Source organism: Megascapheus bottae, chromosome 15 (assembly GCF_031878675.1).
Source record: "Megascapheus bottae isolate mThoBot1 chromosome 15, mThoBot2.hap1, whole genome shotgun sequence".
In the NCBI taxonomy this organism is placed as follows: Eukaryota; Metazoa; Chordata; class Mammalia; order Rodentia; family Geomyidae; genus Megascapheus; species Megascapheus bottae.
This window is the reverse complement of record NC_143523.1, coordinates 42,161,172-42,446,807: the sequence shown is the minus strand read 5'-3', so window position 1 is coordinate 42,446,807 and position 285,636 is coordinate 42,161,172. Positions and strand designations below refer to the sequence as shown.

Genomic DNA, 285,636 nt, shown 5'->3' with positions numbered 1-285,636 from the left:
TCCCCCCACCAACATTCATTTTAAGAAAGAAAGATGGAAAGGAAGAAAGAAGGAAAAAAGGAAGAGAGAGAGAGAGAGAAAGGAAATGTTTTTCTACACCAGAAACATCTGGAAGGATTGATTCCAAAAAATAACTGCAACTTGGCCTGATTTTTTCTTCTCCCAGAACTGATTAAAAACAGAAGCATCCCCAGGCTGCCTCACTTGTCACATATGTTACTGTCTGCACAGATCATCCTTCCCTTCAATCAGTGCTCTAGTCTCTTCTCCCATCTGGAGCAGAAAAGTCTGAGAGGAAAGTGTACCAGTCTAGCAAGTATTGATTTCAAACTTTAGTAGCAGCAAAAGAAAGAGATGGCCAGAATAAAAATTTTAAAAATAAATAAATATTTTGAATTTCATAGTTCCCAGAAGACATTGGTTACAAAATTTTCAAAAATAAGAAGATTAAATTTTAAAATCCTACATCTAGCAATAGTTGTAAAGACCAACACAGTTGACTGCAAAAGATGGTTCATGAAAACAAAAATACTGGAAGAATATACTTGTGCTTTTTTTTTTTTTTTATCATGAGGCTTGAACTCTGGGCCTGGGCGCCATCCCTGAGCTCTTCAGCTCAAGGATAGCACCTACCCCTTGAGCCACAGGGCCACTTTCAGTTTTCAAGTGGCTAGTTGGAGATAAGAATCTTATGGACTTTATTTAGTGCAGGGGCTGGCTTTACATCGCAATCCTAAAATCTCAGCCTCTTGAGTAGCTAGGATTACAGGTGTGAGCCACCAGGCCTGGCTACTTGGTGAGTTTTTCTCCTCTTTTATGTTATAAAACAATGAACTGACTCTAAAGCACTTCAATACTACACCTTTCAGAAATGTGGCCAAGGATTCTTTCTGGTCTGTTCTTAAACCATGCTGCTGATGTGAACAAAGGAGATGAGAACTCTGGGAAGGAAAGGGCCTTCTGAGAACACAAGGCTTGGCTGGACCATGCCTCAGCAGATGCTCTGGGATGGTGGTGTTGTAGGCCCTGGGCCTCCTCTCCAGTAGCTGAGCTTGTAGCTTCACATGACCTGCACGAACAACAATCAGCACTGGCCCACAGCCCCTTCCCCACTCCCCATAGTTTCGCATGCCTTACATAAACAACACTAAGCCCTGATTAGGGCAGTAAATAACCAGTTTCCACCCCTTTACCTCGGGATGGTACTCCCTGGGTAGCCATAAACCGTTTGGGCCACAGCATCCCCCCAGAGTGACCTTCAGGTCTGAGCAACTGCAGACCCCCTATCTACCATTTGGACAGTGTCCATAAATCCTAGTCTGCCATGATGAAGCTCCTAGTCGTCACGTCCTCCCTAGGGTCTCCATCTCCTCTCTGCGCCCTGAACACCACAGGTCACACACGGGTATGTGAGAAAGACCTGCTGGTCCTTCTTCACCCTTTACACTTCTTCCTTTTTTCCCTGTACCTGTAAATTTGCATGGTTATTGGCAAAGTTTGAATATTATCTAACATTCTGCATTTGGACATTAATGATAAAGCAATTTCTCCAAGGCCTCTTGGCATTTTCCTTGCAAACATGACTCAAGGGTGAACAAACGCAGCAGTGGCACTCACTAGGCACTATGAAAAAAAAACACAACTATACAACTCGTGTTGGGGATGAGAGGGAAAACCTGAGAGACATTAAGGGAAGGGGCGATACTGGTCAAAAAGAAATGCACTCATTACCTGACTTGGGTAACTGTAACCGCTCTGTGCATCACCTTTATAACAACAATTTAAAAAGAAAACTCACTCAAGCAATCATAAAGGCTGGGCGTCTAATTCATTACAGTCAGCAAAAAGATCTGCCAGGAGTGGACACACATGACTGGTTCAGTCAACTCAAGCTCAGGCTTTCTACAGTGGCTCATGTCTGTCATCCTAGCTACTCAGGAGACTGAGATCTGAGGACCAAGGTTTGAAGCCAGCCTCAGTATGAAAATCCATGAGTTAACCACTAAAGAGATGAAAGGGGAGGCATGGTGGAGAACCAGTGAGAAAGCTAAGGGAAAGTGCCTAGGCCCTGAGTTCAGGCCCTAGCATCGACACACACCATTCAATCCACACCCCACAACTATACCCACACCCACACTAATGTCTTCTAGTCTTCTAATTTCAAGAGTTAACTGAAAGAGGGGTTGGAGACACAGACCAGGGGTAAAGCGCTTGCCTTACATGCATGACACATTGAGTTTAATATCCAGCATTAAAAAGCAGCAAAAGAAGTGGCACTGTGGCTCAAGTAGCCCAGGGACAACACCCAGGCCCAGAGTTCAGGCCCCACGACCGGCTCCCCCTCAAAAAACAAACAAAAAAGCAGGGAAAGATAGAAAGAAGTGAGAGTATGAGAGAGAGGGAGGGAAAGAGAGGAAGAGAAAATTGAATATCATATAATTAATTAATGTTGCAAACTACTTAAAGGGAACTAAGTTCCAATCGGATGCAGTGGCTCATGCCCATAATACTAGCTACTCAGGAGTATGAGAACTGAGGATTGCAGTTCAAAGCCAGCCCAGTCAATTAACTACCATAAAATCAGTGGCTCAAGGGGTAGGGTGATAGCCTTGACCTGACAATGCCCAGGCCCAGAGTTGAACTCCCACAGCTGACAAAAAAAAAGGAAGTTCTATTAACATCATATACAATTTAGAAAAAATAAAATTCAGAACATTTTCTATTATCTCCCAGTATATAACCACAAGACACCTGTTAGTTACAAAGAAAACCAATTTTACAGAGAAGAAATCAGACACATAAACTAAAACAATAAAGTTAGCCCAGCACACCTACATAGGAAAACACATTTTAAAATTGTCAGCTGGGCACGCAGTGGCTCATGCCTGTAATCCTAGCTACTCATCAGTTACTCATCGGGCTGAGATCTGAGAATCGAGGTTCAAAGCCAGCCCAGGCACAAAAGAACCCGAGACCTTTATCTTCAGTTAAGCTCTAGAAAATGGGAAGTAGGCCTTGGCTCAAGAGTAGGGAGGTAGCTTTGAACTGAAGAGCTGAAGGAAAACACCCAGGCCTAGGGGTAGTACAGCAGCCTGGAGCTGAATTGCTCAAGGACAGTGCCCTGGCAGAATTCAAGCCCCATGACCCACAAAAAAAAAAAAAAAAAAAAAAAAAAAAAAATCCTACTGCTTCAAAGAAGTAAAGAATCTCTAAGGAACATTCGAGAAAGTCACCTGGAGAAACACTTAAGATACACATCTCATTACCCTTAGCTGCTAGAAAGTGGTGGACTTCCTCAGATATGGCAAATCTAAGTCCTTTATATTGAATTTCACTCTGCATATTGGCCTGGGGTGCCTGATGGGTTTTCCTAATGATGTCAAAACAAGCTATTCTGCAAAAGCCTTGTTTCACAAGCATAGTTGCCAAGTTAGGTGGAATAGACATTAATCACCTCCAGAAAATCTCAAAGGAAAAATTCTCAAATGGGGGGAGTGGTGGTGGGAGGGAAATGGGGACAAAAACACGAGAAAGGTTATCAATGTGTGAGAAATAATGCACCTACTATCTGGCAACTATAACTGTAACCCCTCTATATATTACAATAAAAAAATAAAAATAAACTTCTCAAATGGAAACTTCCAGGATGGATAGCTAAACCCAACCAGGGCAGGCCTGAAATCTACATAGTCAGAATGAGTGATTCTATGACCTTGACTGACTTATGCAAAGTTAGAAGGAACTCTGGCCAGACAATGTGGAATGCCCTTCCTCTGACCTCCAGGAGACAAACAGCCCCTCTTCCCCTTGGAGCCCTCAGGGACCGGTCTGTCTAGGGTAGGAAGGTGGGAGCTCAGAGGTGGTGCTGCTCTCTGGATCTGTTAGTTATGAAATCTGGCCCACAGGCTATTTAAAATATGTTGAGGGGGGCTGGGAATTTGGCCTAGGGGTAGAGTGTTTGCCTAGCATGCGCAAAGACCCTGGTAGATTTTTTACTAGATGGAGAAAGGATGGTGGAAACTGAAAATAACTGAGTAAAAAAGAGTCAGTGTTAATACCACATTAATAATTATTGGAAGCAACAAATATTATTTTTTGTATGTGTGCTGGTACTGGGGCTTGAACTCGCGCCTGGGTGCTGTCCCTGAGTTTTCTGTTTTTTGTCACAGCACCTGAGATTTTTTTGCTCAAGGCTAGCACTCTACCACAAGGAACCATCAGTACCACTTCTAGTTTTCTGGTGGTTAACTGGAAATAGGAATTTCATAGTCTTTCTTGCCTGGGCTGACTTTGAACTGTAATCCTTAGATCTCAGCCTCCTGAGAAGCTAGGATTACAGGCGTGAGCCAGGTCTTTGTCTATGATAGACAAGCACTTTACCACTAGGCCAAACTCCCAGCCCCACACTTCCAGCTTTTTTAATGGTAAATTGGAGATGAGCATCTCACTGATTTTCCTGTCCCGTTAGTTTCAAACTGTGATCCTCAGATCTAAGTCTCTGAGTCGCTCAGATTGCAGGTTTGAACTAAACAGATATTTGTTAATTAATATAGGGAAACTAATTTTACAGAGAAAAAAAATCAGACAGACCAAAGCCAACAGCTCAAAGCCTTTAGCAGAAGGCCAAGAGCCAAAGGCCCTAAGATCAAGCCACAGTATTAATACAAACTAAAAAACAGATACCAAAAAATAAAAGATTAAAAAAAGTCTATACAAAAAGAAGATGGCGTAAGTTTAAATGATGAGGACATACCTATACAGTGAATTTGAGGAACATTCTATAAACCAACTGATTAGGATCCCTCAAAGCATAGATTATATAACATCATTTTAAAGAAACCTATGCTCAGAAAGTGGTGCTATTGTTCAAAGTGGTAGAATGCTAGCCTTGATTGAAAAAGCTCAGGGACAGTGCCCAGATGAGCTCAAGCCCTACGAACAACAGAAAAAGAAAAAGAAATCTATGATCAATTAAGTATTTAAACAATTATATTTTTTTCCAGTTGTAGGGCTTGAACTCAGGGCCTGAGCACTGTCCTTGGACATTTTTCTCAAGGTGGGGGCTCTACCACTTGAGTCAAGCACCACTGCCAGCTTTTCTCTATATATATGGTATCAAGGAATCAAACCCAGGTCTTCGAGCACCTAGGCAAGCACTCTACCACTAGGCCAAACTCCTGGCCCTACAATTGAGTATTTAAACGATTGTTGAAATTTCGCTCATTCTGTGAAGGCAAGTAATGTTTTCTATAAGTAATAGTGCAATTTAATACATTACCATCTCTTTGTTTGATGCATGACTATTTCTTTGCTTGAATACTAAAAATAAACTGAATATTATAAATAAATTGCTTTCTACCTGCTCTCACAGCACTCTAGACTCTACTCAGGCAGCCTGGGCTCTGAGTGGAGACCCTCTCCCCTGGCACAAAACAAAGCAATACATAACTTAAGTATGTATAACTGAGAGTTAAAATGAGTTAATAATGAAAATGTTCATAGCTATCACCATAATAACTAAAAGAAAACAAATTGCCAAAAACAGCTGTTTGTAAAAATTCAGTTGTTGGGGAACAACTGAAACTCTCACAATTGCCAGTGGAAAATTCTGAAATTAAGCATCCATCCATCCAATGACTCAGCATTTCCATTTCCAACTACTTATCCAAAAGAAATGAAAACACATGCATGCACGTGAGCGTGCACACACACAAAACCTTTTACAAACAGCTTTATTTCTATTGTGAGAGTGGATGAACAATACACAGCATTTTCGTTTCTTTCTTTCTCTTTCTTTCTTTCTTTCTTTCTTTCTTTCTTTCTTTCTTTCTTTCTTTCTTTCTTCTTTCTTTTTAAAACCAATCCTGGGGTTGACCTCTAGACTAGGGTACTGAGATCCTCAGCTCTCAGCCTCATGAGTAAATAAGATTACTAATGTGAGCCACCAACACCCAGTTTGGACTTAATGGGTTTTTTTTTTTGGGAGGGGGGGTGTTTTTGTTTGTTTGTTTGTTTTTGTTTTTGTTTTGGTTGGTCATAGGGATTGAACTCTGGGCCTGGGCAGTGTCCCTCAGCTCTTCAGCTCAAGGTCTACCACTTGAGCCACAGCACCACTTCCAGTGGGTAACTGGAGATAAGAATCCTAGGGATGGGCCGGGAGTTTGGCCTAGTGGTTAAAGTGCTTGCCTAGCATGCAGGAAGACCCGGGTTCGATTCCTCGGTACCACATACATAGAAAAAAGCCGGAAGTGGTGCTGAGGCTCAAGTGGTAGAGCTCTAGCCTTGAGAAAATCCAAGGACAGTGCTCAGGCCCTGAGCTCAAGCCCAGGACTGGCAAAAAAAAAAAAAAGAATCCTAGGGATTTTCCTGCCTGGGCTGGCTTTGAACTTTGATCCTCAGATCTCAGCCTCCTGAGTAGTTAGGATTACAGGTGTGAGCTACCAGTGTCTGGCTGGGGTTTATTTGTTGTTGTTGTTTGTTTTGTGTTTTATTTTGTTTTATCAATTTTGGGCTTGAGCTGACTGCCTGGACACTATCCCTTGAGCTTCTTTTGCTCAAGGCTAGCCTTTTCTGTTTATGTAGTACTGAGGAATCAAACCGACGGGTTTTTGTTGTTGGTTTTGCCAGTTCTGGGACTGGAACTCAGGGCCTAACCACTGTCCTTGGGCTTTCTCAAGGTTAGAGCTCTACCACTTGAGCCACAGCTCAACTTCCAGATTTTTTCTACATACGTGGTACCAAAGAATTGAGCCCAGGTCTTCCTGAATGCTAGGCAAAAAATCTACCACTAAACTATGTTCCCAGCCTGGCCTCAATAGGGTTTTGGTTTTGGTTTTCTTTTGGTCAATGGTGGAGCTTGGACTCTAGGCCTGGGCGCTGTCCCTGAGCTCTTCAGCTCAAGGATATGGCCCTACTCCTTGAGCACAGTGCCACTTCTGGTTTTCTAGTGGTTAATTGGAGATAAGTCTCATGGTCTTTAGTGCACAGGCTAGCTTTGAACAGTGATCCTCAGATCTCAGCCTCCTGAGTAGTTAGGATTACAGGCGTGAGCCCAGCATGGTCTCAATAGTTTTTAAAACTAGTCCTCAAAAGTCCTGACAGAGCTGGGCAATGGGCTCTCACCTGTAATGTTAGCCACTCTAGAGGCTTAGCATGTGAAGATCCTGTTTCAAAGCCAGCCCAGAGAGTTAAGTCCATGGAACTTTTATCTCCAGTTAACCACCAGAAAACCAGAAGTGGAGCTGTGGCTCCAAATGGTAGTGTGCTAGCCTTGAGCAAAGGAACTTTTGAGTGCTGGGAGTGTTGTATAGTGGTAGAGTGCTTGCCTAGCATGGTCAAGCCCCATGGCCAACAACAACAAAAAGCCCAATTAGTTGGGCAATCCTGGATCACATCTGCAATTCTAGCCAGTTGAGAGATTGAGATCTAATGATTAAAGTTCAAAGCTAGTCTGAGCAGGAACATCCCAGAAGCTGAACTGGAGTTTAAATGGTAGGGACAGTGTTCAAGCCCTGAGTTCACATACCCAGTATAATCACACATACACACAAACACACACACACACACACACACACACACACACACACACACACCCCTCAGAGTATTCAGATTGGGTAGGACTTTGCTGGCCTAGGATGTGGGAATCCCTCAGTTCCATCATTATCAGCACAGCAGAACAAGAAGAGGAGGAAAAGGATAAGAGGGACAGGAAGGAAGAAGAGGAGGACCACAAAGACAGCTCTCTAAGGAAGATATTACCAGTGGCCAAAGAGGCACAAGGAAGATGCTAAATATCACTAGCCACATGCCACAGCACCATGTTTACCCAGAAAGCGGCCTAAGCATGGAGAAGACATTAACAAATTTGTTGGCCAGGATGTGAGAACATGGATCTCTCATGTGTTCCCAGTGGAATGCAAAATGATGCAGCGGTTTTACAAAACTTTGGCAGTTGTACTGAAAGCCAAACATTGAATAAATGTATGACTTCCCACCAGAATTACACTCATAGGTATCTTCCCAAAAGGAATACAAATGTCCACAAAAAAACTTTACATGCTGGTACCGATGGCTCACGCCTGTAGTCCTAATTACTCAGGAGGCTGATCATCTGAGGATCCTGCTTCAAAGCCAGCCCAGAGAAGGAAAAGTCCAAGAGACTTTTATCTCCAATTAACCAGCAGAAAACCAGAAGTGGAGTTGTGGCTCAAAGAGAGTTCTATTCTTGAAGGGGAAAAAAAAAAAAAAAAAAAACAGGCTGAGACAGCGCCCAAGCCCTGGGGTCAAGTCTCATGACTGATAAAAAATACAAAAAGATTTCTACCTAACCAACTATAACCAAAACCAAAGGGGTATGGTGTGTGGGAAGGAAGGGCCAGGAACTGATAGCTCAAATATGTAATCCTAGGTAATCAGGAGGCTGAGATATGAAGATCAAAGTCAGTCCTTACAGGAAAAATCCTTGAGACTTGTTATCTCCAATTAGACACACACACACACACACACACACACACACACACACACACACACAGCCAGAAATAGAGGTACAAGATAAGTGATAGAATGTCAGTCATTTTTCGTGTGTGTCAGTAGTGGGGCTTGAACTTAGATCTCAGCCTCCTAAGTAGCTAGGATTACAGGCATGAGCCACTAGCCCCCAGCTTGAATTTTCTTTTAAAAATCATACTGAAAGTGAGGGCCAGGTGTTTGGCCTAGTGGTAGAGTGCTTGCCTAGCATGCATGAAGCCCTGGTTCAATTCCTCAGTACCACATACACCGAAAAAGTGGGAAGTGAAGTGGTACTGTGTCTCAAGTGGTATAGTATTAACCTTGAGAAAACTCAAGGACAGTGCCCTGACCCTGAGTTTAAGCCTCAGGACTGGCAAAAAAAAAAAAGTACTGACTAGTGGTAGAGTGCTTGCTTGCCTAGTATGCATGAAGACCGAGGTTTGATTCCTTGGTACCACATACATAGAAAAAAAGCTGAAAGTGGTGCTGTGGCTCAAGTGGTAGAGCTCTAGACTTGAGATAGCCCAAGGACAGTGTTCAGGCCCCGAGTTCAAGCCCCATAACTGGCAAAAAAAAAAAAAAAAATCATGCTGATTAGTCTAAATTTTTCTCTGAAACAAAATCATTGAGTACATCTTAATATGTTGCCCTCGAATCATAGCATGGGATTTACTGTTAATGTAATAAGGTTTGAAGTTTCACTGAGAGGTAATAAGGCAAGCTGTATAGAATTTACTTCCCGTACCTACCAGAAGAACAAGGTACACTCTTTATTTCCCATCAATCAGGTCTATAAACAATTGTTTCTTTTCTTTAGAGCTCCAGGCTCTGGAGGAGTACCTTGGCCCAGACAAAGGATCTTCTACTACATTTTGTCTCTTCAGAGTTTCTGAGTTAAGATAAGAACTGATATGACTATAGGGGAAATAAGAGCAGGAAAATAAGAGGGGCTAGGAATGTGGCTTAGTGGTACAGTGCTAGCCTTGAGCAAAAGAAGCTCATTGATAGTGTCCATGCCCTGAGATCAAGGAGCACAACTGGACAAAAGGAGGAGGAGGAGGAGGAGGAGGAGGAGGAGGAGGAAGAGGAAGAGGAGGAGGAGGAGGAGGAGGAATGAAGTAGATTTTACATTGCACTATGAATGCCAAGGCTGATCACTTCATTCTCAAGATGGACATTATTTCTCCAATGCTTCAGTCAGGATACCTACATTTTACCTACAGTCTCCTGTAGGTAAATTTCTCAATCCAAAATCACATTCTGACTACACTCCTGTAAAAGTCACAGACACTCTTCATTGTTACTTAAACCATGTCTTTGAAAGCCAAAGACATTTATAATTTCTGGGCCAGAATAAAATAGATACTTTTCATTAAAAATTAAATTTTGTTCTGTTAACAATCGTAAATGGGTTAAATCAGGACTTGGTGTATTAATATTCAATGATCAATTCTCCATCCCCACCTCATCACCTCAAAAGAAAATAACTTGGGGCCTAGCAGTTTAGCCTAGTGATAGAGTGCTCACCTAGCATACACAAAGACCTGGGTCTGATTCCTTGGTACCACATATATATAGAAAAGCTGGAAATGGTGCTATGGCTCAAGTGGTAGAGCACTAGCCTTGGGGAAAGCCCAAGGACCGTGCTCAGGCCCTGAGTTCAGTCCCTAGAACTGGCAAAAAAAAAAAACACAAAAAAAAAACAAAAAAAACCAACTTACATCAGTTCAATGAAAAACCTCCAAAATATTATGAAATTACAAAACTTAGCTAGCACTCTACCACTTGAGCCACAGCACCACTTCTGGCTTTTTCTGTGTATATGGTAGCAGAGAATCAAACCTGGGTCTTCCTTCATGCATGCTAGGCAAGCACTCTATCACTGAGCCACACTCCTGGCCCCAGAGACTTTTATATCCAGTGAACTACCGAAAAGGTAGAAGTGGAGCTGTGGTTTAAGTGGTAGCATGCTAGCTTTGAGCATAAAAGCTCAGGGACAATGTCCAGGCACTGAGTTCAAGCCCCAGGGCAAGTACAAGATAGAAAAGACTAAAAGGAAAAAAAAAAAAAGTTATTTAGTGCTAGAAAGACAGTAAACCAGTAAGATGAGATGACCAACACTTGTAACCCTAGCATTCAAGAGACTGAAGGAGGAGTAGTGTAATTCTCAAAAATGAAACACCACACATACTAGACAGATACACCCTTACCAGGTCTTAGATGTTAAGATATAATACCCTGGGACAAATGCAGCCACCTAGGCTTATAGTATCTTAAATGTGTGTTTGCTTGATACATTATATCTTTTTTTTTTTGGCCAGACCCAGGCCTTGAACTCAGGGCTTGAACACTATCCCTGGGCTTTCTGAAGGCTAGAGTTTATCACTTGAGCCACAGAATCCCTTTCAGCTTTTTCTATGTATGTGGTATTGAGGAATCAAACCTGGGTCTTCATGCATACAAGCCAAGCACTCTATCAGGAGGCCAAACTCCTGGCCCCTTGATACATTATATCTTGCAAAAATGGCTCGGCAGAGCAGTCAGGTGGTTCCGGCTTATATTAATAATCTCATCAAATGTCAAAGGCTTTATTCTGATACTTACATTTATTGCATGCGCTGGCACTGAAGCTTGAACTAGGGGCCTGGGCATTATCCCTTAGTTTTTTTTCATTCACTACTAGCACTCTACCACTTTTGCACAATGTTGGTGTTATCATCTCAACAGAAGAAGCTGGGCATACTGTTTTACATGTCTGCCATCCAACCTATGACAAGAAGTCTGAGATAGGAAGATCTTGCCCAGGCTAATGTAACTCTAGCTATGTAACCAGCTATAACTTGGCACCAGTGGCTTACATCTGTAATCCTAGCTATTCAGAAAGCTAAGGTCTGAGGATTGTGATTCACAACCAGCCCTGGCAGGAAAGTCCATGAGACTTGTCTCTAAATAACCTCCAAGAGGTTGGAAGTGGATCTGTGGCTCAAGTGGGAGAGCACTAACCTTGATCAAAAAAGCCAAGCGTCAAAAAGCCTGGTGTGGTGGCTCACATCTGTAATCCTAGCTAGAGATCTGAGAATGCTGGTTCAAAGGCAGCCAAGGCACTAAAGTCCATGAGACTCTTATCTCCAATTAACCACCAGAAAACTGAAAGTGGTGTTGTGGCTCAAGGGGTACTGTGTTAGCCTTGAGCTGAAGAGTTTAGGGACAATGCCCCGCCCAGAGTTCAAGTACCAACCACAGACAAAAAAAAAAAAAAAAAAAAAGGCAGAGTGGCTGAGTTCAAGCCCTAGGAGAGGCACAAAAATAATCAAACACACCAAGGTCAAGAGCTGAAGTGAGGGTCATTGGGGGAGTGGCTACCTGTCTAACAAGTATCAGATCGTCAGATGAAAACCCATTGCTAACAAAAAGAAAGCACAAGCCAGGACCTTGAACACCCAAGGCAGACCCTTGAACCCTTGACCCTCTGCCACAGAGCTACACTGAAACTCATACGTAAATCCAGTTTTTTCAGGGCTTCTCTAAGCTCCATAAGTATCCTACACTTTCTCTGTCTCTTCTCTTCTCTTCTCTTCTCTCTCTCTCTCTCTCTCTCTCTCACACACACACACACACACACACACACACTGGGTATGTATGTTGGTACTACAAAACCATGCCTTTGGTTGATACTACCACAAAACCATGCCTTCGGTCCCTCTACTGTTCTCGTACTCTGTATTTCTCTTTTTTTCTACACTGAGCATCCATTTACATTTGCTTCCGTGATGTCTTCAAGTAAGAATGCACAGATCAGTTTAATCTATGTGTTTACACAATCACCATTTGCTAATCTCTGATTAGGAATGTAAGATCCAGGAAGCTCTGAACATTCTCCAATGAACACCCCTAGAAAGAAACATGAACTGGACACACAAAATCTAAAATTGTTCAATCACTTGACTTCCAAATCGGAAGATTTTATAAAAATAGAAATATTAGGGGTTTTTGGTGGTGGTGGTGGTGGTGTTGCTGCTGCTGGGGTGGAAGTGTTTGTTTTTGCTTTAGGTTTTTTTTTTATTTTGTGGGGGGCAAAGGGGAAGCACAGAAAGGGAGGGTGGAAAAGTGAAGAAATGACGTTACACTATTTAGTATATTACCATGTAGAAAATGAGCTATGTAACTTGTGGGCAGGGACAGGATGAGAAAACTGGAGAATAAGAGAAAGAAGGGTGAAACTTTCTAAAAAAGGAAGGTACTTATCTGAATTATAAAATCGTACCAAGTGGGCACCAGTGTTTCATGCCTGTAATATTAGCTACTAAGGAGACTGAGATCTGAGGATCATAGTTCAAAGCCAACCAGGGCAGAAAAGTTTATGAGACTCTTATCTCCAATTCAGCACACAAAAAAACTGGAAGCGGGGGCCGGGAATTTGGCCTAGCAGTAGAGTGCTTGCCTAGCATGCACAAAGACAGACCAGGTTGGATTCCTCGGTACCACATACATAGGAAAAGCCAGAAGTGGTGCTGTGGCTCAAGTAGTAGAGCTCAAGCCTTGAGAAAGCCCAAGGATAGTGCACAGGCCAGGATCTCAAGCTCAGGACTGGCAAAAATAAAACAAAACAAAAAACTGGAACTGGAGCTGTGGCTCAGCACTAGCCTTGAGTAGAGCATCAAGCCCCTGAGTTCAAGACCCAGGATGGGCATAAACACACACCTAGGGAGAAACAAAGAAGAACAATCAGGCCAAAGCCAACCCAGGGAGAAAAGTCTGAGAAAAAGGCCAGGCTCAGTGGCTTACACCTGCAATCCTAGCTATTCAGGAGGCTGACATCTGAGGATCAAGGTTCAAAGCCAGCTTGGGCACAAAAGGACATGAGATTGTTATCTCCAATTAACTTCTAGAAAACAGGAAATGGGACTTGGTTCAAGGGTAGGGTGGTAGCCTTGAGCTGAAGAGCTCAGGGACCGCGCCCAGGCCGAGTTCAAGCCCCATGACCCACCAAAAACAACAACAACAACAACAACCAAAAAAAAGTCTGAGAAGAGACTCCATCTCCAATTAAAAAGCAAAAGCCCAGAGATGTGGCTCAACTGGTAGAGTGCCAGTAGCCAAGGAACCATGTGGCTAAAAGTCTAGCTCTTCAGCCCAGTGCCAGCTGAGGCCTATAATCCTAGCTGCTCAGGAGGCTGAGGTCTGAGAATCAATTCAAAGCTAGCCTCGGCAGGAAAGCATATGAGACTCTTATCTCCTATAAACTACCAGAAAACAGGGAATTCTAGCCTTGAGAGAAAAGAGCTCAGGGACAGAGCCTAGACCCTGAGTGAGAGGCCCTGAACTAAACAAAAAAGAAAGGAAGGTGGGGGGTGGGCAGGCAGGCCAGCTGGCTGGGCGCTGGTGGCGCAAACCTATAATCCTAGCTACTCAGGAGGCTGAGAGCTAAGGATTATGGTTTGAAACCAGCCAGGGCAGTTAAAGTCATGAAACTTTCATCTTCAATTGACCTGCCCAAAAGTGGCACTGTGGCTTGAAGTGCTAGAGTTCTAGCCTTGAGTGAAAAAGCTCAGGAACTGCACCCAGAGTTCAAGCCACAGACCCAGCAAAAAAAAAAAAAAAAAAAGAAACAAGAAAACAGAAAACCTAGGGGCCAGGAGTTTGGCCTAGTGGTAGAGTGCTTCCCTAGCATGCACGAAGACCCAGGTTCAATTCCTTGGTACCACATACATAGAAAAAAGCCAGAAATGGTGCTGAGGCTCAAGTGGTAGAGCTCTAGCCTTGAGATAGTCCAAGGACAGTGCTCATGCCCTGAGCTCAAGCCCAGGACTGGCAAAAAAAAAAAAAGAAAAGAAAAAGAAAACAGAAAACCTAGTACCATCCCACACAAAGAAATCTACCTACTATTATCCACAAATATGCATACATTATAAGGGTCAGGATTTGAAACACTAGGCATATATATGTTCTTTAATGAATTTAAAAGAATATGCCTTTTTCTTTTTTTTCTTTTTTTTTTGCCAGTCCTAGGGCTGAACTCAGGGCCTAAGCACTGTCCTTGGGCTTTCTCAAGGCTAGAGCCACAGCACCACTTGTGGCTTTTTTTCTATGTATTTGGTACCGAGGAATTGAACCTGGATCTTAATACATGCTAGCAAGCACTCTACCACTAGGCCAAATTCCTGGCCCAAGAATCTGACGTTTTCTTCCCTTGGAGATGGAAAGAAATTTTCCTCCAGTCCATCCAACCACACTTGGCTTTCATTCACTCTGATTCTGTTTGGGATCATTCCTAGAAATCACAGCATAGACATAGTCTGGAATCACTGGAAATATAAATACTTCAATGATAAATGAATGACTGTGCATGTGTGAACGTGCAGTGGCAAGAACCAGCCTGATCTATCTGATTCACTTTTAGGCAAATGACAACTTCTGGATAGGCAAACCGAAAATTTCATGTGTGCCTTTGATCCTGTGAATAAACACTATGGGATGAATACATGGCTTCAAGTTTTTACCACTTTGTGGCCTAATGAGACAAAGCTTGGACTAGCTCATGAAAACTAAATTATGTGTGCACGCCCATGTATGTATGGTATGTTGGTATTGGAGCTTGCAAGCTTGCTTGGCTTTTCCCATTCGAAGCTGGTGTTCTACCACTCTATCATGGTCCCCAGCTGCTGAAAGTCTTAATTTATGTGACCTCTTTTGTGTTCTGAAATTTACTTTTTTATTGAATGATCTAGGAATGATAGGCATTTCTGAATGGAAGGCTGGCCTACAATGATTAACCTTTTTATCATGGACTCCCAAGTACTGGCTGGGATTACAGGGATGCACTACCATACCTGCCAAAATGGTACTTTTTTTTCTTTTTGGCCAATCATGGGGCTTGAACTCAGGGCCTGAGCTTTCTTGGGCTTGGGCTTTCTCAAGGCTAATGGTCTGCCACTTGAGTACCAGTTCCAGCCTTGTTTTTTTATGTATGTGGTACCGAGGAATCAAACCCAGGTCTTCGTGCATGCTAGGCATGCACTCTACCACTAGTCCTGGCTGCTAAAAATGGTATTCTTATAGCTACTTCATCAACACCTGTAAATTATTCCTACTTATTCATTGTATCCAGATGTCTGGGATTGTTGTCCTAGACTATGGAGAACTTTAGCTGGGCTCTGCACATGGAGCACTCATGACTCATGCCTCTAACCCTAGCTACTGAGAAGACTGACACATTAGGAGGCTTGAGTCTAGCCTTGACAAAAAGGTCTGAAAAATCTTTCTCAACTGAGAGCTGACATTAACAGCGGTAGTGTGTGCCATTATCTTAGCTATGATGAAAGGCTTAAAATCGGCAAATCGCTGCTTGGATGTGCATCCAAGCAAGAAGGAAGATTGCAGCACCCAGGCTTTAATGGGGGAGTAGGCATGAGCAGGAGGTTGGCAGGCTAAGGAAGAGGTCACTGACATATAATCAGCCTAATTTAAAGCAATGCAACATGTCCAAATTGTTCTAAGAAAAGAAGGTTATGGGAATGTGGCTTAGTGGTAGAGTGCTTGCTGTGGTACAAGGGGTAGAGTACTAGCCTTGAGCAAAAAAAGCTCAGAGATACTATCCAGACCTGGGTCGGGGGAGAGAGAGAGACGGGGTCGATCCTGGAACTTTAATTCAGGGCTTCATGATCCCACTAGACTTTCTTTCTCATGGCTTATGCTCTAGCACCTGAGCCCCAACTCCACTTCCACCTATTTGGTGTTTAATTGGAAATAAGTGTCTTGAGACTTTCCTGCCTGAGGTGCCTTCCAACCTCAAACTTAGATCTCAGTCTCCTGAGTAACTAGAATTAGAGCCATGAGCCACTGGTGCCTGGACACTTTTTTTTTTTTTTTGGAGTGGGAGAGGGTAGGTTAATTGGAGATAAGACTTAAAACTCTCTTGCCTAGGCTGGCTTTGAATTATGATCATTAGATCTCAGTGTCCTGAATAGCTAAGCAGGTGAGAACCACCAGGATCTGGCCCATGCTATGATTTTTTTTTTCCAGTCCTGGGGCTTGAACTCAGGGCCTGACTACTGTCCTTGGGCTTTCTCAAGGTTAGAGCTCTGCCTCTTGAGCCACAGCACCACTTCTGGCTTTTGTTTCTGTATATGTGGTACTGAGGAACCAAACCCAAGGCTTCATACATGGTAGGCGAACACTCTTACCACTAGACCATGCTCCCCGCCCTCCTTGAGTTTGTTTTTTTTTTTAATTAAAGAATTTATTAACATTGATTTTTACATCATATATCCTTGAGCTTTTAAATAAGACAATTCAAAAAGCTGCATAGGGGCTCAAGTGGTCGAACTCTTAGCCTTGAGAAAGCCCAAGGACAGAGCTCAGGCCCTGAGTTCAAAGCCCAGGACTGGCAAAACAAAACAAAAAGCTGCATAGGCATGGTCATAGGCAAGGGTCCAGCTCGTGCTGATCCACCAGTGCCCTTGCAATGCCCCTCCCATGCCAGGAATGAATCAGAGAAGAAAAGGGTTGCTGCAAGATTTTGCTTTTTGAATTTTTTCTTTCTAAATCAGCTTCTGCAGACAGTTTCCAGGCTTAATATCCACTGACATTTTCTTTATATTTGCTCACCCAGTTCTTTCTAATATTGTACTACACTGAGAGTATTTTATAACCAAATAGCTTAAGAAAAATGCTCTTGGCAGCCAAGGAAGAGTAATTACAGAACGCACAAATGTGACCCTTCCCAATGACACACACTTTGAAATAATTTTAGATCTGCAGATAAAAATGGAATAGAGTTCTTATATAGGGTCTTGCATATAGCCCTGGCTGGCCTTAACTTATGATCCCTACTTTTCTGCCTCCAGAGTGAGGGATTAGGGGCCAGGAGTGTGGCCTAGTGGTAGACTGTTCACCTAGCATGCACAAAAATCCAGGTTCCATTGCTTGGTACCACATACATAGAAAAAAGCTGGAAGTGGTGTTGAGGCTCAAGTAGTAGAGCTCGATGCTTGAGAAAAGCCCAAGGACAGTGCTCAGGCCTTGAGTTCAAGCCCAAGGACTGGCAAAAAAAAAGAGTGAGGGATTAAAAGCATGCAACATCATCCTCAGCTGCACCTCAGCTCCATATGTTCGCTGATGCAGGTCTTTGCTACACCTGACACACTATTACATGCCCTGGGAGTAGACCAGGAGGCAATTGAACACACCTATAATCCTAGCTACTCAGGAAGCTGAGATATGAGAGTTGTATGTAGTTCAAAGCCAAGCCAGGCAGGAAAGTTATAAGGCTCTTATCTCCCATTGACTACCAAAAAGGCAGAAGCAGAGCTATGACTAAAGTGCTAAGAGCACCAGCCATGAGCAAAATGACCATACTTGGGGTTCAAGTCCAGGCACACACACACACATCAAGGAAACTTGAAGCTCTGTGATGTCATAGGCAGAAAAGAACCTCACCACCAATAAGACTGGAATTGGAAGCTGGAAGCAGATGCTAAGCTTCCTGCCACCCTCCCCATACCTATTTTAGACCCTAGAGTACTGCAGAGGAAGTGGTCGTGTCAGCTAGAAAACAACTCAGAAAAGGAATTGGAAATCACTACTTATAGTTGTAACATTTGAAGTACGTGGGAATGAACAGAGATATAAACATAGATAATAAGCTGTTTGGGGTTTGGGCATTGCTGGGGATTCAAGCCAGGGATTAAGGCAAGAACCCTGTACCATGAAGCTCAGTCCCAACTCACAAGAGTTTCTTCAAAAGGGAGAAGTGTGAACAGGACTGAAGAAGCCTTCAGTTCTAAACCCAATTTCCTCCATCAGGTTCTTCATCTAACTACTTCCCAACAGAGGATAAAGAGGAAAACACACCTGCAATACCTGCAAAAATACACTGGCAAAGAGAAGGGGACCAGGATAGTTGACCACTTTATGTATGCAGCCAGAGCAAGAGGAGGCACAACAGTTTCGTGGCGCAATGCCAAAGCACACTGAAAATTATGAAAGGAGGCCACATCAAAGCCCACAGATTTATCTAACTGATTCCCTATATAGACTTTAGCTAGAACATCTAGCTAGAACTTTTAGCCTTCAGCCAAAAGTTATATTCTTTCCACTCTCTAAAACACACTTAACACCTTCTTTAGGGTTATATAATATTCAATACTTCCTATAGCTTTATTTTATATACCTCAGCTGAAAATCAGAAAGTTTTTAGCATTATTATTGTGCAGCAGAGAAACAAAGTTTTGATTTTTTGGGGGGTGGGTGGGTCATGGGGCTTGATCTCTGTGCCCCTGAGCTCTTCAGATCAAGGCTACCGCCCTACCCCTTGAGCCCCAGCCCCACTTCCCATTTTCTAGAGGTTAATTGGAGATAGGAGTCTCACAGACTTTTGGCAAAAGGAAAAATAATATTTCACACTTTTTTGTGTGTGCATGTGTCAGTACTGAGGCTTGAATTAAGGGGTTGGGCAATGCCCCTAAGCACACTTGCTTGCTTTATTTTTTTTTCCTCAAGGGTAGTGCTCTACCACTTGAGCCATAGCTCTACTTTGTTGTAGTTGGTGGTGGTGGTGGTAATGGTGGTGGCTTAATTGGAGATTAGGGGTCTCAAAGACTTTTCTGCCGGGCTGGTTTTGAACTGTAATCTTCAGATATCAGCCTCATGAGTAGCTAGGATTATAGTTTTGAGCCACCAGCATCAGGCTCTAATTTTTTTTGGGGGGTGGGGGGATATTCCTGGATCTTGAACTCAGGAGCTGGACACTGTCCCTGAGCTGCTTTTGCTCTAAGTTAGCACTCTACCACCTGAGCCACAGCACTACTTGTTCTGTGTATGTGGTACCAAGGAATCAAATCCAGGGCTTTACATATACTAGGCAAGCACTCTACCACTAGGCCATATTCCCAGCCTTGACTGTTTTAAATGCTAAACCAGAAACATTAATTTGGTTAGACACTGTGCTATCCAGCATTTGCAACTTAGGGAAGAATATGGAGAGTTCCAAGCCAATTTGGGCCACATAGCATCAACTTGTCTTAAAAAAAAAATCTAAAGAAGAAAAATGAAAAACAAAATATTTTAAGTTTTTCTTCCTAAGACATTTCCTTACTATTTATTTATTTATTTTGCCAGTCCTGGAGCTTGAATTCAGGGCCTGGGGCACTGTCCTGTCCTTGGGCTTCCCTCAAGGCTAGTGCTCTACCACATGGGCCATAGCACCACTTCCAGCTTTTCTATGTATGGGGTACTGAGAAATCAAACCTGGGTCTTCATTCATGCTAAGCAAGCACTCTAACACTAGGCCAAACTCCCAGCCCTCCCCCCTTTATTTTTTAACATTTTTACTTATTTTTTCAGATATGGGGCTTGAACTCAGGGCCTGGGTGTTGTCCCTGAGCTGTTCTTCAAGGCTATAACTCTACCACTTTGAGCCACCAAGCTACTTCTAGTTTTCAGGTAGTTAATTGGAGATAAAAAGCTTCAAGAGCCAGGAGTGGTGTGGCTCATGCCTGTAATCCTAGCTACTCAGGAGGCTGAGATCTGAGGATCACAGTTCAAACCCAGCCAGGGCACTAAAGTTCATGAAACTCTTATCTCCAATTAACCATCAGAAAACTAGAAGTGGCACTGTGGCTCAAAAAATAGGGCGGTAGCCTGGAGCTGAAGAGTTCAGAGACAGTGCCCAGATCAAGTCCCATGACCAACTCCCCCCCCCAAAAAAAAGTTTCAAGGACTTTCCTGTTTGAGCTGGCTTTGAACCAAGACTTGGATCTCAGCCTCCTGAGTAGCTAAGATTACAGGTGTGTTACTGTTATCATAAAGGCGATATACACAGGGTTACAGTTAGATTAGTCAGGTAAAGAGTACATTTCTTTTTGGACTATATAACTCCTTCCTTATACTTACTTTTTTTTTTTTTTTGCCAGTTGTGGGGCTTCAACTAAGGGCCTCAGCACTGTCCTTGGACTTTTTCTCAAGGCTAGAGCTTTACCATTTGAGCCACAACACCACTTACTGCTTTTTTCCATGTATGTGGTACTGAGGAATTGAACCCGGGTCTTCGTGCAAGCATTCTACCACTAAGTCAAACTCCCGGCCTCACACTTTTCCTTACTCTTACACACTTGTTAACTATAAAGGTAAAGTGAGCATCAATTCAGTTCTGCTTACTATAACACAGAAAAAAATGGGGTACTTACAGGCATTTACTTTTTAAAAAAAAAGAAAAAATTAAAAGTCAGCACCTAGTGCTATAATTTCCAAATGCAATGTATGGTATATTTATTTCTGAAACAGTTCAGGTGACTAGACACTCACACATTAGCTAAATTAACATGGAATCAAACAGTATTCCCAAAGCTCAATTCCATTCCCAAGCAAAAGTTGGAAAAGATTTAGTTAGGTTGAGTGCCAGTGGCTCAAGCCTATAATCCTAGCTATTCAAGAGGCCTCAGTCTGGAGAACTTTAAAGCCAGCTCAGTCAGGGAAGTTTAGTTGGTAACCAGTGAACGGATTATTTCCAAAATAATCAGTAAAAAAAAAACACACAAAAAACAGGCTGGAGGTGTGGTTCAAATGGTAGAGGTCCAGCCCAACAAGTACAAGGCACTGAGTCTAAACCCCCGTACTTCCAAAAGAGATTTAGTCATAAGACTTAGTTTTGTTTGTTTTTAGCCAGTCCTGGGGTTTGAACTCAGGGCCTGGGCACTGTGTATGAGGTTTCTCAAGGCTAGCTCTCTACCACTTGAGCCATAGCACCACTTCCGGCTTTTTTTGTGTGTAAGTGGCATCAAGGAATAGAGCCTAGGGCTTCATGCATGCTAAGCAAGCACTCTACTACTTGGACATGCTCCCAGCCTTATACTTAGTTTTTATTAGTTTCTACATTTAGTCTATCCTTTTGTTTCCACAGACACCTCTAAATTTGAAAGCAAGGCTTCAACTATTTCTCACTCGAAAACAAGGACTACATGCAATACAGAACATATAGAAAAAATCTTGGTAGACCTGGTTTTTTTTTTGGCCAATCCTGGGACTTGAACTCAGGACTTGGACATTGTCCCTGAATTTCTTTTGCTTAAGGCTAGCACTCTAGCACTTGAGCCACAGAGCCAATTCTGGTTTTTCTCATAATTAATTGGAGGTAACAGTCTCACAGATTTTCATGCCGGTCTGGCTTTGAACCAGGATCCTCAGATCTCAGCATCCTGAGTAGCTAGGATGACAAGTGTGAGCCACCATTACCTGGCTTCTATGTAGAATATATATTTATTCTTCAGAATGAAAGAAAAAAATACTAATTTCATTTCTTTAAACACTTATATATTATTGTCCAGACCCCATAAAATATACCATCATTTCACAGTGGCTGGCACATAGTTGGCTGTACATATTGGTTGACGGATGAAAAATGGACATTCAGGAAACACAAATTCCAGGTTGCCAGTCAAATTAGAAAGCAAGGCAATGTTTGGTTCTCAGTGTCAACATTTTCTAGTTACACAACCAGGAAAACAAATGAGGTATAATTCTACTATATGTACAAGTCACAGTTCAACACATTCTTCTTTGAGCATTAAAACTTTATTTACAAAAGCTATAGTGAGGTTAAAAGATTTTTAAAATTAAATACTGATAATATGATTTTACAGACCAGTTTTATTGCTTAATATTTCTTCTAGAAATAAATAGGTACCTTCATTTATAATTCCAATATACCACTTGCAATCTTAACCCACATTAGCATCTATTTGCCAGTCTTGAACTTTTGGTGATGCCATATGCTTTTAAATTAACCCTTTTCTTCAATACTGTGCAAAGCTCCCAACAGACTGCTAGCCTATAACCAAATTAGGTTACTTGCTAAGAACTCATCAGACAATCTATACAAAATAAGGAGAACATGCATATCCTAAAAGCTCAATGGATGCTAAAATCAAAGATGACATAATGTAAATTTGGGATTAAACAACTAAACAACTATCATTTGTCTGTAAGATCTCAATGACCTATACATTTTATATTGAACTCAAATCTCCAAATCTCCAAGGACCTTTCTTGTACCCCTTTTCTTTGTGGGGGGGAAAGGGATCACACATTTTAAAACAGTATTTAATGGGTGGCCTATTAAAAATCACAATGTTCCTAGCTGTCAATTTCAAGTAGCACCACTCTCCTGGAAAGCTTTAAGTACCCATTGGCGCAAGACCAGACACAGATGTTGTTACAAAGGGACCTCTAAGGAAAAATGAATTTTAGTTCTAATACTTTGCATATAAACTTTTCCTTCTGCAAGACTTGTCTGGAGTTGAAAATCAAAGATGTTAATATTCACATAAAGTAGTACATTAGAAAAGGGGGATGGGGAAACCCTTTGGTTGAATGAAATTTCATTTATCCACTGACAATCTGGAAAAATTCACCTCCACTGTACTGCAGATTTACCCTCAACTGACAGAAAAAAAACTATATGAAATGGAAAAAATATATATACATATCATTTAATCAACAGCTGATTACCTTTAAAACTTTGGGCTTCTTTTCCCTCTGGGACCTCTTGTTTTCTTTTATAACCTAAAAAAAAAAAAATCAAATTGGAAAATCAGCCTCCTTTTAAGAAAAATATTAGCTCCCACCTCTCCCCCAATTTTTTTTATTTTGACTATTTCTCTATAAAAATATTGATACCATTTAAAAACATCCACATGTTTGCTAGGCAGAACCTAAAGAGCTTATGTAAAAAAAAAAAAAAATGTACACTTTAAAAAGTCACTTGGGGGGGGTGAACCCAAAACACTTGCATAAAGATGAAGGAGGGAAATACCCCTTCCCCCCTCCTTAAAGTCTGTCTTAATTAGCCTCTGTATTCTTCAGAGCGAAGCCCACGAGGTAGCCATCTTGCTTGGTTCTGCAGAGGAAGCTTCGACAGTGGAACAGTTCTGCAAACTGCTTTTGGTATTATTATCATGGTGTTTAAAGGCAGCCCTGGCCTGCCAGCACTGTAGACGTGCTGGGCATGCCTTTTGCAAAAACAGCCCCACAAAGAGTGCAGCCAATAGCAATGCAGAACCTAGCAACTCCAAAGTGATCTTCTCAGCCCTAGCCCTTCCTAGACAAAGGATCTCCTGTGCAGCTCTGCTCCTCACCACAGGACACAGGCAGCCACAAGCTGCGACATGGAGTTCTCTGCAGAGGATCTGGTCGCGCCGAAATCACAGGAGGCTTTAGCAAGGGGGGGGGGGGGGAAAGCATACAAATTCCCAGGTCACCAGCAGCAGCACCAGCAGCACCGGATCGATGGCGGAGTGTCCCAGATTAGTAACCTCTTGGTGGCTCTGAGGTCATGTCTGCACGGCGGGGGAGGGGGAGCGATGCTCGGTCTCTCAAGCCTAGGGGGGGGTGCAACTTGCACTAGCTGAAACTCTGGAAGGTATTGTGCATTTTGACTTTATAAGGCGAGGCTAAATATTGGCGATATTTAAGGCGGGAGGTTATGTGAGGACAGGGAAGGCTCAGCTGTTGGGCTGCTTGTCTCATTCCTCTGAACCACACCTCTTTGCGGCAGGCGCTTTGCCCAGAAACACAGCAATCTGATTTCTGTCAATAAATGTCCAACGACAAAGGCGGATTAAGAAGTAACAGTAAGCCCGGTAACAAGGAGAAGGACAGGAGAAGGAGTGGACTTGTTTAAATGACACTTGCCACTGGAACAATCAAGAGAGAAAGGAGAAGGTCTCTCTGATGACCTTCATTTCCCAAAGGAACCTCTCCCTTAGTCTAAAGCTGACTCTCACTGGCCTCTCTGGGACTAAAGCACATTTTGGGGGATATGAAGGGGGGGACCTCCTTTCTTGCAAGACCATCTACTGTGTCACCACTGAACATCTCCCCCAGAGCTGCCAAGCCCATCCCACGTGCAGCCAGTCTGCACTGCAGCCTGGCTGTCAGACAGAGCCACCCACTTCCCTGGAACGGGGACAAGAGGCAGGAAAAGCCACCCTCTCTCTCCACACATCCACCTGCACAGCTCCCCACACTCCACCCCCCTGCTCCATGTGTGGTCGACAAAGAGAGAGCTGGCACCAGAGCTGACACCTGCCAGACACTGGGAAAGGTGCACAGGAGAACTCTCCCTCCCGAAAGCCCCCGGCGTTGCAATGGGCAAGCAGGCGGGCACAGGATTAGAGAGAGCTGGCTGGTCTCAAGGTCACCGCCAAAAAGCGAAAGGTCACAGTGTCATCACTGCCACCTTGACAGATCTTGGTTAGACAGTCCTCCCCTTCCTTCCCCTCCAACCCTCCCCAGCCCCCTGCCCCAGCGCACAAATACACACACCTCCTCCAGACTGGCAGAGCCAAAGTTTTGAGCAGAAGACTGGCAGCATGGTTTGCCTGGCTGCTACGCCAAAAATGGGTTTCCCATTTGTAGTTGGATTCAGAACAGATTCCCACAGAACTTGGGAACAGCAAGGGCAAGGGCCTGAAGGTCTGGCTTTCATCACTCCCACTTCTCAGGATCTGCTTTTGCCACGAAAGCACAAGGGGGAAGCCCAACATGACACTTTTCCTACTTTAATTTTTTTTTTTTTAGTTTTTTTCTTAGGGTTGGGGACTGAAGCTAGCACCCCTTGTATGTTCAGTACTGATCTACAAGGTACCCCATACACCTCCAATCTGGTTTTCCGCTTGTAGACCACTGTCTTCCATGCAAAAACAAAACAAAACAACAACAACAAAAAAATCCCTACTAGGTAAAGTGTTCCCAGCTCTTCCTTAAATATTTGTAGTAAACCAATGGATTCTGATCTAATGAATCCACTAAGCCCACGTTTTAGCTCAGAGTTTTGGGGGTGGTTAATGACAAATGCTTAAAATAGTTAGAAATCAGGATCCCAGGGTTCAGGAGTGTGACCTAGTGGTAGAGTGCTTGCCTAGCATGCACTGAAGCCCTGGGATCAATTCCTTGGTACCACATATACAGAAAAAGCTGGAAGTGGTACTGTGGCTCAAGTAGTAGAGCTCTAGCCTTGAAAATCTCAAGGACAGTACCGGGCCCTAAGTTCAGGCCACAGGACTGGCAGGAAAGAAAGAAAGAAAGAAGAGAGAGCGAGGGAGAAAGAGAAAGAGAGAGAGAGAGAGAGAGAGAGAGAAAGAGAGAGAGAGAGAGAGAGAGAGAGATTTGAAACAGGTATAAAACAATTTCATGTTTCTGTGGTTGGTAAATGTTAATGAGCATGTCTGCAAGGCTCATTTATGTGAGCAGAGCAGGATGGAAGGGAAAGCCATTACTTTTTAAGACTGAGTAATATTCCTTTGTGTGTGTATATGCACATACTACATTTTGATTATTTATCCATTCTTCTGTTGTGAAGACATTCAGGATGTGTTTGCCTTTTGTTTACGGGGACTAATGTGCTAATGTGCAGTATACAAGTATCACTTGGAGTCACTGCTTTCAATGATTGAGTAAGTATATACTCAGTAGAACTCAAACGTAGGATAAGTCTATACTTCATTTTTTGAAGGACTATCCCTCTTTTCTCTCCAGTAGCTGTGTGTTTTACATCTCTTCACATCAGCTGTGTATTCAAGGTACCTTATTTCTTGGAGTGTTCTTGGACAGGTTTTAATGAAGGCTAGTGCTCTGCCACTTGAGCCACAGTATCACTTCCAACTTTTTCTGAGTATATGATACCGTGGAATGGAACCCAGGACTTGAGGCATGCTAGGCAAGCACTGTACCACTAGGCTACCTTCCCGGCCCATGCTTTAGATTGTTTATATAAATTATATCCTATGCACATTTTGGATATGTGAATGTATGCCTATTAATTTTTGTTGTTGTTTTTGTTCTAGTTCTGATGCTTGGGTACTGTCTCTTAGCTTTTTTACTCACAAGGCTAGAACTCTTCCACTTGAGCCATAGGTCCCCTTCTGCCTTTTTAGTGGTTAATTGGAGATAAGAGTCTCAGGGATTTCCTATCTGGGCTGGCTCTGAACCACAATCCACATCTCAGTCTCCTGAGTAGACAGGATTACAGAGGTGAACCACCAGCACCCTGTCTTTAATAGAAACCTTACTGCAAAATGGGATTTGTCTATGAAATACAGTATTAAATAAGCTGTATTGTGTAAATAAGTAGAACCCCAATAGCAACACCCAAACCCTGTCATTATGAAAGGACCAGAAGTAAGTGCAGCCCAGCCATCATTCTGGAAACCACAAGTTAAGTCTACATCACATGGGAACAGAAAAGCAATTCATTCATTCTATGTCTTCAGTTCCTCAGAAGGAAAAATGTTTCACACATGCTAAGAAACACCAGGTACTAGATGCTTCTGAAAACCTCACTTATCTTCCTCTAAATAGCATACAAAGTGGCAGGAGAGAAAAGAGGTAAGAGAAATGGGCTGCCTATACAAGTCATTGCAAGGATGTAACACCACCAACAACTTTGGGGTAGCAGGCAGGAATCACCTGTTCCTCCAGTGTTAAATGGTATCCCTGCTTCCCAAGGAGGACAATCTCAGCATTAGATCAATGATGAGAGTCTGGGGAAATCTAAATTTCCAGTATAACCACTCTGCCTTACTCACATAACTGCTGTCAATCACATTGTGCATGTGCTAGTCCTAGAGCTTAAATTCAAGATTTGGGCATTGTCCATGAGCTCTTTTGTTCAAGGTTAGCACTCTCCCCTTGAGGCACAGTTCTACTTCCAGCTTTTTTGGTGGTTATTTGGAGAAAAGAGTCTTGTGAACTTTTCTGCTGGGGCTGGCTTTGAACTACAGTCCTTAGATCCCAAACTCCTTAGTAGCTAGGATTACAGACATGAGCCACCAGCACCTGACTTCTTTAAAGTCTCAAGAGATCAGTGTGATTCTCTCTCTCTCTCTCTCTTTCTTTCTTTCTTTCTTTTTTTTTTAATTTATGAGACAAGTTCTTACTATATAATTTAGGCTGACCTTAAATCCTACATTTTCCTACCTCAGGATTGCAGCTATATGCTACTACTTCCAACTGTGTCATTCTTTTACATCTTTTACCATTTTTGTAGGGAGTGGGGAATATGATTCATGTTTCTCTAAAATCTACTAAAAACAACAGACTATATTTCCAAGAAAATGCAAATAAAAATGTTAAGTTGGGGCTGGAAATGTGGCTTAGTGGTAGTGCCTGGCATGCATGAAACCCTGGGTTCAATTCCTCAGTACCATATAAACAGAAAAAGCTGGAAATGGCACTGTGGCTCAAGTGGTAGAGTGCTATCCCTAAGCAAAAGAAAATCAGGGAAAGTGCCCAGGCCCTGAGTTCATGCCCCAGGACTGGCAAAAACAAGCAAACAAAAAATGTTATGTTGAATTCATAAACCACTTTGTTGAATGGCAACTCTTTTGTGAGACTATTTAATTTTTTTTTTTTCCCAGTCCTGGGGCTTGAGCTAGTGGTAGCATGCTTGCCTAACATGCATAAAGCCCTGTGTTTGATTCCTCAGTACCACATCAACAGAAAGGGACAGAAGTGGTGCTGTGACTCAAGTGGTAGAACTCTAGCTTTGAGAAAGCCCAAAGACAGTGCTCAGGCCCAGTTCAAGACCCAGGATTGGCAAAAAAAAAAAAAAAAAAAAAAAGCTGGAAGTAGAACTGCAGTTCAAGTGGTAGTATGCCAGCCTTGAGTGAAAAAAGCAAAGTGACAGTATCCAGGCCCTGAGTTCAAGTACCAGTGCTGCACAAATACATGCACATGCATGAACACATGTTATACACTTTCATTCAGTTCTGAGGGAGTAAGGATCACAGATTGCTACAGTCTATTCAGACTAAGAGTATTCAATGTAGCAAGTCTCTAGTCTCAATCCCCAATACTAAAAAACAAATAAATACATTCAATGTTTTGGTTCTTGCTGTTTTAGAATGATTGGACTCAAACAATAGTTCTGGCTCAGCCCCTGGAGTGAACTCTGACTACAGGTATGCTGTTGCCTTTGGCACCAGTCCTGAGGCTTAAAGTCAAGGCCTGAGCACTGTCCTGGAGCTACCACTCTACTACTTGAGCCCCACTTTCAGGGTTTTGGTTTTTTGTTTTTTGCCAGTCCTGGGCTTGAGCTCAGGGTCTGAGCACTGTCTTGGTCTTTCTCAATGCCAGAGCTCTACCACTTGAGCCTCAGCACAACTTCTGGCTTTTTTCTACGTATGTGGTACTGAGAAATCGAACCTGAGTCTTCGTGCATGCTAGGCAAGCATTCTACCACTAGGCCAAACTCTTAGCCCCCCACTTTCAGATGTTTTTGCTTTTTGTTTTGTTTTGTTGTTAATTGAAGATAAAAGTCTCTCTTGGGCTTTTCTGCCCTGGCTGGCTTTGAACTGAGATCCTCAGATCTCAACCTCCTTAGTAGCTAGGATTACAAGCACGCCAGCTTCTCCTCTCCTTCCTTCTCTTCTTCTCCTTCTCCTCCTCCTCCTTCTTCTTTTTTCCTAGGGCTTGAATTTGGGACTGAGCACTGTTCTTGGGCTTTCTCAAGGCTAGAGCTCTACCACTTGAGTCACAGCACCACTTTCACCTTTTTCTATGTATATGGTACATAAGAATCAAACCCAGGTCTTTGTGCATGCTAGGTAATCACTCTATCACTAGGCCAAACTCCTAGCTCTAGCCCTTCTACTTTTACAATTTCTTTTTGCAAGGCCTGGGGCTTGAACTCACAGCTTCTTTTACTAAAGGCTAGCACTCTACCACTTGAGCTACAGAGCCACTTCTGTTGATGTGGTACTGAGGAATCAAACCCAGGCCTTCATGCATGCTAGGCAAGCACTCTACCGCTAGGCTACACTCCTCCCCCCACGCCCAGCTCAGGAATTCTGTACAACCAAAAACATGTGGAAAGTTTAAGATACTTAACTAAAAAATTAACAAAGAGCACATTTAAGGGAAAGAAATGGACCTGGCTGTCCCAAAATACCTGTATCATTGTCTTTAAAATTGGTAGATTTTATATCAGCCAGGCTCTGTGTCTCACTCTAGCTACTCGGGAGCCTAAGACCTGGAAAATCATGGTTCAAGTCTAGCCAAGGCAGAAAAGTCTAAGAAACGTTATCTCCAATTCACCATCAAAAAGCCAAGCTGGAGGCATGGTTCAAGTGGTAGAGTACCAGCTGTAATCAAGACATGGAGTGAGGTACTAAACGCACATATACATGTGCATACACAAACACACTAACACACCTACACACAAACACATACACACACACTTATCTTCTTCAGGCTTATGTATTTCTGAGGGTGGAAGGCAGTATTGGGGATTGAACCCACAGCACTTAGCTAACTAGGTAAGGGCTCTACTACTGAGCTGTTTACTACTGTAATAATAAGTACATAGGCCAGTGGCTCATGCTTATAAACCATAAACCAAGCTACTCTGGAGGTTGCAATTTGCAATGCCTGGACTGCAGTAAATAGCCAGCCTGGGCAAGAAAATTCATGAGACTTTCATCTACAATTAATGGGGGAGGCAGGGAGGTGGGGAGCCAGAAATGGAGCTGCAGCTCAAGTATGGTAGTAAACAAGCCTTAACTGAAAAAACTAAATAAATGAGAGTCTAAGGCACTAAGTTTCAGTTTAAGCTTCAAATGGCTACTTTTTTTTTTTTTTTTTTTTTTTTGCCAGCCCTAGGACTTGAACTAAGGGCTTGGGCACTGTCCTTGGGCTTTCTCAAGGCTAGCATTCTACATCTTGAGCCACAGCACCGCTATTTTCTGTGTATGTGGTACCAAGGAATCCAACCCAAGGCTTTGTGCATGCTAGGCGAGCACTCTACCACTAGGCTACACTCCCAGCCCCCAAACAGCTACTCTTTTCATTTCTTGTCATAGACACTGGCATGTAAGCAATGGGGAAATGTTGTATCTTGTACAGCCAACATTGGTTGAACATCTAGTGTGTATACCTGACACTCATTATTCCTGCCTTGGGTTCTGGAAATTACTTAAGCACCTTCTAATCTCTGCTCGCTTTGCAGGAAAATATCACAGCCTCCTTTTGCAGAGATTTGGTGACCATGGGACATAATTAAATAGAAAAGAAAGCAAGATTTCTCTTTTGTGTCCCTCCTAGAAGGTGTGAGGAACTGATGACAATTTAGTCAACACCTCTGGGACTAAACACTGATTCACTGTAATTCCCTGAATTGCTTAGGTTAGTTTGATTCATTTGCAAGGAATCCTTTATTTATTTATTTATTTATTTAGTGCTGGTCCAGGAGCTTGAACTAAGAGGCAGGGCACTGTCCCTGAGCTCTTGTGCTCAAAGCTAGTGCTGTGTCATTTGTGCCACATCTCAAGTGGTTATATAGAGATCAGAGTCTTACAGACTTTCCTGCCAGGACTGGCTTTAAACCACTACGTTCAGGTCTCAGCCTCCTCAATAGCTAGGATCACAGGTATGAGCCCCCAACGTCCAGCGGTTCCTTATTTTAGAATGGTGGGAATGCTAAAAAAAAAAAATTAAGATTCTTCCCTGGAACATTTGAGCTACTTCCAGCATAGATCCACAGGGTGGCCTTTTCAAAAGGAGAATGGCTTTGTCAACTAAGAGGCTGACCAATAAAAAGAGATCTGCAATTAAGTTCTGCAGAAAAATAAGTACACACCTCTCTAATGTATCCATTATTAAACGATAGGATAACTTGCATGATGCTAATGCTAGATGAAAGTGTAAGTCAGTTTCATACCTTTTTCTTCCAAAGTAAGATGATATACAAGCCAGGAATGATGGTTCATGCCATGTGATACCAGCAAATTGGAATTTCACCTAATTGGAATCCAGCTAATTGGAAGAGGGAGGCAGGAGGAAGGCCAGGTCAAGGTCAGCTGAGAAAACATCCTAGGCAAAGTATTTGAGAGAATCTCACCTACAAAATAAAGGACTGGGAACATAGCGTAAATGATCCTCAGATCTCAGCCTCCTGAGTAGCTAGGATTACTGGCGTGAACCACCAGTGGCAGGCCCATCAGTGAGACTGTTTTCTCCAATAAACCACCAAAAAACTACAGGCAGAGTTGTGGCTCAAGTGGTAGAGTGCTAGTCTTGAGAAATAAAAAACTCAAGGACAGGGCCGGGAGCTCGGCCTAGTGGTAGAGTGCTTGCCTACCATGCACGAAGACCCGGGTTCAATTCCTTGGTACCACATATATAGAAAAAAAGCCAGAAATGGTGCTGAAACTCAAGTGGTAAGAGCTCTAGCCTTGAGAAAAAGAACCCAAGGACAGTGTTCAGGCCCTGAGTCCAAGCCCAGGACTGGCAAAAAAAAAAAACCCTCAAGGACAGAAACCAGGCCAGGCCATAGGACAAAAAATAAATAAGCCAGGCGTTGATGACCCAAAATTTTAATCTTAGCTACTTAGGAAGCTAAAATATGAGGATTGTTGATTGATGCTAGCCAGGACAGAAAAGTCCCCATGAGACTCTTTAACCACTCAAAAATTGGAATTAGTGCTGTGTGCTAGCCTTGAGCAGTCTCAGAGACAAAGTCCACGTCCTGAGTTCAAGTCCCACAATGGATCATAAATAAATAAATAAATGCTAGGAATGTGGTTTAGTGGTAGAGTGCTTGCCTAGCATACATGAAGCCCTGGTTTCAATTCCTTAGTACCATATAAACAGAAAACACTGGAAGTGGCTATGGCTCAAAGTAGTAGAATGCTATCCTGGAGCAAAAGAAGCTCAGGGACAGTGCCTAGGCCCTGAGTTCACGCCCCAGGACTGGCAAAATTTGATAATACATAAATAAGTGGATAAATAATATAAAAATGTATACAGAAGAGTAAGGTAAGTAAACTGGTGTATGCCTATAATCTCAGTACCTAGAAAGTTAAGATGGGAGGAAATATGTCTGAGCAATATAGGAAGACTGGACTATACAGTAAGAGACAGCTAGAAAGAAAGAAAGAAAGAAAGAAAGAAAGAAAGAAAGAAAGAAAGAAAGAAAGAAAGAGAAAAAAAGAAAGAAGAAACAGTCATGACAGGATTTCAGAAATTAATGCCCACAAGAAAAACAGAACCAGTTAAGATCAGCATGCTGGGGCCGGGAGTTTGGCCTCATGGTAGAGTGCTTGCCTAGCAAGCATGAAAACCCAGGTTCGATTCCTTGGTACCACATACATAAAAAAAAGCCAGAAGTGGTGCTGAGGCTCAAGTGGTAGAGCTCTGGCCTTGAGAAAATCCAAGGACAGTGCTCAGGCCCTGAGCTCAAGCCCAGGACTGCCAAAAAAAAAAAAAAAAGATCAGCATGCATTTTTGGTGACATATTTGGTGTTAGTGCACACACATGATCGCTAGGTATAAGGTGATGCTTTCCTTATAGACACCTCACAGTCCCACAGTAGGCTACTAAAGCTTCAGTAGAGATCCAGAGAGATTCCTTCCAGGCATAAAGAACTCACAACATCTGCCTTCAATTGAAGGAGTTGGTAGCAAAAATATGTTCCATATGTCATATATAACATATGCCAAAATGTTGGAAAACATTGAGAAAAGCAAGGACCAGATGAAGTTACAGCCACCCTCGTCCCCCCATGAAGGGTAACAATAAAATGAGAGTGTCAATCAGTTCTGAGACATAGGTGAACCATAGTGCTGATACAAAGACTCATCCATAAGACAGTGGACATGCAGTAGTTCAATTTGTATCATTTAATACTGCTCAACTTTTAGCTTTTACATACACACTTTGTAGTGAGCCCAGTTTCTCTAGGTGGAATTCGTATTAGGAAGATGCTCCTGTAATAAATAGCGCTTGCAAATGCTATCTAAGGAACAGCTATTAAATCTAACCAAACACATAATAAGTAATGTGGCAGATTGCTTGCCTAACATGCACAAAAATCCAGGTTCAATTCCTCAATACCACATATACAGAAAAGCCAGAAGTGGTGCAGTAGCTTAAGTGGTAGAGCACTAGAATTGAGGAAAGTCCAAGGACAATGCTCAGGCCCTGAATTCAGTCCCCAGGACTGGCAAAAACAAACAAACAAACAAATAAATAAATAAATAAAGTTTAAGCTGGTGTCTGGTGGCTCACAACTGTAATCCTAGCTACTCAGAAGGCTGAGATCTGAGAACTGTGGTTCAAAGCCAGCTGGGGCAGAAAAACCCATGAGACACCTACCTTCAATTAGCCTTCAAAACAAAAAGCTAGATGTGAAGTTGTGAATCAAGTGGTAATGTGTCAACCCTGAGTGATAAAGCCAAGTGAGAACACAGGGACCAGGGCTTAAACCTCATTACCAACACAAAAGAAAAATAAATAACCTTTAATATTTGGGGAGCAAAAATGTTTTGCCAGAATAAAATGTAAAGGCTGGGAAGGTAGCCTAGTTATAGAGGGCTCACCTAGCATGCATGAAGCCCTGGGTTTGATTCCTTGGTACCACTCACACAGAAAAAGCTGGAAATGGCACTATGGTTCAAGTGATAGCCTTGAGCAAAGTATCCAAGGGCAGTGCCCAGACCCTGAGTTCAAGCCCCAGGACTGGCCAAAAAAAAAAAAAACAAAACCAGAATAAAATATAAGAAAAGTGATTTTCCCCTTGAGTAGATCAACTTGCATACAGCTTGGTCTAGTCATTCAAGTAATGTTCGTAAAATGCATGACATTGTCTCCAAATCATCTGGCTAGACTTCACCAGCTCCACACTACATCAGAAGTGCATTCTACAAACAACTGTCTTTTGCTTTTGTTTATTTTTGCACAACCTAAAAATAACTTGTGAAATGTGGCTAAGCCAAGCAACTCCTCTTTATGTCTGGAAGACACTCTTCTCTCTGTTTTTATACCTCAGTGAAGAATAGCCTAGCCAAAAGCAGATTCCTAGATGACAAGAATGGTAATTATAGGTTTTGATTTTCTTTTTTGTTGCTTTTCTTTCTCCCTTTCTTCTCTCTCTCTCTCTCTTTCTTTCTTTCTTTTTTAGTGTAGTACTGGCAGGGAGTGGGGGGTAGTACTTTCTAGACAGGCCTCTACCACTTGACCTGCAGCTCCTTTTATGTTGGCTATTTAGAGGAGATAGGGTTTTGCTTTACACGAAGGCTAGCCTGGACTGTGACCTTCCTATGTATGTTTCTATGAATAACTTGGGTGACAGTTAAGTATCGCTGTGTCCAATCACTGGTTAGAAGAGTCTAAAAACCTGTTTTGCCATCAGGTGATCCATTGAGCCTTTCCCTGTTGGCTTCCCTTTATTTTCCTTCACTATTCTCTGGATCCTTACTTAGTGGAAGAAAAAGAAAAGAAGGGCAGGGGAAGGGGAGGAAAGGGGAAGAGAAGGAAAGGGAAAACACACTTAATATTTTATTATTATAAAGATGGTGTACTGAGAGGCTTAAGTTACATAAATCAGGTAATGAGTACATTTCTTTGGCCAGTGTCATTCCTTCCCTCACTCTCCCAGTGTTTCCTTCCCATCCCCATCCATAAGTTATATAGCTCATTTTCAATAGTGAGTTCCACTGCTGCATTTGTTCACCCTTCATCCTTCCAATTCGTTGCCCTCTTACCTTACCCCAAACAGATAAACAAGACAAAAAGAAAAGGAAATACAAACAACAATAAAGAAAAAAAAAAGCTTCTTGTTTTAGAAATTAAACCCAAGGCCTGTGCATACTAGGCAGGTATTTAACCACTGAGCTATATCCTAACCTCATTTCATCTTATTTTAATTGACAAATCACAGTTGTAAGTATTTACAGAATATAGCATATTATTTAATATGTACTTATTGTGGGATAAAAAAATCAAGTTAACTTAACTGATTGCCTTTAATAATCATCATTATTTTTGTGATAAGGAGGAGGTTGAGATCTAGAAGATCATGGTTTGAGGCCAGCCTGGGCAGAAAAGTTTGCCAGATTCCCATGTTACAACTATGCTTATTTCTAACTGTGCCTTTGTACAAGTTGGTCTCCATTTAAATCTTATGTACTGTCAAAGAAAACAATTAATGCAAAGGCTTTTTAATAGATACATAATTATTAAAATAAGAAGAGAAAATCCATTAAAAAAACAAACAAACAAACAAACCTGTTTTGCCTGTGATGGCGTCAAATCAGGATACTCTTAAGCTTGGCCTCCAGAATAGTTGGCCTTGAGGTCACAATCTTCCTGCCTCAATCTTCTAAATACAAGAACTAGGTGTGTATGCTTTCACACAGGTCTTGAATCAATGTGAAATTCTTTTTTCTTTTTCTTTTTGCCAGTCCTGGTTTGAGCTCAGGGCCTAAGCACTGTCCTTGGATTTTTTTCAAGGCTAGTTCTCTACCACTTGAGCCATAGCATCATTCTGGATTTTTCTGTATATGGGGCACTAAGGAATCGAAGCCGGATCTTTTTTTTGTGGGTCATGGGGCTACGTCCCTACCCCTGGAGCCAAAGCCCCACTTCCCCTTTTCTAGAGATTAATTGGAGATAAAAGTCTCAAGTTCTTTAGTGCCCAAGCTGGCTTTAGAACCCATCCTCAGATTTCAGCATCCTAAGTGGCTACAGATATGAGCCACCACACCCTGCTTCTAATGCAGGTCTTCAGGCATGCTAGGCAAGCACTCTACCATGAGGCCAAACTCCCAGCCCTCAATGTGAAATTCTTAATTTGGGGCTGGAAATGTGGCTTAGTGGTAGAGTGTTGCTTAGCATTCCTAAAGCCCCAGGTTTGATTTCTCAGTACCATACAAACAACAAAATAATAATAATAATAATAATAAAAATAAAAACAGGACCGGGAGTGTGCCCTTGTGGTAGAATGTTTGCCCAGCGGGCACAAGGCCCTGGGTTCAATTTCTTGGTACCATGTACATAGCAAAAGCAGGAGGTGATGCTATGACCCAAGTGGTAGATCACTAGGCTTGAGAAAGCCCAAGGACTATGCCCAACCCCTAAGTTCAAGTACTAAGACTGGCAAAAATAAGTAAGTAAATAAGCAGTGTTTATATCATATCGAGTTTGAATGTTATTTTCATGTAACCCTCCAAACCCCCATTACTTATGTGCTAAAAGTTAGGATTAAAACTGGGAGACATTGGCCCGCAGCAGCGGCTCACACCTGTAATCCTAGCTACACAGGAGCTGAGATCTGAGGATCATAGTTCAAAGCCAGCCAGGTACTAAAGTCTGTGAGACTCTTACCTCCAATTAACCACCAGAAAATAGGAAGTGGCACTGTGGCTCAAGGAGTAGGGTGGTAGCCTTGAGCTAAAGAGCTCAGAGACAATATCCAGGCCCAAAGTTTAAGTCCCATCACTGACCAAAAAAAAAAAAAAAAAGCTGGGAGACATTATTGCTACTATGCCTGTAATCCTAGCTACTTAGAAGACTGAGCTGTGAGGACTGAGGTTCAAAGCCAGTCTGGACAGGAAAGCCCATGAGACTTGTCTTCAACTAATAAGCAAAAAAGGTGGAAGTAAAGCTGTGACTCAAGTGGTAGAGTACTAGTCTTGAGCAAAGAGGCTCACAGACTGTGCCCCAGGCCCTGAGTTTAAAACACAGAACTAATAAAAAAAAAAAAAAAAAAAGAAAGAAAAAAAGAAGTAGAGGGCCCAGAGTGTGTGGTCTAGTGGTAAAGTGCTCACCTAGCATGTATGAAGCCCTGGGTTCACTACCACATACACAGAAAAAGCTGGAAGTGGTGCTCTGGTTCAAGTGGCAGAGTGCTAGCCTTGAGCAAAAAGTGTCCAAGGACAGTACCCAGCCAGGCTCTGAGTTCAAGACCCAGGACTGGCAATAAAAAAAAAAAGAAAGAGAGAGAGAAAGGAAGAAAGGAAGGAAGGAAGGAAGAAAGGAAGGAAGGAAGGAAGGAAGGAAGGAAGGAAGGAAGGAAGGAAGTTGGTAAATTCTTGCTTTTTCCAGTTTCTGGGAGGTAGTGAATTTACTCTTCAATTTTAAGTATGTAACTTCAAAAAGAAAAAGACAAGCAACTGGCCAGAATGAGTCCTAGTGGAAACCTTTGCAAAATTAAACTCCACCCAATTTCCCTATGTATCCATCAAATGCTATCATGAAAAAAATTGTTCAGTGACAAATTCTAACGGTTGCCTATAAGACATCCTTTAAGTAGATAAACAAAATTGTACTAAAGTTAAAGGGTGCAAGATCAAAGTAACTTGTTAGCCAAGTGCCATAGGTCTTGCTGTAATACTAGTTACTCAGGAGGCTAAGATCTGAGGATTAAGGTTTTTGCTTTTTTTTTTCTTCCCCCAGTGATTTATAGCAATTTATTTAAGTAAAAAATCAATAATCTAGAGCATCCACATAGCCAGCTGCAATAAAAGCTTTAGGCCACTTTTTTTTTTCTTTCTCTTTTTCTTTTTGCCAGTCTTGGGGCTTGAACTCTCAGCCTGGAGGCTGTCCCTGATCTCCTTTTGTTCAAGGCTAGCACTCCACCACTTGAATCAGTGCCGATTCTGGCTCTTTCTGTGATTAAGAGTCTCATGGACTTTCCTGCCTGGGCTGGCTTCAAACCACAATCCTCAGATCTCAGCCTCCTGAGTAGCTAGAATTACAGGTGTGAGCCACTGGTCTCCAGCCCTGAGAAATTCCTATCTCTAACTAACCAGCAAAAAGCTGAAATAGAGGTATAGCTCAAGTGGTAGGACACTAGCTTTGAGCAAAGAAGCCAAAGCCCTGAGTTCAAGTCAGCACCAAAATACACACATGCATACATACACAAAGAGCAAACTTTCTCTGCTTAGATTATGTCAACCATTGCAGATATTCCCCCAGCTCCTTGTCTATTTACTTACTTCCAAAGGTACATGGGCAGATGGTTTCTTCTTCAGCACCTCACATTTCCTCTTCTTGCAGATCTGATGGCTGTTCTTTCTGTTCATGCAGTAAGTACATTCCCCACAGTTGGTCTTTTGCTGGCAGGGCCCACAGAGTCCACATGGCTTTCGTTTTTTCTTTTCCAACGTTGGTGGCAAAGTTGTACAGGAAGAAGATGAGGTATTGACAAGGGATGCTGGCATAGACACACCTGTGGCGTGGACATCAGCTGAGCTGGTTACATTGACCTGGGAAGTCCCTTTTTCCAATATGCTCAGACCAGTCTGAGACAGTTGGCTAACACCCACAGAAGAATGGCAGAGTCCACTCACAGGAGTAAAGGTGAACCCCTGAGTGTTAGCTGGAAGAAGGCTTACAGCAACTTGCTTCTCATTTTCTACATTGCTTGCAGCTATGACTGGAGGTATAGAACTTGGCTCTGAGTTTGATGACTGAGGAGTGTGTCCTGAGTTCAAAGACAAAATTGGCATAGCACTCTGGACATCAAGTCCATATAAGACAGTGCCCTGGGTCTCAGGCCAGTTTGAAGGAGCACTGTAGGTAGCAATGGTGTTTATAGGAATAGGAAGGAAGGTAGGCAGACCTGAGGCAGCGCTCACACTCATGTCGAGGGGCTCTTGTTGGTTTAGCACAGTACCAAAGATCTCCCCTTGGACTGAAATAGCACCAGGAATCTCTGGTGGGTCTGGGACCAAACCCAGGGCCTCACCAGGCACTTGATTAGCACCAGGAAATACCCATTGTGGGAGAGCATTAAACGTCTGTCCCAGGACAGGAGTAGAATCAGGAACTTCCTGTTGATCTGGGGTAGCCTTGAAGACCTCTTGATGATCTGGTTTAGCACCAATGGTTTCTGGCTCTGAGCCTGCCAAGAGGAATTTTATTAGAGCAGCGGGATACATAGACCCATCAAAAGATAAGCCATTTCTAAGGTCCATTCCAGGTATAATCTTGTTAAAATTGGAGGTGGGGGAGTGAAGAGATGTGCTTTTCATGGGATCCAGGTTAGAATCAGACAGCTTAAGAGATTCTACTCGTGAACCCAAGTCTTCTACCTGAATGTTAGGGGCTCTTTGATGGGTCATTTCAGGAGTCGTTCTTTGGGGCAAAGGTGCACATTCAGTCTGCTGAACAAACATTCTAGGAGGAGGGCTGACATCACTTGATGTCGGTTCAGAGAAGAATCTGTCACCATTGTGCAATCCTTCCAAGGACTCAGAAAGGATCTCTGCTGCAGACCCACTATTCACAGGAAGGTTGATTTGGGAATCTTCTACTCTTTGAGACCAAGACTGGGTTGCTTCTTGGCTTTCTTGGCTCTTGCCTTTAATTAGACATTCATTTTGTATATCAATGTTATTTTCTATAGCAGGGACTGGTAGGGGATCTTGGTTTGGGACTGGATCATTTTCTGAGTGCATCACTTCCATGTCATTGGGCACCTTATAACCACACTCACGCTGCTTTTCTGAATTCTTTGAAGGTGGAACTTTCTTAGGTTTGCTAATAACCACCGGGGGTTGGGAGAGTCGCCTGCTAAGAGAGGTACGTCGCAGAGCCATGGTAAAACCATTGCAAGTTAAGGACTCTGGGTTCTGAAACAGAACCTCGGTCCTCTCAGAATTCATTCGCGCTGCCTCAGATCTTGTCAGAAGGCTTCTGACTGGCACAAGTGGTTTGAGTTCTATTTTGTTCTTAACATCTCGATCTTGAATTAATTGCTTTAATTTTCCAGGGTTTACAGTTTTCACTGAGGCTACATTCTTGTTGGCTGGCTTTTTCCCTTGGCTGTTTTTCTTCTTGTTTAGATCTTCCTTCCTGACTAATCTGGAAGGCCTTGCATGGCGGGATCGAGACATAGCTACAGAGCAGGAAGAAATAAAAGGGCACAAGAAACAGAGTCATTGGTCCTTTGGAAAGTCTCACTTCTGAGGAGAATCTGGATGTATGGCCAAGGTCGCTTACACAAGTTGTTGACCTAAAATAATAAAAGAAAAATATTTGAGGTGAACATTTTTCTTATGTACTCTTTTAATATAAAACAGAATATTTATTACTAATTAAAAATTTGGGAAATGAGAGCATTTACTATAAAAGAAATATATAACAGACATAATAATAAACACTAGAAAATACTTTAAACCTTGGGCTTGTAGTAGCTTAGTAGTAGAGTTCTTGCCTACCATGCATGAAGCCCTAAGTATGATTCCTCAGTACTATATAAACAGAAAAAGCTGGAAGTAGCACTATAGCTCAAGTGGTAGAATGCTAGCCATGAGCAAAAGAAGCTCAGGGACAGTGCCCAGGACCTGAGTTCAATCCCTAGGACTGGCAAAAACAAACAAAAAAACAACAAAAAAAAAAACTTTAGTTACTATGGCAACTGATGAAACTGATACAAGTTATTCTAATAAAGTTAGAAAGAAAATATTTCTCTACATTAGAAGCCTCACTTACCAGGCACTGGTAGCTCATGCCTACAGATCCTGGCTACTCAGAAGGCTGAGATCTGAAGATCACAGTTTGAAGCAAGCCTGGGCAGAAAATCCCCAATTATCTACCAAAAACTCAAAAAAGTGAGTTGTGGATCAAAGTGGTAGAGCCACTGGTCTTAGAACAAAAAAGCTAAGGGAGAGCCCAGGCTGATTTCAAGCCCCAGTACTGGAACACACACACACACACACACACACACACACACACACACACACACACACTTTTGATGACATTATCTGCATGAAAAACTACACCTTAATAAATCTGTACTAATTACAAATACTAGAGAATATCTCATTTGAATTCTTGTCATCTAAACTTATTGTGTGATAGGGAATGTGCTTTGTGGTAAAGTACTTGCCTAGTATGCATGAAGCCCTGGGTTCAATTCCTCAGTACCACATAAACACAAAAAGCTGGAAGTGGTGCTGTGGCTCAAGTGGTAGAGTGCTAGCTTTGAGCAGAAGAAGCTCAGGGACAGTGCCCCAGCTTGACTTCAAGCCCCAGGATGGACAAAAAAATTGATAAATATAATAAAATAAAATAAACTTATTGCTCTTCTCCCTTTTCTAAAAGTGTTCACAATAAAAAAAAATGTTGAAGACCCAGGTTCCATTCCTGGGAACCACATACACAGAAAAAGCCAAAAGTGGTGGTGTGGCTCAAGTGGTAGAGTGCTAGCCTTGAGGAATGCTCAAGGACAGTGCTCAGGCCCTGCATCCAAGCCCGAGGACTGGCAAAAAGAAAAAACAAAAGCAAGATGAGGAGAGGGAGGGAAGTGAGGGGAGGGAAATGGGGATAAAAATATGAGAAGGGGGCCAGGAGTTTGGCCTAGTGGTAAAGTGCTTGCCTAACATGCACGAAGACTGGGGTTCAATTTCTCGGTACTACATATTTAGAAAAGCCTAAAGTGGTGCTGTGGCTCAAGCAGTAGAGCTCTAGCTTTGAGAAAGTCCAAGGACAGTGCTCAGGCCCTGGGTTCAGTCCCCAGGACAGAACAAAAAAGAATAGATAAATGAAATTATAATTCATGTATAGAGGTAAGCATTCTATATGTTTATTATCTTCTATCAAGATAGCATTGACATAAAAAATTATTAGAAGCATACACTAGAGGGTTGGGAGTTTGGCCCAATGGTAGAGTGCTTGCTTAGCATGCACAAAGACCCAGGTTCGATTCCTAGGCACCACATATATAGAAAAAGCCAGAAGTGGTAATGTGGCTCAATTGGTAGGGATCTCGCCTTGAGAAAGCCCAAGGACAGTGCTCAGGCTCTGAGTTCAGTCCTCAGGACTGGCAAAAAAAGAAAAAAAAAAAAAGAAGCATACACTAGATATTGAAATCAGTCACAAAAATTAAACTTTATACATTATAGGCAGGTAACCTGTATGTAACAGAGGGTGGCATGGGATCTGTTTTAGAAAGTAATTTATAAATTGATTTCTTAACACTCCATATTCTTCTATATTTTATGTGAAGTTCATTAGCAATTCAGTCTCATAATTAACCTAATGATTATCACTCAAATCTTATCTAAAAAAAGAAAAGTAAAGCTGGGTGATGTGGCTCACACCTATAATCCTAGCTATTCAGGAGGCTGAGATCTGAAGATCACAGTTTAAAACCATCCCGGGCTACACAAAGCCAAGAGACCTGTATCTCCAATTAATCACTAGAAAAAGTAACTAGAGGGCCGGAAATATGGCTTAGTAGTAGAGTGCTTGCCTGTCATTCATGAAGTCCTGGGTTTGACTTCTCAGAACCACAGAAAAACAGAAAAAGGTCCGGGAATTTGGCCTAGTGGTTGGTAGAGTGCTTGCCTAACATGCATGAAGAAGACCCGGGTTCAATCCCTCGGTACTACATACATTGAAAAGCTGGAAGTGGTGCTGCGGCTCAAGTGGTAGAGCTCTAGTCTTGAGAAAATGCAAGGACAGTGCTCAAGCCCTGAGCTCAAACCCAGGACTAACAAAAAAAGAAAGAAAAAAAAGAGAAAAGGCCAGAAGTGGACACCATGGCTCCAGTGGTACAGTGCTTAGTCTTGAGCAAAAGAAGCCCAGGGATGGTGCCCAGGTCTTGAGTTCAAGCCTCAGGACTGGCAAACAAGAAAGTAACTAGGAAAGTACTAATGTTTTTTTTTGTTGTTGTTGTTTTTTGCCAGTCCTGGGCTTGAGCTCAGGGCCTGAGCACTGTCCTTGGACTTTCTCAAGGCTAGAGCTCTACCACTTGAGCCTCAGCACCACTTCCAGCTTTTTTCTGTGCATGTGGTATCAAGGAATCGAACCCGTGTAAGCACTTTAACCACTAGGCCAAACTCCCGGCCCGGAAAGTACTAATGTTTGATCACTTGAGCCAAAGCTTTACTTCCAGATTTTTGGTTGTTAACTGGAGATAAGAAAGAATTCATATATTTGTATGTACCTATATTCATATACATATACTTGTATTAATATATATGATTTTACTAAATGATGAAAGTCTTTCCCTAAAGGCTTTAAAAAAAAAATAGAGCACCTGGGTTCTGGTGGCTCTGGTCTATAACTCTAGCTATTTTAGGAGGCTGAAATCTGAAGATTGCAGTTCAAAGCCAGCCTAAGCAGAAAAAAAAGTCCCTAAGACTCTTTTTTTCATAGATTTTTATTGTAATTAACAGAAGGGTTACATTATATTCACCAGATAGAAGGTGCATTACTTCACATACATTGATACCCTTTCTCATGTCTTGGTCCCTCCATGAGACTCTTATCTCCAATTAACTACCAAAAAGGGGGAAAAAAAGCAAAAAGTGGAGCTGTGGCTCAAATGTTAAAGCACTACCCTTGAGCAAAAATCTCAGAGCCCTGGCCCTGAGCGTGTGCAGGTGTACACACACACACACACACACCTAGAACCTAGAACAATTATTAAAATTCCACCTACCCCATCAAATAAAGGCTCACTGTAGTAACCTGAGTAGTCTAGTAGTGAGCCAAATTGTAGTAGTCTGAAAATTACAATATTGACATGGATGTGTCGCCAAAGCCTCTCCATCTCCATCCCTCCTTTTTCTGGATCTCCCACACTAATGAGGCAGGAAGTGGCTGAATAACACCCAGACTGCATGTCAATTTAAAATTACATTGCAATCTTCCCCACTGCCTGTAGTGGCCAAGAAAGCAGCATTTGCATACCTAGTGTAGTTGCAAAAGAGGGAGCTGTTCACAGTCCCTTTTCTAAGCGACCACAGAACCAGAAAGCTCTTACACTTGACCCAACAAAACAAACTTAAGGCATTTCTCTTGGAAAGGCACCACCGGGCTCAGTTTCCACCAGCAACTAAGTTGTGCAGAGAAAGGAAAAGGCAATCAGCACCTCTCTGCAGTTCCTAGGTGGTTTTCTAGCACTAGCACAGGAAGTGGGAGAGCCCTAGGCACATGGCAGGGCTTCCAGAGAAACTCTCTGGAAGGCCATCAGCTTTAGTGAAAGGCTCCTTCCATATGTAAAACATCCCAGCAGAGAGTAAGGAAGTGGGTGGGGGGCAAGAAGGGCCAAGGGAAAGGCAGAGAAAGGTAAATCGAGGTAGAATGGATCTTCCACAGACAAGAAAGGAATAAAACCAGAAGGGAATAAACAGAAAATGTGTAAAAGGGGGTAGGGGGTTGGAGTCAAATGACTTGTGTAATAATATATAGATAGAAGTGTGTGTGCATATATATATAAATATATATATACATATATATATGCTAAGAAAAAGAAAAACTGGTATCAAAAGGCTAAGGAATAAAGGCAGAAAAGACCAAGGAAGGAAGGGAAAGGCAGAAAGACCCTGAAGGGAAGAGAAGCATCCAGCAGGAGGTGGGGGAGGGGAAAGGTCAAACCAGATAAGGAGGACTGGAGAAGGAAGAGAGAAAACAAAGCACACGGAACTGGCTCTGCGACTGAGGCAAACCTCTGACCCATCTCTTCCGTGAGGGGTCAGCCGCGAAGGCTAGAGTTAATTCGTTATAATGGTAGGCGGCAGACCCAAAGTTGTAAATCTCCAAAGAAAAAGACACACTATCCATTCCCCACTGACTTGAATTCTGAAGTTTCAATTCTAATTTAGTTTAATTTCGGAGAGGTTGACAACCTAATTTAAAAGGTTAAATTAATTGGAAAAGTGTAGACTTGGAGTTTTACTCTGTGTGATCAATACCCATACAATCAGGACACACACACATACACACACACATCATGTAATCTCCCTCTTTTAAATTCTTTTTTTTTCCCTTTTCTTAATCCTTGAAAATAAGGACTAATCACCAAACATCGCCTTGCATACTAACCTGCCTCTGCCTTACCTCTTCCACTTAATCCTAGTCATAAATTCCTTACGTAGCCTCGGTTCTAACTGCTTTGAGATGTGCCTCTCTCGTATTAGTTCGGTATTCGGAGGCCTCAGGAAGCCATCGCCCTAATTTCAGTTCATTTATCCGGGGAGGAGGGTGGGATGTGAGGCCCTGGGGTCGCAGCTCGCTAGCGCCTCCCTTCCACCCCTCCCGGGCGGAGCGCGCGGCTCCCACCGCCAACCCGAGACTTGCGGGCTGAAGGTTTCAATAGCTCAAAGCACATTTCAAACATCAGTTCATGAATGGGTCATTCTAAGGAGGTGAAGATGAGGTGGCTCACTTAGTGGCGGAGAGTGGGACTGGGGAGGAGCGGAAGGGGGCACTTAAATGACCCAAGACTGGGGAAGCAGAATGGGATGGGGGTAAGGGGGGGGGGAGGTTAACCCGAGTTCGACTGTGGAGACCAAGCTCAGAAATGCCGAAGGTGGGTTCTGGGTTGGTGGCGCCGGCCAAGTTCTTTCCTGACCGCTTCTGGTTTAACATGAAAAAATAAAAATAAAAAATCTACACTTTGCGCGGTGCTTTTGGAGACGGGGAAAGAAGGCAAGGGGGTGGGGAGCCAGAGAGGAAGGGAAAGTTTTCAATCGAAATTGAAGTAAAAGTAGAAACAGATGAATGGATACAGATCTTCCCAGCCTTTCCCCAGAGCTGGCGGAGGCCCAGGCGTTTCCCCACCTCCAGGGCCGGGACCCAGCAGCTCACGTGTCGCGCGGCCTGTCCAGGGCACCCAGCGCGCGGCGCGCCGGGGGCCGGCTGGCCAGATCCCGCCGCAGAGGGGGCCGGCCGGACGCGCCACCGCGCCAGCGCCATCAGCCACCCAGGAGCACTCACGAGAGTATTTCTAAAGATCCTGTTGACAGAACACCGCTTCCTTTCCCCCATCGCCTTCTTCCCCAGGCCATGCGACAACTTCGGATCGACTTCTACCAGGACTCCCTCCCTGCCTCCGAGGCGCCCCAGGAACCTCCGAGCAGCAGGCGCCCAAGCGCTCTCCCCGCAGTCCGTCCCGTCCCCAGAGGAAGGATGCGGACGGAGCGACCTCCCTGGGGGGAACGCTTGAGCTGAGGACAGCCCAGGCACGCCACTCGCAAGTTGCGCAAAACTCTGCCTCTCCAAATTCCCCCCCTCCACCCGGTTCCCCTTGCCTCCGACCCTCCCCAAGTGGCTGGCTCCGCAATTGCCAGCATGTTCGGGTATCTTTTCTCTCCTCCAAGTCACATTTGGCGTCGTGCAGCCCAGTTTCCAGTGGAGCGGGGGGATCGAGAGACCCCAGGCGTCCGCGCCGCGCGCCCCCCGCCCCAGGCTAGGCCTCCGGGACGGACTACCTAGATCTCCCCCCCCACCACCACCTCCCGCCGGGGGCATTGTTTACCACCGCCCGCCACTCCTAGTGGCCGGAGCGGCCGGGAGTTGGGGAGGGGGTCCCGGTGGGGAGCGAGCCCAACCCGGAGGTCCCGGGGAACAAACGAGGCTTAGCCCCCCGCCACATCCAGCCTGGGCCGAGCGGGGACTCCCGCCCCAGCACCGCACCGGGCCTCCGAGTCTAAGTCCCCAATCCCCCACACGCCAGCCCTCCGCCGGGGCTCCGACTCACCACGGGCGGGCTGGGGACGGCAGGGGAGCGCGCGTCCCCGGGTCTCCAAGCCCGCACCGGCCGTCCCGCAAACTTCTCAACTCCCGCCACAACTTTGAATCCAGGGGTGTAGGGGGGGGGGACCCTGCGGACTCCAAGAGCAAGGTGGGGGGGAGTGTGAGGACGCTTACCTCCCGGCCGAGTCAGGGCCCCAGCCCCCGGGGTGGGCGGCTGCTTCCCGAAGTTCCGCGGCGGACGGGCAGGTAGCGCGGCGGCGGGACTGGGGTGGGAGAAGGGGGGGTCCGGGGGGGCAGACCCTGGTGCAGAGGGGGCAGCAAACGCGCGCACAAAGCCGCGCCAGCGCGAACTTCGCGGCCACTCCCCGCCAGGTCAGCCCCCCGGAGCAGCAGAGTCTCCCCAGGACGGACCTCGGGGAGTGGAGCTGGGGCTCAGCCTCTGCTGGACCCTGCACTGAGGAGCGACAGGCAAAACGTGAGCTGGATTTCCCCAAACCGGACCTGGACTCCCCTTGGAGACCCTCTTTTCCTTCCCCTCGCCCCTCTCCTTCCCTTTCTCCCAACAGCCTACTCCTTCCCATTTCTTAAGGTTTAAAAAGAAAAAAAAGTATTGAAAAGGTAGTAGAAAGTTGCTAAGATTCTCTTCTTACTCCATGTTCCCACCCTTCCCCCAGGGGCTCTCAAGCCAGCAGACAAGTTTTGAAACTCTGTAAAATGAATGTTCCAGCTCAGAGCTGAGACCATGGGGTAGCAACCTGAGTTGTGCACAATGGGAAAAGGTCCTCAACACCAAAGAGAAACCAGAGGAGGATTGCTCTTCTTGACTCAGCTTGATGTTTGAAAGATCATCATAAGTGTGTGTATGTGCCGTGTGTGTGTGTGTGTGTGTGTGTGTGTGTGTGTGTGTGCCCATCCTAGGGCTTGAACTTAGAGTCTGAGCCCTGTGCCTTACATTTCTAGCTCTGGTCTAGTGTCCTGTCACTTGAGCCACAGCTCTGCTTCTGGTGGTTTGATAATTCATGGGAGATAAGAGTCTCAAAAACTTTTCTGGCTTCAAATCACACTCTTCAAATCTCAACCTCCTAAATAGCTAAGATTACAGAAACGAGTCACCATGGGATGCTTCTATTCAGTCCAATATTTATTGATTAACAGTGTAGGGGATTGAACCTAAGCCTGGTACATACTAGGCAACCCTCTACATTCCTACATTTCCTTTAAACTTTTGAGACAGAATGTTTTTCTTGCCTCAGTTTCCCAAATGGCTAAAATTATATTACATATATCATATTATATATATTCTACTTGAGACACCAATTACCACATCCCAGGTTGTAACTCATTATATATCTATAAATCAGGTCTCAAGTTTGATCATTTGTGGTAAGATTCACACAATTCATGGGTAAGGGATAAGCTTTACTTAGGTGAGCATGGGAAGGGAGCTTCCAGGCCCCTTCTTAGCTCCCTCCCCATGATCTTTGTACTTTCACCTGTTCAGCTACCCACAAGCTTATTCCATCACATTGTTTAAACATTTTTAGAGTGTAATCTCCAAACCACTACCTCCCACTTTCCGGGAAGTGGGTAGTTGAGTCTTAAAGTTCCAATTTTCTAATTACCTAATTTCTGGTGCCTAGCCCTACCTGATGCTTCTAAGGAACTACATCTTTTTAACTTAAACTCCGTTGTGATTAAGAAGATAGTTCTGAAAGACTATAGACTTGTCTATCTCTGTGGGACTTCCAGCTGTTATAGGACTTCTTTGATAATGTCTGGGGACTAAGAACAATTATATTTCATAATACTTTGCAAACCCTAATACTTTGTACTCTTTTAAGTTTTCAACTGAAATTGGAAGAGTATCAAGAAAATTCTGGGGGGATGGGCTGTAGCTCAGTTCTGGAGCACTGGCCTAGCTTGTACAAAACTATAGGTTTGATTCCCCAATACTGCAATCATAAAGGGGTAAACACTCCAAGGAAATCAAATTTATATTCTGAGGAAGAAAAAAATGAAATTGGAAATACTGGTTTTGGAAGAAAAGGGAAGAATTAGCACATGGTCATGGTGAGTTTATTTGTGAATACATATATTTAATTGTAAGTATAGTAATTTATCTAAAGCCATAGAATGCCTATCTAGCAAGTGGAAAGCTTTGAGTACAGATCCAAGTACTTCCAGGAAAAAGAAAAAATCTATATTATAATTAGATGTCAAAATAATCAATCTGGAAATCAAGAACTTCCTGAGTTCTTTGTTTTTGTCGGTCTTGGGGCTTAAATTCAGGGCCTGAGCACTGTCCCTTAGCTTCTTTTGCTCAAGGTTAGCATTCTACCACTTGAGCCACATTGCCACTTCGGCTTTTTCTGTTTAATATGGTACTGAGAAATCCAACCCAGAGCTTCACGCATACCAGGCAAGCACTCTACCACTAAGTCACCTTCCTAGCCCATCATTATCCTTATCATTATTTTGTGCCAGTCAAGGGCCTTGAACTGGGCACTGGGCACTGTCCCTAAGGTTCTTTAGCTCAAAACTAGCACTCTACCACTTGAGCCACAACACCACCTCCAGCTTTTTCTGTTTATGCAGTACTGAGAAATTGAACCCAGGGCTTTGTACATGCTAGGCAAGCCCTCTACCACTAAGCCATATTCCTAGCCTTCTACGTAATACTTTTCCTTTCTTTTCTTTTTTTGTCAATCCTTCAACTCAGAGCCTGGGCACTGTTCTTGAGCTTTCTCAAGACAAGTGCTCCACTGTTTCTGGCCTTTTCTGTGTATGTGGTACCAAGGAATCGAACCCAGGGCTTTGTACATACTAGGCAAACACTCTACCACTAGACAGTGTTCCTGGCCCTCTACTTAATCTTTTTGATTTAAAAATTCAATTCTTCTAACTACAATCAACTCCATCCTTACCTCACATCTCTGTCAACCGTTTTCTCGACTCCTATCTACAAATAGATTTTTTTTTTTTTGTCAGTCATAGGCCTTGAACTCTGGGCCTGAGCATTACTCCTGAGCTCTTCAGCTCAAGGCTACTGCCTTACCCCTTGAGCCACAGCGCCACTTCTATTAGTTAAGTGGATATAAGAGTCTCACAGACTTTAGTGCCTGGGCTAGTTTTGAACCTCTATCCTCAGATCTCAGCTGCCTGAGTAGCTAGGATTATAGGTGTGAGCCACCTCACCCGGCTCCAGATAGTATAATTCTATTGGGGCCTTAGCCAACTCCAAAAATTTGGAGAGTTTTCACGGAAAAAATACCACAACGAAGCAGCCTTGGTTGGTGGCAATTAAAATGCAGGCCACAAAGACCATGTCAATCAGATCTCAATCTTGCTTGTAGTTGAACCTTTGCAATGGACTTAAAGACATGTATGTCCCTAGATGAAGGCTGACCTTTGAAACATTGTGACATGATGATTTTCTCTACTACTGACCTTTTCCCCCAAATTACCTCAGACAGCACCCCATCCTTTTCTTATATGACTATTTATTTATTTATTTTGGTGCCAGTCCTGGACCTTGAGCTCAGGCCCTGGGCACTGTCCCTAGATGGTTTTTGTTTGTTTGTTTGTTTGTTTGTATTTGCTCAAAGCTAGTGCTCAGAGCTGGGAGCATGGCTTAGTGGTAGAGTCCTTGTCTAGCATGCACACAAAGACCCAGGTTCCATTCCGCAGTACCACAAACATAGAAAAAAGCCAAAAGTGGTGCTGTGGCTCAAGTGGTAGAGTTCTAGCCTTGAGAAAGCCCAAGGACAGTGCTCAGTCCCTGAATTCAAGGCTCAAGACTGGAAAAAAAAAAAAAGCCTCAGAGAAAAACTAGTGCTCTATCACTTGAATCCCAGTTCCACTTCTACCCTTTCAGTGGTTAATTGGAGAAAAGTGTCTTACAGACTTTCCAGTGATCCTCCATCTCGGTTCTTGGGTAGCTAAGATTACAGGTATAACCCACAAGCGCCTGGCTTTAACCTCTTTATCTTGTGCTAGTACTAACTATAATTCCTAATAAGTGGCACCATTTCCAGCATCCTTGAGGTTTAAAGGTTATAAATACTGTAAATTTAGGTGCCATTTTGCAAATCAATGAAACACATTTTTGTGATTACTTGAATGATTTTTGTAGATTACAATTCTAATTATTCCCCAAATAAACAATTTTGGGGGGGTCAGTTATAGAGCTTGAACTCTATCTAGGCCTGGGCTCTGTCCCTGAGCTCTTTAGTTCAAGGCTAGTATTCTGTGACTTTGAGGCACAACCACACTTCTGGTTTTCTGGCGTTTAATTGGAGATAAGTGTCTTCATACTTTCCCTCCCAAGCTGGCTTTGAACCAGGATCCTCAGATCTCAGCCTCCTGGGTAGTAGGATTAGCAGTGCCTGGCAAATTTTCTGTTTTGGACTAGATTTGTTTTATTTTTCTGTGAACAAATTACATTACCCTGAACATTCTTCCTCTCCTCCTCCTCTTCCTCCTCCTCCTTCTTCTTCTTCTTTTTCATATATTTTTATTGTAATTAATAGAAGGGTTACATTATATTCACCAGATAGAAGGTACATTACTTCACTTTCTCATGTCATGTCCCCATTTCCCTCCCCCTCCCCCTTCTTCTACTTCTTTTTTTTTTTTTTTTTTTTGCCAGTCCTGGGCTTGAGCTCAGGGCCTGAGCACTGTCCTTGGACTTTCTCAAGGCTTGAGCTCTACCACTTGAGCCTCAGCACCACTCCCGGCTTTTTTCTACGTATGTGTTACCAAGGAATCGAACCTGGGTCTTCATGCATGCTCGGCAAGCACTTTAACCACTAGGCCAAACTCCTGGCCCTACTTCTTCTTCTTCTTATAATTATTATTATTATCAGGGTGATGTACAGAGGGGTTACAGTTACAGTTATATTCATAAGGTAGTGAGAACATTACTTCTTTGTTTTTGTTTTTTTTTTCACTAGTCTTGGGGCTTGAACTCAGGGCCTGAGCACTGTTCTTGGGCTTTCTCAAGGCTAGAGCTCTACCATTTGAGCCACAGCACCATTTCTGGCTTTTTTTCTATGTATGTGATACCCAAGAATTGAATCCCAGTCTTCGTGCATGCTAGGCAAACACCCTACCACTAGATTAAACTCCTGGCCCAAGAGAACATTACTTTTTGGACATTGTTACCTTTCCCATGTTTTTCTCCCATATTTCCTTCCCCCACCACCAAGGTTTTTTTTTGTTTTTTTTGTTTTTGTTTTTGCCAGTCCTGGGCTTGGCTCAGGGCCTGAGCACTGTCCTTGGACTTTCTCAAGGCTAGCACTCTACCACTTGAGCCTCAGCACCACTTCTGGCTTTTTGCTATGTATGTGGTACCGAGGAATCGAACCTGTGTCTTCGTGCATGCTAGGCAAGCACTCTACCACTAGGCCAAACTCCCGGCCAAGGTTTTTTTTGTTGTTGTTGTTTGTTTGGGTTTTTTTGGTACTAGTGCTTGGCTCATGCTTGTAATCTTAGCTACCATTGAGGCTGAGATTTGGATTACAGCAACTTCAAACCAGCTTGGACAGGAAAAGCTCATGGTCTTCAATGGACTTCAAACCCTGGGACTGGTGTGTGCGTGTGTGTGTGTGTGTGTGTGTGTGTGTGTGTGTGTGTGTGTGTGTTACATGCACACATCTCTGAAGATGCAATCCTCTGTTCTTCGACTTTCCTGTTAGTGACATCACACTTCAGATATGTCTGATTACTCTCCAAGCCCAAAGGAAATATGGCCAGCTTTGTGAGTTTCTTGCCTGCCCTCTGGGACAAAAAGCTCCTTACACCTTCTGGACCAAAGCTGATGGGGACCAGACAAAGTGATAGGGCAACATTGCCTTTACCAGCATAACCAGTCCTCCCAGCTGGTCCCCTGAGGACTGTGCCAGCCAGTGTCTACAGACAGCCCATCACCTTGGGACACTCTTTAGGGCAAATCAGAACAGGGAATCTCTGCGGCGATGGTATAAATCTGAACAAGATCAGAAACAATATTATCAGTGATTGGCTAGGTAAGGTGGTCACTAAGCATCTGCCACCAAGACTTCTCTTTGGGCTTTTTCTTTGGTTGGTAGATGGGGGAGAGACTTGGCCTCCAGTTAGGCTAGATGTTGGGCCTGAAAGTGAAGGTAAAACCCCAATGGTCCTTCCCTGTAGCTGTACCATCCAGCCAGAGTCTTGAGAAACTTTGCTTAGAGGAGCAAAACCCTTTGGGTGGGAGCTGCAAGGAGAGCTGGAAGTGCAGGATCAGCTTGCATTGCAGCCAGCTCCCAGAAGCACTAGTCCAGTGGCAAGGGCTCAAGACCAGCTGGGCAGGATGGTGATGTACTGGGGACACAGGTGTGGCTCCTCCACTCTGTCCCCAAGGTCATGGAAGATGTGGCCACCAGGTAAGGCTCTTATGTGTCCAGGTTGATCTCGCAGAATAACTTAAAGTAAATGGCGCCATAGGAATGGACCATATCCCTAGCCTGACACCTGCCTACCTGGCAAAACTTGTCACTGGCTGTCCCAGGTATCAGTCCCCAGAAGGCTGGACTTCTGATCCCACAAGCTCCACCCCCACCAGGAAGAGAAGAAGGAGACGAGCCCCCAGGGGAGCCCCGAGCAGGGGGGTCCTTGTGGCCTGCACAACTGGTGTACAGTCTCGCTTGACCAGAACAGTTCCAGTCCCCACCTACTTACCTGTTTTGTTTTGTTTTGTTTTGTTTTCCTGCAAGTTCTGGGGCTTGAACTCAGGGCCTGGGAACTGGCCATGAGTTTGTTTTGCTTTGTTTTCTCAAGTCTAGTGCTCTACTACTTTGACCCTAGCTAGGATTATAAGTATGAGTCATCAGCACCTGGCTTTCAGCTTTTTGGGTAAGGCTGGCAGTGTACCACATAAAGTATACAGTGCCAACCATTTTCTTTGGTCGTGGGGCTTGAACTGTAGGCCTAGGCACTGTCCCTGAGCTCTTCAGCTCAAGGCTACTTGCCCTACTCCTTGAGTCACAGCACCATATTCAGTTTTCTAGTAGTTAATTGGAGATAAGAGTCTCATGGACTTTACTGCCTGGGCTGGCTTTGAACCTGGATCCTCAGGTCTCAGCCTCCTGAGTGGCTAGGATTATAGGTATGAGCCACCATGCCAGGCTTCTTCCAGCTTTTTGCCTGTTATTTGAAGATACAGACTCTCAGATTTATTTGCCCAGCCTGGCTTTAAATCTGAGTTCTCAGATCTCAGCCTCCTGAGCAGCTAGGAGTACAGGTGAGATTACAGGTGAGCACCATCAGATCCCAGCTCAAGACATGTTTGCTAAATGTGGATCTAAGGTCTTGTCTGAATTTTATGGTTCTAATCATTCAACCCTGTTTGCACTAATAAAGCCAGCATGTTAACTCCAAGGTGTTGTAAACCTTGGGCAGGAAAATCTGAGAGACATTTGTCTCCAAAAAGACACCTACTACCAATTCCTATAAAACAGGCTTGGCAATTTCTTATTCTATTCCTTCCTTTAATATAATAAGCATCTTTAAAAAGGTCTATTCTTGCATTGTGAATTTCTAGGGCCTTTAGAAGTCTATTATTCAAAAAATCAAGTCTCAGCAGGGTGTCATGGTACAAGCCTGTAATCCTAGTACCACAGAGACTGGAGCAAGAAGATCATGAATTACAGGCCAGGGGAAGATAGAAATCAAGGCTAAGGAAACATTTTTCTGCCCTTCCTTTCCCTTTCCCTTCTTTCTATTTTCTTATTCAAGTGACAAGTCAATGTTTTGTTTTTGCCAGTCCTATGGGTTGAACTCAGGGCTATCCTTGAGCTTTCTCAAGGCTTACCACTTGAGTCACAGCACTACTTCCCGCTTTTTCTAGATATGTGGTACTGAAGAATCGAATCCAGGTCTTCATGCATACTTAAGCAAGCACTGTACCAGTAGGCCAAAACTCCCAGCCCTTACTTTTTCTTCTTGAGGATTAAATTCAGAGCTTTACCAGTTGAACCACACCTTGAATCCCTTCTTTGGTTATATTTTCTCCTTCCTTCTTTCCTCTCTTCCTTCCCCCTCAACAGTATCAGGATTTGAACTCAGAGCCCTATGCTCATGGTTGGTGCTCTACCACTTGAGCCACTTGAGCTATGGCCCAGGCTAGCTTCAAACCATGATCCTCAGATCTCAGCCTTGTAAGTATCTAGAGTTATAGATGTGTGCTGGGGCCACCCAGCTGTCTGTATTTTTTTGAGATAGGGTCTTGCTATGTAGACAGCTGGCATGAAACTTATGCTGTTCTGACTATAACAGATACTAGCAAAGCTAATTTTACTTAAAAAAAAAAAAAGTACCGAGTTGAGCATTGATGGTCCACCTATAATCCTAGCTACTCAGGAGGCTGAGAGCTGATTGAGGTTCAAAGCTAGTCTGGGCACCAAAGAGTGTGAGACTCTTATCTCCAGTTAACCACCAGAAAGTCGGAAGTGTCACTTTGGCTCAAGTGGCAGAGTACTAACCTTGAGCTGAAGAGCTCAGGGACAGTGGCCCCACCCCTAAAAACAAACAACCATTGATTTGTCACTTAGGCCAGAATAAATCCAAAGGATGTTTAAAAACAAAATAAAAGCCTGAGGTGCCTATTTTAAAAGTGTATATGGGGGCCGGGAGTTTGGCCTAGTGGTAGAGTGCTTGCCTAACATGCATGAAGACCCAGGTTCGATTCCTCGGTACCCCACATACATAGCAAAAAGCCAGAAGTGATGCTGAGGCTCAAGTGGTAGAGTGCTAGCCTTGAGAAAGTCCAAGGATAGTGCTTAAGCCCTGAGCTCAAGCCCAGGACTGGCAAAAAAAAAAAAAAAAAAAAGTGTATATGTAATTTTTCCTATAAGTCATTCTCTCTTTCTTAATTTTCATCTGTCCTGGGGCTTGAACTCAGGGCCTTGGCAATTGTCCCTGAACTTCTTTTGTTCAAGGCTAGCACTCTACCACTTGAGCCACAGCATCTCTTCTGGCTTTTTCTGTTTATATGGTAATGAGCAATTGAACCCAGGGCTTCACGCATGCTAGGCAAACACTCTAACACTAAGCTACATTTCAGCCCTAGCCATTCTTTCTTATAGTCACTTAACAGCCTGTGACAGGAATTGACATTCCTCCCTCCCCCAAAGTAACAAGGACTTTCTCCTCGGAGCAAGAAAGGCTTGCCCTGCCAATACAGAGATAATGAGACACCAGACCCCACCTGTGACCCTTGAATGGGCAGTAACTATGCAACTTCATTTCCTTAATTCTTCTATTTAAAACTTAAACTGCATGTCTATACTCAGAAGGCTGGGTGAAGGGTTCTCCTTTCCAGGAGGGCTATTTTGAATATTGGGCTGACTGGCCCACCCAGATGCTTGAAACCTTTGGAGCTGAGCTCAGGTTACAGTGCCCCATTCTCCCAGTGTTGACATTCCCAGCATGTCTAGTATAGGAAATTTCCTGGGATGCTGGGGATTGAACTCAGTGCTTCATGTATGTAGGCATGAGCTCCAGTCTCCGACAGTCACCTATTCCTCTTCCACAAATAAATATGGTTTCAGGTACAACTTAAACAGTTCCAATTTCTGAGTTTATCTCATTACTAACAAGGTTTCTGAGACCTAGGAAATCTCTTATTTCCTAGTAAATGCCTCACAGAGTCAATCACTTGTGGCTCACTGTAATACAAGCTACTCAGCAGGCTGATCTGAGGCTCAAGGTTCAAAGCCAGCCTGGGCAGCAAAGTCCCTGAGACTCTTTAATTAATCACCAATAAATGAGAAGTGGATATGTGACTCCAGTGATAGATTTAGGAGACTTAAGCAAGAAAAGCGACAACACCTAGTTCAAGCCTAGTTATAGACACATATGCACATGAATGATTTACAGAGCTTTTAAAAATAGAACTTTAGGGCCAGGAGTTTGGCCTAGTGGTAGAGTATTTACCTAGCATGAGTTCAAACCCCAGAACTAGCCAAAGGGGGAAAAAAAGACTTTTAAATTTCACCATTTTAGGGGGAGAAGGTTTAGGAAGGAAAAATCTGGGAAAAAATGAGAGAAGGGGTGACAGTGTTCAAAAAGAAACGCACTGCCGGGCACGATGGCTCACGCCTGTAATCCTAGCTACTCAGGAGGCTGAGATCTGAGGATCTCGGTTTGAAGCCAGCCCAAGCACTAAAGAATGAGAGATTCTAGGGCCAGGAGTTTGGCCTAGTGGTAGAGTGCACGAAGACCCAGATTCAATTCTTCTGAACCACATACATAGAAAAAGGCTGGAAGTGGTGCTGTGGGGCTCAAGTGGTAGAGCTCAAGCCTTTAGAAAGCCCAAGGACAGGGCTCAGCCCCTGAGTTCAAGCCCCAGGACTAGGGAAAAAAAAAAAAAAAAGGAGAGACTCTTGTCATCAATTAATCACTAAAAAATGGTAAGTGAGGGGCAGGGTGGTAGCCTTGTGCTAAAGAGCTCAGGGACATCACCTAGGCCCAGAGTTCATGCCCCAGGACTGACAAAAAAAAAAAAATGTACTCATTACCTGACTTACATAACTGTAATCCCTCTATACATCACCTTCACAACTGAAAAAACAAAACAGACAAACCTCACCCTTTTCCACAAAACATACACACACATACACACACACACACACACACACACACACACACACAATTTATTTTGGTGCTTGGGATTTAATTAACACAACACATTTATTTAAACTCATACTCTTTGTCTTCATGAAGCTTATATCCGGAGGGGGAAAACTGACACAAACTTTTAGATTTAATTTTAATAATATATAAAATATGTTGGGCCGGGAGTTTGGCCTAGTGGTTAAAGTGCTTGCCTAGCATGCACGAAGACCCGGGTTCAATTCCTTGGTACCACATACATAAAAAAAAGCCAGAAGTGGTGCTGAGGCTCAAGTGGTAGAGCTCTAGCCTTGAGAAAGTCCAAGGACAGTGCTCAGGCCCTGAGCTCAAGCCCAGGACTGGCAAAATAAAATAAAATAAAATAAAATAAAATATGTCTATAAAAATTGCTGGAGCTGGGGGGGGTGGAGGAGAGGGTAATGGGGACCAAGACATGTGAAAGGGTATCAATATATGTGAATTAATGCACCTTCTATCTGGCAAATATCATGTAACCCTTTTATTAATTACAATAAAAAAATTTTAAAAAATTGCTGGAGCTATGAACATAACTAAACTGAGGACTAGAGTATAGCTCAGTTTGATATCCAGGCCTTCTCCTAACCTCCCCACTGAGGGAAAAACCCTGAATTTCAAGTGGAGGGAAGAGTAATTTATAATAAAGATGTGCATGGAGTAAAACTTAGGTAATGGTTTAATAAATTTAGATAATAATTTTAATACAATAGCTAGGACAGCTCTCTGAGAGAAAGTGACATTTGTGTAAAGACTCAAGGAGGGGAGAGTGGGAAGAAGTCACTTGGAATATCTGGGAAGACTACAGCTGAGGAAGAAGGTTCAGATGTGCAAGACCCTGAAAGAAGTTAGCTTGTTTATGGGGAACAACAAAAATGCCAGTGTGACTGTGTTACTATGTAGGGTCTGAGTCTCAGTCGTTGAGGGTGTGAACTCTGCGCCTGGGCACTGTCCCTGAGCTCTTTAGCTCAAGGCTAGAGAAAACCACTTGAACCACAGCTTCACTTTTGATTATCTGGTGGGTAATTGGAAATAAGAGTCTTATGGACTTAACCAGGCGTGGTGGCCTATGCCTGTAATTCTATCTACTCAGGAGGCAGAGATCTGAGGATTTCAGTTCAAAGCCAGCCTGGGAACAAAAAAACTTGAGCCTCATCTCCAACTAACCACTAGAAAAGGGGAAGTGGCATTGTGGCTCCAGGGGAAGGGTGGTAACCTTGAGGTGAAGAGCTAAGGGACATCACCCAGGCCCAGAAGTAGGGCAGTAGCTTTGAGCTTTGAGTTTATTGGAAATAAGAGTCTCACAGTGGTTTTCTGCTTGTGCTGGATTTGAACCAGTATTCTCAGATCTCAGCCTCCTAAGTAGCTATATCACAGGCATGAGCCTTCAACACTCAGCTTGTTTTAGATTTTTATTTATCATCTATCTGTCTTCCCATTATTTATCTACCTATCAGTAATCTATATTGATAATTTATGGGCCTTTTCACTGAGGGCATCACGCTCTTGCTAGGTTCTGTTCATAGAGGGGGCTCTACAACTTGAGCACACCTCCACTACTGGCTTTTTGCTGCTTAATTGAAGATAGTTTCTTGGATTTGTCTTTCACAGGTGGAAAATCCTCAGATCTCATTCAGCCTCCTGAGTTATTAGTATTATAGGCATGAGGATTACTTTGGCTGTTATGTTAAGACCTGACAGCAGAGGGCAGGAGAAAACAGGGAGAATATTTTAGATTATAGTTCATTGACTAAGGTTAGAATTATTATTTATTGCATAGAGGAAAGGCTACAAGAATAGCATATTTGGAAAAAATTAGAAATTTAACTTTAGATATAGTGAACTGAAATAGGTGCCAGTTAGATATACAGAGAAAGACTAGCATGGCCAAGGCAACATTCTGGGTTGAAATTCAGAGGTGATGTAGAGGGAATGGAAGCTTAAGGAGGTGTTTAAACTGTTAATTAATCCTGTGTCTGGCATGAGAAGAATTTAGGCAAGTGTAAAAGTGATATAAAGGTTTCATGGGAAGGAAATACACTTGAAATGGACTGCAAGTGGCTCATTTCTACGGTTACATTGACTTTGTGTATATGTGCATGTGTGTGTTTGAATTCAGAACCTTGCCCTCTCACGTGACTTTTTTTTTTTGCCAGTCCTGGGCTTGAGCTCAGGGCCTGAGCACTGTCCTTGGGCTTTCTCAAGGCTAGAGCTCTATCACTTGAGCCTCAGCACCACTTCTGGCTTTTTCTATGTATGTGGTACCAAGGAATCGAACCCGGGTCTTCGTGCATGCTAGCCAAGCACTTTAACCACTAGGCCAGACTCCCGGCCATGGTTTTTTTTTTCTATGTATGTGGTACCCAGGAATCGAACCCAGGTCTTGGTGGATGCTGGGCAAGCACTCTACCACTAGGCCAAAGTCCTGGCCTTCAGGTGATTTTTTACTCAAGGCTGTCACATTATCACTTGAGCCACGTCTTCAGTTTGCTTTTGTATTTCTCCATGTTTTTGGTTGTAGGGTTTGAACTCAGGGCCTGGGCACTGTCCCTGAGCTACTTTTGCTCAAGGTTTTCTACCACTTGGAGTCAGGGCTTCACTTCTGGTTTTCTCGTGGTTAACAGGAGATAAGTTTCACAGCGTTGGCTTCGAACGCTGATCCTCAGAGCCCAGCCTCCTGAGTAGTTGGGGTTACAGGTGTGAGCCAGGGGCACAAGGTGGTAGCTGGTTTTGAAGGGGCTGGAGAACCCGCGACCCTTCTTCATCCTGAACAAAAGGGCGCCAAAGTGGAAAGCCCGCAGCGGACAGCGGGACGGCCCCGCCTCGCTCCGCGCAGACACGCCCCCTGACGTCACCAGAACCAGGCCCAGGAGCCGAGGTGACTCCTGGCCCCGCCTCCTCAGACCGGCCTCTGACGTCATCATCCCGCGCGACGGCGCCAGTGTCACTTGGCCCCGCCCGCGCGGCGGCCGGCCCCAGTGTCAGTGCCCGCACCAGCTATGATCCTGGCCTGTTGTTTGTAAGTTGGCGTTCCAGGCTGAGACTCCCGACGTGGCCTGGTCCTGATGGCTGCGGCAACGGCCCTGGCAGCGGCCGAGTCCGCGCCCACGGTGCCTCAGGCGGCAGGGGCTGGAGGGCCCGCCGCTCGCCGAGACTTCTACTGGCTTCGCTCTTTCGTGGCTGGAGGTGGGTGTCTGCAGACGGGGACTCTGGGGCTGGGAGTGGTGTGATCCCGGCGGGCCGGGGCAGCCCGTGCCAGCCCGTGCCGGCGGGTGCCAGCCGCCCGATCATAGCTTGTACTGGACTGGCTTCTCGGCCCTGTCACAGACTAGTGACAGCCAAGTCCTGCGGAGTTGGGCCTTGGGGCCTCGGGGGAGAGGCTGGGGGTCGGGCCCGAGCTGAACGAGGCTTTCTTTCTCTTCGGGTGGCAGCAGGGGTTTCTTTGCGTGATACACTTTCTTTAATAAAGAACGAGGGTGACTGAATGTGGACTCCCATTTTTTTTTTTTTTTACAGAGTGTGGCAAATAGTGGTGGTTAGGTTTTCAAAAATGATTTACGGAATTGTGCAAAACCAGAACCGGTTCCTGCTGCTCTGAAAACATTGCCAGAGTTGAGAAGGTCTGGTGTCGTGACTATGAAGCCGATAGTCACACTGTCTCAACGAAATTTCCTCTTGGGTTCTTATAAACAGATGTTTTGACTTCTGCCCTTCTATGGTTGCTTCTCTAGGTTGTCATCACTTAATTATAAAAGGCCAGAAATTAGCCGGGCGCAGTGTCTCATGCCTGTAAACCTACCTACTCAGGAGGCTGAGATCTGAGGATCAAGGGTCAAAGCCTGCCCGTGCACTAAAGACCATGAGACTCTTATCTTAAGTTGGGGTAGGGCAGTAGCCTTGAACTGTAGAAATCTGGGACAATGCCCAGGCAGGCGTGAGCTGAAGAATTTATGCTCCTTCCCCCCAAAAAAAAGGCCAGGAACCAAAAAATATTTGCATTATTAGGATTTGTTGAAAGGTAATACCTGAAGAACAAATCTGTATTTTTTTTTCTTTTTTGCTAGTCCTGGGCTTGAACTCAGGGCCTGAACACTGTCCTTGGACTTTCTCAAGGCTAGAGCTCTACCACTTGAGTCTCAGCACCACTTCTGACTTTTTTCTATGTATGTGGTACCGAGGAATCACACCCTGGTTTTCATGAGTGCTAGGTAAGCACTCTACCATTAGGCCAAACTCCCGGCCCATGAAGCAATATTAAGAATTTAATTATTATTATTTTGGGGGGGGGGAGCTGATGAAAAGTACTTTCAGGGATTGGGAATGTGGCCTAGTGGTAGAGTGCTTGCCTAGCATGCATGAAGCCCTGGGTTTAATTCCTCAGTACCACACTAAACAAAAATCCAGAAGTGGTGCTGTGGCTCAAGTGGTAGAAGAGTGCTGGCCTTGAGCAAAAGAAGCTCGGAAGCAGTGCCCAGGTCCTGAATTCAAGTCCCAGGATTGGAAAAAGAAAAGTGATGAATGCAAAGGAAAGTGAGGCAAGAAAGAGGTAGAATGTGTACACTGTTAGCTAGGATGGTTGTGGTTAGTGTATGACATTGAGAGATTAAGACTCAGCTAACTTCTGAGTTTTGTTTTGTATTTTATTTTATTTTTCCAGTCCTGGACCTTGAACTCAGGGCCAGAACACTGTCCTTGGGCTTTTTCCTCAAGGCTAGTAATCTACCACTTGAGCCACAGCACCACTTCTGGCTTTTCTTTCCCTATGTATGTGGTACTGAGGAATCAAACCCTGGTCTTCATGCATGATAGGCAAGCATTCTACTACTAGGCCAAACTCACAGTCCCTTGTTTTGTATTTTAGACAGGGTCTCACTGTGTAGGCCTTTATGGATTACAGGCTGGTGTCATCATGCACTCATTTCCTGTACTTTGGGTTAGGGTTCTTATTATCTTGCTCAGGCTGTCAAAAAAGAAATGGCAGTTCTTCAGCCTCTGAGTAGCTGAGAGTACTGGCCCACAGCTTCACACCAGCCAGAGAAGATGTTTGAAGAAATTAAGAAGTATAGCAAGTTAATATCGAAGGAAGGAGAAGCTAAAATAAAGCAAAGGTTATATAGCCAGAGGGGGCCTGGTCTGGTGAAAGAGTAGCTTCAAGGCCTATGGCTGACCCTAGGTGGTATAGGTTAGGGAAGGTAAAAAGGGGGCAGAAAATAAGGACCGGTAAAGATTTACAGGACTTGGGGAACAACTGCAGATTTTGAGAAGCAAATGACAGACAGAACTGCTCTTTTTTTGTATGTGTGTATATATACACATATACATGTATATATACAAACACAGTGTGTGTGTGTGCTGGTCAGTCCTGGGACTTGAAAACAGGGCCTGGGCTGTGCTCCTGAGATTTTTTTTGTGCAAGGCTACAGCTCTATCACTTGAGCCACCGCTCCACTTCTGGAGTTTTAGTGATACAAGAATCTCTTCAACTTGACTGCCTGGGCTGACTTCCAACCCAGATCCTCAGACCTCAGTTTCTTGTGTAGCTATGATTACAGGTATGAACTACCATCTCCTGGCTGGCTGGCTGGCTGGCTTGCTTTCTTTCTTTCTTTCTTTCTTTCTTTCTTTCTTTCTTTCTTTCTTTCTTTCTTTTTTGTTGGTCGTGGGGCTTGAACTCTGAGCTCAAGGCTAGCACTCTGTCACTTGAGTCACAGCACCACTGCCTTGGCTTTATTTTCTTTTTTAACCTTTAAATGGTGGTTGTACAATGGGCTAAAAAACTACTTTTTGAATACATTCTAAATGATTTAATTATATGGTTAATTTATATTGCTGTACATAACTAAGAAGATAATACAGCATAATATGAAAGCATATATAGCTAAATGAAATTTGTAGTTTACCCTCAGTTTGAAAGTCAGGACTATTATTTCCATTAGTTCAGAAAAAAAGTTCTAGTATGGAAACTTATGTGTGGATATAGTATTTGAACATTAACTAAAGCTATGCTAAGAACCCCTGGAGCACTTTTGTCTGATTTTACCCATACTTGTGGCAAGCAGTATGTGGTATGTACCAGATACTTATTTACTGAATGTACAAAGGAATGAAGAATTTGTGGTTAGAAGTTAGATGTTTCAGTGAAAAAGTCATCCAGAAGAAAAGGTGGTTATTTCAGTTCAGTAAATAGTAACTTGGGCTTGGTAGCCACATATAAGTAAAATTATCTGTGTTTATCAGACACTCCGGATTGCTTTGTACTCCTAGAATAACTTTTATTAAGTCTGACATGCTCGACATGCTCAATGATAAAATTATGGTGAACAGAAGCCAGTTGTCTAAATATCCCTTATATGGGGCAATTCCACCCAAAGAGGCCAAGTTAAAGATCACTATATTATTGACTACAGAAATGATTTCCCTTGGATGTGGTGCTGTGTCTCAAGTGGTAGAGTGCTAGCCTTGAGCTGAAGAACTCAGGGACTGTGCCCAGGCTCAGAGTCCAAGTCCTTCAAGTGACAAAAACAAAAACAAAAACAAACATAAAGAGGGTCAGGAGTTTGGCCTAGTGGTAGGGTGCTTGCCTAGCATGCATGAAGACCCGGATTTGATTCCTAGGTACCACATACATAGAAAACAGCCCGAAGTGGTGCTGAGGTTCAAGTCGTAGAGCTCTAGCCTTGAGAAAGTTCAAGAATAGTGCTCAGGCCCTGAGCTCAAGCCCAGGACTGGCAAAAAAAAACAAAAAACAAGCAAACAAACAAACAAAAAACCATAAATGATTTCCCGCTATGAAATGCTATTTCTTTTAGACCTTCTTTTTTTTAAATTTTTTTTTTATTGTAATTAATAAAAGGGTTAAATGATATTTGCCAGATAGAAGGTGCATTAATTCACATACATTGATACCCTTTCACATGTCTTGGTACCCATTTCCCTCCTCCACCCCACCCCACACCACCCATCTTGGTTTTCCCCCCTTTCTTTTAGACCTTCTAAACAGTTTTTTTTTTTTTAAGGTATTGCTGGATGCTGTGCCAAAACAACAGTTGCTCCTTTGGATCGAGTAAAGGTTTTATTGCAAGCTCACAATCACCATTACAAACATTTAGGTGAGTTAGTAAATACTAATAGGCATAAATGTAAAAATTATTCATCTGCTCTCTTAGTTTTCTGTTATGAAATGTAGTGGGAAGAGGGTACAAAAAAGGAACCTAAATTTGGAGCTAAAATGTGTGTGTGTGTGTGCGCGTGTGTGCACGCCAGTCTTGGAGCTTGAACTGAGGACCTAGGAGTTGTGAGCTTTTGTGTTCAAGGCTAAATGCACTACCACTTGAGCCACAGCTCTACTTCTGGCTTTTTTTGGTGGTTAATTGAAGCTAAAAGTCTCATGGACTTTCCCAAAATCTTCTGATCTCAACCTCCTGGATAATTAAGATTATAGGTGTGAGCCTCCAGTGTTTGGCTTAGAACAAAAATTTGCAAGGAATTCCTTCCTTCCTTCCTTCCTTCCTTCCTTCCTTCCTTCCTTCCTTCCTTCCTTCTTTCCTTCCTTCCCTCCCTCCCTTCCTCCCTCCCTCCCTCCCTCCTTCACTCCCTCCTTCCTACTCTGTCTTCCTCCTTCCCTCCCTCCCTCACTCCTTTAAAAATTAAAAAAAAAATTTAGTGCCAGTACTGGGGCACAGAATAAATAAAGGAAGGATTCAAGTGTAAAACAAACAATAACAAATAAAAGAAAGCCTGGGCACCATCCTTTACCTTTTAGCTTGTTTTACTCAAAGGTTGGAACTCTACCACTTGAGCATACCGCCCCTTCTGACTTTTTGTTTTGTTTGGTGACCATCCTTGGGATTGAGCTCAGGTCCAGGTACTGGGTGTTGTTCCTGAGCTTTTGTTGTTCAGGGTTAATGCTCTACCACTTGAAACACAGCTTCACTGCAGGTTTTGTTTTTGGTCTCATGGAATTTTCTGCTTGGGTTGGTTTGAACCTCAGTCCTCAGCTCTCAGCCTCTGGAGCTGGCTAACGTTACCAGGGTGGGCCAGTGATGCGTGTCAAGGCTTATTTTTATAGTTTAGATTATGATTTATTTTAAGTAAGTTTAGGTGATACATAATTACACTCTCATTCCTCACACAAAATCAAATTATGGTTAATGGCATACTGGTCTGTATCAGTGATTGTCATATAATTTCAGTTTGGATATGCTTCCTGGCTTTAATAGTATTTTCCTTCTAAAACCTTTGTTAAAACAGGAGTACTCTCAACGTTGCGTGCTGTTCCCCAAAAGGAAGGATACCTTGGATTATATAAAGGAAATGGTGCAATGATGATTCGAATTTTTCCCTATGGTGCAATCCAGTTTATGGCATTTGAGCAATATAAAACGGTAGTTGAATTATCCTTTTTTCTTTAGTATTCTTGAATATCATGCTTGCTAACAGGTATTTGCTTTTTCTTTTCTTTTCTTTTTCTTTTTGTTGAGTCAGTACTTTGCTATGTAGCGTAGTTGGCCTTAAACTCAAAGATCTTCCGACTTAAATTTCTTGACTGCTTGGAATACAGTTGTGTACTACTACCACATTCAGTCCTTTGCCTTTTTAAAAATTCTTTTCAGAGGGGCTGGGAGTTTGGCCTGGTGGTAGAGTGCTTGCCTAGCATGCACAAAGACCTAGGTTCGATTCCTCGGTACCACATACATAGAAAAAAGCCAGAAGTGGTGCTGAGGCTCAAGTGGTCAAGTTGTAGAGCTCTAGCCTTGAGAAAGTCCAAGGACAGGGCTCATGCCCTGAGCTCAAGCTCAAGACTGGCAAAAAAAAAAAGAAATTCTTTTCAGTTCTGGGGATTGAGGGCAAGATCTCAAGCAAACTAGAGAAGCGTTCTACCACTTAGATGCCAGGCCTGATCCCAGCTCTGGATTTCCATTTGCCCTGCCGTTCCCTCCCTCCCTCCCTTCCTTCCTCCCTCTTCTCCTCTTCCCTTCCTTTTTTTATGCCAGACCTTGGACTCTAGGAGTGGGAGCTGTCCCTGAGCTTCGTTTTGCTCAAGGCTAACACTCTACCACTTTGAGCTACCCTGCCACTTCTAGTTTTTTTGGTAATTAATTAGAGACGAGTCTCATGAACTTTCCTGCCTGGGCCAGCTTTGAACCCTGATCTTCAGATCTTAGCCCCTTGAGTAGCTAGGATTACCGGTGTGAGCCACCAGCACCTGGCTTGAGTATTGCATATTTTTTTTTTTAATGGTCTTGGGCCTTGAGCTCTGGGCCTGGGCATTGTCCCCTGCATATTCAGCTCAAGGCTACTGCCCTACCCCTTGAGCCACAGCCCCACTTACCCTTTTCTAGCGATTGACTGGAGATAAGAGTCTCATGTTCTTTAGTGCAGGTTGGCTTTGAACTGCAATCCTCAGATCTCAGCCTTCTAAGTAGCTAGGATTATAGGCATAAGCCACCATACCCGGCTCAGATTCTGTAAGGATTTTTTTTTTTGCCAGTCCTGAGCTTGGGTTCAGGGCCTGAGCACTGTGCTTGGGTTTTCTCAAGGCTAGAGCTCTCCCACTTGAGCCACAGCACCACTTCTGGATTTTTTCTATGTATGTGGTACCAAGGAATCGAACCTAGGTCTTCATGCATGCTAGGCAAGCACTCTACCATTAGGCCATCTCCCCGCCCCTCTGTAAGTTTTTTTAAAAATATAATTTTATTGTTATTGTAAAGTAGCTGTACAATTACAGTTACAATTCCATGTGTCAGGTAATGAGTACAATTCTTTGTAGACAATGTCATTCTTTTTTGCTTTCCCCCTGTTTCTCCTCCCATCCCTGCACACAATTGCATAGTTAAAGTTTTACATCATGTATATTGAATCCCATGTTTGGCTAATTCTGTAATTTTTTTTTTTTTTTTGGTGCCAGACTTAGGGCTAGAACTCAGGATCTGGACATTGTCCTTGAGCTTTTCTTTTCTTTTTTTGTGGGATATACATGGAGCTTGAACTCAGCCTGGGCATTGTCCCCATTCTTTTCAGCTCAAGGCTACCACCCTAGCCTTGAGCCAAGCCCCACTTCCCGTTTTCTAGGGGTTAATTGGAGATAAGAGTCTCAGGTCCTTTTGTGCCTGGGCTGGCTTTGAACCTTGATCCTTAGATAGATCTCAGCCTCCTGAGTAGCTAGGATTACAGGTGTGAGCCACTGTGTGCCACTGCGCCTGGCTCCTTGAACTTTTCTTGCTCAAGGCTAATGCCCTACCACTTGAGCCACAGTTCTACTTCTGGCTTTATGGTGGTTAATTGATTGATGATAACTGTTTCACAAACTTTCCTGCCTAGGCTGTATTTGAACCGCGATCCTCCAATCTCATTTTCCTGAGTAACTAGGATTACAGGCATGAGCCATCAGCCCCTGGCTTAGATTCTGTAATTTTAAAAAAGTCATTTTGGACAATGAAATAGGCAGCATATAAAATCACGAGTTGGCCTTGCATGTAATTCAATAGCAGAGCACTTACCTAGTATCATGAAGTTTTGAATTTGATCTTCAGTATTACAACAAACAAACAAAATAACTCAAACTATTATGCCATTTAACAAAGTGTTTTTGGTTTCTAGTTAATTACCACCAAATTGGGAATTTCTGGTCATGTTCACAGATTAATGGCTGGATCAATGGCAGGTAAAAGTATGCTTTATATTTGAGAATATATTTTATATTTAATTTGGTTTAGAAAACATGTGAGATTGATTAGGCAGACATTTATCTTTCTACACTCAAATTATAAATAATGAGTATTCAAAGGGCATTTTATAGCGAAGGGTAAATAAATAAGCTTACAACTATGTAAAAAGCATGCTATCCATTACATCTGGAAATTTATCTTTTTATTTGTTTTTCTCTTGTGCAGAGCCTTGTACTCTTGCTTAGTCTTTGCCTTAAAGGTTGATGCTCTGTCACTTGAGCAGCACTTCTACTTTCAGCTTTTTACTGATTAACTAGAGAGAAGAATCTTGGTTTTATCTACTTGAGCTGGTTTTGAACATAGATTTCAAAATCTTAGCCTCCTGCATTGCTACAATTACATATGTGATCCAACAGTTCCAAACTCAAAATATTTTTCTTTGAAAAGTAGGACAGAGAGCTAGGTAGTTGGTGGCTCATGCCTATAATCCTAGTTCCTCGGGAGGCTGAGATCAGAGGATCACGGCTTGAAGCCAACTTAGGCAGGAAAGTCCATGAGACTTTTATCTCCAGTTAACTATCAAAAAATTAGAAGTGGTGTGTTGTGACTCAAAGTGATTAAGCGCTATCCTTGAGGAAAAGAGCTCAGGGACAATGCTCAGTCCCATGACTGACAAAAAAAAAAAAAAACAAAAGCAGGGGCCGGGAGTTTGGCCTAGTGATAGAGTGCTTGCCTAGCATGCATGGAGGCCTGGGTTCGATTCCTCAGTACCATATACGTAGAAAAAAGCTGGAAGTGGTGTTAAAGCTCAAGTGGTAGAGCTCTAGCCTTGAGAAAGTCCAAGGACAGTGCTCAGGCCCTGAGCTCAAGCCCAGGACTGGCAAAAAAAAAAAAAAAAAAAGGCAGGAAAGATGAAGTAGACTTTCATATGATTTCCTTTTCATGACATGATTATTGATTTGAAAGTTCTCCTAAATGGTATTTCTAATTTCATTTAAAGACAACAGAGGGGCTTGAGCTCAGGGCTTGAGCACTGTCCTTGGACTTTCTCAAGGCTAGAGCTCTACCACTTGAGCCATACCACCATTTCCAACTTTTTCTATGTATGTGGTACTGAGGAATCAAACCCTGGTCTTTCTGCATGCTAGGCAAGCACTCTACCACCAGGCCAAACTCCCAGAACCTATTTTTTCTTTTTTATATTGATCATAGGGCTTCAACTCAGGGCCCATGTACTGTCCCTGAGCTCTTTTCAAGCTAGTGTTCTATCACTGACCTACAACTCCACTTCTGGTTTTTTGGTGGTTAATTGGAGATAAAGAGTCTTATGGACTTTTTTGCCCCAGTGTGTAATTATACTGAGCATTATTAGTGATGAAAAAGATGCACGCACACACACACACACACACACACAATATATATATATATATATATATGTAAATGTACAAACTCTGTGAAAATTTCTACATTAAAGTTTCTCCTGCCTTTCAGGTATGACTGCCGTCGTCTGTACATACCCTCTTGACATGGTCAGAGTACGCCTAGCATTCCAAGTGAAAGGGGAACACACTTATACAGGAATCATTCATGCATTCAAAACAATTTATGCCAAGGTATTTCATAGTACCTTTCTTATTTGTTTCATGTCTTTTTGTATTTAGGAAACTATTTTGAATGATGTGTAGATTTTTTTATTTGCAATTGTTGTTGTTGATGATGATGATGATGATGATGATGATGAAAGGGCATCTTTGTAGTTCAAGTAAGCCCTAGAGTCTGTCTCCATTGTGTTATGTGCTTTCCTTCTGAGGTATTTATCATAGTGAACAGTATGGTCTCATTTTTCATTTTCTTTCACTCAAAGGAAGGTGGTGTCCGAGGATTTTACAGAGGCCTGATGCCTACTATCTTAGGAATGGCTCCATATGCAGGTATGTGTCAAATCTGACCTAGTGAGTCCCAGTTTGTGTTTAAGTTATGTCGCTAGTTGTTTTGAGAGTGATAAATTGAAAAGATGCTATCTGAAAAATCCTTTTACTTAAAAAAGTGACATAAATAAAATTTTGACCCACTTATGTCCATGCGATCTTATAGTAAAATGTTTTGTATAGTAAGACTGTTCATTTATAATAAATCAGGAATATATTTTTACATCTTTTTCTTAATATCTGAGCCAGCTATATAGTCTTGTTAATGACTACTTCTATTTGATTGTTCTTTTTGCTTGTTCTTTTGGTTTTATTTTTCTTTTTGGTTTGTGGTGGTTTTGTTTTATTTTGTTTTTCTTTTTTGAGACCATGTCTTATTATGTAGTCCAGGCTGGCCTTAACCTACCATCCTTTTTCTGCAGGCTTCCACATTCTTGAATTATAGGCCTGTGCCATTATGTACATTTTAAAGAAATCTGAGAGCTGGGGGCTGGTGGCTCACATTTCTGTAATCCTAACTACTCAGGAGGCAATGAGCTAACAATTGAAATTGGAAACAAGCCCTGGCAGGAAAGTCCATGAGACTTGTATCTCTAATTAACCATCAAAAAGCTGAGCTATGTCTTAAATTGTAGAGCACTAGCCTTGAGTACAAAAGCTCAAGAACAGTGCCTGCCCCAGTACTGGCACATGCACACATACACACACAAAAAGGAACATGAATATGTTGGTTAAAAGAAAGGATTAGAGATAGCATAGTGGTACTTGCCTAAAGTCCTAGCTCTCGGGAGGATTAAGAAGGATGATAATTTTGCCCAGGATATTGAGACCAACAGAGCTTGAGCAGCATAGTGAAAGCCTATCTCCCTTCCCTGCCCCACCTCTCACTCTCTCTTTCTCTTTCTCTCTCTCTCTCTCTCTGCATGCATGCATGTATGTATGTATGTATGTATGTAGGTGTGTGTGTATACACACACATATTTGTTGTTGGTTGGTTGTAGGGCTTGAATTTAGGGCCTAGACACTGTCCCTGAGCCTTTTTTTGGGGGAAGGGGGCAGTCCTGGGCTTGAGCACTGTCCTTGGACTTTCTCAAGGCTAGCACTCTACCACTTGAGCCTCAGCATCACTTCTGGCTTTTTGCTATGTATGTGGGGTATGGAGAAATCGAACTCGGGTCTTAGTGCATGCTAGGCAAGCACTCTACCACTAGGCCAAGTTCCCGGTCCCCCACTGAGCCTTTTTATTCAAAGCTAGTGTTCTACCCCTTTGAGCCACAGCTCTGCTTCCAGTTTTTTGGTGGTTAATTGGAGATAAGAGTCTTGTAGACTTTCATGTCCCAGCTAGTTTTGACCTGTGCTTCTCAGATCTCAGCCCCTGAGTAGCTAGGATTACAGGTGTGAGCTACCTGCCCGTCCCCTCCCCCCCATCCCCGCCCCAATTCTTTTTGTCTATTTTTATTTTCCTTTTTCTTTTTTGCCAGTCTTTGGGCTTGAACTTGGCTATATGCATCCCTGAATTCCTTTTGCTTAAGGCTAGCACTCTACTATTTCAACCACAGCACCATTTCTGGCTTTTTTCTATATATGTGGTACCGAGGAATTTAACCTGGGTCTTCATGCTTTCTTGGCAATCACTCTACCACTAGGCCAAAACTCCCAGTCCCAATAATCCATCTTTTTAGAATTTCTGTTGTAGCTGAGATGACAGGTATTTGCCACCATATCCACTTTTCAGCTTTAGCAGTCTTGAACCATGATCTTCCCAACATCAGTCTCCCACTGAGTGAAGGATGATATGCACATGTCATTGAACCCAGCTGTGAGTTTTCTGCCCAGGCTGGCCTTGGACCTTCATCCTAGGTTTTCAATCTCCTGTGCAGATAGGATTACAGTCATGAGCCACTGTGCCAGTAGCTCCCTTCCTGCTTTCCTTTCTCTCCTTCCTGCTTTCCCCTTTCTCTCCCTCCCTTCCTCTCCTCTTCCCATTTGGATAGGGTCACACTGTGTAATCCAGGTGGTTCAAGCATATGATCTTTTTTTTTTTTTTTTTTCGCCAGTCTTGGGCTTGAGCTCAGGGCCTGAGCACTGTCCTTGGACTTTCTCAAGGCTAGAGCTCTACCACTTGAGCCTCAGCACCACTTCCGGCTTTTTTCTATATATGTGGTACCAAGGAATCGAACCCGGGTCTTCATGCATGCTAGGCAAGCACTTTAACCACTAGGCCAAACTCCCAGCCCCCAAGCATATGATCTTACTGTCTTATTCTTCCAGGTGTTAAGATTACAAATGTGGGGCTGGGAGTTTGGCCTAGTGGTAGAGTGTTTGCATAGCATGCACAAAGACCCGGGTTTAATTCCTCGGTACCACCTACATAAAAAAAAAGCCAGAAGTGGTGCTGAGGCTCAAGTGGTAGAGCTCTAGCCTTGAGAAAGTCCAAGGACAGTGCTCAGGCCCTGAGCTCAAGCCCAGGACTGGTTTAAAAAAAAAAAAAAAGGATTACAAATGTGTACATCCACATCCAGCTTTATATTTCCTGTGAAGTACTGAAGTACTTACATATATATTTAGCATACTTTTCTGTTAGATTATCTTTTACTGATTTTTCTTAATTCTTTATAGAATTTGACTATAAATATTTATTTAGCCAGTATCAGGACTTGAACTTAGGACCTTGCTCAACTGTCTTTCCTTCTTTTCTTTTCTCTTCCTTCCTTTCTTTTTCTTTTCTTCTTCTTTTTTTTGTGAGTCCTGGGCTTGAACTCAGGGCCTGAACACTGTCCTTGGACTTTCTCAAGGCTAGAGCTCTACCACTTGAGCCTCAACACCACTTCTGGCTTTTTTTTATGTATGTGGTACCGAGGAATTAAACCCGGGTCTTTGTGCATGCTAGGTAAACACTCTACCACTAGGCCAAACTCCCGGCCTCTCTTCCTTTCTTTTTCTTTCTCTCTCTCTTTCTTCTTTAAATTTTTTTTTGCCAGTCCTGGGGATGGAACTCAGGGCCTCCTTAGACTTTCCTCAAGACTAGTGCTCTACCACTTGAGCCACGGCACAACTTCCAGCTTTTCTACGTATGTGGTGGCCGAACCCGGGTCTTCGTGCATGCTAGGCAAGCACTCTATCACTTGGCCAAACTCCTGGCCCCTCTTTCTTCCCTTTTTTAATTTTTGTCTGCCATGGGACTTGAACTCTGGTCCTGGGCATTGTCCTGAGCTCTTCAGTTGAAGGCTACTGCCTTACCCCTTGAACCATTGTGCTACTTCCAGTTTTCTGGTGGTTAATTGGAGATAAGTGTTTCACAGACTTTAGTACCCAGGCTGGCTTTGAACTGCAATCCTCAGATCTCAGTCTCCTGAGCATGAGCCACCGCACCCGGCTTTGGACACTCTGCCTGCCTGCCTTCTTTCCTTTCCCTTCCCCTTCTTACCTCCCTCCCTCCCTCCCTCCTTTCCCTCTCTCTCTCTCTCCGTCTCTCTCTCTCCCCCCCCCTCTCTCTCCCCCTCTGTCTCTCCTCCCCCCCCTCCCTCTCCCGCCCTCTCTCCCTCTCCCGCCCTCTCTCCCCCCCCTTTCTGTTTGCTGGTCCAGGAGCTTGAACTCTGGGTCTGGGTGCTGTCCCTGAGCTTCTTTTCCTCAAGGTTAGTTCTTTACCATGTTAAGCCACAGTTCTATTTCCTGGGCTAGCTTTTATAAATCAATTCGTTTGTTGGTTGACTGGTTACCACTGGAGCCACAGTGCCACTTCTGGTAGATAGAGTCACACGTGTCCTTTTCTGTCTGGGCTGGGTTCTAATACCAATCCTCACATCTCCACCTTTTGAGTAGCTAGGATTCAGATGTGAGCCACCAGCACCATCCTGGGCTAGCTTTGATTTACAGTCCTTCAGGTCTCAGCCTGCTAAGTAGCTAGGATTACAAGTGTGAGCCACAGAGTTCTCTGCTTTTTTTAAATCATCTTTTTTTAAAGGGCCTCTTATGAACAGAAACTTTATTTTATATTTTGATAGCAGCTTTATTGAAATATAATTTTCACACTGTACACTTTGTTCATATAAGTGCATAATTTTTTTGTATATTTTGTATATTTGTGTGTGTGTGCGTGTGTGCGTGCGTGCGCGCGCGTGCTCCAATTCTGGGATTTGATCTCAAGGTCTGGATGCTGTCTCTTACCTTTTTTTTTGCTAGTCCTGGGGCTTGAACTCAGTGCCTGAGCACTGTCCTTAGGATTTCTCAAGGCTAGTATGCTCTACCACTTGAGCCACAGCACCACTTCTGGCTTTTTCTATGTATGTGGTGCTAAGAAATTGAACCCAGGTCTTCATGCATGCTAGGCAAGCACTCTTACCACTAGGCAAAACTCCCAGGCCCTCTAAGCTTTTTTGCATAATGCTAGCACTCTACCACTTGGGCCACAGCTCCACTTCTAGCACTTGAGTGATTAATTAGAGATAAGTGTCTCACAGACTTTCCTGTCCAGGCTTCAAATAGTGATCCTCAGATCTTAGACTCCTGAATGGTTAGGATTATAGGCATTAGCCATCTGTGCTTAGTCATATGTGGTCTTTTGTGTTGGACTTTTTTTTCCTAGTACTGGGGCTTGAACTCAGGGTTCCGGGCACTGTCCCTGACCTTCTTTAGCTCAAGGGTAGCACTCTACTACTTGAGCCACAGCTCCACTTCTGGCTTTTTCTGTTTATGTAGTACTGAGGAATCGAATCCAGGGCTTCATGTATGTGAGGCAAGCATTTTACCATTAAGACACATTCCCAGCCCTGTGTTTGACTTCTTTCACTGTGCATGCTTTCAAGGGTTCTCATGTTGCAGATTATTATCAGTATTTGAGTCAGTTTTATGGACAGCATTCCATTCATTATATGGACATGCTGGGCTGTTATCCATCACCAGATGACAGGTGTTTTGGCCTGTTGGCTAATGTGAGTAAAGCTGTTATGAACATTCATGTATAAGATTTTGTGTGGATATGCGTTTTCATTTGTCTCAAGTTGATGTCTAACTTTGTCTAATGTTCTAAAAACACTGCCAAATCCTTTTCATAATGCTTGCATCATTTTAAATTTCCACTAGCTGTATGTGACTTCTAGTTTTTCCATATCCTTGCTAACACTTCTTGCTGTGTGACTTTTGGTTCTAGCCATCCTATTGGGCATCAACTATCTCATGTGATTTTGAAGTTCTTTTCCTTTTCTGTTTATTTTTTGGTCGATTGTGGGGCTTGAACTCAGAGTCTTGATGATTTCCCTTAGCCTTTTTACCCAAGGCCTGTTCTCTACCACTTTGAACCGTAGCTTTACTTCTGGTTTTCTGGTTAACTGAAGACAAGAGTCTCAGGAATTTTCTACCCAGGCTGGCTTTAACTGTGATCTTCAGATCTCAGCTTCATAAGTAGCTAGGATTACAGGCATGAACCACTGGATCCTTGCTAGCATTGCTATCTTGGTGTGTGTATGTGTATGCCAGTCCTAGAGCTTAAACTCAGGCCTGGACATTGTCCCTGAGCTTTTTGATCAAGGCTCACATTCTACCACTTGAGTCACAGCTCAAGATTTTTTGGTGTATAATTGGAGATAAGAGTTTCAGGAGGGCCCGAAGAGTAGTCTAGTGGCAGAGTGCTCACCTAGCATGCATAAAGCCCTGGCTTCAATTCCTCAGTAATATATAATCAGAAAAAGCCTGAAGTGGTGCTGTGGCTCAAGTGCCAGAGCACTAGCCTTGAGCAAAAAGTATCCATGGACAGTGCTCAGCCTCTGAGTTCAAGCCCCAGGACTGGGGCGGGGAGGGAGGGGGAGCTTTTTTCCTGCCCAGCTGGCTTCAAACTATGATCCTCAGATATTAATCCCACTGGTGCCTGGCTATGTTTATCTTTTTTTTTTTCCTATATATGACTGGTGCCTACAGTACAACAATAACTATAGTAACAATAATGGACTTTTTTTTGGACTTCAGCAATTTTTTTATTAAAGAATTTATGAACACTGATTTTTACATCATATTTCAAATGACATGTTTAACAAACAAGTGTTCAAGAAGGGAATCTATAAATAATGGACATTTTGGCATTTTTCTGACATTTCTAATTCATTAATTCTAATGTTTGCTGTAATTTTTACCATATATAATGTCCTGGTTTGAGGAACTTTTTTTTCTTTTCAATGCTATGTTTGAATCTAGGACCTCATATATACTATACATGTACTTTATCCCTGAACTACATCTCAAATCCTGATAGATATTGGAGTCTTCCTTTCTTTTCCTGGGTTGGGATATAAATGAGTGAGAAACATCTGCCTGGCACTTGTGAGGGTTTGGCACTTGTGAGGGTTTGACCCTCCCAGCACTGCTAAAGAAAGGGAAGGAAAAAAGACTTGATATGACTTGGTGATAGATTTTATTAGATGTCCTCTTCTACATTTACTGAAGTAATCATTCATATTATTTTATCCCTATTTACATATGTTCTAATATTAATGGTTTGGGAAGCAACTCAGACTGAATATAATGGAATAGTTTTAGAACTTTAGAAATTTTAAGTTTGCAATTAACTTTTTTCCCCTTTATTATACCCTTGTATGGTAATAACATTGTCACTGTGAACTGACAAGGAACTAATGATCGGTTATTTGTTGCTTGGGGCTGAGAGTATAGCACTTTTGGTTAAGCCTGTGCTTGTGGGACACTCTTGCTTTGATCTCCAGAACCAAAGAAAAGTAAACAGCAACAACAAAAAGCCCCATCATGTTTCTTAAAATGTTTTCATTATAGGGAGATTTTTATTGATTATTATTATTATTATTATGATTATTATTATTTTGCTAATCCTGGAGCTTGAACTCAGGGCTTGAGTGCTGTCCTTGGGAATTCCTCAAGGGTAGAACTCTACCACTTGAGCCACAGCACCACTTTTGACTTTTTCTATGTATGTAGTACTGAAAATGGAACCTAGGTCTTCGTGCATGCTAGGCAGGCACTCTACCACTAGGCCAAACTCTTGGTCCATTCGTTTGTTCGTTCGTTTATTTATTTATTTATTTATTTATTTATTTATTTATTTATTTTTTCCTTGTTGGTCATGGGACTTGAACTCTGGGGTCTGGGCATTGTCCCTGAGTTTTTCAGCTCAAGGCTACCTTCCTACTCCTTGAGCCACAGTTTTCTGGTGCCACAGTTTTCTTTCAGTTTTCTGGTGCTTAATTGGAGATATGAATCTCAAGGACTTTTTTAGTGCCTGGGCTGGCTTGAACCTCAATCCTCAGATCTCACCCTCCTGAGTAGCGAGGATTTACAGGAGTGAGCCACCTTGCCTGGGCACATTTTTATTTTGAAATATTGATTTCAGTAGTATATTATCATTCATGTTTTCTCCTTTTGTAAGTCATTTTTGAGCATTTGTATTATTATAATTTTGAAGTTGACCTTTTTTAAATTTTAGTTAATTTTTTTTTATGGTGCCAGTGCTGGAGTTTGAACTCAGGGCTTGGACAAGCTGGTGTACTACCATTTGAGCCATACCTCTATTTTTGACTTTTTGGTGGATAGTTGGATATTATAGTCACATGGATTTTCTTGCCAAGGAGTGGTGTAGCTTCGAAATCTTCAGATTTCAGCCTTCTAACTAGCTTAGGATTGCATGAGACACTGGTGCCCAGCTGGTTTTAATTTAAAAAAATTTTTTTGGCCAGTCCTGAGACTTGAACTCAAGGCCTGAGCCCTGTCCTTGGGCTTTCTCAAGGCCAGAGCTCTACCACTTGAGCCACAGCACCATTTCTGGCTTTTTCTGAGGAATCGAACCTGGGTCTTTGTGCATTGTTAGGCAAGCACTCTACCACTAGGACAAACTCCTGGCCCCATTTTAATTTTTTTTTATTTTTTTGGTCCATGTGGGACTTGAATTCTGGGCCTAGGTGCTGTCCCTGAACTCTTCAGCTCAATGCTACTGCCCTACCCCTGAAGCCACAGTCCCACTTCAGATTTTCTGGTGATTAATTGGAGATGAGTCTCACAGACTTTTTAGTGCTTGGGCTGGCTTTGAACTGTGATCCTCAGATCAGCCCCTTAAGTAGCTAGGATTACAGGCATGAGCTACTGTGCTTGGCTAATTTTAATTTTTTTCTGACAAAAGTTTTTCCTTGTTTCTTCATACTTTTGTTTGTTCTTTCTGTAGTCATGTCCCCTTTTCCTTTTTCTTTCTCTGTTTTAGCTATTGTTGTTTTGAAACACAGTGTTTTAGGTTACCGAGGCTGACCTTGAGCTTTTAGCACAGGGTGGCTTCAAACTTGTCCTCTTACCCCTGTCTGCCGAGTGCTACAATTACAGGTATACACTACCATACCTTGCTTTCAAGCTTCTTTTTCATTTTATTTTCAATTTAGTAAATATCAAGATTTACAGATATATACTACCATACCTTGCTTTCAAGCTTCTTTTTCATTTTATTTTCAATTTAGTAAATATCAAGATTTACAGATGGTGCTTAGAATATTTTTAGCATATTTGAATTCACTTGTTTGTGTGTGATGTGTGTGTCAGTTCTGGGGCTTGAACTCAGGGCCTCACTTTCTTTCTGCCTTTTCCTTCACAGTTGCTGCTCTACCACTTGAGTCACACCTCCAGTTCTGGTTGTTTTTTTTATTTTGATTTTTTCTGGTTAATTGGACATAAGGGTTTCTCAGATTTTTCTGCTAGTCTGGGCTTTGAATCTCAATCCTGAAATCTTAAATTTCTTGAGTAGCTAGGATTAAACATGAGCTTTAAGTTCAATTTTTTATTTTTATCAGTTTATGACTTACTATAAAGTTATATAACTGTTTTGCAAGCATTAACTTCACGCTGTATTTTTAGATTCTCTGAGTTTTGTGAGCCAATATAAACATTTCTGTCATGTTCCCAATTCTTTGAAGACAAATATTTAAATTACACTGAGTTAAAACAAAAATGCAGATTGGGAAATGAGGCTCAATGAAAGTGTGCTTGTGTGAGGCCCTGTGTTAGATCCTTAGCACTGTAAAAATAGAAAAATAAGAACAAAATAACACTGCTTTGTCACTAATGCTTTTTTGTCTTACATTTTTTATCATTGTTATTATAAATATGTTACTATATTTACTTGCAATTATTAATCACAAATTTAACTTTTACTTATGAAACCTTGAAAGCCTTTTAATTCTAGTCAAATACAGGTGGCATTATGTTCACTAATGTGCACCATATAGTAGTGTGTGCAAACCATTGCTATAGTTTTTATAGGTGGTGCTTTCTTTGACTTAACTATTTCTAAACATTCATGAAATCTGTTTTTGTGTGTTTGGTTAAGCCGAACATCAGAAATTAGAAACTGCATTGTTATTTCTGGAGTGACTTGGTTATTATGTAAGAAAGCTGCCTTTTTCACAGCTCATGTTTTGTTAAGCATCATGGCGAATTTATATTTTGTTTTTCAGGTGTTTCATTTTTTACTTTTGGTACCTTAAAGAGTGTTGGGCTTTCCCATGCTCCTACCCTTCTTGGCAAACCTTCATCAGACAATCCTAATGTCTTAGTTTTGAAAACTCACATAAACTTACTTTGTGGTGGTGTTGCTGGAGCAATAGCACAGACAATATCGTAAGTTTCTTCATCAATATAATTCAATCAAAGTAGTTTCCCCTGGGGCTGGGGGCAATGGTAGAGTGCTTGCCCAGCAAGGGGGAGGCTCTAGGTTCTTAAAATTATGGGCACTTAGTCCTCAGTTCAGCATTGGTTTATCGTTCTACTTCTACCAGATTAATAAAAACACAGAACCCGTTGTAAATATGAATACTCAGTTTTATAAGTATTAAGACTTTTTCATATTTGCCTTCACTTGAGTATATTATAGAGAATTACATGTCAAGTTTATCACATTGTTACATGTCCAGTTACATAAGGTTACATTAACTTACATGAAGTTACTTGCCAAGTTGATCTGCCCCATTTCCTATAGATTTGTTTAAAAGAAAAAATTACTCAGTGTAATTTTCCTCCAATTTTTTCTTATAAGTTTGCCTATGTGAAGTTTTTGAAGTTAGAGCTGTTTATTGAATGTATGTGTGTGTGTGAGGAGATGCAACTTGTCTCATTAAAATCTCAAAGGCCTACTTTGTGCCAGGCAGTATATGAGGCATTGTACAGTCACTGAAGGATACAGTTGCTGACTCAAGGAGCCAATGATTTTATTAATACTGTAGCCATGCTGCCTAACTGAGACTGAATAATATAGCATGTAGTGGAAATATTGATAAAAATATTAATGTTATAATAAGGCCAAAAGAGCTTGAGCTGAGCAGAATCAGATAGAAAGAGGTTGCAGTTCTAAGAGACAGAAACTTTTGGGAGACAGTAATAAGGAAAGCTGAATTAAGATACAAGGAAGTAATGGTATCATAAAGACTGAAAAAAAGAAGAAGACGACGACTATCTAATGAAAAAAAAAGGAATGTAGAGTAAAAAAGGGGTTTGCTTCTGCTTGGCTGGGGAACCTTTTTCATTTACAGAGACATAATCATTCCCAGCTGTCAGATTTTTCTGCTTGGGTTATTACCTCCTTTTCTTCAACTAACTCCTTACATAGATCCCTAAATCTTTAAACTCAAACTCTTATCTTCTCTTTCTTCTTTCCTTAAGCTGTATTCTGCCATGCAGAAACTCATACATGTAATAGTTCCCTTCTCGGTCCTTTCCCAAACTTTTCACTTGTTTTATTTCCTTGGCTCTTATAATCCATCTCTTCTCTTTTTAGGTATTTTAGTGATTTATATCCTCCTCTTACTACCAATCTGTGTGGATTTACAGAAAAAAAGAAAGAAAGAAAATCTTGCTAGATAGTTCAAGTAGGCTGTCAGGCCTCAGACTTGATCTTCCTGCCCTATCTTCTTGAGGGCTGGGATGACAGATGTGTTCCACCTTGCTCTGCTTTGTGCGTGCGTGTTTTGATTCAGAGCTTGAATGGAAGTACTTGCACTCTTGCTTGGCCCTCTTGCTCTCAACTGGCACTTTACCATTTGAGCCACACCTCTAGTGAAACATTAATTGGACATAATCTTGCAGACTTCTCTGTCCCAGGATGACTTTGAACCTCGATATTCAGATCACAGCACCAAAGCACAAAAAAGGGTCCATTTTTGTTGTTTCATACTTGAGATTGAACTCAGTGCCGCTTTCTTTTTCTTTCTTTCTCTTTCTTTCTTTCTTTCTTTCTTTCTTTCTTTCTTTCTTTTTCTTTCTCTCTCTCTTTCTTTCTTTCTTTCTTTCTTTCTTTCTTTCTTTCTTTCTTTCTTTCTTTCTTTCTTTCTTTCTTTCTTTCTTTCTTTCTGTGTGTGGCATGGGGCTTGCACTCTGGGCCTGGGTACTGTCCCTGAGCTCTTCAGCTCAGGGCTACTGCCCTACACTTGAGCCAAGCCCCTTTTGTGCCAGGATGGCTTTGAATCTTGATCCTCAGATCTCTGCCTCCTGTGTAGCTAGGATTACAGGCAGCCTTTTGCTTTCTAGGCATATGCTCTATCCCTTGAGTCAGGCTCTAGCCCTTGTGTAAATTTTCAAAAGCTCAGTTTGATGTCCTTCTTCTGCTGTTGACATAATTTTTTTGTTGTTGTTTTTTTCATGGGGCTTGAACTCTGGGCCTGGGCACAGTCCTTGAGCTCTTCAGTCTTTAGTGCCTAGGCTGGCTTTGAACCGTGATCCTCAAATCTCAGCCTCCCGAGTAGCTGGGATTACAGGTATGAGCCACCATGCCTAGCTGACATAAATATCTTATTTTCATGATTTTACTGATTACTTCTGTGCAAACAACCAGTTCTATTTATACCCTATTACATATCTGGCAAAGTTTTGGATGTTTCTACTTGGTCTTTTGCCAGTGGTACTTTTTTTTGGTGGGTCATGGGGTTTGAACTTGGCTTGGGTGCTGTCCCTAAGCTCTTCAGCTCAAGGCTACACTTGAGCCAAGCCCCACTTCTGATTTTCTAGAGGTTAACTGGTGATAAGAGTCTCTGGTCCTTTTGTGCCAGGATGGCTTTGAGTCTTGATCCTCAGAATTGATGCAATTTACAATTCAAATCTTGCCTTCTTGGAGCCCACTTCTGGCTTTTTCTATGTAGTGATATCATGGAATTGAACCCAGGTCTTCACGCATGCTAGGCAAGCACTCCACCATTAGGCCAAACTCCTGGCCCAAAACATTTAGCTTTTCTAGCTGTTATTGATAACTACCAATCTAGTAGTCCTGATGACTTGAAATTATTTTTCACATTGTACATATTTAAATAGTTACCAAATATTGTGACTTCGGGAGTGGGATAGAGTACTAGAGTTTGAACTAAGAGCCTTATGCTCTTGCAGCAAGTTCTTTATCAATTGAGCTATTCCAGAAAGTGTTATCACTTTACTTCAGGAAACTTTATAAACTGCTCTGGCTTTCCTCTCTCCCTCTCCCTCTCCCTCTCCCTCTCTCTCTCCCTCTCTCTCTCTCTCCCTCTCCCCCTTCCCCTCTCTCTCTCCCTCTCTCCTTCCCCCTCCCTCCCTTTTCCCTCCTCTCCCCCTCTCCCTCTCCTCTTTTCTTTTGTTTCTTTTTCTTTTCCCTGCCAGTCCTGGGGCTTGAACTCAAGGCCTAGCTCTGTCCTTGGGCTTTCTCAAGGCTAGAGCCCTACCTCTTGAGCCACAGCACCACTTCCAGCTTTTTCTATGTATGTGGTACAGAGGAATTGAACCTGGGTTTTCCTGTAAGCTAGGCAAGCAATCTACCACTGGGCCAAACTCCCAGCCCTAAACTGCTGTTTCTTTACCTTTGTTATTTTCCCACTTCTTCTCACCTTACTTTCTCATGTTCTCTCTTTTCTAGTAATCAATTCCATCCACCTCTATAGTTTGTTTTGTGTGTGTGTATGTGTATGAGTGTATGACAGTATGGGGACTTGAACTTAGGGCCTGGAGCTCTTGCTGAGCTTTTTCTTTTTTTTTTTTTTGCCAGTCCTGGGCTTGAGCTCAGAGCCTGAGCACTGTCCTTGGACTTTCTCAAGGCTAGAGCTCTACCACTTGAGCCTCAGCACCACTTCCGGCTTTTTTCTATGTATGTGGTACCGAGGAATCGAACCTGGGTCTTCATGCATGCTAGGCAAGCACTTTAACCACTAGGCCAAACTCCCAGCCCATTGCTGAGCTTTTTCATTCAAAACTAGTGCTCTACCACTTGAGATACACCTCTACCTCCGGCTTTTTTGTTGATTAATTGGATATAAAATTCTTAAGGTTTTGTCTGCTGGGACTGGCTTTGAATTACAGTCTTCAGATCTCAGCCTCCTAAGTAGCTAGAATTATATGAGCTAAACAGTGCCTGGTTCCCATATGAATCTTTTCTAAACAGCAACTCAATCCCTCATTTGATGTTTTCCATCTTTCTTTCTCATTAAAAAATTATTCCTGGAGATGCAATTGAAGTACATGGGAGCTTCAATGAGTTTAGTTGCTATGTATTTTTTAACCATAACTATGAGATAGTTGTGATCAAAGGTAAAAGTACATAAAATATAATCATTTTATTATGTATCAATTTTGTGTATATTTTGTATATCTCTAAAGCAGATTACTTTCCATTCAGGAGGAATTGCTAAAATTTTCTCTGCCTTTGAAATACAAAACTTGTATCATTAGTTCTGGTCCTTGTGGAAGTTTTGCATTAGTTTGAGGTATTGGAGGGCAGTTGTTGAAAAGTGCTAAGGTAGCAGTTCCCACCTGGGGATCAAGTTGACTACAGTGACATGTATTAATTCTGGAGACAGTTTTGGTTGTTAAACCTGGGGGAAATGCTAGTGGCATCTGGTGGACAGAAAGGCCAGGGATGGAGTAAACATCCTGCAGCACATTGGACAGAATGATCCAAAATGTCAAAAGTGCGGGAAGTTGAGAAATTGAAACCATATTTTAGAGTTGCAGCAATGGAAAGCACCCTGTTTGTTTTCAGGAATTGCCACTTAATTTGGAGTTTAGGAATCATTAGAACTTGATATTGTGGTGAGAGAGAAGAATCTTGTAGAAAACTAATATATTAATTGATTTTTTTCATGCTCATAAGAAAATAGGAACACATTAGTTCCTAGTGTAGATGGGGTTTTCTAGTCAATTGCTGTTGGATAGAGTATGACAAATTATTTTAAAATCTTCAAGTTTTTTTCTCTCTTCTTTTAGCTACCCATTTGATGTAACTCGTCGGCGAATGCAATTAGGAACTGTTCTTCCAGAATTTGAAAAGTGCCTGTAAGTTCTCCATATATCACTGTTTGTTTTCTTTAGGAAATGTGATGTTTAAAGCTAGTAAGAAGATGGGACTCAGGTCTTAACAATAGTATGTACCTTCCATTTAAAAACAACAAGGACTGGAAATGTGGCTAAGTGTAGTACAGTGCTTGCCTAGCATGCATGAAGCCCTGGGTTCTATTCCTCAGTATCCCATAAACAGAAAAAGCTGGCAGTGGCACTGTGGCTCAAGTGGTAGAGTGCTAGCCTTGAGCAAAAGGAGTTCAGGGATAGTGCCCAGACCCTGAGTTCAGGCCCCAGGACTGTCAATAAATAAATAAATAAATAAATAAAATAACATTGTAACTTTTATAAGGTCTCACTCAGGCCTTCATGGCTTACTGAAATTTTCAGATTAGATCTGTTAAGTAGAAATTAAACTATATATACAATTTACATTTTCTGGTAGCCTTTTTTTTTTTTTTTTAAATTTTGGTGCTAGTCCTAGGACATAAACTCAGGGTGTGGCCCTTTCTTGAGCTGCTTTGTTCAGAGACAGTGCTCTACCACTCAGCTTGTTTTTTTTAAGTGTTTAATTGGAGATAAGACTCTTTAGGACTTTCCTGCCAGAATTGGCATAGAATTGTGACCATCAGATCTCAGCCTCCTCAGTAGTTAGGGTTACTGGTATGAAGGCTGAGCCTCCAGCATCCGTTTTGTTTTTGTTTTTAATGTTGCTGTGTTTTTTTTTTTTTGGGGGGGGGGGGTCATGGGACATGAACTTTGTCCCTGAGCTCTTCAGCTCAAGGCTACCGACCTACCCTCAGCCAAGCCCCACTTCCCATTTTCTAGAGGTTAACTGGAGATAAGAGTCTCAGGTCCTTTTGTGCCAGGGCTGGCTTTGACCCTTGATCCTCAGTTCTCAGCCTCCTGAGTACTGAGTAGCTAGGATTACATTTGCTCCGATTCTGTTTTTTTTTTTTTTTCCAGTCCTGTGCTTGGGTTCAGGGCCTGAGCACTGTCCTTGGGCTTTCTCAAGGGTAGCACCCTACCAATTGAGCCACAGTACCACTTCTGGCCCTTTCTGAGTATATAGTACCAAAGAATCGAACCCAGGGCTTCATACATGCTAGGTAAGCACTCTACCACTAGGCCATACTCGTAGCCCCAATACAGAATTATTATTATTATTATTTTTTGTCTATCATGGGCCTTGAACTCTGGGCCCTGGCACTGTCCCTGAGCTCTTCAGCTCAAGGCCAGCACTCTGCCACTTTGAGCCACAGAACTACTTCTGGTTATCTGTTGGTTAACTGGAGATAAGAATCTCATGGATTTTTTCTTGCCGGGGTTGGTTTTGAACTGGGATCCTCAGATCTCAGCCTCCTGAGTAGCCAGTGTTACAGGCATGACCCACTGGCATCCAGCCTAGACAAAATTTTAAAAATATATATTATTTGCTTGGGCACAATGGCTCAAGCCTGTAATCCTAGCTACTCAGGAGGCTGAGATCTGAGGGTCAAGGTTCAAAGCCAGCCCAGGCACAAAAGGACCCGAGACTCATCTCCAGTTAACTACTAGAAAATGGGAAGTGGGGCTTGGCTCAAGGATATGATGGTTGCCTTGAGCTGAAGAGCTCAGGAACACTGCTCAGGCCCAGGGGTAGGGCAGTAGCCTTGAGCTAAAGAGCTCAAGGACAGCGTCAAGGCCGAGTTCAAGCTCAATGACCCACACACAAAAAAAAAATGTGTCCCAAAATGATATTGTATTTGCTTGGAACAATCTGCTGTTTCATTGATTTTTTTTTTTTTTTTTTTTTTTTTGCCAGTCCTGGAGCTTGAACGTAGGGCCCGTGCACTGCCTTTGGCTTTCTCAAGGCTAGAGCTCTACTGCTTCCCTTCCAACTTTTTCTATGTATGTGGTACTGTGGAATAGAACCTGGGTCTACATGCATGCTAGGCAAACACTCTACCACTAGACCAAATTCCTGGACCCTCATTGTGATTTTTTAGCTTGTTATAATACCTTCCCCTGCTTTCTCCTCCCCTCCCCCAATGCTTTCAAGATGGTATTGTAGCATTTTAAAAATTACAGCTATTGATCCTTAAATTGTCTTTTCCTGACTGATCTAGTGATGTCATTATTTAACCTTTGTCTTTCAGTACTATGCGGGAGACTATGAAGTACGTCTATGGACACCATGGAATTCGCAAAGGACTGTATCGTGGCTTATCTCTTAATTACATCCGCTGTATTCCCTCTCAAGCAGTGGCTTTTACAACATATGAACTTATGAAACAGTTTTTTCACCTCAACTAAAAAAAGAAAAAAAAATTGCCCAGGCAAGAAAGTCTGTGAGATTCTTATCTCCAGTTAATCATCAGAAAACTGGAAGTGGCACTGTGGCTCAAAGTGGTAGAGTGCTTAGCCTTGAGCAAAATGAACTCAGGGATAGCTCTCAGTCCCCGAGTTTAAGCCCAACAACCAAACAAAACAAAGCAAAACAAAACCAAAAATATCATGGTTTGTGGTTTCTTTTCCTCAATAATCTCCCAGATGACAAAATAAAAATAAAGGATAAAAATAAAGGATAACATTACTAACAGAAGAAAATCAACCTGATGTAATAGAGCTCTAGCCTTGAGAAAGCCAAGGAAAGTGCTCAGGCCCTGGGTTCAAGGACTGGCCAAAAAAAAAAAAAGGAAAGAAAGACAAAACAAATGAGAAATATGTGGGGTGCTGATGGCTTGTATTTCTAATCCTAGCTACTCAGGAGGCTCAGATCCTTCTGGATTTTCTATGTATGTGGTACTTAGGAATTGAACCCAGGTCTTCATGCATGCTAGGCAAGCACTCTACCACTAAGCCAAACTCCTGGCTCCTAACTTTCTTTTCTTTATTTATTTTTTCTTTTGCTAACTCTACCACTTAAGCCATGGCTCCAGTTTAACCTTTTTGCTGATTAACTGAAGGTAAGAATCTTATGCACTTTTCTGGCCAGTCTGGCTTTGAACAAGGATCCTCAGATTCTAAGCCTCCTGAGTAGCCAGGATTATAGGCATGAGCCACAGGCACCGGTTCCCCCCACCCCCACACCCGTCTGGAATAGAATCCCAAGGATCCATCCTGGGCTTAATGCATGCTAAGCAAACGCTCTACCAGTGAATTAAATCCTCAGCCTTTAAAATTGCAATTTTTCAATGATTCTAGTATTAGTGTGTGTGTGTTGCACTGGGGGAACTAAACCCAGGGCCTTGCTTATGCTAGGCAAGTGGTCAACCTTTGAATGTCATTTCTGTTCTTGACTCTCAGTTTAGTATTATTAACAGAATCCTCAGTTACACTGCAGCAAAACGGTGAGAACTGAATTTTTAAGTTTTGAGAAACATGTTCATTATTGAAGTATTACTTTTTTGTCTGTGTCATATTTCTGCCCATTAGATATAAGAACAAGTAATTTTTCCTTCATCTTAATAATATTTATTTCATTTTGCCAGTCCTAGGTCTTGAACTCAGGGCCTGGTACTATTCTTGAGATTTCTTGAGCCACGGCACCACTTTTGGCTTTTTCTATGTATGTGGTACTGAGGAATCAAACCCAGGACTTCGTGCATGCTAGGCAAGCACAGTGTTGTATTTTAAAAATAATGATTGAAAAAATAAAGTATCAGGTTTTGCTCTACATTATTAGCCAGGTAAATGTGTGTGATTTACATATGTTAATTAAAAGTTAGTGTGACCTCAGACAGTAGTAACAAATGCTTAATATCTTCTCTTAAAAACAGCCACAGTGGGCTGGGAGTTTGGCCTAGTGGTAGAGTGCATGCACAAAGACCAGGGTTTGATGTCTAGGTACCACATCTATAGAAAAAGCCGGAAGTGGTGATGTGGCTCAAGTGGTAGGGCTCTAGCCTTGAGAAAGCCCAAGGACAGTGCCCAAGCCCAGAGTCCAAGCCACACGACCAGCAAAAAAAAAAAAAAAAAAAGAAATAAACAGCCACACTGTAGGTATGTTTTGTTAAATGACTTGGTATATACTTGAAAATATATTTAAGCGGACTATGGAATATCACTTGGTGTGTATTTGAGTATCAAAGAATGTTTCTGAAGAATTGGGATATGAGAAGTTCTTCCATGTAAAATAATTTTGTATACTATAAACTTAAGTAAAAATACATCATATTATTTGGTAGCTTTATATAAGAAAATTACTTATGATTAAGATCTAATTATTGTATCTAGGGGGATTTTTAAGATATAACTTTATTGTTTTTATGAAGATGTTATACCGAAGGGGTTATCATTTCATAAGTCAAATAGTGAGTACAATTCTTTTTGGATAGCTGTCACCCTTGCATTGCTCTCTGTTTAGAGGATATTTTAGGTTTTATTGTAAGCCTGATAGAAATAGGAAGTAAACAACTAAAGTCCTATCTTTAAAAAATTGTTTAGGCCAGGACCCATAATCTTAGGTTCTCAGAAGGCTGAAATCTATGGACCAAGGTTTAAAGCTAGTCCAGCAGGAAAATCTGAGGAGTCTATTTTATTTCCAGTTAACCAGCAAAATGCCAGATTTGGAGGTATGGCTCAAGTGGTTAAGCCAGCAACTGTGATAAAAAAATCTAAGTGAGCCAGGAGTGGTGGCTCACGCTTGTAATCCTAGCCATTCTGGAGGCCAAGATTTGAGGATCAAGGGTCAAAGCCAGCCCAGGCACAAAAGGACCTGAGATTCTTATCTTCAGTTAACCTCTAGAAAATGGGAAGTGGGGCTTGGCTCAATGGTAGGGTGGTAGCCTTGAGCTGAAGAGCTCAGGGACAGCACCCAGGCTTAGTTCAAGCCCTATGACTCCCCACCCCACCCCCCAAAAAAATCTAAATGAGAGCATAAGGCCATGCACTTAAGCCCCTAAAACTGGCAAAAAAAAGAGCAGAATGCAAAGAATAACAACAAAAACCATCAATATCAACAACAAAAAAGATTTTCTAGAATTGATGTGAATTGTCAATCACTAGTGACTTATGTCTGTAATCCTAGTTACTCAGGAGCCTGAGATCTGAGGATCATGGTTGGAAGCCATCCCTGGCAGAAAAGGCCCTCTTATCTCCAATTGATCACGCAAAACCTGGAAGTGGTGCTGTGGCTCAAGTGCTAGAGTGCTGGCGTTGTACACAAAGAAGTTCAGGGACGGAGCCTAGGCACTGAGTTCAAGACCTACTACCACCACCACCAATGACAGCAAAAGAACTGGTGTGCACAAGTCCTAAGACTTGAACTCAGGGTCTGGATGCTATTTGCTTAAGGCTAGTGCTCTATCAATTAAGCCACAGCTCCACTTACAGAATTTTGGCAGTTTGTTGGAGATAAGTCTCATAGTTTCCTGCTTTGGTTGGCTTCTAACTTCTATCCTGAGATCTGAGCCTTCGAAGTAGCTAATATTTACTAGGCATGAGCCATGGGTAATCCAGCTTTGAAATGATTTTATTTTATTCTTATTTGTGGGATTTTAACTCAGGACCTAGGTGCTATCCCTGAGCTTTTTTGCTCAAGGCTAGTGCTATACTGCTTTGAGCCACATTTCTACTTCCAGTTGTCTGGTGGTTAATTGGATATAAGAGTCGCATGGACTTTACTGCCTGGGCTGCCCAGCCTGGCTTTGAACTCTGATCCTCAGATCTTAGCCACCTGAGTAGCTAGGATTATAGGTGTGAGCCACTAGTGCCCAGTTTCTGGTGTGATTTTTTTTAAGAGATTAGAAAACTAAGTTACAGGTGTTATTTCCATATCAATTTTTGTTTTGCAAAAAGATTTTTTTGTCATATCTTGATGAAAATTGATGAGCTGGTTTCATTTTCAAAGTCTTTATTTAAAAAAGAAATATGTGTCTTTGTATGATTTTATAAGTGTTCCAACAAGTAGAAATACATGCGTTTCTAAAACTATTTTGTGTATTTTCATTTCTGGACCACACTATAGCTGACTATAGATATTAACTCTCAAGATGATTTAACTGTTTAAAGTATCACTTGTATTATTAATAAAGGAGAATGTCAGATATTTTTAAGTAAAGTGCATTTTATGTTATAGAATTCATTGGATATTGAAATAAATTTTTATCCTTCTTTTGATGCTGTTTATCTATTTATTTAGTGTCAGTCCTGGGACTTGTACTCAGGGCCTGGGCACTGTCCCTAAGCTTTTTGTATTCAAGGGTACCACTTGAGCCATAGCTCTACTTCTAGTTTTTTTGGTGTTTAATTGGAGGTAAGATCTTTCCTGTTGGGCCAGGAGTTTGGCCTAGTGGTTAAAGTGCTTGCCTAGCATGCACGAAGATTCCTCGGTACCACATACATAGAAAAAAGCCAGAAGTGGTGCTGAGGCTCAAGTGGTAGAGCTCTAGCCTTAAGAAAGTCCAAGGACAGTGCTCAGGCCCTCAGCTCAAGCCCAGGACTGGCAAAAAAAAAAAAAAAAAAGATCTTTCCTGCTCGGGCTGGCTTTGAAATATGATCATCAGGTCTTAGCTTCCTAAGTGGCTATGGTCACAAGTGTGAGCCATAACCCAGCTTATTTATTTATTATTATTATTAAAATTTTTAGCAGTCCTGGAGCTTCAACTCAAGGCCTGAGTACTGTCCATGGGATTTCTCGCGGTTAGAGCTCTATCACTTGAGCCACAGCACCACTTCCAGCTTTTTCTATGTATGTGATACCAAGGAATCGAGCCCGGGTCTTTGTGCACGCTAGGCAAGCACTCTACCACTAGGCCAAACTCTCAGCCCCTAGACTTTTTATTTATTTATTTTTTTTTGTGGGTCATGTGACTTGAACTCAGCCTGGGCACTGTCCCTGAGCTCTTCAGCTCAAGACTACTTCCTTACCCTTGAGCCAAGCCCCACTTCCCGTTTTCTAGAGGTTAATTGGATAAGAGTCTCAGGTCCTTTTGTGCTCAGGCTGTCTTTGAACCTAGATCTTCAAGACCTCAGTCTCCCAAGTAGCTAGGATTTCAGGTGTGAGCCACTGCACCTGGCTATCTTATTTGTTTTTAAGGGAAGACCTTGTCATTTAGTCAAGGCTGGCCTTGAACAACTTACACAGCTTCAGCTGACCTCAAATTCATGAACTCTTGCTTCAGCCTCCCCAGTGCTTGAATTACAGGTATGCCAACAGGCCTGACTGGTTTCTTTAACTGTTTACATTATTCAAGCATAAATGCCCAAGATAGGAGTCAGAATGGAAAAAAAAAACCCATAAATAATAATGAATTTATCTCTAATTTACTTCATAGAGTTAATTCAGAACACATGTTCCTAGGTACGCTATCTTCTATTTGAAGAATGACAATGTGTTTGTGATCTGATCTACATTGTTCTTGTCTAGCCCTCCTGGGACAGAGGTCCAGTCTAGAGATTGATGGGTAAGGTTCCATCTGTAGCTATCAGTAGTTGCTTGCTTGGAGGTGTAGAGGTTACCATTTACACAAGCATATTGTATACTAGGAATCTTGTCAGCCTTATGGGGAAGGGTGTAACAGTTATATACCACATTTTATGATAATTAACTGCATACCTGGGACCTCTACCTCTAGCCTCCAACTCATTTTTCCAAAGGCAGCCATGCTTCGTTCCCATTAGAGGGTCTGGTACCATATACAACACAGGTTTGGGTATGGGAGCACCTGGCTGAAGAAGAAAGAATCCTAATTTTGGAGATGTTAACTGCTAGTCAGAATAAAGTAGGCATAGTAGAGGAAAATAACAGTTTCTTTCTTTCTTCCTTTTTCTTTTTCCTTCCTTCCTCACCTTCCTTTCTCCTCTCTCTCCCTCTCCCTCTCCCTCTCTCTCTCCCTCTCCCTCCCCCCCCTCTCTCTGTCTCTCTCTTTCCATATGCACTATGAGCCAGGGTTATGGCCTAGAGGTAGAGTGCTTGCCTAGCAAGCACAAAGTCCCTGGATCATTCCTCCGTACCACATACATAGAGGAAGCCAGAAGTTGTTCTGTGGCTTAAGTGTTAGATATCTAGCCTCGAGAAAGTGCAAGGCCAGCACCCAGGCCCTGAGTTCAAACTCCAGGACTTGCAAAAAAATTAAAAAAAAAAAAAAAAGTAAGGGATGTCGTTCAGGAAATTCAAGATTCCTAAAGGCAAGGGATGGGGGTGGGGGGAAGGGAGGAGGCGCCTATCTTGAAGCATCTGCAAACGGTTTTTCGTTTTGTTTTTTTTTGCCAATCCTGGACTTGAGCTCAGGGCCTGAGCACTGTCCTTGGACTTTCTCAAGGCTAGAGCTCTACCACTTGAGCCTCAACACCACTTCCAGCTTTTTTCTATGCATGTGGTACCAAGGAATCGAACCCGGGTATTCGTGCATGCCAGGCAAGCACTTTAACCACTAGGCCAAACTCCCGGCCCTCCTTTTTTTTTTTTTGCCAGTCCTGGTGCTTGAACTCGGGGCCTGGGCCCTTTCCTTAAACACTTTTTGCTCAAGGGCAGCGCTCTGCCACTTGAGCCACAGCGCCACTTGTGGCTTTTTCTGTGTGCATGCTATGGAGGAATCCAACCCAGGGCTTCACGCGTGCGACTCTACTATTAGGCTCCGCTCCAGGTCCTGCCGATGGATTTTAGTGTGAAAACATGTGCTGGGCATGGGTCGGGTGTCAGGAGAGAAAGGAAAGACAAATCCGGGCCAGAAAGGAACACTCACCTCCTAGCTGCAGGAAGGCCCCCCAGCAAAAGGGCCACCCGTCCAAGACCTGCCAGGTGAGGAGCTCGCAGGTGATTGGCCGGCGCTGGTCACGTGGGGACGCGGAGCGTCCGCGCAGGCGCCGGGGCGTGGCGCGCATCTCCCGCGTCTTTCCTCTGCTCCGCCTTCTGGCTTTTCCCCCTTCTTGTCCCCTTGACTTGACTTGGGTGGGAGACGGAGTGCGCTCCCCGAGCCCGGCATGGAACAGCTGGACGAACTGGAGCTGCTGATGGAGAACGGTTTCGAGGAGGCACTCGCCTCACCTACCGACCAGTGAGCGGAGCGGGTCCTGGAATGGGAAACGCGCGGGAGATTTGAATGGAAGGGGCAGGAGAGGCCGCGCTTCAGCTGGGGTTGGGGTCACTTTCGTCCCGAGCGAGAAGACTGATGCCCCGCAGTTCAGTCTTTCCCTTCTTCTTCCTCCCTTGCCAGGATTTCGGAGAGCCTGGATTCCTGTTTTCCTAGAAGATGGCGAGGGTTGGATGCGTTTCTCCGAGTTTAATTGGAAGCACTAGGCCCAGGGAGAACTCTGCAGGGGCCGCGTGGGTTTGGGGTTTGGAGTAGCAGTACTGGCTTTGTTGCAGCTGGGTGACCCCACTGGCCTTGAACTTGGAGATCCGCTTGTCACAGCCATTACCTTTGGAGATGCCCTAGGCATCAACCGCAGACTTTGGGGGAAAATGTATGGCCTCAGGACAGTTGGGGGAATTCACTAAATTGGTTACAGAATAATAAAACGTGAAAGGTATTCGAAGTTATAATTGGAGAGGGAATGATTTGGGGTTTCAATGTGTCACTAAGTCCAGTAGGAAAGACTTAAAAGTCCAAAGGAGTTTTTTTGTTTAATTAGCATGTTTTAGCCATACAAGGGAGGTAGGGTTATGTGATATTGTTTGTTTGGATCTATGGGCAAGGTCTTACACATGCTGGGCAATCGTACTACTGAACGATATCACTCTCCCGAGATTTATTTATTTTGCCATATTGGGAATGAAATGTTGTTTTATTTTTGAGAAGATGCCAAGGCTTTTTGTGTGTGTTGGGCCGGGGGTGTCGTGGGGCTTGAACTCTGGGCCTGGGTATTGTCCCTGAGCTCTTTCTTCAGCTCAAGGCTACCGCCCTACCCCTTGAGCCACAGCACTACTTCTTGTTTTCTGGTGGTTAACTGGAGAGTCACACTTTTTTTTTAGTGGCCAGGCTGGCTTTGAACTGTGATCCTCAGATGTCAGCTTTCTGATTAGCTAGGTGTGAGCCACTGCTCCTGACTTAATGCCAGGGCTTTAACTCAGAGCTTCTTGCTCTTACTGTGCTTTCCCTCTCACAACTTGTGCTCTACGGCTTGAACCATGCCTCCAGCCTGATGTTTTTGCTAATTAATTGAAAAAGGAGTATTGCACATTTCTGCTGGGACTGGCTTTTAATCCTTCAGATTTCAGCCTCTTGAGTAGGTAGGATTACAAGCGTGAGCCTATGCACCCGGCATGACTAAGCTTTTATAATGGAAAAATTTCTACTATATCTTTCTGTAGTTTTACCTATTTTAGCTGCATGTCATGATAATGAGCTTTTCAGAAGAAAGACATTGAGTGGTTTCCTTCATGGCTGAGCTAAAGTAGTTTTGCATGTATACACTTCAGGTTTCAAAATAAGATGGAAGCATCCTTTCCTAAAACCATTCTGAGCAGAGGAATAGACAACCGCTACCTGGTATTAGAAGTGGATCTTGTACAGAATGAAGAAGGAAACTGTGAAAAACACCTAATCATCACTGCTTCCCCATCACTGGAACACAGAGAAATATGTATCCTTAGGAATGACTGGTGAGTTTGTGGGACTCCATTACTAATACCGTCTTGGATGTGCGTGCATGCCTGCATGGGGTGGTGCTTGGTGTTGAACCCAAAGCTTTGTGTATTTGGGGCAAGTACCCTTTCACTCAGCTATACTTCCACCTCCGGGGTGCCATCTTGAAACATACCAGATGGCTTGTGTGGCTGTTGCTATTACTCAATTGCTTATTTGAGCCTGACTGACTACATGAAAATTGTGGCCATTACCCAACTCTTTTTGGTCATGGAGCTTGAACTCAAAAGTATGGTGGGTCATGGGGATTGAACTTGTCCTGGCTGCTGTCCCTGAGCTCTTCAGCTCTAGGCTACCACCCTACCCTTGCGCCATTCACCACTTTTTTTTTTTTCTTTCTTTCTTTTTTTTTTTTTAGCTTTTTTTTTTTATTGTAATTAGTAAAAGGGTTACATGATATTTGCCAGATAGAAGGTGCATTAATTCACATACATTGATACCCTTTCACATGTCTTGGTACCCATTTCCCTCCCCCCCCTCTTTTTTTTTTTTTTTTTTTTTGCTAGTCGTAGGCTTGATCTCAGGGCCTGATCACTGTCCTTGGACTTTCTTAAGACTAGAGCTCTACCACTTGAGCCTCAGCACCACTTCTGGCTTTTTTCTATGTATGTGGTACCGAGGAATCGACCTGGGTCTTCATGCATGCTAGGCAAGCACTCTACCACAAGGCCAAACTCCCAGCCCCCACTTCCCATTTTTTAGAGTTTAATTGGAGAGAAGAGTCTTAGGTCCCTGAGCTATTTGTTCTAGGCAATAGTGGCCATTACCCTGTACCTCAGATCTGTTGTTCCTAAATAAATATTGATTTTTTTCTTATGATTTTTACTGTCATTTGAAAAATCATACACAAATTGAGCATCCTTTATCTGAAATATTGGAATCAGAAATGTTTCGGATTTTTGTTTGTTTTAGATTTTGTAATATTTGCCACTACTTTATGTCTTTGGGCTACAAATTAGTTTGAACTAGATCCATTTCATATTGGTTAGGCCAATTTTGTCTTCATTGATCAAGGCTTATAAAAGATGTGTGCTTGAGGCCGGGAGTTTAACGTAGTGGTAGTGTGCTTGCCTAGCACTCTAATTCTTTTTTTTTAACAAATATTGTTTATTTTAAGGAGGCTGGTACAGACAGTGTCCATTAAAAACCCATGTCCCAGGCCAAAAAGTACAAATAAAATCAAAAGGAGCAGTGTTCTGTTGTATACACTTCTTCATGAACAACTTTTTTAACTTCTAATGAAACTCTCAGATTTTAGCCTCCTGAGAAGGTAGGGTTACAGACGTGAGCAACCAGCTCCTGGCTGTTATTTTATTTTTTACCAGTCCTGGGCTTGAACTTAGAGCATGAGCACTGTCCTTGGGCTTTCTCAAGGCTAGAGCTCTACCACTTGAGACACAGCACCACTTACAGCTTTTTCTATGCATGTGGTACCAAGGATTCGAACCCGGGTCTTTATGTAAACTCCTGGCCCCCGTTATTTTATTTTAAAAAAAGGTTCAGAACTTTAGAGACATTGATTTCTTCAGATAAAATACTTTTCCTCCCCTCAGTACTGAGATTTTGACTCAGATCCTTGAGCTGGCTTTTTTTTTTTTTTGCCTTGCAATAACTTTTTAAAAAAACTTCCAGTTTTTGTTTTTTTTTGTTTTGTTTTGTTTTTGGTGGATTGTGGAGCTTGGACTCTGGGCCTGTTTGTTGTCTCTGAGCCCTTCAGCTCTAGGCTACCACCCAACCCCTGGAGCCACAGCCCTACTTCCCCTTTTCTAGTAATGGATTGGAGATAAGAGTTTCTTTGAGTTTAGTGCCCAGGCTGGTTTTGAACCTCGATCCTCAGATCTCAGCCTCCTAAGTAGCTAGGATTATAGGCATGAGCCACCGTGCCTGGCCACTTTCTTCATGTTTAACTGTAGGAAGATAAATCATGCTTTATCTTTTAATGTTGCTCTGTTTTCAGGTGTTCTGTACCAGTAGAGCCAGGGGATATCATTCATTTGGAGGGAGACTGTACATCTGCCACTTGGATAATCGATGAAGATCTTGGATATTTGATTCTATATCCAGACATGCTGATTTCTGGTACAAGCATAGCCAGTAGCATTCGATGTATGAGAAGAGCTATCTTGAGTGAAACTTTCAGGGTAAGTAAGATTAGCATTTGATGTTAACACAGGAACTTAAAAGTTTATAGAGGAAAACCCCTCCTCTTTTATTTTTCTTGTGCTAGGGATCCATCCCAGGACCTCTCACATGTTGGGCACTACTCTACCACTGTATAATATCCTTATCCTCTGAAAAACCCTTTTATATTCATTGTTCCATGTAATCCTTCTTTCAGCATTCCTATAATGTAGATAGATATTAATCAGCATTTTACATAACTAATAAGTAGCAGTGCTAGGATTCAAAGGCAAGGTGCCTAAGTTCTGTGCGTGTGTGTGTATGTGTGTGTGTGTGTGTGTGTGTTACTGGGTTTTTCTTTTCTTTGCTTTGCCAGTCCTGGGCTTGAATTCAGGGCCTGGGCACTGTCCTTGGACTTCCTCAAATCTAGAGTTCTACCACTTGAACCACAGTACCACTTCCAACGTTTTCGGTATGTGGTACCGAGGAATGGAGCCCAGGGCTTTGTGCATTCTAGGCAGGCACTCTACCACTAGGCCACCAGCCCAGCTCCACATTACTGGGATTTTAATTCCACTGAGCCATTTCTCTAGCCCTTTTTTGTGCTGGTTATTTTTTTTTTTTACTTTTTAAATATACTTTATTGTAATTAATAGAAGTGTTACATTATATTCGCCAGATAGAAGGTGCATTACTTCACAGACATTGCTACCCTTTCTCATGTTTTGGGCCCTTTCTCTCTCCCCCACCCCTCCCCTCAGGATTTTTTTTTTATTAAAGAATTTATTAACATTGATTTTTACATCATATTTCAAATGACGTGTTTAACAAACAAGTATTCAGGAAGGGAATCTCTATATTCAATCACTGTGTGCTGGTCATTTTTGAGATAGGGTTTTGCTTCCTGTGTAGCTACATGCCTGGATTATGAGCCAAGTTTTGTTTTTTTTTGGCTTTCTACTTACTTAGCCTGAATGATAGGCATGCACAACTATACCCTGATTCTTTTTTTTTTTTCCCTGTCTGTTGGTCATGGGACTTGAAATTGGGCCTGGGTGTTGTCCCTGAGCTCTTCATTTCAAGGCTAGTGCCCTACCCCTTGTGCTATAGCCCCACTTCTGATTTATAGTGATTAATTGGAGATAAGAGTCTCATGGATTTTTTTTTTCAGTGCCCAGGCTGGCTTTGAACCATGATCCTCAGATCTCAGCTTCCTATGTAGCTAGGTTTACAGGTATTACAACCACAGGCATGAGCTACAGTGCCTGGCTACCGTACCTTACTTCTTCAGCTGATGGAGACTTGCAGATTTTCCTACCTAAAACCTTTAGCTGGTTTTTTTTTTTCTTTTCTCAAGGTTCAAATTGTGCCACTTTCATTACAGCTCCACATCTGGCTTTTTAGTGAGTTGTTAATTGGAGGTAAGAATCTCAGACTTTCCCATCTGGCTGGCTTTTGAATTGTGAGACTCAGAACTCAATCACCAGCACTGGCCCACTTCTGGCTTTTTGTTGGTTAATTGGACATCAGTCTTTTGGATTTGTTTGCCTGAGCTGCTCTAAATCTCTATCCTTTGGGTGTCAGCTACCTGAGTAGTTAGGACTGCAGGCATGAGCTACCAGTGTTCTGTGTTAATTGTAACCAAACATTAAGATTTTGTCATTTGTGTTATCCTTGCACTTTGGCTATGATGATTGAATAATATGTTGTGTGTGTGTGTGTGTGTTATAAAACAAAATGTATGCTTTATTTTTGTAGTGTCCCGATTCAGCCACACGTCACATGCTGATTGGCACAGTTCTCCATGAAGTATTTCAAAAGGCAATTAATGATAGCTTTGCCCCTGAAAAACTGCAAGAAATTGCTTTTCAAACCATTCGGGAAATAAAGCATTTGAAGGAAATGTAAGTATTTGTGAGAACGGCAGGGACAATTTTAAACAATCTCTTGCCTAGGTTTTTTTTTTTTTTTTTTTTGTCAGTCCTGGGCTTGAACTCAAGACCTGAGCACTGTCCTTGGGCTTTCTTCAGGGTAGAGCTCTACTACCTGAGCCACAGCACCAGTTCTGGCTTTTTTTCTATGTATATGTGGTACCGAGGAATCAAACCTGGGTCTTCATGCATGCTAGGCAAGCACTCTACCACTAGGCCAAACTCTTGCCTAGCTTTTAGGTTTCTAAACTTACGTTTTTCAGAATAAATTAGTGTAACCAAGAATGCAGACAGCAAGCTTGTGTGGCCCTGTTGCAACTCTGTGAAGAGTTCTTGAAATCACGCAACAGGAACTCTTTGGCTAACAATATCTAAATATTCTGCACAGGTACTCAACAGATTCTTTACCTGTTCTCTGAGAACATGTACTGATTTTTTTTTTCCAGTCATTGGACTTGAACTCTGGACCTAGGCATTGTCCCTGAGCTCATCATCTAAAGGCTACCACCCTACCCCTTGAGCAGCCCCCATGCCACTTCTTATTTTCTGGTGGTTAATTGGAGATAAGTCTCACAGACTTTAGTGCCTGGACTGGCTTTGAACTGGGATCCTCAGATCTCAGCCTCCTGATTAAGCTAGAATTACAGGTGTGAGCCACCAGCACCTAGTTTGTACTGAATATTAGTTTTCCAAATAGTGTGAATTACTAAAAATTATGTTAGTTTGTAGTCAGTTTTAAGCAATTTCAAAATCTAACAAGTTACTTAAAGATTCTGGCTCAGGTGATACCTAATTTTTTTTTTTCTTTTTCTTTTTCTTTTCCTATACCACTAGTAAGGCTTGAACTGAGAGCCCAGTGTTCTCCATTAGTTTTTGTTTGCTTCCTTGCTGTTTGCTAGTCTGGTTACTTGGACTCAGGACCTGAGCACTGTCCTTGGGCTTTCTCAAGGCTAGATCTCTACCACTTGAGCCACAGCACCACTTCCAGCTCTTTTTTTGCTAGTCCCAGGCCTTGAACTCAGGAACTGAATACTGTCCTTGGGCTTTCTCAAGGCTAGAGCTTTACCACTTGAGTGCCATTTCTGGCTTTTTTCTATGTATGTGATTCTGAGGAATCAAACCCAGGTCTTTGTGCATGCTAGGCAAGCACTCCACAACTAGGCCAAACTCCCAGTCCAACCATTAGCTTTTCTTTTCTTTTTTTTTTTTTTTAAATCAATGCTGATACTTTATCCGTTGAACCTCAGCTCTACAGCTGGCTTTTTGCTTGTTCATTTGAGAATAGAGTTTCATGGACTCTCCTGCCCAGTTTGGTTTCAAACTGCTAACCTCAGATCTTAGTCTCCTGTATAGCTAGGATTATAGGTGTGAGCCACTGGTACTGGACTATCTTTATGTTTTTTGAGGTATCTCATGGAAGTAGAATTATATATTTGTCATTTTGTGACTAGTTTACTTCACTTAACATTATGGTTCACTTAGAATGTGATTCCACTTAGATTTAAGGTTCATCAGTGTTGTAATTCATGTTAGAATTTCTTTTTCTTTTGATTGCTGGGCTCAAACCTAAATCCTTATACATGTTGAGTACATGTAGTACATGTTCAATCATTTTATTCTATTTTAATGCTGTATAGTATTGTTTTTTGTTTTTTTTTTTTAGTGGGTAATGGGGCTTGAACTCTGCCTGGGCATTGTCCCTACTGAGCTCTTCAGCTCAAGGCTACCACCCTACCCTTAAGCCAAGCTCCACTTCCCATTTTCTAGAGGTTAATTGGAGATGAGAGTCTCAGGTCCTTTTGTACCCAGGCTGGCTCTGAACCTTGATCCTCAGATCTCAGCCTCCTGAGTAGCTAGAATTACAGGCTTGAGCCACCTTGGCATAACCATGTTTTAAGCCACCTTAATGTTGCTACTCTGGGGAGGAACACCAGGAACGGGGAGGGACACAGGGCCAGCATGTAGTCCCCCGGAGCCGAGCGAGATGGTAAGTATCAGTGACCCAGCCCTTCCCCAATTACCGGGGAAGAAATAACCACACTGAGTCAGGAGCAATGTAAACCATTAAAGCGCATCAGATCTCTCCGCTGATTTCTGCTGCTCTCTGATGATCTCATCTGATCTCCCTTTATTGCGTCAGACAAATAGTTATATACTGTTGAGGTAAGAGCAGGTGGGAACTGGGAAGCTAGCCAGTAGGAAGAGGGCCACCATGCTACCACTAAGGGTCTGGGGGGGACTTTCAGGTACTGGGCGGTACCAGTGTAGGAAAGCACCCAAGACCTGTGCTGCGAGACCCGAGAAGCTGCGGGGGGCTCAATCCAGTCATGTACACAGAGATGCCTTAAGAGAGGTATGCAAGGAGTGAATGCCTGGCCAAAGCCCTTTAATTGCAGCTGAGCCGGAATCAGGCCTCAGAGATGGAGGTCAGGCCCCAACACTTTAGTAAGCAGCAGTTGGATTGTCTGTTTGAATTTTTTCCCCTTATTTTTGCTTCTGTTATTGTTTATTTATTTACTAATTACTGGTCCTGGGGCTTGAAGTCAAGGCTGAGAGCACGGTCCTTGAGCTTATTTTGCTCATAGTTAGCACTCTACCATTTGAGCCACCTTTTATTTCCTTATGTTTATTTTTCTATATTTAATATTTTATTTTGGCAGGTACCGCTTAAACCTAAAACAGGATGAAATAATGCAAGATGTAGAGGACTATCTTCCTTCATTTTCTAAATGGGCTGGAGATTTCATGCATAAGAATACTTCATCTGACTCTCCTCAGATGCAGCTTTCTCTGTAAGAAATACATTTTATCAAGTGTTCATAATTTTACATCTGTCTCTCATTCTGGATGTTGAAGCAAAGTTGTTGCTGGCTCATGCCTATAATCCTAGTTACTTAGGAGGCTGAGATCTGGGGATTGTGGTTTGAAGCCAGCATGAGCAGGAAAGTCCATGGGACTCTTATTTCTAATAAACTACTAAGAAAAAGCCAGAAGTGGTGGTCTGATTCAAGTGGTAGAGGGCTAGCTTTGAACATAAAGATGCTCAGGGATAGCACACAGGTCTGGAGTTCAAGCCCCGGGACTCCCAAAAGTCTCATGGACTTTCTTGCCTAACTTGGCTTTAAACCACAATCATTAAATCCCAGTCCCCTGAGTAGCTAGGATTACAGGAGCCCACCCATTTCCTGCCCAGAGGATTTACCTAGCGACCCTTTGGAGTCCCAGCATTGTGGGTGATGAGGCTTGGGTCAGTCTGGGTTACATGGTAACCCAGGTAAGTCTGGGTTATGTAGTGGGACTGTGTCTCACAACACAAATAGAAGGTATTAGATTCTTTACTGTCCTCATATTTATCTATCTATTTATTTATTTATTTTTTTAAAGATGTTTTTAGTTTATTTATTCAAAGCCATCCTTCTGTATTCTTTTTTTTTTTTTTGCCAGTCCTGGGCTTGAGCTCAGGGTCTGAGCTTGGACTTTCTCAAGGCTAGAGCTCTACTACTTGAGCCTCAGCACCACTTCTGGATTTTTTTTTCTATGTATGTGGTACCGAGGAATCGAACCTGGGTCTTCATGCATGCGAGGCAAGCACTTTAACCACTAGGCCAGACTCCGGCCCCCTGTCCTCATATTTAGTGTAAATTAGTCTTGGCCAACAGATGTGAGTTTTTTTTTCATATATTTTTTTATTGTAATTAATAGAAGGGTTACATTATATTCACCAGATAAAGGGTGCATTACTTCACATACATTGATACCCTTTCTCGTGTCTTGGTTCCCTTTTCCCTCCCCCGGCCCCTACCCTTGTTTGTTTGTTTTTTTTACAGTCCATGTGATGGTGGTCAGAGTAACTCAACATGCAGCATTGAAGTGACCAACTCACTAGATATTGAAGAAAGCATTTGGTCCCCTAGGTTTGGATTGAAGGGGAAAATTGATGTTACAGTTGGTGTGAAAATACATCGAGGGTGTAAAACTCAATGTAAGATAATGCCACTGGAACTTAAAACAGGCAAAGAATCAAATTCTATTGAACACCGCAGTCAGGTATTTATCTGAAGAAAACTGGATGTTTATAGTGTATTTCAACATGTAATCTGTTTTATATGTTCTGGTTCAATCCAGATAATGTTTGCGTAGTAGTTTTATTTGTTTGTTTAGCCAGTCCTGGGGCTTGAACTCAGGGTCTGAGCACTGTCCTTGGGCATTCTTCAACGTTAGTGCTCTACTACTTGAGGCACAGCATCATTTCCACTTTTTTCCTATGTATGTGGTACTGAGGAATCGAACCTGGGTCTTCCTGCATACTAAGCAAGCACTCTACCACTAGGCCAAACTCCCTGCCCTTGACTGAAATTTTTTTTTTTTACCAGACCTGGGCTTGAGCTCAGGGCCTGAGCAGTGTCCTTGGGCTTTCTCAAGGCTAGAGCTCTACCACTTGAGCTTCAGCAACACTTCTGGCTTTTTTCTATGTATGTGGTACCGAGGAATTGAACACGGGTCTTTGTGTCTGCTAGGCAAGCACTCAACCACTAGGCCAAACTCCCAGCCCCAGCCCGTTGACTGAAATTTTTTTTACAGTGCTAAACATTTCAACATTGAATGTCATCTGGACTCAAGGACTTTTTTGTTTAGGTCACTCATTGCTCCAGTATGCTGTACTTTCAACTCAAAGAATATTACTGTGTTAAATTATATTTATTTGTAGCTGGGCATGGTAGTTCACACCTGTAATCCTAGCTGCTCAGGAGGCTGAGATCTGAGGATTAAGGTTCAGAGCCAGCCTGGACACAAAAGGACTTAAGACTCTTATCTCCAATTAACCCCTAGAAAACTGGAAGTGGGGCTTGGCTCAAGGGTAGGGTGGTAGCCTAGAGCTGCATTGCTCAGGGACAGTGCCCAGGCCGAGTTCAAGCTCCATGACTGCCCCCCCCCCACAAAAATTATATTTACTTGGAACTATTATCTTTACAGGGAGAGAGCTGTAATAAATGTGTGTGTGAGTGCGCGTGCGTGCATGCGTTCGTGTGTGTTTGTGTATTTGCACCAGTCCTAGGGCTTGTTGGACTCAGAGTTTGGGCAATGTCCCTGAGCTGCTTTTGTTCTACTACTTGAGCCACAACTCTGCAGCCAGAGCTTTTTTTTTTTTTTTTTTTTTTGCCAGTCCTGGGGCTTGAACTCAGACATGAGCACTGTCCATGGGCTTTCTCAAGGTTAGAGTTCTGCCACTTGAGCCACCGTACCACTTGTGGCTTTTTCTATGTATTTGGTACTGAGGTCTTCATGCATGCTAGTCGAGCACTCTACCACTAGGCCAAACTCCCGGCCCCCTGGCCACCTTCTTACCTCTCTCTACCAGGCTCTTGTTCAGGCCAGGCAAGGACCCTAACACTGAGCCGTACCCCGCCCCAGGTTATGTGCATCCTTTATTGTCTAAGGACATGAAGAAGCATGAACTGTTTGTGCAAATTAAATGTGGAATGGGGTTTGTAGTGTCTTTCCCAATGTGGCTTGTGTTTTTGACAACAAAATCTCATTATGTAGTCCAGATTGTCCTGGAGTTTGATAGATGGCCTATTTATGTGCTTCTGTTCTCAACCACTGGGATTGCAGATGTGCGTCGCCACTCCCAGTTTATCTTGGTTGGTTTCTGGAAGATCTGTTCAGGGTGGTGGTGGTGGGAAATAATAGAAGATTCTAGTTTTTTAAATAACAAACTGCTCAGTGTTTGTTTACTGACCTGTTTTACACAGGTTGTTTTGTACACGCTGCTAAGCCAAGAGAGAAGAGCAGACCCAGAGGCTGGCTTGCTTCTCTACCTCAAGACTGGGCAGATGTACCCTGTGCCTGCCAAGCATTTAGATAAAAGAGGTTAAGCTTTGCTTTGTTTGTACTTCTCTAGGGCTCTTTCCTCAACCTTTTGGCATTACAGTTTTATTTCTTATACTTGCTAGGTGTACTATAAATTGTAATTAGTACTTGTAGTTTGCTAAAGGAATTGTAACAATGTACTCTATTATTAAACACAGATACTAGTTTTTCTTTTGTTGTGGTGCTGTTGTTTAAATGCAGGGACTCAAGCTCCCTAGACAGGCCCTCTGTTACTTGAGCCATACCTGCTCCTTTCCCATCCCACTTTTAAATTTTTTCTTTCTTTTTGTTTTTGGTCAGCGTGGGACTTGAACTCTGGGCTTGGACTCTGTTCCCTGAGCTCTTCATCTCAAGGCTACCACTCTACCCCTTGAGCCACAGCACTACTTCCAGTTTTCTGTTGATTAATTGATATGAGTCTCATGAACTTTTTAGTGCCCAGGTTGGCTTTGAACTGCATTTCTCAGAACTCAGCCTCCTAGTACCTAGGATTATAGGCATGAGCCACTGTGTCCAACTCAAATTTTTATTATACAAAACTTGCTTTGTTTTTTTTTCTCCAGTCCTTGGGCTTCAACTCAGGGCCTGGGCACTGTTCTTGAAGTCAAGAACAGTGGCTGTACCACTTAAGCCACAGTACAGCTTACAGCATTTTCTGTGTATGAGATACCCAGGAATCAAACCCAGGGCTTCATGCATGCTAGGCAAGCACTCTACCACTAGGCTAAGTTCCCAGCCCAAGAAAATTTATTTCTAACTTACTGTCTTCTGTTAAAGATATTCTCAATAGCTCTATATGGTCCTCCTGCAGCGAATTAAACATTGGCAGTTCATAGTCCTTGGTAGGTATGAGATACTTTTCTGCTATGGTCTTTTAATGATCTACTTTCCCTGATAGAATTATTAAAGCTAAGGAACCAGATGGCGTTTTCCTTGCTGCACCGTGTCAGCACATGTACTAGACAGGACAGGACACAGCTTGCTTCTTTGCCACAAGTCACCGAGGATAAGAAAACCTGTGAATACTGTTCACAGAGGAGCAACTGTGCTCTTTATAGCAGGTAAATACTATCTTTCCAAAGCATATTTCAAGTTGAATGTGAACTCTGCTCACATTGGTGGTTGGTGTGGCCTTGCTGATTTCTTATTGGTTCTTTTATTTTACAGTGCTTTTGTGTAGAGGGTGTTTACAATGAAGAGACTAGAAAGTAAAAAGCAGTCACTTTATTAGGTTTTTGCCAGCCCTGGGGCTTGTGCTCAGGGCCTGGGCACTGCCCTTGGGCTTTCTCAAGACTAGCACTCTACCACTTGAGCTATATCACTTCCAGCTTTTTTTAATGTATGTGGTACTGGGGAATTGAACCCAGGGCTCCATGGATGCTAGGCAAGCATTCTACCACTAGGCCAAACTCCCAGCCACGCTAGGTTTTCTGTGTGTGTGTATGCACATGTGAGCGTGCGTGCTCCCGCATGCATGTGCATCCGTGCTGAGATGTGAACTCAGTGCTTGGTCACTTCTTCCTTCAAGAGTGTATACTGAAGCTCATTTGTTTGAGTGATAGTTACTGAAAGCACAGTGATAGAGTATTGGCTTTCTTACACATTGGCCATAGGGTAGCTGGTTGCTGGAGGCTCACACCTGTAACTATAGTTATTCAGGAGGCTGAGATCTGAGGGTCATGGTTTGCAGACAGCTTGGGCAGGAAAGTGCATGACATTTTTATCTCCAATTAATCACAGAAAAAGCTGGAAGTGGCACTGTGGCTCAAATGGTAGAGGGCTAGCCTTGACTAAAGGGAACCCAGGGGACAGTACCCAGGCCCAGAATCCAACCCCCTCCCCCCCCCCCCCCCCCCCCCCCCCCGCCGCAAAAAAAAAGCCATGTGGCTTATTAGATTGTTGGAATGACTTTTAAGGAAAAAAGCCTATGGTAGAGTTGGGATAGTAATCATATATGTGTGTATTTAGTTTAGAAAAGGTCATTTTATAGCCCTCCAACAAAATGTTTTATGTACCAACTCCAACTTGGAGCTAATGGGATAAACTGAAGTCCTTGTCAAGGTAGGAAACCCTCTCCTGCCGATCCCCACCCCCTCTAACTTGCAACTTTGTGTTTAGAGCAATTGAACAACAGGTAGAGCAGAGTTCAGTCCCTGTGGCCATGCTGTCCAAAATAAAAGAAGAGACCCAGCATCTGAAGCTTTCACATTTGGAGTATTTCAGCCTTTGGTGCCTAATGTTAACTCTGGAGTCCCAATCAAAAGATAACAGAATGAATCATCAACATATCTGGTTACTGCCTGCTTCTGAAATGTAAGTAGTCTGCGCCATACTGCGAAATACTCATCGTTTCACTAGTTAGTTGTGACAATAGAGACTCATGACAGATATAAGCTAGGATGTGGCCTCATTTATTCATGAAAACCCTCATGGATGTCCACAATCATTAGTAATACATTTCCATAAACTAAATATGCCTCTAAATATGAGTAGTAAAATCTTTATTATCAATGGTATTAGAATAAATCTGGGGGTATCTTAAGGCGAATTGTTACGTACTTGTAGTGTTAGGAAAATGGAGGATAAAGGAAGGAAACAGGACAGACTCCATCTTCCACACAACTGTATTTAGGAATATTGAGCTGCATAGCCTTCCTGCAGGAATGTATCTGAGGGCTGGGGTTGGAGTCAAGGGTTTTATGGGGTCTGAGCAAGGCAACAGAGGTTACTTGAGTTTAGTATTGGGGGTGGGGATGGAAGTGACTGCAGGTAAGGACAGAGAATAGGGTAAGTATTTACTTATCCAAGTTCTCAAGTTTTTTAAATTGTCAAACAGCTCTGTATCTGTCTTGCCTGTAGTTTGACCTCCACAGGGTACAGTTCTGTCCTGCAAACTCTTAACACTTTCCTAGCCTCAGAGCCTTACAGGCTAGTCCCACAATGAAATGTTTATAGCTATGTTCAGATCTGATTGTCCTGCCTGTGCCAGACAATCTGTGCCTATCTTTGGTGTCTTACCTGACATCTCTAAGCACCTTGGGAAAATAGGATAGGGGTCAGTCCTTCACGTAGAATGCAAATTGAGACTCTACTCCAGCTTTTTAAATTTTATTAATTAATTTATTTATTTATTTATTTATTTTGTCGGACATGGGGCTTAAACTCTGGGCCTTGGCACTGTCTCTGGGCTCTTCAACTCAAGGCAACCACCCTACCCCATGGCCTAGGCATTGTTCCTGAGCTCTTAGCTCAAGGCTAATGTGCCTTGAGCCACAGTGCCACTTCCAGTTTTCTGATGGTTAATTGGAAATAAGAGTCCACAGACGTTAATGCCCAAAAAGTCTGTGCTGGCTTTGAACTGTGATCCTCAGATCTTGGCCTCCTCGGCATGAGCTACCACACCCAGTTATTTTACGCAAGTTTTTAACTACCTGTTTTTTGGGTGGTTTTTTTTTTTGTTTTTGTTTTTGCTAATCCTCAGACTTTGAACTCAAGGCCTGAGCATTGTCCTTGGGCTTTCCTTAAGACTAGCACTCTACCACTTTAGCTATAGCACCCACTTCAGCCTTTTCAATGACTGTGGTACCAAGGAATCTAACCCGGGTCTTCATGCATTCTAGGCAAGCCACTCTACTGTTAGGCCTAATTCCCAGCTCCACTACCAGTTTATGGGGTTTTTTTTTGTTGTTGATGTTAAAGTACATAAATTTTCTGTAAAATTTTATACTATTAATAGAAAAAGCTAATATTCTTCCTTCCTTTCCTTCCTTCTTTTTTTGGTTAGTTATAGGGCATGAACTCAGGGCCTGGGCACTGTGCTTCACTCAAGGCTAGTGTTCTTCGACTTTGAACAACCCTTTTCTGGTGGTTAATTGGGGATAAGCATCTCAGGGAGCTAAGAGCCAGGTGCTGGTGGTTCCCACCTGTAATTTTTGCTACTCATGAGGCTGAAATTTGAGGATCATGGGTTTAAGCCAGCCTGGGGAAGGAAAATCCATGAGAATTTTATCTCTATTTAACAATGTGAATACTGGAAGTGGAGCTGTGGCTCAAAGTGGTAGAGTACTAGCCTTGAGTAAAACAACTCAGGGATAGGACCCAGGCCCTCATTTCAAGTCCCACAACCAAAAAAAGAAAGTCTCATGGAGACAGGCACGGTGGCTCGTGCCTATCTATAATCCTAGCTACTTAGGACGCTCTGGTCTGAGGATTGAGGTTTGAAGCCAGCCCTGGCAAGAAAGTCTGTGAACCACTATCTCCAGTTAACCTAGAGAAAACTGAAAGTGGTGCTGTGGCTTAAGTGGTAGAGTTCAAGCCTTGAGCGGAAAAGCTCAGAGGTGGTGCCCAGGCCCTGAGTTCAAGCCCTTGGCAACAACAAGAGTCTCATGGACTTTCCTGCCTGGGCTGACTTTAACTATGATTTTCAGATCTTAGCCTCCTCAGTACCTAGGTGCCCAGTCATAATCTCATTTTCTAAATGTCTGTCTCATTTTTCTCTGTAACATCCAGTGTTTCCTGAGTTACTTGAAAAGTAATGTTACTTGAAATAGAATACCATCAATATTCTTGAATGACTATTGATGAAAATGTAACTTTAAAAATAAATTGGATTTTTTAAAAATAGTACTAGGGTTTCATACTAAGCAGGTTTTCTACAATTTAGCCATACCCTTAGCCCTTTTTGCTTCAGATAAGGTCTCATGTTTTTGCCCAGGACCAACAACAACATTCAGCCCTCCTACCTAGGACCTACCTTGTAGCTGGGACCACAGGCCTGTGCCACCATACCTATGTCATTGGTTGAGGTGGTGTGGAGTCTTGGTAACTTTTCCCAAGCCGAGCTCAGAAACAAGTTAAACAAGTGAATTGTGGGAAAATACAATATTTTAAAATATGATATGAATAGAAGTTTTCCATGTCTCTCTTTCTCTTCCACAGGGAGGAGAAAGGCAACTGCATTGGAAACCTGCTCAGAACAGGACATGTACAGAGAGTTTGTGATGGGCAGTATTTACATAATTTCCAGCGTAATGGTGGTGCCATACCTGTCACCAACCTAATGGCAGGTGACAGGGTAATTTTGAGTGGGGAAGAGAGAACACTGTTTGCTTTGTCTAAGGGATATGTGAAGAAGATTAGCAAGACAACAGTAACTTGCTTATTAGACAGGTAATGAAATGTTATGTCTTTTGATAACAGCCAATACATAATTCATGTGGCATACATTTAAATATAGTCTAAGAGTTACCAAGGACTGCAGAAGTAGCTGAGGATTGGAGCACTTGCCTAGCATGCATGTGCACACACACGTTGTACAGTCATTACCACAATCAATTTTTAGATTTTTTTTTTTGCCATCCTGGGCTTGAGCTCAGGGATTGAGCACTGTCCTTGGACTTTCTCAAGGCTAGCACTCTGACATTTGAGCCTCAGCACCACTTCTGCCTTTTTGCTATGTATATGTGGTACCAAGGAATCGAACCCAGGTCTTGGTGCATGCTGGGCAAGCACTCTACCACTAGGCCAAACTCCCGGCCCCTCAATTTTAAATTTTTATATCATCAAAAAGACCTCCTCGCTCCCTCCAGTATTCTTGCCAACATTTGTTATCTGTTTTCTTGATGGCTGCCACTCTGAGATGAAATGGAACTTTTTATGTATGTATATAATTTTTATATATATATATATATATATATATATATATATATATATATATATTACCAAGGTATCCAACCTGGACTTCGTGTGTGCTAGGCAAGCCGTCTACCACTTGGCCAAACTCCAGGCCCTTGTATTTTTATTTTATTTTTATTTATTTATTTATTGTGTGTCTTGGGGCTTGAACTTGGCCTGGGCACTGTCCTTGATCTCTTTAGCTCAGGGCTGTCACCCCTGGGCCTGGGCATTGTCCCTTAGCTCTGTAGTTCAAGGCTACCACCCTACACTTGAGCGAAGCCCCACTTCCCGTTTTCTAGAGGTTAATTGGCTTGTATTTTATTTTTTATTTTTGTCAGTTGTGGGACTTGATCTCTGGGTCTGGTAGCTACCCCTGAATTTTTCAGCTCAAGGCTAGTGCTCTACCACCTGAGTCACAGTGTCATTTTCAGTTTTCTGGGAGGTTAATTGGAGATAAGAGCTTCACAGACTTTTGTGCTGGCTTTGAACCGTGATTCTTAAATCTCAACCACTTGAGTAGCTAGGATTACAGAAGTGAGCCACTGGCACCTGGCTGTATGTAGTTATTTTTTTTTTTTTTCTAGTGCTGGGGCTTAAACTCAGGGCCTGGGCACTGTCCTTGAGCTTTCTCAAGGTTAGTGCCCTACCACTTAATCCATAGTACCATTTTGGGCATTTTCTGTGTATGTGGTACTGAGGAATCAAACTCAAGGCTTCATGTATGCTAGGCAAGCATTCTACCACTAGGGCACACTCCTAGCTCTATGGTTAAGGATGTTGAACATTACTTCATGTATTGATAGCTATTTGTATTTCTTCTTGTGAGACCTGTCTATTTAATTTATTTGCTCATTTATGACTTGGATTAATTTGTTTTCTTGGTTTGGTTTTTTTTTTTTTTTCTCTGTATATTCTGGGTACTAATCCTTTGTCTTTGAATAACTGGTAATGATTGTTTTGTTTTTTCCTCTTCTCTGGGTTGTCTCTTGGTTCTGCTGATTGCTTCTTTTGCTATGCAGAAAATCTTTTTTTTTTGGCCAGTCCTGAGGTTTGAACTCAGAGCCTGGGCACTGTCCTTGGACTTTCTCAAGGCTATTGCTCTACTACTTGAGCCACAGCACCACTTCTACCTTTTTCCCTTTTTCTGTGTATGTGGGTACCTGAGGTATCAAACTCAGGGCTTTGTGCTTGCAAGATAAGCATGCCACTTCTAGGCCATGCTCCTGGTCTTGTGTAGATAATCTTTAAGACACTCCCATTTGTCAATTCATGTCCCATCCTCTCTGGGCATCTGTAGTCCTAGTCAGGGAAAGAAAATTGCCAGCGTTTTTTCATATGTTTTTCTGCAGTAGATTTACAGTTCAGATCTTACTTTAAGCTTTTTGATGTTTGCACTGGGTGAGAGATCGCGGCTCAGTTTCCGTCTCTTGCGGGTGCAATACCCAGTTTTCCTAGCACCATTTGTTGCAGAGGCTGTCTTTTCTCCATTGTTTATCTTTGGTTCCTTGGTTACAAATTAGTTGGTTGTAGGTTTGTGATTCTATTCCTGAATTTTCTGTACTGTTTATTAATATTTGGGGCTATTTTTGTGACAGTACCAGGCTGTTTTGGCTCATATCTATTTGTTTTGCTGTTTTAGGAACTTGTCAGTACTCCCAGAATCAACTTTATTCAGATTAGATCAGGAAGAAATAAATGGTAATGTAGATACCCCATTAGGAAATCTCTCTAAATTGATGGAAAACACTGATGCCAGGTTTGTAATGATAAAAAAATTTAAATTCCTCCCCAGTTTTATAAGGAACACTACTAAAAGTACTTATTTTCTTTTTAGCAAAAAGCTTCGAGATTTAATCATTGACTTCCAGGAACCTCAGTTCATACCATACCTCAGTTCTGTTCTCCCTCATGATGCAAAGGACACAGTTGCCAGCATTCTCAAGGGTATGTGCACCTGCATTTTAATTTTTCTTGCTTTGGTTTATAAAGGAAATTACTCCATAGTCTATGTTCTTAATAATTAATGAGATTTGAACTTATACTGGTTAGAAACTCTTTAGAAATGTTTTGTATATGTCCTTAAAGATCATCATAAGATTGTTTTACTTTGAAAAGTCATATTGTAGAGCAGACTGGAATCTTAGAACTTGGGGAACTGAAGCAAGACTACCACAAGTTCAAAGTCTAACCTGGCTACATAGTAAGAACCTGTCTCAGGCGAAAAGGAAACAGGGTGGCAGGAGGGAAAGTAGGAGTAAAACATGGGAAGGAGTAACTGTTCAAGAAGTAATATACCCACTACCTTATGAATGAAAATGTAACCCTTCTATATATCACTATGATACCGAAAAAGAAGACGAAGACGAAGAAGAAGAAGGAGAAACAATTTGTTTACTGATTTTTCTTTTTGCTGGCCCTGAGTAATGTCCCTCAGCATTTGTGTTCCAGGCTAGTTAGTGTTCTACCATTATGAGTTAACAGTGCCATTTCAGGCTTTTTGGTAGTTAATTGGAGATAAGAGTCTCAGACTTTCCTGCTCTGGTTGACTTTAAACCTTGATCCTCAGATCTCAGCCTCCTGAGTAGTTAAGCTTTTAAGTATGAGTTACCGATGCCTGGCTGAAATTCAGTTTATTTCTGTTTTCCTTGTTATCTTTAATTTAAATGTAGGCTTGAATAAGCCTCAGAGGCAGGCAATGAAGAAGGTTCTTCTTTCCAGAGACTATACGCTCATCGTGGGTATGCCAGGGACCGGAAAGACAACCACAATATGTACTCTTGTAAGGTTCTAGTTATTATTCTATATTATATTCTATAACTTGTAGTTATTATTCTGAGAAATTACATATGATAGATCAACTTCTTATCAGTTCAGAGGTTCTCATTTCTGATTCAGAAGGACTAGATTTTAATTTAAAAAAAATCATTATTATTTCAGGGCCAGGAGTTTGGCCTAGTAGCAGGGTGCTTGCCTAGCATGCGTGAAGATCCATGTTCAATTCATTGGTACCACATACATAGAAACAGCCAGAAGTTGTACTATGACTCAAGTGGTAGAGCTCTATCCTTGAGAAAGCCTGAAGACAAAAAAAAATCATTTCAGTCTGTTGCCTGTGGCTCACACATTTAATCTTAGCTGCGAAGGAGGAAGAGATCTAAGCATCACAGTTCAAAGCTAGCTTGTGCAGAAAAGTCCCGGTGAGATTCTTAGCACCCAGACCCTGAGTTCGAGGCCCACAGCCAACAACAACAACAAAAAATCATTTCATAACATTAAATGATGTGAGAAATAATAAAGCTGAACTATGAGTAATACATTTTAGATGTTTTGCATTTAGGATTTCCTAAAGATCTTACTGTTGGTGATGTATGATATGTGTCATTGTACATTTCTTTTCCCTTCCAAAATGAGGTTAAGCATTGAAATAGATTTTCTTCAATTAAATTTTCTTTTTTGCCAGTCCTGGGTTTTGAACTCTGGCCTCTGCACTGTCCCTGAGATTTTTTTTTTGCCAGTCCTGGGGCTTGAATTCAGGGCATGAGCACTGTCTTTGGGCTTTCCTCAAGGTTTAGCACAGTACCACATCTGGCTTTTCTATGTATGTGGTACTGAGGAATCAAACCAGGTTCTTTCTGCATGCTAGGCATACACTCTTACTAAGCCAGTCTCCCAGCCTGAAAGTCCTTTTTTTTTTTTTTTTTTTGACAGTCTTGAGACTTGAACTCTTGCCCTAGGGACTGTACCTGAGCTCTTCAGCTCAAGGCTACCGCCATACCACTTGAGCCATATCTCCACTTCTCTTTTTCTAGTAATTAATTGGAGATAAGAGTCTCATGGACTTCTTTTAGTGCCCAGGCTGGCTTTGAACCACTATCCTCAGATCTCAGCGTCCTGAGTAGCTAGGATTACAGGCATGAGCCATGACACCTAGCTGTGAAATTCTTTTTTTTTTTTTTTTTTGCCAGTCATGGAGCTTGAACTCAGGGCCTGAGCACTGTTTTTGGACTTTTTCTCAAGGCTAAAGCTCTACTACTTGAGCCACAGCACCACTTCCAGCTTTTTTTTTTTTTTCTATGTATGTGGTACTGAGGAATTGATCCCAGGCCTTCGTGCATGCTAGGCAAGCACTCTACCACTAGGCCAAACTCCCGGACCCTGTGAAATTCTTTTGATCAAGGTTAGTAGCCTACCACTTGAGCCACAGTACCACTACTCACTTTTTCTGTTGTTTGTTTGTTTTGGTGGGTCATGGGGCTTGAACTCGGCCTGGGCGCTGTCTCTGAGCTCTTCAGCTCAAGACTACCATCCTATCCTTGAGCCAAGCCCACTTCCCATTTTCTAGAGGTTAATTGGAGATGAGTCTCAGGTCCTTTTGTGCCTGGGCTGGTTTTGAACTTTGATCCTCAAATCTCTGCTTCCTGAGTAGCTAGGATTACAAGTATGAGCCACCGTCCCTTTTCTGTTTGGTATCAAGGAATCAAACCAGGGCTTCCTGCATGCTAGGCAAGCATTCTATCACTAGGCCACACTCCTGGCCCTGTATAGTTTTTATTTTTTAATGTTACTTGGTTCAGCCCTTAATAGTTCCTGTTGAGCTTTGTAGCTATGTTTGGAAAATATAAATATAATTAAAGTTATCTGGTATTAAAACTAATGCTGTTTTCTTTCTCTCCCACAACTAGGTAAGAATTCTCTATGCCTGTGGCTTTAGTGTTTTGCTGACCAGCTATACACACTCGGCTGTTGACAATATTCTACTGAAGTTGGCCAAGTTCAAAATAGGATTTTTGCGTTTGGGTCAGACCCAGAAGGTTCATCCAGATATACAGAAATTTACAGAGGAGGAAATTTGCAGATCAAAGTCCATTAAATCCTTAGCTCTCCTAGAAGAACTCTATAATAGTCAAGTAAGTGTTCAGTTATTGTATGATAATACTTAATTTCTGGGTCCAGAAGGAGAGCAAGAAATAGTAGTAGGAAATTCAGTCACATTGCTTACATGTACATTAATATATATATATATATATATATATATATATATATAATATACACTGACTGGTTTAGTTGGCACAGTGTGTACTTAGCATATGCAAGGCCTTGAGTTCAATTTTATTTGATTTGTTGTTGATGTTGTTGGCTGTGTGGCTTGAACTCAGGGCCTGGGGACTGTCCCTAAGCTCTTTTGCTCAAGAGTAGCCCTCTACCACTTTGAGCCACACTTCACTTTTGGTTTTCTTCTGGTTGATTGTAGATAAGAGTCTCACAGTGGGCTTAAAGTGTGGCATAGTACTAGAGTGCTGGCCTAGCATGCATAAAGCCCTGGGTTCAATTCCTCCATACCACATAAACAGAAATGGCTGGGAGTAGCGATGGGACTAAAGCAGTAGAGTACTAATCTTGAGCAGAAAGAAGCTCAGGGATAGTGCCCAGGCCCTGAGTTCAAGCCCCAGGACTGGCAAAAAAAAAACCCAAAAAAACAAAAAAAAAACAGGAATTTTAAATAAGTAAACACGGCTGGCGCCAGTGGCTTATGCCTGTAATCCCAGTTACTGAAGAGGCTAAGATCTGAGAATCACAGTTCAAAGCCAGCTTGGGCACAAAGGAGACTCTTATTTCCATTTAATGAGTAGAAAACAGGATGGGGAGATTGAGGTTCTTCTAGGGTAGGACATCTCCTAGGCCTAGGGGCAGGACAGTAGCCTTGACCTGAAGAGCTCAGGGACAGCACCCAGGCCCAGAGTTCAAGCCCCATAACCCAGGGGGGAAAAAAAAAAAAAGAAAAGAAAAATGGAAGTGGCACTGTGGCTGAAGTGGTAGAGTGCTAGACTTTGTCTAAAGAGCTCAGGGACCGTGCCCAGGCCCAGAGTTTAATCCCCACAACTGTCAAAAATAAAGTAAATACAAATACATACACAGATACGCACACACACACACACACACACACCAAAGCACACACTTTATACATAAAGCCTAGAAATTCTTTGTGTGTGTGTGTGTGTTTGCCATGGGGCTTGAATCTGGGCCTCTGCCCCTTCCCTGAGCTATTCAGCTCAAACTAGTACTCTACTACTTGAACCACAGCGCCACTTCCAAAGCCTAGAAATTCTTATCCACAAAATTGCTTTCTGATTTTCAATAGCACTGTCAAAAATAAAATTTTACACACGCTCTAGGAACAATTGATTAAAGTTTTCTCTTTTCGCTCGAGTCAGTTCTCCTTCTAGTTTTCTCTTTTCGCTTGAGTTAGTTCTCCTTCTAACTTTTTGCTGGCTAATGGGAGATGACTATTCTGCCCCCATTGGCTTCGCACTATGATTTTTAGATCTCAGCTTCCTGAGTAGCTAGGATTACAGACTAAGACTCTGGTGCATGAGTGTAATTGGCTTATACCTATAATCCTAGCTAAACTGAGCATTGGTAGTTCCTACTTGTAGTCCTTCCTAGCTGCTCAAGAGACTGAGATCTGAGGATTATAGTTCAAAGCCAGCCTGGGCACTGAAGTCCATGAGACCCCAGTTCACTAACAACTTAAGTCAGAAGCTTGGCATAATGGTGGAATACCAGTTTTGAGAGAAAAAAAAAGCTCCCAGGTCCTAAGTTCAAGCCCTGGTACTGACATTAAAAAAAAAAAAAGGAAGAATAAGAGTTTCAGAATGAAATAATACTGGAGGAATATTATTGCTTATAGAAAAACATTTATTTATTTGTCACCAGTCCTGGATTTCTCAAGGCTAGATAGAGCTCTACCACTTGAGCCACAGTACCACTTGAGGCTTTTTTTCTATGTATGTGGTGCTGAGGAATCAAACCTGGGTCTTTGTGCATGCTAGGCAAGCACTGTACCACTAGGCCAAACTCCCGGTCCCAAACATTTGTTTTAATCTTAAAAATAATTTTAACGAGCTATATGTCTTTTACATTTGCTGACAGATCTCTTTTCTTTGTGTTTTTTCTTTTTAGCTTATTGTGGCAACAACATGTATGGGAGTAAACCATCCCATATTTTCCCGCAGAACTTTTGATTTTTGTATTGTGGATGAAGCCTCTCAAATTAGCCAGCCAGTCTGCCTGGGCCCACTCTTCCTTTCACGGAGATTTGTATTGGTAGGGGATCATCAGCAGTTGCCTCCCCTGGTGCTCAACCGAGAAGCAAGGTAGACAGATGTTTACGTTTTGCGTCGTGCTTGGAGTGGGGTCATCTCAAATTCCTCCTGCCTCTCACTCTTAAGTTCTGCCAACCTACCTGGTTTTAGATTTCAATTTAAAACTGCCTTCTTTTTAAGGAGCATTGTGTGTGTACTGACAATCTTGAATTTGATTTTTTGGCAGAGCTCTTGGCATGAGTGAAAGCTTATTCAAGAGGCTGGAGAAGAATAAAAATGCTGTCGTACAGTTAACTGTGCAGTACAGAATGAACAGGTATTCGTAAGTGTTCCCTGTGAACCGTTCTCATGTTCGCTTTTGTCTACCAAAGCTAAGGTTATTTTCTGCAATTCTCTTAGCAAAATTATGTCCTTAAGTAATAAGCTGACTTATGAAGGGAAGCTGGAGTGTGGATCAGATAAAGTGGCCAACGCTGTGATTAGCCTTCCCAACTTCAAAGATGTGAAGCTGGAACTGGAATTTTATGCTGCTTATTCTGATAGTCCTTGGCTGGTTGGAGTATTTGAGCCAAACAATCCTGTTTGTTTTCTTAATACAGACAAGGTAAAAAGATACTTTCAGTTTTTCCCCTCTTATGCCAATATTTAAATGTCTGAGCTAGCATTGATATTCTTTGTTAGAGTTTATCAATCAACGGCAAAGCTAGCTCTACTTCTGCTTCCTTTACACAAAGATCTTTTATTTCACTTGGTTCCTTTTCTTTGGGGAGATTTAGTCCAGCAATTGAGATGTCAGAAGTGACTCAGACTGGGTACTGATGGCTCACTTCTATTCCTAGCTACTCAGGAGGCTGAGATCTGAGGATCAAAGTTCAAAGTCAGCTCAGGCAAGAAAATCTGTGAGACTTTTTTTCTCCAATTAAACCTCAAAAAGCCAGAAGTAGAACTGTGGTTTAAGTGGTATAGCACTAGCATTGAGCAAAAAAAAAAAAACTCAGGGACAGTGAGCTAGGACCTTGAGCATTCTAAGCAAGCATCCTACCAGTGAGCTATATCCTCATTCCCCAAATTGACTTTTTCTAAATAATACTGGGGCTTGAACTCAGAACTTTGTTTTCTACTACTTGAGCCATGTCTCTAGTTCTGTTTGCTCATAGTTATTTTTTAGATAGGTTTTTGAATTTTTTGCTTAGAACAGACATGGGATCTGAACCTCCTACATTCTTTCCTTCTAGAGTACCTGGGAAGACAGGAGCATACCACCCCAAATGGCTTACTTAGAGAAATCCAGCTTTTCTAACTCTTGTGGGATTGGCCTTAAGCCTCAATCCTTTGATTTTTTTTTTTTCCTCCTGTCCATCATGACGCTACTGCCCTACCCTTTGTGCTACAACCCCAGTTCTGTTTTTTTAATGGTTAATTGGATATAAGACTCACGGTCTATAGTGCCCAGGCTGGCTTTAAACCTTGATCCTCAGATCTCAGCCTCCTGAGTAGCTAGGATTTCAGGAGTGAGCCAGCATGTCTTTTTTATCATTGGATTTTTACCTCCTAAGTAAATGACCCTCGTGCCAATAAACAGTCCACATAGGTGTTCCTTACCTGTTATTCCAGATATAAGGCAGGAGTACATAGGATGACCAAGGTCTAAAGCTGGGCCTAGACAAAAATCCCATCTAGAGATTAGAAAATGACTAAAAGCACAAAAGTACTGGAAGCATGGCTCAAGTGGGAAAGCACATGCCTAGTGAATGCAAGGCCCTGAATTCAAACTACGAAAATAAAAAGGCCAGTCCTGGGGCTTGAACTCAGAGCCTGGGCACTATCCTTGGTCCTTCTCAAGGCTAGCCCTCTACTACTTGAGCTACACCACCACTTTTTGCTTTTTCTGTATCTATATGTGGTACTAAGGAACTGAACACAGGGCTTCATGCATGCTAGGCAAGCACTCTACCACTGGGTGTTCCTGGTTTCTCTATTTTTGTTGCCCAGGTTGCCTCTTTCTTACACTCAGGATTCCAAATAAGATATATTAAAGGTGATAAAGGTGGTTTAATTATAGAGTAGTCCTTGGAGAGTCTAGTAGAGGTTGGGGACCGTTTTCTGTTGTGTTACTCATATAAAAGTCATAAGAAAACATAGGAGCGTAGCCAGGTGTGGTGGCCTGTAATCCTAGCTACTCAGGAGGCTGAGATCTGAGGATCACGGTTCAAAGTTAGCCTGGGTACAAAATGACCTGAGACCATTATCTCCAGTTAACCTCTAGAAAATGGGAAGTGGGGCTTGGCTCCAGGGTAGAGGGGTAGCCTTGAGCTGAAGAGCTCAGGGACAGTGCCCAGGCCAAATTCAAGCCTCATGACCCACAATTAAAAAAAAAAGAAAGAAAAGAAAAAGAAAGAAAATATAGGAGCTTTGGTGCTAGAGTCAGACCTTGGTTTGAATTGTGGTAAGTGGATTTATTGAGAGGCCATGGGCAAGTCATTGCCTTTTCTGTGGGATTCCTGTACAGTGGGAGGTTTCAAAGTAAAGCATGGGATGTGAGGTGTAGAGTGGGCCTTGCTAGAGGTGATGCCTGGGTCACACTTTCCCTCTGTGTTGCTTCCCCAGCCCTTATGTAAATGCACATGTGTGTAAATGTGTGCCAGTACTGGCCTTTGGATTCATGTCTTATGCTATCTTTAACTTTTTCTATAGGAAACTGGCACTCCAGCACTTCTAGCTTTTTACTGGTGAAGTAGAGAGGTCTCACAGGTCTATCCAAACTGTCTTTCAACTGGGATCCTCAGATTTCAGCCTCCTGAGTAGCTAGGATTATAGTTATGAGTCACCAGCTCCTGACTCAGACTTATAAATTTTTTGTTGCTTCTTTCACCTGCTGTGAAGACAGTATCCTGAATCTGCAAATCTAGGAGTAAACTCTTACTGGGAACCTGAGCATTCCCAGAGCTCTTCAACTTTGGAGATGTTATAAACAAGCTACATATTTTTCTACTTAGGTTCCGGCACCCGAGCAAGTGGAAAAAAGTGGTGTGAGCAATATAACAGAGGCCCAAATCATTGTTTTCCTGACATCAGTTTTTATTAAGGTAATTTAGAATGTTCAAGGCTAATCGGTGTGCAGGTAGAGAACTCTTAAGTGATCTTGGAATCTAGGATTAACTCTTTATGATGAAAATGGGCCTGGAGCCCCATGTTTATTTATTTTTATTTATTTATCTTTTGCCTGTCCTGGGGCTTGAACTCAGGGCCTGAGCACTGTCCTTGGGCTTTCCTCAAGGTTAGTGCTTTACCACTTGAGCCACAGCACCAGTTCTGGCTTTTCTATATATGAGGTACTGAGTAATCAAACCTGGGTCTTCATGCATGCTAGGCAAGCACTCTACCACTAGGCCAAACTCCTGGCCCCAAGGATTTTTTATTTTAAATGTGCCCTCTTCCATTTAGGCTGGATGTAATCCCTCTGATATTGGTATAATTGCACCATACCGTCAGCAGTTAAAGATCATCAATGATTTATTGGCATGTTCTTCTGTTGGGATGGTAGAAGTGAATACAGTGGACAAATACCAAGGAAGAGACAAAAGAATCATACTAGTATCTTTTGTCAGAAGTAACAAGGATGGAACTGTAAGTTCATTGCATTTTTGCATTTGCTACTGATTCCTTTGTGTCAGATCTGTGTTTCTTTTTTTCTATATATTTTTTTATTGTAATTATTAGAAGGGTTGCATTATATTCACCGAATAGAAGGTGCATTTCTTCACATTGGTACCCTTTCTCATGTCTTGGTCCCCATTTCCCCCCCCCCACACCTGATCTGTATTTCTATCTCTTCTCTCACTTTTTGATGGATTTGTTGGTGGTGGTGATTGTGGGGCTTGAACTCTGGGCCTGGGCACTGTCCCTGAGCTCTTCAGCTAAAGGCTAGTGCTCTACCACTTAAGCCACAGTGCCACATCTGGTTTTCTGGTGTTTAATTGGATAAGTCTCTCGGGGATTTTTGTGCCCAGGCTCTCTTTGAACTGCAATCCTCAGATATCAGCCTCCCAAGTAGCTAGGATTACAGATTTGAGCCAGTAATCCAGTGCCCAGGATAATACATATATATATATATATTTTTAATGTTTTTTTCTTTCAATTTAATTTTGTCTGTCTGTGTGTCCTGGGGCTTGAGCTTTCTCAAAGTTCACACTCTACCATTTGGGCCACAGTGCCACTTATGGTTTTTTCTGTGTAAATGGTTCTGAAGAATCGAACTCAGAGGTTCATACATGCTAGGCAAGCACTCTGACACTAAGCCACATTCTCAGAACTTGTTTGAGGCATTTTGAACACAAAGGCTTTTATACTTCCAAATCTGAATAATTCCAGATTTTGTTTTGTTTTGTTGCATTTTTATTCATGTTAACTCATCTTTTTTGAGTGTGTTAATACATTTATATGGATGTTTACCTGCTCAGTCTGCCTAGAATTTTAAATATGTTCTTGAATCTCTCCTGTAATCTATTTTAAAATTAGGAAAGGGGGCATGGTGACTCATGCCTATAATCCTAGCTACTCAGGAGGCGGAGATCTGAAGATCAAAGTTCAAAGCCAGCCTGGGCACAAAAAGACCTGAGACTCTTATCTCTAATTAACCTCCAGAAAAGGGGAAGTGGGGCTTGGCTCAAAGGTAGGGTGGTAGCCTAGAGCTGAAGAGCTCAGGGATGACGCCCAGGCCCAAGGTAGGCAGTAGCCTTGAGCTGAAGAGTTCTGAGAGAGGGCCTATGCCATGTTCAAGCCCCATGACCTACACATTAAAAAAAAAAAAAAAAAAACTAGGGAAGCAGCCAGATATGGTAACCTATGCCTACAATTATTTGTGTGCGCGTGTGTGCGTGTGTGCGCGTGTGTGTGCGTGTGTGTGTGTGTGTGTGTGTGTGTGTGTGTGTGTGTGTGTGTGTTGGTCATGAGGCTTGCACTTGGCCTGAGCTCTTCAGCTCAAGGATACCACCCTACCCCTGCAGCTACAGCAGCACTTCTGGTGTTCTAGTGGTTAATTGGAGATAAGGTTCTTATAGACTTGAGTGCACAGGCTGGCTTTGAACCATGATCCTCAGATCTCAGCCTCCTGAGTAGCTAGGATTAAAGGCATGCGCCACCATGCACAGCTCCATGTCTACAATCTTAACAAAAAAAAGGGAGGGAGCATTTCAAGGCAAAACTGTTCTTCATCAGAACAAGTTAAAGGTAGAAAAAAAAACCCACCCAAATAATTGAAAATTGTATTTTTTCAGCTTGGTGAACTCCTGAAAGATTGGCGACGTCTTAATGTCGCTATAACCAGAGCCAAACACAAACTGGTTCTGGTGGGGTGTGAGCCCTCACTGAAGCGGTACCCTCCAATGGACAAGCTGCTGTCCTACCTGTCCTCGGAAAAGTCCATATCCTTGTCCTGTGTGGGGTCACGGGAGGCTGCTGCATTTAAACGTGTGTGTGAGTTGACACCTGGTGTCTTGTCTTTTCCCTGGGCATCATTCACAGATCTAGCTGAGAATGGGAAAGAACAGGGCATCATATTAAGGCAGCAGTGAGTAATGATGCGGACGAAGGGAGGAGACTTGGGAAATGAAAAGAGGGACAGAGGGACATGGGGGCATGGTGTAACTTGTCCTCCCAGAACCAGCCTGTGCACCAAAGCTGCCCATTTCTTGTCATTCTTTCACAAGCACAAGGCCTGAGTTTAAACCCCAGAACCACCAAAACCCAAAACGAATCCTATTGCTAAAGCACATAATTATCTATAGAATACTATAAATCTTCATATTTTTGTAGTCCTGTAAGTCAAAGTGCAAACTATGAAATGATGTCATGTGTTTTTATGTGTTTATTCTGTGTAAAAAAATATATAGATAGATTCCTTAATTCATTTTTACATCATTGATCTTCCATCAAGAGAACATGAAAGTCTCAGTTACGTACTGGGGGATTTTCAAAAAGAATAAGGCACCGTTGTTTTCCTGGCCTTTTTGCACTAGCAGGGAGACCACCTAGTTAAGGTCTAATATTGTAACTTCTGTTTACTATAATAGCGCTTAGTTAAACTCTAAAGGTAACTTACTCAAACGTTCAAGATGAAGCATACGTGCTGTGCCCATTTCCAGCTTTTTATCTTTTACTTTTTGACATGATCATATTAAACACAAAAACCTGTCATCATATAGGGCATTTAACCATATTTAAGAACAAGTATACTGTTACATGCTGGTGGTTCATGCCTGTAATCCTAACTACTCAGGAGGCTGAGATCTCAGGACTGCAGTTTGAAGCTAGTCTGGGTAGAAAAGTCTGTGACACTGGAATTTCCAATAAATCATTCAGAAAAGACTGGAAGTAGCACTGTGTCTCAAGTGGTAGAGCACCAGCCTTGAGCGCAAAGAGACTTAAGGACAGCAACCAGGTTCTGAGTTCAAAGAAAAAAAGAAAGCTATTCCCTAAACTATGGGAAGTATATAGTTATTTCAACTATATTTTCATATGACCTAGAAAAAGGTGGATAACATTATTGCCAGCTTTAAAGCTAGATCAACTTTTGTTTTTCCATCATTGTTGATCTTTCTAAAAAAGTATTAATTTGATTTTTGCATCAGATTCATAGGAATGATATTTTCACAGCTAGAAAAGAAAGTCAGTTGTACTTTGGGCACCGGTGGCTCATGCCTATAAATCCCAACTACTCAGGAGGCTGAGATGGGAGGAATCAGATTCAAAGCCAGCCCAGGCAACAAATACTTGAGATTCTTAACCAAGGAAAAGCCAGAAGTGGAGGCATGGCTCAAGTGAAAGAGCAGTAGCCATAAACCCAGGAGCCAAGTGGGAGTGCAGAAGTTGGTTTGTTCCCATTGTCTGACGTCAGTCTCTGCTGCTGGAGCACAGATGGCATTCCTCTCTGAGTCAGGAGGTCCGTAATCCAAAGGTCACTCACCGACTCTCTCCTCCTTGACTTATTCCTATTTGATGTGCTTTACCTTAAACCTCATTTGAAGTAGTAACTTATGAACTGTGCACTTGCAATGAATTACTTATTCTCCACTACTACCCTTTTCTAGGTTTCACTGTTCAGTGTTTCAGAATTCTAGAGTCAATTTTGATATAAAAGAAAATAATTCTTCCTCTTTGGAGATTTTTTTTCCTGAATTAATGACAGAGAAGGCATATCTATATTTTACTCATATTTGTCTCTTTGGTGACATCCTTCCGTTTCCCCCTTTTTGTAAAGATGTTCTCGACTTAACAGTACCTCACCACAGTACCTCACCACAGTACCTCACTGTGATTGTCTTACTTATGAGGATAGATCAGACCTCAGGGCATCCATCTTCCTGAGCAGAAGTCTTGTTTACATTGTGCTTTTAGTGGATGTTATTTGTTACTTTTACCTGTTGTGTTTTAATGATTACCTGAAGGTTTTATTTAATAAATTATTTTGTACTTCTAGATCTTGCTGTGTTACTCATTGTCAGACTAATGTTAGGTGTTAGATGTTAGCTCCCAGCCATTTAACTATCTGGTTTTGTTTTTGTTGTTACTGTTGTTTTGTTCTGGTTGTGGGGGCTTGAATTCTGTCCCCAAGCTCTTCAGCTCAAGGCTATCCCTCTACTACCAATTGAGCCATAGCACCACTTCTCCATTTAACTATCTATTAGGGCATGTTTCCTTACATAGAGTCTTAAGAGTTAATGGCTTGGGGTGAGTTAGATATTAAACCCACACTGGGCCTCTGAGCAGAGTAGCTGTTTTTTTTTTTGTTTTGTTTTGTTTGTTTTCCTTTTTGTTTTTGTGGGTCATGGGGCTTGAACTTGGCCTAGGTGCTGTCCTTGAGCTCTTCTGCTCAAGGCTACCGCCCTCCCCTTTAGCCAAGCCCCAATTCCCATTTTCTGGAGGTTAATTGGAGATAAGAGTCTCAGGTCCTTTTGTACCTGGGCTGGCTTTGAACCGCGATCCTCAGATCTCAGCCTCCTGAGTAGCTAAGGATTACAGGCATGAGCCATTGTCTTGGCTTGTTTTTGTATTCTCAATTGTGGGACTTGAACTTTGGGCCTGGGCACTGTCCTTGGGCTCTTCAGTTCAAGGCTACTGCCCTATCCTTTGAGCCACAGCGCCACTTCCAGTTTTCTGGTGGTTAATTGGACATAAGAGTCTCACAGACTTTAGTACCTGGGCTAGCTTTGAACCACAATCCTCAGATCTCAGCCTCCTGTGTTCCATAAACCACTGGTGCCTGGCATGAACAGCTGTTCTGATGTCAGTGGGCAGATGTGTGATGTCACTGGGCAGATCCAATTCAAAGGACTGCTAACCTATCTGAGCCTTTCCTTGTGAAACTGGAAATGCAATACTGGAAGCCAACATGCCCTTTGAAATGGAGGCAAATCTGAGTTATCCCTCCAGGTTTAACTGTTCTTAGTTCCTGCACAAGCCCTCTGGCTATGTTTCTCCCACAGCTCACATCACCTGTTCATAGTAGATTGCTTTTCATTAACTTTGAAAACCAACAATTTTAATTTTAGCACTTGGGAATTTGAGGTTCCCCTAAGCTATACAACAAGACCATATAAATGAACAATCAGCCAGGTGCCAGTGGCTTATGCCTGTAATCCTAGCTACTTGTGCAGCTGAGATTTGAGGATTGCAGCTTGGAACCACACCCCTAGTCTAGCTCTTTTTCAGGCTTACCTTCTTTTTCAGCATTATCTTTGTGGCTATTTGCCAAACATATCCCAACCTTGATGCCTGCCAGATTCTAGTTATAAAACACCTTTATTTAGCTCATGTCTTACATGTCTTACATGTCTTGTGATCCCTATCTCAGTAAACACCATCTCCTCACAGTTTTGTATATTAAAAGTCTTGGAAAAATTTTCCTTTCTTTAGAACATTCTTGCTTCTAATTATAGAAGAGTATGTGACTTTAGTGAAGGTTTTAAACACTACTGAATTTAGAAAATGAATTTTTTTTTCAGTTGGCCGTACTGGGGTTTGAACTCAAGGGTTTGCACTTAGCTGCAGGTTTTCTATTAAAGCCATGACCCCAGTTGTTTATGCATTAGTTATTTTTCAGTTAGAGTTCAAGTTCTTCCCTGGGTAGGCCTTTGATAGCAGTCTGCCTACTTCTGGCTCCAATATGGCATAGATGATAGGTACTTTTTTATTAGTTGGAATGGGGTTCCTGTGAACCATTTCCTCAGGCTGGATTCAAATCACATCTTTCTGATTACTGCCTTCTGAGCATTAGGTAATACATGTGTGAGTCACTGCACCTGGCTTGGATTTTGGGGGCCGGGAGTTTGGCCTAGTGGTAGAGTGCTTGCCTAGCATGCACAAAGGCCCAGGTTTGATTCCTCAGTACCAAATACATAGGAAAGGAAAAAAAAAAAGCTGGAAGTGGTGCTGTGGCTCAAGGGGTAGAGCACTAGCCTTGAGAAAGTCCAAGGACAGTGCTCAGGCCCTGAGCTCAAACCCCACGACTGGCAAAAAAAAGAAAAGAAAAAGAATTTTGGACCCAGTGGCTCATGCCTGAAATCCTAGCTACTAAGGAGGCTGAGAGCTGAGGAGTGAAGTTCAAAGCCAGCCCCAGCAGAGAAGTCTTATGAGACTTATCTCCAATCAAACAGCAAAAAGCCAGAGGTAGAAGTATGGCGCAAAGAGTAGGGAACCATCTGAGTAAAAAATCTAGCGGACTGTACCTGTCCTCAAATTCAAGCCCCAGTACCAGTACACAAAAAATAAAATGTAATGTTAATTTATATTTTTCCTCTGTAGTTGATTGGATCTGTTTATGCGCAAGCAGCAGCCACAGCTATTCCACCTCCCTCCTGGGTATTTCTGGGTAGATTCTTTGAGCTATGTGCATTGAAACTCGCTTTGCAAGTCCTTTGTTGCTTCGGAGGTATGACTTTGACAGGGAACTGAAATGTTCGGTCTCAGAGGCCACAGCTGGGTTATAACTTATAGCTGGGAATTTTGCCACAGGTAGTTCAGCTTGTCCTGAATGTTGTCCTTGAATCTCTTCTTTTTTACCTTACTCTCTGATTTGTCCAGTAAACCTTTGTCTTTGTTCCACTTTCTGTATCTTTGTTGCTATTTTAACTATCTTGAAATTACTATGTCAGCTGAGCGCTGGTGTAATCCTAGCTGTTCAGGAGACTGAGATCTGAGGATCAAGGTAGAAAGTCCTCTCTCTAGGACTCTCTCCAGTTGACTACCAAAAAGCCCAAAATAGAGCCATGGCTCAAAGTGGTAGAGTGGTAGTCTTGAGGACAATACTTCAGGGGACAGCACTCAGGCCCCAAGTTCAAGTCCCAGGATTGGCACCCAAAACAAAAACCCTCCTAAAATATGTCATCTCATTCTTTAAGAAGTAACTGTAGGGGGCCGGGAGTTCGGCCTAGTGGTAGAGTGCGTGGCCAGCATGCATGAAGACCAGGGTTTGATTCCTCGGTGCCACATACATAGAAAAAAGCTGGAAGTGGTGCTGAGGCTCAAGTGGTAGAGCTCTAGCCTTGAGTAAGTCTCCAAGGACAGTGCTCAGGTCCTGAGCTCAAGCCCAGGACTGGCAAAAAAAAAATAAACAAGATCTTGAGAAAAGGTAGCTCTGTACACATGAAACATATTCCAGAAAGTCTGAAGCATGACTTACTGCAAATAAAATTAAAAAAAATATGTATATATATATAAAAGAATTAACTGTAGGTGATTTGGCATATGATGATCTAGACTGCTATGTTTTGTTTTTGCCAGTTCAAGACCTTGAACTCTCCATTAGCTTCACTTGCTTGCTGAGCTGGCACTTTACCACTTGAGTGATGCCTCATGCCCTGTTTTGAACATGGAGTTAAGCAAACTTTTTTGCTCTGGCTGGCTTGGAACCGCAATCTTCCAAATCTCAGCTAGGATTATACGTCTGAGCCACTGGCACCAGCTATTGAGAAAAGTTTGGCTTTACCTAGTCAGCTAAAAGGAAGGTCTACCTGATTTTCCAGTACTTATAGATTTAATTATATGCCCTAGAGAGTCACTCATGTGCAGATGGATGTGCCACTTGGCAACACTCCAGACCTGGAAACTCTCCATGACTCTCAGACATGTGACAGTGAGCAAAAGCAACAAGTAACGAATCATGCAGTATTCCATTTGTGGGAAGTTTATAAACCGACAAAAAGAACTTTCTACTCATTGTCTGGGGGCACATATCGAGGTTGGTGGTGATAGAGCACCCCCCCCAAAAAAAAACCAAGTGTAATAACCTGGCAGGCTTAGCTGCCGATTTGTTTTTTATTTTTGTAAAAAAAAAAAAAATACTTAACCTACTCAAATCACCTGCCTGTGGTCCCGTCCCTGTGGTTACTGACTGGACATCATAAGGTGACAGCATACAATGATGACCACCTGTGTGTAGTTATGATCACCTGTGTGTGGTGTTTACCTTTAAAAGCTCATACCCACTGAAGCTTGGTGCTGCTCTCTATCAGCCCGAAGGTGGAGAGTAGCTGCTGTGCTATTAAAATTTTCTCCTAAGCCAGGTGCTGTGGCTCACTCCTGTAATCCTAGCTGCTTGGGAGGCTGAGATCTGTGTATCCCGGTTCAAAGCCAGCCCGTGCACTAAAGGTCATGCTACTCATCTCCAATTAACCACTAGAAAACTAGAAGTGGCGCCTTGGCTCAAGCTGTAGGGTGTTAGCCTTGAGCTGAAGAGCTCAGGAACAGTGCCCACATCCAGAGTCCCAGCCCCGAGACCAAAACAAAAAATGACTCCTAGTTTGGTTCACTGAATGCTGTGACTCTACTGATGGTTGGGATAGTACAAGAATTTAATTTCAAAAAAAGTCAGAATATGGTTTACCTCTGGGGAAGAACTGTGATTGGGGTTCAGGTCTTTTCCTGAGAAGGTGTCTGTGTTTCCTACTTGATCTACACCGATGTCCTTTTATAGTTGCCCATACTAGGGTTTGGTACTATCCCCTAGGGTTTTTGCTGTTGTTTTTCCTTTCTCTTCTGCTCCAGGTTAGTACTCTACCATCTGAGCCATAGCTGGAGCCACAGCTCTATTCTGGCTTTTTGGTGGTTAATTTGCAATAAGACTCCCATGGACATTTCTGCCTAGGTTGTCTTTAAACTACAATCTTCACAGCTCACACAATCTTCAGAGCTCAACCACGTGAATAGCTAGACTCACAGGCATGTTCCACTAGCTCCTGAGCATAATTTCAAAACAGCATTTTTATTCACATATGATTAAGTCACAATTAGGAAAACTTTAAAGCAAGAAGCATAATAACCTTTATACTGGCCGAACTGATAACGAAAAAAAACATTGCTGATTTTTTTTGTGAAGTACTGTCCAACCCCTTCCCTAGTTAGAACTCAAGGCCTAGCCCAAGTACTGGTATATTTCTAGTTACAGTCTAAGCAGCTGAAGATCTTTTTTGAAAAAGTAAATAACTAAAATTGATTTCCCAAATGACTCCACCTCAAACCTAGTGTCAGCTGACTATTGTGTTTCACCCCTTGTCTTGATGAATGAGAACGTTCCGCGTTGCTTATGATTTAAATGTGATTTGGATCTAATTTCAGAGTCGATTTCTACGCATTGTTAGTTGTGTCAAGGTTTTCTAAAATCTCTCGATCTGTGACGATCAAAGCCGAGCATTTCGATGCACATGGAGTCAGCCCCTCCACAGAGGTGACTCCAATCTTTCCATCAAGTCTGCACCGACCTCGTCCCTGTCCCGGGGTGGGCACGCGCAGTGCGGCTTCGCCTGGGGCGGGGTGCGGCGGGTTCTCCCGGGAGGGCTGCGCGGGGTCCTCCGGCCGCGTGGGGGCGCTGTGGCCTCCGCAGGCTGGAGCAGCTGCGGTGGCGGCTGCCGCGCCTGCGGAGAGCTGGTGGCCAGGGTAGGGCCCCCCGCCGAGACGGCGCTGCCGCCATGGGTAAGGGAGACGGCGCTGCGCGAGTGGCGCTCCATCCCCGACAGGCCGTGGGCACCCGCGGATAGGGCTGGGGGAGGCGTGGGGAGCGCCGGGGCGCCGCGGGGGCCGGAACCGGGGTGGGCGGGTGCATCCCGGGGTCTCCCGTGTCGTCATGGCAACGCGCGGCCCCACCTCGCTCCTTCCAGTCCCCACCCCGGCTCGGGGATCTGGCGGCGGAGCACTCCGGCAGCTTGGAGGGTCCGGCCGCTCGCGGGGAGGGCGAGGGCGAGGCCGGTTGCGGGTGTCGTTTGGGGATTTGGGGGGCCCTCGAGGCGGAGCGATGACCTTTCAGGTTTGGGGGTGGAGGAAGGAAAACGCGCCTCAGGTTTTGGCGTGGGTGCCCGACGCCGGGGGTTTGGGCAGGGAAGCGACGCCCCGCCAGGCCCGGGGTGAGAGTGCGGTGGGGAGTGGGCGCCCGAGGCCTGCAGGCTGCGGAGGAAGGGGGGCGCGGGGGAGGCAGCCGGCCGGGCTGGAGGGAAGCTGTCACCTGTGGAGCCTCACGCCTAGCCGGGGTGTGGCCCGGAGTCCCCGCCCCGCCGCCTCCAGCGCCCCTAGGCACTGATGAGCACTGTAGAATGAGAATTAGCGCACGGGGAGGGGGGCGGGCGGGGAACTTCAGATGGTTTCCTCGATGGGGGTCTGTCGTTGAGCCGCCAGAGTGAGGCTTCCTGCCTCCTGTAGACCCCAGGAGAACACTAGATCCTTGGGAACGCTGGGGTTTTTCAGGGTGCAACCGAGGCTGGACTCCATTCTCGATCTAGATTTGTGCTATTTAAAAGGACACTTTAGGGCCCGGAGTTTGGCCTAGCATGCACGAAGACCTGGGTTCGATTCCTCGGTACCACGTACATAGAAAAAAGCTGTGGTGCTGAGACTCAACCTTGAGAAAGTGCAAGGGTAGTGTAGTGTTCAGGCCCTGAGTCAACCCTTGGGACTGGAAAAAGGAGTAAAAATGAAAGACACTTTAGGCTGGGGATATAGGTCAGTGGTATGGGCTTGCCTGGCACTTGGAAGGTCCCAGGATCTCCAGAAGGGCAGTAAACTGAAGTGGACACTTGCTTGTCAGTGATTATGAAATGCCAGTTTTGTTTGCTGGAAATATTGTTTCAAGCTACAACAATGTATGTCTCAATTTCTCTCTTTTTTTTTTTTTGGTGGGTTATGGGGCTTCAACTCTGGGCCTGGGTGCTGTCCCTGAGCTCTTCAGCTCACAGCTACCGCCCTACCCCTGAAGCCACAGCACCACTTCCTGTTTTGTAGCCATTAATTGGAGATAAGAGTCTCCCATTCTTTAGTGCCCAGGCTGGCTTTGAACCACCATCCTCAGATCTCAGCCTCCTGAGTAGCTAGGATTACAGACCTGAGCCACCAGTGTGGCTAGTTATATGTCTTATCTGTCATGTAGGAGATACTGGGATCTTAGAACTTTGATTTACCAGTTTATTCTAAATATTTGTACTGGCAGTTCACCCTTGTGCTGTATCTACTGTCCATTTGCATGAGACCCTTAAACATTTCTGTCTCCTTAGAAAATCATTTCAAAAGCTATTCTCTGACGAGGGCCCACAAAAATAAAACTATGGTTGGGAATATGGCTTAATGGTAGAGTGCTTGCCTAGCATGCATGAATCCCAGGGTTCAATGCCTCCGTACCACCTACAGAGAAAAGGCTGGACGTGACAATGTTGCTCAGGTGATAGAGGCCTAGCCTTGAGTAAAAGAAGCCCAGGGACAGTGCCCAGGCATTGCGTTCAAGCCCTGCAGCTGGCAAAACACAAAACCAAAACCACCACCAAATACAGAAGAATGACAAATTTTTAGATCTTGAGAACAATTCAGAGGTTGGAGATGTGGCTTAGCTGGTAGAGCACCGGCCAGTTAGAAGTGTCAGATCCTAAGTTCAGGAAAAAGAAAAATGTTCATGTACTTTGAATGGGGTAGGCCTTGATAGTTATGGTAGTGTGTGTGAGAGAAATAGAGGGAAGTTGAAAAGGTGAAGGTTAAACTTGACCTGAGGAACTGCAATCAGTTTTCCACCCAGGAAAGGCAAGCCACTGTTGGTTTTGCTGGAAAAGGGTAAGTTACGAGTATCTCTCTTTGTCCCCTCTGGGAAATAATGCTAGACTCATACTTTCAGCTACAAAAGACCCCATTGCGGTGGAGAGAGCCAACTTGTTGAACATGGCAAAGCTGAGTATCAAAGGACTCATTGAATCTGCACTCAGCTTTGGCCGCACTCTGGACTCAGACTATCCCCCTCTGCAGCAGTTCTTCGTTGTAATGGAACACTGTCTGAAACATGGTCTTAAAGGTACTGGAAAGTGTCGAAAAAAAATGAATACACTTTAGAATCCCTGCTTTTCATCTTAAAGGTCCTTGAAAATAGATATTTTGGGGCCGTAATTCCTGTTACATTACGTGTATGAGCAGATTGATTTTGGTCTTTAGAAAGTGTTTAGCTGTTATTGTGTAAAGATTTGAGGTGAGAGATGCAGCTCCATGGTAGACTAGTTGCTTTATGTGAATTCCAATCCAACACCACAAAACCAACAAGCTGCATTTGGTTTACGTATTTTTTTCAACATGTATCCTAACTGTTTTCTGTTTTCTAGGATAATTATAAAGTTATTTTCTACTTTGTGCTTGTGATGTTCTCCACACACACACGTGAATACACATACATGTGTGTATATATGTATATGAACACATGCATGTATATACATATTTTATATGTATTTGCATGTAAATGTACATATACATATACACGCATACATGTATAATGTCTATGTATACATATACGATATAGATAGACATATATACTCTATGTATATAGATATATATGTAGATATACATATAGAGTATATATATGTGTATCTATGTGTGTGTATGTCTCTTTCTCACTATATATGTATATATCTTTTTTTTTTTGGTGGTACTGAGGTTTGAACTTAGGGCTTTGTACTTGTTGTCTGGCAGGTGCTCTACTACTTGAGTCATGTCATTAGCTTTTTTTTGCTTTATTTATGTACTTTTTTTTTTTTTTTGCCAGTCCTGGAGCTTGAACTCAAACCCAGGGCTTTGTGCATGCTAAGCGAGCACTCTATTGCTAGGCCACATTCCAGGCCCCGTTTATTTACCTATTTTGAGGCAGCATGTTGACATGTATCTCAGGCTGACCTGGTACTCACTATGTATCCGAGGCCAGCCTTAAACTTGAGATCTTCCTACTTCAGCCTTACAAGTACTAGGATTAAAGATGCGTGCCCTCCAATCTGGATGTGTGCTTGCTTTGTTGTTTTTTTTTTTTGCCAGTCCTGGGCTTGAGCTCAGGGCCTGAGCACTGTCCTTGGACTTTCTCAAGGCTAGAGCTCTACCACTTGAGCCTCAGCACCACTTCCGGCTTTTTTCTATGTATGTGGTACCGAGGAATCGAACCCGGGTCTTCATGCATGCTAGGCAAGCACTTTAACCACTAGGCCAAACTCCCGGCCCCTTGCTTTGTTTAATAACCTTACAAAGCTCAGTCTGCTAGGGTCACGCATCTTTTCCATTTGATCTAGTCATTGTTTGCTTGTTCTGGTACTGGATCTTAAACTCAGGGCCTCATGCTGAGTTCATTTAGCTTTCTTTCTTTTTTTTTTTTTTTTTGCCAGTCCTGTGCTTGAGCTTAGGGCCTGAGCACTGTCCTTGGACTTTCTCAAGGCTAGAGCTCTACCACTTGAGCCTCAGCACCACTTCTGGCTTTTTTTCTATATGTGGTACCGAGGAATCGAACCCGGGTCTTCATGCATGCTAGGCAAGCACTTTAACCACTAGGCCAAACTCCCGGCCCCTCATTTAGCTTTCTTGCTTATGGTTGACATGTTGCCACTTGAGCCAGGCCTCCAGCCTGGCATTTTGCCTGTGAATTTTTAATTTTAATTTTTGTTGTTATTCCAGTACTGGGACTTAAATTTCAGGCATGGGTGTTGTCCTTGAGCTTCTTTTAGCACTTTACCAGTTTCTTGAGCTATAGTTCTACTTCCACTGTTTTGGTAGGTAATTGGGGATAAAAGTTTCACAAACTCTTCTGCCAAGACTGGTTTTGAATAGAGATTCTCTTATCTCAGCCTTCTGAACCGCTAGGATTATAAGTATAATACAGTGACTTTATTGGTTAATTTGAGTTAGAATTTCTAGGGTTTTTCTGCCAAGGCTGGTCTAGATTTTGAACCGTTAGATCTCAGTCTCCTGAGTTGTTGGGATTACAGGTGGTAGACCCCAGCTAATGTTCTACATATTTTTGGCACGAAAGAATACCAACTTGTACTTTTGTGACATGACCAAAGACACCAGGAGGGGTAGCAGGATCCCGATTGAACATTTTACTCACCAACAATGCTTACAGTGGTTAGAGTGAAAAGTTCTCTGAAAAATGGTACACTAGTGGTAAGGTGGCCTAGTGCTAGAGTGCTTGCCTAGCATGTACAAAGACCCGGGTTCGATTCCTCAGTACCACATACACAGTAAAAGCCAGAAGTTATTCTGATACATTTTATATATGCTTAATTGGTTATATGAAATTGGATAGGGAGGGGAGAAATCAAGATGAGCCGGGGAGAAATCAAGATGAGCCGGGGAGAGGAGGGGAAGGGAAATGGGGACCATGACATGAGAAAGGGTATCAATGTTTGTGAAGTAATGCACCTTCTATCTAGTTAATATAATGTAACACTTCTATTAATTACAATAAAAAAATATATGGAAAAAAAAAAAGCCAGAAGTGGTGCTGTGGCTCAAGTGGTAGGGTTCTAGCCTTGAGGGAAAAAAACCCAAAGATAGTACACAGTGCTTAGACCCTGAGCCAAAAAAAAAAAAAGAAAAAATATATATTCAGATACACACACACTATATGTATGGTACAGTAAGTTAGAAATTCGGAAATAACATTGTTACATTTCCTTTTTTTTTTTTTTTGTCAATTGTGGTACTTGAACTCTGGGCCTGGACGTTGTCCCTGAGCTCTTCAGCTCAAGGCTACCACCCTACCCCTTGAGCCACAGCACCACTTCTCGTTTTGTCTTAGTTAATTGGAGATAAGAGTCTTATGGACTTTAGTGTCCAGGCTGGCTTTGAACTGCGATTCTTGGATCTCAGCCTCCTAAGTAGCCACTAAAGTAGCTAGGCTAAATTGCTAAAGTTCTATATGTTGAAATTGTGAGCATTGTATTTTCTTTTTTTCAGTAAGAAAATCATTTTTGAGCTATAACAAAACTATCTGGGGCCCTTTGGAACTGGTGGAAAAGCTCTATCCAGAGGCAGAGGAAATAGGAGCCAGTGTTCGGGATTTACCTGGTCTTAAGTAAGTAAGCTTCTTATTGTTCATCCTTAACCACAGAGGTGCATTTACTCCCCTCGCAGCTGGTGCCCCTGCGGGTGGCTCACACCAGTCAGCCTAGCTGTTCAGGAGGATCTCCAGTAAACTACTCAAAAAGGTAGAAGTGGAAGTGGTGCTGTGACTCGAGTGATAGAGCCCTTGCCTTGAACAAAAATAAGCTCAGAGATAGCACTCGAGGCCCTGAGTTCAAGGCCTAGGACAGGCAAAAAGAAAAAAAGATCCCAGGTTCTAGGATCCAGTTTATTACGCTCTTTCCACTTTAAGTACTCTTCATACATTTTCTCCGAATAAAGGTCTGGTCTTTTGTGTGTGTGTGTGTGTGTGTGTATATGTGGCGCATGTGTGCATGTATGTGCATGAATGTGCATGTGCATGTGCATGTGCATGTGCATGTGCATGCCTGCATGTGGCGTGCACCATTCCTGGTCCTTGAACTCAGGCTTGGTTGCCATTCCTAAGTTTTTTTTGCTCAAGGATAGTGCTCTACCTCTTAAGTCACAGCTTTTTTTTCTGGCTTATTGCTGGCTAATTGGAGACTCATCTCAATAGAATAGCTGGGGCATTGGTGATGCAGTCCTGTCAGTCTAGCAACATGGCAAAGCTTTGTGATTACAGCCAGTTCATTCTGGTTGTAACTTGATACCCCATTCAGCAACTAACCAAAAAAGGTGAAAAGGGGAGATATGGCTCAAGGTATAGGAGTTGCGAGTCAAGCAAGTATATAAACCAAAAAAAGTGTTCTGCAAGAACAGTCTGAGCTTTTACTAAAGATTAGTCTGCTTCCTTAAAAAAAAAAAAAAAGAACAAAAAACTAGCTTAAAAATTAAAAAATTAGGGGCGGGGAGTTTGGCTTAGTGGTAGAGTGCTTGCCTAGCATGCATGAAGACCCGGGTTCGATTCCTCGGTACCACATACATAGAAAAAAAGCCAGAAGTGGTGCTGAGGCTCAAGTGGTAGAACGCTACTTGAGAAAGTCCAAGGACAGTGCTCAAGCCCTGAGCTCAAGCCCAGGATTGGGGAAAAAAAAAAAAAATTAATGAGGTATATACTCTGGACATAATGTTTTATTATGTAGATTAATATATATATATATATATGACATGTAAACCCTCAGCTTAATTTTAAGTATGTTCTAAAACCTAAGTGCCAGTGATTATATATAGAGTCCCTTCTTGAGTACTTGTTTGTTAAACATGATATTTGAAATATGATGTAAAAATCAATGTTAATAAATTCTTTAATAAGATTTAAAAAAAAGAGCATGGCGCAGTGGCTCACTCCTTGTAATCTTAGCTACTCAGGAGGCTGAGATCTGAGGATCGCAGTTCAGGATTGCAGGGACAGTGCCCAGGCCCAGAGTTCAAGCCACATTAAAAAAAAAAAAAAAAGATAGAATGCCTTTTTGTTAGCATGCATATTAGTATAGATAAAGCATGTATAGTTCATGATCTTAGCGAAGCTGTTTTTCTGAAATAATTCATTTTTTTTTTTTTTAGGACCCCCCTGGGCCGAGCAAGAGCCTGGCTTCGATTAGCTCTCATGCAAAAAAAAATGGCTGATTACCTGCGTTGCTTAATTATTCAGAGGGACCTCTTGAGGTTAGTGTCATGAAATTGTGTTTATTTTCTGTTTTTACTTTGTCCTATCTTCCAAAAAGCACTGCAGCTATTCCAAAAGATATATGTGATACAGTAAGATGGCATATAATAAAAGAAACGAAATAGATGAGAACAAAATATGTTGAGGTACAGTATGGATCAGAAACTTGCCCCGAACCTGAAAATACCACATTTTTAAAAAGTCATGCGCCACTGGCTGCTCTGAAAAGCCATCCTTGCATTGTTCCTGTAACCTCCTCCTCCTCCTCCTCCACCACAGACTCCAGCAGCCTTCTCCCCCGAGTCCTCGAACTCTAGCTTTCTTTTCCCTCGCTGCACCGGATCTCCAGTGTATCCTCACCATGTCAGCCACAGCTGTGGACACCAGCTCCAAGATCACCAGCAAGGACTTGAAGGAGAAGAAGGAAGTTGTGGAAGAGGAGAGGATGGAAGAGATGCCCCTGCCAGTGGGAATGGCAACCAGGAAAATGGGGAGAAGGAAGCTGATAATGAGGTGGATGAAGAAGAAGGTGGGAAGGAAGAGGAGGAGGATGGAGATGAAGATGGGGAGGCAGAGGCAGCTCCAGGCAAATGGGCAGCTGAAGATGATGAGGATGATGATATCAATACCAAGAAGCAGAAGACTGATGCGGATGACTAGAAGCAAAGAAGGAAAAGGTAACTAGAAAGGCCACCGTCCACTTCCCGCCTCAGAATCTAAACGTGGTCACCTTCAAGTAGAGGCAGCGTCACCTCGCTCTCCACCAGCCCACCACAACCACCATGAGAATCTGCAACGGGGGAGGAAAATAACAAAACTTCCAAGGCCCTGGTTTTTTTCTTAAAAGTACTTTAAAAAGGAAATTTTGTTTGTATTTTTACTTATATTTTATATTTTTGAATATATTGTTAGGGGTCAGCCACTTTTAATGATCTTGAGTGACCAAATCAGACTTCAGAGCATTCTGTCCTACTTCCTACTACTTGTGGTGTGACCATTTTCATTATAATCTCAAAGGAGAAAAAAATAACCTTGTGGAAAAAAAACGAAAACAACAACAACAAAGGCCATTTTATTCCGAGCATTCCAGTAACCTTTTTTGTGGATGTACTTAGCTGTGCTATAAAGTAGTTGGTTTGTATGAGATGGTTAAAAAGGCCAAAGATAAAAAGGGTTTTTTTTTTTGTCTATGAAGTTGCTGTTTATTTATTTATTTATTTTTGGCCTATGAAACAATATTGTCCAACAATAAACCAGAATTTTACTTTTCTGAGTTTCTAAAAAAAAAAAAAAAGTCATTCAATATGGGAAAATTGATAATGTGTCAAGTTCTTGTTATTCTTTTTTGTGTGTGTGGGGGGGTCATGGGACTTGAACTCTGGTCCTGGACACTGTCTCTGAGCTCTTTAGCTCAAGGGTATCGCCCTACCCTTGAGCCAAGCCCCACTTCCCATTTTCTAGAGGTTAACTGGAGATGAGTCTCAGACCCTTTTGTGTCCTGGATTTGAACCTTGATCCTCAGATCTCAGCCTCCTGAGTAGCTAGGATTACAGGCGTGAGCCACCACGCCCTGCTAGTTTTGTTATTCTGTATTACAGTTAATTCTGTGGCTAAATATTTGCATTGAAATTTGGGGCGTTTAATTCTTCATTTCTCTTAACTGTTGAATATCTGAATGAATCCATCTTAATGAGCATAGCTTACGCTGGAGGGAATGTTTATGATGGATCTGGGAGGAGTGGCCACAGTTGAAGGTGTGGGTGCAGTGCAGCCTTCCTGTCCTCCTGGGGTGCCTCTCTGATGCTCTAGGAAACATGGGACCATGGCCTTGTCCTTGCTTTTGTTTGTCACTCAGGTTTTGCATCTTGATTTTTCCATTGGTTAACCAAGAATGAGCCTACTTTAAGTATTACTGTTTTCAGTAGTGTTGTGGAAATTAATTGAAGTGATTAAGGGACACATATGGAGCTAATTAATGAAGGCATAATACATCCCTAAGGATTCTCTCAATGTCTGTTGACAAGTCTGAGCTTCAAGACTATCCTATTTGGGCCGGGAGTTTGGCCTAGTGGTTAAAGTGCTTGCCTAGCATGCACGAAGACCCGGGTTCGATTCCTCGGTACCACATACATAGAAAAAAGCCGGAAGTGGTGCTGAGGCTCAAGTGGTAGAGCTCTAGCCTTGAGAAAGTCCAAGGACAGTGCTCAGGCCCTGAGCTCAAGCCCAGGACTGGCAAAAAAAAAAAAAAAAAAAAAAAAAAAGACTATCCTATTTGACAAGTCTCAATTGAATATTAAAAAAATCAATATTCTTGTCTATATTCAAAGATCATCAGTTCAACATGAGCTCTGAAATGTTTCATAGTCCTTTCCTACCTTAGTCTTTACCCCAGGAGTCATAATGAATCCTGGGGCCAAAAAGTTAGCTCTAATAAAAAGTATCCTAATGATATAAGCAAGAATCACTCTGCCCTTCTGAGAGTCAAATATACTAGGTCTCAGTGGCATCTTTTTTTTTTTTTTTTTTTAGTGGCATTTCTTTTTATTCCCCATCCTCCTCCCTTCCTTTTTACCCTCCAATCAAAATTTGTTTTCCTCTTTTGTCTCCTTAGTCTTTCTCTGTCTGTCTCTTCCCCCCACCCCCTCCGCCCCTGTTTTGGTAGGTTGTGGAACTTAAACTTAGTACTTGGGTGTTATCCATGAGTTTTTTCACTTAAGGCTAGCACTTTACCATTTTGAGCCACAACACCACTTCCCAGTCCTTTTCTTTTAATATTTGGAAAGTTAACATGTACAAAGGCTAATTTGAAGGCACTTAAGCTGTTTTCATATATATTTTTTTAATTAAAAGATTTTATTAACCCTGATTTTTTTACATCATATTTCAAATGTCAAGTTTAACAAATATTCAGGAATGGAATCCGTATATGCAATCACTGGCACATAAATTTAAGAATAAAATTAAAATTAGGCTGAGAGTTTATATGTCATAGGTACATATCCATCTATATCATTATGTCTATAGGGTATACATCCCATCATAGATTTTTATGTCTATGTAGATTGATTGATTGATTGATTGATTGATTTTGCCAGTCCTGGGCTTGAGCTGAGGGCCTGAGCTTTGTCCTTGGGTTTTCTCAAGGCTATAGCTCTATCACTTGAGCCATAGCACCACTTCTGGCATTTTTTCCTATGAATGTGATACCGAGGAATTGAGCCGGTGTCTTCGTGCATGATAGGCAAGCACTCTACCTCTAGGCCAAACTTCCAGCCCTGTAGTTATATTTGTAACTACAAAGATCATGTCAATGACCTTGAGTACCCAAGTTTGGAGTCATCATTCTTGTATTGTTTAGATCTAGTATCCACGTATCTAGGAGACACCATGCACCTTTTGTTCCTTTGGTCTTGACTTATCTCACTCAACATGATTCACTCTGGTTTCATCCACTTTGCATTGAATGCCATTATTTTATCTTGTCTGTTGGCTATGTAGAACTCCATTGTATATATATATATATTTACCACAGTTTTTTTTATCCATTCATCTGCAATAGGGCATCTGGGTTGTTTCCATCGCTTGGCTATTGTGAACAGTGCAGCAATGAACATTGCCAGTCCTGGGGCTTGAACTCAGAGCCTGGGCACTGTCCTTGGACACTTCTTGCTCAAGGCTAGCACTCTGCCACTTGAGCCACCACTCCACTTCTGGCTTTTTCTGTATATGTGGTACTGAGGAATCGAACCGGGGCTTTGTGCATGCTAGGCCAAGCACTGTACCCCTAGGCCATGCTCCCAGCCCGGTTTGTAGGATAGAAAATTATCAAGGTAATGCGGGTGGGGTGGTGGTGCGGTGGCTCACACCTATAATCCTAGCTACTCAGGAGGCTGAGATCAGAGGATTGCAGTTCAAAGCCAGCCCAGGCACTACTGTGAGACTCTTATCTCCAATTAACCACTAGGAAAAAAAGGAAGTAGGGCTGTGGCTTAAGGGGGGCAAAAGCCTTGAGCTGAGGATCCCAGGGACAACGCCCAGGCCCACATGTAGCACAGTAGCCTTGAGCTGAAGAGCTCAGGAACAGAGTCCAGCCCTAGAATTCAAGCTCTGACCCAAACAACAACAACAACAACAACAACAACAACAAATTGATCAAGGTAAGATGCTAAGGTTTCAGAATTTCGTTTTAGAGATCAATTTGTGATTGAGGATTTTTGCTTTTGTTCTAATTTGCACAGTGAGTTCTACGAGTATCATGCACTAATGATGGAAGAAGAAGGAACAGTAATTGTTGGGCTGCTGGTTGGCCTGAATGTGATAGATGCTAATCTGTGTGTGAAGGGCGAGGATTTAGACTCACAAGTAAGTGAACGTGGTGGTACTCATGCAGAGTGTTCTCATTTGCACACTTCATACAGGACTCCTCTGAGTTGTAGGTTAAATCGGACTTGTCATTGCTATACCTGACTCAAGCAATTTAAGGGCAGAAGGATTTATTCTGAGTCAGTTTCAAGAGTTTTCAAACCATGGTCTACTTGCTCCATTACTGTGGGGCTTGTGGGGTGGCGGGACTTCAAGGTGGCAAGAGCAGGTGGCAGAGAAAAGCTGCTTGCTATAAACCAGAGAGGATAACAGGAAGGGGACAAGTCCAAGAGGCCACTCTTCAAGGTCATGTCCCTAGCCACTACTTCCCCCACTGGGCCTCACCTTCCATCTTCCCATCACCATGATCATGATTGGAGGCAGAGCCCAGATGATCTGGAAACACCCTCACAGATACAACCATGTGCGGTGCACTAATCTCCTAGGTGTCCTATCAGTCCAGCCATGTTGGTGTCAGAATTAACCATCATACATTGATGGTGCTACATCATCTGTTCTTACCACATAAAATAATTTTATTAACTTTAGGTTGGAGTGATTGATTTTTCCATGTATTTAAAGAATGAAGAAGATATTGGAAATAAAGAAAGGTATGATTTTTATAAGTTACTTCATATGAATTTTTTAAAATAGTTTTACAAATGAATTTGAGATTTACAGTGTGGTTTATACTCCTTCCTACTATGGTTTCTGCTTTATTTTATATTTACTACTCTTAAAAGCTTTGTGAGACAAATATCATATAGAAGAAATGTGTTTGTTTTTTGTTTTTTTGCCAGTCCTGGGCCTGAGCACTGTCCTTGGGCTTTCTCAAGGCTAGAGCTTTACCACTTGAGTCAGAGCACCACTCTGGGCTTTTTCTGACTGTATGGTACCAAGGAATCTTACCCAGGTCTTTGTGCATGCTAGGCAAGCATTCTACCACTAGGCCAAACTCCCGGCCAAGAATGTGATTTTTATATGAAATTATACTTTTGGTCAAACCTGTCGTTACTGATGCCTATAATTTTTTTTAATAGTGACAGTGTATGTCAATTTAAGTTAAAATTATATTAATGACATGGTTAAGTCAAGTATTAGCAAGTAATTCACTCAACAAGGTTATATTTACTTACTGCACAGCCCACTGATTTTTTAGCAAGTAATTCACTCAACAAGGTTGTATTTACTTACTGCACAGCCCACTGCTGGATGATCCCAAACATTTTTCACTTTTGTTTTCAAGGCAAGACAATGTTTTACTATTACAGTTTTACAACACTTTTTAGGTGATTCAGATTTTTTCCACCTTTTCAACGTGCTAGCACAATGATATTCTTTCCCCTCTAGGAATGTTCAAATTGCTGCCATCTTAGACCAAAAGAATTATGTTGAAGAATTAAACAGACAGCTCAAGTAAGTATTATGGATAAATACTGCTTTGATGTTTTGGTTTGTTTTCAGCTTGGGCCTATTCTCTTCTAAGGGATGGAGGGGATAACTGAGACCCGAAATGGAAGCTCCCGAGAGGCTGGGCACAGTGCAGCAGTGTTAGAATGCCTAAGTGGCCTTGGGTTTGATCTCTACACTGTCACAAACAAACACCCCCAGAGAATTATTTATTTCAGCAGAAAATTAGGGAGTTTAGTTTTGAATCTTCATAGAATTTATGTAGAACTTTAAACTTGTCACCATAGCTTTGAGAGCCTGTGAGACATTATTTTTTCTTTTTTGGTCCTGGGCATTGAACCCAGGACTTTGCACTTGCTAGTCAAGCGCTTTGCCATTGAGCTACATCCCAGCCTGACTTTTTTTTTGCACGTGTTGGGGCTTGAACTGAGGGCCTAGGCACAGTCCTTGAGCCTTTTTGTGTTCAACGCTAGCATTCTACCCCTTGAGCCACAGCACCACTTCCAGCTTTTTCTGGGTAGTTTATTGGAGATAAAGAGTTTCATGGGGACTTTCCTGTCAAGGCTGTCTTTGAACCTTAGTCCTCAGATCTCAGCTGAGTAGCTAGGATTATAGGCATGAGCCACCAGTGCCTGGCAATTTCTGATTTTATAGAAAGGAATCTAAAATTACTTTAGGAAACTAAAGGTTTATAATTTCCAAGGTGACACAGTTACAAAGGCTTTTTCTGTGTATGTGGTACTGAGAAACCCAGGGCTTCATGTATGCTAGGCAAGCACTCTACCACTAGGCCATGCTCCTAGCTCTCAGAATATTTTTTGAGCACTTCACATGTAGTAATGATTCTGGAAATTTCCATTTTCATCTAATCACAAGAAAAATATTGTGATCCCTATCTCAGTAAACACCATCACCTCATACCTGTGGTCTGTCTATATAGGATGCAGAAAGTGGGAGGGTCAAGTTTCAAGACCATCAAAAAAACATATCCGTGAGACTCCCATCTCAACCAATAAAAATATTAGGTATCTGTCAGTCTAGCTATGAATAAGTATAAATAGGATTGTGGCCTAAATTCAAGACCTGAGTTAAAAAAATTATTAAAGCAAAAAGGGCCAGAAACATGGCTCAAGCAAGCATGTGGATGAGTTCAAAAATCCCAATATCAAAAAAAAACAAAAAACAACTAACAACCTTCCACAAAACAACCCAAATTTTAAAAATGCAAATTTAAGCCCATGTGGTACAAGTCTTTCGTCCCAGTATTTAAGAAGCTGATCATGAGTTGAAATCTGTCCTGGCTACATAGTTTTCAGGTCAGTCTGAACAACATAGTGAGATCTGTTTTCTCCTAAATAAAACAAAGTAATCTTATTTATTTGAATTTAATTATTGTTGTGGGGCTTGGGTTTTGGGCCTGGGCATTGCCCCTGAGTTCTTCAGCTCTAGCCTAGGACTCTACCACTTGGAGCCACAGCACAGCTTCCAGTTTTCTGGTGGTTAATTGGAGGTAGGAGTCTCATGGACTAGCTTTGAACCTTGATCCTCATTTCTCAGCCTTCTTAGTAGATAGGATTACAGATGTGAGCCATCAGCACCAGGCAGATAAAGGTTTTTATATGTAACTTTAGCACTTTGTAATTTCCATTTCCAGATATTATCAGTTATTGTAAGAAGCATGGATCCTAAGGATAAGGAGTACAAATGAAGTAGCAGCATTCTTTTCTAGTATGTGCAGGACCCGGAATTCAGTCCCAACTAGCTCACAAAGGAAAAAGAAAAAAATGTCAAAGACCCTTAGGTAATGAAAAAAGCAATGAGAGCCAGACTTGGTGGTGAATGTCTGGAATCCCAGCACTTAAGAAGGACAGGGCGGGGAGGCTCATGACTTCCAGTCAGCCTGATTTACATAGTGACACTGTGTCTCAGAAAACCAAGGGCTGAAAATATAGCTTGGGGACAGGGAGCTTAGATAGCATGTGTAGAGTCTGATCCCCAGTTTAAAGAATAAGCAGTATCAAGAGGAGGAGTATTACAGAAGAAAATGTGTTCTTTTGCTGCATTCTTCATTGTGATCCTAGTCAAATCAAGTTAATAAAATCTCTCATCCAGAAATTCCTTCAACACAGTTGTTGCATAACAAGATGAGTTCAGGATAAGGTACTCTTTGCTGCCTTTGCGAGTTTGTATGATCTTGAATGGACGTTTTTCCTTTGCTAATTTCAGCAGCACAGTCAGCAGCCTCCATTCCAGAGTTGATTCACTGGAAAAGTCAAACACGAAGCTGATTGAAGAGGTATTGTCACCTAGTAGTGCATAATTGTCTTTCATGGATGATTTGCTTACGTTCCTTTTCCATTTTAAGTATGAATCCCTTAAGTATGTATGTTTATGAATGTATGTGTACACACACACTTCCATTGTGATACAATGCTTCTAGTTGTAAGTGATGATTATAAATTCTACAAAAATCACATGTTCTTTTTCTCCTTTCTTTCTTTCTTCCTTCCTTCCTTCCTTCCTTCCTTCCTTCCTTCCTTCCTTCCTTCCTTCTTTCCTTTCTTTCTTTCTATTTCTTTTTCTTTTTCTTTTTCCTGCCAGTCCTGGGCTTGGGATCAGGGACTGAGCACTGTCCTTGGGTTTTCTTAAAGCTAGAGCTCTTCTACTTGAGCCACAGCAGCATTCCTGGCTTTTTTCTATGTACGTGGTGCTGAGGAATTGACCTGGGTCTTTGTGCATGCTAGGCAAGCACTCTACCACTAGGCCAAACTCCTGGCCCAGTAAATCTCATGTTTGTTTTTGTTTTTCAGAATCTTTCTTAAAATTAGGAAATTCAGTTTAACTAATAAGTGTTATTCAGTTTTAAATAAAATTGATGTGCATTTACTCAACTTTAAAAAGCCAATTTAACAGGAACTACCACTGCAAAAAGTTTATTCCAAGATCAGTAAATAATCAAATGATTGTTTCCTACTGTCAAATTAAACTGGGAAGTGGCTCTCTTAAACCTCCCATACCTTCCTCTTTTCATCTCCACTTTACTAATTGCAATCAACCAGCCACATGGAATTCAAAACTAACCAGGGAAAAAGATGATGTTATAGACATTGGTGAACAGATTATTTCATTAGTCAAAAGCAAGAACAAGATAAGATTAGAACAAGACATGATTAAAAAGGTACATTTTTTTTTTAGATAAATGATAGGACAAATTCCTGTATACTGGAACACAGAATAATTTTAGTGAGAAGTAGTGATTCAAACCAACATTATTTGTTTAAGACATTGTACTTCAAACTCTGAACTAGGTTATAGAGCTAAGGAGATTGAATAGTACATTTTCTGTTCTGCCACAGTCTAAATATGAGAGAAAAGATAACAGCATTCCCTAATTAGTAAATAGCTTGCATACTTACAGTCATAAATCTCATGTTCTTTTTTTTTTTTTTTGCCAGTCCTGGGCTTGAGCTCAGGGCCTGAGCACTGTCCTTGGACTTTCTCAAGGCTAATGCTCTATTTCTGGCTTTTTTCTATGTATGTAGTACTGAGGAATCGAACCCAGGTCTTCTTGCATGCTAAGCAAGCACTCTACCACTAGGCCAAACTCCCAGCCCCAAATCTCATGTTCTTGTGCACATTGTGTTATGTGAATCTGTGAGGTAGCATTATCAGTGATTCGTAGCCTCCAGAAGTAAGCCTTGGTGTTGTAGCTTACCCAGACTCTTGTATTGATTGATAAGGTGTAACTCTCATTTTGAATGCTGGATGAGCTAGGCATCTGTGACTCATGCCTGTAAACCTAGCTACTCTGGCGACCAGCCTAGGCAGGATTGTCAGTGAGACTTTTATCTCTAATGGATTACCAAAGAACTGGCTGAAAGTGGTAGAGCACTAGCCTTGAGCACCAAAACTCAGGGAGAGCACCCAGGCCCTGAATTCAAGCACTAGGCCAGGCATTTAAGGAAAAAAAAGGCTGAATGACCTCTATTTAGAAATCCTTGCTGACATGACCCTGTCCTGTTACTCCACTGTCACATGCGTGACTTCACAGCGTACCTGCTCCTCCTCCACCCTCTGGAAAACTATGTTGTGAATGTGGCCTCCAGCTACATTTACAAAGTTCATTTGCAGAATAACTTATCTTTTAAAAAGAAAGCTCAAGGCCAGGAATTTGGCCTAGTGGTTGAGTGTTTCCCTAGCATGCTTGAAGACCCAGGTTTGATACCTCACTACCACTTATATAGAAAAAGCTGGAAGTGGTGCTGTAGCTCAAGTGGTAGAGCTCTAGCTTTGAGAAAGCCCAATGACAATGCTTAGGCCCTGAGTTGAAGCCCTACCACTGGCCAAAAAAAAAAAAAAGTAAATTCAGTTTTATTGGATACTACTTACAGAGTTGCTTTTTAAAGAAAAAAAATGTTTCAGTTGGTCCTCGGGCTTGAACTCTGGGCTTGGCGCTGTCCCTAAGCTCCTCAGCTCAAGGCTACCTCCCTACCCCTTGAGCCACAGCCCTACTTCCCGTTTTCTAGAGGTTAATTGGAGTTAAGAGTCTCATGACTTTAGTGCTCAGGCTGGCTTTGAACTATAATTCTCAGATCTCAGCCTCCTGAGTAGCTAGGATTACAAGCATGAGCCACCGAACCCGGATTAAGAAAAGTTTCTTTAGTGGCTGGGAGTTTGGCCTTGTGGTAGAGTGCTTGCCTAGCATGCATGCAGACCCAGGTTTGATTCCTCGGTACCACATGCATAGAAAGAAAAGCTGGAATTGGTGTGTGTCTCATGTGGTAGAGTTCTAGCCTTGAGAAAGCCCGAGGACAGTTCTCAGGCCCTGAGTTCAAGGCCCAGGATTGGCAAAAAGGAAAAAAAAAAGTTTAAGAAAAATGGATTCAAAGGATTAGTGCATCCTATTTTAATTGTTACTTAGGCCATTAGAAGCAGCTTGTTATTAATTCAATGAACCTTAAAGGAATAAAATTCTTTTTTTCTGTCAGTCATGAGGCTTATACTCTGGATGTGGGCACTATCCCTGAGCTCTTCAGCTCAAGGCTACCACCCTACCCCTGGCGCCTGGTGTCATAGCCCCACTTCTGGTTTTCTAGTAGTTAATTGGAGGTAGGAGACTCATGTTCTTTAGGGCCCGCACTGGCTTTGAACCTCAATCCTCAGATCTCAGTCTCCTTAGTAGCTAGGTTTACGGGTGTGAGCCACTGTGCCTAGCTTTTTTTTTTTTTTTTTGCCAGTCTTGGGGCTTGACCTTGGGGCCTGGTCACTGAACCTGAGCTTCTTTTGCTCAAGGCTAGCACTTTACTATTTGAACCATAGCACTACTTCTGGCTTTTTCTGCTTATGTGGTATTGAGGAATCGAACCCAGGGTTTTATGAATGCTAGGCAAGCACTTTACTATCCCTGCCCTAAAATTCTTACTCTTTCATTCACAACTGATTTGGTGTTTTTCCAAACCAGACAATCATTTTCATGGTGGCAATCAAGAATGCTTCTGAACATTGAGTGGCAGTATGGGTGGGTTTGCTTTGGCCTGACCCTAGGCCCCGAGGGAAGTTCAAATTAGATACCTGATAATGCTCGCACAAATACATTAATTGCAAGCTGCCTTCAGAAACTGGCCCATACTTTACTTTCCTAGGCTGTTTTTCAGCTAATTGTTCATGTTGAACAAATACAGCCAGCTGTCGGTGATTTCCTGTCCATGTCTCTTATTACTTGTATACCATGTCCCATGTAGTTCCCGTGACTAGGTGTTGTATTTCCAGTGTAGTCTCAGCCTGCTCTCCCTGAACACAATTGTCTATTTATAGCGTTTTTGACAGTCTTCTTGTTTGACACATAATTATTTATATGCTTACTCCCACGATGTGTTTGGGACATATTGCAAATCTAACAGTAAGCATTCTCTGTTTACAGTATGCATAATAAATAAGCATAATGTGTTTTACCTACAAAAGAAAACAGGAGGAATAGTTCAAAAGGAAATAAACATCATTTTTAAAAATGACATCTTTAGATACTACAGCAATTTTTGTTATGAAACTCTGTAAATGTGAGACTACTTTTGTTGTTGTTGTTGTTGGTTGTGGGACTTGAACTCTGGGCCTGGGTCGTATCCCTGAGCTCTTCAGCTCAAGGCTACCACCTCACTCCTTGAACCACAGTGCCACTTCCTTTTTCTAGTGGTTAAGTAGAGATAAGAGTCTCAGGGTCTTTAGTACTGGGGCTGGCTTTGAACCGAGATCCTCAGATCTCAGCCTCCTGACAAGGTAGGATTACAGGTGTGAGCCACCGCATCCAGCATTTTTTGTTTTTATAGCCATAAATACTACCTATAAAATGTTCAAAATATTTTATTTCTGATTCATTTCAGTTAGCAATAGCAAAGAATAATATCATTAAACTACAAGAAGAAAACCACCAATTGCGAAGTGAGAACAAGCTGATTTTAATGAAAACGCAGCAACATCTGGAGGTAAGACTGCATGGTCACACATCCTCCCAGTGGAGGCGAGGTGTCAGCACATAGGAGCCAGCCTATGTAAACCTTGGCTATTTTCTTACCAGGTGACCAAAGTGGATGTGGAAACTGAGCTTCAAACCTACAAGCATTCTCGGCAAGGTCTGGATGAAATGTACAATGATGCCAGAAGACAGCTTCGAGATGAGTCACAGCTCCGGCAGGTAGCCTCCATCACAGCCCCCAGACCACAGTCCTCAAGAAAAACTCCAGAGTCTCATTTCTTCCAGCCTCAGCTTTGCCGTGCTACTGGCGCACACCCTGAATGCTCTTGGATTCTTTTTTTTTTTTTTTTTTGCTGGGGGTGTGGGGGGCACTGGTCGTGGGGCTTAAACTCTGGGTCTGGGCATTGTCCCTGAGCTCTTCAGCTCTACCACTTGAGCCATAGCGCCACTTCTGGTTTTCTGATGATTAATTGGAGATAAAACTCACAGACTTTTGTGCCCAGGCTGGGCTTGAACTGCAGTCCGCAGATCTCAGCCTCCTGAGTAGGTAGGAGTACAAGCATGAGCCACCTCACCCAGCTTTAAGTACAGTTCAATGAATAATAATGGAAGATACTCCTGAATCCACTATCGAGGCCAAAAAGGGAATATTACCAGCTGTTTTCTATGTCTTTTTATCATTAGCAAATTTTTCACCTCCTCTCCCCTTCTCTCCTTTCTTCTCTCTTCTTTTTTTGTCAGACCTGGGCTTTGAACTCAGAACTCAGGGCCTGATCACTGTCCTTGGACTTTCTCAAGGCTAGAGCTTTACCACTTGAGCCACAGCACCATTTCTGGCTTTTTTTTCCTATGTATGTGGTACCAAGGAATCGAATCTGGGTCTTCATGCATGCTAGACAAGCACTCTACCACTAGGCTAAACTCTTGGCCCTCTCTTCTTTGCCAGTCCTGGGGCTTGAGTTCAGAGTTTAGATGCTGTCCCTGAACATTTTTTGCCTAAGTGCTGTAGTACTTCACTTGGGCTTTTTGGCAGTATATTGGAGATAAGAGTCTCATGGACTTTCCTGCTATGGCTGGCTTCAAACCAAAATCCTCAAATCTCAGTCTCCTGAGTAGCTAGGATTAATGTGTGAGCCACCACTCCTGGCTAAGAAACCTTCTTAATCTGAGTTGTTGCTTTTTTGTTTTTTCTTCTGTGTTGGGAATTAAATCAGTGGCCTCACCCATGCCAGGCAGGCACTTATCACTAAACTGCTTCTTTATCCCTTAACTGAATGTGTGTGTGTGTGTGTGTGTGTGTGTGTGTGTGTGTGTGTGTGTGTGTGTGTGTGTGTGTGTGTGTGTGTGTGTGTGTGTGTGTGTGTGTGTGTGTGTGTGTGTGTGTGTGTGTGTGTGTGTGTGTGTGTGTGTGTGTATGAAGACTAAACAAAGGACCTCATGTATGCCTGGCAATTTGAACCTTTTGTTTGTTTTTGTCTTCTTACTGACTGAGCTGGCCTCACACTTGTGATCCTTGTGCCAGGACAGTGTCTAGGACTGAGTTCAAGCCTCAGCACAAATAAAACTTTTGAGTTATCTTTGGTCTTACACAAACTACTTCATTTGCTTTTTTTGTCTTTTTCTTGTTTCTTTTTTGCCAGTCCTAGGGCTTGAACTCAGGGCCTGGGCACTATCCCTGAGCTGCTTTTTGTCGAGGTGAGCCACAGTGCCCCTTCCAGCTTTTTCTTTAGTACTAAGGAGTTGAACCTAGGGCTTTGTGCATGCTAGGCAAACACTCTATGACTAAGCCATATTCCCAGCCAGATTGATTCTTCTGTAGTGAATTTAAAAGGAGTGGTTGAGTAGAGAATCTGACTTTGATATACCCAAGTAGCATGTGAATTAAAGATATTTTGAATTGCAGGATGTGGAGAATGAGCTTTCAGTCCAAGTGAGTATGAAACATGAGATTGAACTTGCCATGAAGTTGTTGGAGAAAGATATCCATGAGAAACAAGACACTCTGATAGGCCTTCGGCAGCAACTAGAAGAAGTGAAAGCCATTAACATAGAGATGTATCAAAAGTTACAGGTAACGAATGTTCTTAGTTTGTAGTGCTAGGAATCAAATCCAGGGCTTTGTGCATGCAAGGGAAATGCTCTACTGCTGAGGCATACTTCTAGCCCAATTCCTTTTCATATAGATTGAAAGTGAATTTTTGAAAGGTTTTAAGAGAGGAGCCCATTTTAACTGTGATCTAGTGGTTTTAAAAGTCAATGTCCAGCCGGGAGTTTGGCCTAGTGGTAGAGTGCTTGCCTAGCATGCACAAAGACCCGGGTTCGATTCCTTGGTACCAGATACTTAGGAAAAGCCAGAAATGGTGCTGAGGCTCAAGTTCTAGCCTTGAGAAAAATCCAAGGACAGTCCTCTGGCCCTGAGCTTAAGCCCAGGATTGGTAAAAAAAAAAAAAAAAAGTCAATGTCCTGGGGGCAAGTCATTGTCTTTATTTCTAAGTGGAAGTTTAACATATGCAATGAAAATATATCAAAGAATAAAAAAATTATTAGCTGCATTTCTACTTTCTTCCATTTCTCTTCCCCTTCCCTCTTTTTTTTTTTTTTTTTTTTTTTTTTTTTGTCAGTCGTGGGGCTTGAACTCAGAGCTGTGGCACTGTTCCTGAGCTTTTCTGCTCAAGGCTAATGCCCTACCACTTTGAGCCATTACACCACCACCACTTTTGATTTTTTTTTTTGTGGTTAATTGGAGATGGGAGATTTAGGGACTTTGCTGTCCATGCTGGCTTTGAAGTACGATCCTCAGATCTCAGTCTCCTGAGTAGCTAGGATTAGAGGTATGAGCCACCTCTGGCCTTGATCTGGAGATCCTATTGCCTCCACCTCAGGAGTGCTGGGATTACAGGTGTGCACCACCATACCTTGCCAGAACAGCTTAAAAGTATGAATTCTGCTCATTTCAAAGTAACAATTCTACTGCAAAATACAAGTAGGAAATTTAAAAACATTCAGGTTTAAAAATCAAAAACCCAGGCCAGGGGCCAGGAGTTTGGCCTAGTGGTAGAGTGCTTGTGTAGCATACACAAAGATCTGGTTCGATTCCTCAGTACCACATACATAGAAAAAAGCCCGGGGGGCCAGGAATTTGGCCTAGTGGTAGAGTGCTTGCCTAGCATGCACAAACACCTGGGTTCGATTCCTTGGTACCACATACATAGAAAAAAGCTGGAAGTGGTGCTGAGGCTCAAGTGGTAGAGCTGTAGCCTTGAGAAAGTCCAAGGACAGTGCTCAGGCCCTGAGTTCAAGCCCAGGACTGGCCAAAAAAAAAAAGAAAAATGCCCGAAGTGGAGCTGTGGTGCAAGTGGTAGCCTTGAGAAAGTCCAAGGATGGTGTTCAGGCCCTGAGCTCAAGCCAAGGACCGGCAAACAAAACAAAACAACAACAACAACAAAAAAAACAGGCCAAGAGTATAGCCTAGTGGTAGCGTGCTTGCCTAGCTGCATGAAGCCCTGGTTTGATTTCTGGATATCACATACATAACAAAAACCAGAAGTGGTGCTGTGGCTTAAGTGGCACAGCATTAGATGAGCAAAAAGTGTCCATGGACAGTGCTCACAGCCCTGAGTTTATGCCCCAAGACTGGCAAAAAGAAAAAAATTAAATCAAAACCTCTCCAGCTGTTACTTGGTTTTGTTTTGGTTTTTTGTCGGTCATGGGGCTTGAACTCTCGGCCTGGGAGCTGTCTCTAAGCTCTTTAAGCTTAAGGCTACTGCCCTTATGTTTTTATAAATTATTCAGGGCTCTGAAGATGGCTTGAAAGAAAAAAATGAAATAATTGCCTGCCTGGAAGAAAAGACCAATAAAATCACTACAGCCATGAGGCAACTGGAACAAAGGTACAGCATTTCCATCTTGGTTTCTTTTTCTTTTTTTTCTCCTCCCCTTTTTCTTTATTCACTCTGTTTCCTGCCACAAGGACCATTAAAAGGACATAGATTAGGGCATGTTTTTTAATTTAAGGCAAGAAGAGTTTTTTGTCTTTTTTGCTTTGTTACTGCATGGAATCCTGTTGCTTGTTAGCCTAATTCATTTGAGGTTTCTATCTATAGATTTTTTTTTCTGAGACCCAATATCAGTAATTTCCTGTGGTTCTACCTATAACATAAAACAAATACACATTTTTTAAAAAGTGGAAAAATGAAAAACAAAGCCATGTGAGGCTTAGCCTTAACTGTTTCTCTGAATCGTGATCATCCGTCTTCCACTCACTGCCCTCTACCTGAAAGTAGACATTCAGGGAAGCAGTTACATTTGCTTTCTCTGAGCGCAGACACCTCAGCTTTACCAGAAGTCTGCTTCAGTGGAATTGTTTCAGATTGGCATTTTTTCACTTTGATTGTTGGAAAATGTAATGTATTTTCATTGCCCTGTCATGTTGATGTCAACCTATGTCTTATCATTGCTTTTTTTGAATCTGCTTATTAAAAACATAACTATTAATGCTTTATTGACATGAATATTCTTTTATTGACATCCTCTTTCTTCTTTTTTTTTTTCTTTTTCTTTCGTTTTCTTTATCCCCATTTTTACATTTTGGACATCCTTATTACCTTTTTCTGTCTTTGATTTCTGTCCATTCCATTATGAAGTGATAATGATCTGTTAACTCAAACTAGGACAATTGCAATGTCATTGGTGAAGTGTGCCAGCAGTGACAGGCAGGACCAGTACAAGCTGGTCAAGGATATATCTTTCTGAAGACTGAACATCTTTTAATCAGACTGATAGAACCCATAATTTTATAATGTATTAAAGGAAAAGAATTTATGCTATTATTAAATACTCTTAAGGGGATCTGGATCCCTCTCCATTTTGGGATCAGCTGCTGTGGTAGCACACTGTTGTCAGGCAGAGCATGTGCACTTGAGTCCCAGTACATTCCTCAGTGCACAAGGCACATCTACTATTGACCATTTAGAGGTCAGGATTTTCAAATGCAGTTTAAATCTTTTTAGCTTTTTGACGGAAAGTGTAAAAATTGTTTAAGTTAATCTTTGGTTTCACAGTGTGTTGGCTCAGATATTTCCCTTCAGTAGCCCCACTCTTTGCCTAATGGCTTACTTACTGAATTTGCTTCAGAACAGTTTATACCCAGATTGGCCATTGGTGTGTGCATTAGTATCTCTGTTTTCCAATTCCCCCAGTCCTCTGGGATAGCACAACATTAAGCCCTACCTCACTCTCACTTCTGTTTTAGTTTGGGTAACCTAGAGAAGAGTTTGGGTTCCCTTCCCACTGCCTTAAAATTGAACTTTATAGATAATATAACCGTTATCTTGAAACTATACATACTCTTACAACAGGTGAGAGTCACCCCATTCGTATGATTTTTAAGGCAGAAAGAGGCAGGAGTTTTTATCCTGGAACTATTTTCTTAAGAAACCTTGAGGTTAAGTCTCAGAAATTTGATGGCCAAGCAAAGTGAGAATGGAACTAAGCATGGGAAGAAGCAATGGCTTAAAAGTGAAAATAGAAAAAATGAGAATCACATTTTGACCTAATGCTTAATATTCAGTGATGAGGAATAAAATTATCTCTAGAGAATGATGCAACTAGCATCTAATTCTTTTTAAAATCTTTCAAATATCCATCCATACACATACGCATTCTTGGCCCAATTAATGAACGGATAAAGAAGTATAGGAAGGACTCTGCTGTTATTTGGCTGGCGTATGTGTAGGGCTTGCTGTGGCCTTGCAGCACCCTTCATTCCTGCCTACATCCCTTGTGAGAACACAACTGGGACCTTCTCCACCTACATAGACAGAAGTACTTTGTTTTTCTTGGTTTTGTGAAAAAGTACTAATATACATATCTATTATACTTTGAAATTCCATTCATTATGCTAAATGGTAAAAGCTGTATTCCTGTACACTGTTAATTATAAACAAGAAATAAAGCAAAATTGAAGATAGTATTCTGGGCATATTAAATGTTGTATTAAAAAATCACAAACCAATTTCTAGACATTGTGTGGCTCTTTCACGTTTGAGTTTGTGAGTTTCCCCCCCCCCAAACTTTGTTTTCATTTAGAAATGTTTCTATTTCCCCATTTTTCTTTTATTTGTCTTCTTCACCCTTTTACACCCTAGTTCTAGCCTCAGTTTTACCCAAAGTTGATTTGAATTACACCAGATTGCAGCAAGCAGAGAAGGCGCAAGTGGAAGCTGAAGATGAGGATGAAAAATATCGACAAGAATGCCTCAGTAAATCCGACAGTCTGCAGAAACAAATCTCTCAAAAGGAAAAACAGCTGTGAGTAGTTATTCTTGGCAACAAAGACTTGTATTAATGTAGTCTAGTCCTTTCTCCTCAGTTTTTCATGATAAAAAGTTTTATTTATCCAGTGATATAGCTAATATGCTCATTTTAAAAATTAAAAATTTAAGCCAGGCAACGGTGGCTCACACCTGCAATTCTAGCTACTCAGGAGGCTGAGATCTGAGGATCACAGTGGAAAGCCAGGTGGGGTACAAAAGTCCATGAAACTCTTATCTCCAGTTAACCACAAGAAAACCAAAAGTGGCACTATGGCTCAAGTGGTAGATTGCTAGCCTTGAGCTGAAGAGTTCAAAGATAGCGCCCAGATTTCAAGCCCCATGACCGACACCCCCCCCCCAAAAAAAAGGTCATATGTTTTTACTTCATTGTTTACTAAGTACTTTTATGTCTTGCTGTCTTTGGAATGGAAAAAAAAATTGGGGGGGGGTAGCAGTAACACTACTAGGGTTTGAGTTCAGAGCCTTACAATTCCTAATCTAGTACTTTTCCAAGGACCTGTGCCACCAATGTTGTTCTCTATTAAACTGATGGCCATTAGATATGGGAGTACTAGAACTTAACACCTCAGAACCATCATCAAAGATCATGTAGCTGGGCCTGGAGTTTGGCCTAGTGGTAGAGTGCTTGCCTTGCATGCACAAAGACCCAGGTTTGATTCCTTGGTACCACATACATAGAAAAAAAAAAAGCCAGAAGTGGTGCTGTGGCTCAAGTGGTAGAGCTGTAGCCTTGAGAAAACCCAAGGACAGTGCTCAGGCCCTAAGCCCAAGCCCAGCACTGGCAAAAAAAAAAACAAAAACAGCCAGTGCCTCACACCAGCAGTAGCATTCCTCACTACTTAGGAGGCTGCGATCTGAAGATCTGGTTATAAGCCAGCCTGAGCAGAAAAGTTTCTAGTTCAAGCCCCAATATACACAAAAGTTTTCTGGGCCAGGAGTTTGGCCTAGTGGTTAAAGTGCTTGCCTAGCATGCATGAAGACCCGGGTTCGATTCCTCGGTACCACATACATAGAAAAAAGCCGGAAGTGGTGCTGAGGCTCAAGTGGTAGAGCTCTGGCCTTGAGAAAGTCCAAGGACAGTGCTCAGGCCCTGAGCTCAAGCCCACGAGTGGCAAAAAAAAAAAAAGTTTTCTTACTAGACGCCTGTTCCTCAGACCTTTTACTAGAACATGCTTTACTTTTTTTTAAGAGTAGAGGGGAGAGCGGTCTGTGTACATTGGTGTTTATAGATTAGGGCTCTTCAACACTCATTTTGAATTATTTATCAGTATGTGTACCCTTCTTATTCTACCCACCCAAACAATTATGAAAATGACTTTTTTTTTTTTTTTGCCAGTCCTGGGCTTGAGCTCAGGGCCTGAGCACTGTCCTTGGACTTTCTCAAGGCTAGAGCTCTACCACTTGAGCCTCAGCACCACTTCTGGCTTTTTTCTATGTATGTGGTACCGAGGAATCGAACCTGGGTCTTCGTGCATGCTAGGCAAGCACTTTAACCACTAGGCCAAACTCCTGGCCCTGAAAATGACTTTTTTGTCAAACTAAAATATAGCACTTCGACTACCTTTGTTTAGCAAGCCAACACCTATTGTTAGAACTAGCATTTTCAAGCAGCATGGACTCTTCTCCAAAGGTGGCCTGCTCATAGATCCATCCTGATACTGGTCAGCTTCCAGCAGTAATCTACAAATTAGCATTTTACCCCAGAGTTGATTTCTATTCTAATAGCAGTGAATTACCCCAGAATAATTCTTTAGTTCGTTGTAAAAAAAAAAAAAAAAAGTTCACATGGTATAGGAATAAAACCTCACCTTAAACCTGTCAGGTCACATGCCTGTAATCTAAGCACTCCAGAAGTAGAGGTAAGAGGACTGTGTGTGAATTTGAGGCCAGCTTGCTACATAAAGAATCTTTGTCTCAAAAACAACAATCCACCACCAACAAATACAAAAAGCCCACCTTCCCTTGTTCTTACTAGTTCTATTTCTAGGATGTTACCAGTTTTTACAGTAGGGCATTTGCTATTCCGTTATGTATTATTTATGTATATGTAACAAAAGACTTTAGTAAGGTGGATATTATGTAGTTGAAAATCACAAACTTTTCAGGAAATATTTATGAAATAAAGTATCTCCTATTCAGAGGCAGAAATAAAGAGATGCTTGTATGAAGGGATTAAAAAAAAACTGTCCTGTGAAAACAGCACTGAGCCTCTCTCTGTGTCATTTATCATTCAAGGGTGCAACTGGAAACTGACTTGAAGATTGAGAAGGAATGGAGGCAGACTTTACAGGAAGATCTTCAAAAGGAGAAAGATGCCTTATCTCATCTTAGACATGAGACCCAACAAATCCTTAGTCTTAAAAAAGTAAATAGTGGTAAAACTTTAAATACTGCATCTTGTCAAATGCTAACTTGAACATTTACATTTATATACAGGATATACTAGTTATTTTAGGAAGTAACAGTAAGAAGATTAAAGTGAGTGGAAAACTGTTGATAAGAGCTTTTTGCAGGCTTGGATGGCTCATGCCTGTAATGCTTGCTACTTAGGAGGTTGAGATGAGATCACAGTTGTAAGCCATCCAGGCACAGAAAAGCCCCTTTGAAACTCTAATGAAACACTAAAAAGCTTGGAGTGGAACTGTGGCTCAAATGTTGGGTGTGTGTGTGTTTGCTTACCAGTCCTGGGGCTTGAACCTTAGGGTCTAGGCACTGTCTCTGAGCTTCTTTGTGCTAGTAAAAAGGCTAGCACTCTACCACTTGAACCACAGTTTTGCTTCTGGCCTTTTTCAGTAGTTTATTGGAGATAAAAGAGTCTCAAAGGGACTTTTTTGCCCAGGCTGGCTTCCAACTACGCTTCAGATCTCATCTCCTAAGTAGCTAGGATTATAATACATGTGAGCCACCAGCATCCATTTAATTCTGTCTTTGAGCACGCACAGAAGCTCAAGGATAGTGCCCAGTCTTAAGTTAAAAGTTCTAGAACCAGCACACACAAACAGATGCACACACACAGGGAGCTTAGGAAAGAGTTCTTTTTTAAAAAAATATTATTTATGTAGCTGCACAAGAGTTTTAATTCATCATGTGCATCTTGGCCATTGTCACTGTCACTTGTCAGCTGAATTTCTTATTAAATAGCTAAAGGGAAGCCAGATGTGGTGGTGCATGCCTGTAATCCTAAAACTTGGGAGGCTGAGAAGAAGGAAGATCATGAGTTGGGAGACAGCTTGGACCATGAAATGGTGTCTTAAAAAGCCAAACAACCTAAGGATGTGTTCTTCAAATTAATATGAGTAGAGTATATTTTAAATTACATTTTGTCTTATTTTTGAAGGAATTTCTTAACCTCCAGGATGAAAATCATCAATTGAAGAAAGTATATCATGAACAAGAGCAAGCTCTTCAAGAACTTGGCAACAAACTTAGCGAGTAATTGCTCTTTTATTCTTCGACTAAGTAGACTCTTAAGGTCTGTAATAGGCATACACCTGTTACAAGAAATAAGAAATCTTCAGTGGGGGGCCAGGAGTGTGGCCTAGTGGTAGAGTGCTCGCCTAGCATGCACGAAGGCCTGGGTTCGATTCTTTGGTACCACATACATAGAAAAAAAAGCTGAAAGTGGTGCTGAGGCTCAAGTGGTAGAACTCTACTCTTGAGAAAGTTCAAGGACAGTGCTCAGACCCTGAGCTCAAGCCCAGGACTGGCAAAAAAAAGAAAAAGAAAAAAAAGATCTACAGTGGCCTATACTCCAATCACCTATATAAGTCTTTAGCCAACCTCAACCTCAAAACCAATCTATATGTAAGCATCTTACATATGGATTCATGTCATTTGTAAAAATTCAACTCAGAAATCAGAACGGAGGTTTAGTTGCTGAAGATGAGATTCCATTAAGAGTTATTGAGCCTCATTTCCAAGAGCATGACAAACAGTAATGTAATTTGCTAGAACCATGAAGGAAATTCAGCTTCTGATGGATAAAGCTATTAGCTGGACACCGGAAATGCAAGTCTTTAATCTTAGGTACTCAGGAGGCTTAAGAGATGAGGATTAGTTTGAAGCCAGCCTGAACAGAAAATCCAGGAGACTCTGAAGACTCTTAATTGCCAATTACGCACCAAAAGAAAAAAAAGCCAAAAGTGCAGTTGTGGCTGAAGTGGTAGAGCATTAGCCTTGAGCAAAAAAGTTCAGGGACACACCCAGCCCCTGAGTTCAAGCCCAATCAAATAAAAGGGTGTTGGGGGAAGGGGAAGAGAAAGCTTTTTGTTGTTGCTACAATTAAATTTAAAAAAATATATATATATATATAGATAGATAGATAGATAGATAGATATGTCTTTTTTGGTACTGGGGATCAAACCCTGGACATTGTACTTGCTTTGCCACTGAACTACATCCCAGCCCAGCCACAATTTTTCAAAGAACAGTTTGCATTGTGGTTCTAATAAGCGGGATTCTTTATCAACCTGGCATCCATGAGCTAGACCCTGTGCTAAATATCATTACTTTATTTCCCACTGACTTGTTTGACAGATATATGCCAGGAACTATGTGAAGCCCAAATAAACACTTTACCTTAAGATCATAAAAGTTTAATGCTGAAATATACAAATGCTAGAGATGTGGCTCAAATGGTAAAGTATCTGCTTAGCAAGTCCAAAGCAAAGTTCAAATCCCAGTACCAAAACAAATAGATATATACAGGACAATGACATTGCTCTAGGATCTAAAAGTATATGTAATTTCATATTCTAAAAGAATCCAGCACCTTTCTAAAGTAAATTATTAGGCAGTCATATTTAAATTTGAATACTAAAACGTAGACCTGTTTGTAACCCTTTTAGATCCAAACTGAAAATAGAAGATATAAAAGAAGCCAATAAAGCATTGCAGGTAAGTAGAATGCTTTGAATAAGAAGGGTTACCCTGGGGCTGGGAGTTTGGCTTAGTGGTAGAGTGCTTGCCTAGCATGCACGATGACCCAGGTTCGATTCCTTGGTACCACATACATAGAAAAAAAGCCAGAAGTGGTGCTGAGGCTCAAGTGGTAGAGCTCTAGCCTTGGGAAAGCCCAAGGACAGAGCCCAGTCCCTGAGCTCAAGCCCAGGACTGGCAAAAAAAAAAAAAGGTTACCCTGAAGCTGGGCACAGTGGCTCATGCCTGTAATCCTAGCTACTCAGGAGGCTGAGATCTGAGGATCAAGGTTCAAAACCAGCCCAGGCACAAAAGGACCAATTAACCTCTAGAAAATGGGAAGTGGGCTGCCCAAGGTGGTAGCCTTGAGCTGTAGAGCTCAGGGCCAATACCCAGGTCCGGGGTAGGATGGTAGCCTTGAGCTGAAGTCAGGAACAGCGCCCAAGCAGAGTTCAAACCCCATGACTCCCCCCACCCCCCCAAAAAAAAAGCTTACCCTGTACAAATGTGGAGCGTTTTAGGGCTGAGGGTGTTGCTTGGTGGCAGGGTACCTGCCCTAGTTTTTTTTTCTTTCCCTTAGGGACTGGTTTGGCTGAAAGACAAAGAAGCAACACACTGTAAGCTTTGTGAAAAGGAATTTTCACTTTCTAAGAGAAAGGTAAGAGAGGGAAGTAGGAAGCCCAAAAGTTTTTGGTTCAAAAATGACTCCTAATTTTAATCGGTTTTCTCTTTTTCCATTTAATAGCACCACTGTAGAAACTGTGGGGAAATTTTCTGTAATGCCTGCTCTGACAATGAACTGCCTTTGCCTTCTTCGCCAAAGCCAGTAAGAGTCTGTGATTCCTGTCATGCATTACTCATTCAGAGATGCTCATCTAACTTGCCATAAAACTCCAGAATGAATTCCTTTCTGTATGACAGTATCTGCAGTGAATATTCCCTGTATGTAAGCTGTGCAGACATCAGCCCTTCCTTCCTAAGCACCTTCCAGTCAGTATTGGTACCAGTTTATCTCTTCACATTCAGCTTATGATTCTCATAAGCTGGATGGCATTTCCATTTTTTCCCTATTGTTATCCAGAATTTTAAACAGCATGCTTGAAGTAACTTTAGCCTAATTCTTATTACATGGAAGTCATATAACATACATTCATTGAAAAGCCAGAGAAGTGAACACACATTTGCCTTATCTTGTAAAGGCCTTCTTATAATAAGGCTTCCGATTGTCTTTTGAATTCTGTCAAATTGGCATCTGATGGTGCCTGTAATTCTCTTAATGCACTTTAAAGCTTCACATTTCTCACAGCAAGACTGGAAATGTATCAACTTTTTAGAATTGATGTCCCAATTCAACATTAGTTTCCTTTGAGACAAGAGCTAACCACCATCTTACCTACCTCAGCCTTGAGTGCTGGGGTTATATGTCCCTACATCTAGCCCAATTATTTTATGTGCTTTCTCCCCTCACCCCACTCCCTTATTGGCAGTAGAAACAGCCAATATTGTATCCTATGTCATTTCTTTTTTGTCTTTCCTAAATCAGTTCCATGTGCTGAATGGGATATAAAGGCACACTGATCTGGCTTAACCTTTCCCGTGTAATTTTAAGTTACAGATAACCACTGTCCTTTCTCAAGTTACTGACAGATCTTCTCAGATGCTGGTTTTATTTAATAGAGAATGAAGGGGCCAGATTCCAATTCAAAATTGAAAACAAATCCCTCAGGAAATGTGTATTTTTATACACAGTCTGCAGGGCACCAAGACCTATGCTCTCCTTTTAAGCATTAAAAATTTGGGGGAAAAACCTTTCCCTTGAAACAATACAGAATTTAAGGATTCCTAAATGTTGCTGTTCTATTCCCATTGGATTAATTTCTAGAAAGTTTTATCAGTCTACTATTGGTGGTAGGTAGATGAAAATGGCTTCTGGCCCACTTCAGAGATTCAAGGAACACTATTTTGTTATAGCACACTAAAGAATTTCTATTAACTTGTATAGTCATACCATCACCATTTAGAATCCTTTTTGTATTAACCTAATTTTCAGCTATGCACTTTTGAGTCTTCCAAAAATAACAAACTTTACATTCCAGGGAGCATTATTATATCTATGATTAATTATATTTTTTCCCCTTACTCTACAAGATCTTTAGTTTTTAAAGATAATGCTTTTCTAAATTGCCAAAGCAAAAACTAGTGTTTTACTTAAGATCTACCCCTCTCCAGACCCTATCGATTTCCAGTGAGCTTCTGAGGTCAATTTCCTTGGACTCTAACACAGATTTTAGATATCCTTTCTTGAATAAGGACAGAAATGTGTCCTTAAGAGATAGAATTATATTCTTGAACTGTTTTGTATTGATGACTATATTAACATTTTTATGACTGCTGAAAATTAGCAAACATAAATTAAGTTTCAAATAGATGTTTTTTATTATGTGCTTCAAAATTTTGAATGTTTGAGTTGGGCATCTGTGGCTCAAGCCTATAATCCCAGCTAACTCATGAGGCTGAGACCTGACATCAGTTTGAAGCAAGACTGGGCATGAAAGTCCGTGAGACTATTTCCAATTAATAGTGCCCCCCCCAAGCAAAAACCTGAAGTGGAGCTATGGCTCAAGTGGTAGAGCACCAGCCTTGAGTTGAAAGCTCAGGGCCCAAGTTCAGGCTCCAAGATTGGCACACACAAATTAAGTTGCTTAAATTCTGAGATTGATTTCAACAATAAACCATGATTTTTAATCATTTTAACTTTCTCATCAAATGGTGTCATCACAATTGGATTCATTTTCTTTGAGGCAGCTCTTCTGAAACTGTAACTTGGCTGTTTAGTTTTAGCATACTTAAAAACTATTTAGGAACTGGGGATATAGCTCAGTGGTATAGTGCTTGCCTAAGCATGTGTAAGGCCCTGGATTTGATTCCCCAGACCATGACAACAAAGACATACTATTTTTAGATTTTATTGCAAAACTTTTTAATAGTTGTGTAGCTATGGACCTATATACACTACTTTTGCTTTTCAAAACAGACTTCATATGCCATTCCTTTACCTAGACAATATCCACGATGATGTGATCACGGTGCCAAGGAATTGCTACTGTAATTCTAACCTGTAATGTTTTCAAAATAAAATGTGAGTTTTATAAAATGACTTGAAAAAATTGATTTCCTTTAGGACGACATTGATTTCTAACATTTTACTCTTTCACTGGTTTTAAGTATTTAAGAGGGAAATTCCTAGGAAAAAGTATTCGTTACGTTTGTCCTGAGTAGCAGAGCTTTTGCAAGTGCCAGTGGCTCCTGAGTAGAATCCTAGCTTCTCAGAAGGCTAAAATCCGAAGAAGCCAGCCTGGGCAGGAAAGTCTGAGACTCTTATATCCAATAAACTACTCCCAAACTGGAAGATGAGCTGTGGCTGAAGTGGCAGAGTTCAAGCCCAGGATTGACTTGACACACACATAAAAAAAAAGCCAGGGAACATCTGGCTCCATAACGGCTGTCAACCCTTCCTTTGTAACTCCAGAAATCACTGTCTACATTTAATCTTTAATTTAAATACCACATATAGTATACTTTCTACCAATTTTTCAGTAACCAACACAAAACATTCTAGGACAGAAAGATACTATTATCTCACACATTGACATTACATGAATAACATTTCTAGCAAAAGCAAGTTCAATAACTGAATTCACATTGACAGGTTTCACTTTGACCCATTAGCCAATTTGCAAAATAAAGCCACACTGACAAAAAGATAAAAGCACCTCTTTCTTGCTACATAGTAGTTCAACTAAAAATAAAAACTAGTATTAGATATAAAATCCACTTGCACGATTGTTATCTGACTGGTATGGATTTCTTTTACATCTCAAAAAACACAGTTGTGTGAGAAGCTGAAAATATATCTGTGAAGTATAAATAGCCACATATTTACACTGAATTTTTTTTTGGCCAGTCCTGGGCTTGAGCTCAGGGCCCGAGCACTATCCTTGGGCTTTCTCAAGGGTAGAGCTCTACCACTTGAGCCACAGCAGCACTTCCGGCTTTTTCTAAGTATGTGGTACCGAGGAATCGAACCCAGGTCTTCGTGCAAGCACTCTATCACTAGGCCAAACTCCTGGTCCCACCCAATTCATTTTTAAGCTTTACAATGTTGTTTAGGAGAAACTGAAAGTAGTTTCACTAATTTTTAAAGCTCTATGCCAGATACTATTTAAGCTTCAGTTTATTCAGAAATGAACCATTATCCTCCTTAACATTACACTATACATCTTATAGAGCAAACAGTACATAGATTAACCCAAGTCTTATAAAGGCAACACATCTTTTGGAGTAACTATATATAAAAAGTATCAACATCAGTGGTTTGAATATAAAAATTTATTTTAAGTCAAAGTATGCAACAAATAAAACCTACAGAAAACAGATTTTTTCCCATCACAATCTGTTTCTTTACCAAATATTTTGAAAACACATTCCTTCAGTCATTATAAAGTTCTTAAAATACAAAAGAAATTAAATCTGTAAGAAAGTCTAGTAGACCAGATGCTGTGTTAAGACTTGTATGTTTGTGCATTTTTTTCAGTACATCCCACGCCATCCACCTCCACTCATGCCACCTTGACCATAGTAACCTCCACTGCCTCCACCACCACGACCTTAAAAAAAAAAAAAAAAAGACCAGAAGTCATTTCACAGAAGGATTTCATGCATAAGATGCTAAAAGTAACATCTGCCTTTTACAGGTATTACATTATGGGAACTAAGATAAATCAAGCTACACCTACTTACCATAACCACCCAAGCCATCAGGAGCACCGTATCCTCCACTGTAACTGTTCCCCATTCCCATTCTGCCAACAGATCCATAGCCTCCCTGATTATCTTTACAAAAAGAAAAAAAAAGTTTTGAGAACGACTGCCAAGCGGCTAACACCGCTAATTTAAAAAACATTACATACCCATTCCATCTCTGCCGTAGCCTCCCATTCCAGAGCCTCCCATTCCAGAACCACCTCCAGGGGTAGAATTCAAGAAAAGTTCAATGTATCTATGTTCTTTAAGGAAAGAGATGGACAGAAAAAAAAAAAAAAAAAAAAAGACACTGGATCAAGTTTATCAATAGAAGCTTAAAAAAAAAGCTAATATTAAATGAAAACATTTAGATATGAAGTCAGAAATCTATTACCACTCAACTCTGAACTTTAAATGAGTTCAGACAGTTCAAGGCTCTTTTAGCGGTACCATAATTACTTAAATGTAAAACATCTGAGGACCTCTTAGGTTTATTTAAATCAATGGGAAATTCCTACCATAATCTGGGTAACATCCAAATAATAAGACAATATGCCAAGGAAAACACTTACGCATGTTATTTTTATCCTTAGACATGGCAGCAACTGCATCTTCATGTGTCACAAACTCTACATCTGCTTCCCCTGTTGCTCTGCCATCAGCTCCAATATCAATATGAACTCGTATTGGATTTAGTGGTGAGAAGAACTAAATAAAACAAAACACCTTTTTATTTCAATTCTTGTAAGTTATCGATTTACCTTGATTCTTCAGTTCATTGTAACAAACCCATTATTTGCCTAGCAATAATTCAAAAAGAACCTATGAACATTAGAAAAATGGTGCTGATAGCTTGCTTGTAACCAATCCTAGCTTCTTGAAAGTCAAAGATTGGGGAAAATCACTGTTGAAAGTCAACTGGAATAACAACAACAAAAGATTATGTGACTCCATCTAGGCCTGGTGGCAAGAATCTGCCATCCCAGCTATAGGAGTATAGGCCAATCCAGGGAAAAATGTGAGACCCTCTCTCAAAATCAACCAGAGCATATCCAGGGACAAATGGCTCAATTGGTACAGTGTCTGCCTAGAAAACCAGATTTCAAACTTAGTTCCTCCTACCTCCTTAAAAAACAAACTGCAAACAACTCATTGCCTTTAAAATAACCTAGGTTATATCAAATTTAAAACAAAAATAAAAAGATGTTTCTAAACTAACGAGGCATGGTGAGGCATCACTGTAAATCAAGCAGAACTCTGAGATACTGACATAACCACTTATTACTGCAATTACTCACATTAGCAATGTCATTTTCAGTTGCACGGAAAGGCAACCCTCTCATATGTACAAAATGACCACCATGAAAACCTGAACTTGCATCACCAGCTCCACCATAGCCATGCCCTCCCATACCTAGGAAATAAAAATTTTGCTAAGATTATAAACTATTATGGATACATGCAAGAAGGTATACATATATACAAGGTGTGAAGTCCTGTAAAGGAATACACCAAAAGATGCCTGAGTTCAGTTATGCAAATCGCTCATCATCAAAACTTTAAAATTTACTTCAGAATGAAACTATTTTCGTTTTACCTCGTCCATCTCTCATCCTGTCATCAAAGCCTTCACTGCCATAGCCATAATTATTATAGGCACCATATTCATCAAAACCTCCATAGCCTATGTAATTGAAGGAGAAATACATGAACACCACTCCAAGAAGATATTTTAGTTTACATATCACTTTGTGGTAAACACAATTTAACTTTTTCATTATTTTACATTTGCAAACCCCAAATTAGTGCATACAAAACAGCCAGCCCTTGAGATTTACAACTTTGAAAGAACAAATTCAGTCATGACATTATATTCACCTGTATAATACAAAAAAAAGTAAGTCTTTCTAGGTATCAATATGTGCATCAATCAAGTCCCATAGCTAGCAATGGGAACTCGTTATGAACAGGTTTTAAAACCTAGTAGGTACTGAAATTACTGCCATTTCTTTGTTTCCTGACAAAGTGTCAGGAACATTAAGAAAATGACAACAGAACCTTTGTTCACTAGATACACATACCACCATCATATCCATCACCTCCTCGTCGCATTCTGTCATACATACTTCCACGCCCAGCTCCATAATAACCCCCTCTTCCTCCTATTGGTCTATCATATGGTCCTGGTCGCTGTCCCAGCAGTCGTCTTGGTGGATCATAAAATCCTTTAATTTCACTCCTGCTACTTCTGAAGATCTCAATATACCTATTTAAAAATGTTTTAAGGTACAGGTTTCAGCATAAATGCATTAGAATCAATATGACATTGGGCAAAATGCAGTAAGTTTTTCTACATCTAGATATATAACCCAATTTAAATCACCTAAATACACCATAATTCAATATTTTATACCTCCAAACTTAAATAATTAAATATTTAAGTTTTACATAGACAAATGAGTCATTTGAAAGCAATAAAACTGAATATACTTTTAGTTTGTTTCCTTTTGTATATGTTATGTATTTAAGGAAAATAGGTGATTATAGAACAAGCATTTATCAACAGCCTACCAAGAAATGGAAACAATCTACTTTTTAATTTAAGTAAACTATTAGCATTAATTCCCCCCCCAAATCTATAGTTTCCATGTTAAATTTACCCCAGAAAAATGTTATGGTTACCCCCCCATTTAAGCAAGTGACCCACAACCCCCAAAAATAAAAATTTAACACCATCCCAAACTCTCCATCCCCACCTGTGCCCTATTCTTTCCTTGTGTTTCCCCAGAGCATTTTCTGCTATCTCCTTTGAAGCAAACTGCACGAAGGCCTCCCCTGTGCTTCTCCCCTGGTAGTCCATCGTCAATGTTATCCCATTTGGCACGATTTCCAACCCTTTAACCCAAGGACAAATAACCCCATCAAGGGGAACAGTGTTAAAGGCTGAAACATTCCCATCTGAATCAAATATTTAAAACAAGTCTAAACAAAACAAAAAAAAAAAACTTAAGTTTCCCATCACCCCATAACACAAATGGAATATTTTTTCATATATTACTGGATTAAAATAAATTTTTTTGTAACCAGTCTTTTCAAATTGCACTCTAAAGCCCACCTATATTACATGGACAAAGCTACAAATCAAATGCAACTATACTCCAAATGCTAATTCATACCTCATTTCAATCACACAATTATTCTCAACTATTCTGCACTGTACATTGTTTTACACATTCTATACATTCTGTACTGAATAGATTAAACTGGAGCACAATTCAGATTTTAAGATATAACCTAATAATCTAAAAGTTCCAAAATCAAATGTGTTGTACAAATTGGCCACATATAGTAAAATTAAAATGCTACTAAACTTTGACTAATACTAGAGGTACCTTGAAAGAACTGAACTATTTCCTCTTTGCTGCAACCAAATGGGAGTCCGCGAAGTCGTACTGTCCCATCACTAGCGTCATTTGGACCATTATGTTTCATAACCCAATCCATCTCAATAACGTTTGATTTAAATGCTACAAGAAACAAACAAGCACATAAAGCAGTCAATCAAAATATACTCTTCTCAAGAAGTACCAAAGATATACCTTTCAGAAGTATCACAACAGGAAAAATAAGTTTAAAGTGACTCTTATAACAATAACAACACAGGGATGGGGGGAGGGAAAGTGGGAGAAAAACACGGGAAGGGTTATCAATGTTCAAGAAGTAATGTACCCACTACCTGATGAATGTGACTGTAATTCCTCTATACATCACCCTGACAACAAAATACAATAATAATAATAATAATAATAATAATAATAATAATAATAAAATACCACAACACAATAGTCTGCCAACTTTCTACTTGAGGTTATTGAAAAAGCAGTGAAACCCAAGACCAAATATTATGTTGCCCTTTTTAAAAAAAGACTTTGATAACTGCAATACCAGATTTTTAAAATATGACTGTCATATTAACGCCAACTCTAGCCTTTAAATCTTTTAAAGTTTTTACATTGTATTATTCACTTTAAAGGTTATACAAATTCTTTAAAAACTTCATTTGCAAGTTGTATGTATACCACTACCCACTCAGACTGAGTCTATAAAAATGCATTGAATATTTGATTTGGGGAAAAACTGACTTTATAAGGCTAAAACTTACTACATTACTGATTTTGAATCTTATTCACTTTTTTGAGACTTAAACTCTAGGCCTGCACACAGTCCCTGAGCTCTTTTGCTCAAGGCTAGCACTCTATCTTTTGAGATACTTCTAGCATCTTGCTGGTTAACTGGAGGTTAAGAGTTTCACAGACTTTCCTGCCCAGGTTGGCTTCCAGCCTCAATCCTCAGATCTCAGCCTCCTGAGTAGCTAGGATTACAGGCGAGAGCCAGATACACGGCTTCGACTCTTAAGTCTACTTCAAATACTCATCAAAAGGATGTTCAAAACAATGTCAAAGCAAACATGGTGGGGCATGCCTTGGAATCCCAGCACTTTTTTTTTTGTCATGGAACTTGAACTCTGGGCAAGGATTACAGGTGTGAGCGACTGTGCCCAGCAAGAAAAATTTTAAATTAAAAAAATTCTCAGACACCAGGACCGGTGGCTCATACCTATATAATCCTAGCTACTCAGGAGGGTGAGATCTGAGGGCCACGGTTCAAAACCAGTCCAGGCACAAAAGGACCTGAGACTCTTTATTTCCAATTAACCTCTAGAAAATGGGAAGTGGGGCTTGGTCAGTAGCTTTGAGCTGAAGAGCTCAGGGACAGCACCCAGGCCAAGTTCAAGCCCTATGACTCACAAAAAAAAAAAAATTCTCAGAGGCCAGGTAGCATGCTTGCCTAGCATGCACGAAGACCTGATTTTGATTCTTCAGTACCACAGACACAGAAAAAGCCAGAAGTGATGCTGTGGCTCTAGTTGAGCTCTAGCTTTGAGAAAACCCAAAGACACAGTGCTCAGGCCCTGAGTTCAAGCCCCTGGACTGACAAAAAAAAAAATCTTACGGGGCCGGGAGTTTGGCCTAGTGGTTGAAGTGCTTGCCTAGCATGCATGAAGATCCGGGTTCGATTCCTCGGTACCACATACATAGAAAAAAGCCAGAAGTGGTGCTGAGGCTCAAGTGGTAGAGCTCTAGCCTTGAGAAAGTCCAAGGACAGTGTTCAGGCCCTGAGCTCAAACCCAGGACTGGCAAAAAAAAAAAAAAAAAATCTTACGTATGCAAGTACAAATTCTTAAAATAAAATCCTGGGTTTGCATCCTTACTCTGCCATTTCCTGGGTACTTAATTTAAACAACTTCTCCTAAGCCTGTTCAGCTATAAACAGTAGGTGTATGTTTTAGATTGTTATTTAATGTGTTTGGTTTGCTTTAGGGTAAGCATTCACTGGGGGGCAACTGTTAGATTTTAAGAGCCCTATAAAACCAGCAAAATACACCACCAACAAAATATCTGAAGCTTAAAATACAAAAGAATTATTCTGTCTTCAGAGGAAATAAGGACTAATCAAAACAAATCTTTTACAAACCCAACAAAATGTTCCTAAAGCTTAACACTATCTCTCAAAGAGGAAATTCCCAATTCAATTTTGGGGAGCTCTAATATTTCCTTAAGTTCCTTATTTAAGGGTTAAGACTGTGGCTTAGTGGTAGAGTGCTTGCCTAGCATGCATGAAGCCCTGAGTTTGATTCCTCAGTACCACATAAAGAGAAAAAGCCAGAAGTGGCACTGTGGCTCAAGAGTGCAGCTCAGGGACAGTTCCCAGTCTTTTAAGTTAAAATCCCACGACTGCCCGCCCCCCAAAAAAACCCAAAAGTAAGTTACTTCCTGCTAAGTGTGATGTAACAACAGAGAAAAAAGTGGAAAGGATGTTATACCAAGGATTAACTTCTCATTAAATTCTAAACTACAGTGTCAGTCTATTATGGAAAGATAGTGTGGCGTGTCATCAGCTCTTCATTGACATTGTTGTTGTTCTGAAGACAGGATCTTGCTGTAACCCTTAACTAGCCTGAACTCCCCTGCCTTCACCTCAGGAGTGCTAAGTATACTTTTTAATGAAAAGCTTTTTCCATGTAAACATGAACCCAATGTATACATGTGTATTTCAGTAGCAAACAAAAATTACCTTCACTAGGAAATCTTACTTCACAATATATGAAAGCAAACTAGTTTTGATTTTCAATCTCACTGTACCAATAAGAAAGTTCATATGAAAACAACAAAGTAATCTTAAAAATCAGAATGCAGTCAACTGCTGCTATACTTTAAGGCTGTAAGAAACAGTTACTGAGGATAATCCACCTCAATCTTTCTTCCCAATATTAAAACTAATCTCTACTCTGAAGAATTCCAAGTCTTAATCTGTGTGTGATTAGCCTGGAGGCTAAGCTAAGAGGATGGCTTGAGACCAACAATTCTAGGACAGTGGGCACTATAGCCAGACCCTACCTCAAAAAACAAAAACACTGAAAGTATTAGCACAATGAGAAATACCAGAGTTGTAAAAACATTTCTTAGTCACGAGATATTTAACATTCCCTAAACTAAGTGAATCAAAACAAAACATCACAGTCACAGAAGACCACATATTGTATTACAGTAATACATGTTCAGAATATGAAAGACTATAATGTGATATCAGGTTGCCTGAGGATTGAAAAGAAGGGAGCCTGCCAGAATATAGAGTAATTGCTTTTTTTTTTTTTTTGGAATGAAGATTCTTTTTCAAATCAGAACATAGTGGCAAGTCTGAGAACTTCATAAGGTTCTAAACCCCACTGTAATGTATATTTTTTAACAAGTAAATTGTATGTGAACTGTGTAACAAAACTGCTAAGAATCACCTAATAAAATAGAGGCTGGAAGTTTGGCCTGGTGGTAGAGTGCTTGCCTAGCATGCATGATTCCTTGCTACCACATACACAGAAAAAGCCAGAAATGGTGCTGTGGCTCAAGTGGCAGAGTTCTAGCCTTGAGGAAAAAGACCAAGGACAGTGCTCAGGCCCTGAGTTCAAGCCCCAGCACTGGCAATATATATATAGAGATAGATAGATAGATAGATAGATAGATAGATAGATAGATAGATAGATAGATAGATATGGATAGATAGGTTTTAAGTATAAAATTCAAAAACCTGTTCACCAAATCAAGAACATCAAAAGATGTTATTTTGAAAAGGCCATCAGAGCCCGGAGTGGTGGCTCACACCTGTAATCCTAGCTACTCTGGAGGCTGAGATCTGAGGATCAAGGTTCAAAGCCACCTCAGGCACAAAAGGACTTGAGACTCCTATCTCCTATTAATCTCTAGAAAACGGAAAATGGAGCTTGGCTCAAGTGTAGGGCGGAAGCCTTGAGCTGAGAAGTGCAGGGACAGCGTCCAGGCCGAATTCAACACTTATGACCCACGAAAGAAAAGAAGAGAAGAGAGGAAGGAAGGAAGAAAGGCAATCGGATGAATTTTCCGATTAGATGGAAAAGAGGGCAGAATAGTAGTCTAATTCAGCAAGGAAAGCTCAGTCCTGTCACACCGCTTTAAGGCATTTCTAGGTTATCTGTCCTTTTGGAAGGCCACTAAAAACCTGTTTTTGTTTTGTTTCACCAAAATTTGGTAAACTTCTTTGACCAGCTTGACAAAACAAACAGTAACTTTAAAAAGTTTATTTTTCCTACAGCTGGCAAAAAGCAGGTAATGGAGTTCTTATAAAGATTTCAGTGCATCATTGGACACATTCTCAGACCTTGCCTATTCCTTCTGTGTTGCCTCCAAGAAAACTATTCACAGGGTCCTCTGATTCAGAGGACCTAGTCCACACATGATTAAGCTTATCACCAGGTTCAAAATACCATTCTAGTACTCTACTTTTAGCAAATTTATGGGGTTCGGGGCTTAGCTCAGTGGAAGAGCCCTTGCCTGCCAAGTGCAAGGCCCCGAGGTTCGGTCCTTGGGAGGGGGGGAGGACGACAAATTTAGGTACATGACGCCCAGTCTTCAAGGGGGTGGGGAGGGGATCACTACTCCAAAATCAACTCTTGGGAATAAAATTCACAACACTATATTCTCTATGTATGTATTCAGTTTTTGCCGTCACCTGTTTTAAACAGCCGTTTCCTTCCCAAAAGTAAACTCTTAAAGACAAATTCTAATACAGGGTGCCAAACCACACAAAAAACTACCCACCCCGCCCAAAAGTTCAAAAAGCCGTAGCCCACTTCACCGGGCCCGTACGGCCTACTCGAATACATAGGCCAGGTCACATTCCTATCAGAAATCACCCACTTTTCTCCTCGGAAAAGTGTACTCTTTTAAAACATCTTTGTGGGGCAAGTACGTACTGGTGGTATTTTTTGTTTTTTCCCCCTCAATTCCAAATCTGGGATGTGAGGGCCGGCTAGGCGTCCTTTATTCCTCCCGGGGGAGACTTTTCCTGTCTCTAGCGGCCCTACCGACCGGAGATCTAAGCCGAGTGCGCCACCTTCCCCCCCCCCCCCGACTCCCCGCCCCCCGCCCAAGCCAAGCTTGGCTTAAAAACCTTCGCCGCTGGGCGGCGGAATTACAAAGGGCTCGGCTGCCTCCTTTGTCCTGGATTGGGGAGTCGGGCGCCTCCGTCGCCATTGGCTCTCCTCCCCCAGCTCCAGCCTCTCTCATCTTGGGAATCTGCGTCAGAAGTCACTTGCAGTCCTGCCAGCCCAGGTAGCCCTGCCGAGACTGCGGAGGGAAGGGGAGGCCGGGGGGGACGGGGGGAGGCCAGGCCCGTGGGAGCGCGTCCCGGCGGCCCCGAGTCCCCCCACACTCCATCCCCGCACCCGACCGCCCGGCCTCTTTCGCCCGGCACTTCACTCCCCGCCCTCACCCCGTCCCGGAGCGCGGGCCGCCGCCGCCGCCGCCCTTCGAAATCCGCTTTCTGAAGCTGAGGGGGAGCGGGCGGGCGGGGGGGGGGATAACAAAGTGCGGAGAGCGGGGAAGGGCGGGAAGGAGGTCGTCCGCGCCGCCAAAATGGCGGAGGCCGAGCCGGCCGGAGAAGAGCGGAAAATGTTTGGGAGTTTTCTCCCCCGACTTGCCCAGCACCCTGCGGGCCTCGGCCCGCGTCCTCCCTCCTCGGAGCGGGAGGTCGCGCGGGTGGCTGGGCGCGCGTGGCCCGGTCGGGCCGCCTCCGAGCGGCGACCTCCACACTCCGCCACCCTCCCGGCCGTCCTTCTCCCGACTCCATGCAGGGCACCGCCGGCCCAACCTACCCCCTTTTTACTTGAGATACCCTGTCGGGCGATAGAAACACCCACTCCGGACTCGCGGGGGCCGGTGAGGAGCCGGGACAAACCCTTCGCCTCAGGGCAGCGCTCCGCGCAACGGTTTCCCCAACCGTCTCCGGCGGCGGCAACCGCTGAGGAAGCTGCGTAGCCGACGCACCGGCGGGGGGGCGGGGCGAGGGCGTCGGAGCCGGGTTGCCCAGCTCTCGCGAGAGGAAAGGTGTTAGTCCGTGTGGGCCCGAGCTGGATGGAGTGCGCTTGCGCACTGCACGACTTAACACCCCCCCCCCCCCCCGACCACCACACACACGCACCGCCCCGTCCACCCGCCCTTCAGCCGACGGCTAAACGGGGACGGGGAGGAGTGGATGGAGGGAAAAAGCCGTGGCGATTGGCCTTTCCTCACTTACCGATCCCATCCTCAAGAGCGTTCACGGAAACACTGTGGCGTCGCTATTTGGAAAAGTTGTGAACAAACCCCGGAGGGGGCTCCGCCCCTACCCTGCGTGGAAAAGGCCGCATGCATAGTGACGTATATTACTACATTATGGTATAATATTAATATATTTATCTGTTACCCTATTGTATATATTATATATTACATATATAATCTATACATCTAGTATAGGCACAGTGTGCTGGCTGCCAAGGTACAGCATGCCAGAGCCAGTACGGTTGGGTTCCCTCCCGTCCCCTGTGAGAACCTCGGCCCCCTCTAAGTTAGCTCCAGTGTCTGCCGCAGGCCCCAGACGTCTTCATTATTTGTTCATTCGTTTGTTGCCCTCCCTCCCTCTCCCTCCTTCCCTCCCTCCCTGCATTAAAACATCAGCGACTGATCTCTATGACCCGTGGCCCCAGACATTTGGGTTGTTTCCTAAACAGAGACAGTCAGGGGAATTGGGCTTAGTGGTGACAATAAACGGTCTTTGGTTCTGTGGTGCCACCACGGTTCCTCACGACACATGATCACATTATGGGTTTTAGGTCTTGTTAGATTTTTTTCAAGAAGTGTAAGCTGAATTTTTGTGGGAGGGATAGAGGACAACAGGGTAATATTAATCAGTTTAAAACATCACAGCAAGTACTAAGGTAGGAAGGAAGGTACCAGCAGTGCCAGAAAGAGACCATGTTAACTGTAGTCCAGTGTGTCCTTAGGGTTGTCAGCGTGCATGAAGGTAGGTTGTAATCAACCTGCAGTGTCCAGTGGGCATAAGTGAAGGGGATTAGTGTAGATAGTACACTCAAAAAGGATGGGTAATTTTTGTCCATGACATAACTGTTGTCTATGATGGAGACAGGATACCAGTTGTTATTACCTTCAGGCAATGGAAACTTCCAAGTTTCATAGCTTTACTCAAGAAAGTTGAATGGGGCCAGAAGTGCAGCCTAGTGGTAGTATGCTTGCCTAGCATTCTCCAAGCTACCTCATACACAGAAAAAGCCAGAAGTGGTGCTGTGGCTCAAGTGGCAGAGTGCTAGCCTTGAGCAAAATGTGTCCAAGGATAGTGAGTGCCCAGGGTCTGAGTTCAAGCCCAGGACTGGCGAAAGAAAGTAAGTTGGAGTTTGATGACCATTAGAAGATAGAATGTTGCAGTAACTGCAGCTCATGTTTATTGAGTACTTGCTCTGAAAAAAAATAATTATCTTCATTTTACAGATGCCTAGTTCCAGAAAAGTGCCCAGAAACAAAGCCCAAAAGATTTTTACTCCAAGGGATAAAATCTCAAAACAGGACAGACATCATTTCAGGCAAAGCAATTACTTTCTGTCAACTAGCCCTGACTTTACAATCTCCGAGACATATAGACGCTAGTTTATTAGCCTAACATTTTGTTGTCTTGATATCACCAACTCACCATTCCTTACCACTTTTTTTTTTTTAAGCTGTGGCTTGTATTCAAGGATGTGGAGCATATCTACTTTTAAAACAGAAAATTGCTGTATTATTAAAACTCCAATCTCCCACTCTTCAGACAGATTCCTCTTTCCATGGGCTTACATTATATGGCTACTTTATCTTTTCAGTCTTTCAACCTGATTTGGTAGGAGGAATTCTCTAATCCTCTTTGTCCCCTTGTTGGAATACAAATAATCTGCTTCTTGTCTGATTGAATCTAGTATTCTTTCCACACATTGGATGTAGTTATAAGCCATAATCCTAAAGGCATTCTAATGACATGAATGACTTTTCACCTGTGAGCTATAATTTCTTATGCAGGGTTCTGGTCATAATGTCATTGTCTTGGGCACTGTGCCTGACTGAGTGAAGATTGGAAGATCTTGGAATTAATCCATGCATTCCTTTTGCCTTTTTATTATTATAGCAAATAGGGAACTTTGAGTTTAAAAATATATTATGTAATTTTTGTTTTCTCTTTTATTACTTTTCTACACAAAATTAAAATAACTTAACTTCCCATTTGCAAGTTGAACCCTGATCACATAAGGCTTGATGAGACTGACTCACTACTTTCCCAGTGAGCCCTATAGAATTGTTCCCAGATCAATCTCTGAGGAATTGTTTCCATAGAGATGGCCTGAACTCCTAGCTGCTTTCAGGATTTCTTCTCCCATCATCTGCCCCCTCCTTCTTTTGGTGTTTCTGTGCTTTCCGATTAGTATAGAGATCAGAGGGACCCTGGAAAGGATCTTGTTAGGGGCCATAATGAGAGAAAAAGATGAAAAAGGAGAAGGAAATAGAAGTACGTAAACCTCCCAGAGGAAAACAAGCCTTTGAACATGTGATCTTGACCTACCCTGCGTTCAGAGGAGAGGAAAATTCCATGCAGAGCCTAAATGAAGAGAAAGAAATTGAACATTACTGGGGTGAGGGAGGTACATTAACGAAAAAGTGATTTATGATCTTTGTTCATCAGTCCCTAATGGCACTGTAAAGTACCATGAAACCAACTTATCATAATCAGAATTAAATCAAAATCCACACCGGTTTACTGAAACTATGTTTAATTAAGGTATTTTATGGGTTTGTAACACAAAGTCTTGACTTAGTAGGCTTTTTGTGAACTGCTTATTCTTTGATTTTTTTTTCCTAGTCCTGGGGCTTGAACTCAGGGCTTGAGCATTGTCCTTGGGCTTTTTCCTCAAGGCTAGAGCTCTACCATTTGAACCACAGCACCATTTCTGGCTTTTTCTTTGTACGTGGTACTGAAGAATTGAACCTGGATCTTCATGCATGGTAGGCAAGCATTCTACCACTAGGTCAAACTCCCTATTCTTTGATTTATTCCCTATTCCTTATTCTTTGATTTATATCATACATATCTACTGTCTTTAGAAAGCATTGATTTCCTTTGACATAATTACTTTCCTCAAGTTTCTCAAGTGTTCTTTTTTTTCGGGGGGGGGGTGGCTAGCTGGTAGGAGGCTTGAACTCAGGGCTTCATGCTGTCACTATCAAATCAGTGATGGTATTGGTAACTGATGAACTAACATTGGTTCATCCTAGAGAATATTCCACATGACCCTGAGAAGAATATGTTGCCTCCACTCTTGTTATGGATCATTCTAGAGGACCCCTCTTCCTCTCCCTCCCCCAGATTGAACCCAAGGCCTCAAAAATGCTAAGCACATAGTCTACCACTGACTTACACCCCAACTCTTCTATAGATGTCTTTTAGGTCTAATGGATTTGGAGTGATGAATACAAGGTGTTGTTGTCATCGTCTTCTTTTTCTTTTCCATAATTCCTTTCGTTTAAAATTGTATTAATTTTATTCATTTTTTTGTTTATGTGACCAAAGAATGTAACACAGGCCCTTATGCATGCTAGACAAGCAATCTACCACCAAACCATGTTCCTAGTCTCCCTTCCTTCCTTCCTTCCCTCCTTCCTTCCTTTTTCCTTCCTTCCTTCTTTCTTCTTCTTGTTCTGGGGCTTGAACTTGAGGCCCAGGTGCTGCCCCTGAGCTTCTGTGCACAAGGATATCACCCTATAACTTGAACCACAACTCCACTTCCAGCCTTTTGGTGATTAATTGAAGATGAGTCTCACAGACTTTGCTTAGGCTGGTTTGTTTGTTTGTTTGCTGGTATTTATTTGTGTTTTTTGTTTTTGTTTTTTATTTTTATTTTTTGCTAGTTTTAGGGCTTGGACTTAGGGCTGGGTACTGCCCTTGAGTGTTTTCAATGTTAGCGCTCTACCACTTGAGCCACAGCACCACTTCTGGCCTTTTCTATGTATGTAGCAACCAAGGAATCGAACTCAGGGCTTTGTGCATGCTAGGCAAGCACTCTACCACTAGGCCATACTCCTGGCTACTCCTTGGGCTGGTTTTAAACCATGATCGTTAGATCTCAGCCTCCTGAGTAGCTGGGAATACAACCATGATCCCTTGGAACCTGGCTTCAAGTTTTTTTCCTTGTTTGTCTTCTATTTAATTGTTTTACCCGTTGACATCTCCAACTGTTGTTACTTCCTTCAGTTCCATCAGTTTTTGCTTCATGTATTTTGGGGCTCTGTAGTCAGGTGCATATGTTTACAATCTTCATATGTTCCTGATGGGTGGATCCTCTTATTATAAAACATCCTTTGTTTTTAGAACAACTTTTATCTTAAAGTCTGTTTAATGTTAGTATAGCCTCCCTGTTCTCTGTTCTCCCAATTTCTTCAATATGAATCTTAGGATATCTGAGAGTTACATTGTGGCTGCCAGATTTCTCTTTAGTGATGTACCTCACGGGTCCCACCGTGAGAAGCATATCCGGCCATACTTTAAGTGACTCAGGCCTCAGTCCTGTACACTTCCTATTATTTATACGCAGGTTCAAATTAGGGTTTAATATCAAATACCTTTCCTAATTCAGTTCTTTCCTGTGATTAATTATGTTGTAGTTGATGATGACAACTTGCCACAAATGGTTGTTTTGCTTTTCCTGGCTGGTTTTAGTCAGATCATCAATTTTATGGAATCCAGAAGACTACTGGAGAAACCTTTCATCATCCATGGTTGATGCTGCTTGATCCTACTTGAAGGTCCTATCAGGTTTGATCATGTAATGCCCAAGGGTGCATTCATTTTCTTAGCTTTTGGAAAAACCAGAAAACTCTGGAATTATAGTTTCTGGAGTTATAGATAGAGAATGTAACTTTAGAGGCTGTAGGGAACATTAAGAAAAGCCACCAGCTCAGAAACTTCTAAGTAGAATAAGCCTGGATCTTTTTCAGTTATTCTTTGTTACACACAAACACTTTCTCTCTCTCTCTCTCTCTCTCTCTCTCTCTCTCTCTCTCTCTCTCTCTCTCTCTCTCTCTCTCTCTCTCTCTCTCTCCTGGTTCTAGAGCTTGAACTTAAGATGCTGTCTTTTAGCTTTTTAGCTCAATGCTGCTGTTCTACTACTTGAGCTAAAGCTTCACTTCTGGCATTTTGATGGTTAATTGAAGATAAGAATCTTATAAAATATTCCTGCACTGGCTGGCTTCAAAATGCAATCTTCAGATCTCTTGCATCTGTAGCTAGACTTATAGGCATGAACTACCCAGCCTAGTCCAAATTGTGATTTAAACCATTTGAATACAGTTTAATTCTATTTTGACACTCAGTTTTCCACTAATTGGGAAAAAAAGCATTCATTTACACTATGAGTGCTAGCATCTGTGGTTAAATATGTAAAATTTCAGAGAACTACACTGGTGTTTATTAATAAATGTTGTGTTTTATAACAGCAGTCAAATGTTCTTATATTCTGACAGCTGTGGACAAACAAATCAACTTTCAGTTGTCTATGGCCAAAACAAACAAATGTAGGCTACCAGAAAGTGACAAGTTAGTACTAGTGCCAGGCATGCCCCAGGGAGGCTTAGAGACTAAGTTCTTTGGACCTCGAAGGTATATAATTTCCCTACATTTACATGGTAAATAAGAATTGAGGAACCTGTCTATACCTCTGCCCTGGCACTGGTCCTGCAACTAGTAAAATATTTGTTGAGGGATCACATTATGATCATGATGCAATAGTAGAACCCAACCTTATTAATAATGGAAGCCTCAACTCTAATAGTCTGCCTGACCAGTCACTCAAAACTATCCCTCATATGCTTAGAATAATTGTAAAGACTTCTAGAGAAGGGACATGGAAGAACATCCCTTTGAAAACTGGAAAGTGCTGCAGAATACTGAAAATTTCAAATGCCTGTTGATACTAGTTGATACCTTTTCTGAGTCAAAGTCTATCCTACCCAAACAGAAAATATCAGAGGTGACAAAGATCTTACATTTAAAAAAAAAAAAAGCTGGGTGCTGGTGGCTCATACCTGTAATTCTAGCTACTCAGGAGATTATGGATCTATGGATCTCAGTTTAAAGCCAGCTTGGGCAGGAAAGTCTATGAGATTCTTATTGCCAGCTAACCACCAGAAACCCAAAGCTTTGGCTCAAAGTGATAGAGTGCTAGCTTTGGGCAAAAATGCTCAGGGACAGCCCTCAGACCCCAATTTCAATCCCTATGACTCTCACCTTCAACTCAGAATGACAAGGTACTTTTCATCATGGCAGAAGTAAGTAAAACCTTAGATGTCAGATGGAAGTTACATGTGTCCCAGAGCCCTCAATCTACTGGACAAGCTGAAAGCACGGGATCATATGCTGAAGAGAACTATAGCCAAACAGTCTTAAGAAGCTCTAAAATGGGACAAGGTATTGACAGTTGCCTTTCTGCATTTATTGTGAGACGTTATTAAGCCCCTAAGACATAGTATTTGGCAGACTCTTCTGGCCCCTTGGAAAAAAATGGTGAAAACATAAACCAAAAAAAGGAGACTTAATTAAAGCAGTATGTACAACCAATAAGTCAAATACTGACTGCTACCCATAAGTTCACTTCTTCCAGGTCACCAGCCCCGCTGAAGATACCTCTTCCATGCCTTCAGGACAAGAGATTAAGTCCCTATGAACACTTGGAAAGAGAGGGACAGGAACAGCTAGAAGAGTAGAAAGGGACTTCCAAAACCTCACACCTCTCTGAAGCTGCCAGGGTCCAGCTGTGAATGCTCTACACAAGTGAAGAAGATTGGGCAGAGACATCGCCACCAAAAACAGAACTCTAGTAGAAGCCAGCCACTGGAAGATCTAAGGCTCCTGTTCAGAAGAAACACACAATGAATGTGCTCAGAAGCCTACTAATTTGTTTCTGTCTTTGTAACCTCTCTGCAGGATGGAAGGACAACTCAATGGTCCGTATTGCTCAGTCGCTGGCTTCCTCTACGCAGGCAGTCGACTGTTGGATCTGTGTCCCAAGAGCCCGAGCTGTTGTAGATCATAATGACCCTCTCGTGCACCCTGTCACTAATTTCACTCAGGTTCCAGATGGGGTGTGGACACCAACACTGGACCTCAGGGCCCGTACTATTATGTACCGGGTACGGATAGTACACTACCCAGTTGAGGGTTCACCCAGTGTCCCCTGTCTTACTCTTCCTCTTATCGCAGCTAACTCCATCTATATAACACACATTGGGGACAATCGCAGGGAAACACGGATTCCTAAGTATTTTGAAATGATTCCCCCTCCCAAGTCAGGGCAGTTACCCATGTGTATCCAGAAAAACACTCGATTTTCTGCAGAGGAGTTTAAAGTAATAGCTGATTATTCCTTCCAGAATCATCCTTGGATAGAACGGACAGGGTTTCGAGTGGGGGAATACTTCCACACTGGAGATCCATTGAAGTATTTTAAAGATGAAATGGTTTTCTGTGCCCCCTCAGGATATGTGTTTGTCTGTCAAATTAGTGGACACCCCTGGGCAACCAACTGCCTGAGAAACTTTTCCACCCCTACCCAGTGTCTTCTCAGCACTCTCACCACGCCGTTCTCCATTCATTCTGTAAATGAATCTGCTCATTGGGCAAGCCCTTTGAAACTTTTGACAAGAGTGACACGTGATTTACCAAGAGAGGGACCAGATGGGTTTTGGAATAATTTTGGCCATTCCCTTTTACCCTGGTGGGGAGTGACTACCCATCAATGGGTACTTCAAAACCTTTCGCAAACTCTGATAGCCATAGCTAATGAAACAGCTTTATCCCTTTCTGATCTGCAACACTCCTTGGACTCTCTGGCCAAAGTTATGCTGGATAATCGAATGGCCCTAGATTACATGCAAGCTGAACAAGGGGGTGTGTGTGCAGTCGCTAATATGTCCTGTTGTACTTACATCAATACTTCCTCTCAGGTGGAAACTAGTGTAGAAAAAATCAGACAGAAAGCTACTTGGTTGAAACAAGCCTGAGAATATCAGGTAGCCACTTTAGACAGCAGAAGGTTAGATTGACAGACTGTTTTCTAGTCTTTTTCTCCAGATCCCAAATGGTATCTGTTTCTATTAGTTATCTTGCACTGTGCGATCACTGTCATGTGGGTTCTAGTCAGCATATGTACTTTCCTGTCTGGCATTCTACATACCCTACCTATGTAAAACCACAGTGGCAACTTTAAAAAAAAAAAAAAACAAAGATTACTGGCAGGGCAGGGAATGGGCCTAGTGATAGAGTGCTTGTCTTCCGCTCACAAAGCCCTGGCTTCGATTCCTCTGTACCACATACACAGAAGAAGCCAGAAGTGATGCTGTGTGTGGCTCAAGAGGTAGAGCAGCTCTAGCCTTGAGAAAGCTCAAGGATAGTGCCTAGGCCCTGAGATCAAGCCCCAAGATTGGAAAAAAAAAATACTGGCAAAGTCAAAGTATGTATACCTTCCAAAAATTTTCCCTGACATCATCCAACTTAAGCAGGAAGTAGACAATATGATTACAAAGCCCCTTGTTTCCATAGAAACAGGAGGGGAAAAATGCCAACAGGAAAAATTTAACAAAGACAACCTTAAATATGCTTTTGGTTGTAGTTTTAGTCTAGAAACTAATTTGTTTTACTAACCAGCCTGATTTGTGTGATGACTTAATTGACAATATATCTATCTTTTCTTTCTTCCTTTCTTTATTTTTCTTTCTCTCTCCTATGTGGGGAGTGGGAATTCAAGATTAGAGTTCAAGATTAACAGTCTTTTGGTTCCCTATCTTGCTGACACAAGAAAAGAAGAAAATAATCTCCCCAGATCACCAACTGGCACTGAGTCATGGTTTCTGGTCATGGTTTCTGAACCCTTGGAATTCACTTCCTGGACTTTCACTTAAAAATCCTCAATCCATAGAGGACAGGGGTGGAGACAGCTTTTGAAATGTCAGTCTGATGTTTTTTTCCTGTGTTTGGAAAATTAATAAAACTTATTTTCCTTTTTTCTAAAATCCTGCTGTCATTATTTGTGAATCAGCATAGAGTTCAGGACCAAGCTTTCTGTGACATCCTTCTTGCCCCTAGGGAACTAACTTTGGAATCTAACACAAAGTAATCACAACTGCTAAACTTTCTAAACAAGCCAAGCATTGGTGGCTCATGCCTGTAATCCTAGTTACTCAGAAGGCTGAAATCTGAGTATCTCGGGTTCAAAGCCAGCCCAGGCAGGAAAGCCTGTGAGACTCTTATCTCTAACTACCAGAAAACTGGAAGTGGAGCTATGGCTCAAAAGAGTACCAGGGCCCGGTGATAAAGTGCTTGCCTAGCATGCATGAGGACCCAGGTTCAATTCCTTGGTACCACATACATAGAAAAAAAGCCGGAAATGGGCTGTGGCTCAAGTGGTAGTGCTCTAGCCTTGAGAAAGTCCAAGGACGGTTTTTAGGTCCTGAGTTCAAGGCCAACGATGGGCAAAAAATGTAGAGCACCAGCCTACAGAGGTCCTGAGTCCAAGCCCCACAGCCAGAAAAAAACAAGAACACAGTTTTCATTAAGGGTTTGGGAGATGGAAAAGGAGAAAGCAATGTGATTGTTCTCAGCAAGGTATAGAATATATACATCTAAAACACCATGGTAGACAGCAACTAATACACTAGGACAAGTGAAGCAGTCTCTGGTGAGGGGCATGTGTACCAGAAGGAATGAGATGGCTGCCGTGGACGTGACGATGAATATGATTAGATAGATTATATGTATGAAAATATGACAAGGAAACCTGTTGAAATTGTTTTGGAAAGCCTGGTGCAATTGGATTATGCCTGTAATCCTAGCTACTCCAGAGGCTGACGTCTGAAGATTGTTTGAAGCCAGCATAGGCAGGAACATCTGTGAGACTCCAGTAGCCACTAGAGAACTGGAAGTGGCACTGTGGCTCAAAGTGGCAGAGCACTAGGCCTTGAGCAAAGGAGTTCAGAGAAAGCTCCCAGGTCCTGAGTTTAAACCCCACAACTCAAAAAAAAAAAAAAAGAAAGAAAGAAAGAAAAAGAAAGAGAAAAGAAAAAGTTCTGACCAGGTTCCTATGTTTTTTGGGGTTTTTTTTTTTTGTCGGTCATGGGACTTGAACTGTGGGCCTGGGCACTGTCCCTGAGCTCAAGGCTACTACCCTACTCCTTGAGCCAAGGTCTGGTTTTCTGGTGGTAAATTGGAGATAAGAGTCTCGTGGACTTTAGTGCCCAGGCTGGCTTTGAACTGCAATCCTCAGATCTAAGCCTCCTGAATAGCCAGGCATGAGCCACCGCACCTGGCGATCAGGTTACTTTATAAGCATGTATGGAAATGGCAAAACTGAATCTTTGTTGGGTGAGAGGGGTGGGTGAGAATGTTAAAAGGGGAGACATTGATCAAGAGGCACTGAATTTATAAACGACTCTGTTGATTGGCAACACTTTGTACAGCTATCAAAAAAATTTTTTTATAAAAATATATTTAAAAAAGGATCTTGGGCCGGGAATGTGGCCTAGTGGTAAAGTGCTTAACTAGCCCTGGATTTGAGTCCTCAGTACCACATACACAGAAAAAGCCAGAAGTGGTGCTGTGGCTCACATGGTAGAGCACTAGCCTTCAGAAAACCCAAGGACAGTGCCCAGGCCCTGAGATCAAGCCCCAGGACTGAAAAAAAAAAAATCTTTGTACAACTAATATATGTTAACAAAACAATATGATTTAAAGTCTACATCTAAAACATAAATGTTATTTTCTATTTGTGTGGGTTATGGATCCATGTTTTTATTTTTCAAAATTTCTACACTTAAAGCAAGGTTTAGGAGGCTTATGCCTATCATCCTTACAACTCAGGAGGCTGAGATCTCAGAATCACAGTTTGAAACCAGCCAACTGAAAAGTCTATGAGTCACTTATTCCCAATTAACCCCCCAAAAATGAGAAGTGGAGCTATGGCTCAAGTGGTAATATGCCAAACCTGATGGAAAATCCTAAAAGACAGACCCTGTATTGGCATATAAACACAAGAAGGAAATAAGAAAAGGAGGGAGGAAGGGTGGATAAAACTAAGAAAATAATTGTGATGAGGCTGAGTTCATGGATTGGTATTAAAAGTCAATATAAACTTAAAAAAATATTCCATTTAGCCAGTATTTTTTTTTTTTTTTTTTTGCCAGTCCTGGGCTTGCGCTCAGGGCCTGAGCAGTCCTTGGACTCTCTCAGGGCTAGAGCTCTACCACTTGAGCCTCAGCGCTATTTCTGGCTTTTTTTCTATGTATGTGGTACCAAGGAATTGAACCCGGGTCTTCGTGCATGCTAGGCAAGCACTCTACCACTAGACCAAACTTCCAGCCCCTAGCCAGTATTTTTTTTAATCCAATGTAGAAGCTTATAGACTACGAGATTGCCTATTTCCACATTGGTATTTTAGAATAATTGCTCCACTTTGTATTTTGGATCTGCTTATTGCTGCAGTATGCTGAGTGAATCATTAACTTTGATTTTTGCAAAAACAAGAAGTAAAGCAGAACACTGGCAATTGTGAGACCTTGAGAAAAATAGCAGTGAGGAAAATGAAGCTTCCGATTTTCATCGCAGATGCGTTCACAGCAAGAGCATTTCGTGGGAACCCCGCAGCCGTCTGCCTCCTGGACAATGTAAGTACTTGAACTTTGAAATTCAAGTACATTACTGAAATTTTACAGTCCTGTAGGTCCATTTTTTTTTTTTTGCCAGTCCTGGGGCTTGAACTCAGGGCCTGAACATTGTCCTTGGACTTTCTCAAGGTCAGAGCTCTACCACTTGAGCCACAGCACCACTTGCAGCTTTTTCTATGTATGTGATACCAGGGAATTGAACCCAGGGATTCATGTGTGCTAGGTGAGCACTCTATCACTAGATCAAACTCCTGGCCCCCAATTATTTCTTAAAAAAAGGAAGTCGGGTTTGGGGGGAGAAGTGACTTAATGGTTGAGTGCTTTTGGGGGTGGGGAGAGGTGGTGGTTTAATGTTTTGCAAGAACAAACTTGTAGCTCAAGGAGCTATCCTCTGAAGGGCAGACCAGGTGACAAAAAGGCAGGGCTGCCTCAGCTTGTTCACGTGTAAAGCACAGGCTACCTGAGGAATCTGCAGCCAGAGGCAGGCAGGCTCCTTTCCCTCACTAGGACCCTAAGAAGGCCATGGTCACAGGGAAGGGTGGAGGTTGTTGGGGTCTTGGCACCCTTTGAACACTGGAACTCTTATCATCAGATGGCAGGTCCACCCCCACAAACTTCAGGCCACAGGAGCAGTTCAGAGAGGCCCTCAGAAGGCCAGGAGCAGCTGAGAGAGCACCTTCTCCAGCTGCTCCACCTCTGCCTGGGGCTGCCTCCTCCAGCCACCTCCTGGCACCTCTGGCCCTGCTGTCCCTGAAGTGCAGGCGCAGCAGTCTGCTCACCAGCCCCTTCTGAAAACCAGAGCTGGCTCCTTCCATGGCTGTGACAGTGGAAACCTGAGCACACCTTTCTTGTATTCATTAGGTGAGCTTGCCATAGATATTTTTCTCCTATAAAAGATAGATGGCAATAAAGTTAATAGACTTTATCCAGTAATTTTTAAAGTTTGGACATGTTAATCAGATTCCAAATCCAGAACTTCCTTTAGGAACTTTATCCAGTAGTGAGGGCTTGGAAAGATTAGTGAGAGAATAACAATCAGACTCTGAGCTGCGGTGAACCTTCTTGCTTTCTTTCTCCCTTCCCTTCCCTTCCCTCCCCTTCCCTCCCCTCCCTTCCCTTCCCCTCCCCTTCCCTGCCCTCCTAAGTAGCTAAGATTACAGGTGTGAGCCACCGTGCTCGTCTGGAATATATGTTTTGAAAATAATTTTCTTTTGCCAGTCCTGGTGCTTGGACTCAGGACCTGGGCACTGTCCTTGGGCTTTTCCTCAACGCTAGTGCTCTACCACTTGAGCCACAGCACCACTTCTGGCTTTTTCTGTGTATGTGGTACCAAGGAATGCACTTTTTGCATGCTAGGCAAGCACTCTAACACTAGGCCATGCTCCGAGCCCTTGAAAAATAATTTTGAGTGATTTATATGATACCTTTGTACCAGATAATAAGAATTGGCATTATTCCCTGACTTCTTCCTCCCTCTCCTCCTCCTCTTCCTCCTTCCCTCGCTCCTCCTCCTCCTCTTCCTCTTCCTCTTCCTCCTCCTCCTCCTCCTCCTCCTCCTCCTCCTCCTCTTCTTCTTCTTCTTCTTCTTCTTCTTCTTCTTCTTCTTCTTCTTCTTCTTCTTCTTCTTCTTCTCATCAGTCATGGGGCTTGAACTCAGGGCCTTTTCCTGAGCTTTTTAAATATATTTCCATAGGAATGGAAGAAGGGAAAGGAAGATAAGGGAGACCATGATTCAGAAACTGTTTAAAATCTTCCAATTCACTTTTTTGAGACTAGGCTAATCTGAGGACCTCTCAGAGTCACCTAAATAGGTATCTAAAGGATACTTAGAAAGGTCTTTGGACATGAGAAGCTTGTCTTCCTGTAGTTGAATGTCACACATTTCCCAATTGTCAATCAGAATCATTATAGTAGCAGCTGGACATAGTGGCTTATGCCTGTAATCTTAGCTACTCAGGAGACTGAGATCTGAGGATCAAGGGTCAAAGCCAGCCCGGGCACAAAAGGACCTGAGACTCATCCAGTTAACCTCTAGAAAATGGGAAGTGGGGCTTGGCTGGAAGGTAGGTCAGTAGCCTTGAGCTGAAGAGCTCCAGGACAATGCCCAGGCCCAGGGGTGGGGTAGTAGCCTTGAGCTGAAGAGCTTAGGGACAGTGCCCAGACTGAGTTCAAGCCCCATGACCCACAAAAATAAATAAATAAATAAATAAATAAATAAATAAATAAAATCATTATACTAGAAGTTTAAATCATGATTTTTACCCTTAGATTTTTACTTGTGTCTGGAGAATGTAGATATTACCAATACTTACAGTAAACATACTGGAAAATACCACAATAAGTGACTAACCTTATAATATTGACACAATTCAAATACAAATATTTGTCAATATCAATCATAAGCCAGGTCTGGGAACAAGGCTAACAAACTGGCAGCCTTTGAAGTTCACAAAGCCTGATAGGAGAAGTAGATATGAAAACCTAGGCTGGGCCAGGTGGCTCACTCCTTTAATCCTAGCTACTTACTCTGTGGGCTGTGGTCTGAGAATTGACACTCACAGCTAACCTCAGGCAGAAAAATCCCTGAAACTCTTTCCCCAGAAAATCGAAGTGGCCCTGTGACTCAAAGTGGTGGTAGCCATGATCAAAAAAGCTCAGGGACAGTACTCAGGCCCTGAATTCAGTCCCACCACTAACAAAGGAGAGGAGATGGAGTAGAAAGAAAATCCACACAGAAACTAAGATCTAAAGGCACTGGACACAGAGGAGGGGACTTAGGATGGAACAATGTGTAGTTTATGGAGGAAAACTTTGGAATTAAAGTGCAGTCAATCAGTAGCAATTCTTTTTGTTGGTGGTGGTGGTGGTTTTGGTTTTGTTTGTTTGTTTCTTTTCTTGCCTACTTTTAACTAGGTTAAAATTTGATCTGATTGGGCCAGTAATGTAGCCTAGTGATAGAATGTACATGAAGCCCTGAGTTCAATTCCCTGGTACCACATACATAGAAAAAGCCAGAAATGGTGCTGTGGCTCAAGTGGTAGAGTGCTAGCTAGCCTTGAGAAAACCCAAGGACAGTGCCCAGGCCCTGAGTTCAAGCCCTAGGACTGGCAAAAAAAAATTGATCTCATTGAACTTTACATGCCATACCATTAGGGTCTGGAGTGTGGTCTAGTGGTAGAGTACTTGCCTAACAAGCACAAAGTCCTAGCTTCCGTTTCTTATACACAAAAAAAGCCAAAATGGCTGCTATGGCTCAAGTGGTAGAGTGCTAGCCCTGAAAAAGCTTAAGAACAGTGCCCAGGCCCTGAGTTCAAGCCCTAGGACTGGCAAAACAAACAAACAAACAAAAAAGCAGGTAACTGTTATGTTCTAATTTAATTCCAAGTAAACAAATTAATTAGAAAAGATTTAACTGGGTGCCAGGAATTTGGCCTAGTGGTAGCGTGTTTGCCTAGCATATATGAAGACCTGGGTTCTATTCCTCGGTACTACATATATAGAAAAAAGCCAGAAATGCTACTGTGGCTCAAGTGGTAGATCTCTAGCCTTGAGAAAGCTGAAGGACAGTGCTCAGACCCTGAGTTCAAGCCCCAGGATTGGCAAAATAATAATAGTAATAATAATAGTAATATTTAGCCAGGTGCCAGTGGTTCATCCCTGTAATCTGGGTACTTAGGAGACAGATCTGAGGGCTGTGGTTCAAAGCCAGCCTGAGGAAAAAAGTCTGTGAGACTTATCTCCAGCTAACCACTCAAAAACTAGAAGTAGTGCTCTGGCTCAAGGTGGTAGAGCATTAGCCTTGAGCAAAAGAGCTCAAGGACAGCACCTAGGCCTTGAGTTCAAGTACCACAACTGTGAAGCAGAAGCAGAAGCAGAAGCAGAAGCAGAAGAAGAAGAAGAAGAAGAAGAAGAAGAAGAGGAGAAGGAAGAGGAGAAGGAAGAGGAGGAAGAAGAAAAGAGCTGGGAATGTGTGATAGAGTGCTTGTCTAGCATACATGAAACCCTGGGTTCATTTCCTCAGACCACATAAACAGAAAAAGCCAGAAGAGGCTCTACACTGTGGCTCAAGTGGTAGACTTGCTAGCCTTGAGTAAAAGAAGTTCAGGGAGAGTATCCATGCCCTGAGATCAAGCCCTAAGATTGGCAAAAAAAAAAAAAAAAAAAAAAAAAAAAGGGATTTAATTCAGTTGAGATGAGACTAAGCACAGAAATACTTGGTGTGTAGAGTGAAGGTTAGACTAATTGTATTTTGAACTTTCTGAAGTTAATGAAAGACTGCTATAAGAAAAGAAGAAGATTGAATGATAATGTTCTAAGAAATTCCAATGCAAATCGAAAGGTATTTTGGGTTATTATTTCAATACTGGGGATTGAACCCAGTGCCTTAAACTCACTAGGTGAGTACTTTGCCTCTTGAGCTATGACCCTAGCCTAAAAGTTATTTTGTTTTCAAGGCAAGCTTAACCAACCATTACTGATTTTATGGTCTCACCAGTTAGGGTAGAGTGGATTGGGTATGAAAAGTATGGGGGCTGAGTATGTGACTCAGCACTGCTGAGGCCATGCGTTCAATCCCCAGCTCTGCCAACTACTTCTATGAAGTTTGGGTTTCTGTGGAGGAGCAGAAGGGCATCCATAAAGGTCTTTGGGAGCACCCAAAGTTGGCTCTCGGTTTAAATACCACACAATTTAGGCCCAGCTTCTCAATGGGAAATTCAGCTGCTTCCAGATGCTTGCATTCCTTCTCAGGTAGTTTTTAGAACTTTCCACATCAGTTGTTTTTCCTTTGCTGGAGACTTGTCCAGGAGCAGGACAAACGCTGAGAGGGCTGTCATGTTTATGTTGCTATATTTCTAAGCTGCCACAAGATGGAAGCATTTTAAAACTTTACTCTGCTCTTCAGATTTCAGACTGGGGGTCATCAGGTGATAGACCCCCAGTGTTCCAAGGACACTGAAACTCACAAAAGCAAACAGACATTACTCAGCATTTGTGTTCAAATCCATGTTAGCAGAATTTTAAAAGAACAAATTTATTTTACATGAATCCCTGAGGACAAAAGTGAGTTCATAACTCACCAAACACACTGCCCCAACCCAAAGTTCTTTGCCCACATTTTCTTGAGTAACTCAGCAAAATCTACCTTCTTTTCTAGATCTGTGGCAAGACCTTGTCAAAGTGTTTATTGTCAAAATATACATATCTCTACCAAGTGTGGTATTGTTACACACCTGAAATCCTAGCAGTGGCGAAACTGAGACAGGAAGATTGTGAGTTCAAAGTTAGTTTGGGCTATATAGTGAGTCAAGGCCAGGACTGGCTACATAGTAATACCCTGTCCTAAAAAATAAAACATCAGAGCTGGGAGATTGGCCTCGTGGTAGAGTGCATGCGCAGAATGCACAAAGACCCAGGTTTTAGTCCTTGGTACCGCATACATAGAAAAAACTGGAAGTGTTGCTGTGGCTCAAGAGGTAGAGCTCTAGCCTTAAGAAAGCTCAGGCCCTGAGTTCAAACCCCAGGACTGGCAAAAAAAAATATTGAAGGGGTTGATAGCATGGGTTCCATTTCTAGCACTTAAAAAACACAAAATAAATATATATCCACCATGTATGTAACTTATAAAGTCTTATTCTTTGTGTTTTTCATGAAGGAACTGGAGAATGACACATATCAAAACATTGCAAAGGAAATGAACCTCTCTGAAACTGCTTTTGTCCAAAAATTGAACCCAACAGACAACTTTACACAAAGTAAATATGCATTTTTTTGCAACTGCTCTTGAATGGTACCAAAGTTACTTTCTTAGGTGGGGAAATGATATTTAAAGAAAATGTTTATTATTTGCAGTGAAAAGTACATTGGCAATTAGTATTTGATTGATCTGGGAATCAAATGCTTAACACTGGGAAATAACAGTGCTGGAAAGTGGGGCCTGATAAAAGGTGATGGATTCGTGTGGTCTTTATATCACATACACACATATTATATTTTAACCAAAATGTTCTTTATTGCTCTCTCTTTTCTGTCTTCCCTTCCCCTATTTTTTTTTTTTTTTTTTTTTTGCCAGTCCTGGGCTTGAGCTCAGGGCCTGAGCACTGTCCTTGGACTTTCTCAAGGCTAGAGCTCTACCACTTGAGCCTCAGCACCACTTCTGGCTTTTTTCTATGTATGTGGTACCGAGGAATCAAACCCGGGTCTTTGTGCATGCTAGGCAAGCACTTTAACCACTAGGCCAAACTCCCGGCCCTTTTTTTTTTTTTTTGGAGACAAGGTGACTGGTAGTCCAGGCTGGCTTTGAACTCTTGATCCTCTTGCTTCTACTTTTGATTTCTGTGATTATAAGCATGCACAACTACACCCAGTAAAAGGTGTAAAAAAGGTTAAAAGTTCCAGGGGACTGAACCTAGGGCCATGTACTAAGCCACAATCCCACCCAAGTGTGAGCTGCTTGGGGAGCAAGTTCGGGGCTCGTCTTGCTCATTTGCTTATGCAGGTGTACTCTCTTACAATTCTGCCTTCTGTCATGGATGATGTGGTGCAAAGCTCCTCTTCAGATGTGAGTCCCTTCTAGACTATCCAACCTCTAGAAATACCTTTCTCTTCTTTATAAATAATTCAATCTGTGGTATTCTGTTATAGCACATTATACTTTATAACAGACTTTTGCTCTTGAAGGTACCAGTATAATGTTTAGGAAAGAAGAACCTGAGAAGTTTGTAACTCCTTTGCCTGGCAGTGATTTTGTCTCTCTCTGGCTTTTCCTCTTCTGAAGGTTCCTGCTTTGGACTCAGGTGGTTTACACCAGCAAGTGAAGTACCGCTCTGTGGCCACGCTACCCTCGCTTCTGCGGCTGTGCTGTTTTACAAAATAAGTAATGTGAATTTCTTTAGGCAGAGTGTCACTCTGCTCTTTCTGATAGATCAGAGTGACTGGTGGAAAGACACCATGGTGTTTATGTCATACAAGTGCAGAAAACAGTGGCTTCAGTCACACAATGATCTTTCTGAGAACGTACTACATATCTGTGGCTTGTTCCCTAAAGGCCACTTGATTTCAAGTTCTTGGGATCAGCAATTTGGGGGAATTTATATTTGTAGACCAGGCATGTTAGACAGTGTAATATCAGGAACTGGAAAGGTACACTTGGTCCAATGTGTCCACTGACACTGAAATTCATTCTTAGCGGGGTGCTGGTGGCTCATGCTACTCAGGAGGCTGAGATCTGAGAATTGCAGTTCAAAGCCAGCCCAGGCAGGAAAGGCCATGAGACTCTTATCTCCAGTTAATGACAAGAAAACCAGAGGTGGCATCATGGATCAAGTGGTAGAGTGCTAGTCTTGAGTGAAAAAGGTCAGGGACAGTGCCCAGGCCTTGGGTTCAAGCTACACAACCAACAAAAAAAAAAGCAAGGAAGGGTGTCAGGTGTCAGTGACTCATGCTTGTAATCTTAGCTACTCAGGAGGCCAAGTTCTGAGGATCAAGGCTTAAAGCCAATCAGGTGTGAAAGTCTGTGGGACTCTTATCTCCAATTAACCACCAGAAAACCAGAAGTGGTGCTGTTGCTGAAGAGCGCAGGGACAATGCCCAGGCCCAGAGTTCAAGCCCTACAACTGAAAAAATAAAAAAGGAAGGAAGGAAGGAAGAAGGAAGGAAGGAAGGAAGGAAAAGTTCTGAAGTGAGAGCTCACTTGCACTGAATTTGAACAATCCCGTGTCCCTTAAGAGGGACTGAATACTAGCACTTCCTTTCTTACCTTATTTCTTGAATGGACAAGGAATGATCAGGGCTTTGGGAGGAATGCCTGGTGGCATCCATAAAAGGAGAGACAATAGACAAAGCAATTAACAAGGACACAAACTGTGGTGTGGCAAAGTGAATTGGGGAAATTAGGGAGTGGGGGTCTTGGGTTGTTAATTTGGATGAGATAGTAAGGGACAATGTTGTAGGGCAAAGTGTCCCAATAAATAAGCTCTGAGACACAATTATTACATTCAGGGGAATATTTTTTTTTGGTCAGTTCTGGGGCTGAATTCAAGGCCTGAGCACTGTCTTTGGGGTTTTTCAAGGCTAGACTCTACCACTTGAGCCCCAGCACCATTTCCAGCTTTTTCTGTGTATGTGATAGCAGAGAATTGAACCCAGAGCTTCATGCTTGCTAGGCATGCACTCTACCACTAGGACATGCTCCTAACCCTCCGTGGGATTCTAATCACCAATTAATCAGCAAAATGTCCCACTTCTAGCTTTGTGAGTACCTAGATTACAGGTGTGAGCCACTGGTAAACAGTGATGTTTACATATCTTAATCCCCTCCTCTTGTTTTGGCCAGAAAATATGAATAGCACTCTAACCTTTAACACGCTAAGTGGGGAACTAAAGGCCAGAAGAACTGAGGATGGCATTATCTTGGACTTGCCTCTCTACCCAACCTATCCCCAGGTCAGCTTTTCTAATTACTACTACTAATTGTACAACCCACCAACAATTCACTTGTTTTATAGTGATTTGTTTTTTTCTCCTTTCAAGGATGTCTGTGAAGTAGAGACCTTGATAAAGGTTGGTAAAAAGAATCCCATTGAGCCTGTGTGATTTGTTCATTTGTTCTTGCTTGAACTCAATATTTGGTATGATTTGATTCCCAAAGATAAGCTTTTAAAGATTAACATCTGACGGATCAGGTGAGAAGGTTGGCCAATTTTCCTCGACTTTGTGTGTTTGTGTGTGTGTGTGCTGGTACTTAGGCTTGAACTTGGGGCCTGGCATTCTCATTTAGCTTTTTAGCTCACAGCTAGTACTCTACTACTTGAGTCATACCTCTAGCCTGGCTTTTTACTGGCTATCTGGACATAGTCTCTGAACATTTTTTGGTCCAGGCTGGCTTTGAACCTTTTAGTCTCAGCCTCCTAAGTACCTAGGATTACAGGTGTGAGCCACTCACTCCCGGTTTTATTGCCTCTTAATTGTCAGTCTCAACTCCATGGTGGGATGAGGGAAAGAGAGATTGCTGGGAACAGAATGAAAGCGCAAGAAATCCTTGGAGGAGGTGACGAGGGAGGCAGGGTCTGACATCTTCTGAAGACCTTTGCACAATGAAGAGGTGTTGCATTTCTACCATTTCTTGCTATAAGAGTGAGATGAATCCTGGATATGATCATGAAAATTCAGGAAAGTTGAGGATTTTGGACAGAAAAGATCATTTCATGAAATGCATACAGATAAGGTAGAGGGAAAGAATAGAAACCATCTGGCCATTTTCAGCATGCCTAGTTTTGGTGAGGGAAATAAGACTGAAGTAGGAAAGCTATATGTGGATAGAAAAGACCAGAAAGTGTGGGTGCCTCCAAAAGTAAACAGTAAACATAGCCTGGTCTCCTCATGGGACCTATGTACAGATGAGACTAATGTAATTATATTTATAATTATATTATAAAAATATATTGATGTGGCTGGGACTTTGGCCTAGTGGTAGAGTGCTTGCCTAGCATGCACAAAGACCCAGGTTCTATTCCTCAGTACCACATACATAGGAAAAAAGCTGGAAGTGGTGCTGTGGCTCAAATGGTAGAGTTCTAGCCTTGAGAAAAGTCAAGGACAGTGCTCAGACCCTGAGTTCAAAACCCACAACTGCCCCCCCAAATATACATATGTATAATTATTAACATAGCTATATAGCTAAATAATTAATAATTACATAACTGTTATGATTGAATAATAATTATATTGTTACTATAATTTGGGGGCAAAGGGGGCAGTCCTGAGGCCTAAACTCAGGGCCTGGGCACTGTCCCTGAGCTTCTTTTTGCTCAAGGCTAGCATTGTACCATTTGAGCCACAGCGCCATTTCTGGCTTTTTCTGTTTATGTGGCACTGAAGTATTGAACCCAGGGCTTCATGCACACTAGGCAAGCCTCAACACTGCTGGCTATTTTTGGTATTTCATTGGAGGTAAGTCTCACAGACTTTCCTGCCTGGGTTGGTTTCAAACTGTGATCTTAAGATCTCAGTCTCCTGAGTAGCTAGGATTACAGTTATGAATCATCAATGCCTGGCATCAAGTCTCCTTCTTGATAAAATGCTGGGTCTGGGACCCAGCTGGGAATATGGCTCAGTGGTAGAGTACTTTTGCCTAGCATGCTTGAAGCCTTGGGTTTGATTACTCAGTGCCTCTGCCAAGCACCAGTAGCCTGTAATCCTAGCTATTTGGGCTGAGATCTAAGAATCGAGGTTTGCAGCCAGTCTGAGCAGGAAAGTCTATAAGACTCTTATCTCCAATAAACGACTCAAAAAAGCAGAAGTGGTACTGTGGCTCCAGTGGTAGAGCAGTCACCTTAAGCAAAAAAAGCTCAGAAGCTCAGAAACAGCGCCCAGGCCCAGAATTCAAGATCCAGGACAAGCAAAAAAGAAAAAAAAAAGAACGAAGGAAAGAAAGAAAAAAAGAAAGAAGGAAGGAAAGAAAGAAAGAAAGAAAGAAAGAAAGAAAGAAAGAAAGAAAGAAAGAAAGAGAAAGAAAGAAACAAAAACTAGGACCAGAAACATGGGTCAACAATAGACTGACTGCATAGCAATTGCAAGAACCAAAAAGTCCAGCCATAGTGAAGAAATAAACTTAACATAAAATGAGCATACCTGTGAGCAGGACCTGTTTTGAGGCTAGTAGAGTATAAACTAAATGGCCCTGGAGAACCCTTTGGTGCCAGGAATACCTTCAAGTAATGAGATTGAACTAATATTATTGAGAAGTGTAGATGCCCTTTGAGTGCTTCTTTCTCACTTGTGGGGATTGAGGCCTTAACCCTAAGTGTGTTCCTGAGGATTTTCTTTGTCTGCTTACACAGACAGCTATAGGAGACACCCTGGTCCAAGATATCCACTACTCTCCAGACACACACAAGCTCCTTGTCCGGCTCAGTGATTCTTACAAAAGGTAAACATAGTGGTTAGTGGTATCAGCCTTGAGGAGGCTGAACCCCTAGATTTCTAGTTCTGGATTAGTCTGCCTGTGCTGCACCCACACTGTCCCTGGTGAAAGGAAGAGGGGAAGTTGGGCATAGTGGCTCATGCCTGTAATCCTAGCTACTCAGGAGGCTGAGATCTGAGGATCGTGGTTCAAAGCCAGCCTGGGCACTAAAGAACAAGAGACTCTAATCTCCAATTAACCACTAAAAAAGCCAGGAAGTTGGACCATCATTCCAGGGTTAGGGTAGTAACCTTGAGCTGAAGAGCTCAGGGACAAGGCCCAAGCCCAGGGGTACGGTGGTAACCTTGAGCTAAAGAGCTCAGGGACAGTGCCCAAGCCAGTTTCCAAGCCCTGTGACTGACCTCCCCCAAAAAGAAAAGAAATGGGGGCGCCTCCTCAGCCTCCTGGTTTCCATGCCAATCACAGGACCTGGAGATCCACGCAAGAATGCCAAGATGTGTCAAAACAAGAAAAATTTCTTAAGTTGGAAGTTTTAGCATGGATTTATTTTAATAGTTTAGAATAGTAAGATAAAGTAGTGAAAAACAAAGTGTCTGTGGGAGGGTACTTCCTGCTCCCCATACAGGAAATAGGAACAAAGACTCAAAATGTTGGTTCTTATCTAGAGTCTTATACACATGATGGTGTCATCTAGCAATGTTCTAATCATTAATCTGGGAGGCCAAGATGGAGATGGCTTTGAACTGAGATCCTCAGATCTCAGCCTCCTCACTAGGTAGGATTACAGGAGTGAGCCACAATGCCTGGCTTGTCTCCTATTCTTGTACTGAAAGAAGAAAGTGGTGGGAGGGTAGTGGTGTTCTGCTTTTTCACTTTACTTCCTAGTTCTAATATCTAAGTCTTTTAATATTTATGATGTTTAACTTTTCTGCCTCCTCATCCCTCTACTCTGCCTCCTCCTACTGAGAAGCCAGAATAGGTAGCCCTAACCTGTTTCCTATTCTGTGTAGTAGGCAGTCTATGAAATGGGTTTGTCCTAATCCAGACCATTTCTGTCCAAGGTCATTTCTAGAGACTCTGAAGGTGAACACACAGAATCTGCCTCAAATTGAAGATACAGGAAAAGTGAGAGGACTCATTCTGACTCTTAAAGGAGAGCCTGGTGGGCAGACCCAAGCATTTGACTTCTACTCCAGATATTTTGCTCCATGGGTGGGTTTGGCTGAGGACCCTGTAACAGGTACTTTTTCCTTGAGACTATGGGAGAGATTAAACATGGAAGAGGAGAAGCTGGGTATAGTGGTACATGTAATAGTTCCTGCTAAGGCCAAGAGTTGAAGACCAAACTAAGCAACATAGTGATAGCCCACCATCTAAAAAAATTAATATAAAGCTCACACTATAATCCTAGCTACTTAGGAGACTGAGATCTGAGGACCAAGGTTCAAAGCCAGCCCGACATTAAATTCCATGAGACTCTTATCTCCAATTAGCCACTAGAAAACTGGAAGTGGTGCTGTGGCTCAAGGGGTAGAGCAGTAGCCTTGAGCTGGAGAGCTCAGGGACAGTGCCCAAGCCCAGAGTTTAAGCCCCATGACTGTCAAAAACAAATAAGTTAAATAAATAAATAAAAATAAAGACAAGGACAATGAATAACTATCTAGGTGACCTTCATATAACCTTCCAGATTGCTTCTGTTCTGAGCTACTTTTTTTTTTTTGCCAGTCCTGGGCTTAAGCTCAGGGCCTGAGCACTACCCTTGGACTTTTTCAAGGCCAGAGCTCTACCACTTGAGCCTGAGCACTACTTCCAGCTTTTTTTTTTTTTTTTTTTTTTTTGTATGTGGTACCGAGGAATCAAACCTAGGCCTTCGTGCTTGCTAGGCAAGCACTCTACCACTAGCCAAACGCCCTGCCCTGAGCTACTTTTTTTTTTTTTTTTTTGCCAGTCCTGGGATTGAGCTCAGGCAAGAGCACTGTCCTTGGACTTTCTCAAGGCTAGAGCTCTACCACTTGAGCCTCAGCACCACTTCTGGCTTTTTTTTCTATATATGTGGTACTGAGGAATCGAACCCGGGACTTTGTGCATGCTAGGCAAGCACTCTACCACTAGGCCAAACTCCCTGCCCTGAGCTACTTTTTTGTATGTGCTGGTACTGGGGCTTGAACTCAGGGCCTCATATTTACTTTAGTTTTGTTTTTTGTTTTTTTCCGCTCAGAACAAGTGATCTACCACTTGAGCCACACCTCAGTTCTGGATTTCTTTCCTTTTTTTTTTTTTTTTTTTTGGTGGGTCATGGGGCTTGAACTCAGCCTGGGTGCTATCCCTGAGCTCTTCAGCTCGAGGTTACCACCCTACTCCTAGGCCTAGACATTGTCCCTGTGCTCTCCAGCTCAAGTCTACTGCCCTATTCTTGAGCTAAGCCCCACTTCCTATTTTCTAGGGGTTAATTGGAGACAAGAGTCTCAGGTCCTTTTGTGCCTGGGCTGGCTTTGAGCCCTGATCCTCAGATCTCAGCCTCCTGAGTAACTAGGATTACAGGCAGGAGCCAACATGCCCGGCCAATTCTGAATTTTTCCTGGTTAGATGAGAATCTCAAACTTTCTGGCTGGATTTGAACTTTGATCCATAGATCTCAGCCTTCTGAGTGGCTAGGATTACAGGAATGAACCATCAGTGCTTATTTGGGCCACTTTGTTTCTCTGTCACTCTCCATTTCTTCACTGAAAAGTGTTATAGGAGGATCAGACAGCCTTGGTTTGTATTCCTAATTTTTATTTCTCCACCTTGATCAGATGTCAAGTTAGTCTTCTGCAAACAATGCAGTTAAGTACTCAGAAACTGACCAATAACACTAGCTATTTTCGTAATTGTGCAACTAGCTCACTGAACCAACACATCTTCTATAAGCTTGAAGATAGGAATGAAATCAATGAATATAATGCTTCTTCCTTTCATAGATGCTTACAGCAAAGGGAGGGAAAATGGTTAATGGGGAGAGTCTTCTGGGTGGACAAAGCATCATGAAAATAATAGAAAACCATTATTGAAATGAATGAGATCACAACAAAGGACAGGATGAGCAAGACTGGGATTTTACTCAGGTCAGGATTAGGTGTGGGTGGTTCTTTGTTTGGTGTTAATATTGATGGACAGGTTGATTGACAGGTAAAGCTTCTGTACCAGGTGTGCATTTGCACAGGCTTCCCATAGAGATGAAATAGTCTTGAACCACCCAAATCCTGGGTATGATAGGACAAAGAGGCCATTATAGGGTAATCATTCTTATCCTCATGCAGGCACACTTAGGAGAGGACCTGCTTACCTAATGAGCCTCCCAATTATTGGACTAAGCCTAGAAATGTGATCAGCCTCTTTACAAACCTCTTTTTGGTGTGACTTACTTGAGGGACCATTTGGTAAGCCACTTATTAACCTCAGACCTTTCTTTGAAGGTCAAGAAAGGCTATCAGAGCCTTGGTAACCATGTCTGTTATATCTGTTGTCTGGCAACCAGGGATCTTATTTGCTGCCTCCCTTACTTTCAAGCCTCCATTTCTTGTCAGATGGTGAGGGCCAGAATGGTTTCAGGACCTTGACTTACTCCCTGAGGAATAAAACAAAAGAAATTCCAAGCCTATCCCTTTTGACAGCTCAGGAAGATGTCCAATATGGACATTCTTCTTCCCACCATGGAAGAGAAGTGAATTCTGAGCAGATTCACGTGAGCACAGATGCTTCCCAAAAATTTCAGTTGGCACAGAGCCTGTTTTTAAACTCCTGTAATGATATTTTCTAGGGTGCTGAGATCTTTGGACTATGAGGACCAACCTTGTGGATTGGCTTAAGACTCATTTGCTTCTTGGGATATGGACATAACACTAGATATGTTTTCCTGAAGGGGAGAGGCTTTTTTTGCTAGTTGTGGGGCTTGAACTCAGGGCCTGAGCACTGTCCTTGGGCTTTTTATTCTCAAGGCTAGCAATCTGCCACTTGAGCCACAGCACCACTTCCAGCTTTTTTCCTGTGTATGTGGTACCGAGGAATCGAACCTGGGTCTTTGTGCATGCTAGGCAAGCACTCTACCACTAGGCCAAACTCCCAACCCTGCTTTTTAAAATTTTTTTAAATCACAAAGACTTCTCCTGAGTTGTGAAGATTACAGATATGAACCACTGGCACTTGTCTTTATTTCTTCATGTTTATTTCTAATCTCTGGTTAAAATTTAAGATATAATCATGTGAGAAAAAAATCCTTGAAAACAAATTCTTTGTCTCACCCTTCCCTGTAGCCCAGGAATGCTGGCTCAGGGTAAAACTTCAGTGTTAGAGCCAAGGCCCAAACTCCAGCATTTCCTTAGTGAGGTCGGGCCCCTTACCTCTACACACTAAATAAAGGTACATAATGAGGGACAGAGGAAGGAGGTTTTCTTCATGGCATGGGCAGCCATGGAAGGCATCACTTCTGCTAAGTTTTTGGTGTAGATATTTTTGGGTACAGACATTTGACTTAGGTTAAAATGGTAGAATTGGGCCAGGAAGTGAAATATTTACCGTCTCAGGTCACAGATGCAGTCAGAGATGGGGAGACTGTTGTCTCAGGATTGGTCAGCAAACTTGTCACAACGAATCATTGGCATCTGGCAGGTGTTTTGTCTCCTTTACACTCCTTTTTTGCTTTCAAGATGGCTACAAAGGCAGCTCTGTAATCCTATCTACTCGGGAGGCTGAGATCTGAGGAGCCAGCCTGAACAAGAAAGTTTGTGTGCCTCTTATCTCCAATTAACCACATACCAAATAAAGCCAAAAGTGGAGGTATGGCTCAAGTGGGAGAATATGAATCTTGAGCATAAAAGCTCAAGGACAGCACCCAGGTCCTGAGTTCAAGCTCCATTACTGACATGAAAAAAAATTAAATTTTAAATTAAACCTGCAGCCAGCTGGGAGTTTATTTATAAATTCTGTGTCTTTCTTTTGGTTTCCACTCAAATTCTACGTTCTGCTATGGCTAGGTTAACTTGAAGATTGGATGACCTAAGGTTTAGTCAAACTAGACAATGGATAGTGATCACATATACACTAATGGAAAGGCACCCTGTTTTATTTGAGATTGCCGTACTCTTTTTCCACTTCTTTTTAGGATCTGCACATACTGTCCTCAGCAGCTACTGGTCCCAGCAGCTCGGGAAGAAAGAAATGCGTGGTAGGACAGTTCTTTTCCAATTGCCTTTTTTTATTTGGTTGTCTCATATGCCCTTGAGAATGTAGTAAAATGTTATCTATCACTCATGTGAGATAGCATTCCATAACTATAAATATCCTCTTCTCCAAAACTCCTCCAGCTCTACCTCCCTCAACATGCCGACACTTTGGGTACAGTAAATGTCTAATAAGCATTCATTGAATAAAACTAATTTCCTGTGGTCCAAAGACAGTACCAGGCCCTGAGTTCAAGCCCCAGGATGGGGGTGGGGGGTGGGGAGGAAACAACAGCAACAAAAAAAACCTCTAAAAACTGTCAACTGTCTTAGGAGGACTCCAAAGTTGGTAACAAAAAGTCTTTCACTACATTCTTAGTTGGTGACTCCCTTTGTGCTTTGTTTAGCCTTCCAGTGTTCCTGCCGAGGAGGAGAACTGGGCATTTCTCTGCGACCCGATGGACGAGTTGACGTGAAGGGTGCGGCTACTGTGGTTTTAGAAGGCACGCTGATGGCCTAGACAGGCTGTGATAGGAGGCTGCTTTCTCTGAGAACAAAGTGTTTTCTGCATGAAAAGAAATGGAAGAGGCTACGTTTAGCAAGTGGAAGACAGATCCGTGGAAATTTAATAACACTTACAGAATAATTAACTAAGGGAGTTTAAAAAATTCTATTAGAGATGGTAGCAACTAGTAATAAATATTATCTCTTTTGATTATAATACCAAAAATGAATAGAGAGGGAACTATATTGGGAAGAGTGAGAAGTCATGTAATATGAATATAGAATATTTGTGGGCCTTTGAAAGATTATGAGGATATAGAGAACACTATTTTTTCTTGCCAGTCCTGGGAAGTTCTCTACCACTAGGCTAAACTCCCAGCCCAGAGAAAGCTATTTTATGATTTAATGCCAAGAAAAGAAATATGTCACATTACCAATGGATTATGCTTATAATCCTAACCACTTAAGAAGCTGAGAGGGCCAGGAGTTTGGCTGGTGGTATTATACTTGCCTAGCATGCATGACGACCCAGGTTCATTTCCTCAGGCTATACCAGCTTTGAGTGAAAAAGCTAAGGGACAGTACCTAGGCTCTAAGTTCAAGCCTAGTACCAGTACTAAAAAAGAAAGAAAGAAAGTAAAAAAGGAAGGAGGGGGCCGGGAGTTTGGCCTAGTGGTAGAGTGCTTCCCTACCATGCATAAAGACCCAGGTTCAATTCCTCGGTACCACAGACATAGAAAAAAGCCAGAAAAGGAACTGTGGCTCAAGTGGTAGAGCTCTAGCCTTGAGAAAAGTCCAAGGACAGTGCTCAAGCCCCATAACTGGCAAAAAAAAAAAAAAAAAAAAAAAAGGAAGGAAGGAAGGAAGGGAGAAAGAAAGAAAGAAAAAAGAAAAAAAGCTATGATATATATAAGCTACTTAATGTGATAGTAAAATTAAGTGCTGAAAGTAATGGTGTCTTAATTTGTTTAGATATGTGACTTTTGAATGATGACTTTAACATAATTTTTCTTTTCTCTTAATAAAATGAGTTTTAAGCCGGTTGTGGTGGGTCACACCTGTAATCCTAGCTACTCTGGAGGCTGAGATCTGAGGATCAAGATTCAAAGCCAGTCTGGCACCAAAGGACCTGAGACTCTTATCTCCAATTAACCTCTAGAAAATGGAAAGTGGGGCTTGGCCCAAGGGTAGGGTAGTAGCCTTGAGCTAAACAGCTCAGTGACAGCGCTCAGGCCAAGCTCAAGCCCCATATCCCACCAAAAAAAAAAATGAGTTTTTAAATCCAGTGACATCGCCAATATTGAATATTATAGCTGACTCTGGGTTAAAAAGGATTCCTTGTAGCCATTGATGCCAATTCTCAGCCATTCAAAAAGCAAGGCTAATGTTAGCAATTTTACTACTACCTTGTTTCTTATTATTATTGACATTTGCTAATTAAGAATGAACTTAACCAGGTCTGTAAGGCTAAGGCAAGAAGGACACAAGTTCTGGGTGAGCTTGGGTTCAATTGAACGAGTAACAGCTAGCTAAGTGGCTAACAGTTTACCACACAGTTACGGGCCATGATACCAAAGGTGAGAATCACTGACAGGTTTTCAACAACTGTGAGTGAGGTTTTTCCTTAACTTTTACTGAACTATGCAAAGAATTTTATGGGCTAGTAGTATGGCTTCAGTAGTGGAGCACCTGCCTAGCTAGCAAAAAATCCTGACTTCAAACCCAAGTCCCATAAAAACAAAACAAAAACAAAACCGTATATAGTTGGCTCACATCTGTAATCCTAGCTACTCATGAGACTAAGGATTGTGCTTTGAAGGCAGGAAAGTCTGTGAGGCTCTAATTAACCACCCAAATCCCAAAGCAAGTGGTAGACTGCTAACCTTGAGCAAAAATGTTCAGGGATCGTACCCAGGCCTAGTTTAAGCCCCAGAACCCCAGCAAGTACACACACACACAAACACACACACACACACACACACACACACACACACACACACACACACACACACATTGACTCATGCTTGTATCTTAGGTACAGCCTCTCAGGAGAAAGAGATCTGAGGATCACAGTTCCAACCCAGCCCATACAAGAAAGTCCATGAGACTCTTATCGAACAAATTACTTAGAAAAAGGGGCCTGTGGCTAGCTTTGAGCACAAAGGGGCTCAGAGGGGGTCAGTGCCCAGGCCCTGAGTTCAAACCCAGGACTGACAAAAAAGAAAGGAAGGAAGGGAAAGGAAGGGAGAAAAAAAGAAACGACCTGAGAATCATAGCATTATAAGCATCTCTGGTAGACAAATGGTGGATGTGCCCCCCCAGCATGGGACCACCTGGGATCTTTCTAGAAGTGCAAATTCACAAGCTCAGTCCCACACAAAGCGAGTCTTTTACATACCTCTGAACTTCTATAGACAGTGCATCTGTGAGATAGATTCAGAGAAGACAGTTAAAAATCTCACTGGCTTGGAGAAGGGTCCCAGTGCTTTGCGTTTTCATAAACCTCCAGGAGAGTCCAGTCTAGGTTTAAATCTGAGAACCACGAGATGTTCTGACTTCCAGATTTTGCCACTGCTATCTTTGCTCCCAAGTGACAATTGTCTATATAGCAGATGACTTCTAAATGAGCCTGGCTTCAGATTCCCTCTGGCTGTGATATATTTGCTGTTCAGCGCACTTTTGGAGGAGCTTTAAAAAACAAAAAAATCAACTTGCAGTTTTATTCAGCATAGAAAAATTATCTGTGCTCAGGTGGGGACTGTTCAGTACTGTGTTAGTAATAAATAGATTAGTTAATCAGCCATGATTTATTAATGATGAATTAATTATACCTGATTGTGCAGTTCTACTAGCAAATAGACCTTTAAAGAAGTTATTTTATTAATCATCACAATGTTAATTGTAGACATTGAAGGACATTAATTAAACACATAGCCATATGTAGAATAAGTTGGGCTGCTGAGACATGCAAGAATAAGAAATATTCACTTTTGAAGGGAGCTAGAACAAACTTTATGCAGTACCAGGGAGTTCACTTGGCAATATAAATTAATCATTGCCCAGTAATACTAGAAAAGTTTCTAGTAGGGATCCCTGCATCAATATGTGTATAGCAGTCCAGTGAGTCTTTAAGGGGAAGTGTCGTGTAGTCCTGTTTTGTGTTTTACACACTGCTATAACACACTGCATTCTATGGGATGGATGTAGAAAACAAAGAGGTTAAATTCTCATGCCAATGCTGGGTGCTGGTAGCTCATACCTGTGTTCCTAGCTATTCAGGAGGCTGAGACCGGAGGCTCGTGGTTCAAAGTCAGCCCAGGCAGGAAAGTCCATGAGACTCTCACCACCACTTAATCACCAAAAAACTGAGAGTGGAGCTGTGAGTGCTAACCTAGAGCACAAAAGCTTAGGGACAGTGCCCAGGTCCTGAGCTCCAGTCCTAGGAGCAGAGAAAAAAAAAAGTCAAGTCACAGTTGTTCTGGGTATGTGAATGGGATGCTGGAAGTCAGAAGTGGTGGCTAGCCTGAGTTCAAACCTCAGTGAATCCCTCTTCTCCCATTTGCCCCCTACAAAAAAAGAATTTACAGCCTTATGTTGTTGGGACAGAGAAAGAAGTCCACCTGAAGAGGAATTGGGTAAAATCAAGGAAAGCTAAATAACAGGAAGTGTTTCCACACTCAACTCAGGTTAAAGGCTGTGACATTAATGAGCATTTGCCGTATGGGTTATCTGGTGTCCAAACATCATTGCCTGGCACCTTGGGAAACTCCTGTAAGTGCCTGAACAATGGCCAGGGTCTGCCTTTCCTGGCAAATTAGGGGCTGGTAACTGCCACTAAAGCTAAAGCTAAATAGATCAGAAATATATTGGAGTTTGGACTGGAGCATGGTGATACAAGTCTGTGGTGTCAGCTATGATTGAGGCTGAAGGTAGAAGCATTTCATTCTGTCTTTCACTAATGGTAGTTTGCTAGTCATACTGTTTTGTATCTTGGCTTGTATAATTTGCTGAATGTCCTGGTGGCCATTCTTATTTCCATTTTATATGGAGGAGATACATGTTTAGGGGTATGTTGTGAAACAACGCAACAAAAGTGAATCTGTTTAAAGTCAGTCAGCTGGTTAGCATGGTTGGGTCTAGGTTCACTAGATGAAGGATGTGGACCAAATTCAATCTGTTAGGTATTCCTGCATCAGTCATTGGAGATGTGATTCTTTGCTGTTAACTCTCTTGGGCAGTGCCTCCAAGTCAGTTTCCTGAGGCTGCCAAGGGTTCCTAGAGAGAGGCCAGAGTGGCTGCTGTCACTGTGAGACGGCTCTAGGACTTTGTGTAAACAATCACCGTTTGAGGTTATTGGAATACCTTTGGGCCAGGTTATTTTAAGTTGTAACAGTTTGTGAATTTCATCATCCAACTAAATGCTCTCTCCAGCTAAAACCATGATTTCAGCATAAAAGAAAAGAAGAGGTAAGTTAAAAGTGAACACCTGTTCTTCTAAAATTGCTTTACTGCAGGTACCAACCCTAGAGAGTTAGCAGATGGTTGTGTGTTTCTAAGCCTGACCTCAGCAGCCCTTCATCAATCTTCAGCTGAGTGATTCTCAGGAAAGAGGAGACTCTGGCTTCCCAGAGCACACACGATCTTTGATTTACTTACTACCTGAAGACCAATTAATTAGCCCATCCCAATTCTCTCAAGTTTTTCTAACAAAGCTATGAAACACAGGGGCATAGCCTGGCTGGGGCAGTTTTTATACTACCTCATTAATTACTGTCACTCGAAACATGGATGCTGCTAAAAGATTAAAATAAAAAGCATCATTTTACAACATGCAGAATGAGAGATCTCCAAGGCCTGCAACTCTCCTGTGCTGACTCCTGAAGCCTAAGGGCTCCTGTATTAAAAATTTCCACTACTGCATGAAGACCGGGGTTCGATTCCTTGGCACCACATACATACAAAAAAGCCGGAAGTGGTGCTGAGGTTCAGGTGGTAGAGCTCTAGCCTTGAGAAAGTCCAAGGACAGTGCTCAGGCCCTGAGCTCAAGCCCAGGATTGGCAAAAAAAAAAAAAAAAAAAAAAATTTCCACTACTGATTGTAGTGGTTCATGCCTGTAGTCCTAGCTACTCAGGAGGCTGAGATCTGAGAATCAAAGTTCAAAGCCAATCTGGACAGTAAAATGTCTGTGAGACTCTTATCTCTAGTTAACCACCAAAAAGTCAGAAGTGGAGCTGTGATTCAAGTGGTAGAAGGCCAGCCTTGATTGAAAGTGCCAAGGTACAGCACTCACGCTCCAAGTTCAAGCTCCAGTAGCAACACAAACAAAACAAAGCCTCCACCCATCCACCCAGACTATCAACTGCTTATCCCATTTCATCCTTACTCAAGGCTGACAAAGAGGCATGTTCGTCATGAGACCACTTGCTGCTGGATAGCCTAGCACTTTAAGAAAAATTAGGGCTTTCATTATTTTTATTTTGGAGTCACAGGGTTACATTGTTTTTTTAATGATATGGAAGTCATTCCCACTTACCTTTACTTATCTTCTTGGTGGGTTATCAGGGGATCTTGCTTACACTTTTCCCTTTCTGCCTTTCACTTGGCTCTATCTTTTCAAGTCACTTGTCTGGTCTTCTCAACTAAGGCTCAGCTGGGAAGAACCAGAGCTAAGTGGGTGGATTGGATCAGGGAATATGCCTAAGGAGACATAATAACTATATCCTACTCACCCCCTTTTAGAGACAGTCTTGCTGTGCCACCCAGAATGGCTTAGAGCTCCCAGATTGAAGAGATGCTCCAACCTCCTTCCCAAGAGCTACAGCAACAATCACACCCAGCTCCATTTGTAAAGATTAATTTTTCTGTGACTCTTCTCCATTAAGGAAGAGGAAGAAGAGAAGGAGGAGGAGGAGGAGGAGGAAGGGACCCAAAAGTTGACTGTTGCTATTAACTTTCTCATTGAAAGCACCATCGCAGAATACCACACAGACACACAGTCTCTCATACAGCAAAATAGGATTAATGTCATCAGGGGCCGGCAGGCTAGCTCTCTCCAGGTAAGAGAGTAGCAGCCTGTCCTTGAGAAGGAGGCTTAATTATATAGTGCCAGGGAAGCTGAGGGCAGGACAGGGTGGCTGAGGGCAGGAATTTTCGCTGAAGGTAGGAAGTACTCTGCAGCTGGACAGAGATCTGGGTGGACAATATTCAGCTGATGCAGCTGGAGGCTAGAGATACCTGTAGTTGTGGGAATGGAGTGGGGGCTATCAATTATGGCCAGGCCTGGCCTGTCACCTGATGTCAGGAAAAGGGCAGAAGAACTAAGATGAAGACAATCAAACCAAAATGGAGGAGACACTATCACTCAGGACTGGGGGCTATGGCTTAAGTGGTAGAGGACTTCCCGTTGCTTTACAACAAGAAAACAAGCCGTATTTTTTTCTCCAGTCCTGGAGCTTGAACTCAGGGCCTGGGCACTGCTCTTGAACTTTCTCAAAGTTAGTGAACTATCACTTGAGCCACAGCATCACTTCCAGCTTTTTCTGTGTATGTGGTACCTCGGAATCAAACCCAGGGCTTCATGCGTACTAGGCAAGCACTCTACCACTAAGCCACACACCTGGCTCTGAGAAGCCACATTTTGAATGGTCGAATTGGGGGTCTTTATTAAAGGGCCAGCAAACATAGGCAGGGTCTTGCTTGTCACAAAGACCTGCAGCCCGGCGAATACACTTAACACTGTTAGAAAACTAAATCATGAGAGCAGGAGAAAAAAAAGAGAGAAGAAAAACAGTACCAACAAATCAGGTCAGCTCCAATGGAGACCTGAAGTGGCACTACATGGTGACCAGAGGAGAGCCAGGAATCAAGATATACAAGAGTCACAGCACATGAGCTAGTTTGGACCCAAGCAGGGATCTTGTTCATGACCCAAGAATGGCAGGTCGGCAACCCACTGTCTAAGTCCGCATCCAAGCCCTCGGGAATTCAGGCAGAACCATCAACTGGGAGGCTCAACTCTCTTCCACTGTGATGACAAGATGATGCCAGTCAAATCAAGCACTCGACATTCACCACCTGGCCAAGATGGCACCAGTTAGATTCAGCATCCCCATTTTACTGTGAGGCCTTGTGCTTAATTTTCAATACAGCAACAAAGAAGCTACCTTTTCCCCGCTTGATAGATGCTATTTCTTGGTTGTGTGTATACATTGCTTTTTTTTTTAATATGAAAAATTTCAAATATACTCCTTCCCTATCCAGGCACATGTTCACCATATAGTTTTAACATAGCAAATCATGACCAGTTTCATTTCACATATGCCCCCCCCAAAATCATGCACCTTGGGTGCTATGCTTGGGTTCACTCTGTAACCCCATTTTTTCAGCTAATTGAGCTGGGAAGGAGGTGATCTGGGGTGCTGGACTCCTGCCTGGCTGTCTTCTACTCCACTCTTGAGGACCGAAGCTTGAGAACACCTCAAGTGTCATATTCTATTTTACTTGATAGAGAAACTCAAGGCAACCAGGCGACAGGCAGGACAAAAGGACAGCTGTGAAGGGTTGCCCACAAAGTAGGTCATCTTTGGAAATTATCTTCCACTTCTCATTCAATTTTTAGGAGAGTTTTAATTATGCCACCAACAGCCCACATGGGAACAATCAGGGGCTTAGGGCTGGGTTAGTGGAAAAGAGTGACTGAATTAATTTGCATAACCATTTACCTTAATTAGAATGTCAAAAGTTGGTGACAAAGGGGCCAGCTTGTGCTTTGACTTAGGATCATTTTAATTTAGTTCAATTTCCCATGATTACAACTGTCTTCCTCTTTGCAAGTCTGGTATTCCTTCCTTCTAAACGATCTGTGGCAAAAGCAAAAACTAAAGAACCAGTGACTTGCTGGGACTTGGAAATGACCGAAGAGGTTCCTATCCTTAGTCAAAAACAGCAATTTTGGTTTCTACCTAGACTTATAGTTGCATAGAATTTAAACTTGATACTGATAACTTACTCAGAACTGATAACTTACCTTTGAATCCAGAAGGCTGCTCTGTGTGTGTGTGTGTGTGTGTGTGTGTGTGTGTGTGTGTGTGTGTAAAGGAATACAAATCATCAGATTTTCTTGTGAGGAAAAAAATACAGCATCTTTGAATAGTCATTTCTATTGCAATATTTGCACATAAGAGTTGGTGCATGATTATAATACTTAAGATGTACTCATTAACATATTAGTGAGTGTATTTAAATTAATCATAAGATTTGTATGCCTACAAGATTTGAAAGTACAAAAGGGCTGAGAACACACAGAACTCCAGATCTCAGGCACAGAACCACCGAGACCCATTAGAAACTGTTTAGGCATGCTTCAGCGATTCCAGAGTGGCTGGTTGGTGAACCACTTACTCAGGTCCTAGTTAAATTAGGCATCCTCCTGTTTTTCTGCCCTCATTCCCCCTTCAACAGCAGGAGGCCACCTAGTTAATTGGTGGAGGCTGGGAGCGGCTGTCTGTCATCTCTTGGGGGTGGCTTTGGGGCCCTAGAGGTGGATAAGAGGGTGCGGCTGGCCTTTCCCCTGCAACATATGGGGAACCTGCTTTGCTTTTCAGCCCAAGTTCCAGCAGCCAGCTTTAGTGGAGAGGCCTTCCTGCTGGGAACACACCCTACAAAGCCCTGAGCCCGCAGCATCACTGGGAGAGGTCAAAGCAGTTCTTAGGCTAAACAGGCATCTGGCAACCATGCCAATTGGAAATCAATGGCCCTCCCTGGGTGGGTTTAATTTTATGGTTATTTGCACAAATGTGTAACTCCTAATGGACTGGACAGAGCTCACAGCATCTTCCCAATATTGTCCCAATGGAGTGTGATGTCTTGACATGCCTAGTGTTGAGGCCTATCAGGCTTAGTCAGACTATTGATGGAATTAGCCATTATTTTGTCTAGGGCTTAGAGAGCTTGCCTCATGGCCCGGCCACCTTAATAGCAGCAATGGAAATATGAGGGTCTAATGACTCTCCAGGTATGATGTCTCACCTCACCTGTGGTAAGGTGTTCCAGATAGTCAACAAGATGAAATGCTTGGGTGGTAAACCAGTGCCTTTGCCTCTACAGTTTTCCTATTTATTAACAATAGGAGTTGTATACGTAGATAGATCCACTGGATCGAGATTTGACCTAAGGGTTTTGTTTGTTTGTTTGGTCTGTCGTGGGGCTTGAACTCAGGGCCTGGACACTGTTCCCTGAGCTTTTTAACTCAAAGCTAGCGCTCTACCTCCTTGAGCCACAGCTCCACTTCCAGTTTTTGTGGTGGCTAATTGGAGATAGGATTCTCAAGCCTCACAGACTTTACTGCCCAGGCTGGCTTTGAACCACAATCCTCAGATCCCAGCCTCCTGGAGTAGCTAGGATTACAGGTGTGAGCCACCAGCAACAAGCATGTCTTAAGTTTTGAGTCTACCAAGGGCGCAACTCCAGAGCTGAGAGGCTCCAATTTCAGATCAACTTGAGGCTCTGTCCAGGACTTGCAGCCCAGGCAAACCATCACCTGAATGACATGGACCTGAGTGATTGCGTAACACTCCCCATCCCCAAAGGTTTCCGTGTGGTGAAAGCTGGATCATCCTCTAGGCAGAGGTAATGAGTCCATCGCTGTTCTGCCACTCAAGCATCTGTCTTGGCTGTGAGCAGGACTTGCTGTCCTTTGGAGGTAGTATGGAATTTATCTTCCTTCTAGGTTTTTGTCAGGACAAGAGTTTCCAAGTTGGTGAGGGTGAGCTAGAAACTGAACAAGTTCTGAGCCAAAAGCTGCACAGCTTGAAAGATAGCAAAGTAGAGGAAAGACCCAGCATATAGTTCTTCTGGAAACTTTACAAGACTTCAGTGACAAGCTCCTTCCTTGTGGATATCTTTCCCTTTGCTAGTGATCAAACCTCACTTAATAGTTGGCAGATTTGAGCTGACCAGTTAAACTGCAGCCCGGCACCAGTGGCTCATCCTAGCTGCTCAGGAGGCTGAGCAGAAAAGTGCTTGAAATTCTTATTTCTAATAAACTACTAAAGCTGGAAATGACGCTGTGGCTCGTGATAGAACACTAACCTTGAGCACAAAGTAGAAAGTTTCCACCTATCACTGGGCATAGTGGCTCATGACTGAAATTCTAGCTACTCAGGAGTCTGAAATCTGAGGTTGGAGGCAGCTCAGGCAGAAAAGTCTGTAAGATTCCATCTCCAAAATAATCAGCAAAAAGCTGGACTGAAGGTATGACTAAAGTGGAAGAGTGCCAGCTGTGCAAGCAGGACCAAAAAGTAAGAGGCCCTGATTTCAAATTCCATCAGAGAGAGATGGGGGGGAGAGAGAGGGAGAGGGAGGGAGAGGAGGAGGGACAGAGAGAAAGAATTGCAACAATTTGGTTTAAATCTCTTAGCTTCATTTATGATTCTCTAATTGAAACCATATAGGTTCAGAGCATTTTAGCCAGCATCATGCTTAGACAGACAGGAAACACATAATGTAGAAGACAGAACTGAGGTATAGGTATTAATGAGTCACAGTTGTCTGTCTGCCTGGGACTGACTGAAACTCAGCTGCTACTACCGATGCCTTCATTTGACATAATTGACTCCATCTTGATTTTTTTCCCCCTCCTGTGCTAGTTTTGTTTTATGATTCTCCATGTGGGAGACAGCATGTGTGTTTCTTAAACTTATTTGACAGTGGATCTTTTTTTTCTCAGAAATGTCTAATGTAGTTCAGACTGTGTTCAGAAATGTCTTATTATATGCCCTCTTAGTCTGTTAGTCTGTTTCAGCAATATAGCACTATTCTCTATCCTTGAATCATGACTCAGACAACAGAACATCTAGTTTATGCCTGTTCCCTTCTCTCTTCAAGTTATGATGGAACTGGAGCTTGAACTCTGTGCCTGAGCACTGGCTCTTACTTTTTTTTTTTTTTGGTGGGTGGTAGGATTTGAGCTCTGGTCCTGGGCGATGCCCCTGAGCTCTTCAGTTCAAGGCTACAACCTACCCCTTGAGCCACAGCACCACTTCCTGTCCCTTACCTGTTTTAGCTCAAGGCTGACACTTTACCACTTGAGACGCCTCTGTTCTTTTGGTGATTAGTTGGCCATAAAAGTCTTACAGACTTCCTTGCCTTGGCTAGCTTTGAACTGTGATCCTTCCATCTCTGCCTCTTGAGGAGATGGAATTACAGGCGTACATCCCTGCTGCCTGGCTTGTTAAGTTTTTGATTCTTTGGTTGGGCTTCAATCTCACCAGCCTGGACACACATGGATTAAAATTACAATCTTTCCTGTCAAAGTAGTTGCTTGACATAAGCACCACCATTTTCTTTTTTTTTTCTTTTTTTTTTTTTTTTGCCTGTCTTGGTGCTTGAATTCAGGACCTGGGCATTGTCTTTGGGCTTTCTCAAGGCTAGCGCTCTACCACTTGAGCCACAGCACCACTTCCAGCTTTTTCTGTGTATGTGTTACAAGGAATTGAACACAGGGCTTCATGTACGCCAGGAAAGCATGCTACCACTAGGCCACACTCCTGGTCTGTAAGCAACACCATTTTAAGGATAGCTGCCATTGTATAAGAAGCTATTTTAGTTAATTCATATCCTACTTTTTTAAGAATTGTCTTTCCAAGGCCTAGAGGCATGCCTGAAGTAGAAGAACACCAAATGAATAAGTTGTTTTTCTAATAAATTTTGACTAAGTGTCTTGGTTTTAGTTGATTGCTCAGATTAAGCTCTCTGAAGCTAACCAATGGTGCAAGATTGTGAATCTAAATTCCAAACAATCAGAATAAAGGACACTAATATGTTAGAGATGAAAGCTGGGGGTTCTGCCCCAAGCTTTTTTACTTGGCTTCATTTGTTTTAACATTTCAAAATATTTTAGGGGCAGAGAGTGTGGCCTAGTGGTAGAGTGCTTGCCTAGTATGCACAAAGCCCTGGGGGTTCAATTCCTTGGAACCACATACACAGAAAAAAGCCAGAATTAGGGCTGTGGCTCAAGTGGTAGAGTGCTAACCTTAAAGAAAAAGAAAAACCCAAGGACAGTGCACAGGCCCTAGGACTGGAATATATATATTATGTATATATAATGTATATATTATATATAAATGTTATTATGTTTGTTTGTTGTTATTGTTTTGGTTGGTTGTAGGGTTTGACCTCAGAGCCTGGTAGCTGTCTCTGAGCTCTTTTGCTCCAGAATAGCACTCTATTTCTGGTTTTAGTGGTTAATTGGAGATAAGAGTCTCATGGATTTTTCTGTCTAGGTTGGCTTTGAACCATGATCCTCAGATCTCAGCCTCCTGAGTAGCTAGGATTACAGGTATGAGCCACCACCAGTGCCCAGCTTTAGTTATTAGTTTAGATGTTTGGTTTTGTTTTTTAAATTTTGGGGCGGAAGTTTGGCCTAGTAGTAGAGTGCTTGCCTAGAATGCCCAAAGACCTGGGTTTGATTCCTTGTACCATACATAGAAAAAGCCAGAAGTGGTGCTGTGGCTCCAGTGGTAGAGCTCTAGCCTTGAGAAAGCCCAAGGACAGTGCCCAGGCCCTGAGTTGAGTCCTCGGGACTAGCAAAAAAAAAAATTAAATTGTTATTATAATGGGATATTTGGGGTTACATTTACATAAGTCAGGTAAATAGTACATTTCTTGTTGGATAATGTCACCCTTCCCCTGGTCTCTCCCAGTTTTTCCCTTCCCATCCCCAGCTAGTGAGTACCACTGCTGCCTTCATTCACCCTTTGTCCCTCCATTTTTGTGACCTCCCTTTTTGTCCTCCTAAAGACAGACATATGAACAAACAAAAAGAAAAGAAAAACAATAACAAAGAAAAAAAACCTCTTGTTTGCCTTTCCTGGAGTTCATTTTGATAAGTATTATTTTCTATGATCAGAGACACATAGGCATCACCCACCCTTGTTACTTGTCAGCAGTGCCCCTTTCTGCCAAAGTAAACTTGGCCTTGCTGATTTCCTTGTGTCCCTATTCCTACATGACATCCCAATATCCCAAGACATTTCTGAAACCTAGCTTGCAAAACCATCCATCTCATTAATTTGTTAGACAATAGTGATAGGAAAAGGTTACTGGGACAGTTTTGCAGAGAAACATTCTGTGGAGCAGCGTGGAGGGAGATAAGTGAAGAGGAGAAATGCTAGCAATAGGGCAGATGTCCACAAAAACTCAAATATATGTGGCATGTTCATGACTAACCCGTGTGGACTTTGCCATCAGGGATGGACTATTGGCAATCAAGGCTGTTGTGACCCAGAGTAACAGAGCTGAGTGTCTCCGTGCAAAAGTCTGTGCTCAACATCTGTCATGCTGAAGGTCATTAGTGTTCAAGTGCACCCTATTGTCTTGGTATTATTCAACTTCATTTCATTGTCACTGCTTCAGTTGGGGATTAATCAACTATTTATGGGCAGGGTAGTGACAATGGGGTTGGTGTGAGGCAATGACAGGGGGAAGCAAGTCATAGTTTTAAAAGAGTCTTGATTGGTGAGAGCTTGTTGATGGCTTAATCCAACAAACACATCATAATAATGCTGACATGTCCAGATTTCAAAAGGGCAGAGAGCTTGCTTGGAAATATCCAGAAATCATTTTGAATGGAAATTGTTTGGCCTTTCTTTGCCTCTTGACTCCACTGAATAACAATAAACAAGCTGACATGAGAGCATCAACTGAAGGGATTCTTGGTATAAACCATACACTGATTTTCACGGGTGGAATCATGCTTTGTGCTTGTTCCTTAGGACAGGTGATACAAAAAGTTGTATGAAATATTTGCAGCCTTGAAGAAGAGAGAATGAGAGGGAGAAAAGATCTTCCTTTAGATATTATTTTTAAAACCTCACAATTTATGTAGACGTTTTTCTTTTGCACATATGTGTATATTATTAGTTTTATTAGATTTAAATAGCAAAAATACCTAAGGAATTAGTGATCATACCTATGTATTTCCTACAAACATTTATAAACAAGGGAAATAAAGTATAGACACTGATTACTTTGCCTAGGCATCTGAAATCATGTAATCCAAGCACATAATTAGAATAATATAGCTTTGGATAGACACATTAATACCTTTCGATATGTTATTTCACAGAAAATAGCCCAATCATTTGCGCAGCAAAACAGCCAAGTACTATTAACACTGGATAATTTGGCCCAATTTACTTATTAGATAAAATCAAAATGTCCATACATGTATCGGATCACCATGATGCCAGATGGGTCACACTTCTCAACATAGCTCGGTCTTGTTATGCTACACTTGAGCTGTATGATGCCAAGGGCAACATCCTCTTGCCAAAGATTTCTAATAATTTTTAAAACCGCAGTGAAGTTTTTTTGTTGTTGTTCTTGTCGTTTGGGTTTTGTTTTTTGTTTTGATCCATAAGCTGCCTGCTGATATGGGAAAAGAGTGGCCAAGCGCTCCCCCCACCCCCACCCTGTTGGTCTTTTGGGGACAGCCAGGCCACTCCAGATGGCGTGCGTGAACGTTAGTGCTGGCCACGGCTTTGGAGGAACCTCAACAGACGAAGGCAGTCGTGTCAGGATTTTGCTGCTCATCCCCCCCCACCCCTCCCCTCGCAGTTCCCAGGGTGGGAAGGTGCTGAGATGGAAGCCGAGGGACGCCCGCCCACCTGCCACCACCTGTTCCCTCCTTTCGTCCACGGCTATAAATTCTCCTCCCTCCAAGATGCACGCAGCACTCTCCCACGGCTGCAGCGCGCGGGGAACGCGCTCCGGCCGGCCCCGGGCGCGCTGGGGAAGACATCGTCCCAGCTCTAATCTGCCTGGGAAAAGCCGGCTGGGCTCCCCCCGAGGACTGGATAACCAAACGCCGCGCAAGAAGGTTTCCTTCTCTTTCTCCACTTCACGGTAGGCGGGGCGGGGGATGACTCGTTTCTGGAGCATCTCCATCTCCCGTACGTGTTAAGAGCCATCCAGCAGCACCGAAGACCGAGGCGCCCGCACGCCCCACCGTCACTGTCTGCAAAGGAGCAGATCTGTGCGTGACTGATTCGCTAAGAAGAACCACGCCGCGACGCGATTCGACTGACCCACACCCAGCCCACGCTCAGCTGGGTTCCGCGCAGGCCGGACCCCGCCCCTTCCTCCTCCAGCCCCCGGGATGAAGTCCTGTAAGCCCGGCGGCGGCCCCCCGGCCGGAGCGCGCGCCGCCGCCCTGTGCGCCGGCGGGGTGGAGTGCGCAGGCGCGTGCGCCGGGGCCGGCCGGCTGGAGAGCGCGGCGCGCAGGCGCCTGGCGGCCAACGCGCGCGAGCGGCGCCGCATGCAGGGGCTCAACACGGCCTTCGACCGCCTGCGCAGGGTGGTGCCCCAGTGGGGCCAGGACAAAAAGCTGTCCAAGTACGAGACGCTGCAGATGGCGCTGAGCTACATCATGGCCCTCACCCGCATCCTGGCCGAAGCCGAGCGGTTCGGCTCGGAGCGGGACTGGTCCAGCCTCCACTGTGAGCACTTTGGCCGCGACCACTACCTCGCCTTCGCGGGCGCCAAGCTGCAGGGCGACGGCGAGCCCTACGGCCCCGCGAGGCTCTTCGGCTTCCAGCCCGAGCCCTTCCCGATGGCCAGTTAGGACGCGGAGACGTCCCGCGGGATCCCTCCACCCATCCACCCCGTCCCGCGATGGCCAGGGAGGGCGCGGGACCCGGCCGCGGGGCACCCCGCTCCCCCCCTCTTTGGCTAGTGAGGGAGCTCCCCACTCGGGAGCCCTGCCACTCCCACTGCCTAACCCTCTAGTCCGTCGAGGACGCGGGTTCGAGCCGCTGGAGCCTCTCCAACCTCCCCCACCCCCTTAGGCGCAGGGGCTTGGGAGAGTCCGTGATCCTGGGAAGAAAATCCGTTCACTTTCCCCCTGCTACTGTCACTTCGCATCCTCCCCACACCGCGGGGCGCCTCCCTTCTATCCCTCGCCCCCCCCCCCCCGTTCCTTTCCCGTCTTGTGTTATGAACTTGTTGTCAGCCTCTAGGGGTCCTGACCCTGGCGAATGACCTATGGATTGCTGTGAACATAATCTCCTAAGCCCCTGACGGAGCGGAGGAAGAGCCGCCGGCCTGGGCGCGGCGCGCTGCCGGGGGAAGCGGCGAGGTCCTGCCCGGCTCGCGCCGCTGTGCTCGGTGATGTCTGTGCATGCATCTCATTGACTTTCTTTCTTTTTCCTGCCAGTACACGAGCATGAGTGTATTTTTTTAAAGCTGCGTTTTACGTGATTAAAATAAAGATTTTTGTAAAATACGCATAGCACGCGCGTTTGTTTATCCTGCCTGCTCGGGGAGGAGGAGTGTTTCCCCGACCATGGACGTACAGTCTTGACGCCCAGTCCCACCACTGACAAAGGTGTTTTTCCTAATACCTGGCAAATATGATAAATAAATAAATATAAATAAAGCAGGTAAGGGTGCCAGTGATTAATTTGAGATTTTTCCCTTCTGCGTTTGGAACTTAGTATCTTTTGGGTAGTTATTTAGAAAGGAGTTGAATTTAGCCTGTAATCCTAGCTACTCCAGGCTGTCCTCTCCCATGGGCCACCAAAAAAGCTGGAAGTGGAGCTGTAGCCAGAGTGGTTGAACACTCACTTTGAGCATGAAGGCTCAGTAATAACACCCAGGCCCCAAGCCTCAGGACCAGTAAAAAAAAATTATATATACATATATATGTATATATATATATGGAATCATTTAGCATTTAAATAATAGGTCATTATAGTTTTTCAATATTTTATTTTTTCTTACTAAGTCAATGATTGAGTTATTTCCACAAGCAATAACCATCATTCTTTTGTTTGGGCATTAAAAAAAAAAACACTACTTTTTTTGTCTTTTCTTTTTTGACACTAGGGATTAAACCTGGGACGTTGCCATTTGCTAGGAAGTGCTTTGCCACTGAGCTACATCCTAGCCAGCAATAATATCTTCTAAACCCTATTATTATGGATTCCAAAGCCTGGCCCAAGGCACAGACTTGTGTTTGTAAGTGTCGCCATCAAAATTACTAATTTCTAAGTTACACTTAATGATCACAATCCATTTGATTTGTAGTGCAGGTTTTTTTTTTTAAGTACAAGTTTGTTCATAACCTTTATTTTTTATTTTTGTTAGCCATGGGACTTGAACTCTGGGCCTGGGTGCTGTCCCTGAGCTCTTCAGCTCAAGGCTACTGTCCTACATCTTGAGCCACATTGCCACTTCTGGTTTTCTAGTAGTTAATAGGAGATAAGAGTTTCACGGACTTTAATGCCTAGGCTAGCTTTGAACTGTGATCCTCAGATCTCAACCTCCTGAATAGCTAGGATTACAGGCGTGAGCCACGGTGCTCGGCTATATCCTTCCTTCCCTCCATTTCTCCTTCCCTCCCTCCCTTCCTTCCTTTCTTCCTCTCTTTTTTCCCCCCAAGTCCTTGGACTTGAACCCAAGGCCTGAGCACTGTCCTTAGGCCTTCTCAAGGCTAGAGCTCTACCACTTGAGTCACAGCACCACTTCTTTTTCTATATATGTGGTACCGAGGAATTGAACCTAGGTCTTCATGCATGCTAGGTAACACTCTACCACTAGGCCAAACTCCTGGGACAGAACCTTGTTTCTTCATTGCAAATCATGGAAGAAAAATGTTTATTCCCCCACTTGACTCCAGTCACTCTTAGATGTTACCTAATCAGGCAGGCAAACAGGACAGTCTAGAAGTGAGGGCCTCAATCAGCTTCTGCAGGGAACACTGGAATTAATGGTAAGATTCCAGGCCTTTGCCTTACTTGCTGTTTGGACACAATCATCTTTCTAGCTCCTCAGAAGCTTTGTTAATAATCCCCAGTAGTTTGTAGAGTTTGCAACGAGTAAAATTAGTGTGAAAAATGTGAATGCCGAGAAACTGTATCAATATGTGTGAAGTAATGCACCTTCTATCTGGTAAATATAATGTAACCCTTCTATTAATTATAATAAAAATATATGAAAAATGTGAATGCCTCAAAGATGCTTTTAAATACATATTAAGATCTTTAATCCATTTTTCAAAAATGTTACTTCCCTTTCTCTGGTCTGTAAAGATTTTGTGAAAGGAACCATGTCCTTGTTTTTCCAGCTCTATTAGTATAGAGCCTTGCACAAAAAAAGTAAATAAAAGTCTCTTTGTATAATTCTATTTTGACCTTGACTTTAATGAAATTAGACAATTTGAGCAAAATGATGGGATCTCAATCTCCAAATCCTCTTAACCTCATTTTTTCAAACGAATAGAAATTCTCTCTCTTAATTTTAGCTAACTGCTGTAGAATTTAACTATTTGCTTTTTAAAAATTTTTAGAAGCCATTCAGCTCTTACTAAATTCCCCAGTGTTCTACCCCAGTTAATATACTTTTTGCTGTTCCTGGAAATCATTAAATTCAATGCTTGATGATAAATAAATAAAAAATAAAGCTATGTTGGGAGAGTCTGACTTCCCTTCCCTCACCTTTCTTTTTCCTCCTGGATTACGGTCTCATAATTTGGCCTTACCTGGAACTTGCTCTGTGGCTAAGGCTGGCCTCCAACTTGTCCTCCTGCTTCCAAAAGGCTATGGGGAGCAGTCACTTACTTGGCTTTTTGCTGGTTAACTGGAGATAAGAGTGTCATAGACTTTTCTGCCCGGGCTGGCTTGAAACGGTGACCCTCAGCCTCCAGAGTGGCTAGGATTACGAGCATAGGCCACTAGTTTCTTAACTCACACAACTTTCACCATCTTTACGACAGCACAACTAAGCCCAGGCACCGGAGGCTCACCAATGTAATCTTGGCTATTCAGGAAGCTGAGATTCTAGGGATCATGGTTCAAAGCAAGCCTGGGCAGGAAAGCCCATGAATGGGCTCAAAAACCATAAGTGGTGCTGTGGCTCAAAGTGGTACAGCACTAGCCTTGAGCAAAAGAAGCTCAGGGATAGCACCCAGGTTCTGGGTTCAAGCTCCATGACTGACGACGACAACAATAACGAAGAAAGCATGACTAAGGAAAATAACAGTTGCCATGAGATGATATATTCTACCAGAACCCAGTACCACATACCTTTGGAGGAAGAATATAAATTAACACACACTTTTGGGTCTAAATCAGCACTGGATTTCAGTTCCAAAGAATAAATCTTAGTATACCCAGTGGGGCAGAATGGGAATAAATCCCAGATCCATTATTATTAATTGGAGGTAAGAGTCTCTTGGACTCTGAACCTAAATCTCAGATCTTAGCCTTCTGGGTAGCTAGGATTTCAGGCACCAGCCATTGACACCCAGCTATGTGAATGAATTTTAACATAAGGCCATTGATGAGCCTTCCTTAGGGTTTGTCCCACACTACTTAAACCAGAAAGAAATACATCAACTGTCTTGGTCTGCCTTTTAACTGTGGACTTTTATCTACTGACTTCCTTCCTAGATCCAGGAGTCATCATTCTCCCAAGCTACTCTTTTGAGGCTAAAGTAAGTTTTTCTGGAATTTGCCTGTGAAAAAGAAGCAGATAGGCTATTTCTTGAATTCATTTGATAGTTCCTCAGTTATTTTTGCTGATGAAAGCCTGTACTTATCTCCCTTCTCCCCTACACTCTCCCCAGATAACTCTCAAACTGTGATCTTTGGTCTATTTATAAGTTGGCTGCAATTCCAAGCAGCCAGTGTAGACAGATCTGCCTACAATGGCCTTTATTCAAGGTCCCTTTTAGATCCTTAGGTCACCTGGAATTGAAGTACCTTCATTAAGTGTGGAGAGCCGTTCCTTGCGTATCACTACTATTGGTCTTCCCTTGTTTTAAGTGGATCAAAATTTCTGAGTTAATTACCGATCTACCTTGAAGAATGAATCTTTTAAGTTCTGCCAATGCAGGGGTCATCAATATGCTTAAAAAGTTGCTAATATCATGCTTTTTAAAAAAATCCGTGCAGTGCAAAATATTCTGCATATTTGTTAAAATATGTTTGCCTCTTCTAATTATATTAGCATACTTGATATGCTGGAACTGCAAACAAGCTGCCTTTTTGCTAATATGTAAATAGTAGCCACTTCAAACTCTAAAAACCAATAGCCTTGAAATTGTAGGAAATCGAGAAAGAATGCATTTTTTAGGCCTCTTAGAATTGTGCTATAAATGCTGAGAGCAAGCATGAAAAAATTACTATAGTAGAGAGGTGGATAAATATTAATTTGCTAGAGGGAATTTTTTGTACTACTGAACCATACCTCCAGCCCAATGCTAGGGAATTTTAATATGTAAATGAATAGAAAATATTTACTTAGTAAGAAAAATTAAGCACCAGTGGCTTATGCCTATAATCCTAGTTACTCAGGAGGCTGAGATCTGAGGATCAAGGTTCAAAGCCAGATGGGGCACAAAAGTCCATGAGACTCTTACCTCCAATTAACCTTCAGAATACCAGAAGTGGAGCTGTGGCTCGAAGTGGTAGAGCACTAGCCTTGAACAAAAGAGCTTAAGGATAGCACCTAGACTCTGAGTTCAAGCTTGACCTAAATAAATAAATAAATAAATAAAAGTATCTTACTACTTACAAGACATATAGCATATCATCATATTTAAAGATAATGGTATAGTAATGAATCACTTATTATTCTAAAAGTCATATTCAGATTTTTTTTGCCCATTTCCCTGTGATTCTCATTTTTTTTTTTTGCCAGTCCTGGGCCTTGAACTCAGGGCATGGGCACTGTCCCTGGGTTTTCTCAAGGCTAGAGCTCTACCACTTTAACTACAGAATCACTTCCAGCTTTTTCTATGTATGTGGTACTGAGGAATCAAACCTGGGTCTTCGTGCATGCTAGGCAAGCACTCTACCACTAGGCCAAACTACCAGCCCTATGATTCTCCTTGGTATGAAGGACCACACCTTGAAGAACTCTTCAGTAGGTGCTTAGAGAGAAGGGCACTTTTGGAACTGTATGCCTTTTTGCAACAAAGCTAATTACCTCCAGCTTTGCCTTGCTCATATTTTCAGGATTTCAAATTTCCTCTGGGGGCTTCATGAAGTCTGCACATCCCATGAGTTTAGCACAGAGTAGCAGGGTCTGGTGAGGCAAGTGTCTATGCTTATGTCTGTTTCCCAGGCAGGCAGTGTCTGTGCAACCAGGGGACAGTTCTCTGCACAAATGTTGTCCACAGCTTATGCCGTCCGCATCCCTTTATACATTTCTGGGTAAATCTGGAGACAAATCGTGGTAATAAAAATGATTCTTCCAACCTTGGCCATGCTAGGGCACTACCTAGGAGGCTTTAAAAACTAGGGACGAGGGGGTGGAGGCACGGCTCAGTTGGTAAAGGGCTAGCCAGTGAGTAAACACGGCAGGTCATTTATTTTCTTAATTGATTTGGAGTGTGGCCTGGCTGTTGAGATTTTTTTTTTCCCCTTCCCAGGGCTTGAACTCTGGGCCTGAGCACTGTTCTTGGACTTTTCTCAAGTCTAGAGCTCTACCACTTGAACCAGAGCACCACTTCCGGCTTTTTCTATGTATGTGGTACCAAAGAATTGAACCTACAGCTTCGTGCATGCAAGCACTCTATCACTAGGCCAAACTCCCGGCCCCCTGTTGAGATTTTTTTTTTTTTGCCAGTCCTGGCCTTGAGCTCAGGGCCTGAGCACTGTCCTTGGACTTTCTCAAGGCTAGAGCTCTACCACTTGAGCATCACCACCACTTCTGGCTTTTTTCTATGTATGTGGTACTGAGGAATCGAACCCGGGTCTTCGTGCATGCTAGGCAAGCACTCTAACATTAGGCTAAACTCCCAGCCGAGATTTTTTTTTTTTAACTCTGCAGAAGATATTTTAATGTGCACTGCTTAGACTCCATGATGGTTAGTAGATATTTGTTAAATGCTTACTCTGTATACTCATTTAACAAAGACAGAGGCACAAAAACAAACTGGAATCTACTGGAGTCTACAGTAGTAACACATAGCTAAAAGGGGCAAGTTCAAGGGTAGGAGGCAGGCATGTGTACAGGGACTGTGCTCCATGTAACCACCAAATAATCTCTTCTCCAGACCCAAGGTGAGCGGAAAGTATCTCATGGAGACAGTGGCCATTGGAAAGGGCTTTAAGGAACAGGTAAGCTTAAGAGCTCCATAGGTAGAGAGGGATACTCAGAGGAGAAGCATGTGATTGGGGTGAGGTTGTGGTGCACTGGGTGCACTTTCTGAGGGCACTTTCTTGTGTGTCCTTCTGGGTCACATTGGGGATCATGCCAGCTTGAATACCTAAGGGCAAAATATCTGTACAACCTGTTAGAGGATGAGGGAAGCGCATCAGGAGAGCTGTATTTCAGGGTAGGGAATGATATGCTGGTGGAACCCGCACATCCTTGCATCTGAGTGAGAGGAAGCAGCAACGAGCAGAGGCAGCAAGGCCAGGGGAAGTCTAGAAAATGGAAGTCTGGCCTCAAGGAGAGTGGAAAGGAAGGCCTCCTGAATAGGAGGAATAGTAGAGCCAGGTTGGTGGCTCATGCCTATAATCCTAGCTATACAGGAGGCTGAGATCTGAGGATAGCAGTTCAAAAACAGCTTGGGAGACTCTTACCTCTTATCTCCAATTAACCACTAAAAAAGTGAAAGTGAGGCTGTAGCTCCAGGGTAGAGCTGAAGAGCTCAGGGACAACTTCCAGGCCCAGAGTTCAAGCCCATGATCGACAAAAAACTAAAACTAAAAATAAGAAATGAGGAATATTAGAGTTTATAGGTCTAATGGATTGATTAGAAAGAGGATGCAAAGATGCCTTGGACATTTATCTGTATTACAGGAATGGGATGGTGTTCAGAAATCATTAATCTAGGTTGAGAAATGGCTGGCTTATTAAAATATGACATATTTTTGGAAACAAACACATCAGCGGAACTAAATTTTCTTATTCAAATATCCTTCCTAATTGAATGCTGATAGACTTCAAAGCAAGGCATTGTTTTGTTCAGCATAGCAGTTATCAACAAAGGGAGATTTTTGAATTCTAGGGACTATAAAGTGTTTGGAGAGCTGGTCACAATTTAGGAGAGTCTGCTACTGGCATCTCATGCTACAAACTATCCGCAATGCACAGGACAGTCCCCTCAACAAGGAATTTTACCCAAGAGTGGCAAGTGTTGAGAAATCTGAATTTAAACACAACCCATTTCAGGAATTTTTAGGCTCATTATATTTTGGTGGTGCAGCGCCACCTAGTGCTTAAGTATATCCCTCCTATTCCTTGTTGAACATAGGATGGCAGAAAGGGTTCAGAAAGCTGACAAGCTGAGATGATACTGTGTCTCCCTAGGAGAACTGTCTGGGGTTTACAGAAATAAACGTGTTGTGATACCAGGCGTGCAATCCAGAAATGATCTTGGGTGTAGAGAGTGATTTTTTTGCCAGTCTTGGGGCTTGAACTCTGGGCCTGGACGTGGTTCCTGAGCTTCTTGTGCTTAAAGCTCGCACTGTACTCAAGATGCTTTTACAAGTCATAAGAAAATAGGATAAAGAGCGCTGGAAACTTCTAGCTGTAAAGGATACATTTTTGCCACAAGAAACAAGAATTCTATATGCCTTAAATATTCTCTTTCCTATTAGATTGTAAGCTCCCCAAGGGGAGGAATTGCGCCTTATATTTGCATATTCCGTGGTAACTAGCATAATATCTTATACAGAACAGATCCACAACTCATGTTTTTAAGTGAATGAATATTTATTTTTGTACTGGGAATCTTTGCCTTGAAGAGAAGAAAGTATCAAGCCTTTCTAAGCAATTTCTACTTCTATCTAAATCACTTGAGTAAGATGCCAGCTAAAGGGTTACAGAGAACATCAGAAATCAGGGCCAATGGAATTGACAAGCAGCCACCTCCAGTTTCTCTCTCTGAGGTGAGGCTGGAGTGGGCTGGGCTGTGGAGGCCACTCCCACTGGCAGGGTTTAGACAGGCAGGTGCATTGTAGACTCCATCGTGGCACATAAGCTTCATTCACCAGCAAGTTTTTATTGAATGTCTATTTGACATTCTATCTGACTCTTCTAGGCTCAAAGTATACTACTGCGAACTAAACTCTAAAAAGTAAGTTTAGAGGCAGATTTTGAACGGGTGGATTACTATAAAGATGCACACATCTTTTGTGTCCCTTTTCTTTCCATTTCCCCATGTAGTGTAATATTTTCTACACAGAAATGCACTTTGATGAATGCCTGTACTGCTGTGGTGAGATACCAATTCTCTGGTCACTTCCTCTTCCCATTTGCATCTTTTCCTTCTTTACTACCACCTAGACTTCCAGACTTTCAAGGAACAGGTCCTGTGACATGACAATTGAAGCTGTGTGTGCGCGTGCGTGTGTATGTGTGCACGCATGTCTGTGTGTGTCTCTGTGTGTGTGTGTGTGTGTGTGTTTGTACTGGGGTTAAACTTAGGGCCTATGTGCTATCCCTTAGCTTTTTTGTTAAAGACTGGCATTCTACCACTTGAGCCACAGCTCTACTCACCCCCACATACATTTTTTTTGGTCGAGATGAGTCTCACAGTCTTTCCTGTTCAAACTATGATCTTCAAATCTCAGCCTCGTGAGAAGCTAGGATTACAGGCATATATCACCGGCTGAAGTTGTCTCTTTTATAAATGACCCTATAGCCCTGCAGAAGATTTTTCTTTTCTTTCTTTTTTTTTTCCTGATTGCTTTACTAACAGCCCTTTAGTTCTAGAGTCTAGGTATCTGTAGTCGGAAAGAAGAAAAAAGAATGGTTCCCCATCCAAAAGATGGCTCTATTTTGTTAGGGTTCTATTTTGGCCACACAATAAGCACACTGTACAATAGTGAATGATTTGGGGATTTGCTTTTTGAAATCTCAAGCACATTTTTGGCACTTTATTATGTGGCCACGTACACCCAGGATATACAAAGCAAACACATTTCACCACATCGGTGAGTTGTACGGCCTGATCTTCTAGTACCGAGTGGATGCTGACTGAATGAATTCACTAAATCTACTGCTACCATGATGACCAGAAAAAGGTGATGGTGATCTTCCCACCATTTCCTTTGCATTGTTGGGTAAAACCATTCTATATCCTAAGGTCTCTACTGTCTGGCTTCTCTCAGCCCAGGCATAGGGCCTCTAGTAGGGGCTTCATATCACTAAAAGAACAGGGTTCAAGAAGCAGGCTGGCTTTTCCCTGAAGCGGCGGACAGCAGTGGTATGATATGTTTGGTTCACGTGTATTGTCTGCTCTGCTCACGTTTTGTTGTGTTGGTTGTTGTTGCTGGAACCTATATATCGCTCCCTCAGCCTCGAGTATGAGCCCCAGCCAGCCTTATTCAAAACACTTCTTGCATTGTGGGAACTCACTCAAATCCAATTTGTTGGAAGCCTGTGTCCGGCTTGTCCTCCTTGGCCCTCCACAGTCCGCCCCCTCAACACAGCAGCCACCCAGACGTCCTTAAAGTTCATCGCTCTCCACCACACTCCGAGAAGAGCAAGAATACACCACCGTGCTTTCCATGGAGGAAAAGGCAGAAAAAATGTCAAGTCCTTTACTGGTGAGAGATCCATAGCGACTGCCGCTGGGTCGGATGGACATAGGAGGTGGGATCTGCTGGTGCCATTGTGCTGGAAAATGGACCAAACAAATCAGTTATGACTAAAGGAGCACAGTCTGGCAGGTGCACTACAAAAGTGCATCTATCCGGTACTTACTCCAACATGCCCAGCGGATTCTTGGTAAAACTCTCTCTCTCTCTCTCTCTCTCTCTTTCTCTCTCTCTCTCTCTCTCTCTCTCTCTCTCTCTCTCTCTCTCTCTCTCTCTCTCTCTCTCTCTCTCTTTCTCTCTCTCTGTCTCTGTCTCTGTCTCTCTCTCTCTCACACTCACACACACACACACACACACACACACACTCACACACACGCACACCCCAGTACTGGGGCTTGAATTCAGGGCCTAGGTGCTGTCCCTTAGGTTTTTCACGCAAGGCTAGCACTCTATCACTTGAGTCACAGCTCCCCCTGGCTTTTCGCTGGTTAATTAGAGAAAAGAGACTCATGGATATTTCTGCATGAGTTAGGATTATAGGCGTGAGCCACTAGAGCGCGAATGCTGGTTCTTTTTAAGGTAGGGTCTAGCCTGCTACTCAAGTGACCCACCTGCATTAGATTCTCATCACAGTAAGTGAAGCTCACTGGGCTCTCCTCTTGGTTGAGCAGGGCCCCAGGGGTCTGGTGAACTTTTCTGTCCCAGTTGGCTCTGACCCCCAATCTCCCAGTCTCAGCCTTCCCCCTTCAAATCTGGCTCTCAAGCACTAAAATACATGTGATCTATCTCATTTATTTACTGCAAACATGCTTCATATACCCTTTAGAAATGATTTTAAATCTGTTTACTACATACAGATGTTCAACTAGGAACATTATACTTACCATATATATCCAGCCTGGCAGTGCAGGACACGATGCCAGCGTCATTCTTGGCTGACAATGTATACCATCCAGCGTCTGATTTCTTGGCTGGCTGAATGAGGAGGCAGACATACCCTGTCGTATCCTGGTGCATACTAGAGAAAGGAAAGAATATGCCATCTTTTATCTAGGAAGAGAAGCATCTCTTAGAGCTTTTTCTCACTAAAGCTAAGAAAGGTGAACTCAGTGGGAGGCAAACACAAGGCAAACATGAAGGTAGAAAGATGTCCAAGGGGCCAGGAATTTGACCTAGTGGTAGAGTGTCTGCCTCGCATGCATGAAGACCCGGGTTTGATTCCTTAGTACTACCGACATAGAAAAGACAGAAGTGGTGCTGTGGCTCCAGTGGTAGAGTGCTAGCCTTGAGGAAAGCTCAAGGACAGTGCTCAGCTCCTGAGATCAAGCCTAGAACTGGCAAAAAAAAAGTCACCAGGGCAGGGATGTGGATCAGAGATAGAGTCCTTGCCAAGAATGTTCCAAGACCTGATTCAGATTCCCAACTCAAATAAAGCCGGGGAGAGGGAAACACAGTGGGGAGTGTGAGAGGGAGAAGGGGAAGAGAGACAGGACGGAAGGATGAGACAAAGAAAGGAAGAAGCCAAGTGTGGTGGTACATGCTTGTAATCTCAGCACAAGGGAGTTGGATGAGAGCAGGAGGATTGTAAAACTGAGGCTAGCCTGGAAATCATAATGAGACTCTTATTTAAAAAATAAACAAATAAAAAACCTCCAATAAAACAAACAAACAAACAAAACTAACCCAGGGCTAGGAGTTTGACCTAGTGGGCCTGGGAAAGGGTTGTGAGGTAGGGGTGGGGAGAGGGAGAAGGAGAGGGAGAATGAGAGAGAGGGAGGGGAGAGGTGGAAAAGCATCTGGGAGACTGGGAGGAAGGCAGAGGGAAGCCCCTTCCTGTAAGCAAGAAGTAATATTAATAGTTTGCATTAATATTATTACTTTCTTTGGGCTGGCTCTAAGGCTAGGATTACAAGTGTGAATCACTGGCACCTGACTGCCAATGGTTGTTTTTAAAGAAAGTTTAAAGTTGGGTACAGTGGCTCATGCCTGTAATCCTAGCTAACTGGGAGGCTGAGATCTGAGGATCAGTTTGAAGCCAGCCTGGGAAGAAAAGTCTGGGAGACTTTTATCACCAATAATCTACTCATTAAAACGCCAGACATGGTGTTGTGGCTCAAGTGGTAGAGTGCCAGCCTTGAACACAGAGAGGCTCAGGGACAGCGCCCAGGCCCCAAGTTCAAGTCCCATAACCAAAACCAACCAACCAAATAAACCATTAGTGATGGATGGAACAAGAGTAAAAGTGGGTATTGCATACAGGGCCTTGGGGGATCAATTGGCTTTTTCACTCATAGCTAGCACTTTACGACTTGAGCCATGCCTCCAGCATTAGCTAGGATTATAGATGTATACCACTGGCACTCAGCTTTCCTGGCTCATACATACAGTCTTTGCCATTCAGGAGGCTGAGATCTGACAACAGCCCAAGCAAACAACTCTGGAAGGCCCTTATCACTAATTAACCAGCAACTATGGAACTGGAGGCCTTGCACTTATGATCCCTCCTGTCTGATTCTGGAGTGAGAATGCAGGCAGGCTCCACACCACACCACGAGGAATCAGTTCTCGATAGGCACAACCTGAATGAAACTTAAGAGCGTTCTGCTAAATGGGTCTTATTTGGCTCCTCAACAAAGTCCACCAGACACGGCTCTCCTCGAGGGGTGGAGGCGGCTGTACCTGACTCTGTCTCTGGTGAAAGGGATGGTCTCGTTGTCTTTCTTCCAGTAGAACACGGGTGGGGGCATGCCGATCACGCGGCACTCCAGCCTCACAGGGTGGCCCTCGGGAACGCCACTATTCTGCAGTTTCTCCAGGATCACGGGGGCTTTCTTCACTTCTTTGGCTGAATGAGAGAAAAGGCTTTATTTGAAAAATAACTGTCTTACTGGGTGGCTCATGCCGGAAACCCTCTCTACTTGGGAGGTGGAGATCTGAAGCGCTTGGTTTGAAGCCAGTCCAGGCAGAAAAATCCTTGAGACTGTAATCTCTAGCATAAAGCAAAACTAGAAGTGTGGCTCAAGAATGCCACACACAGGTAGGATGCCAGTCTTGAGCAGACGAACCCACATGTTGAGAGCACTGAGTTCTAAGCCCAGTGCCCCCCACACACACAAAAGAAGAAAGGAAGAAAAGAAGAAAGGAAGGAAGGCTCCCTCCCAAACTACTTTTTTTAATTATGAAAATAAACCTCAGGGCCGGGAGCATAGCCTAGTGGTGGAGTGATTGGCTAGCATGCATGAAGCCTTGGGTTTGATTCCTCAAGCCTGGGGTTGCATCCCATCAGTAAAACTTACCTACTACAGAGAGCTCCAGACTAAAGGAATTCTGCCCAGTTTTGTTGGTAGCCAGGCATGTGTAGGTCCCTGCGTCACGCTGGGTGAGTGGGTCAATGAGAAGTGAATGGACTCCTGTCTCCCTGACCAGCATCTTATGGGAGGCATCTGGAAGTACGGGTTGGCCATTGAGCAGCCATGTCAGCTCCGGGGGCGGCAGGCCACTCACCTAATAAACAACAGGACAGCTGAAGCAAACGACAGACTGATGACAGGCAGATTTATTTGGTGGCTGAATTCTTCATCCCTAGTTGGCACCAAATATATAGTTTGAGAAAGCCTAGCATGGTGAGAAGCTTTCTTCTGGGGACGGGGGTGGACCCTGGGAAGGGAGAAGGGGTTGAATGAATGGCTGCTTGAATTTAAAGTCTTTGGTGCTTTGGCCCTTTTTCAGATCATGATTAAACCATGTGGTTGTATTCTAAAGCAAAATACAGTAAAGAAGAATGAAACTAGTTAAAATAGGCCTGTAGCATCAATATTAGGATGAAATATGGTTTACATTCCTACCTAGCAAGAGTTAGATGAGAGAAATCTCAGGTAGTAATTAAGGGCTCCCAAATTTTACTGCACTTTATAATCCCATGGGGAGTATTTATCTCAATGCCAGGTTAGAACATGACATCAGAATGTCTGAGAACAGAACCCAGGCATTGGTGGGCGTTAGTCTCTAGAGGGGGGAGTGGAGGTCAACCTGACTATTTAGGCAGCCAATGGGAGAACAAGAGCCGCCTACATAAGTGAACTCTATATTAACTCTTACTCTCAAGTCTCACACACTCATTCACACCTAAGTGTTCTGTACTGTTCAGCATCTTTGGGATCAATAGCTCAATTCAGTTTCTTGTCATATGGAGAAGACCCTGTAGTACATACATACCCTGCTCATTTGAAGCATTGCAATGCCTGGAAAATTAGAATTCAGAATTGCTAAAGGGCATAGAGGTGGGTTACATGAAGAACCATATTTTGGTCACAGAAGCTGCCTATAATTTTGTGTCAAAGGCTACACAGCTTATAACGATCACTTCAAGGATACAAATATCACAATTGTAACCTCACAGTAATAAAGGTTTTCCAGGCACTCTATGGCAAATGTTTGACTCATATAACTTCTTTAGTTTGTCTTCTAAAAACACAGGGTTAATTTCATGCAATACCAATGTAAATTTTTGTAAGATAGAATGGTTTAAAAAATATGAAATAACTTTGTCCAGTATTAAATGTGCCAGATTGGGCCGGGAGTTTGGCCTAGTGGTTAAAGTGCTTGCCTAGCATGCATGAAGACCCGGGTTCGATTCCTCGGTACCACATACATAGAAAAAAGCTGGAAGTGGTGCTGAGGCTCAAGTGGTAGAGCTCTAGCCTTGAGAAAGTCCAAGGACAGTGCTCAGGCCCTGAGCTCAAGCCCAGGACTGGCAAAAAATAAATAAATAAATAAATGTGCCAGATTTTCCCAATAGGGGGAAAATCATAAAGATTTCTTTTCCTTCTTGAGGACCTTCTCCTCTGAGGGGAAAACCAACAAAACTCACAAGACAAATTCAAATGAAAATAAATGCCAACAATCCAACAAAACTCTTAACAGCTCTGGCTGTTAAGGCCTGGTGCTGGGCATCTACCTTGCAGTCCAGTCGACAGAGGCACCCTTCATGAGCTACCATGTCCCCTGGGGCCTGCAGGAAATGTGGTCGGAAGAAACGTTCTTGTAGAGGCTCTTTGTCTCTTTCTTGCACTCGAGACCTTCCCCTGTAACCAATATGTTTAAGTGTCAAATATAAAAACCAATTTTTCCAACTTAGAATAATAGGCAACTAGCATGGCCATAGGGAGAACACTTTCTGTTATTTTTGGAGGGAGAAAGTATTTGTGAGAACAAAACTTTATAATAATAATAATAACTGGCATGGGGCTGATGTAAAAGAACAACAAATGGTAGATAATCATAGACTACAGGATTATCTTGTGAGATCTGTAATCAAATAGGCCTTAGCTTCTTTCTCTCTGAAGTCATTTGGTTTAAGTGGCTCAGTGACTCTTTCGCTGTGGGCTTGACCAGTTGTTCAAAAGTCATGTAAATAAACAAATAAATCAGCATTCAAGATGAGCCTCCATTGACAGCCAAAAGAGAAGCCCTTTTTATTCTCCAGAATAAGACAGATGCCATCTCCATGTCTTTGAGGGGTAATAAAATTTAACCTGGCTATAACTTATGACAGACCATTAGAGATTACCATGAGCGTAAGCTGGTAAGACTAACAGTTACTGGTGTTAAAAAAAAAAAAAACAAAGAGGAAGAGGAAGATGAGAAGGAACAAGAGGAGGGGAGGAAGGAATAGAGGAGGAGGAAGAAGAAGAGGAGAAGATATTGTTGCAATAGTAATGAAACATAGTATCTGAAACATGAATCACTATTTTTGTTCCTTTGGTAAGTCACATTTAATTCATCTACATCAGCAAGTATGGAATACTTTACTAAGACTCTATGGCTTCGGGGAAGGCCAGGCTCTTCTCAGTGGGGAGAGAGTGGGTAGAAAGGAAGCAAAGCAGTTGTTAAAGTGGAGACATCAAAAATACTCAATCCAGAGACATGGAATCATGATAGGTTTCTCTTTTGTTATAGAAAAGCTGATAATTTAATTCTGAGGCATCTGATTTCTATATTATAGGCACCAATGCTACCAAAGATTACAATTTGGAACCACTAAAATTGTATCAAAGCCCAGTCCTGCTTATACTTTAATGTACTAGTGAATCAGCATGGGGAGATTTTGTTAAAATGCACATTCTGATGGAGGAGCTTCAGAATGGGACTTGAGATCTGCCTTTGGGACAAGCTCCCACCAGATTGGTGCCGAGGTGGGGGCTATTATACCGTGAAGGGATAATTCGCAGACTGAGGAACTTTACTGTCTTAGTTGGCTGGCACAGGGAAGGGAAGATCAAGTCCTCTCTGGTATTTTTACCTGTGAGACTGACCAGCAGGTGTTAGTCGGCTACGAATGGGCAAACTCTGTACCATCAGATGGCCAGAGCAGCTGATTCTTCCCTGAGAAACAGAAAACACACAAGATTACAAAAAGAAATCCATCTTTTTAAAATTGATATTATTTTTTGTGTCATAACATGATGATGTATTTTTTTTCCTGTTACAAGTTTTTCTCTGAGGAATAAAAATAATGTAACTTCTTAAATCTTTGCTACTATTCCAAGGAGAGATATGTTTTTTTTTAGAAAAACAGAATTGTGATGGCTTTCAGTTTTAAACCAAGAGCACATATGTAAGTATATATATATATATATATATATATATATATATACACACACACACACACGCACACACACTTTTTTTTTTTTTTTTGGTGCCAGTCTTGGGGCTTGAATTCAGGGCCTAGGTACTGTTTCAAACTTTGTTATTCAAGGCTCATGCTCTACTACTTGAGTCACGGCTCCACTTATGGTTCTTTTTATTGTAAGTTAGTGGAGATAAGAGTCTCAGATTTTCCTGCCCAGGCTGGTTTTGAACTGTGATCTTCAATTCTCAGCCTCCCAAGTAGCTAGGATTATAGACCCGAGCCACGGGCACCTGGCAATTATTATGAATTCTTGAGAACATAACATTGTCTGCATCAGAGAGCATGACCAAATACTTTAATACTTCCCTCAAGAGGGACTCTCATGACAGTCCTTTCAACAAGAAGCCTGGATGACAGAAATTACAGTTCTATGCTTCTTTCACATGTTCATTTTAAGATAGGCTCTTGCTAGATAGCTCAGCTTGGAACTCAATTTGCTCCTTCTTCAGCTCCCTGAATGCTGAGATTACAGGCATACACCACCATGCTCAGCTACTTCCAGACATTCTATTTAAAAGGTAGTTGAAGATATTTATCCTGCTTTATCTTTTATGGTAATGTTAAGATTTGGCATTATTCAAAATGAAGATAATAGCTTCCCAATATTCATCAAGAAATAACAACCAAGGACTGAGGATTTAGCTCAGTGGAAGAGTGATTGCTTGGCAAATGCAAGCCTCTGAGTTCCAGCATCAGCTCTGAAAAATAAAAGTAAAGAAGGAAAGAAAATAGAAAGAAAGGACATGACGAGTTCCAGGATCATTTAAAGTCTTTTTTGAAGTAGTTTACCTAATATTTAAAGAACAAAACCAATACATCATTCTTTCATATAATGATCTCTCTTCAAGAGAGTTAAGGATGGGGCCAGTGGTAGAGGCTTGAGAAAGCCCAAGGACAGTGCTCAGGCCAAGTTCAAGGCCAAGACGAGTGAGAGAGAGAGAGAAAGAGAGAGAGAGAGAGAGAAAGAGAGAGACAGAGAGAGAGAGAGAGAGAGAGAGAGAGAGAGAGAGAGAGAGAGAGAGAGAGAGAGAGAGAGAGAGAGAGAGAGAGGAGAGGAGAGAGAGGAGAGAGAGGGAGAAAAGGGAGGGAGAGAGAGAGATTGAGTGTCAAGGAATTGAGAGACTAATGTCCTTTGTAAAGGCTGAAAGGCTGAGAGACCCCTAGTGGCAAACTAGTCTTAGAGTTCTATGCCTGAGTTACACTCAATCACAATGCTCTTTCATTTTCCTCAGCAACCTTTACTACCAGCCCTTCTCAAAGTCTCATTCATAACCACATCAAGTGCTCCTTTCTCCCCCCCGTGTCTCCACCTGGGGGTTGGCTGCCATGATTGTGTAGTTTCCATCATCATCACTGGTGGTGGATTCAATGTGCAGAGAACATGTCCCATCTGCTTCTCGCTGCATTTTGCAATGTTCGTTTCTCTTGGAAATCTGCTTCCCATCTTTGAACCAGTAAACCTGAAAAGAAAGAGAATCCAGGAATGGATGATTTAAAAAAAGCCCTGTTCCATACATCCTTGAAGCCTCAAGAAGTGGAGAATACGCTGAGGTTGGTATTAATTGCCATCTCTAGAAGACACTCATCCTTTACAAAGCACTTGAACAGAAGTCATAAAACATATTCAAAATGAACGTATAATGCATTCCTCTACCTGTTACTAGTTAATACTTTTTATGTCAAAGCCAGAGGGTTACACATAGAATCCTAGCTACTCAGGAAGCTGAGATCTGAGGATCACAATTCAAAGCCAGCCTAGGCAGTAAAGTACATGAGACTTTTTTTTTTTTTTGCCAGTCCTGGGCTTGGGCTCAGGGTCTGAGCACTGTCCTTGGACTTTCTCAAGGTTTAGCACTCTACCACTTGAGCCTCAGCACCATTTCCAGCTTTTTTCTATGTATGTGGTACAGAGGAATTGAACCCAGGTCTTCATGCATGCTAGGCAAGCACTCTACCACTAGGCCAAACTCCCAGCTCCGTGCATGAGACTTTTAGCTCCAATTAAGTATCAAAATGCCAGAAATGGAATGGTTGCTCAAGTGATACCACACTAACCTTGAGCAAAAAAAGCTAAAGGACAGTGCCTACTTGCCTATTCTTTCTGTTCAAGTCCCAGTACCAGCACAACAATAAAAATTCAATATAATTGGGCACTAGTGGTTTTGTTTTGTTTTGTTTTTTGCCAGTCCTACGGCTTGAACTCAGGGCTGGGTATGGTCCTTGGACACTTTTTGCTCAAGAGTAGCACTCTGCCACTTGAGACATAGCACCACTTCTGGCTTTTTTTGTGTGTGTATGTGGTACCGAGGAATCAAACCCAGGGCTTCGTGTATGTGAGGTAAGCACTTTACCACTAGGCTAGGATTAAGATAAAGCTTCTAGGGCTGGGAGATTAACCAAGTGGTAGAGTGCTTGCCTAACATGCACAAAGACCCGGGTTCGATTCCTTGGTACCACATACATAGCAAAAAGCCAGAAGTGATGCTGTGGCTCAAGTGGTAGAGCTCTAGCCTTGAGAAAGCCCAAGGACAATGCTCAGGCCCTGAGTTCAAACCCCAGGACTGGTAAAAAAAAAAAAAAGATAAAGATTTTAACTACAGCATTTTTGTTTTGTCAGTCATGGTCCTTGAGTTCGGGACCCAGGCACTGTCCCTGAGCTTTTTCACTGAAGGCTAATCCTCTATCACTGTGAGCACAGCACCACTTCTAGTTTTCTGGTGGTTAGTTGGAGATAAAATCTCATGGCCTTTCCTGCGTGGATTGTTTTCGAACGGTGACTTCAGCCTCCCCAGTAACTAACATTACAGGCATGTTGGGCTTAGTGGTAGAGCTTGTCTAGCATACAAGAAGCCCTGGGTTCAATTCCTCAGTACCACATAACCAGAGAAAGCTAGAAGTGGCACTGTGGTACAAGTGTGCTAGCCTTCAACAAAAAGAAGCTCAGGGATAGTGCCTATGCCTCGAGTTCAAGCTCCAGGACTGGCAAAAAAAATTATAGGTGTGAACCACTGGCACTTGGCACCAATGTTATTTTGTTTCGTTTTGGGGTTTTTTTGAGGTTTGTTTTTTTTTGGTAATTCACCAGTAGTTTAAATGATACCCTATGGACCAGATATGTTCTTAAGGACAAATTAATGAAAACCAGAGGCTGGATCTTTTCCTATCACAATAGTTATAAGCTGAAGCATAATGCTTAGTCCCTGGGGTAGCTTGCTTTGCTAGCGAATTATAGAACAAGGCTAGGGAGGATTCATTTGCTAAGTGAATCTACAGTCTAGCCAGACTAAATACCTATATTTTTATGGTGAGTTCTCCATGTATCAAGGAAATCACTTCAAGACAGAGGAATAAAGCACTGGTTACAGCTGCCTTCCTCCCTCTACTTCCCTGTTTAGGTAACCATACAGGATGACACCTTGTTCACGTTTGCTGAAGGAGGCTCCAGAGATCTCTCACACAGCATGCCAGCTGCAAATCTCTCAGCTGACTGCTAGAAAATCTGGTGACTCATAAGATTTTTCAGCAGTCGGTGATAATGATATGACATTTTCAGCATTTACCAATCTAAGTGTCATGATACAAATATAGCTCATTCTGGGCAACAGCAGGCATCCTAGAGATGGTTAGTAGACACTAAATGAGCCAAAAAGTATTAATTTGGTGAGCTTGATGGCTAAGACAATCAATAGCTCAAAATAAAGTATCGTGACTATGAAATTTATTTTAAACTTTTATTAAAATTCAAATGGGAGGGTTAGGATAGGGGGCTGTAGCTGAAGTTGCAGAGTGACTGCTTAGCATGTGCAAGGCCCTGGGTTAAGCCCCCCTAGAACTCAAAACCTCAAATTTCTAACTTAAGTCTGATTTCTTTTTATCTTAACTACTTTAATGGTCCTATTCTTGATAGTTTATATTCTCTATTTTAGTCAAATTATCTAGGGCTTTTGTTTGGTTTTCTGATATTGGTTTGCCTGGTCTTCTTTTTGCAGGTATTTCACTAGAGCACGATAGGGTTTTTTTTTGTTGTTGTTGTTATTGTTTTGTTTTTTGTTTTGTTTTTGCCAGTCCTGAGGCTTGAACTCAGGGCCTGACCACTGTCCTTGGATACATTTTGCTCAAGGTTAGTGCTCTACCACCTGAGCCACAGCGCCACATCCAGCTTTTTCTGTGTATGAGGTACTGAGGAATCAAACCCACGGCTTCGTGCATGCTAGGTGAGCACTCTACTACTAGGCCACACTCCTGGCCCCATAGGAGTTTTTTGCTATTCATTTTTTGTTTGTTTTTTGCCAGTCCTGGGGCTTGAACTCAGGGCCTAGGTCCTGTCCTTGAGCTTTCTCAAGGCTAGTGCTCTACCACTTGGGCCATAGCACCACTTCCTGCTTTTTCTGTGTATGTGGTACCAAGGAATCAAACCCAGGACTTCGTGCATTCTGGGCAACCACTCTACCTCTAGGTCACACTCCTGATTCTATGGTAGGAGTTTTTTGTTTCTCAGGGATGGGGACTAGATCCAGGGCCTTAGTGCACATAAAACAAATGCTCTACCATTGAGACTGAGCTACATCTCCATCCTAGATAAGACTTCTTTGAAGTCCTATGCTGTTGTCTGCCTGGTCATCTTCCCTTACCTTTGGAATTGGAATCCCAACAATTTTGCAGGTGAAGGTAACAGGAGAACTTTCCGTAACCCGAAAGTGCTTGAGCCTTTTATCAAAGATGGGAGCAATACACTTGCCCGTGGGGATCTCGTCATGCTGAATTTCATCATCTGACTCATCAACAGGTGTGCGTTCCAGGCGAAACTCGATTTCATTCATCAGTCTCTGTTCAAAGCTTGAAATTTTGTACTCCTACGAACATGAAAAATATGTTGTCATTTGGTATCTCTATGGTAAGGAAAAACATGAGCATTAATATAATTGAGGGGGGGCATTTTTAAAGATTTATATGTTAGATTTACGCCACGAAATCCCAGCAAACCTGGCACATTACATTTCTACTTGCTCGTCTGGAACACTAGAAGAAATCTGAGTGTTTCTACTCTAATCCCAAACCATCTTAGTGCCTCCTGATTCCTCGCACTGAGCATGGAGTCCTAATAGAATTCTGTAGGGAATGGAATAAAGATAGAATCATATTTCTATAATTACTATAGTGTTCATTTACAAATGCAGAACTGCTTGCCTAGAGGGTCATTATGGTAAAGCTGCCTTGTGCTGAATCCTGATGCATGACCATGATACATGCAACTTCCTGTCTCTACTAGATATTTTGATATGTATACTTGAGGAAAATCTCTTTCTTTGTATCTCCCAGCCAGGCCTCAGTGGCTCAGACCTATCATCTTAACTATTCAGGAGGCTGAGATCTGAGAATCCAAGATTGAAGCTAGCCCAGGAAGAAAAGTCTGTGGGACTCTTATCTCCCTATTAGCCACCAAGAAAGCTAAAGCAGAACTGTGGCTCAAGTGGTCGAGACCTGGCCTAGAGTGCTAAGGCTCAGGGGAGCATCTAGTCCTGAGTTCATGCCAAGAACTGGCACAAAAAGTAAAATAAAGGGGCCAAGAGTGTGGCCTAGTGGTAAAGTGCTTGTCTAGCATGCATGAAGCCCTAGGTTCGATTTGTCAGTACCACATAGAAAAAGAAGAAAGTGGTGCTGTGGCTCAAGTGGTAGAACTATAGCCTTGAGAAAGCCCAAGGTCAGTGTCCAGGCTCTGAATTCAAGCCCCAGGATGGGCAAAAAAGTAAAATAAAATCTCATTGTACCAGTTCTTTCTTTTTCTCTTATATTAGCAAGGCAGGGAGGGGAGGGTTTGAACTCACGGCCTTAAACTTGCTATGGGGGTATTCTACCACCTGAGCTACTCCACTAGCTTTCTCTCTTTTTCTAATAACATCTTATCAGTCTCCTCTAGTGGCCTGTACTTCTCTGTTCTTGGGAATCCCATCATATCTCACAGCTTCAGACATCTTTCTTGTGCTGAGAACTTCCAAATCCATCTCTCCAAGCTTGTCTGTCCCCAAATTCCAGAGGCATACCTAATGACCACCTTTACATGATAGTGTTTGGTAGACCCTGAAAATTTAGTATGGCCCTAATAATGTACACTTGACATCTGTCCTCAGAGTGCTTATGCCTACTGGTCCCCAATCTCAGGAAGCAACAGCATCATTCATTTAATTAATTAAGGGGAAAACAGAGTTCCTCTTAGTGTCTACAATGAAAACCACGTTCTTAAATTTTTCTGATCTGTATTTTTGGAAAGCACAAGAAAAAGGAATGATTAGCAAAATAAAAGTTCAAAAGTACACAGAATTATTATATTCATAGGTATAGGACTTTCCTGTCAATTCGCCTTAACAATGCCTTAATGGTTACTCTTAATTTCTATCCTTATCTCAAGGTGACAGTTTGCCGTCTGGCATAGATCCTAGAGACACACTTTGAGTGCACTGAGTTGAGCCCTAAATCTAGGATTATCCTGGATTCCTTTCACTCCCTCTCCTTGCCATATCCTTTCTGACAAGCTTAACTGTCACCTTTCCAAAGCAGTGTGCCCAGGCCACTTCATCTGTAGCAACGCCATGTTCAAATTCTCTACATAGCACTAGTATTCTTTTCTTAATTTCTTACAGTTCCTACTTTTAAAATTAAATGTTTGTTTATTTATTTTTGAGCCAAAAATAAGAGGTTGAACTCAGGCGCTGGTCACTGTCCCTGGGTTTTTTTGTTTTTTGTTTTTTTTTTTTTCTCCACGGTAGTGCTCTCTTACTTGAGCCACAGCTCCATGTCTAGCTTTATAGTGGTTATTGTAGATAAAAATCTCATGGACTTTCCTACTTGGCTAGCAATCCTCCCAATCCTCAGATTTCAGCCTCCCGAGTAATTAGGATTACAAGTGTAAACCATTGGCACCTGGCTAAACTTTAATTACTTAATTTTTTATTGTTACAATGTCACCTCCTCTTCCCTGGCTTTCTCCCAGTTTTTCCCTCCTTTTACCTCCCACAAATTGTAGAGTTCATTTTCAACATCATGTCTAGTGAGTACCACTGCTGCATTTGGTCATCCTTTGTCCATCCATTTTGGTCACTATTTGTCCCTTTGCCCCCCCCCTCCCATAGACAGATAAATAGACAAGAAAATAAAACAAAAACAGCAACCAAGGAAAAAAAACCTCGTGTTTCCATTTCTTGGAGTTCATTTCAATAGATATTATTTTTTCTGATCAGAGGCATAGGCATTGTGCTTTTCTGTTCTCCTAAGAGCATTCTTCTTTGGTCTCACTGTGTGTGAATACCTAATCAACCTGTATTTTTTATTTTTATTTTTTTTGTGGGTCATGGGACTTGAACTCTGGGCCTGGTCACTGTTTTTCAGGACTTCAGCTCAAGGCTACTGCCCTACCCCTTGAGCCACAGCCCCACTTCTGGTTTAATTGGAGATAAGAATCTCATGGACTTTAGTGCCCTGGCCAGCTTTGAATCATGATCCTCAGATCTCAGCCTCCTGAGTAACTAGAATTACAGGTGTGAGCCACCCTATCCAGCTGTTAAACTTTTATTTTTTTTTTTAGATAGCCTCACTACGTAGACCAGGCCTTGAACTCATGATTCTTCTGCCTCTGCCTCCTTCCTGCTTACAGTGTGAGACACCACACCCAGTGTGCGTGTGTGGTATAGGTATTGGAGTGTGAACCCAAGGCCTCACACTCTCACTTGGCTTTTTTGCTCAAGGCTAGTGTTGTACTACTTGAGCCACACCTCTACTTCTGGCTTTTTGATGGTTAACTGGAGTTAAGAGCCTCACTGACTTTTCTGCTCACATTGGCTCTCAATCAGAATCTAGACTCTGTGATTCACCAGTATCCAGCTACACTTAATATCTTCAAATTAAACTGCATCATGGACTTGTGTGGATAGGAAAAAGAATCTATAGGGTTTAGGACGATCCACTATCCAGAAATGTAATAAGGGATCTCAGAATACATGCTGAGGTGACCCAGGCAGACAACGAGAGGCATCTGTATGCTCTGGTCTAGGTAAACACACTTAAACTGATTTCATCTTTAGGGAAATCAACAGCCACATGGGTGAGTTTTCTACATGAGCCTCAGTCTGAGTTCCACCATCCAAGTTGTAGCATTAATCTCTCTGTCGTCTGATGAGGTAAGTACCCAAGGCTGAATTCATCAAAATTATATTCCTTACACTGGATGTGGTGATTCGTACCTGTGATCCTCACTATTCAGGAAATTGAAATCATATTTCTAGTGACTAACATTTTGAAGGTAGCTCAGGTACAATAGTCAGAAAAAATAGCCAGGCTAAAGGCATGACTCAAGTGGTAATGTGCCAGCTTGAGACCCTGACTCCAAGCTCCAGTGCATAGCCAGCACACCCCTCCAGCACACATACAAGTACGTACACACACACACACACACACACACACACATTCCTTAAAGTTGCATCAAGCCATCCAAGTGCAGCCATATTACCTGCTGGTTTGATCTGACATCACTGAAACTCATTTTCTTCCCCAAGTCTCGAATCACAGCGTTCTTAGTTTCACGAATGTAATCATCACTCATTGATGGAGGAGACTTGGTATTTTTCTTCATTAGTCCCTGGGAAGGCCTATAAAATAAATCACACCCCACACATCCAGGAAAAACACTAATATGAAAATTTAGAAAAAACAGAGCAATCAAACTCACAGTTCAATGCACACTTACAGAATTAAGCCCTGAATTTGCATGTGTGTGGGTTTGTGTGTGATTACTAAGGTTTGTAGGCTCTGTTTCTTAGCTTTTCCACTTAAGGCTAGTATTCTACCAACTTGAGCCATAGCTCTGTTTTGGCTTTTTAGTGGTTAATTGCAGATAAGAGTCTCATGGACTTTTCTGCCCAGGCTGGCTTCAAACCATGATCCTCAGGTCTTAGCCTCCTGAGTAGCTAGGATTACAGGTGTGAGTCACCAGTACCTAACTTGCATAGGTCTTTTATTATTATTTTTTCTCCTTGGGTTGTGGAGTGTGATCTCTGGGCCGAGGTACTGTCCCCAATTTCTTCAGCTCAAGGCCAAGGTCTACCAAGTTAAGCTATAGGGCCATTTCCGATTTTCTGGTGATTAGTTGAAGCCTCATGGACTGTATCTGGTCTGGCTTTGAACCATGACCCTCAGAATCTCAGCCTCCTGAGTAGCTAGGATTACAGGCATGAGCCACTGGCACCGGGTTAAATTAAAAACAAAAAGGTTTAAATATTCAAATTGATCATGCTCTTTGTTCTAAGATGTTCAATGTCCATTGTGTGCCTAAGAAGAAGGATTTTCTTTTCTACCAACCCTAGGACTTGGACACAGGGCCTGGGCACTGTCCTTGGGTTTTCTCAAGGCTGTAGCTCTACCACTTGAGCCACATGCAGCTTTTTTCCCCCCCTGTGTCTGCAGTAGCAAGGAATCGAACCTAGGGCTCCATGCATGCAAGGCAAGCACTCAACCACCAGACCACACTCCCGGCCCCAGAAAACACAGACTGAGAACCCACTTAGCAGGGGTTCTGTCCCAGACCCAGCTATTCCACGCCACGGCCCCTCGGGACCAGGCCGACCTCAGGGACACTTACACAGAGGGCGCGCTTTTAGGCAGCCCCATGGCGTTGGTGGGTGGGACGGCAGGCAGGGAGGGGAGGACGGAACTGAGGAAGGCGGCGGGGTTCTGAATCCGGCCGGTCGGAGACACCGGCGTCGGGGACACACAGTGGGGCTGGAAGTGGCTTCCGCCGGGGACGGGGTAGGCGAGCGCGGGCGGCGCGGGCTCCGCCGGGGCGGAGCTGCCGCCCGGAGCTCGGGTCTGCGCGGAGGGCGGAGCCGGCGAGAGGCTTTCTTTGCACGGCGTCCTGGGAACCGTGTGGGGAGCGTTGCTCGAGGTGAGCACGGGAGGGCTGGCCGAGGCCGCGGCGGCCGCGGAGGGGAAGAAGTGCCGGGGTCGGGCCAAGCTGGGCGTGTGCGCGGCCGGGGCGGGGGCCGGCGCGGGGGCCGGGGCCGGGGCCGGGGTCGGGGTCGGGCCCAGCGGGCTGCAGGCAGCGGCGTCGGAGCTGAGCGCGCTCCCCGGGAAGCACAGCTCTTTGGGCGACGGTGGAGACGGGTTTTGCAATTGCTGCTGTTCCAGCAAGACTTGGTTGTGAAGCTGTTGCAACTGAGTGGAGTCGCTGCACGCAAAACAAGATTTTGGTTGTGTTTGAAGGTCAGCCTGAGATCTTGGTCTCACCTTCCCCCAAGAACATCAAACCCAAATGACAGCTGGTCATGGACGGCTTAGAAATGACCCCCACCCCCCCTTCCTATTGCCATGAGGATTTCTGGTTACATTTATCCCCAGGCTTTCCTTCTGTAGACTTATTAACTTTTCTCCCCTTAAAGTGTTTTTTCTTTCTGTCGATGGGCACTGGCAGCTCACGTCTGTAATTTCGGCTACTCAAGAGGCTGGGATTTCCACCACCCCCCCATTTTGTCACAACCTAGTTTTAACACGTGGACTGTACAGTCAGACAAGGCTTAGGTCTTTATCCTGGCTCAATCACTCATCCTCTGTGTGGTGTTGTTGAGTGATGTGGAGACTTTTCTGACCCTGATTCCCTCACAAGTAAAAAAGTAAGTCCAGGAGCTGGTGGCTGGCGCTACCCAGGAGGCTAAGAATTGAGAATTGGGGTTCGAAACCAGCCAAGGCAGAAAAGTCCATGAGACTTTTCAATTAATCACCAAAAAGCTGGAAGTAGAGCTCAAGTAATAGAGCACCAGTCTTGAGCAGAAAAAGCTAACCAGGACAAGCATGAGAGAGAGCGGGTGGGGGGAGAGAGAGAGAGAGAGGAAGAGGGAGAGGGAGAGGGCGCAAGAAAAGCAGAGAGACAGAGACAGAGAGACAGAAAGAGGCTTTCGACCTCTGTCTGTCATTCATTCCACTTTTTACTCACAGTTTGGGTTTGGCCAGAACGGGAGGGGGCTCTTTGATTGGTGAGGAAGGCTCTGGGACTTTTGTTGTTTGTCCAGTGAGCCTCTCTGGGAAAGAGTCAGGCCTGCCCAGGTTGGCAGTGGCTGCTCTTCCCTCAGAAGATGCTTCACTCTCTTTGTCATCTTCAGGCAGATTGAAGTGCACACGGAGCCCAATCCTTGAGCTGGACCGGGGCTCGTTATGGTTCACCAAGACCCCTTCAAGTTTGGGTTTGGGGGGTTGTTCCATAGAAGGGAGCTCTGGGTTAGGTGGGGATGACTGTTGCTCAGAAGCAGCCAGGTTGGTGGTGGAGTTGGCTTTGTGAAGAGCCCCATTGTTGCTGAGGTCCTCATTTCCTGGAAAAGCAAGAACAGGATCTAAATACTCTTTTGGAAAGAATTTTTAAAATTTTATATAGGAGCAAGAAGCCCGTTATGATGGTAAATGTGTATAATTGCAGTATGAGGAAGGCAGAGATGGAAGGATCTTGATTTAAGAACTAGCCTGGGTAAAAATATTACAGAGAATCTTAAAAGCTGCAAGCCAGGCGCTGGTGGCTCATGCCTGTAATACTAGCTACTCAGCAGGCTGAGATCTGAGGACTGCAGTTTGAAGCCAGCCCAGGCAGAAAAGTCCCTGTGAGACTCTCATCCCTAATTAACTCCTCAAAAGTTGGAAGTGGAGCTATGGCTCCAAGTGCTAGCCTTGAGCAAAACAGCTGAGATACAGCACCCAGGCCCTGAGTTCAAGACCCCACAACCACCAAAAATACACAACAACAACATGAGCTGCATGTGGTGGTAAAGACCCATTGTACCAGGTACTAGGGAAGCAGAGGAAGGGGGTCATAACCCACGGCCGGCCTGGGCAAAAGACAAGACCCTATCTAAAAATAACTAAAGCCAAAAGGGGCTGGAGGACTGGCTCAAGTGGTAGGATGCAAGAACAAGTCCCTGAATTCAAACCTCAGTACAGCCAGGAGATGTATAATGAATACCAAGAGACTAAAACCATGTTTCTTTTTTGGAGGGGTAGAGGGCAATAGAAGGGGCTTATAAAAGGAGAGAGGTGGGGCGGGAAAATACAGTCTTTATATTCAATGTACATTATGTGAAAACTGAACTGTGCAACTTGAGGATGAGGGAGAAGCATGGATCAAGATGCATTTATACTCATAACCTGATTTCTGACTTTGAAACCTCTTTTATACAACCACTTAATATATATTTAAAAAAAGAAAGAAAGAAAGAAAGGCCAGGCGCAATGGCTCACTCCTGTAATCCTAGCTACTCAGGAGGCTGAGATCTGAGGATCTAGGTTCAAAGCCAGCCTGAGCACAAAAGGACCTGAGACTCTTATCTCCATTTAACCCCTAGAAAACAAGAAGTGGGACTTGGCTCAAGGGTAGGGCAGTAGCCTTGAGCTGAAGAACTCGGGGACAGTGCCCAAAGCCTCATGACACACGCACACACACCAAAAAAAAAAAAAAAGGAAAAAGGGAGGGCTAGGAGTTAGGCCTAGTGGTAGAGTACTTGCATAACATGCATGAAGACCGGGGTTCAATTCCTGGGTACACATACATAGAAAAAGCCAGAAATGGTGCTGTGGCTCAGGTGGTAGAGCTCTAGCCTTGAGAAGGTCCAAGGACACTGCTCGGGCCCTGAGTTCAAGCTCTAGGACTGGCAAAAAAAAAAAAAAAAAAAGGAAAAAAGAAAGTACAAAGGTCACGGAGGTGGTGATAGACCTAAATAAAACAAAAAACTTTAAACTGCACATTTCAGTATCATGCTCTATATTTGCAAGATAACAGCATATTTCCTAATAATCCAAACCTTTTGTTGAAAATGAACACCCCTACTGTGGGGGATGGGAGGGGAAAAAACAAAAGAAATTGTCCAAAAAGGCATGAAATGTACTCATTTGCCTATATTCTATAATGTAATTCCTCTGTACATAACCTTTATAATAACCTTGATATACTGTGAATTAGTAAGGAAGGACAATGCAAACCACATTCGCAAAGACTCTAGACTGTTGTAACAGAGAAGGAGGCCTTACCTCTCACATCCAGCTGTGCGATACTGGACACGGTGCCATATTTGTTGCTTGCTGTACATGTGAAGCATCCAGAATCTTCTGCAAATACCTCAGCGATGACCAAAGTACAGATCTCCTCTTAGATGCCAGGAAAGCAGAATGGTTATTGACTTAATCATGAGAATGGAGCAATGGAATTTAGTGCTATCTGATCACGATCCTGCCAAAGTCCATGTAAGAAGCTAACTTCATTAGTACTTGGAAAACAATTGGTTCAAACAAATATTTGATCCAATTGACTGGTCAGCAGGATATGAGTCCAAGGATATAGAATTAATACAGGATGAAGACAGACTGAGTAATGACAGAGGATTTTATAAAAAGATGTTACAGCTGGGTGCAGTGGCTCATACCTGTAACCCTAGCTACTCAGGAGGCTGAGATCTGAGGATTATGGTTGAAAGCCAGCCCGGCACTAAAGTCTGTGAGACTCTTATCTCCAGTTAAACACTAGAAAATCAGAAGTGGTGCTGTGGCTTAAGGGTAGGGTGGTAACCTTGAGCTGAAGAGGTCAGGGACAGAGCCCAGGCCCAGAGTCCAAGCCCTACAACCACCGCCACTACCATCCTCATGCAGGCCTGGCAGCGTGGTCACAGAGAGGACATATAGTCATTTATATGCTGCTTGTTTTTAGAGACTTGTAATTTTGACTTGTAGGAGCTGCATCTACTCTCATTTCTACCCATGGGAACATCTTCAAAACAAATACCAAGCCCAGCAATAAATCTAAGAATTGTATAGACATTGAATCAAATCTCTGCCAATATCAAAATCTAAAGTGCAAGACTTTGAGATACACAAGACCTAGAATTGCAATTAAAATGACCTTGTGGGAATGGCTCTGCCCACTAGGGAAGGCAAGTATTTCTGTGAGACAAACCTCAATAATTAGGAATGAATTGCTCATAACAGAATTGCCCATTTTCCTACCTTCTTTATGACCTACAGTAATAGAACTCATTTGGCTTTTTTTCTAAAACTTTATTTTCACTTTTTCCTGATGCTAGTATAATTTCAATATGTTTTCTTATATACACACATAATCATTTACAACATACTAATAAATTAAAATTGAGATAATCTTTACCTGGCTCTGCCATGGATCGAGGTTCTGAAAGAAGGAAAAACAAAATATATATGGACATGTTCTTGAAGAATATAAACTAAATATTAATAGATTTTAGTTTGGAAGGATATGATTATTTGTGATTTTATTTTAGCTTTTGATGATGATGATGATTTTGCCTGTCTTGTGGCTTGAACTCAAGAGCCTATGAACTGTCCTTGGGCTTTCTCAAGGCTAGATTTTGAGCCACAGCACCACTTCTAGCTTTTTCCATATGTGGTACTGAGGAATGGAGCCCAGGGCTTCGTGCATGCTAGACAAGCACTCTACCACTATGTCACACTCCTGGCCCTAGCTATTTATTTATCTCTTTCTTTATTTGCCAGTCCTGGGGACTGAACTTAGGGCCTAAGCACTGTATTTGGGCATTCCTCAAGGCTAGTGCTCTCCACTTCAGCCACAGCACCACTTCTGGCTTTTCTATGTATGTGGTACCAAGGAATTGAACCCAGGTCTTCATGCATGCTAGGCAAGTACTCTACCACTAGGCCAAACTCCCAGCTCTTGATTACTTTATTTATTTATTTGTTTGTTTGTTTATTTTTGCCAGTCCTGAGCCTTGAACTCAGGGCCTGAGCACTGTCCTTGGGCTTTTTCAAGGCCAGAGCTCTACCACTTGAGCCACAGCACCACTTCCGGCTTTTTTCTATGTGTATGGTACCGAGGAATCGAACCCCGGTCTTCATGCATTCTAGGCAAGCACTATACCACTAGATCAAACTGCCGGCCCCCTTGCTTATTTTTTGACTGGTAGAAATGTATAAAAATAAATATGCCAGCAATTTCTATAGATAAATAATCAGAAAAATAGTTTGGAAGCATCCACTTACTTTTCTGTAAAATCCTAAAATCTGGAGAATCTTCTATCAAGGTTCCTTCTCTATACCACTCGACTTTAGGGGATGGAGCTCCTTTTATTCTGCATTCAAAGACAACCAGCTGACCCTCGGACGCAGACAAATTCTGTAGCATCTAGGATGAGCAGACGTTGTTAGAACCAAAGCACAAGACATTCTTGGCATTCAGCCCTAGTGCTTGAATTTTAGCCACAGACATCATCTCTTTTGCATCCACAGATGTTCTCCAAATCTTCTATACCTCTGGTAACTTCCGTGCTATGGCTGTACATTGAGTCTATTTATGAATAGATGCATCTGACCCTCAAAAAGTTCTGTTTTTCCTGATTTTCTTTTTACCTCCATTGCAGTGCTAAGCAAATATACTAAATGTAAGCAACACATTTTGAGTAAAGTAGCTAATTTTGAGTAACGTATTTGTTTGTTGGCTTCCCCCCTCCCTTTGGGCAGGAGAGCAGTATTGGCATTTGAACGTTGGGCCTCACACTGGCTAGGCAGGCCAGTATAATGATCGTCTGGAGGTGTGGCTCAAATAGTAGAGTACATATTGCTAGCCCTCTTCTGTTATTTTTCAGGAAAATTCTTGTGGTTTTGCCACAGCTGATCTTCAAACTTGATTCTCTCGATCTCCCTTTCCTGAGTAGCTGGAATTACAAGCATGAGTCATGAACGTATTTTGGCTCTTAGATGACCAATGGAGTTTGGTTTCTATAAATAATAATGACAATAATAGTGATGCTAAAACCTGCAGCACGTATCAACTAAGTGATTCACTGCAGGAGAGGATTTCTGCACAAAGGTCTGCGGCCATCCATGAAATGGAACAACTCTGTGGCCCAAGTGACTGATTTTCTCTTTCCTGGCTTGGCCTAGTTTACATTGGTCAGTCTGGAAGTTGAATTTTGTTTTCCTGATCTTTTCTGATGGTGCTGGGGTTCAAACCCAGCACATCATATTTGCTAGGCACACACTGTTGACTAAGCACCTTTGTCAGCTACCTTAGACATAGCTGTTAAAGGTTCTAACAATGGTGACTTTTATGAAACCATAATCATACAGGCAGGTGCCTATGGCTTATACCTGTTATTCTACCTGCTCAGGAGGCTGAGATTTGAGGATTATGGTTTGAAGCCAGCCCAGGCAGTGAAGTCTATGAGATGCTTTTCCCCAATTAACTACCAAAAAGACAGACGTAGAGCTATAGCTCAAGTGGCAGAGCACCTGCCTTGAGTGAAAAAGCTAAAGTTCAAGCCCCAATAATGGCACAAAAATAAACAATCTGGCACATATACACATAATCCCTTCCCCCAGTCTCCCATATGGCATATTGCATTATTGAAAAACATGTAAGGAGGAATCATTAAATGTTTTTCTATACTTCCACAATCAAAAGCTTCCCAGACTACTTTGAATCATAAAATACCAGCTTCAGAAAGCACATTTTTCATTTTGTACTATCTTCTCATTCCATATAAAGTGAGCTTTAAGTCATACATTCTCACCCCAGCATCACGGGCTCATGACCTATTATCCTAGCTACATAGGTGCCTGAGATCTGAGGATCACTGTTCAAAGCCAGCCCAGGCAGGACAGTCTGTGAGACTCTAATCTCCATTAACCACCAGAAAACTGGAAGTGGCATTGTGGCTCAAAGGGGTAGAGCTCTAGTCCTGAGCAAAAGCAGATCAGGAACGTTGCCCCGGCCTTGTGAGGCTTGCCCCAAAATCCACTAAAGAAAATATAACATGAAAAAAAACAACACAAAACCACACATTCTTTGGTGTGGTTGGAACCACACCAAAACATTTCTTTAGGTATATATGTGAATATATCTGTATATCTAGCTCTATATATTTTTTTTGCCAGTCCTGGGGCTTGAACTCAGGGCCTGAACACTGTCCTTGGGCTAGAGCGCTACCACTTGAGCCACAACACCAGTTCCAGCTTTTTTCTATGTTTTTGGTACTGAGGAATTGAACCATGTCTCGTGCTTGCTAGGCAAGCACTCTACCACTAGGCCAAACTCCTGGCCCTGGCCCCTAAATTTTTTATTCCTCATTTTGGACAAAGTCTGTAAATTTGTAAAGGTTATGATTTAAGTTGTTCTACAAACTCTAAGCAATCCATAATTGAAGGCTTTCTATTCACATTTCTTGGACCTGTATTTAGGAAATACTGGCTACTGCCTCAGAGAAGGGGAAAACCTGTGGTTTTTGTTTTGTTGTTGATCTTTGGGCTTGAATTTAGGGCCTTGGCGCTGTCCCTGAGCTCTTTTGCTCAAAGATAGCATTCTACCTTGGAGCCACAGTTCCACTTCAAGTTTTCTGGTGGTTAATTGGAGATAAGAGTCTCACAAACTTTCCTGTCTGGGCTAGCTTCAAACTGCAGTTCTCAGATCTTAGTCTCCTGAGGAGCTAGGATTACCAGCATGAACCACCAGTGCCTGGCTATGATTTTCCTTTTGGTTGATGGTGTTGTTTGCTTTTGTCATTCACTTATAAAAAAAATTGTGATTTTGTTGTTGTTTTGTGTCCTATCATTGGGGCTTGAACTCCTGGCCTCATGCTCTCACTCAACTTTTTCTGCTCATGGCATGAGCAATACTTTCACTTCTTTATATCTCTTTCCTAACTAACTTATGATGTGTTTACATATCCCTAATACATTTATTGCAATTTTAGGGTTAAGATTTTATGGTATTAAGACCCAATTTAGAGGCACATGTAATTTGTAATGTGAAAGCCAGGGGGCGCTGTAGTACAATGTCAATGAGAGGACCCAGATTTATATGCTGAAGTAATTCAAGATGGGACTACCACCCTGGTTTCTGAATTAATAAAAAGATATTTGCTAAATATCTTCTAGTGACAAGGATGGAAAGCCAGAGTATACATGAATTTCTGGTGTTCTTGATAAGTAACAAAGGCTCCATTTCTATCGCTGAGCAAATTTTAAACTTGAATGACAGTCATCTCCCTGAAATTCAGATATGAGGGGAGCATTTGTTTTGTTTTGTTTTCTGAAGATACAGAGCTACCTGATTATTAGGCAAGCCTTCTACCACTTTAACTATGCCCTCAGTCTTTTTGGCTGTTGTTTTTCATATAGGGTCTTGTGCTTTTTACCTGATCAGTCACACCCTTCTGAGTGGTTTAGATTACAGATAAGAACCACCCCACATGAACCCCAAATGGAATTTTTATTTCTGTTTAAGGAAAACAAATTAGAAAATTAAACTACTATGTCTACTTAGTCTGGTAAAGGGACTGAATAAATAACATACAGCACATTTATAAAAAATACAAGCAGATTACCTAATGTAGACCAATATATTTTCTTTTTTGTTTTACCAGTCCTGGATCTTGAACTCAGGGCCTGGGCACTGTCCTTGGGCTTTCTTTTTTTTTGGCCAGTCCTGGGCTTGAGTTCAGGGCCTGAGCATTGTCCTTGAACTTTCCTCAAGCCTAGTGTTCTACTCTGAGCCACTGCACCACTTTTGGCTTTTTCTGTGTATGTGGTACCGAGGAATTGAACCTGGGTCTTCGTGCATGCTAGGCAGGCACTCTACAACTAGGCCAAACTCCTGGCTCCAATTTTTTTTCTTTTGCATGTTAGGAATTTTTTTTTTTTTTTTTTTTTTTTTTTGCCAGTCCTGGGCTTGGGCTCAGGGCCTGAGCACTGTCCTTGGACTTTCTCAAGGCTAGAGCTCTACCACTTGAGCCTCAGCACCACTTCCGGCTTTTTTCTATGTATGTGGTACCAAGGAATCGAACCCCGGTCTTCATGCATGCTAGGCAAGCACTTTAACCACTAGGCCAAACTCCCGGCCCCGTTAGGAATTTTTTTATTGAAGAATTTATTAACATTGATTTTTTACATCATATTTCAAATGATGTGTTTAACAAACAAGTATTCAAGAAGGGAATCTCTATATACAATCACTGGCACCTTGAGCTTTCTTAAGGCTAGCGCTTTACCACTTGAGACACAGCACCACTTCCAGCTTTTTCTGTGTATGTGATACCAACAAATTGAACCCAGGGCTTCGCACATGCTAGATGAGCACTCTACCACTAGGCTGCGCTCTTGGCCCTGATCAATATTCACAGTCATATATTCCACCTAATTATCAAGCCAAAATACTCATGATAGTGCAACGTAAGGAGTAGGCTTACTCATGTCTAGGATAGGAGATGAAAGTTCATCACAATGTGAATCCATACTTAGAGAATGAGATGTCAAGGGTCATCTTACAGGCCCCTCACACGTGGTAGAAAAAAGTTGTTGAATTGGGCTTTGATGCCTTTACTTATAATCCTAGAGGACTGCTCAGGAGACTGAGATCCTAGGATCAAGGTTCAAAGCCAGCTTGGGCAGAAAAGTTCATGGGATTCTTATTTCCAATGAGCCAGTAAAAAGCTGGTAGTAGTGCTGTGACTCAAGTGGGTAGAGCACCAGCTGTGAATGAAAAAGCCAACTGAAAGCACAGGGCTGTGAGAACTGGAACACACACACACACACACACACACACACACACACACACGCACACACATGCAGAACTCATGTTGCTGAAAGCCATAACTATAAGGATGATAATAGGGGTTGTTTCTGACAACTGCTTTGGTGCCAGTCTCATACAAAGGAGATAGCTCAAATCGCTCCATATCAAGGTCTCATTGGTGCCATCACTCAGTCACAGAGGAGGTAACTCATCACAGCCATAGGTCGTAGGCTGCTTCTAAGGGAGTGAGGCTATGGTCTGAATGTGGATAAAGTATGTTGCCCTCAATGTTCACAGGTAAGGCTGATTCCAGAGGTTGTGAAACTACAGAGATAGGGCCTCATAGGAGGCCATTACCGGCTAGCCGCATCCCTCACTCTGTATTTTGCCATCCTCTCTCTCTCTCTCTCTCTCTCTCTCTCTTCTCTCTCTCTCTCTCTCTCTCTCTCTCTCTCTCTCTCTCTCTCTCTCTCTCTCTCTCTCTCCCTCCCTCCCTCCCTCCCTCCCTCCCTCTCTCTCCCTCTCTTTCTCCTCCCCTTTTTTTCTCCTCTACCCCCACCCCCATTTCTCATTTATTCCCACCACTGTGTTGCCATCCTTCAGGAGGTCCTCATCAAAGCTAAGCTGCTTCCAGGACTATACACTTAAAACACCAAGACTAAACAAACTTCTTTCTCTTTCAGAGCACCTAGCCTCAGGTGTTCTGTTTTAGTAACGAGAAGCAGACACATGGTGGGTATAGAGTTGATCATATTCATCTCAACTTCACCAAAGACCAATGAAACAGTCCCCAAGTAACAAAGATTAAGTTAATGTGTACTAGGAATTACAGATCTGGACTAAAAGTCACTGTAACCAAAGGTCCTCAGCCTCCTGAGCTAAATCACTGTCCAAAGTACAGGCGTGTCATCACATTAACATCCAAGAGGATGTTCTTTCACAGAGCTTTGAGAAACATGTCTTTCATTGGATTTATTTCTCCTAAAAAGACTTGGAAGTCACAAAGATTTCTTTTCCAGCTGAAACGGAAGTCTTCAGTTCAGAATATATATCACTATGCACCTGCTTTGTGCCAAGTATTGTGTCAACTGTGGTAAATGTGGGCAGAGCCTGGAGCCAGTGGTTTATGCCGGTAATCCTAGCTACCTCAGGAGGCTGAGATCTGAGGATCTCCATTCAAAGCCAACCCTGTCAGGAAGAGTCCTGAGACTCCTTATCTTCAATTAACCATAAAAAAAAAATCCAGAAATGGAGCTATGGTAGAGTGCCAGACTTGAGTGAAAAAGTTGAGATAGCATCTTTTCCTTTGAGTTCAAGCTCCAATATTAATACACACACACACACACACACACACACACACACACACACACACACGAATTAAATAAAACAAAAATAAATATGAGTTCTTGCTTACTAGACCTTTGCCCACAACTGTGAGCCAAGGACATCCTTGAGAAAGAACATTATTGGCTAAAAGATGGCAGCTACAAGGTTCAATTGGTCGTTCTGTTTTTTTAAGCTCAGTTGTTCTTTTTGCAAACAAGTGTGTATGGTGCTTTCAGCTGGACTGGAATTGGAGCAGTTTTACTGATAAAGAATGGATTGCAGGCCTTGGCCACTCAACTGTCACAGATGTCTCAGGACTGATGGGGTGGGAGTGGGGCCCTTGAAATCTTTACAAATCTGGATCCAGCAATTAGACCAGTTATTTCAAGGGTTTCTGCCTCTGCTTTTATATCATGAAATGCTCTTCAATTCTCTCTTCCCCTGCCCCCTTGCGCTCTTCAAATTACTGCTGAAGCAGCTGGAGGCAGGGCTGCCAAGGCCTTGAAAGCGGGCCAGAGCAGCTGTTGGTAGGTGGGGGCAGTGATAGGAGTGAGATTCTAATTTGATCATTTCCCTCTCTCCACACTGTGAGTGTGAGTGCCGTTGCCCCAGAAGAGGACTAAAAGTGGGAGGAAGGGAACGGTAGTTTATCTGCATCCACAGTTAGAGAGTGTTGAACACACCCTGGTGGGAGGCTGGGTGGTACAGTGGCTCACTCCAGTAATCACAGCTACTCCAGAGGAAAATGGAGACCAGTGAACCTCAGTCCAAGGGCATTGGGGGCAAAAGGTTAAAATCCTATCTGAAAAATAACCTAGAGCAAAAGGATCTCCAAGTGTGGCTCAAGTGGTAAAATACCATTATCAAGCATAAGGCCCAGGGTTTAACCCCCAAATTGGCACAAAACAAAACAAATACGTGAGCACTAGAAAGCGATATAATCGCAGTAGCTCAATGGTTAAGGACTTTTCTGGTGCACTGGAGCCTTGGGTTCAATCTCTAGAATAGTAAGCAAATAAAAACATGTAGGATATATAAAACTATGGGTTTCCATAGTCTTCAGCATTTACTAATGGACAATTTTCCTTTTTTTGCGGGGGGGGGGGAACTGAACTCAGGGACTGAGCATTGTTCTTGGGCTTTTTCTTTCTTTCTTTTTTTTTTTTTTTGCCAGTCCTGGGCTTGAGCTCAGGGCCTGAACACTGGCCTTGGACTTTCTCAAGGCTAGAGCTCTACCACTTGAGCCTCAGCACCACTTCCGGCTTTTTTCTATGTATGTGGTACCGAGGAATCGAACCCGGGTCTTCATGCATGCTAGGCAAGCACTTTTAACCACTAGGCCAAACTCCCGGCCCCTCTTGGGCTTTTTCAAGGCTAGAGTTCTATCACTTGAGCCACAGCATCAGTTCTGGCTTTTCTATGTATGTAGTGCCTAGGAAATGAACCCAGGTTTTCATGCATGCTAGGCAAGCACTCTACCATTAAGCCAAACTTCTGGACCCACAATTCTCCTTTTCATTCTAACCTTTTTTAAAAAGAATATAAGGTGGGCCCTAGTGTTTCATGCCTGTAATCATAACTTCTTAGGCGGCTCAGATCTGAGGATTGTGGTCCAAAGCCAGCCCAGGCAGAAAAATCTCAAGGACTTTTATCTCAAATTAACAAAGGGGGAATGGACCTGTGCCTCCAGTGTTAGAGCACTAGCCTTGAGGGAAAAAGCTAAGGGACAGCATCCAGACCCTTCAAGCCATAATACTGGCACCAGAAAGAAGAGGAGGAGGAGGAGGAAGAGAAGGAAAGCCTGTATTGTTCTACCACCAAAGGAGAAAAAAGAGTTAAATAAAACGTAGTCCTCTGATCGTTGCTTAGAAATAAAATGGCTTCTTACCATAATTGCCAAAGAAATGCTTTGTAGGGCAGTAAAGAAAGTGAGTCATAGAGGCTGGAATGCCAAATGTCTCTAAAGAGGCAGCAGGAATAAGCAGAGCAAACATATGTAAATGATCTATTACTGCTCTTGGCCAGGTAACACCACCATTAGTAGCTGTGACTCAGAAGCTTGCTAATGGCACTGGCTGTGGCTGTGACCTCAGACTTGCCCCTGCTGACCAAAACTGAATGCAAGCACCCCATTGCTGATAAGTCTCTCTGGAATTTGATCCAGAGCCCATCCTAGCACCTTACCTCTGAACAATCTCATCCCATTTATGGAGGCAAAACACATGTCTAGAGGTCAAAGACATGATCTTTTTCTCATTAGGGAGCTCATGCTTTTAGACTTTACCTAACAAATATGATGCCTAAAGATTGATTTGTTTTCCCTTTTGTATTTCCCAAAAGCATATGCATCTGTCAGTCATGGCATCTAGTTAATTTTGCATTAATCTGTGAAAATTACATAAGAATAAGTGTTAAAAGTTCCTGTCAGACCTACCCTTCCTTCCTTCCTTTCCTTCTTTTCCTTCCCTCCCTCCTTCCCTCCCTCCCTCTTTCCCTTCTTTTTCTTTTTTCTTTTCCAGTGCTGGGGATTGAACCCAGGGCCTCTAGCAAGTGTTTTACAGTAGAGCTATTATTCCCAACTCCAGATTTCTTAAAATACTAAAAACAGCTTAGAATGCATTACTGCCTATAAGAACCTTTCAGGGTGATTGGGAATTACAGAAAAGTTGACAGCTTTATTTGTGACAAACATAGCTGACAGAGCTGGGTGATGTAAGTACTTTGAACACTGAGAGGCTAAGATTTAAAACTGAGTGGAGGTAAGGGTACTGCTCTTCTTCTGTTCTCTATCTGCCTAGGCCCATGAGGACAGGAAGGGAGGAGATTTTACTAGGACTGGATATCAACTATTCCATGACTTGGCTGCCTTTGGAGAGTCAGCACTGTCTCTAAAGTGTGACAAATGACTGTGATAAGTGAAAGTAAGAGCAATGATTTCTCTGGCACTTGTGGCTATTGTGTTTAGGGCTAGATGATTTAGCAATGACAAGAAGAGGTGTTAAAAGATCATTCTGTTATATAGACATGAAAACCTATGACTCTATAGACATAATGTTTTATTTTATAAATTGATATGTTTCTATGACATACAAACCCTTAGCCTAATTGTGATTAAGTTCTAAATACTAAGTCCCAGTGATTGTAAATAGAGATTCCCTCCTTGAACACTTGTATGTTAAACTTGTCATTTAAAATATGATGTAAAAATCAACGTTAATAAATTCTTAAAAAAAGATCATTCTGTTAGTTATATCACATAATCACACATGTGGCCTCCCATAATTCCTCAGAATCTCTATCCTTCAAGTCACCTGTTGCTTTCCTACTTCAAGTCTTTAGTTTCTGGTCCTAGGACTTGATCTCAGGACCTAGACACTGTCCCTGAGGGTTTTTTTTTCCATTTGAGTCACAGCTTCATATCTGGCGTGTGTGTGTGTGTGTGTGTGTGTGTGTGTGTGTGTGTGTGCACTTAAATGGATATGAAACTCTCACAGACTTAGGGCTGGCTTCAAACTATGATCCTCAGATCTCAGCTTTCTAGATAGCTAAGATAACAGTACCTGGGCCACAAGCACCTGGATACCAAAACGTATTTGTTAAGAGAATAAAAATATCTTTTTTGGTGTTCATACAAACAATAAGCTATCAATCTAGGCATAGATCCTATCATGAGGTCTTCAAAATATGGAAAAATTCAATGTAGCTCCATTTTTGTCACCTTTGAATTCCATGCCTTGGACAACATACATATATCGTCTATGCTAGCAAGGAGAAAGACTCATGGACTACAAAATAGAAGAACTGGTTTGTAGGCCTAATTCTGCAGCTAACCTGTTCTATGACTTTGGCTAGATTGTTTAATCTCTCTGAGTCTCCTTTGGTTATTCCACTGGCAGATGAAAGACTGAATTTTTTCCAGTTCTGAATACAAAGACTCTATGACTCAGTACCACAGTAGCTGATACCAAGGAACAGAAAGAGAAAGCCCTTTGTCCTTGAGTGAGACTTTGTTAAACTTCCTAAAAACATCGCACTTTAGTCTTGGAGCTTAAAGATAGGTACCTGTTACCAGATTCTTCTGAAGGTCCAAAGAAGCCTTTGGCATAGAAAATGTTGGAATCTTTTACCTGACTTTTAGAAGTGGCTGTTTAACAATCCTAGAATGGCCACAGAAATCAGTATGGTGATATGAAAGACACTGCTTTTTTATAATTCAAACTCCAAACACCAAGATCTATACTGTACACTTACAGTAGACTTAATTTCTCAGATAAAATCACTGCGTCTTGGGCCTTGCAAAGTCATTGGGTGCTGGCTGCTATGGTTTTGTGTGTGTGAGTGACAGTCCTGGGGCTTGTAGTCAGGGCCTGAGCACTGACCTTGGGCTCTCTCAAGGCTAGTGGTCTGACACTTGAGCCACTGTACACTTCTAGCTTTTTTTCTTTGTATGTGGTACCAAGGAATCAAACCTGGGTCTTTGTACATGCTATGCAAGCACTCTACCACTAGGCCAAACTCCCAGCCCTTGCTGTGGTGTTTTTAAAGACACCATGGAGAGACAGAAGTCATGCTTTGATTACCTTTGTAAACACAGGAGCTGCAATAATAGGTTTTCCATCCAGTCCTTGCAAGTAGTTGGTGGGACTCTGACACTGTGAGAAGGATATCATAATAGAGTCATTCATAGATCGCTAAATTAGCATATGAGGAGAAAGACAGCAAAACCCACAGAGTTTGATGTCTACAAAATTCTAATGTCTGAGGTTGTGAGCCACAGATTTCAGCTTCTAGCCTGAATTGATAACTTTTTCCCCCCTAGGTCTTAGAGGCTGTGAAATATATACTGACTCTCTTGCCTCTATATATGCAGAGATACATAAAGGTCCCTAAGCTTCCCCTGCAAAGCTCGTATATTAGAACTAAAATGTGACCTCTGCCCTACTAAATGGGTTAGATATGTAATTATGAATTTTTAAGGAAAAGTTGTAGTGTAGAATACTTAATAAAGCTATCATCAACAGAATATTCATAAGATTTTTACAAAGACATTCAGATAATACGATTTCATGTTTTTAAAAGTATATACTTTATATGGATAAAAATTTTTGGAACTACCTATAAATGTTATCTACAGGAGGCACTTTTGAGGAGGAGGGAGATAGTGATAGCACACTGACTAAAGTTTTTACTTAATGTTCTTTTATGCTTTTGAATTTTTTTTTGCACAAGGCTAGCATTCTACCACTTGAGCCATTTCTAGCCTTTTCTGAGTAGCTTATTGGAAATAAGAGTCTCATAGACTTTCCTGTCCAGGATGGCTTTGTATTGGGATCCTCAGATCTCAGCCTCCTGAGTAGCTAGGATTATAGGTGTGAGCCACTAATGCCTGGCTTACTTTGAATGTTTTTTATGATAAGTATATATTATTAATATCCATTTGAAAGATGAATGTCTTTTACTGTTTGCCCTGCTTGCTCTTAGAAAGTAGAATTCCTTGTAGATCTTTGAGTTTTTATGGTATTGTGTCTGTCCTGGACCAGCCTGAGAGCTGGAGGTGACCACGTACGACATCAACACATTTTATGAAGCTGGGCTATAAAGAGTTTCTCCTCTGAGTTTCTTTGCTCATGAAGTTGGAGAATCAGTCAGTTCCCAGAGCAGGGATCATCACCTCATACACTGGAGCTGGGAGTACACAGTGACCATCGCTATGCTAGAATTATAGTACAGAGGAGAACATGAAGGCCTTGCTCCTACAAGATGGTCATGCGCACATAGATGTCCACTGCAGCCCTGTAACTGTGTTCCAATAATGCAGTTGTGATCATCGTTATACCTGCTGGATGGTTGATACTCTGGGCTGGGCTGCCATGTGCTGGGCTTGGAGCACTGCTGAAGGAATGGCTGCAGAGGTAGTAGGGGGTGATGACACCTCATTTGGCTTCTGGATTCTGAGAAATGATTGAAATATAGGTTATAAGACAGAAGTGTAACTGTGAAAAGCCTTTTGGCAAAACGAATAGTGCCACCATCGCTTACAGGTGAATGAAATAAAAGCCTTTGACACTGTTCTACCAAGAGCTTCATTGCTTGCATTGTTTTATTAGGCAGTTCAAAGACACATAACACATGCCTGCAGTTAAGCTTTGTCTGTGGGGAAATAGGGTAAGGGGGGAGAGAGAGAGAGGAATGATGGGAGGAGGGTGATACCAAAACACATGTGTACATAAGGCCCAAGGCAAATCACTCAAAGTTGTTAAAAAAAATGGGAGTGCGGAGGGAAAATCATTAATCTGATCCATGAACAATATATACAGGTTGAAATAAATGGAATAATATGGTAAAAAAAAAACCCAACCTCTGTACAATTAACATGCACTAATATAAAAAGGTTATTACTTGGGGCCAGGAGCGTGGCCTAGGGGTAGAGTGCTTGCCTAGCATGCTCATAGCTCTGGGCTTGGAAGTGGTACTGTGTCTCAAGCAGTAGAGTACTAGCCTTGAGAAAGCCCAAGGACAGTGCCTAGGCCCTGAGTTCAGGCCCCAGGAATAGCAATTTAACAACAACAAAAAAAGTTTTGACTTGACAAGATAACTTATACATACACTTAAAAGATCATCTAAATACTTCTAACATATAATAAATAAAATTTAGGTTTAGGTTCACTGCATTCTGTGTTCTTTTCTTTTTTTTTTTTTTTTTGCCAGTCTTGGGGCTTGAACTCAGGGCTTGGGCACTGTCCTTGAACCTCTTTGTGCTCAAGGCTAGTGCTCTACCACTTGGACCAAATGGTAATTTCTGACTTTTTCTGAGTAGTTTATTGGCAATAAAAATGTTATGGATTTTTCTACCTGGGCTGGCTTTGAACTGCAATCCTTAGATCTCAGTCTCCTGACTAGTTAGGATTCTAGGCGTGAGCCACTGGCAATTGGCACATTTTGTGTGTGTGTGTTTTCTTTTTTCTTTTTTGTCAGTTGTGGGACTTGAACTCTGGGCCTGGATGTTGTCCCTGAGATCCTCAGCTCAAGGCTACCATCCTACCCTTTGGCCTGGAGCTCTTTAGCTCAAGTCTACCACCCTTCCCCTTGAGCCACATCGCCACTTTTAGTTTTCTGGTGATTAATTGAAGATAAGAGTCTCACGGACTTTTTAATGCCTGAGCTGGCTCTGAACTGAGATCCTCAGATCTCAGCCTCCTTAGTAACTAGGATTACGGGCGTGAGCCACCATGCCCAGCACATTCTGTGTTCTTATGAGTAATATTTAAACATGTTTTTATAAAAAGCTATTGAACTCTGTGTGTGTGTGTACATGTACATGTGTACAAGCATGTGCCCAGGATTCTGTCCCTTAGCTCTTTTGCTCAAGTCTGGCACTCTACTACCTGGGCCACAGCTCCACATCTGGCTTTTTAGTGGTTAATTGGAGATGTCTCATAGACTTTCTTGTTTGAGCCCATCTCATCCTCTTAAATAGCTAGAATTTTAGCCAAGAGACACTTGTGCCAGGCAGGTTATTTGCTTTTCTTACTCCAGAGTTATGAGTACTATGAGATATCATAGGTGGTTCTTTTCTTTGTGGTAGGAGGGATTTGATCTGGGGTCAGGGACCTGCAAGGTAGGTACTCTACCACTTGCCCCAGACCCAAATGTCCAGCCCTTTCACCTTGGTTATTTTCAAGGTAGGTTCTTACTTTATGTGTGGGCTGCCATCCTCCTGTTTATGCTTCTCCATGTCGCTGGGAATTACAGGAGCATGCTGCTGCCCAACAATTGAATGAGATGTAGTCCCTCAAATTTTTGTGTCTCGGCTGGCCTTTAATCATGATTTTCTATCTCTACCTCCAAGCAGCTAGGATTACTGGTTTGAGCCACTACTAAGTTCAGCACATTTTAAAAATATTGCAAATATTCAAATTAATCTGCTAGGTAATATTTAAACAAAAGAAGTAGTTCTGTTCAAGTCTTTCCCCCTCCTTCCCTCCCTCCGTCTCTTTTCCTTCCTTACTTCCTTCTTTCCTTTTTGGGTTTTAGCCTGTAACTAACTACCCCCTTCAAGTTGTATATACTAATTAGAAGTTTTCCTGGGACCTAAGGATGCTAAGACTATAAAATAGAAAATTAGAATTACCGATTCATCTCTTCCTTGTTAAGGTCCCCTTCAGAGTCAGAAGAAGAAACTCCTGGGGAAGGAAAAACAAGATATGAGATTTTTTTTTTCTGGTCTTGGGGCTTGAGCTCAGGGCATAGGGCACTGTCCTTTAGCTTCTTTTGCTCAAGGCAAGTGCTCTTACCACTTGAGCCACAGCTCCACTTCTGGCTTTTTTTTTTTTTTTTTTGGTAAATAAGAGTTTCATAGACTTTCCTGCCCAGGCTGGCTTTGAACCTCTATCCTCAGATCTCATCTTCCTGAGTAGCTAGGATTACAGGCATGAACCAACTGGAGCTTGACAATATAGAATATTTTTTTAAGACAATCATTTATGAAACTAGTTTCTAGGCATTTGAAGAAAAAAAATTCAACATAGAAATAACTCTTCATGATGCCCTGCATTAATACCCAATGAGACAAATGAGGAAATAGATCTAAGGCGTTTAAATTGTTCAAGGTCATATGGCTAGTGATAAAATTCAAGTAAACTAGGCCAACGTGGAAGTGTTCCAGAGTGTAAATCACCTGATACCCTTGGACTAAAAGGGCAGTCTTTGGAGGCATTCCTGGGCGCTCACAAATCCTCCCACTTTTAGTCTATACAGATTGAATAAAAGATAGGATTACACTAGATTCCAAACATTGTAGGTGTAGGTGGATGCTCTTCCGTCCTGTCCTAATATTAACAAGTAACACTTCATCTCATAAGTGTGTGGGGGGTAGTGTTTAGAGTCCTGTTGCCATAAAATAAGAAAAACCCAGCTATCCAATCTCAGCACTGTTTGCAGAGCCTTGATCCTGGATTGAGTTCTCAAGATGGTGAATTCCAGAAAGATGTAACAGAGCTAAGTCTGGAGGTATTTATTGTACTTGGAAAAGGTAAAGATAAAAACATGTATCTATTCAATAACTTCATATAAAATATTTACCAATATTCATTATGTGACTATGAAAGTCATTGTAGATAGAAATAAAGAAGAAAGAGACAGGGGGCCGGGAGTTTGGCCTAGTGGTTAAAGTGCTTGCCTCGCATGCATGAAGACCCGGGTTCGATTCCTCGGTACCACATACATAGAAAAAAAAAAAGCCGGAAGTGGTGCTGAGGCTCAAGTGGTAGAGCTCTAGCCTTGAGAAAGTCCAAGGACAGTGCTCAGGCCCTGAGCTCAAGCCCAGGACTGGCAAAAAAAAAAAAAAAAAAGAAGAAGAAAGAGACAATCTTGGTGTTACAATCTAGTTGGCTATGGATATTTTGACCATAATAATACAATATGTAAACATTAAAGGCAAGACATGTGGAAGGTATTACAGGTGAAAAAAGTGATAAAGAATAGTCTCCAGGGGCTGAGAGTTTGGCCTAGCGATAGAATGCTTACCTAGCATGCACAAAGACTCGGGTTCGATTCCTCAGTACCATACACGTAGAAAAAAAAGCCAGAAGTAGAGCTAAGGCTCAAGTGGTAGAGCTCTAGCCTTGAGAAGGTCCAAGGACAGTGCTCAGGCCCTGAGCTCAAGTGCAAGAGTGGCCCCCCCCAAAAAAAATAGTCCCCAGAAAAGATCCAGAGAAATACAATAGGAAGGAAAACTTAGGGAGATATATGAGGCACATAAATTGATTTCTTCCCTAAAATTAATCATGTAAGTTTAGTGCTGGTGTAAATGTCTTAACAATGCTCTCTACTGGTCACCATACTTCTCTTGCTTTTCTCCTTCTGTGTGTTCTCACCTGGAGCGTCAGCTAAGAATTAAGTCATATCATGCCATGTCTCTGCTCAGAACCTTCCAGAATTTCCATCTCCCTCACCAAATCTTTGCAATGGTACTATCTGCTCATCTGCCTTGTTCCACCTCAAACTCATCTTGAACTTTACCCCTTATCTCCTGTTAAGTTTCTTCTTCCTTCCATGCCAGTTCGTCTTCACCTTTAAAGTAGCACATTTCACTGGGTTTGGTGGCAAATGGGTACCATCTTAAAACTCAGGAAGCTGGGGCAGAAGGGATCATGAGTTCAAGAACAGCCTGTGTTATGTACCAAGAATCTCTTATTCCCAAGATTTCTCTGCCTACAGGACTTTTGTTATCTTTGGGGCCATTCCCTCATTTTCTCCAATGTCATTTAGTTACTGAGGTCTTCACTGGCCACCTAATCAAAAATCATACCCAGAGAGGCACAGTATCTCATACCTGTAACTATAAGGAGGCCGAGATCTAAGGATTTTTCTTTGAAGCCAGCCAGGGCAGGAAAACCCATGAGACCCTTATCTCTTATTAACAACCCAAAAAACCGAAGTGACACTATGGCTCAAAGTAGTATTGTACTAGCCTTGAGGGGAAAACAACTCAGGAATAGTGCCCAGGCCCTGAGTTTAAGCCCTATGACAAACACCACTAACAAATCACACACACACACACACACACACACATATTTGCATGTACACATTCACACTCACAATTTCTACCCATTATTCTTGCTATTTCATCCACTGTGACACAGATCCCTACTATATTTTATATTTTATTTACCTCATTTATTTTTTCTTTCCCATTATAATTTAATTGAATATAATTCAATCAGTATATGAATCTAGGGATATTTGTTTAGTTGGTTCATTATTGTACCTCCATTGCCTAGAATAGTGTGTGGTCAAACAGGCGTTCAGTAAATGTTCCTTTATTACAAATCTAGTCATACATATCATGTTCCAAGAGTATTTCGCTTTACCTTCTATGTAAATCTCAGCAGAAGTTGAATCAGTGCCATAGATGTTAGAAGCAAAGCAGGAATAGCGTCCTGTATCCTCTTCAAAGGCTTCGGCAATGGTGAGAGAGTGCAGGTTTCCTGCCTGCACAATGTGAATGTCTGGGGAATTTTCAAGCTCCTTGCCTTCACAGTACCACCTGCAAGAAAGGGACCATGGCCGTTGGACATGAGACTTGAAAATCATAGATGGCTCCAAATGTTCTCTGAGTAGAATTCTGTGACAAACTTCATTTAGAGGTCAGAACATGAAGCAGTATCGTTTGGCTAAAACAATGAGAAGAGTTAACAATACTCAAATTGACACTTAGGTAGCTAGAGAGGGGCCACTATTGAGAATAGTGCCAGTAGCTTATGACTATAGTCCTTGTTGCTCAGGAGGCTGAAATGTATGGGTCAGGGTTCAAAGCCAGGCCAGCAGGAAAATCTGTGAGATTCTTATCTTCAATTAATTACCCTAAAAGCAGGACGTAGAGTTGTGGCTCAAGTGGTAGAGTGCTAGTATTGAGCTAGCACTGAGACTGTGTCCAGGGCTCTGAGTTCAAGCCCCAGGACTAGCATAAAAAAGAAAAAGAAAAGAATGATACAATGGTTCATTCCTAGCTGAGATCTGAGGATCATGGTTTAAAGCCAGTCCAAGAAGGAAAGAGCCTGAGATGTTTAATTTTCAATTAAGCTGGAAGTAGAGCTATGGTTCAAACAGTAGAGCAGCAGCCTTGAGCTCCAAAAAGCTAAGGGACAGCCCCTAGGCTCTAAGTACAAGCCCCAGAACTGGCACACACACAAACACACACACACACACACAAGTAGTTTAACTGAGAGATGATGAAAAAGCCAGTATTAGTCACTACAAAACTGGTTTTGGTCTTAGGTTATGGTCTTTTAATTCTAGATGCCCGACATTGGAAACTTTTACTACAATACAGGAATTTTTTCCCAAAAATTTATACAAAATAGTACATAAAATGTGTTGAATGCGAAGGTACACAAGAAAAATGAACATTCATATTAAGTGATAGAATCATTTCTCACATAACTATGTAACAAAAGCCTAAATGTTCAATTGGGAATGTAAAATTGCACCACCCCTAGCAGAAGAAATCTGGAATACCGGTACAGATGCATTTATTCTTGCAATAGAAAACTTGTTGGAATCTGTCACACCAGTGGACTTGAATACATACAAAATGAGAAATATACAGACTATTCATTGAAATAGCAAAAGGTTGGAAACAGGCAATGTCCCTCCTTAGGGGACTGGCAATGGATGGTCAGCGGCCACAGGAGAACACTTTGTAGCTCTACAAAGAGAATGAGAAAGAACACAAAAAGATCCCCCAGATGGAGAGTTCAACTGAATAGTAACAAAATGAAAACACATAGAATGGTAGCTTGGTAAAAGAGAGTTAATAGAATGAATTATGTCCCTTTCTGCACCCAAAAAGATATGGTGAAATCCTAACCCATCATATGTGGGACAATGACCCTATCTGGAAATTGTCTTTGCAGACGTAATCAAGTTAAGATGAGGTCATCGGGGTGGGACCAAATCCAGTGTGACCTGGTCATTAGAAGATGAGACGCCATGTGAAAGTGGAGACACACAGGGAGAACACTTTGTGATGACAGAGGCAGAGACTGGGGTGATGCAGCTGTCGGCCAGGGAATGCTGAGGATTGACAGCCACCAGCAGAGGCCAAGAAGAGGGAAGAATTCCTCCTGGAGTCTCAGAAGGAACGCAGTGCTAGTGACACTTGGGGTGGCAGATTTGTAGAAGTGTGGAGGAGGAGTCTCCTCCTCTGTGAGATGCCGTTTTAAAGACAGGGCTTCCCTAGGTAGTCCAGGCTGGTCTCAGACTTAAGAGATTGTCTGACTTTGCTTTCTAGTGCTGGAATTATAGGCACACACCATCACACCTCTCTCTCTTCCCTTCCTTCCTTCCTTCCTTCCTTCCTTCCTTCCTTCCTTCCTTCCTTCCGTCCCTCTTCCTCCTCCCTCTCCTCCTCCTCCTCCTCCTCCTCCTCCTCCTCCTCCTCCTCCTCCTCCTCCTCCTCCTCCTCCTCCTCCTTCTTCTTCTTCTTCTTCTTCTTCTTCTTCTTCTTCTTCTTCTTCTTCTTCTTCTTCTTATTTTTCTTCTCCTCCTTCTCCTCCTCCTTCTTCTCCTTCTTCTCCTTCCTCTTCTTCTTTCTCTCTCTTTCCTTTCTTTCTCTCTCTTTCTTTCTTTCCTTCTTTCTTGCCTATCCTAGGGCTTGAATTCAGGGCCAGGGTGCTTTCCTGAGACTTTTTGTGCTCAAGGCTAGCAATCTACCACAACAGCCACAGTACTACTTCTGGCCTTTTCTGAGTAGTTTGTTGGAGATAAGAGTCTCACAGACTTTCCAGCCCAGGCTGGCTTCAAACTGCGATCCTTAGATCTCAGCCTCCCAAGTAGTTAGGATTACAGGCGTGAGCCACCCGTGCCTGGCTATTCCTATTGTTTTAAGTCATCCACTTCGATGCATCAGTCCTACAAAACAGATTCAAGAGAATAAGAAATAATATATAGGGCTGGGAGTTTGGCCTAGTGGTTAAAGTGCTTGCCTAGCATGCATGAAGACCCGGGTTCGATTCCTTGGTACCACATACATAGAAAAAAGCTGGAAGTGGTGCTGAGGCTCAAGCGGAAGAGCTCTAGCCTTGAGAAAACCCAAGGACAGTGCTCAGGCCCTGAGCTCAAGCCCAGGACTGGCAAAAAAAAAAAAAAGAAATAACATATACTCACATTGTTTTCATATCACAACTAGAAGAATAAAATGATGATCAAAAGTGGCTACGCATTACGGGTGATGGGAAATAGATGGTGACAGATAGAAGGGAGATATCTCAGAGACCCCTTTTGTTTTTTTTGTTTTTTTTTTTTGCCAGTCCTGGGCTTGAGCTCAGGGCCTGAGCACTGTCCTTGGGTTTTCTCAAGGCTAGAGCTCTTCCGCTTGAGCCTCAGCACCACTTCCGGCTTTTTTCTATGTATGTGGTACCGAGGAATCGAACCCGGGTCTTCGTGCATGCTAGGCAAGCACTTTAACCACTAGGCCAAACTCCCGGCCTCAGAGACCCCTTTTATGTTGTTACTTTTGTTGTTGTTGTTTGAGACAAGTTTTGCTACGTAACCCAGGCCAGTCTAGAACTTGAAGTCCTCCTGCCTCTACCTTCCAAGTGCTGGGATTGTGGGCTTGAGCCACCATACATGGTTCACTTTTGAAACAGTAATTATTAATGAACATAACACAAAGTAATAAATAGGATTACAGGTGTGAACCACTGGCATAAATCATCTTTATTTTGTCAATTGAACTCTGGGCCTGGGTACTGTCCCTGAGCTCTTCAGCTCAAGGTTACCACCCTACCCCTGGAGCCTCAGCACCACTTCAGATTTTCTAGAGGTTAAGTAGAGATAAGAGCCTCACAGGACTTTAGTGTCTGGGCTGGCTTTGAACAGCAATCCTCAGATCTCAGCCTCCTGAGTAGCTAGGATTACAGGCAAGAATGAGCCACCATACCCAGCATGAATCATCTTATAGAAAGGATCTGAGTATTTTCAGATTTTTTTTTTGTTTTGTTGTTGGTCATGGGGCTTGAACTCAGCCTGCACACTGTCCCTGAGCTCTTCAGCTCCAGGCTACCACCCTACCCTTGAGCCAAGCCCCACTTCCCTTTTTCTAGAGGTTAATTGGAGATAAGAGGCTCTGGTCCTTTTGTGCCTGGGCTGGCTTTGAACCTGGATCCTCAGATCTCAGCCTCCTGAGTAGTTAGGATTACAGACGTGAGCTACCATGCCCAGCTGCATTTTCAGATTTTGACACTCACCAGGGAGACAATCTTTGAAGCCTCAGTATCCTCAGACACTGAGGGCTGACTGTGCAAACAGGGAAATAATCATTTTACCCTACTAGCCTAGTAGTGAATAACACTCACACAACTAACTTAGAAAGAGCACCTAAACACTTTTTTAAAAGCAACAATAGGCTATGATTATACTGGGATAAAGAAGAAAGGAAAAATGAGGTGCCAGTGAGGTGCCAAATTGACTACCAGCTGAAAGACTAGAAAGTGAATACAAAATAGCTTATGTGAGCATAGTGAACAATAGCAAATAAGCATACCTCAGTGGTTCTCACTGGGTTACAGTGTAGCTCACTTTCTATGAAAACAAAAATGAGATTATTTTCCCTTTCACTGTGCTGACATTCACCTTTTTAGTGCAAAAGCTACTGTGGATAAAGGTGCTAGGGCTTTGGCCACGTGTCACAAACTGATGTGGTGAAAGGTCCACATCCACACACACACACACACACACACACTCACACAATTTCAAGGAAAATGTCCTGATGAAGCCATTAAAACCACTAGATCTGTGTCCTGAGTCCACACACTTCATTTTCTGGGTGGTAAAATGGGAAGTGTGTAGAACAGCACTTGTAGGGCCTGGGCAGAGGGTTGGATAAGGAGCTGCGATTCTGGTAACCAAACGGCAACTTGAAAGAATGACAGACAAGCTATGCTTATCCACACATGGGCATCCCATACTTACTTTAAAAAAATTAAGGCAATAAGCATAAAAACTTTTTTAAAAAAGGAAAAATTGAATTGTGGTGAAATATCACATTAGAATAGCCACAATGACTAGAAGAAGCTATTAAATAATGTGGCATTCTCACTAAAGTTTGTGCTTTGGAAAACATTCAGTTAGTGATAGCAACATGTTTATTACTGCCATTTTAAAATGAATGAATCAGTAATATTTTAAACATGCCTTAGTTTTAGTTTAGAATATGACACATAACTATCACTTATATAAACAAAATTTCTTTTGGGCCTCAATGAATTTTAAGATTGTAAAAGGGGCCCGAGAACAGAAGTTTTGAGAAACACTGGCATGTTATTCAGAAATCTAAAGGGAAGTAGACAGGTAAGAGTTTAAAAGGTTGAAGAAATCCTTCCTTTCCTCCTTCCTTTCTCTTCCCTTTCCCTCCCCTCCCCTCCCTCCCTCCCTCCCTCCCTCCCTTCCTTCCTCCAGTACTAGACTTAGCACTTGAACTCAGGATCTGGAAACTTAGCTTATTCATCAAAGCTGGTGCTCTACAACTTGAATGATACCTTTACTTCTAGCTTTTTGGTGATTAACTGGAGATGAGCATCTCACCGACTTTTCTACCCAGACTGGCTTTGAATAGTGATCTTCAAATCTCAGACTCCTGTATACTAGGATTACAGATGTAAACCACTGGTACTCAATTGAAAATAATTTGTTCTTTAATAATATTTGATTTTTTCGAACTATTTGATGAACAAATATAAATAGCTACTTCAAAACAAAGATATAAGCTGGGCACAGTGGCTCATGCCTGTAATCATAGCTACTCAGGAGGCTGAGATCTGAGGATTGCTGTTCAAAGCCAGCCCAGACACTAAAGTCCTGAGAGACTCTTATCTCTAATTAACCACTAGAAAACCAGAAGTGACTCTGTGGCTCAAGGGGTAGGGTGGTAGCCTTGAGCTGAAGAGCTCAGGGACGGTGCCCAGGCCCAGAGTTCAAGCCCCACAACAACAACAACAACAACAAAGATAGCTGGGTGCTCTGGCTCATGCTTATAATCATAGCTACTCAGGAGGCTGAGATCTCAGGATCAAGGTTCAAAGCCAGATCCGGCACAAAAGAACTTGAAACTCTTTATCTCCAACTAACCTCTCGAAAATGGTAAGTGGGGCTTGGCTCAAGGGTAGGGTGGTAGCCTTGAGCTGAAGAGCTCAGGGACAGCAACCAGACCTTTCCTTCTATAAACACAGTAGGATTACCTCAGACTTTTAGATTAGATTTCTCAGCATTGTCAAAATGTAGACAATTGGATAACCAGAAAAAGATAATGGAATGACCTAACAGCCTGAACTCTCAGAAGCATTTTTTTTTTTTTAAAATATCTGTACTCTAAGAGCCAGCATGGCTTGACCTAGGTCCGAAGAACAATCAGTCATGCCATCATGTACTCAGAAATCACACACTTGTCTGAAAAGGTGTAAAATTTACTTAGCTACCCTGAAGACTTTTTGTGAATGTCAGTCCTGGGGCTTAAATTCAGGACCTGGGCACTGTCCAGCTGTGTTTTTCTCAAGGATGGTTGGTACTTTACCACTTGAGCCACCACTCCACTTTGGCCTTTTGGTGGTTCATTGAAGATGAAGATGAGTCTCATGACCTTTTTTTCTTTTTAACCTGGGTTGACTTTGAACTGTGATCCTCAGATCTCAGTCTCCTGATTAGCTAGGTTGATAGTCCTGAGCCACTGTGCCCAGCCTCTAAAGTTTAGAGGATAGGAGGAAAACATTGGCTCCTGTGAGTCCATGTTAGGGCAGACACTCACAGAATGCCAAATCCCCATGACACTTACAGAACAGTAGGAGGTGCCCATGTGATTCATGGCTCAGCAGACATGAGTCACAAGGCAGGGCCAAATGACAAAGAACCCCACCTGTGGTATGCTGACATTAGCTTGCCAGATTTGCTACCCTGGCTAGCTACCAGGGATAGGCACTGAAGAGACACCCTTTTCAGATTTAATTGGACTTTTTTTTTGAGGGGGGGTTGTATATCATCACTATGCTGTGAGGTTAGTATCACATCTAAAATATGGCTTGGATAAATATTATGACTCATTGTTGTAGCACCTTAACCACTTCTAACATAACTTGAATGTGTTATCCTGACTCACCAGAAATAATACTCAGTAAAAGAGTGATTGCTCAGAGGCTTCCTTTAGTCTTGCCCCAGCCCTTCCAAAGTCGATGCTGTAGCTTCTATTGTTCTCTGGTATTTTCTTCTGTTTGCTAGGTTATGTGGTTCAGAATAAATGCTTCTATTTGCTACCTTGGGTGCCTCTCAGAATATCTGTTTTCCTTAGCTGTTTGAAAACCTTGTTTTTTCAGGGTTGTTGGCTCTGATGACAGGGGACTGTCTCTGGAGATTGTTGGAGAGGGAGGCAGACTGGGATTTCAGGTAGGTGTACACTGTGTACCAGTGGCTGCTTCAGCCTCCTGGCTATTGTTAGTATCTGGGACACTGCCCTGCCTCCCCAGAACACATCTGTTAGTCTGGCTTCTGTGTAAAAGGCTATCCTTGTTAGGCTGAGCAAGAGAAGCAGGAGGCACTGGCCTACACTGCTACCCTGAATGTGGCTCCTACGATAATAATAATCAATCAACAGCTTGAAATCTTCTCCTAATGACTGTATCCTGTGACTACAGATGGAGCATGCCCAGAAGAGTTCCTGGCTCCAACAATATCTTTTTGGATTTTGAATTTCCTCCTTTAATCAGAGTACATTGTTTGGAGGCAGATGACCTATGAAAGAAATAGAACTTTAGCCTTGTAGGACTCCTTCCCGAGGCCTCATGCTTTTTTTATTCCTGCCCAGTCTTGGGACTTGAACTCAGGGCCTGAGCACTGTCTTTGGACTTTCTCAAGGCTAGAGCCACAGCACCACTTCCTGCTTTTTCTTTTTTCCTTTTTTGCCAGTCCTGGGCTTGAGCTCAGGGCCTGAGCACTGTCCTTGGACTTTCTCAAGGCTAGAGCTCTACCACTTGAGCCTCAGCACCACTTCTGGCTTTTTTCTATGTATGTGGTACCGAGGAATCGAACCCAGGTCTTCGTGCATGCTAGGCAAGCACTTTAACCACTAGGCAAAACTCCCGGCCACTTCCAGCTTTTTCTATGTATGTGGTACTGAGGAATCGAACCCAGGTCTTCATGCATGCTAGGCAAGCACTCTACCACTAGGCCAAACTCCCAGCCCAAGGCTCCATGCTTAACTGTGCATTTGCAACATTTCATTGTTTATTTTAAAGAAGAGCTCTCATTCTATAGACATGCCAAGGCTCAGCTGTCTCTTCCACATAGGATTCAAATGTTGAGAAATTTGTAAAAATTTAGGTTTACAGGTGCCATCCTTGTTGTTTCCTTAGGTTATGGAAGGGAGAAAAGGAAGGTAGGCCCATGTGCTAAAAATCTACTGGTAATTTCACATGGGTACTAGAGCTTGAACTCAGGACCTTGTACTCTCACTTAGCTTTTTCTAGTGTTCTACCATTTGAACCATACTACCACTCCTGGCTTTTTGCTGGTTAATTGGAAATAAGAAGATTGTGGGCTTTTTTTGCCTGACCTGGCTTTGAACTGTGATCTTCAGATTCCAGCCTTTTAATGTAGGATTACAGGAATGAGCCAGCAATGCTTGGCTAGGTTGTCCAATCTTTAAAACCAACCAACAAACAAAAAACAATGGCATAGACTCTCTGCTTTATACTACACACAAAAGTCAGCTTTGTGGATTAAACATGTAAATGTAGAAGGTAGAATTAAAAAAATAATTTTAATTAAAAAACCACAACACACAAAAATATCTTTTTGGCATCAGAGGCAGGAAGAAATTCCTAAGCTAGACACAAATTTCAAAAAGGAAAAATATGAAAGAAAAATTAATCAATTTAATATTGAAGTTAAGAACATCTAGTTATCCAAAAGAAACCATACCAAGGTACTGGCCTAAGCCCACCCTTGCAAACCAAGCTAACTCAGGAGGTGGAGTTGGAAGGACTGTGGATTGAAGCCAGTCCAGGAAGATAAGTCTGAGAGACTTTATCTCCAATTATATAGTAAAAAGAAGAACTGGAAGCAGGGTTCAAGTGGTAGTCAGCTGTGAGCAAAGAAGCTGAGGAGGCTATGAGGCTCAGAGTTCAAACCACAGTACACACACACACCGCATAGAAAGATCAGTCAAAATGGGAGAGTACTCAACACTTTTTATCACAATTTTCATTATATAATAAATTGTAGAATTTTGTTTATTATCCATATCCTTTACTAGACTCTAAACTCCCTGACAGCCAGAACTTTTCTACCTTTTTTGCTATTTAACCCTTAGTGCCTACCACAGTATATAGATCATTAAGAAGAGGTACCAAATCATATGCAATTCCCCTTTATTATTGCAGGTATTCTTTTTGTTTGTTTGTTTATGGCTGTTTTGTTTCCTTCAGTTCCTTGGCACCCTGCATGTAGGCAACTATCCAGAAATGGTAGCAATAAAACTTAGCAGCCATGTAGGTAGGCACTATTGTGTGTACAAAGGATGTTTGTACTGTCTCAGAAGGCTATGTACAAGCACACACGCCACGGCCCAGCTGCACATTCCTAGAAAAGAATGTGGAGTCAGGATACAAAAAGGGATCATGGCCATTTGCTCAGAATTCCTGCAGCCTCTTTCATCTGTGCGTCACACATGAACTTCTTTCCTTTGCCAAGACTACGTTCAAGCTTGACAAGCTTTCAAACACTTTAACTTCGAGATCCTACTTTGACTTACAAAACAATTCCTTCACAGTTGACTTGAAAATCAATTACATAGTAGCAAAAATAATTTTCAACTTGCTAAACTAGGGCTCTAAAAACAGGGGTTAAAAAAACTGACCACATGGGCCAGGAATTTAGCCCAGTGGTAAGAGTGTTTGCCTACCATGCACGAAGACCTGGGTTTGATTCCTTGGTACCACATACATAGAAAAAAAGCTGGAAGTGGTGTAGTGGCTCAAGTGGGAGAGCGCTAGCCTTGAGAAAGCCCAAGGACGGTGCTCAGGCCCTGAGTTCAAGCCCCACGACTGGCAAAACAAACAAAAAAAACCTGACTATACACAACCACAAGATAATCACCCTGCCTATATCTTCTTGCTAAAATAACTAAAAATTTAATTTCCTTATTAGCTATGGTGTTCTAGTTGGTAAATTGAAATGATTCATTATTTTAATGACTTTAGTGTGTATGTGTGTGTGTGTGTGTGTGTGTGTGTGTCTGTCTGTCTATGTCAGTATTGGGACTAGGTGTTGTTCCTTATCTTTTTTGCTCAAGGTTAGTGTTCTATCACTTGGGCTATCCATATCAATAGACATGACAATTTTGGCTTTTTTTTGCTGGCTAGCTGGAAATAAGAATCTCATGGCTTTCCCCTGTCTAGCTGGCTTTGAGTCACAGCTGAGATCTGAAGCTGCTGAGTAGCATGAGCATGGATGCCTCGCTTAATTTGTTCTTGTTTCTTTTTTTTTTTTTTTAAAGATTCTCTGGATTAGAACTTATGCTCCTGGTTCTGTGGAGATGGTTTCAGATTTCCAGTGGTGGAGAACAGGTAGGGAGGGCTCTAGGCTTCTCCCTTACCTGCAGTTTCAATAGCATTAATTTTATCTTTAAAAATGAGTGTGTGTAGCCAGGCATGGTGGCTCACACATGTAATCTTAGCTACACAAGAGGCTGAGAAGATCTGAGGATCATAGTTCAAAGCCAGCCCAGGCACTAAAGACTGTGAGGCTTTTCTCCAATTAACCACTAGAACACTAGTAGTGGTTCCCTGGCTCAGGGGTAGGGCAGTAGCCTTGAGCTGAAGAGCTCAGGGACAGCACTCAGGCCCAGAGTTCAAGCCCCACAACTGACCAGAAAAAAAAAGTGTGTGTGTGTGTGTGTGTGTGTGTGTGTGTGTGTGTGTGAATAGCCAAGAGATGGAAACAACCCAGAAGCCCCAATAATAGATGAATGGATACAAAAAAATGTGGTACATATATACAATGCAGTTGTACATAGCTACCAGATAAGACAAAATAATGAAATAGGCCAAGACCAAAGGAACAAAAGGTGCACGGTCTCCCTGATATGTGGTATTAGATCTAAACAGTACAAGAGCGATGACTCAATACTCAGGTATTCCATGTCACTGACATTAATTTGGAGTTATAAATATATGTGTGTATATATATGTATAAACATATATATATATAGGTTTATATAGACAAATAGGTCTATGATAGGATATATATTCTATGAACATATTGATATATTATATAGATTGATATGTATCTATATATACAGAGATTCAGCTTAATTTTAATTATGTTCTTAAATTTATGTGTTAGTGATTGCACTTAGAGATTTTTTTTCTTGAATACTTGTTCATAGAACATGATATTTGAAATATGATGCAAAAATTCAGTGTCTGATGAGGCTGGGAGCATGGCCTAGTGGTAGAGTGTTTGCCTAGCATGCACGAAGCCCCAGATTTGGTTCCTTGATACGACATACACAGAAAAGGCTGGAAGTAGTACTGTGGCTCAAGTGGTAGAGCACTAGCCTTGAGAAAGCCCAAGGACAGTGTCCAGGCCCTGAGTTTAAGACCAGGGACTGGCAAAAAAAAAAAGTGTGTAAGTGTATGTGTGTGTGCACTCGTGTTATATCTTAGGGTATCTGTAGCAACTTTTGTGTGTGGAAGCTAAAAGAATGCTGCACTCAAGTATTGAGATGAACCATAGAGGAACTGATTTTAAGTATAAACCTGTATATACTACCCCTCTGTAAATACTTGGCTATATCAAGGTCTTATGCTGCTATGGTAGAATGGTGGGTCCTGGGCCAGGTCAGTTCAACCTCAACATCTTTATATAAGGGCATTGACACAGTATGCCAGACTTTTCCCAGTTTCCAGGTTACTCTAGTCCTTCAGCAGTGTCTTTGGCTTTTGGTCCTGCATTTCTGAATACCTAGCAGAGGTCTGGGAATATCCCACAAAGTTATTTGGTACACGACAGGACAAACATGTATGCTTACGCGTGGTTGTTTGCCTGTATTGATAATTTTCTATGGCTTAGGAATGATGTTATAAATATCCAAATGGCCCTTGGCAGAAGGAAAATTCCCTTCCCCCAATTGTAAATGGTCCCCTCCATCTAATCAGACCCAAATACCCATCAACCTCTTCCAGATCTCTGAATACTAGCCAGTCACTCTTGTCTTTCAAACTTGTGAGGTAATATTTTGTTTTTGTTTTTGTTTTATTTGCCAGTCTTGGGGACTGAACTCAGAGACTGAACACTGTCCTTGGGCTTTCTGCAAGGCTAGTATTTTGCCACATGAGACACAGCACCACTTCCGGCTTTTTTATGTATCTGGTATTGAGGAATGGAACCTGGGTCTTCATGCATGCTAGGCAAGCATTCTACCACTAGGTCAAACTCCCTGTTTTGTTTTAACTCATCCACTTAGTAAATCACCGAGTTCAGCTTGATTCTTCTCTTCTAAATGCTATTCGTCCCTCGCATCTTCTCTTTCGCAGTGGACACCAGCCCAGTCCTAGCACAGCAGCCAATACCTGAGGTACCATATACAGCTTCCTGAGCAGCCCCCTAGCTCCATCCTTCTTCATTGAACCTGTTCTCTTTAAATGTTCCCTGTCATCCTTCTCCTTCCCTATGCACTATCCAAGCTCTACGTTTGCTTCTAAGTCTCTTCCAAAAGCATATGGCTCTGCTCTTCTTTCCAGCTAGGTAAGCATCTTCCCCAACACATAAAAGGTTTATTTTAAGGGGGTGAGAAGAGGGAAATGGGGACAAAAACATGAGAAGGGATATCAATGTGTGAGAATAATGTGCCTACTACCTGACAAATGTAACCATAACCTCTCTATACATTATCCCAACAATGAAAAAAAAGGGTTTATTGTAATATGAGCATCTTTGCCCTTGAATTAACATGTTGATTTGACCTGGTCTCTGGACTCCTCCCTTCTACTCACTTGGGGAATTCTCTCTCTAATCTTTCTTTACCCATTCATGTTATTGACATAGACATATGCTTAGGATTCTCTGAAAATACTTGCCTCAGGGCCTTTCCACTTGCTTTCCCCTGTTTCCTCCCAATCCTGTGTTAGTGCTCCTTTTATTCTGCACTTCTGACAAAGTAATTCACACCTCCATTTGAGTCACCAAAGTATCACACATGTGTATGCACGCTTGTGTACACACACACACACACACACACACACACACACACGTCTTCTTATACCAGACTGCAGAACTTTGATTACAAGTTTCTGTTTTCTGTACTGGATCATGAGCTCCCCTCTCAGAGTGGGTGAAGTCTTAGTTTCAAAACAATTTACTCCAATAGTTTACAGTTGTTTTTGTAGTCTTGGTAAAGGATTTTAGTAATTTAATAGGTAAGTTAGTAATTTATTCATTCAATGAATAGATGAGTTAAATTCTAGCTCAATCCTTTTTTGTTTTCCATTGTCAGCTAAGATCTCCACAGAAACCCCGAAGCCTCCTTTGACTTTTCTAGTTCTCCCAGCCTGATGGTCTTATAGTATATGTGCTATAGGAAAGGATGGTGGGGCTGGGAATGTGGCTTAGTGGTAGAGTGCTTGCCTATCATGCTTGAAGCCCTGGGTTCTACTCCCCAGTATCACATAAACAGAAAAAGTCGGGCCAGGAGTTTGGCCTAGTGATGGAGTGCTTGCCGAGCATGCAAAGACCCAGGTTCGATTCCTCAGTACCACATAAATAGAAAAAAAACGCCGAAAGTGGTGCTGAGGATCAAGTGGTAGAGCTCTATCCTTGAGAAAGTCCAAGGACAGTGCTCAGTTCCTGAGGCTCAAGCCCAAGACTGGGAAGAAAAAAAACCAAAAACCAAAAAACAACAACAACAGAAAAAGCCAAAAGTGGTTCTGTGGCTCAAGTGGGAGAGCGAGCCTTGGGCAGAAGAAGCTCAGAGACAGTTCCCAAACCCTAAGTTCAAGCCCCAAGACTGGCAAAAAAAAGAAGGAGGAGGAGGAGGAGGAGGAGGAGGAGGAGGAGGAGGAAGAGAGGAAGAGGAAGAGAAAGAAAGAAAAAGAAAAGTGAAAAAGAATTAGGATTGTTTCATTAATTGTATTGTAAGCTTCTTGAAGGCAGGGAAAAATATTCATACTCTATATTATTGCATTAACAGTACTGTGCACAAATTAAAGATTTGCCTTTTGATTAGAGCTTTACCAATTCTTTGTTTAGAAAAATGAAAGCTAATAACCTATCTGGAAAATTCGTTTAAAAAATACAATTGTAGTCATGAAATTACATATAAATTTATTCAGAAATGAATTAAATAAATACCTACTGGTTTCCTGGCATCAAATCAGTGGTTGGAACATAGACATACATTTTATCAGTAAAGAAATTCTTTCTGCTGGGTATCTGTGGCTCATGCTTGTAATCCTAACTAAGGATCTAAGGATTGAGGTTCAAAGCCAGCTCAGGCACAAAAGTTCATGAGACTCTTATCTCCAATTAACTACCATAAAATCGGAAGTGGCACTGTGGCTCAACATGGTACTAGCCTTGAGGAGAAGAGCTTAGGGACTGCCACAGTCCCAGAGTTCAAGCCCTATAAGGGACAAAAAAGAAAAAGAAAGAAAAAAAGAAAGAAAAAGAAAAGAAAAGAAATTCTTTCCAAGCCACATGTGTAATCCCAGGAGCCAGAGGCTAAGGGATCTTCATAATAAGATCCTGTCTCAAGAAAAAAAAAAATTGGGCCGGGAGTTTGGCCTAGTGGTTAAAGTGCTTGCCTAGCATGCATGAAGACCCGGATTCGATTCCTTGGTACCACATACATAGAAAAAAGCTGGAAGTGGTGCTGAGGCTCAAGTGGTAGAGCTCTAGCCTTGAGAAAGTCCAAGGACAGTGCTCAGGCCCTGAGCTCAAGCCCAGGACTGGCAAAAAAAAAAAAGAAAAAAAAATCCTTCTACATAAAATTAATGCTGTTATATGGAAGCCATATATATTTCACTTAAATGTTTTCTTTCTTTTAAATTTATAGATTTATACTTTTATTTTGTTTTGTGCCTGTAGAAGGGCAGATACTGCCCCCATGTTCTTTAGTTCCAACCCCTTTCTACATCGTAGGCCAACTAGCTCACTCCTGATTTATATCAGCATTAAGTAGCTTTCTCCCTGTCCCCATTCTCTTTTTCCTTCCTCTTCTTTCTCTTCATTTCTCCTCTCTTCTTCCTTCTTCTGGGATTTGAACTCAGGGTCTCGTGCTCTCACATTGCATTGAAGACTAGTACTCTACCATTTGAGCCAGAGTATAAATTTGTACATTTTTACTTGGTTGATAAGGTAGCTTTTAAAGACTAGCTATCAGATTACCTTGTTTGGGGTGGGAGATAAGTACTTTATAGTGCCTAGCGGTACTGAGGAATCAAACCCAGGGCTTCATGCATGCTGGGCAAGCACTCTACCACTAAGCCACTAAGCACTCCTGGCCCCTGAATTCATTCTTATATTAAGGATTGTCATGGTTGAAGAAAAATGGGAAGGATAAAAAATGAGTCTGTTTCCAAAAACTAGCTAGTTGGGCAGGAATAAAAGGGTCACACACACATACGTATGTATGTAGACGTAGATGTAGATGTATGTATGTACATATGCTGTAATGTGTGGTTCACCAGTTCACTTGGACTGACCAGATGTCATAGAGTGCTCTTGAAAAAAAAAAAATCTCACAGGTGTTACTGTCCTAGGCCCAGGAAGTGACATCAGTGACCTTTAGAGAAGAAGGCCAGGCACTGCCTCATGCTTACTCTTGACTTAACTCTACAAAAGCTCTTCCTCTCCCTCTCCCAAAGGAGAATCATCACCAATGGCAAAGGGTAGCTTGTAGGAAGGCAGCAGGAGAGCCGGCCTCACCTTCAAGAAAGGAGGATGCCCTAGTTCCTCTCAGGATTTCTGGTGTTGTACATGTTCAGAAAAACTTCTGAACATTGACTCATAGACCTGTGATCTCCAAAAATGTGGTCTCTCTCTCTCCCCCGTGCTTTCTCCTTCAGTCAACATTCCCGAGTGAGCAGTTAGGGGCCAGGAGCTATGCCTGCTGCTCAAGATCCAAAGGCAAATCCAAGAGACTCCAATTAATGACCAAAATGCCAGAAGTGGAGGTGTGGCTCAAGGGGTAAAGCATCAGTCTATCAGTGCAAAAAGCCAAGTGAAAGTAGGAGGCCCTGAGTTCAAACCCCAGTCCTGGCATATCCCCCCACCCCCACAAGCTTCTAGAAATTCCCTCCCTCCTTTCCTTTCTTGCCTTCCTTTTCCTTCCTTCCTTCCTTCCTTCCTTCCTTCCTTCCTTCCTTCCTTCCTTCCTTCCTTCCTTCCTTCCTTCCTTCCTTCCTTCCTTCCTTCCTTTCTTCCTTCCCCTGCTAAGCAAGGGGGTCTTACCGGTGAGTCCCACCCCGAGCCCTAGCAAACATTAAAATGGCATCCCGACCGGGTCTATGGTATTTCTAGTGAGCAGGGCTGCTTTTCTCCGGGGGTGTGGGGTGCGTATGATGACGGAAACGACGACGGCGACTGTGCCAGACAGGGCCCCCGAATGGCACGTGGCGGGCTTGTTTTGTTACCTTACTTGAGGTGGAGGAATTCCCACCACTACGCAATCCAGCTGCACCCGGGTTCCTTCGGGGACCTCGCGGCTCCGTAGCTTCTGAGTGAAGCGGGGAGGCTGCCCCAGGGGTTCTTCGTAGTACAGAGAAGAAGGCGAGGACCCGGGGCTGGCCTCGGCCTCCTCCAGCGCGGCCTGGCGCCGCTGGGCTTCCCGGCGTTCCAGGGCGTGGTTGACCTCGTTGTCCCGGGCGTCGGCGGTGGGGATGGGGGCGGTGGGGACGGGGATGGGGACGGAGGCTCGCTCCCTTCCCGCGGACGGGTCTGCGGGGCCGGGGTTGCCCTTGTGGTTCTTGCAAGCGCGAGGCCTGATCCTCCGGGAGCTGTGCGCCTTGAAGAGCGAGGAGAGCTCCTCGATGAAGTCGGCGGCCTTGTGCAGGAACACCTTCTTGGACTGGGTTTCGGAGCTGTAGGGCGGCTGCTTGGGGTCCGGGGGCCCCTCCCCAGGGCTGCGCGGGCGCAGGCTGGGCTCCAGGCTGGGTTTGGGTGGGTGTCTCAGCGGCTCGGCCTTCTCCAGAGGGTCGTGGTTGATGGCCAGCCTGGCCAGATGGACGCTCTCGTCCAGTTCTTCTTGGCTCAGAAAGGCTGAGAGGTCCGGGAGGTCGTCTTGGCCTCCTCCTCCTCCTTCAGCAGCCCCAGAAGGGCTGCCAAAATGGAAAGGGTTGGAGGAGGGCTCTGCGCGACTCCTCTCGTGGTTACCTCCATGTCGAGTTTCGGCCAGATAGCTTTCTCTTAAGAGTTGAGAGATGGATGTGGAAGCCTCTAGGCTGTCGTCTTGCATGCTGTAACAAAACAGGAGGATCAGGAGTGTGAGGGTGGCCTGGGCTGCAAAGCAAGATATTCCCTCACGCAAACAAACAAGAAACGTGCAAGACACCACTGGCTCATATGCTTTAATCCTAGCCATCCAGGAGGCTGAGATCTAGGGATCATGGTTCAAAGTCAGCCTAGGCCGGAAAATCTCCAGGACTCTTACCTCCACTGGTGTTTTTGTTTGTTCTTTTTGTTTTCTGATGTGATTGCCTTTCCTGACTTCTGAGTTTTAGATGCATGAATATATGGGGTATTCAAACGTGACTATTTCAAAACTGTTAACAAAAGAAGCAAAGCGATTTTATCCTATTAATATCATGCCCATGTATTCATTCAAACATTTACTAGAAGGATGGCAAACGTGTGAGTCATAGCTGTTAATTCTCTCTCTCCAAATAGATGCAGCTCAGTGATTCCAGTATTCTTCCCCGTTGACCTTGACTTGCCTAACCCACCACCCCTTCCGCCAGCTCCCATCAATCACAGACTATAATGGAATGAAGGCCCTTTGGCATTGTTTGTTAGTATGAGTTGGGCCTTGTGCTAGAGAGATGGAAAGAAAGAAATCACAGCCTCTCCGGCTTTAACTTTCTGTGGCGTATGGAAATACTGTAATGAAAGTCCTTTGTAGTAGTATTAATACATGCAAAATGATGCTATGGCAATACCTACGTTAGCCCATTCATCTGTTTTCCTGACATGAAAGCATCACTTACATCACATTTAAGGTTTCTTAAATGGCTGCCTTAATTCCCAAATGTCTCCAGTCCTATCCCAAACTAACCTCCACTTGGCAAAGTAGGCAGTCACCTT

The 285,636-nt window shown here is 42.6% G+C and overlaps 9 protein-coding genes across 22 annotated transcripts in view; 6 read left to right on the top strand and 3 right to left on the bottom strand.

Moving 5' to 3' along the window:
* Positions 1 to 40,179, bottom strand: part of Tet1 (tet methylcytosine dioxygenase 1) — an 80,320-nt gene extending 40,141 nt beyond the window's left edge. The window contains exons 1-2 of the mRNA XM_090346959.1: positions 38,278 to 40,179; positions 23,014 to 23,067 (exon numbers count right to left, since the gene is read on the bottom strand). Of these exons, the coding sequence (XP_090203085.1) occupies positions 23,014 to 23,067; positions 38,278 to 40,179 (1,956 nt within the window). The remainder of the gene's footprint in view (positions 1 to 23,013; positions 23,068 to 38,277) is intronic.
* Positions 40,180 to 60,405: 20,226 nt separating this feature from the next.
* On the top strand, positions 60,406 to 90,419 carry Slc25a16 (solute carrier family 25 member 16). 2 transcript variants are annotated; one of them, XM_090346433.1, is made up of 9 exons: positions 60,406 to 60,625; positions 64,456 to 64,548; positions 65,690 to 65,823; positions 68,042 to 68,105; positions 69,601 to 69,722; positions 69,974 to 70,040; positions 79,490 to 79,652; positions 84,246 to 84,314; positions 86,456 to 90,419. In XM_090346433.1, exons 1-9 carry the CDS (start codon positions 60,505 to 60,507, stop codon positions 86,610 to 86,612), a joined length of 990 nt encoding a protein of 329 aa, XP_090202559.1. In that variant the 5' UTR covers positions 60,406 to 60,504; the 3' UTR covers positions 86,613 to 90,419. The 2 variants fall into 2 exon arrangements, with proteins under 2 accessions (XP_090202559.1, XP_090202560.1); XM_090346434.1 differs by lacking the exons at positions 60,406 to 60,625; positions 64,456 to 64,548; positions 68,042 to 68,105 and having other exon boundaries at positions 65,764 to 65,823.
* Positions 90,420 to 93,204: 2,785 nt separating this feature from the next.
* Positions 93,205 to 124,983, top strand: Dna2 (DNA replication helicase/nuclease 2). Its single transcript, XM_090346958.1, has 21 exons — positions 93,205 to 93,298; positions 94,663 to 94,845; positions 96,846 to 97,029; positions 98,768 to 98,913; positions 101,601 to 101,732; positions 102,768 to 102,987; positions 104,694 to 104,811; positions 105,710 to 105,872; positions 106,930 to 107,124; positions 109,750 to 109,980; positions 112,127 to 112,243; positions 112,322 to 112,431; positions 113,157 to 113,271; positions 115,175 to 115,394; positions 117,448 to 117,641; positions 117,817 to 117,906; positions 117,990 to 118,194; positions 120,587 to 120,676; positions 121,035 to 121,217; positions 122,867 to 123,013; positions 123,506 to 124,983. Exons 1-21 carry the CDS (start codon positions 93,225 to 93,227, stop codon positions 123,572 to 123,574), a joined length of 3,186 nt encoding a protein of 1,061 aa, XP_090203084.1. The 5' UTR covers positions 93,205 to 93,224; the 3' UTR covers positions 123,575 to 124,983.
* A 5,530-nt stretch (positions 124,984 to 130,513) lies between these two features.
* Positions 130,514 to 164,209, top strand: Rufy2 (RUN and FYVE domain containing 2). 6 transcript variants are annotated; one of them, XM_090346438.1, is made up of 19 exons: positions 130,514 to 130,556; positions 132,733 to 132,906; positions 135,819 to 135,936; positions 137,469 to 137,570; positions 141,810 to 141,933; positions 142,483 to 142,544; positions 143,284 to 143,349; positions 145,570 to 145,639; positions 149,721 to 149,822; positions 149,915 to 150,031; positions 151,716 to 151,883; positions 153,605 to 153,702; positions 156,002 to 156,121; positions 158,383 to 158,512; positions 159,485 to 159,579; positions 160,995 to 161,043; positions 161,645 to 161,722; positions 161,810 to 161,890; positions 164,125 to 164,209. In XM_090346438.1, the coding sequence occupies exons 1-19, from the start codon at positions 130,553 to 130,555 to the stop codon at positions 164,143 to 164,145; spliced, it is 1,779 nt and encodes a 592-aa protein (XP_090202564.1). In that variant the 5' UTR covers positions 130,514 to 130,552; the 3' UTR covers positions 164,146 to 164,209. The 6 variants fall into 6 exon arrangements, with proteins under 6 accessions (XP_090202564.1, XP_090202563.1, XP_090202565.1 ...); XM_090346437.1 differs by lacking the exon at positions 164,125 to 164,209 and having other exon boundaries at positions 161,810 to 162,108; XM_090346439.1 differs by lacking the exon at positions 164,125 to 164,209 and having other exon boundaries at positions 161,611 to 161,722.
* A 1,225-nt stretch (positions 164,210 to 165,434) lies between these two features.
* Positions 165,435 to 175,267, bottom strand: Hnrnph3 (heterogeneous nuclear ribonucleoprotein H3). 5 transcript variants are annotated; one of them, XM_090346452.1, is made up of 10 exons: positions 175,132 to 175,267; positions 169,260 to 169,394; positions 168,624 to 168,762; positions 167,949 to 168,133; positions 167,465 to 167,551; positions 167,166 to 167,281; positions 166,440 to 166,575; positions 166,035 to 166,130; positions 165,865 to 165,957; positions 165,435 to 165,731 (listed from the first exon to the last, which is right to left on the bottom strand). In XM_090346452.1, the coding sequence occupies exons 2-10, from the start codon at positions 169,369 to 169,371 to the stop codon at positions 165,655 to 165,657; spliced, it is 1,041 nt and encodes a 346-aa protein (XP_090202578.1). In that variant the 5' UTR covers positions 169,372 to 169,394; positions 175,132 to 175,267; the 3' UTR covers positions 165,435 to 165,654. The 5 variants fall into 5 exon arrangements, with proteins under 5 accessions (XP_090202578.1, XP_090202574.1, XP_090202573.1 ...); XM_090346448.1 differs by having other exon boundaries at positions 175,157 to 175,246; XM_090346447.1 differs by having other exon boundaries at positions 175,112 to 175,225.
* Positions 174,448 to 184,376, top strand: LOC150054209 (ERV-BabFcenv provirus ancestral Env polyprotein-like). 3 transcript variants are annotated; one of them, XM_090346444.1, is made up of 2 exons: positions 174,448 to 174,569; positions 181,970 to 184,376. In XM_090346444.1, exon 2 carries the CDS (start codon positions 182,238 to 182,240, stop codon positions 183,366 to 183,368), a length of 1,131 nt encoding a protein of 376 aa, XP_090202570.1. In that variant the 5' UTR covers positions 174,448 to 174,569; positions 181,970 to 182,237; the 3' UTR covers positions 183,369 to 184,376. The 3 variants fall into 3 exon arrangements, with proteins under 3 accessions (XP_090202570.1, XP_090202571.1, XP_090202572.1); XM_090346445.1 differs by lacking the exon at positions 174,448 to 174,569 and adding an exon at positions 176,065 to 176,515; XM_090346446.1 differs by lacking the exon at positions 174,448 to 174,569 and adding an exon at positions 180,020 to 180,126.
* Positions 175,405 to 203,815, top strand: Pbld (phenazine biosynthesis like protein domain containing). Its single transcript, XM_090346453.1, has 10 exons — positions 175,405 to 175,673; positions 186,883 to 187,022; positions 192,676 to 192,775; positions 193,798 to 193,896; positions 195,355 to 195,464; positions 195,552 to 195,581; positions 197,861 to 197,949; positions 199,005 to 199,183; positions 203,084 to 203,146; positions 203,549 to 203,815. Exons 2-10 carry the CDS (start codon positions 186,939 to 186,941, stop codon positions 203,659 to 203,661), a joined length of 867 nt encoding a protein of 288 aa, XP_090202579.1. The 5' UTR covers positions 175,405 to 175,673; positions 186,883 to 186,938; the 3' UTR covers positions 203,662 to 203,815.
* Positions 203,816 to 218,802: 14,987 nt separating this feature from the next.
* Atoh7 (atonal bHLH transcription factor 7) lies at positions 218,803 to 219,606 on the top strand. The gene has a single exon (XM_090346432.1). The coding sequence runs from the start codon at positions 218,803 to 218,805 to the stop codon at positions 219,265 to 219,267; it is 465 nt and encodes a 154-aa protein (XP_090202558.1). The 3' UTR covers positions 219,268 to 219,606.
* An 8,430-nt stretch (positions 219,607 to 228,036) lies between these two features.
* Mypn (myopalladin) lies at positions 228,037 to 284,791 on the bottom strand. Of its 2 annotated transcripts, XM_090346429.1 has the most exons (19): positions 283,971 to 284,791; positions 267,663 to 267,838; positions 264,923 to 264,974; positions 262,628 to 262,742; positions 261,372 to 261,443; positions 250,938 to 251,079; positions 250,069 to 250,092; positions 248,943 to 249,059; positions 246,868 to 247,240; positions 245,521 to 246,105; positions 244,393 to 244,531; positions 240,524 to 240,745; positions 237,203 to 237,352; positions 235,503 to 235,585; positions 234,159 to 234,285; positions 232,498 to 232,705; positions 231,881 to 232,046; positions 230,086 to 230,219; positions 228,037 to 229,280 (listed from the first exon to the last, which is right to left on the bottom strand). In XM_090346429.1, the coding sequence occupies exons 1-19, from the start codon at positions 284,789 to 284,791 to the stop codon at positions 229,111 to 229,113; spliced, it is 3,876 nt and encodes a 1,291-aa protein (XP_090202555.1). In that variant the 3' UTR covers positions 228,037 to 229,110. The 2 variants fall into 2 exon arrangements, with proteins under 2 accessions (XP_090202555.1, XP_090202556.1); XM_090346430.1 differs by lacking the exon at positions 250,069 to 250,092.
* Between the last annotated feature and the right edge of the window lie 845 nt (positions 284,792 to 285,636).

Bases quoted from the DNA above. Each gene is read 5' to 3' on its own strand.
- Slc25a16 (XM_090346433.1), top strand. From the start codon at position 60,505: ATGGCTGCGGCAACGGCCCTGGCAGCGGCCGAGTCCGCGCCCACGGTG. The intron at 79,653-84,245 runs GTAAGTTTCTTC...CTCTTCTTTTAG, and splicing joins GCAATAGCACAGACAATATC to CTACCCATTTGATGTAACTC. The intron at 84,315-86,455 runs GTAAGTTCTCCA...TTTGTCTTTCAG, and splicing joins CCAGAATTTGAAAAGTGCCT to TACTATGCGGGAGACTATGA.
- Dna2 (XM_090346958.1), top strand. From the start codon at position 93,225: ATGGAACAGCTGGACGAACTGGAGCTGCTGATGGAGAACGGTTTCGAG. The intron at 105,873-106,929 runs GTAAATACTATC...CTTTGTGTTTAG, and splicing joins AACTGTGCTCTTTATAGCAG to AGCAATTGAACAACAGGTAG. The intron at 118,195-120,586 runs GTAAAAAGATAC...TTTTCTACTTAG, and splicing joins GTTTTCTTAATACAGACAAG to GTTCCGGCACCCGAGCAAGT.
- Rufy2 (XM_090346443.1), top strand. From the start codon at position 130,708: ATGGCAACGCGCGGCCCCACCTCGCTCCTTCCAGTCCCCACCCCGGCT. The intron at 132,907-135,818 runs GTACTGGAAAGT...TCTTTTTTTCAG, and splicing joins TCTGAAACATGGTCTTAAAG to TAAGAAAATCATTTTTGAGC. The intron at 158,513-159,484 runs GTAAATAGTGGT...TTATTTTTGAAG, and splicing joins AAATCCTTAGTCTTAAAAAA to GAATTTCTTAACCTCCAGGA.
- Hnrnph3 (XM_090346452.1), bottom strand. From the start codon at position 169,371: ATGGATTGGGTTATGAAACATAATGGTCCAAATGACGCTAGTGATGGG. The intron at 168,134-168,623 runs GTGGGGATGGAG...ATTTTTAAATAG, and splicing joins AAGGAAAGAATAGGGCACAG to GTATATTGAGATCTTCAGAA. The intron at 165,958-166,034 runs GTATGTAATGTT...CTTTTTGTAAAG, and splicing joins CTACGGCAGAGATGGAATGG to ATAATCAGGGAGGCTATGGA.
- LOC150054209 (XM_090346444.1), top strand. From the start codon at position 182,238: ATGAATGTGCTCAGAAGCCTACTAATTTGTTTCTGTCTTTGTAACCTC.
- Pbld (XM_090346453.1), top strand. From the start codon at position 186,939: ATGAAGCTTCCGATTTTCATCGCAGATGCGTTCACAGCAAGAGCATTT. The intron at 192,776-193,797 runs GTAAATATGCAT...CCTCTTCTGAAG, and splicing joins AACAGACAACTTTACACAAA to GTTCCTGCTTTGGACTCAGG. The intron at 203,147-203,548 runs GTAGGACAGTTC...TGCTTTGTTTAG, and splicing joins CGGGAAGAAAGAAATGCGTG to CCTTCCAGTGTTCCTGCCGA.
- Atoh7 (XM_090346432.1), top strand. From the start codon at position 218,803: ATGAAGTCCTGTAAGCCCGGCGGCGGCCCCCCGGCCGGAGCGCGCGCC.
- Mypn (XM_090346429.1), bottom strand. From the start codon at position 284,791: ATGCAAGACGACAGCCTAGAGGCTTCCACATCCATCTCTCAACTCTTA. The intron at 247,241-248,942 runs GTAAGGCCTCCT...TTGCTTTTCCAG, and splicing joins CGCACAGCTGGATGTGAGAG to GAAATGAGGACCTCAGCAAC. The intron at 232,047-232,497 runs GTAAGTTTTACT...TCTCTCATTCAG, and splicing joins TCTGGAGCTCTCTGTAGTAG to CCAAAGAAGTGAAGAAAGCC.